The sequence below is a fragment of the Aricia agestis genome, chromosome 21, assembly GCF_905147365.1.
Source record: "Aricia agestis chromosome 21, ilAriAges1.1, whole genome shotgun sequence".
NCBI classification, from domain to species: domain Eukaryota; kingdom Metazoa; phylum Arthropoda; class Insecta; order Lepidoptera; family Lycaenidae; genus Aricia; species Aricia agestis.
The window spans coordinates 4,122,547-4,410,904 of NC_056426.1; the positions used below are offsets into that span (position 1 = coordinate 4,122,547).

At 37.1% G+C, this 288,358-nt stretch overlaps 2 protein-coding genes across 2 annotated transcripts; one reads left to right on the forward strand and one right to left on the reverse strand.

The window, feature by feature from the left end:
* Positions 1–51,914: 51,914 nt before the first annotated feature.
* LOC121737732 (octopamine receptor beta-2R) lies at positions 51,915–233,644 on the reverse strand. Its single transcript, XM_042129421.1, has 9 exons — positions 233,530–233,644; positions 210,302–210,340; positions 170,451–170,477; positions 135,952–135,976; positions 63,091–63,252; positions 59,766–59,942; positions 58,820–58,916; positions 57,729–57,890; positions 51,915–54,439 (listed from the first exon to the last, which is right to left on the reverse strand). Exons 6-9 carry the CDS (start codon positions 59,930–59,932, stop codon positions 53,708–53,710), a joined length of 1,158 nt encoding a protein of 385 aa, XP_041985355.1. The 5' UTR covers positions 59,933–59,942; positions 63,091–63,252; positions 135,952–135,976; positions 170,451–170,477; positions 210,302–210,340; positions 233,530–233,644; the 3' UTR covers positions 51,915–53,707.
* LOC121737736 lies at positions 166,602–170,855 on the forward strand. The gene is made up of 4 exons (XM_042129423.1): positions 166,602–166,662; positions 168,318–168,501; positions 169,869–170,008; positions 170,368–170,855. Exons 1-4 carry the CDS (start codon positions 166,635–166,637, stop codon positions 170,472–170,474), a joined length of 459 nt encoding a protein of 152 aa, XP_041985357.1. The 5' UTR covers positions 166,602–166,634; the 3' UTR covers positions 170,475–170,855.
* Positions 233,645–288,358: the final 54,714 nt, after the last annotated feature.

Genomic DNA, 288,358 nt, shown 5'->3' on the forward strand with positions numbered 1-288,358 from the left:
TTCTATAAGAGGTGGTATCATCTCACATTTAAGTCTCGATTTTTTTCGATTGTTATATCTATTCTACGGTATTAAATAACTCAGTACTTTATCTGTGCAGGCAGTGACGTAACCTTAATACCAAATTTCACCAACGACTGTTAAAGTTAATGCTCGAATTAGTATCACGTTAGCTGTTTCGTTTTTCATATGAATGAAAGAGAAGACAGGATATTTTAACAAGCTGTTAACACTAACAGACGTTGGTGAAATTGGGGCTAAACCTATCAATGATAAATAGTTTATGGGTAAAGTTGTGTAATTGGGGGGCTAAATAAGCTTTAAAATTTGGCATAATATATAAAGTTTAACATACAAAAATGAAGTACTTATTGTTTGCACACTGCACAGCTGTATTGATTTAATGGGTACCAGGGTTTTTTTATAAAAGCTTTTGACACCAATTTTGTTGACATCGCGCGCTATAAACTGAAGTCCACGCGGACGAAGTCGCGGGCAACAGCTAGTATAGAATATACAAGTTATGGCCATAATCTTTGTATATTCATAAAACTGTGAATGTATGTAAGTAGCATGCACCATCGACGCCAACCATGGCCAATCATAGACGTAAGGCCAGTCATAATCAAAAATATTTTCGTACACTTAATATATTTTCAAAGGTATATTGATCTATCATGGACCAGTGTGGCATTCAATAAAAATAAAAAAGCATAGAAATTTATGTAATTGGTAATTTTAATAGGTAACTCGGTAAAAACGTGGCGTAGAACTTTTATAATTCATAAAATACTATCTCAGTTACTTATTCATAATATTACAGAGTAACTTGTCAATACACAATATACTATGTAGGCACAAGTTAATCAAAACCACTAAAAAACCTAGAAATTATAGTAACATAGAAGTTAGTGCAAAAAAAAACATGTCCGGCTTAATTCAAACTACTAGACACCCTACACGGGATTGAGGGAAATTACATTACGCGACATAAAAAACCCAAATTACGCAAAAACTTACGTGAATGATGGAACTTCATTCAAAGAATTCTTTTCTTTGAATGAAGTTCCATCTTCAAATGTTTCTTTTCAACTTTTTCAATCAGATTATTTTGGAATATTTAATTCTCTCTCGTTGTGTCTTAGAACAGTAGCATGTAGAATAAAGGATTGACCTACTATTGACAGTTACAAGCAAGCGAATAACCTGATGAAAACAAGTTTTATTTTTATGAAACGGTAAACCAACAAAGGCCATTCAAAACCATACAGTTAATATACCTACCGGAATAGAGCAACAATCTCGAGCTGTCAAACGAAACCAAAATTGATTTACATCTGTGTGTAAAAATGTGTGAACGTATACACTTACACAAGCTATTCTATGAGATTAAATCGTCAACGTGCCGATAAGTGCCGACTGGACGTTAAAAGAGTTCTGCTGTCATGTATCACACGTCTCTTTTTACCACTCAGTGCTACTGATAGTGACATCTCACTTGCTCAGGCCTTTGTTTCTCTATTCTGCTAGGTATATTAACTTTATAATATTATAAGTTATTACATAATATACAAACGCTTTAAATATTCTTCTGGTTCCTAATGTGCCCCCAGCTCTCCAGAGTATCAATTTAATTTTAAGAAACTGTCTTTAAAATTTAAACTATCCATACTAAATTTATACAAAAATGAGTCTGTCTATCTGTTTGTTTGTTACCTCTTCACGTCCAAACCGTTGAACCGGTTTTGTTGAATTTTTTTTTGGCAATAATTTGAGTCCTGAGAGACATAGGATACATTTTGTCCCGGAAAAATTAACGGTCCCTACACGATAAATGCACTTTATTGCAAAGAAGTAATCAGGCAAAAGTCCTTTATTTTCTAAATAAAAAAAAAGTAATCAGGCTAGAACAGAACTGTTGCTCATTTATCAATTTTAAAATATGACACGAAACTGAACTAGTTATCTAGTTTATCACACAGGTGATTTTGCAGGAAAATGTAATTTGCCAGGAAAAGGAAATTATCCAAGAAAAAGCTGGGTAAATTTTAATCGACGTCAGTTTGACGTGGCCATAATTATCGACTTCCTTTGATTTTGCATAGAAACCGCCTTCACAGCGCCCAATTAGCTATGTCAAAGCTGAAAGTTTGACGGAAAATTGAGCACGTCAAAATGAAGACAGCATAAAGAAAGCTATTTAAAATAACATTGTGTATGCATGAGAGTATTTCTATACATCAGTATTAGATTATGTGATTACTGATTGTTAGGGTCAATTCAGACTGCAACGCGATACATAGATTACATTTCTAAATTTGGATATAACATATTTCATTTGCGTGAGACTTCTTGCAAATCTGTCAAATCCATACAAGTTTTTAAATGCATCTCCGCGTCACGTTGCGGTCTGAATTGACCCTTTCTGCGCCTATTTAAATTTTGAGTGGATGCCACAAAATTCATTGCAGCGTCTTAAAAACTGCCGAAAACTTTATTTTATTTTACACACACAATAATACCAATAGTACAAAGACGTCCACATAGGTTTATTACTTTGTTTATTTTATTTTATTTATTTATTTAAAACTTTTACACGTTTCTGTACAAAGGCGGGCTTAATGCCTCGTGGCATTATCTTCCAGCCAAACCTTAGGGCGTTGCAGAGATAGTGAGGTAGATGCAAACCCTTAGAGGACAAGTGATTAAAATACCTTAAAATTAATAATACAATTATAGATATATATTCATAACTTTGTCTTTTACCATCCTAAGTTATAGCAATAGACAACTTAGGCAATAGGCATCATAGGCGCATCTAGGACCATCTTCTGAGCCTGGCTTCAATGACAGCCTGTAAGCTCTTTGAAACTCAATAGTCCATGACAATTTGAGGTGGGCGATGCCCACCTACCCCCTGCGGTAAGTACGCCCCTGATAAAGAGAATTGCTTATCAAGTCATTGTGATATATTGACAAGTTTGCTGTTTTGACATTCTGATCAATCCCGTTTCTCTCGAAGACCAAAATTGTATGGTACGAATGCGAAAAAAGCATTTATTTTGGCATTCATGACTTACTGCGGACACAAAAAGCTATACTAATCTTATATCTTTAAACGAGCAATTCTTGTATATATTATATAATTGGAATCTCGGAATCGGCTCCAACGATTTTCATTAAATTTAGTATATAGGGGGTTTCGGGGGCGATAAATTGATCTAGCTAGGAATTATTTTTAGAAAATGTAATTTTATTCGTGTTTTATTGATTACCGAGCAATGCTCGGTCAAATAGCTAGTATTATTATAAATGCGAAAATGTATCTGCCTGTCTTGTTGCCTTTTCATGCCTAAATCGCTGAACCGAATTCACTGAATGGTACCTATGGAGAATAATAATACTCCCCACACCGGTTTCGGCGACGGTGGCCAGTTTCATTGAAACCAGACCTGTCACGCAGGAGTAGTTTTATAGTGCGTAAGTGTGTGCGCAGTAAACAAGAGCGCTCTCTATTCTAACCTGGGTTAGGTTAGAATAGAGAGTGGGACGGAAGGCCGACACGACTGACGAGAGATCAGGCGCAGTACCGACTTTTTACATGCCCATCCGACGCATGGATCATCTTACTTGTCAGACAATCAGGTGATCAGCCTGCATTGTCCTAACCAAACTTGGAAATAACATATTGTTTCCAACGCGGGATTCGAACCCACGACCTCTGGAGTCGAGAGCCATGCTCTAACCACTAGACCACGGAGGAGCATGGAGCATTGAGATAGGTACTTTGAGTCCCCGAAGAGAACGATAACCGCATTTTGGCGCAATGGCGTTGCGGGCGAGTGAGACTAAGAGCCTGTTTCACCACTTCCTGATAAGGCTATCCACCACTTAAGTTGACAGATAGAGTATGGAGAATCTGTCAAATAAGCCTATCCGGCTCTTTATCAGAAAGTGGTGAAACATGCCCTAAGCATCCTAATTCCAAAACTAAACATAATATCATGCCTGGATAAAAAAGTCCAAGATGCGTAGTTTTGTATAAACGTTTCAGAAGTTGAAGAAATGCTATTGACACAAATTAAGTACCCGACTTCGGAACCACGAGGCTCTGGGGGAATATTAACTTTTTTCCCATTTCACACTTTTCAAAATAGAACGCCTCCCCCGCCGGTTTTTGAGAAATAGCCGGTTTTAATAAAACCCGCACGTAACATCTGTAGAGTTAGAGGTGCATTGCCGGCCTGTTAAGTACTAAAATAAAATATGCTATCTCTTCTTAATGGTTTGCAGGTCGTATTGGTCCGGAATTACTGCTGGCGACACAGTTTCTTACTTCTTATATAAGATCGAAATAATTTTTAGTGCAAAGTAGTTATAAAGTAGATTAGGTAGTTTGGGTTTAAAATGAGATCTAGCATCCACATATACGTGGGAGAGCCATGCTTCGGCACGAATGGGCCGGCTCGACCGGAGAAATACCACGTTCTCACAGAAAACCGGCGTGAAACAGCGCTTGCGCTGTGTTTCGTCGAGTGAGTGAGTTTACCGGAGGCCCAATCCCCTACCCTATTCCCTTTCCTACCCTCCCCTATTCCCTTCCCTTCCCATCCCTACCCTCCCCTATTACCCTATTCCCTCTTAAAAGGCCGGCAACGCACATGCAGCTCTTCTGATGCTGCGAGTGTCCATGGGCGACGGAAGTTGCTTTTCATCAGGTGACCCGTTTGCTCGTTTGCCCCCTTATTTTATTTAAAAAAAAAACCACGAGTACTCGAGAAACCTTAGTCGTGGCAAATACTTGCCATCTACAGCCACAGGTTTTTACACCTCTTTAATAATTCATAAGGTAAACCGGTTTAGGGATTCCGTACGGTTATATTTACATTTTTATTCGCGAAAAAGCGGTTAGGATTCGTGTACTAAGATTTCACTTCGCCTTGATGATATGACGTATACCGTGAATATGAGAAATGTTATTATCATACTCATAAGTGAAGTGAATATGCCTGTCATATAAATGTTACGTTTCTTTGTATATAGCTCGAGTAAGATACTTTAATAATACACTTAAGCGCGTAAATATATGAATCCGCATGGATCCGCTGTGACGACCTCTGTGGCTCAGTGGGTGGGCTGTCGGTAGCTCAAGCCGGGGGTCGCGGGTTCGAATCGAGCCGACGGAACAAAAAGTTTTCAAAGTTCCTGGGTCATGGATGTGTGTTAAATATATTTAATAATTAATATATATACATATATATGTAAAACTCAAAGGTGACTGACTGACATGGTGATTTATCAACGCACAGCCCATACCACTGGACATATTGGGATGAAATTTGGCATGCAGATAGATGATATGACGAATTATCCGCTAAGAAAGGATTTTGATCAATTCTACCTCCAAGGGGTTGAAATAGGGGATGAAAGTTTTTGTATATATAATAATAAAGCCGCGGATAAAAGCTCGTTATATAATAAAAATCTTAAATATATTATATATGTATAGTATAAAAGTATTAAATATATTTCCGTTGTCTTGTACGCGTAACACAAGTCCTTCAGGTACTTAGCACGGTTCCAGACTGACGTGGTGTGAAGCGTACTAATAATATGTGAAAATGAGTCTTTGTGTCTGTCTGTAACAACTTCACGCCCATGCCGCTAAACCGCTTTTGCTTAAGAATTAACAGACATACAAACAGATAGACTGACAGAGACATTTTCGCATTAATATATAAAATTCTCTTGTCACAGTGTTTGTGCGCGAACTCCTCCAAAACGGCCCAACCGATTCCTTAGATCGCAGATTCTTGAAATTCCGTTAGAACAGTTAGTATAAACTAAACAATGTAATTTGCCATAGTTGTCTAAATAGCTCGCTAGATGGAGCCAATGTCCATCTAGCGAGCTATTTAGTCTATGCCGTGTGTCAGTGCTTTATGTTTTAAAAGTATATTTCTGTTGTCTATGCGTGATCACTGATCTATGGTCTCTTTGTCATCTCGTACGGTGAAGGAAAACATCGTGAGAAAACCCGCACATAGTTGGTCCCAGACGTATTGACTAGTTCTTTCCTCTGGACTAGGCCGACTATGATGCGAGAATGCCGTATGCGCTTGGGCAACCATACGGACATTTAAAAATCTTGTCCCAGGCACTGCAGTATTTGAGGAGTGGTTACTTCAATCTGAAAAATACTGTATAAATCATCCACAACGGATGTAAAGGCCTAGTTTTTTTGTCATCTGAGCTGCATCTTGTAATATTATCTTGTAATAGTGTGTCCGAATAAATCTCAGTTTACTTGGGTAATCATTGTTATTTCGTACAATCCCAACAAAATCTATTGTTATTCTATTGTAATCGCGGTCACCGGTGTCTTTGATGGGTTAATGAAATTTTGTATGAACATTCGTTAGGCCTGAGAATAGGTTTTTATCTACTTCTTATATTGATAATAGAAATAATTTATGGGGAAAAACAACATTTGCCGGGTCAGCTAGTTAGCATTATGTAAACATCAAGTTTAACCAGGTGATCTTTCTGTGGAGTACTTAACTAATAACACTTTAACGTGACCGCTGTAGATACAAAATCCTTATTTATGTACCCTAATAGCCTCCGAGATTACCCCGGCTTTGGGTACAGGGTACCAGTTTCGTTAACTAATCCCAGAGATCAGGGCCTAGACTTAAGTTGGGGCTTAGTTGAATCAACTCAAATTATTTTATGAAAGTGACATTTTGAAGTTGTGACTTTTAGCGTATTTAGTAGAATATTTAATATGTTTTGATTGGTTTTTAATTCTAAGGTTGTTTTTATAATTGTTGCATTTATAATATTAGTATGGATTTGTACCTATTAACATTTTTAGTGGCTTTGTACGCATTAAGCAAGTTTTGAATAGTTTAGAAACTATACAAAATCAAATCAAATCTGAAAATAATTAATGTCAATTAAAATCGCAGCGCGACGCGTAGATTATGTATTAAATTGACAGACTTGCATGTTATTGTCAGAGTAGACAGAATGATAGAGTATACCGACTTAGAAGTGATGTTGAAATTTTTAAATTTGACGTATTATGACGAAAATCGGCGCTAGGGTTGTTAACTGTTACCTACGAATTAAAAAATATGACATATTCGATGGACATGTTCCTCTTTGGTCGTATTGTTGTTTGTGTTTTGGCACAACATGCGATTAAAATTGTCAGAATCCAATTTTGAAATCTTTATTTTAAATATTTAAAAATAAATTATATCAGCCAGCGCGAGGCACATTCCGTTCATAATCCTAGTGAAACCCGACGAATTTGACAGACATTGAAACCTGTCCGTTTCTTTGCAGTCGAACTACTGGTAGTTATGTCTATTGTGTTATTGTTGTCACACAATTGAAGATTGTGATTGACGTCTGTCAAATCAATACAAATTTAGAAATGCATCTCGCGTCTCGCTCTGAATTAACCCCCGGTTTCCTCAAAAACAATTGGAGAGGAGGGTTCAAAAATAACAAAATTCCTGTAATGTAATATTACGTGCCCGATATTATAAAACACGAGTTTTCGGGTAGCGTCTTACAGAATAATGCATATTTACCATCATAACACAACTCCCCGAGGAAGTGCTGACATATTTTGTGCGACTTCGTGAATTACTGGATGATTTACGCCGGAGACCTTCCTATCCTTCCGAAGGTTAATCCGTTTCGGCCGTCCAGGGGATTCTGGGATTTATCCCGATGGAATAGGGGTGCGATTGGACTGAACGGGGCGGGATTGGACGAGGGTCGCGAGCACAACTTTGCTGTTTAACCTTGTTTATTGTCAGATTCTATTGTTCAGATTCGGATTAAAAATAGTTGGTAAATAGGTGTGTTAGATATTAGAGCCTTCTTGGTCAAGTGGCTTTTATAATTATATCTCCCCTCCATCTTATACAATATGTTAATGTAAATGTCGCAGCCGACCGGTTTAAATAGCCGTTCAATCAAACAGCTAGCCCTTTGACTGAACAACGCCATTCAATGACACGTCTAGCTTTTTAATTGAATATTTAAGTCGCTCAAAACGTTCAACTTTACAGCTGATTCAAAAGCCCCCGTTTGATTGAATTAGTTCAGCGCTCACCACCGCGGTGTTTTGTGGTTGTATTAAGATATTTTTATAGTAAATATACGTTACAAGTATTATTAAAGAGACAGAAATTATGGGGCACATACGAGTGAATAAAAATTTAAACTAATATTCGAGGAGCAATTACGGGATTATGAAATGCATCACCAAGGTATTTATTGCGATTGTGTTCAAAATGAGTTAGAATACAATCAATCTGCTTGTTATAATTACGCTTGTGTAACAATAGTACTACACAAAATATGGTCACCTAAGTTAATTTACCATTTAAGCAGTTGGCAAAGCGTCATCTAGCTGTAGTGTTGAACGTTGCAGTCAACAAGTCGGCTAAACGACGTATAGCCGTTTGATTGAATGGCTTTGTTCAGTCAAAGGGCTAACTGTTTGATTGAATGGCTTTTTTAACCAGTCGACTGCAACACATACACCTATTTAGGTATGTATTATATAAGATGGAGGGGAAAATGTGAGAGTTTCTTTCTCGTTTGAAAAAGCTTTACAAGTTTGGCAAGGACAAGCTGATCATGTCTGGATTGGCAAGAAAAATGATTCATGCTTCGGATGGTCGTGTCGGTTATCCGTCCTACTAAGCTATAATAATAAACTAAGAGCGACACCCACACTTTTTGTGACAATTATTATTGGCGACAGTCAAACATAATAAACTCCAATATTAACGTAGCTTCAGCTTAGGAGTTAAAATTATTATTAGCATTATTTTCGTGGTGCTCCCCTTAAGTTCTCTGACTTTACGTCATTGCAACTTTTTGCTATCTCCCGCTTTGTATGGGTCTCCTCCTATTTTCTTCTGATTAATTTCTTTGCGGGTCCCGAGACAGTTTTAGCATGTCCCTCGGGCTGAGATCATATCAAAGGGTTTTTGTGGTTGGATACCGCTGTCAATCCTGGCGACACAGGAGATATAGTGGTGGGAGTGTGTGGTGAGCCAAAGCCCGTTAAAAAAAGGTATTTTTTTCTTTTTCATGATTCAGCAATGAAAATAGTATTATCCATACTTATTACTATTAGTATTTGTAATATTTTACAAATGCGAAAGTGTGTCTGTCTGTATGTTGCCTATTCTCGCCCAAACCGCTGAACCGATTTAGCTCAAGTTTAGTATGGAGATACTTTAAGTCCCAAAAAAGGTTTTTTTTTTATGAAATAAGGGGGCAAACGAGCAAACGGGTCACCTGATGGAAAGCAACTTCCGTCGCCCATGGACACTCGCAGCATCAGAAGAGCTGCAAGTGCGTTGCCGGCCTTTTAAGAGGGAATAGGGTAATAGGGGAGGGTAGGGAAGGGAAGGGAATAGTTGAGGGTAGGGAAGGGAATAGGGTAGGGGTTAGGGGATTGGGCCTCCGGTAAAGTCACTCACTCAGCAGCAAACAGCGCTTGCGCTGTTTCACGCCGGTTTTCTGTGAGAACGTGGTATTTATCCGGTCGAGCCGGCCTATTCGTGCCGAAGCATGGCTCTCCCACGTATAAAATACTAAGGATAAGGATACTTTTTATCCCGCAAAATGTTCGATTTCCGCGCGATAAGCAAATTTTGGCGCAACGGAGTTGCAGGCGTCTAGTAACGTATAAAATCATAGTGACATTCATAGTTATGTGTAGCCCAACATGGATTTCAGGTCTAAATACTGTGACAATTATTTAAGCCTTATCGTCGGCCGTATTCAACATGGCAGCTTGTCACGTCATACTGCACTGCGGGCAATGATACGCCATACTGAATACTTGCATAAACATTACTTAGCGTTCTATATGGCACAATTAAAAGCGTTCTATACAGAAGCACACTCTAAACTAATATTATTATAATTGCGAAAGTGTGTCTGTCTGTTTGTCTGTTTTTGGTTTATCAAGGTGTACCAAAACACTTTAGTGCTGTGTGTATAGTTTCCCTTGTGGAAAGTGCACTGTGAAAGTAGCAGCGCTGAAAAAGCATTTTTTTTTTCACTTTTGTTTGGGAAAATTCATCTCGTGTCACTTTGTTCGTTGGCAAACTTTTCTGAAATAGCTGGATTGATTGTATTAAAAAGATGATTATTGTGTTGGTTTGAGATTCGACAAACATCTTATTTTCACTATATGAGAAAAAAAGATAGGGATTTTTTGTATTTTTAAATGCTGAATTATTTTAAAATAAGTGATAAAAATAGGACGGTGTTCACTTAATATCTAACATGAAAAAAGACGTTAGACGATTTTCAGCACACAACAAAATTTTAACAAAATCAGGCCAGCCATTTCTAATTCATTTTATTTCTAGGTAGTTTGTCAACAAACACCGCGACACAAGAGAATTTTATAAACAATAAACATACACTCCATACAATATAATCATTATTTGCGTACCTGAGTATTTACTTAACTTTAACTCGGATTCATCTATTGGGAAGGGCTTTGGGTCTCTAAGGGCAACAAGGGTAGGGTGACTGAACTTGACAGCACCCAGCTGAGTGTATCCAATTATTGTCACTTGTACTATCAGAAAAGTTGATTCATAGATCTACCTAGTTTTGTCGCGTTATTTCAAATCCTGCCGACAGATCATGACTAACATTGACTTGACATAGCTCGACCAAAAGCATAGATCCGCCTATGAATTCGTTTCCCTGATTGTACTTGTACTTTTGAATAAATATTATAACATACCTATAATAACATACATATTATAACGCCTCCGTGGTCTAGTGGTTAGAGCGTCGCTCTCGACTCCGGAGGTCGTGGGTTCGAATCCCGCGTTGGAAACATGTTATTTCCAAGTTTGGTTAGGACAATGCAGGCTGATCACCTGATTGTCTGACAAGTAAGATGATCCATGCGTCGGATGGGAAAAGTCGGTCCTGCGCCTAATCTCTCGCCAGTCGTGTCGGTCTTCCGTCCCACTGGGTTATGAGAGTAAAGGAATAGAGAGTGCTCTTGTGTACTGCGCACACACTTGGGCACTATAAAATTACTCCTGCGTACCTGGTCTGGTTTCAATGAAACCGGCCACCGTCACCGAAACCGGTGTGGGAGTATTATATAACATACCTTCAAGGATAGTTTTGAATGAGGATAATGAATGCATAATAATTATTATTATCAAAAAGTAATTAAGTAAGTGATTTGAAACACTTTCGCACTTAATTTTAGGCAGATTTGGGACGACCTAAGTATGTTAATTTCGTTAGGTTCTAGAGCGTCATCGGTGCAAAAAACTATGCTGTGTTCACGACAATTAATAGAAAACGAGATACACAGCCTTACAGCTTCTTCATAGTGATCACGCGAATCGAGCGCACGCACACATAAACATGATTGCAGCTAACTAAAACAATGGTGACACGTTGCACGTGTAAAACAATATAGTTTGATTTCTAGAGTGAGAATTTAAATTGCGTTTCTGTGTAAACCTAGGGCCACAAAAACAACAATACATGAATAACTTGTGTGGCCTGAATGTTTACATTATTCAATTTCTATTTAACAATTTAAGGTTAAAGACAATCAGGGTTGCCACCTACGAATAATAAAAACTAAGGAAGAATAACTGTGTCAAAAAATTTGTCCACGAGTCTACAAAATATGACCCGCATACATGCATACTTTATGTATGTATTCGGTACACAATTTTCTGTAAATATAGTAGTGACAATTAATGTCAACGGCTTTATTTCGTGAGTGGTGATTCGTTGATATTGCCATATTTTAGTGAGCAAAAAGGAACCAAATCCAAAACGGTTGACGTATGGGAGTTACGTTTACTTGGTTTTTATTATTTTGTTGCCTATACCTTCAGTGTGAGCGTCCGTGGCCTAATGGGTAGACCTTCCGTTCGCACTCCTAGAGGGTGCAGGTTCGAACCCGGGTGGAGGCGTGTACCAATGAGACATTTTCCGATCTCAAGTACATAATACGGACGCACGTACGGTGAAGGAAAACATCGTGAGGAAACCCGCACGTAGTTGGTCCCAGACGTATTGACTAGTTCTTTCCTCTGGACTAGGCCGACTATGATGCGAGAATGCCGTATGCGCTTGGGCAACCATACGGACATTTAAAAATCTTGTCCCAGGCACTGCAGTATTTGAGGAGTGGTTACTTCGCTCTGAAAAATACTGTATAGATCATCCACAACGGATGTAAAGGCCTAGTTATACCTTCAGATAATTATTTAATGTAAAACGCGTTACGCGACGTAGCGCTGCATGCAAACGGGTGAAAATTTTTGAGGAAACGTTAGTTTTATGAATTTCTAACTGCAAGAATATTTTCATTTATTCGTGTCATTTTAAGCTTTTAAGCTATTGCATAGCTTTTATCGCAGACTTTGAGCGCAGCGACCTAATCAAGAAATCCCGTATCGAAAAACACCTAACATTCGTCTAACTTCGTTTCAGTTTGGAATACTTCGGCTCGGTGTGGCTCGAGGTGTGGTGTGGACTCCGGCACGGTGTTTGTGTGCGAGACTAGACGTATGCGAATTATAAAAAAAATAGGCCTTTACATCCGATAAGGATGATTTTTCAGAGCGAAGTAACCACTCCTCAAATACTGTAGTTCCTGGGACAAGATTTTTAAATGTCCGTATGGTTGCCCAAGCGCATACGGCATTCTCGCATCATAGTCGGCCTAGTCCAGAGGAAAGAACTAGTCAATACGTCTGGGACCAACTATGTGCGGGTTTCCTCACGATGTTTTCCTTCACCGTACGAGCGTCTGTATTGTGTACTTGAGATCAGAAAATATATCATAGGCCTCCACCCGGGTTCGAACCTGCACCCTCTAAGAGTGCGAACCAAAGGTCTACCCATTAGGCCACGGACGCTCGCGAATTATAATTGCATAAGTAAATAAAAAATTCTACGTAATTGCTTTGCCGTACTCAGTCCCCGAGTATTTTGTAGTGAATAAAATAAAATTCTGAATACCAAAACTAAATCGTCATGTCTTTTAACCCAAATTCAACTCGATTCAACGATTCGAAGTAATAGACATTTGGGGTTGTCAGGGCCAGAAATTTCTAACACACGTCACGGTTGGCAGCCCTGCCCAATTACGTAGAGCGGTGACATAGAAAATTAATTTCCACGAAAACGGCACGTGGTTATTGGCAAGTGATGGAAAATTAATTTAAATTTATTTCCTGGAGCAGACGATAGATGTTTCGAAATAAGGAAATTAACTGTAGCATACGTTTTGATAAAAATACAAAAATTAGGCCTTTGCATCCGTTGTGGGTGATTTATACAGTATTTTTGGGACGTAACCACCTTCAAAATATACTGTAGTACTTGTGACAAAATTCGAATTTGCCTAAGAACAATACGGCGTTCTCGCAACATAGCCGGTCTAGTCCAGATGAAAGAACAGGTCAATACTTCTGAGACCAATGTGAGGGTTTCCTCACGATGTTTTCCTTAACCGTACGAGCTTTCGTATTATTTACTTAAGATCAGAAAATGTCTCATTGGTACACGCCTCTATCCGGGATCGAACTACGAGTGCGAAGCAAAGGTCTACCGAACTGCGATGTAAAGGCCATGAACGCTCTTCACCTTGTTTTAATACACTCTGTATATTGAATAATCATAACCTATCACCTAGCTGATAGTTCGGCCTCCCTCATTTTTAACACTTTACTGCTTCCACTCCGCGAGTATACTATAGATAACTCAGCCTCAGGGGCCAATAATAAAGTATGTCACACCTAAAGAGGGAAGGGGAGGTTTCTGTCCCTAGCGGTCAATGACTCCCTATCAAAAAACTTGTCATGTTTCATCGTTTTCTGTACAAACCGCGAATAATAATGAAGTGACTGATTTTTCTAGTCTTATGCTAAGTACTCACATATGGTTTTGCTCGATAGTCTTACTCCAAATCGAGTAATAATTACTATGTGGACTGCAAAACTGACAGCTCGAAGGCTTGCACCGAGCCGCTCGAAGGATTGATGGAACCGGATCGAGCCGGATTGATGGAATAAAATATATTGATTTAGAATAAAACTATATAGCAATGCTGAATGTGTGGACGAAAGTCTGAGCCGCGGGTTCGCTCGACGTTATTGCTCGAGCAAAACCGTATGTGAGTACTTAGCATTAGGGCCATATCGTATTTTGCATACTCGATGTGAACTGTGTACACTTCGAACTCATAAATAGTATTTGGAGATTATAAAAGATTTCACCAAGAGGTGTTCCGATGAATCCATTATATTATAATCTGTGTCTTTATAAGAGTTAAGTTTTTTCTTAACAGAATACAGTGCCAGCATTTTTCACAACTAGACTAGAAAGGTCAATGACCTCTGGTGCCACCTTTAATTATTTTGACTATAATAAATTCAATAGCGAAAAAAACATTGGTTTTAATTTTTTGATGTAAAATTGCAAGTGGCGTCACACTAGGTAGGGGGAGGTCTCAAAAACGTGACCTGTAACAAGGAGGGGTCCAAAAATCATGTCGTACTTTGATGTACTTTATGGATGGTGCCTAACGCGAGATCGCTTAACATAATTAATGGCGTCATTAAATTAACGAGATCCGCCATCATCGCCATAAATAAGTAAATTAATCCCCACGATGATTAATATTTCGTTAATTTTTGTTTTGGTTTTAAGTAACAACTTATTTAAGGGGTTATTAATTAATGTTGATATTTGATAGTCCCCAATGCTGCTATCCATAACCATACTAATATTATTATTAACGTCAAAGCCTGTCTGTCTGTTTTTCTGTCTGTCTGTCTGTGTGTGGCCCAGGGGAGAGCCAATTCTTTCCCTTGGGTTATCAAGATGTCGAATCTGCTATTTTGTTCTTTAAAAAGGCACGGTCCCTGCAGTTTCACGTACTTACTAGCAAGGACCAAAATATAGGGTATAATCGAAATATGAAGCACAATATTTTATACAAATTGAAGCTGACGTGAGTTGAAGAACGAAAGAAAACTCGGCACGAATGGGCCGGCTCGACCGGAGAAATACCACGCGCACACAGAAAACCGGCGTGAAACTGCAGCGCTTGCGCTGTGTTTCGCCGAGTTAGTGAGTTTAATGGAGGCCTAATCCCCTACCCTATTCCCTTCCCTACCCTCCCTTATTCCCTTCCCTACGCTCCTTTATAACCCTATTCCCTCTTAAAAGACCGGCAACGCACCTGCAGCTCTTCTGATGCTGATCTATGGGCGATGGAAGTTGCTTTCCATCCGGTGACCCGTTTGCTCGTTTGCCCCCTTATTTCACAAAAAAACACGATAATTAACATTTTGTAACATTACGGACATTTACTCATTTTTTCCCTTACAATTTGAACAAAACTTGTAACTTATCTACATCATCACCTGGCTGATATATACCGTAACAATCTGGCTAATGTAACCGTACATTTTTCCGGGTTTAAAGGTATCCTATGTCCTTTCCCGGGACTCAAAGTATCTCCATACCAAATTTCAGCAAAAACGGATCAGCTGTTTTACGTGAAAGGAAATACAGACTTTCACATTTTATTTTTATTTTTTTTATTATTAAATAAGGGGGCAAACGAGCAAACGGGTCACCTGATGGTAAGCAACTACCGTCGCCCATGGACACTCGCAACATTAGAAGAGCTGCAGGTGCGTTGCCATTATATATAGATATAAAGTTTCGTGTCTCGATTTGTTGTTTCAACTTGATTATAAAACTGATTGTATGTTGTACAGCTGCTGATAATAACACAAGTGCCCTCCAGGGGAATAAAACGCTCATTCCTCCGGGGAAAGCTTGTGTGCTTATAGAAAACGTGCTTTTATTTTGCATTTAAATAGGCTTTTCTAAAAGTTTTGCGCTTTGGCTTTGGATTTATAGTAAAAATATGATTCCTATCGCAATAAAGAATCAAATACTAGATGACGCCTAAAATTCGTTGTACTGAAATTCGTTTCTCGCGTAAGAACCGTACATTTTTCCGGGAATAAAAACTATTGTATGTCCTTTCCCGGGACCCAAAGCATAATCATACCAAATTTTCTTTGATTACTCAAAAAAACGGTGCGGTAAACGATAAACAGACAGACACACTTTCGTATTAATAATTATACGGAAAATATTCCGGTTAATTTATAAATGTTATGTTCACCATCAGGAAAATCTCGAAACTCTACATAATAACCTACATGTTTCAACCTGAAAACCTCATACATGAGCATATAGCTATTTGACCGAGCTTAGCTCGTTATTCGATAAAACACGAATAAAATTACATTTTCTAAAAATGATTCCTAGCTAGATCGATTTATCACCCCCGAAACCCCCTATATGTATACTAAATTTCATAAAAATGGTTGGAGCAGATTCCCATATTTCAATTATATAATAATATATACATAACATTTGATTTGCTCGTTTAAAGATATAAGATAATATTATGGTCACTGTTAAGCATTTGAGTACCAACCCACATATTTTTTTCTTGAATTATGAATGCAGTCTTAAGAGATCTAAAAGATCTGAAGAACATGACTGCATTCATAACTCAAAACGTATTTTTTTTGTGGGATAATACTTACACAAATTATGCTTAATAGCAATATAATATAACAAAACATGTTTATCGTCTATTTCCCAATGTCTGTGTAAGCAATACTCTACAGTAAATAGAGAGGGATATATGAGGGAAAGAGATAGGACTGCTATTACATAATATCAACACAATCGCAAGATTTTCTTGAGCCTAGCTTCCATTCTTCAAATATTGTCTCCGATCGCATATGTACATTGTAACATACAAAGACGTACACATGCAGGGTGATTTTATGTATCTTGCGACAGGTAAACAACAGACATTTGACAGCAAATATTGCACAATATCTGGCTGTCTGTCAAAGATTTCGTATACTGAATTCCAGAGAATCGAACGCCTGTAAAGTTGCTCGCCTGTCACAAGATACGTAATCTTGTTTAACATAAATGAATAATACTTACAAGATCTGTGAATTTCAGGTAAAAATAATCACTTTGAGTCAGTGGCGGATTTGCAAATTTTCCGCATGTAGGCTATTCAATTTTTGACGCCTTTATAACTGACCTTTGAAATTCAATACGTTAGTTTATTTAGTTCACAATCATTTCCCACCAAAAACATTTTTTGAAAATTTTTGTTGAGCTGTGCGGTAGCGAAACGGCGAAGCCATACATATTTACTGGTATGTAGAATTTGTTTAAGTTAGGGTCAGTAGAGTTAGGCCGTATAGATTCAGAAGCTTGGTTCTACATGATATCTCATATCTTTTTCACAGGGTAAAACGTAAACCGTATGTGGTCGTCTCGGCAATATTTTACAAGAAATGTTTTTGGTAGGTTTTATTATTTCTGTAAGATAAAAAAATGGGGCTAAATTTGCCGCCCCTCTAAATCTGCCGCCCTAGGCTCCAGCCTACTTAGCCTATTGGTAAATCCGCCACTGCTTTGAGTGAATCATACAATTTTCTAAAGAAGCTTTCCTCAGTAACTACTAAGGGTCAATTCAGACCGCACCGCGTCGCGTAGATGCATTTCTTTTGTACTGAATTGACAGATTTCGATTGCGTGAGACGTCTTGCTAATCTGTTAAATCCATACAGAAATGCATCTACGCGTCGCGTTGCGGTCTGAATTGATCCTAACAATTTTTGGACTAAAATTTACTAAGCTGTCACATACAACATACACATGAAATATGAACATATTTCATGAGTAAGTTCTGAAATAGTAGCCAGTTCTCATTATGCCATGTTGATTTGTTCCGAAATTCACGCCAGTGCATTGACGTATATGATTTTGTTGGGATGTCATTATTGTATAGGTCTACCAGAATCTGATGGCAAATTTTGACGGCAGATTTTCAAAAATCCTTGATCATTGGATAAATTTTTATATTTGTATGTTTCACACACAGAAGAAGCCGGTACCTAATTCCTATTAACCCGGTAACCGGTATTGCTAGAGTCAATTTATTTTCTCACTTTTTGCCATCAGATTGTGATAGCCAGTTCTCTTGATGCCATGTTGATTTGTTCCGAAATATACGCCAGTGCACGTATATAATTTTGTTGAGATGTCATTATAATATTATTTCACACTTGTTTTACCACTGGCACACCAGTACCATATTAAAAAGTATATATTATGACGTATTGAGCACATACTGGGTTTAATTTCTGAACCCAACCATATTATTTCATCTGACGGCCATTTTATGAATTCAGAAATGATAAAAATTAGGAAAATATGTGAAAAATTTGGAGTGGTTGAGTCACAATAGATTTTCATAGGTCGCAGTGACGTCAGGGCTATAACGATCTGCCTTAAAAAAAACTAGCCATTTTAAAACCCCTAAACAGTATACAAAGTAGTTATTTTCTACAGTCGAAGAAAGCTAGAAAGAAAGCTAAAGCTAGCTAGCTGTATATATTTTTCTGTGAAATGGAGAGAAATGGTAAGAAATTAATTCAATGTTGTTGACAAATTTGATAAACGTCACTTACCGTCACGGTAGGGGCTTTAAACAAACATAGTTTGCAAGCATTATGCGATGTAGATGTAAGGGAAATAGATACGGCAAAATTTTACAACTTATCTTTTTTAAATATCCCTCCACCTTTATGTTTGAGGTTCTTGTTAGTGGCATCGTAGCTATAAAAAATTACCGATTTATTTATGATCTTGTTTTATCTTTGATAATAGTTAATCAGGGCTAGCGAAGCGAGCCCTAGTATAATATCCCACAACCTTTACATTTTGTGGTAAACTTTACGGAAAAACTATCAAGCCTATTGATTTGTGCTTCAACATAGTAATTTCTATATAATGTAGATATTATGTGTTATCATCAGTCAGTCAAGGTGTGACGACTCGAGCCCTCACAAAGCTCGATCCGAAAATTTTGTTCGATTACCAACAATCGAAAACTTGTACACTCAATTGTTTTTGTCAATATTATGTGACATGCGTCTAGAAATTATTTAATTTTTTGCAATATATTTTATCAAGCATTACCACTGAGTTAACATGAAATAGTATATAAAATATTTAAACTGCTTAAGAATTATAATATTTTTATCTAAATCTTATCCCTCTTCTTCAATAGACGTTTTGACGACTTAGACCCTGGTTTGGGGGTAAAAATAGATAAAAAACCTCTCATGCTGGTATCCTTTCGTTTCCTAACTCTACAGTAACTGAGAATGTGACTGTAGGATGATTTCCCTCGCGGTACCTGCTTGTGCCTGCTAATTGTATGTCTGTATAATAAAATACATTTGAAACGCTTTGAGATCACACTGAAACGAAACAAAGTGGTGAAATTGTAAACTCACTTTTATTCAGAATATTATTTTTTTTTTCAAAATATATTCTCTGAACGTCGGGTCTACACTGGTGCCTACCGCCGGTTCGGGAACTAACCCGACGAGATGAACCGGCGTAAGAAACTCGCACGGGGCCATCTTTTACTAAAACGAAGGAAAATTACAAAAAATATATAAAATTACATAAAATATATAAAAATTCGATATACGGAGCTAATAAATGCTATTTAACATTAATATGTATACATATTTTTTAATAATAATTATTATTTCCTTTTTAATAATTCTGTACTTTGGGAAAATAAATAACTTTTTTATTATTGGTATTTATATTTTAGCTTTTAAATCTACCATTATATTTTAACAAAAAAAAATACAAAATATACAATTATTTTGTATAAGTAAGTATTTTTTTTTATTTTCTATGTTATAATATAATAACATGCAAAATAAAAAAATATACAACATATTAATTATATTAGAAGTAAGTATATATAAAGTTAAAACTATAAAAAGAAAAACTTCCCCAGGTCGTAAAAAAAAAAAAAAGGTCGTCCCCACCTGGCAGAGTGCCCAGCAAGCTGACAGCCTTGCCACGTTAGTTGGCAATTGCTATTCGCTGTGCCAAGTAGCTTATATATATTTTAGTTTTCAAATCTAATATATTTTAATTATATTAAAAGCCAATACACAATGAGTAATGGCTATAAGACAAAGACCAAAGTATTGTGGAACTGTGAGAAGTTAAAACCGTTGTTTTCTATTAGTACAAAATATAGCCCAAACATTAACCCATTTGGACCCAAAAGCAAACTACAATGAAAATAATTATTTTTTCTTTATTAATTTAATTATAGGGTTCTTACAAAGTAAAAACATCAAAAATAAATTTTAAAAAAAGTTTGAAAGTATTAAAAAAACACTGTCCTTGTACAGGGACAATGGGCTCATGTGTGGTAGTCTTCGAAACAATTATTGTTTTCTATACAAAACGTTTTTATGCATTTTCGCACTGCCATCGTACTTTTTTATGACAAATGACACATCGTAATTGGTTTGGCTGTCTCTGCGGAAAGTGTCCAACTCCATCTGCTGCAACTTGTAGAACAGCCGATGATGGTTTTCGTCTGCGATCTTTGCGCTCCTCAGATTTTAAGTAAAATCGTGTAATTGTTCGATGGAATTGCAGCTGACCAATTTTTCTTCATGTGTCAAAGAATGCGGACGCCAAGTATTAGCAATGGACAAGTCAAGCATGAGGTGAATAGCACCCACTACCATTATTTACCGCTAATTGCCGATGTATGTACTGCAATAGATTGATCCACACCACCCATAACTTTATTATAGTTTTGAAAGACATATGGGATGTCCATATCCAGTTTTTTTTGTGCAGTATCCTATATTTTAAATTTTACCAAGGGATGAACCGTGGCGAGTTTGGTGCCCGTAATGTATACGCTGGTCCTCAGCCCTAGAAAGGTTTTGCAGGAGCTTATCATCGCTGCTATCCCAATCCTCATTATCCTGAGTAGCGAATACTTCTAATCTACCAGGGTATATCACGCGGCAATATGTTATGTGGAATGTCATCTTCGTCAAACTCCTCTTCATCCGTTAGAACGCTTGGGTCTGGAGGAATAGCTACCAATTTATAGCTCGTGTCTAGGTCATATCCTTCATTCAATACATTTTTAGTACTTCTGCAAGCCCTCCGTAGTCAAAAATGGCATTAAATGTCCTTTTAGCCATTAAAGATTCGATAAAGATTCTGAAAAGATGACACAAAATACTTAGAGCTTTATTATAAAACTACCACTAATGTGCCCACTGTCCCTATACAGGGACACTAGAACAAAATATGACTTGTCATACACAATACTAAAATATAAAGACTTATTATCACATATTAGTTATTACTCTAATTGACAGTATAAAACAGTAATATTCCTAAAAATAAACATAAAATTTTACATAGCAACATACAATAAAATACCTTACCTTGTGACAATATTTTGCGTTTTGACTTCAGTTGTTTTATACTTCAAAATTATCACTTTTTATAACAATTTCACCAACATTTTAAATGAGATAAACACGATACACTTCTCAGCATATGAAATATGGATAAAATTAAAAGATATCTATAACACAACAAGTGGGCTTTGGAACAACTGTCCCTGTACAGGGACAGCGGATCCAAATGGGTTAAAAATAAAAAAAAGAGTTAGTCTTTCGGACTAACTCTTTTTTTAAAACCCCTACAAACCCCTATTGTATTACCACCTTGTTTTGTTACAACCTGCATAAAATGTGGTACTAAATCTTCATTATGCTGTGGTAAAGTGATATGAGCTGGCTTATTAGCAATTTGCCGGCTAACTGCCAGTAAACTAGCCGGTTAAGTTAACTAGCCACGTTAACCAAAGAACGACTTTCATGAGGTCCTTATCGTAAACCAACACTGAAACGGTTATCATACTAAGACACGCTAACGCTAACTACGAGACGTTATATAAATAAATCGTTTGTTATGGAAAATACTTTGTGAGAAATAGGAATGATTCTACCTTTTTTTCAATTTTTTTCAAACTCAGAACTAGGATATGAATTTAGCAGAAAAATGTTCATGAAAAAGTAATGTTAAAACTATCTTCTTCAATTGTGTACCTGCTATAATACAAAAACTACATATTATTATTATTTGGTAGTGAAGATAGTATTTAGTTAATATAAAAAAAAACATTATCTAGTAATATTTTAATCCTAAACTTTGTTTCAATAGTTTCATAATTATTTATTATCACACGTTAATGAAAATTTTGAATTCACTGAATTTATAAAATCATTATTCGTACATTTACAGCTGCGTTATTTCGTATTTAAGTGAAAACTACAGTTTACAACATAAATAATTATTAAAACAACAGCTTAGTAGTAACATCATAAGTTGTAAAATAGTTAAAATAATAATTATTAGCAGCAGTAAAAGTTAGTTTATTATAACTTTTAATGAACTGCAAATAATAGGGTGCGGTTTCCTAAGCCGCATTTAATTAAAATGCGGATTTGATTATGTTTCTAATGGTTGGGAGTTAGCCTATACAGATACATAAAGTTATTATCATGACGTATTATGATATTCGTTGTTATAATAATATACTTAAGTATAGCTGTTTTATTATAACAATACGTGGGAGAGCCATGCTTTGGCACGAATGGACAGGCTCGACCGGAGAAATACCACGTTCTCACCGGAAACCGGCGTGAAACAGCGCTTGCGCTGTGTTTCGCCGAGTGAGTGAGCTTACCGCAGGCCCAATCCCCTACCCTATTCCCTTCCCTACCCTCCCCTATTCCCTCCCCTATTCCCTTCCCTTCCCTCCCCTATTACCCTATTCCCTCTTAAAAGGCCGGCAACGCACCTGCCGCTCTTCCGATGCTGCGAGTGTCCATGGGCGACGGAAGTTGCTTTCCATTAGGTGACCCGTTTGCTCGTTTGCCCCCTTATTTCATTTAAAAAAAACGCCATTATAATCCTATAATAATTATACTATGTTCTTTACAAAACCTGCCATGTTTTTGTTACATAATATAATACAGAGGAGAAATCTGTCTGTATTAAATAGGCTTAAGCATTACTGAACCAATGTTGATGACAGAATATGAGAACTTTTCACGTGAGAACTTTCCGACGATCGTGCATCGGGGGGTTGATGTCCAGTAGATCCCGCGGAAGGCCTTGAGCATAGTAAAAGGAGGGGAAGTAAGATAATTATACAAAGGCACCGCGCGCGGCTTGTATGTGTGCGCCATAGTATCAATGCGTCGCCACGTACGGCACACAACAAAATCTCGGCGGTACCAGCCTCTAAAACTCGCCGAGATTTTGTTGTGTGCCGTACGTGGCGACGCATTGATACTATGGCGCACACATACAAGCCGCGCGCGGTGCCTTTGTATGAAGATAACTTACTTCCCCTTCTTTTACTATGCCTTGAGCCTTATTCGTGGTAAAATGTTCGGTTACTGCGGATTTTTGCGTACCAGGATCAATATGTAGTATAAAATATAGGAATATTGGCTCCCAAGGACGATTTTAATGCGATATTCGTTACGTGAAATGAATATATGGACGTTTTTGTCTTAGAGGTATTCTACAATCGCTATTTTCAAATCATATTTCATAGCTTCAATATTTTAGCTAGCTTGGTCTGCAGCCACATAGAAGTCAATTTCATAGTGCCCAAGTATGTGCCTAAAACAAGTAGTTTCCTCGCGTTTTATCTAAAAGACTAAAACCTAATATCCCAGTAGTACAAAATATTATAAGCAGGGTGTCAGGCAAAGGCTCGATTTTTGAAGGGACCATAGGAAACATGGTTACAATTTTCCGTGCCTGTTAGACAAAGAGCTAGGAGGCTAAAATGGTCACATTTAGCAATTCCTCTCAATCAATTCAGCAAATGAATTCTCAAAATTGTCAAACTGACAAATGTCAAATTATTAGGAATTACTATAAATATGAATTGCAAGCAGACTTGCATTTTGCGGTTTGAAAAAAATATGAATCATATTATGATTCATAATATGATTCACCAAAGCGACCATTTTAGCCCTGCAGGTAACAATGAATGCCTACACTACAGAAGTGAAAACGAAACAGCAGGCCAGGCATACATTTTCGCCGCACTGCATATAGAATACTTAGACGATGCCCGCAACTCCGTTGCGTCAAAATTCATTAATCGCTCGGAAACCGTGCATTTTCCGGGATAAAAAGTAACCCATATTCTTTCCCGGGTTTCATTGTATATCTGGATACCAAATTTAAACAAAATCGGTTTGGGAGAGAAGAGTTAACGGACAGACATACTTTCACATTTACAATATTACTATTACTTCCTCTCCAACGCTGCACCGGCGGTCTAATTTCCCTTGAGTCAAGCCAGATCGGACTGCCATCATTCCAACCCTATTCGATCAGCCTCCCCAAATATCTCGCCTTTAAGGCCTTGTTACACCTACCGAGTACAATCATGTTGAGACAGTGCTCTCGGCCAGTCAAATTGTCCGTTTGCACTGACTTGCCACTTTACTCGGTAGGTGTAATCAAGGCCATAGCACAGAATATATATTAGTAGTACCAACAGAAGTCTCACTTGCGAAACCCGTTTAAAGAAATAACGACTCATGTTACGATACTATTAAGTTCAAATTCCGACCGCGCAGTGCTAGGTGCCTACAATTATATTCACCTACATGTCCGCTCTCTGTCTATCGCATAACTCGTACCTTTTCTGACGAAATCAAGGTTTTCGCCTTTTAGAAAACAAAATATTCTTTTTTAATTACTATTGGTATTAATAGCAAACCTTTTTATAGTAATATAAAATTTTAGTAACCCAACCTATATTTTATAGTAGTTTTATGTATTCGATTATAGTGCAGGAAACTTTTACAATTTAAACATAGTAACTTTTGTTTATTTCTGTGTAGTTTGTGCGTTTCTTTGTATGAAATTGGTTTATTTGCTATGTTTGTATAGTTTTATCTACTTTTTGTATTTAAATACCTTATTCAAATACATATTTCATTGGCCTTTCTTAATTGTTCATTTTTATAAGATTTATAACGATTTTATCACAGCGGTTAAGAGGATACACCAGGGGCTAGAGAAATGACAAAAAGTACGTGTAACATCTATAGCTGTCTCCCTTACCTCAAGCCTATACCGCAGAACGCGATAGAGACAACTGCAGAAAATCCAGAAAATCAACGATTCGTTGTCCCCTGATTCCTTCTCCAAAATTTAACCGATTTAAGTACTTTTTTCACTAAAGATTAAAAAAAGGCTTGAGCTGTGTTCTTATGTTTTGCTTTTTTTGTATAATCTAGCCAAATCTGTTTTCTGGACGTTTGAACACAGCGGAAAATCTGGCCATTTTTTTAGGTTTTTGAACGTTCATATCTTATTTAATAATTAAATTATGAAAAAAAAGAAAACATAGGGACATTGTATTTGTGGCCGTAGATATTCAGGAAAAAAAATATAACTCTACTAGCATTATCCAGGGAGGAAACAGGGGACAACGTATCATAACGTAACGAACTTTTCGTGATCATGAATAAAATTCGTCTATGATCAGTAAACAGTAGATACGCGACGAAAAATCTTGCGCGTGCGTCACCGCTCGCTTGTGAGTCCCTACTGATTGGCCACCCGCGGGTGGTACTTATAGTTCGATACCTATTCTCGCGAGTGGGACAGGCCTGGCCATAGTAAAAGGAGGGGAAGTAAGTAATTTTCATACAAAGGCACCGCGCGTGGCTTGTATGTGTGCGCCATAGTATCAATGCGTCGCCACGTACGGCACACAACAAAATCTCGGCGAGTTTTAGAGGCTGGTACTGCCGAGATTTTGTTGTGTGCCGTACGTGGCGACGCATTGATACTATGGCGCACACATACAAGCCGCTCGTGGTGCCTTTGTATGAAGATAACTTACTTACCCTCCTTTTACTATGTCAAGGCTTTAAGCTAGTAATTAATATTCCAATATTCTAAGTGGAGGAGGCCCAAAATCAAATTTTATTCTACCCAGTATCGCTCCAGTATTAAATTTAAAGTGGTTCTGACAGGTAATTTCTCATACAGCTTTCGGCCTACGTCTGGTTAATACAAAATTAATTTGCCATACCACGAATATCTTTGTTCTTTGTGTTCAAGATAAACTAGATTGGTGCCTTCCGACTTTAATCTTATCTATAGGATTTTGTATATATTATTGATAGATATACACAATTTTCTACGTAATAAACGAATTTTGGGGCAATCGTTGGGGGCGTCATTATATTCAACTAGATGTTGCCTACGGTTCGTATATTTTAATAATTTTAAACAACAAAAAACAATTTAGTAAGAAAATAAAACCGACTTCAAAATTCTTCCTATCTCAAAAACTACTGGTCCGATTTTGACCTACTTTATGGCTGCTAGGTCATAGATTACGATTTTATTTGAATTTTCGTCGGTCGCGGTCGCTTGCGGCAAGGAAAGTCGCCTTTACATTTTTAAATTTTTATCAAGAATTTTTCATTATTTAAAAGCTTTGCGGCATCTGTGTGTTGCCAAATAATAAAACTATAAAATCAACTTCTGGTATAAAACAATTTATTTTTAAAAAAAAAATGTTTTAAAGATCTTACATAGATCTTTTAAGAATGACCACGTTTTTAGTAATTTTTCATATCTTAGAAGCATCTTCTGTCGCAATACAACAAAAATATAATAAGAATCAGAGACAGAGATAAAAATCAGAGATTAAATTTTCCAAAAATGGTTTAAAACTCTACATAGGTAGATCTTTTAAAATTGACCGAGGTTTTAAAAGGATTTGTCATTTCGGAAATGCACTTTCTTATAATAAAAACTACAAAATCTAACTCATGTACCAGAAATGTTTAGAAATGTTTTAAAAGATCCTGCATAGATTTTTTGAAATTGACAACGGTTTTAAAAGGATTTTTCATATTATCTTAAAAGCATAGCACCTAGGAACAAAATTTATAGTGAATAGAAACATGGAGTACAAGAGACTCAAAGGCCGAAAATAGAAAACAAAGTTCTTTATTCTAAGACACCTTTTATCCAGCATAACAGCCTCTTTAGAATGGACGAAGATTTAAGAGGTTAGTTTTGGAGACTTTCATTATGTTTAGTAAAATAAATCCTATGTAACATTTTTTTCGTGCTGGATTATTTTAATTTCTGTGATAGAAAAATCGGAATTTTGAATCAAAAGCTGCTAAGGGTTAAATCATACCGCAACGCGACAGATGCATTCTAAATTTATATGGATTTGACAGATTTGCCAGACGTCTCACGCAGTTGAAATCTGTCAAATCCATACAAATTTAGAAATGCATCTACGCGTCGCATCGGTCTGAAATCTGAATTGACCACTGCGTGAGACGTCTTGCAAATCTGTCAATTCAGTACAATTGTGTTAATATTAATTTAGAAATGCATACCTACGCGTCACGTTGCGATCTGTATTAACCCTCAGTGAAAGCTATAATGTAATCTATGTAAATAATCTTATTTTTGTGCTAAATAATTTAAAAAAAAAACGAAATTTTGAAACAGAAGTTGCTTTATCGGAAATATGGAATTCTGTGTGATGTGAAAAGATTTTAAACACTCTTCAGAATACGTAGAGAACAAACAGGAAATTCATATTAATGTTATAAATGCGAAAGCATGTCTGTCTGTCACCTCGTCACGTCCAAACCAGTGAAACGATTTTGCTGAAAAGTATGGAGATACTTTGAGTGCCGGTATGACATAGAATAATTTTTATCCCGGAAAAATGTGCAGTTTCCGCTCGACAACCGGAGTTGCGAGCGACATCTAGTAATAAATATATATAATTTCTCTTCTCAGAAAGTCTACATGGTGCCTACCACCGGTTCGGGAACTAACCCGGCGAGAAGAACCGGAGTTTCTTACTCCGGTTCTCGCACTCTCACTCGCACGGGCCACCTTTTACCAAAAAAGGGGAAAGTAACAATAATATTTTACTAGCCTTGCAAGCAGCCATCCATCCTACTCCCAAGATGTGCCATCGTTTATCAAAACGATGGCACATCTTGGGAATCAATGATTGACCTTGTTTGGCTTTGGCACACAAACGATCTTTGACTACTATAAACAGTATCGCAAGTCGAAAATGTATGCCTGCTTGATATTTTCACTTCTCACTCACTCCCGAACAGGTTATCGTGCATTTTACTTTATTTTGCACCTCTTTTGAGACTTTTATGGATATTTTTCCATTGTAAAGGGGTCTTTATCTCATTCGCTGCAGGTTTTAGCTTACATTTTCAATCCTATCGGAGGGACTCTTTGCCGGCTTATCGGGGATTCGTGGCTCGTCGGATTTTTAACTGTAAAGTCGGATGTTTCTTAAATTAAGACCAGCTTAGCCCCAATTTCACCAACGACTGTTAAAGTTAACGCTCGAATTAGTATCACGTTACCTCTTTCGTTTTTCTTATGAATGAAAGAGAAGACTTGACTTTTTAACAAGCTGTTAGCACTAACAGACGTTGGTGAAATTGGGGCTTAATCTCTAAATATGGCGAGAAACGGTAGGTAGCTAAAAAAGTGAAGTAATCATTAAAATACGAGCCGCCGTACTTAGAGATATTTAATTATGATTAATCTTCAATTAAATGAAGAGTTTGACAGATAATGTATGGGGCTGAAAGTGTCAAAATGTTGAATTAATTACATATTTTAAGTAATTAATGTTCCACTCGAAAATAACAATGCAAGGGAGACCGCCGGCGCGACGTAGGAGAAAAAGTATAGTTTAGGTTTATTACTTATTGACAGCAAATTATGCTGTTTTCAGCATTAGTATTAATAATAATAACATCTATGGAAGCTTCACGCCACGTCAGTCTGGCCCGTGCTAACCACCTGAAGGACTTGTGTTATTTAATACTATACATAGTACATAATATATTTAAGATTTTTCTTATATTGAACACAGAGTCTTATTACAAACGATTTAAACACCTGTTGAGCAGTTGATTAGAAACAAAAAACAGTACATAATGATCTCAAAACAACTGTGAGACCGATAATATATTTTAATACACATCCAGGACTCGGTTACATTGAAAACGTTGGCGGGATTCGAACCTGCGACCCCCGGCTAGAGCTAACACTAAGCATTGAGCCAGTCCGAATCCTTGCAAAATTACGATCTACGCATTAGGGTCAATGCATTTCTAAATTTGTATGGATTTGACAGATTCGCAAGACCTTTCTCACGAAACCTGTCAATTCAATACTTTAGAAATGCATCTACGCGTCGCGTAGCGGTCTGAATTGACCCTTATCGTTGCAATATGATAATATACGCTTTCAATTCAATGTTCCGATTGAATTCACCTAATTGAGCATGTTTATATTAGCGAATGTATCTTCGATTTGCGATAACTAGCATAGTAATTAATTATTATCAATCTAATATTCCAACTGGTTAGTTATTCGTGGTCCAGATTATATTATACCAATCCAGTAATCCAATCCAGCGGATAGCAACTACCTTACTTACCGTGGGAGAGCCATGCTTCGGCGCGAATGGGCCGGCTTGACCGGAGAAATACCTCGTGCTCACAGAAAACCGGCGTGAAACAGCGCTTGCGCTGTGTTTCGCCGAGTGAGTGAGTTTACCGGAGGCCCAATCCCCTACCCTACCCTTTCCTACCCTCCCTTACCCTATTACCCTCCCTCTTAAAAAGGGCTGGCAACGCACCTGCAGCTCTTTAGATTTTGCGAGTGTCCATGGGCGACGGCAGTTGCTTTCCATCAGGTGACCCGTTTTCTCGTTTGCCCCCTTATTTAATATTTAAAAATAACTATAATAATGTAAACGGACATTGGAAACAAACTCCTTGTCTTTTAAATTAATCAATACAATTACATTATTTTATATTAATCAATTCAATGGTATTATGTTAACATAAAAACAGATAAATAAAGATTAAAAATGTGAGTGGAAGAACCAGATAACTAACATTTTATGACATAAGGACAGTTATCCTTCTTTTCTTATAATTTTAACAAACCTATTGTAAGTTGCTTACTTCATTATCTACCTAATGATTACATAATATACTTATCTAATATAGCTAATAAACTGTATACTACAATATAGCTAATAAGTATATTATCTATACATAAAGTCCACAGTTTTAGGGTTCCGTAGTCAACAAGGAATCCTTATTTGATTTCAAATCATTTTTCCCACCCTGAAGCCTCCAATTATGCAAAAAAACCGGCGATTTTTAACTGTTACTTACCTGCTTCTTCCACTCGTGTCTTCAATTATAATGATTATTGTTTTTATTCATTTATTTTACTTACTTTTTGGAAACTATTACTTATTATAAAATAAAAGCTGGAAATCTCGAATCTAAAATTATATTACAAAGTATTTCTTTAGGAACGAGTTTGCCATTTGCGTCTAAGACCTAACCCCACTTAATCTTCGCCAAAGTAGATAACCCTCTGGAATTTATTAGTACTTAGAACTTCTGTATAATGGGTGAATTTACTACTTAGGTTGTTTGATCCATTATCATTTTATTGCTAGGTACATTTATGTAAGGCTACGTAAAGTTATTATCAATAATAATAATATCTATGGACGCTTCAAACCACGTCAGTCTGGCCCCGTGCTAAGTACCTGAAGGACTTGTGTTACGGCCTACGGGTACCAGACAACGGAAATATATTTAACACTTTTATACTATGAGCTACCAACAGACCACCAACTGAGCCACAGAGGTCGTCAAAAATAGACATCAAATTACTACTAATAATATCCATGTCCAAATACTAAGAATTGTCTATAGACTATACTATTATTAAATTACTAAGCAACTGAGACGTTGGACAGTATCCAAATACGATGATTGGGTATAATATTATTTTAGTACTTATTGTATAGTACATGCCATCAGGCATGCCCGTACTATCGCCAAGTTTTGAAGTGGCCGTAATTTGATTTTTCAAAATCATTTTAATTAGTGTTTTCAGGGCCTCATAATATTTTAGTTTGTCTCTCAGTCTGGAGAGTCTAGTGTTTCAGACCCTGACTAAAAAGTGGGGTGATATACAGAATGTAACAAAAGTAAGTGATAATACTTAAGGGTGTGTACGTGTTCCATGTAGAGAGTGAACTGTGAAAGTAGCAGCGCTGAAAGACCAAAATTTTTATTCACTTTCGTATGGGGAAACTCGTGACGCTCGGGCTCTTGTCCATACAAAAAGTGTCCTTGCCCAAGTGAAAAATTTTTTTCGTCATTCAGCGCTGCTCCTTTCGCAGTGAACTCTCTACAAGGAACACGTACACACCCTCAAGTATTATCACTTATTTTGGTTACACACTGTATATAATGTAAGTGCCTGTCTGTCGTCTGAGTGTATGTGTTTTGTTGATTGTCTATTTTGTTTTATTTTGTGCTGTTTTTGTTACCTTGTTAGTTATCATTATATAATATTTTGTAATTTTGGTAATTACTTACTGTTTTTTTACCATGACATACACTTGTAATTATAGCTTGCATTTCTACCTTTATATTGATACTTGATATAAATAAAAATACACACACACATATACGTGGGAGAGCCTTGCTTTGGCATGAATGGGCCGGCTCGATCGGAGAAATACCACGTTCTCACAGAAAACCGGCGTGAAACAGCGCTTGCGCTGTGTTTCGCCGAGTGAGTGAGTTTACCGGAGGCCCAATCCCCTAATCTATTCCCTTCCCCTCCCTGCCTTCCCCTATTCCCTTCCCTTCCCTCCCCTATTACCCCATTTCCCTCTTAAAAGGCCGGCAACGCACTTGCAACTCTTCTGATGCTGCGAGTGTCCATGGGCGACGGATGTTGCTTTCTATCAGGTGACCCGTTTGCTCGTTTGCCCCCTTATTTCATAAAAAAAACACGTATTTTTTCTTTTATAATCACTCAGTACTAAAATATGAAGAAAAAGCTTCCGAAATTTTTCCTAAAAACACCACAATTAATGGACACACGGAAGTTATGCTTTCCATCAGGTGACCCGTTTGCTCGTTTGCCCCCTTATTTTATTTAAAAAAAGTCTATAGTAGAGGCCATTGTCCGTCAGTCTGTCCGTTTGTCCGCCCGTCTGTCTGCCTATCTGTACGTCTGTTGGTCTGTCGTCTTTGCACATGTATTCCTTGAAATTTATTTATACTTAATAACAATTATTATTATCAAATACAGAATTCCATTTCTACACAGAGAAGTAGTCTAGGATCCAATTAATAACATATTGCAGTTACTTTTGAACCGGCAAGCACTTGAAATATGAACCGCATTGAGAGTACTTCCATTTGAACCGAGAGAGTTCAATTAATTTGGTTTATTTATTCAGTTATAGTTGAAAACGATCAAATTGATTAGTTTTGTAGTCCATTTCATTTTTGCTAGAGAAACGTTTTGTATGCAGCATCGCATAGGCTCCGAAACACGATAGTTTCGTGAGTAACTCCTGAGAATATAAATTAGACTATCATGGATATTAAGCTACTATTATGAAAATTGTACGGTTCTATATTTATTCTATACACATAATTGTGTGACAAAGACTACAGACTAGTTGTACGAGATTCCGCGACTTACAATAACCATACATGGTTATTCCCTTTTTAACGGACAAAACACACAAGCAATCCAGCCTACGTCAAGACGTCTTCCGGTCGTGTCTATATCTAGCAACACAGAAAGGCTTGCAACACTGGACTTCCTACAACTTGACTCTTCCTTTATGAACCCACCATGGCCGGGGTGCAACAGTTTCTTTTGTGGGATATGTGCGTGGTAGCCAAAGGAAGATCTTCCGACCGAGCGAGGTGGTATGCTCGGTCAGGCCGGAGCCCACGTGATACATCTCAGCTGTCGTATATATACCGACGCGCTCAGAAAACTTCGATAGCGCGATGCAGGAATGTTAGGCGAATTGTGGGTACCGCCACACTTTTATTCAACGTAATAACCTTTTTTATATATCTCATATTTTACATCTTAACTTCTAATACAGTCCACAAGTAATTAACACAAACACTAGTCTTAGGTGGTAAAGTATTCTTAAAAACTCTGTTTTTTAACGTAATTTTATTAAAATTTTATTTCCGTTAGAACTATTCTCATAATATAACGCGGCACGTTATGTTCCGAGTGGTGAATTACAGATATTATCGACATTTCTCGTTGAATCTGTATCATTCTCTCAGTAACTTTTCATAATTTATCTATCTACAAAATAAATGGCTTACACTTACTCTCCGCATCCCCTTTGCAGCAAGGACCTCAATTGTTTTGGTCTCGGTGTCGTCGTCGAAAAGACTCCGCGCGACTCTCTTATAATTTTATTTTATGTAGTTTTCATATAATTGAGGTAAATTCTATGTTTATTTATAAAACTAAGTCGTCGTTGACCGATAACAGCGAGTGTTATTGCTAGATGAAAAAAAATGCAACTAGGATAAGAAAATTCCGATCACTTTTTCTGCCGCTGTTCACACAGCATAAGCTACTTTGGAACACCGGATGTTATAATTTAGTTTTGACTAAAAATACATTTAATTTTCTAGGTGAACTGTTTACTTTTAAAAAGAGTAATAATTAAATTTATGAAATAATAAATAATGTTGAATGAAAAGTGTTTTGTTTCGCAAATTCACATACGTCTTTTAGGTTACGCGCGACGACTGCCGTTACAAAATAGCGCGCGCCCGCTTGAAGGTTAGGTTTATCTCCACAGTTTGTCCATACTTTCGCATTTCTATTGGTGGCCGTGCTAGGACTGCAGGTGACCCGTTTGCTCGTTTGCCTCCTTATTTTATAAAAAAGCCTTCCTGACACGTGTCAGTAGCTGATGATGATGCTTTAACCCTCTGCAACTAATTCCACCTTATCGTATAACTTACGCACTAAACCATACTTATCTCAACTTCACCGAACAAAACCCATAAATAAGTTTACTCTGATTAACGTTTCCTGAATTAAGTTCATCGTCGTGACTCGTGCCGCACGGTCTCGGAGAAAACCAGCGTGAAATTTGTGGTTATAATATACAAATATTTTATTAACCAAAATTTATTTTACATAATGTGATCGTTAAATCCGCACACTAGGCGATGCCTGTCCTGTGGGGATATATGAAATATAGGGGTAAATATAAAAGATATTGCAAAAATGCTTTGTACAATACAAAAATGTATTTCTCATATAAATGTCAACTACAAGTAATGTCAACAACAAGAGCAGTGCCATAGTATAAGTAACTTCTACTCTGGCTGGGCTATAAGTTTGACGTGTCCGTCTTTAAAACTCCCACACCGGTTTCAGTGACGGTGGCTGGCTTCAATGGTACCAGGCCAGTTACGCAGAAGTAATTTTATAGTGCTCAAGTGTGTGCGCAGTATTAGCAGTTTACAATAGAGCACTCTCTATTCCTTTTACTCTCATAGCTCAGTGGGTCGGAAGACCGACAGGACTGGCGAGAGATCAGGCGCAGGACCGACTTTTTACATGCCCATCCGACGCATGGATTATGTTACTTGTCAGACAATCAGATGATCAGCCTGCATTGTCCTAACAAAACTTGGAAAATTACATGTTTACAACGCGGGAATCGAACCCATGACCTCCGAGTCAAAAGCCACTCTCTAAATCACTGGACCACGAAGGCGTTTTTATATCTGTGAGTCTGTCCGTGCTATTGTAGCTTCGGGTAGGCCTAGGATTGTTAACTTGTTTTTTTTTTTTGTCAGAAAATTAACATAATCATTAATGTTCTTACTATCATTAGCTCTCTCAACTGCTGCAAAATATATTTATTATAACTTAATTTATTTTACTGCATCGAAACCAAATCGAAAATATAATAAGATTAACAGAATCTGACTGTACCCGTGTTCAAATAAGGGATATTTTGTACCTCCGTATTTATTTATCCATTTATTAAACCAACATGCTCCCGTCACGCTTAAACTTTAACCCCTCAACGGTTCGAAATTTAATTTAATTCGGGTTGTTTTGGGTTCCGTACGAATGTGGTTAAGTACAAACAAAGTACAATTAATGGTCCATATTATATTATTCAGAAAAAGCTTCAATATCTAATAATATAGATTTTCAAATGTGTTAGTCGCGCTAAAACTCGAAAACGCCTGGACGGATTGGGCTGATTTTAGTCTTAAAATATTCGTAGAAGTCCAGGGAAGGTTTTAAAGTGACACGAAGTTCACCGGGACAGCTAGTCTTATATATAAAAATGGATTTTCAAATGTGTTAGTCGCGTTAAAACTCGAAAACGCCTGGATGGATTGGGCTGATTTAAGTCTTAAAATATTCGTAGAAGTCCAGGGAAGGTTTTAAAGTGACACGAAGTTCACCTACAGCTAGTCTTATATATAAAAATGGATTTTCAAATGTTTTAGTCGCGCTAAAACTCGAGAACGGCTGAACGGATTGGGCTGATTTTAGTCTTAAAATATTCGTAGAAGTCCAGGGAAGGTTTTAAAGTGACACGAAGTTAGCCGGGACAGCTAGTAATATAAAAAAATGGATTTCCAATTGTGTTAGTAACGCTATAACTCGAAAACGGCTGAACGGATTGGGCTGATTTTAGTCTTAAAATATTCTTAGAAGTCCAGGGAAGGTTTTAAAGTGACACGAAGTTCACCTACAGCTAGTCCTATACATAAAAATGGATTTTCAAATGTGTTAGTCGCGCTAAAACTCGAAAAAGGCTGAACGGATTGGGCTGATTTTAGTCTTAAAATATACCAAGTTTCAGCAAAAAAAAAGAGCTATTATACCAAGTTTCAGCAAAAAAGAGGTAACAGACAGCATCTTCGCATTTATGTTATTAGTATGGATTTATAATTTGTTTGCAATCTAATAGACTCTGAAAAAAAGAAAATAGGATACTAATTACGACGGAAGCATGTACGGTTATCGGATATTTTTTGGGGCCACGTCAACTTCTAGTAAAATAAAGTATATTTTTTTCATAATTTTATGAGGATTGTATATTTAAATATCTGTTTGTTATGGTTAGATATTATAGTAATAAAGCATGATTTTTTATATTTAAAAATACTTCCACGCCCTAGAGGCAGAAATTGTGAACTATAAAAAATAATAATAATAAGAACATTGTAACCGATTTCATGGAAATAAAGACTTACTTACTTAGGTATATTTTCAAATGATGTTATGACAATAACTAATCTTTCAATTTTACCTAAGCTCTCGGTTATTTCAGTGTCTCTTAATACATTCGTTGGAGAATAGAAAATCGGTTTCAGACCCACGTAAGCAGATTAACGGACAACTCTCTATTCGCCCGCTTTGTGCTTAGTTAACTTAAAGTTCAAGTTAACCTATTAAGTAATTAGACTAACTTAACTGTTTTGGGTTACAATTTTAACTTAAATCAACGTAAAAGGTTTAAGCTATAGAACCTACTAGATGATGATCGTAAATCTTTGGAATTTGTTTATCACGCAGAAGGCGCAAAATTTTCCGCAACAAAAAATATTTAATTTGTCCTTTCCCCATAAATGCATACCCATCTAAGGGCTCCCGCACACGGGCCACCGGCCACAACCACAAAACACCGCTACCGGCATATTTCCTGTAGTTTTCATACAGGACTCGCCGCACACAGTAGCGGTGACCGCTACTTTTGTGCCTTGTCTTGCTTCTTGTGGCGGCGTTTGTGGCTGTCGCGTGTGGCCCGTATGCGGCGATACCAAGCCGGTTCAGCAGCAGAGTGAAGAGGTAACAGACAGACAAACTTTCGCTTTACATTTTTGTCGGTCACGACCGCTTACCGCGAGGATTTTTTGCAAAAATAGGAAATTAACGTACATGTAAAGTTTTCAAGGTTGATTTTGCATGTGCCATGAAGAAAGATAATTAAAATATGTTTTTATAATAAAGTGTTATTTTTTATTTGAATTTTAAAATTCAAATAAAAAATAACACAACAATTTTGTTTATTTTTTATTTAAATAAAAAATAAACAAAATTGTGGTATCTAACTTACGTTCATCAAAATGTGTCTATAAAATTCGGGTCAAAATGACCCGACGTCAAAGTCTATGTAATTGTAATTTGGCTGTTGCTAGTCGTCCGGTAATTGGATGAATAAAATAAATCTTAGTCGTCCGATTACCGGATGATTAAAAAAAGTAATTCATCCGATTACCGGACGACTAGCATAATCGGACGACTAAGGCTGGTATAAATAGTCAGTGCTTAAGATGCGACCCGATCTCAAGACGCGGTTCGGCTCTGTGATTGGTCCAAATTTTGACTGACAGCCAACCAATCACAGAGCCTGAACCGTGTCTTGAGACCGAGATGCATCTTGAGTACTGACTATTTATACCAGCCTAAGATTTATTTTATTCATCCGGTAATCGGACGACTAGACACTTCGTTATAATTTTCACGTAACGTAATTGACGCCGGGTTATTGGAAGCGTCACAATATTATTATGACAAAGGCATTTTTATATGGAGGTGAGTATCCAAAAAGAAAATCGAAAATTGTTTTACATTTTTATTATACAGACACAAATATTTTTTTTACAGATTTATAAATAGGAAGTGAACAAGGATTAGTCGGATATCAAGTAGATAAAATAATAAAAAAATGTTTAAAGAGGCCTGTTTTGTTTTAAAATACAAAAAAAAACAGTTTTACTAATTCAATGTTTGCTACAATCATAGGCGTGTTTCTAAGTCGCAAGCAGTACACTGGGAAGGAAAGTCTGGCGTTTTTAGCCAATAACATCTCGAGAAATTGTACTGCCTAGTGTATGTTAAAGTTTCGGAACCTACAAGGATCTTGCTTAAATGACACTGGCGGTAGGGCTGAATGATACTGTCACTCAAATGACAGTGTCATTACTTTTAGGCAACATGTAAAATGTCACTTGGTTTACATAGGTAGTGTGAAAACATAATATCTCAAGTGTGTACACTTGAGATATTATGTGGTGGTGGTACTTTTCGAATTGGCCAAAAGATCCTTGCAGAACTGTATTACAGTAATATTAACTCTTGTAGGCTTGATTATAATTTTGAATACTTACTATAAATTATATTTTTTAATAAATAAAAACAGGCATTTTAGTGACAATTACAATAATAAAGATTTTAATTCATCTAAAACAATATTTACAACTAATTGCTTATGTTATACGGCCTCTACACGTTGACTCATGATGGACTAGCGATGACGAAGATGTACGAATATAATATTCGTCTATGATCGTCGTCAAATGCCCATGTCATAAACTTCGTAATCATGGTTATACACCATGGTCCAACATGAAGTGCCTTAAGATTTAATATGAAATTAACTCTGAAATGGATATTAGAATGAAATTATCACAGTCCAAATTATACTAGATCACAGGACCGTCGAACCCAGTACCTACTACTAGGCTAGTAGACTAGGTTGCCTAGACATAGGATGAAATGGCGAGAGTACTAAGCTATACATAATACAATCACTTATTTTATATATTGCTGTGAATCTCATTTTAGCTGCTATTTAGTCTAATGGGTGCCATACATGATACACGCTACGGTCTACCAGAAAGGTACACCTGTGCAGGTATGCCTGCGCAGGTAGACCGGAATGTGTGTGGGAATAGATCTGTGCAGTTTTTTGGACTATTTTTGGTGACTATTTTTTTTTCTTATTGGTAAGTAATTGATTTGTAATTCTAATAAAATTATTAATGTAGCAACATTCTAATATAATTATAATAATTAATAATGTAGCAATATTCCTGTATGGTGGTAGAATAAAGGCTATTTTTATTTTATTTATTTTTATTAAGTAATTGAAAGACCCTTAAAAATAGAAACATCGCTGAAAGAATTACTCTGATAGCTTAAAAATTCACCAAGATATGACAATTCAAACATTTCATAAAATAGACCTGCCCGAAACGCCCCATACAAAGTGCTACGAAAGTATGACGTCACTCTTTCGTAGTTTGTATGCATCGGGAGAGAACTTTGTTCGATAGGTTTATTAAATATTGCGTTTATGAAAGTGGTTTCGTAACAAAAGTTGCTTTTAATTGCATAAGTTATCGAATGGTATTATACAAATATTAAGAAATTTAATTGAAAAAAAAATCGACTTGAAAATCTAACTTTGAAGGTTCATAACAAAAAAAAAATACAAATGCCATCAAGCTGAAATTTTGGGAACACTTATTTTTTACGGTGATTTCTTTATTTTATTAACAAAATTTGCTAATCTTTGACCTTGTCATCATCCCTATTCTTTCGACTGACACCTGCGCAGGCATACTTGCACAGGTGACCTCTTCAGCTGTTATAGACCGTAGCGTGTATGGCTTACATAAGATTATTCACAATAATTTGATAAGTATTATGATTGAAGTATGTCTATTCGTTAGCGCTTTTTATTGGCTAATGTCAAATAATATTTTAACAGCGTCAACCAATCACAGGCGCTGTTGATTCGTTGACGCATCAGCAACGCTGCTCAATAAATAAACTCCCGTCAGAGAAGTTAAGTTTGTTTCAAAAAAGTATTCTTTTATTTTAATCTATTTCTAAACAGCAGCTAAAACTTTGAAATATGTCTAAATCTACGTATATTCAACACGAAATATTCTGTCTTAAGCACCAGTTACACGCAGCTGCAGAATTTTTAATCCAATTTAGTATAACAGACGCTTAAGACACTTTACGAGTATATTCCAATCTTAAACTAACAAAATAATACTAACAAAACTGGACGGACTCAACTAAAAGAAATAAGGAATAAAATTATACTTTGGTTAACAGGAAATAATAAGGTTTAAATTCACAACCATTTACTTGTCACAACATACTAGCGACAGATGCGATGTAGTGGACTGCGCAGACAAGCGACCAGAAGCAGCGCTTAAAGCTGGTTTTTTTATGCGTCCACGGGAACGATCGGTTTGGCCGCTACGCCGAAAGAGAGATCAAATGTAACGATTTGTTTAAATAGCGGCGCGGTTGCGCTGTCATTTACGTACAATTATTGCTTGTGATTTCGCGATGTAGCCGCCAAAACCGCGCGTTCAGGCGGACAAATATTATAAATCGAGTCTAACGCGAGCTGCTTTTGCTTTGCTGCTGCGACCTTTATAAAAGGTCAAGTCGATCGAATTTGGTCGGATCTGACCGGTGTCATCTAGACATGTGCACAAAACGAGACCGGTCAGGTTGGCCTGGCATCAGTTCGATCGGATTTGATCGCCCTAACATAATATATTATTGGTTTATGAGATTCATTTTTGACGGATTGCCGCAAGTAACTCTGTATCTATTAAGTCCAATTTAATATCTGATTTATTGAACAAGAAAACTATTTTTTATTTATATTCGTTCTGAACAGAGACCGACAAGTCGCGGTGCTTAGTCGCTCGTTTGCACCAATCTTAACATCTTCGTGATAAAAGTCACCTCATCCCTTTCTCATGTATACGCATTATCTATTTATATTATGACTTCTACGGCTGATTTCTCAATTTACGGGTTCTTATGGAAGCTTTCCGAACCTCGCGGCACGCGATCGCGACCGACAAAAATTGAAATGATTTATGAACAAGGAAGTATGTAATTTTCCCTTACGCCACTACAAAGCAATGGCTTTGCTAGACTAATGTCGGTAGAAAATTAAACCTATAGGCTTAGTTTAGAAAGTTGCGATTTATTTGAATTTTTGTTGGTTGCGGCACAGTAGCTCTACCATGAGTTTAAAGCTATAGTATTTATCGATACTCGATACCGACTATAGTCTATACGTAAATTTTATGTATGGCAAATTTTACAGCGCCTCTAGCGGTTACTTGCGGAACTAAAATCGCCATACTAAATATTTACGTAGTCGGTATCGAATATCGATAAATACTATAGCTTTAAACTCATGGTAGAGCTACTGATTACCAAATAGTTACTACGCAAGGCGCGATCGCGAGCCGTGGATCGAAAAACCACCTTTACATGAACGAGACGATCTGACTGAAATCTATTATAGTCATAACTTCCGCTTCATACATTCACACAAAATACAGAATACAAAATACAATTATTATTTAAATTACAATTCGAAATCACCGATAATTCGAAAATAATGTTGCTTCGTACAGTTATTTACGAATTGTTTTACAATTAATCGCATTTAGTTAATTAAACTGTTTTCGAGACCAAATAAAATTGAAGCTTCATTTAATGTAAATTGAATTTTGTTTGGTGTGGGATATGCGTGGCCGCCACAAAGGAAGATCTTCCGACCGAGCGAGATGTTATGCTCGGTCAGGCCGGAGCCCACGTGATACATTTCAGCTGTCGTATATATTATACCGACGCGCTCAGAAAACTTCGATAGCGCGATGCAGGAATGTTAGGCGAATTGTGGGTACCACCACATTTGGTATTTAGTAGTTTACTACGTATAATGAAACGAGACGAGACGAAACGACACGATGAAAATGCCTTTAGCAAATAGAGAATATTACGCGAAGATCAGAGGGCACTACTAGCACAAATACATTTTGATCGGCGATTCTATAAAGTAGCAATAAAGAAGAGACCTCGGCTCACCCCCCAGTAGTCCTAGCACAGCAACCAGTAGAAATGCGAAAGTATAGACAAACTGTGGACATAAACTAAAGGTGCCGTTCCGATCTTTACCGCGGCCAATCGCGACCGACAAAAAATTCAATTAAAATGCCACTTTATGACAGTATATAGTATATTATGTCATAGAGTAGGTCATAAAGTGACATTTTAATTTAATTTTTGGGAACGAAAAAAGATCGGAACAAACCTTAACCTTCAAGCGGTTGCGTGGCGTCGAATCGACTCCCCTCAATACATTTTCGTCCGTCTTTAAATATTTTGTAAAGTTACTGAGAGAATGATACATCATTCTCTCAGTAACTTTACAAAATAAATAGCTTACACTTACTCTCCGCATCCCCTTTGCAGCAAGGACCTCAATTGTTTTGGTCTCGGTGCCGTTGTCGAAAAGACTCCGCGCGCCTCTCTTATAATTTTATATTATGTAGTTTTCATATAATTGAGGCAAATTCTATGTTTATTTATAAAACTAAGTCGTCGTTGACCGATAACAGCGAGTGTTATTGCTAGATGAAAAAAAATGCAACTAGGATAAGAAAATTCCGATCACTTTTTCTGCCACACAGCATAAGCTACTTTGGAACACCGGATGTTATAGTTAAGTTTTTACTAAAAATACATTTAATTTTCTGGGTGAACTGTTACATAAAGAGTAATAATTAAATTTATGAAATAATAAATAATGTTGAATGAAAAGTGTTCTGTTTCCCAAATTCACGCGACCACTGCCGTTACAAAATAGCGCGCGCCCGCTTGAAGGTTAAGTTTATCTCCACAGTTTGTCCATACTTTCGCATTTCTATTGGTGGCCGTGCTAGGGCTGCAGGTGACCCGTTTGCTCGTTTGCCTCCTTATTTTATAAAAAAGCCTTCCTGACACGTGTCAGTAGCTGATGATGATGCTTTAACCCTCTGCAACTAATTCCACCTTATCGTATAACTTACGCACTAAACCATACTTATCTCAACTTCACCGAACAAAACCCATAAATAAGTTTACTCTGATTAACGTTTCCTGAATTTAGTTCATCGTCGTGACTCGTGCCGCACGGTCTCGAAGAAAACCAGCGTGAAATTTGTGGATATAATATACAAATATTTTATTAACCAAAATTTATTTTACATAATGTGATCGTTAAATCCGCACACTAGGCGATGCCTGTCCTGTGGGGATATATGAAATATAGGGGTAAATATAAAAGATATTGCAAAAATGCTTTGTACAATACAAAAATGTATTTATCATATAAATGTCAACAACAAGTACCTAATGTCAACAACAAGAGCAGTGCCATAGTATAAGTAACTTCTACTCTGGCAGGGCTATAAGTTTGACGTGTCCGTCTTTAAAATAATAACTCTCACACCGGTTTTTTTTTATGAAATAAGGGGGGCAAACGAGCAAACGGGTCACCTGATGGAAAGCAACTTCCGTCGCCCATGGACACTCGCAGCATCAGAAGAGCTGCATGTGCGTTGCCGGCCTTTTAAGAGGGAATAGGGTAGTAGGGGAGGGTAGGGAAGGGAAGGGAATAGGGGAGGGGATTGGGCTCCCGGTAAAGTCACTCACTCGGCGAAACACAGCGCAAGCGCTGTTTCACGCTGGTTTTCTGTGAGAACGTGATATTTATCCGGTTGAGCCGGCCCATTCGTGCCGAAGCATGGCTCTCCCACGTATAAAATTCGTTTTCAGTGACGGTGGCTGGCTTCAATGGTACCAGGCCAGTTACGCAGAAGTAATTTTATAGTGCTCAAGTGTGTGCGCAGTATTAGCAGTATACAATATAGCACTCTCTATTCCTTTTACTCTCATAGCTCAGTGGGACGGAAGACCGACAGGACTGGCGAGAGATCAGGCGCAGGACCGACTTTTTACATGCCCATCCGACGCATGGATTATGTTACTTGTCAGACAATCAGATGATCAGCCTGCATTGTCCTAACAAAACTTGGAAAATTACATGTTTACAACGCGGGAATCGAACCCATGACCTCCGAGTCAAAAGCCACTCTCTAAACCACTGGACCACGAAGGCGTTTTTATATCTGTGAGTCTGTCCGTGCTATTGTAGCTTCGGGTAGGCCTAGGATTGTTAACTTGTTTTTTTTTTGTCAGAAAATTAACATAATCATTAATGTTCTTACTATCATTAGCTCTCTCAACTGCTGCAAAATATATTTATTATAACTTAATTTATTTTACTGCATCGAAACCAAATCGAAAATATAATAAGATTAACAGAATCTGACTGTACCCGTGTTCAAATAAGGGATATTTTGTACCTCCGTATTTGTTTATCCATTTATTAAACCAACATGCTCCAGTCACGCTTAAACTTTAACCCCTCAACGGTTCGAAATTTAATTTAATTCGGGTTGTTTTGGGTTCCGTACGAATGTGGTTAAGTACAAACAAAGTACAATCAATGGTCCATGTTATATTACTCAGAAAAAGCTTCAATATCTATATATATAAAAATAGATTTTCAAATGTGTCAGTCGCGCTAAAACTCGAAAACGCCTGGACGGATTGGGCTGATTTTAGTCTTAAAATATTCGTAGAAGTCCAGGGAAGGTTTTAAAGTGACACGAAGTTCACCGGGACAGCTAGTCTTATATATAAAAATGGATTTTCAAATGTGTTAGTCGCGCTAAAACTCGAAAACGGCTGAACGGATTGGGCTGATTTTAGTCTTAAAATATTCGTAGAAGTCCAGGGAAGGTTTTAAAGTGACACGAAGTTCATCGGGACAGCTAGTCTTATATATAAAAATGGATTTTCAATTGTGTTAGTAACTCGATAATTGCTGAACCGATTCTGATAATTTTAGTCTTAAAATAATCCTTGAAGTCCAGGGAAGGTTTTAAAGTGACACAAAGTTCACCGGGACAGCTACTTTTTTTATAATGTAATGAATGACTATCTATATGAGGTCCGCAACTCCGTTGCGCCAAAATTCGTTTATCGCGTGTATATTTTTCGGAGATAAAAAGTATCCCATGTCCTTTCTCGGGACTCAAATTATCTCCATACTAAGTTTCGCGGCTCTTGACTCGGAGGTCGTGGGTTCGATTCCCGCGTTGGAAACATGTTATTTCCAAGTTTGGTTAGAACAGTGCAGGCTGATCACCTGGTTGTCTGACAAGTAAGATGATCCATACGTCGGATGGGCATGTAAAAAGTCGTTCCTGCGTCTGATCTCTCGCCGGTCGTGTTGGTCTTCGTCCCACTGGGTTATGAGAGTAGAGGAATAGAGAGTGCTCTTGTGTACTGCGCAAACACTTGGGCACTATAAAATTACTCCTGCGTACCTGGCCTAGTTCAATGAAACCGGCCACCGTCACCGAAACCGGTGTGGGAGCTATTATACCAAGTTTCAGCAAAATCGGCTCAGCGGTTTGTGCGTGAAGAGGTAACAGATAGCATCTTCGCATTTATGTTATTAGTATGGATTTATAATTTGTTTGCAATCTAATAGACTCTGAAAAAAAGAAAATAGGATACTAATTACGACGGAAGCATGTACGGTTCTCGGATATTTTTTGGGGCCACGTCAACTTCTAGTAAAATAAAGTATATTTTTTTTCATAATTTTATGAGGATTGTATATTTAAATATCTGTTTGTTATGGTTAGATATTATAGTAATAAAGCATGATTTTTTATATTTAAAAATACTTCCACGCCCTAGAGGCAGAAATTGTGAACTATAAAAAATAATAATAATAAGAACATTGTAACCGATTTCATGGAAATAAAGACTTACTTACTTAGGTATATTTTCAAATGATGTTATGACAATAACTAATCTTTCAATTTTACCTAAGCTCTCGGTTATTTCAGTGTCTCTTAATACATTCGTTGGAGAATAGAAAATCGGTTTCAGACCCACGTAAGCAGATTAACGGACAACTCTCTATTCGCCCGCTTTGTGCTTAGTTAACTTAAAGTTCAAGTTAACCTATTAAGTAATTAGAATAACTTAACTGTTTTGGGTTACAATTTTAACTTGAATCAACGTAAAAGGTTTAAGCTATAGAACCTACTAGATGATGATCGTAAATCTTTGGAATTTGTTTATCACGCAGAAGGCGCAAAATTTTCCGCAACAAAAAATATTTAATTTGTCCTTTCCCCATAAATGCATACCCATCTAAGGGCTCCCGCACACGGGCCACCGGCCACAACCACAAAACACCGCTACCGGCATATTTCCTGTAGTTTTCATACAGGACTCGCCGCACACAGTAGCGGTGACCGCTACTTTTGTGCCTTGTCTTGCTTCTTGTGGCGGCGTTTGTGGCTGTCGCGTGTGGCCCGTATGCGGCGATACCAAGCCGGTTCAGCAGCAGAGTGAAGAGGTAACAGACAGACAAACTTTCGCTTTACATTTTTGTCGGTCACGACCGCTTACCGCGAGGATTTTTTGCAAAAATAGGAAATTAACGTACATGTAAAGTTTTCAAGGTTGATTTTGCATGTGCCATGAAGAAAGATAATTAAAATATGTTTTTATAATAAAGTGTTATTTTTTATTTGAATTTTAAAATTCAAATAAAAAATAACACAACAATTTTGTTTATTTTTTATTTAAATAAAAAATAAACAAAATTGTGGTATCTAACTTACGTTCATCAAAATGTGTCTATAAAATTCGGGTCAAAATGACCCGACGTCAAAGTCTATGTAATTATAATTTGGCTGTTGCTAGTCGTCCGGTGATTGGATGAATAAAATAAATCTTAGTCGTCCGATTACCGGATGATTAAAAAAAGTAATTCATCCGATTACCGGACGACTAGCATAATCGGACGACTAAGGCTGGTATAAATAGTCAGTGCTTAAGATGCGACCCGATCTCAAGACGCGGTTCGGCTCTGTGATTGGTCCAAATTTTGACAGCCAACCAATCACAGAGCCTGAACCGTGTCTTGAGACCGAGATGCATCTTGAGTACTGACTATTTATACCAGCCTAAGATTTATTTTATTCATCCGGTAATCGGACGACTAGACACTTCGTTATAATTTTCACGTAACGTAATTGACGCCGGGTTATTGGAAGCGTCACAATATTATTATGACAAAGGAATTTTTATATGGAGGTGAGTATCCAAAAAGAAAATCGAAAATTGTTTTACATTTTTATTATACAGACACAAATATTTTTTTACAGATTTATAAATAGGAAGTGAACAAGGATTAGTCGGATATCAAGTAGATAAAATAACAAAAAAATGTTTAAAGAGGCCTGTTTTGTTTTAAAATACAAAAAAAAAAAACAGTTTTACTAATTAAATGTTTGCTACAATCATAGGCGTGTTTCTAAGTCGCAAGCAGTACACTGGGAAGGACAGTCTGACGTTTTTAGCTAATAACATCTCGACAAATTGTACTTCCTAGTGTATGTTAAAGTTTCGGAACCTACAAGGATCTTGCTTAAATGACACTGGCGGTAGGGGTGAATGGTACTGTCACTCAAATGACAGTGTCATTACTTTTAGGCAACATGTAAAATGTCACTTGGTTTACATAGGTAGTGTGAAAACATAATATCTCAAGTGTGTACACTTGAGATATTATGTGGTGGTGGTACTTTTCGAATTGGCCAAAAGATCCTTGCAGAACTGTATTACAGTAATATTAACTCTTGTAGGCTTGATTATAATTTTGAATACTTACTATAAATTATATTTTTTAATAAATAAAAACAGGCATTTTAGTGACAATTACAATAATAAAGATTTTTAATTAATCTAAAACAATATTTACAACTAATTGCTTATGTTATACGGCCTCTACACGTTGACTCATGATGGACTAGCGATGACGAAGATGTACGAATATAATATTCGTCTATGATCGTCGTCAAATGCCCATGTCATAAACTTCGTAATCATGGTTATACACCATGGTCCAACATGAAGTGCCTTAAGATTTAATATGAAATTAACTCTGAAATGGATATTAGAATGAAATTATCACAGTCCAAATTATACTAGATCACAGGACCGTCAAACCTAGTACCTACTACTAGGCTAGTAGACTAGGTTGCCTAGACATAGGATGAAATGGCGAGAGTACTAAGCTATACATAATACAATCACTTATTTTATATATTGCTGTGAATCTCATTTTAGCTGCTATTTAGTCTAATGGGTGCCATACATGATACACGCTACGGTCTACCAGAGAGGTACACCTGTGCAGGTATGCCTGCGCAGGTAGACCGGAATGTGTGTGGGAATAGATCTGTGCAGTTTTTTGGACTATTTTTGGTGACTATTTTTTTTCTTATTGGTAAGTAATTGAAAGACCCTTAAAAATAGAAACATCGCTGAAAGAATTACTCTGATAGCTTAAAAATTCACCAAGATATGACAATTCAAACATTTCATAAAATAGACCTGCCCGAAACACCCCATACAAAGTGCTACGAAAGTATGACGTCACTCTTTCGTAGTTTGTACGCATCGGGAGAGAACTTTGTTCGATAGGTATATTAAATATTGCATTTATGAAAGTGGTTTCAAAACAAAAGTTGCTTTTAATTGCATAAGTTATCGAATGGTATTATACAAATATTAAGAAATTTAATTGAAAAAAAAATCGACTTGAAAATCTAACTTTGAAGGTTCATAACAAAAAAAAAAATACAAATGCCATCAAGCTGAAATTTTGGGAACACTTATGTTTTACGGTGATTTCTTTATTTTATTAACAAAATTTGCTAATCTTTGACCTTGTCATCATCCCTATTCTTTCGACTGACACCTGCGCAGGCATACTTGCACAGGTGACCTCTTCAGCTGTTATAGACCGTAGCGTGTATGGCTTACATAAGATTATTCACAATAATTTGATAAGTATTATGATTGAAGTTTTTGATTGAAGTATGTCTATTCGTTAGCGCTTTTTATTGCCTAATGTCAAATAATATTTTAACAGCGTCAACCAATCACAGGCGTTGTTGATTCGTGGACACATCAGCAACGCTGTTCAAAAAATAAACTCCCGTCAGAGAAGTTAAGTTTGTTTCAAAAAAGTATTCTTTTATTTTAATCTATTTCTAAACAGCAGCTAAAACTTTGAAATATGTCTAATTCTACGTATATTCAACACGAAATATTCTGTCTTAAGCACCAGTTACACGCAGCTGCAGAATTTTTAATCCAATTTAGTATAACAGACGCTTAAGACACTTTACGAGTATATTCCAATCTTAAACTAACAAAATAATACTAACCAAACTGGACGGACTCAACTAAAAGAAATAAGGAATAAAATTATACTTTGGTTAACAGGAAATAATAAGGTTTAAATTCACAACCATTTACTTGTCACAACATACTAGCGACAGACGCGATGTAGTGGACTGCGCAGACAAGCGACCAGAAGCAGCGCTTAAGGCTGGTTTTTTTATGCGTCCACGGGAACGATCGGTTTGGCCGCTACGCCGAAAGAGAGATCAAATGTAACGATTTGTTTAAATAGCGGCGCGGTTGCGCTGTCATTTACGTACAATTATTGCTTGTGATTTCGCGATGTAGCCGCCAAAACCGCGCGTTCAGGCGGACAAATATAATAAATCGAGTCTAACGCGAGCTGCTGAAAACCTTTATAAAAGGTCAAGTCGATCGAATTTGGTCGGATCTGACCGGTGTCATCTAGACATGTGCACAAAACGAGACCGGTCAGGTTGGCCTGGCATCAGTTCGATCGGATTTGATCGCCCTAACATAATAATATATGGTTTATGAGATTCATTTTTGACGGATTGCCGTAAGTAACTCTGTATCTATTAAGTCCAATTTAATATCTGATTTATTGAACAAGAAAACTATTTTTTTATTTATATTCGTTCTGAACAGAGACCGACGAGTCGCGGTGCTTAGTCGCTCGTTTGCACCAATCTTAACATCTTCGTGATAAAAGTCACCTCATCCCTTTCTCATGTATACGCATTATCTATTTTTATTATGACTTCTACGGCTGATTTCTCAATTTACGGGTTCTTATGGAAGCTTTCCGAACCTCGCGGCACGCGATCGCGACCGACAAAAATTGAAATGATTTATGAACAAGGAAGTATGTAATTTTCCCTTACGCCACTACAAAGCAATGGCTTTGCTGGACTAATGTCGGTAGAAAATTAAACCTATAGGCTTAGTTTATAAAGTTGCGATTTATTTGAATTTTTGTTGGTTGCGGCACAGTAGCTTTAGTTCACAGTTTAAAGCTATAGTATTTATCGATACTCGATACCGACTATAGTCTATACGTAAATTTTATGTATGGCAAATTTTACAGCGCCTCTAGCGGTTACTTGCGGAACTAAAATCGCCATACTAAATATTTACGTAGTCGGTATCGAATATCGATAAATACTATAGCTTTAAACTCATGGTAGAGCTACTGATTACCAAATAGTTACTACGCAAGTCGCGATCGCAGGCCGTGGATCGTAAAACCACCTTTACATGAACGAGACGAAATCTGACTGAAATCTATTATAGTCATAACATCCGCTTCATACATTCACACAAAATACAAAATACAATTATTATTTAAATTACAATTCGAAATCACCGATAATTCGAAAATAATGTTGCTTCGTACACTTATTTACGAATTATTTTACAATTAATCGCATTTAGTTAATTAAACTGTTTATTTTTCGAGACCAAATAAAATTGAAGCTTCATTTAATGTAAATTGAATTTTGTTTGGTGTGGGATATGCGTGGCCGCCACAAAGGAAGATCTTCCGACCGAGCGAGATGTTATGCTCGGTCAGGCCGGAGCCCACGTGATACATTTCAGCTGTCGTATATATACCGACGCGCTCAGAAAACTTCGATAGCGCGATGCAGGAATGTTAGGCGAATTGTGGGTACCGCCACATTTGGTATTTAGTAGTTTACTACGTATAATGAAACGAGACGAGACGAAACGACACGATGAAAATGCCTTTAGCAAATAGAGAATATTACGCGAAGATCAGAGGGCACTACTAGCACAAATGATCCGACAAAAATCCGACATTTTTTCAAATCAAATAAGGGGGCAAACGGGCAAACGGGTCACCTGATGGAAAGCAACTTCCGTCGCCCATGGACACTCGCAGCATCAGAAGAGCTACAGTGTGCGTTGCCGGCCTTTTAAGAGGGAATAGAGTGATAGGGGAGGGTAGGGAAGGGAAAAGAGTAGGGGATCGGGCCTCCGGTAAACTCACTCACTCGGCGAAACACAGCGCAAGCGCTGTTTCACGCCGGTTTTCTGTGAGCCCGTGGTATTTCTCCGGTCGAGCCGAAGCATGGCTCTCCCACGTACAATACATGTTTCACACGTCAGAATATTTGACAGAAACGATTTCAAACGTCTAAAAAAAACTTTTTGTCTGCGCCCTAGTGGACAAGCGGCAAGCGATTATCATAAACGCTAACAAAATGTATGCGATTTGACATAAGTGTTTGTGTTAATTACTTGTGGAGTGTATTAGAAGTTAAGATGTAAATTAATGATATATAAAAAAGGTTATTACGTTGAATAAAAGAAACCGTTGCACCCCGGCCGGGGTGGGTTCATAAAGGAAGTGTCAAGTTGAAGGAAGTCTGGTGTTGCAAGCCTTTCTGTGTTGCTAGATGACACGACCGGAAGACGTCTTGACGTAGGCTGGATTGCTTGTGTTTTGCCCGTTAAAAAGGGAATAACTGTGTATGGTTACTCTAAATCGCGGAATCGCGTACAATAAGTCATCGCTTCGCTAGCGAATACTAATGTCAAATCCCATACATTTTGTGGCGTTGGCGTTAGCGTTTACGATAATCGCTTGCCGCTTGTCTAGGCCCTCTGGTGAAACCTCTAGCGTGAAAACATTTTAGTGAGTGTGGTTGCAAATAATATCAGTCTGCTCTTTTACATCAATCCAAGTCGCGAATAGTTACGTCTCTGTCGTTTAAAAATGACCTTTTAAAATGCTTCCAATGTTTTTGTCATCTTGAAAGTATTGCAGCATTATTTTCCAATCACGTTACTAAAGTCAAAAGACCGTTTTCCAACATGTTTTCCAATGACCGAACCGAGCCACAAAACTTCATATAAAATGTCTAAATTGAAATTCTATGACTCGTAATTATTTTGATTTTAGTAAAGGAAGTGACCCTTGGTCTATGGTAGCTATTCTATGTAAGAGAAGCTTACAATTGTGCTATGAATCAATTTTCTATTAATTTGGTATTTTGACCCTTAATTACTTAACAATAAGGAAGACACATTGACTTTTGAAAATCGATTCTAAAGGTTTAGCGGCATGTTTTCTATTCAAACTTTTTATGAATTTCTGATAACGTTACCTAATGAAATAATAATCTGAAATTCGTTCACTTTGGCTGCCAAAAAAATCCTATTTTCTTTTCTATATTAATTCTAATCGACAACAACCTAAAACAAAAATCAAAAGAATAATCCAAAAATATTTCTATCTGACGTAAGCAAATATTTTTAGGAATTCGATGGCATTTTAACAAAGAAACATAATTAACTTTGAATACAAAATATGCGGCTAATGACGAGTCATGTAAGCGAAGATAATACGGACACTGACAAAGATTCAATAAGAGATACTGAATATACATTAAGACATCAAGTTAAAAATAATGAGCAGACAATACAAGAAAAATGTAAAAAAATTACAAAAATGACGATAAAAAAACTTGACGCTAATATAATTAATCAACTTAGGGCTGCTTTTCAATCGTCAGATAAATTTTAACATTGGAATAAATTTAGCGTTTCGACAGATTTTACATGAAAAAAATATCAAAGTGTCATTTTTATTCTTTAGGTAAAAAGTTATCTGACGATTTATAGAAATTTTTGAAGATTCTGTACATTTTTAGTACGGTTGTTCAAATACGGTAAAGTAAACATGAAATAAATAATTATGCAATACATAAGTCAAGCCAACGTGGTATGTAAGAAACGGCTTAACAATTTGTGTAAACAAAATTTCAACACTTGAATCAACAAATTACAGAGACAAAGAGGCTAACATAGATTTAATAATCTTTAGAAATACAGGCGGAGCGAAACGTGGTATTTCCACACCACGTGTCACCTTGGATTTGTGATTTCATGGCTGCTGAATGCTCAATATTTTTAACTTAACTCATTAGTCAAGGTTTCTTGTTACAAGGACTACACGACATTAACACACCAATCTCTAATGACTCTGTTAAAGTTAGTACATTTATTACTCGTTTCTATTGAAGCGTTATTTGTCCCCATATTAGTTATGTTAAAATGAATTATCATTACTTTACCTAAATCTTAAATATATACAAATCCAACTAAAATTTATATTCACCTTCGTTTGTTCCTTAAATATTTACATCTAGTATTTAGCTATCTATGACTAACAGAATTTCGTAGCTAAGCAAATAAATTACGCTATCGAATGTACTAAAAGGACTAGACTTTCATGGTTTACCTATATCTATGCTAAATTCTGTACAATCATAACACCAAAAATCATTACATTCAGATATAATATCTAATAATGCATTTTCATTAATAAATTATTTTGTAAAAACAATATTGTCAATACTCTACATTAAATGTGCATTGAAATGGTTATGATAATCACATCGTCCTATATCGCTACTTATTGCTAATAGTTTTACAAAATGTCTATCAAACATCTATCACATTTAGTTTTTCTAGATTTACATTTAGAGTTTATTTACAATACTTCTTTGGCCTCAGCAAACGTTATACCTGATTAGGCCAGCGTTCGTAAATATATTTACAAAATGCTACTTTTAGCAATGTTACGAGTAGTATCACTGATAACAAACGAAATTACGTCAAAGCTAGCAACTAAAATAAACTTACACCTACGAATCACTTCAAAAGTTATTGCACATTATACAGTGGATGTTTCATCACTGTAAGGCGATTTTCAGAGGGACGCTAGATCCGAGGTTCTTCTAGAAGGAATGGGGACTCTCAGCTGAGCGGAACCGCGTCTGTCGAGTCGCTCCAGAGCGTCTAAATCAGTGGCGCCTCGTCGACAAATACTGCAGAACGCGCAAGCCAACGTGTTCTTAAAGGCGTTACGAAAGTCCCTATTGAAGTACGCGTAGATGATGGGATTCAACGCTGAATTGAAATAACCAGTCCAAAACATGATCACGGTCACCACTTCGGGATACTCGCAAGTGTCACACAGGGACGTCGACAAGTAGAACAGAAAGAAGGGCAGCCAGCACAGAATGAACGCGCCCATAATAATACCCAAAGTCCTCGCCGCTTTGTGTTCCCTTTTCATTTTAAGTATGTTTTTATCTTTCGTCGGCGTCGTGGCATTTATATGTAAAGCCCCGTTTTTATCACTTACTTCCCTGGAATGGCGATGCATAAGCATGGCGTTACCGGCTCGCGCGTGGAGTGCCTTTTCTTGTCGATTAGCTTCTTTGAATATCGCCAGATAAGTGAATATCATTATGGTACAAGGTATCCAGAAGGATATTGAGCTGGATATCACCGCGTAGGGCTTGTTGACTTTGAACTCGCACTGGTTGAGCTCTCGGGTTCTGATGTACTCGCTGGTGGTGTACCAGCCCATGAAGATTGGTGCGTAGGATATGGTGATGGGACTCAGCCACGTCGCTGCTAACATCACGAACGCCATCTGCAATTAACGTTAATTTATTATAAAGAAAACATAAATTGCAATAAATGAACCTATGAGCACTGACTTATGAAATTTTAAGGCATTGTAAGAAAACTAACGATTTCTATTTAACAATGTTTTTGTGTTGGGCTTTAAGTTATTATAATATAACTAGCTGACCCGGCAAACGTTGTTTTGTCATATAATTCCAAAAATTAAAAAAAAATTAAGGGTGAACAACCCTTATTACTTAGGGGTATGAAAAATAGATGTTGGCCGATTCGCAGACCTACTCAATATGCTCACAAAATTTCACGAGAATCGGTCAAGCCGTTTAGGAGGAGTACGGGAACGAACATTGTGACACGAGAATTTTATATATAAGATGTATTTTTCTTCGTTAAATTTTTTAAATTAACTTCTTAATTCCTATTTTTAAAACAATAAAAAACTAAGTTTCCAACAAACTTTTAAAACACAATTATACAACGTTTTTACATAGTACAAAGTGAGTCTAATTACCTGGCTACTAATAAATTATGTTTAATTGAGAAAAGTTAAAGAAAAGGTTAACATTTCAACCTTTCTTTGAGAATGAAAAGATTTATTTGTAGGGTATCCTTTGCCTGAGAATTGCAGGTAATTTTTGTGGTTGTCCATTTCTAAGGTTTCGGTTGAAAGGAGGTAATGTCACGAGGAGTGGAATCCCGGGTTGAATTTTAAGGCATTGACCTATTGTGTTCACCGTCAATAAAGGTACTACAGAAAACGAATAGAAACGTGTAAATTATAGTAAGTAGGTACCTAGTTTAAAATGCAGCCTACGAATTAATTTATAAAGATGAGTTAAATCATGGTACCGAATATTACGTTCCTCCCAAATTGATTTAAGCCGATTCCTTAATAAATGTCACTAATACATCGCCCTAATGAATGCTGGGTGAATCATTGTGGTCCTATCAAAGGGTCGAAGTCAAATGATCGGCCAAACTACCCACTGCCGCATTAATGGGGTAGAAAGGTGCTTAGTAAATAACCTTACGAGTAAAACCACTGGTTTATATCACACAAGTTTCCCAATTTGCTAGCTCTTGTATGTAGGCAAGATCAAAGTGCAGAAATGGGAATTTAATGTAACGTATATATTATTATGTACAAAAAAATTAGTCAACTTAAAATACTCAAAATTTTTTGCCTTTTAAAAAAATAAATATAAAAATAAAATGACAATCTCGTATCCTAACAATAAACAATAGCACACTCTACCTACTACGTTTTCACAATTAATTATTTAAAAAGAATGCGGTTTCGATTTCGAGATGCGGTTTTAGACGTTTTCCAGGGATAAAACTAGGGTCTTATCCCTGGAAAACGTCTAATCTGATAGTTGCCCTTTTTATATAAGTACTTAAAGTTCCATAACTCTGAACATCCCAAAATTTCATGTAAAACTTGTAAATGTATTCAAGAAACTGATTATATCATTTAAGAGCCCATATGACCCTAACTTGACTACATACTTTAACCTAGATCTCAAAATCTGTAAGGTCTAGAAAACTGATTTTTTGACACAAGTAACTTCAGTTCATAAAGATTAAATGCTCAAGACGAAAACACGATTACTCAAAAAATGCTCGATAGTTTCTTTTTTACAAAAAACCTTGTTTTAGACACATTTTTGCTTGGGGATCTTCGAAGTTTGCTGCCTTTTCTTTAATATTTTTTAATATCTAAAAAGGTATTGATAAAACCCAAATTTGCTCAAAACACTTTTTTCATAATCATTATAGTTCGTCTTTTATTCAAGTAAAACTAACTTTGCGATGATTCCGCGCCGTCCTTTTTCACCTGGCATATGAAAGACGGGCGTGAGTGTGAAGAGAGAAGGACGATGTTTGATTTTTAGAGTCAGGTGAGCTCTTAACGCTTGAGATACGACTTATCAAACGAATTTTCAAACATCAAGAATAATATAATCGTCGCGTCGTTGACAACAGAACAGCCCATTCTTATCAAATGAGATCCTAGAATGACGATAAACGAAACAATTGGCAGTTTAACAAAACGTTGAACAATTTAATCAACTATTATTCGAAAAGTAATAAGCCTCTTAAAACATTTTGATTGCGCCAACTTTGGAAAGAATTTGTTTCTGAAAGCGTTACGTTGTTCGCGTAATTTCGTTAAATAAAATCACTTCTGCGGCGTTGTTAATGCCATTAAACGATTGAAAAGTTCAAATTAACGAAGCAACTGGATTGTTTCATTGTTGGACCGAGTTGATTTATTGTTTTCGTTCATCATTATGAGTCAACGATGTTTACTGCTGCCTTGTTATCTTATTATCAGATGATTGGTAAACTCCGTTACGCTTTCCTCGTAATGTAACATTTCCTGAACTTTCACGAATATTTCCAGAATAAAATTATAAAGGAAAATATTGGTCCAGCAGTTCTCGAGATTAGTAGTTACATTAAGAAATTATTTTACACATAAAAGTACACCCACCGCGATAGCCTAGTCGTATATGAATTGATAGAAGACACTAATGTAATAAAATTGTATTAACTAATTTTTTTTTTTATGAAATAAGGTGGCAAACGAGCAAACGGGTCACCTGATGGAAAGCAACTTCCGTCGCTCATGGACACTCGCAGCATCAGAAGAGCTGGAGGTGCATTGCCGGCCTTCTAAGAGGGAATAGGGTAAGCGCTGTTTCACGCCGGTTTTCTGTGAGAACGTGGTATTTCTCCGGTCGAGCCGGCCCATTCGTGCCGAGGCATGGCTCTCCCACGTATATAGTAATATTATACAGATATAATAATAACAGATTCGAATTATATTGGGGTTGTTTCGCGTAATAAAAATGTAATTTTGTCACTCACGTATCATTATTTATTAACTTATTAATTTATAATACAGTAATGCGAACTGTAAGAACTCTCTCTCTCCTTCGCAGAATTTCTTATAATTTCTTGGAAGTGACACGGGGAGTAGCGTATACAAAAATGCGAGAAAAACAAAGTAAATCCTGTATATTTAAGAGACCAAATCACTGATTGTAACTAAAGCTAAAGTTGTAGTGACTCAGGCAGAGGGAAAACTGTATACTCCCTACAGCTCTTATCTTCTTATGATTAATTTCGTTGCGGGTCCCAAGACAGCTTTAGCGTGTCCCTCGGGCTCTCTGAGATCATATCAAAGGATTTTCGTGGTTGGATACCGCTGTCGATCTTGACGACACAGGAGACACAGCGGTAGGAATGTGTGGTGGGCCAAGGCCCGTTTAAAAAAAATAGTGGCTCACCTTTTTCGTCATCTTAATGGGATACTTGAGGGGTTTGACAATGGCGTAGTAGCGGTCCACCGAGATGCAGCAGAGGTGGAGTATGGAGGTGGACGTGAAGTAGACGTCGGAGGAGTTCCACAGGTCGCAGATCACGGGGCCGAAGATCCACTCGTTGTAGAACTGGGTGCAGAAGATAGAATCATACAAAGATTTGTATAGCTCGGCACAAAAAAAAGAACTTCAAAGTTATGAACAATTTATGAATACTGTTTGTTATTGTTCTTTAAGTAAAATAAATAAAATTTGTGTATTGAATTACTTTTATTGATTTTTTTTATCGTAAAAGTAAAATACTAAAGGATTGTACCATCTGCTGTGTGTTTAATTATGTATAATTATTTTTATATTGAGTACTATTTGCTTCATTAGCTAACAATGTTTAATCTCTCAACCATTTCATGTTATATAAAATTTAACAAATTTGGTAGTTTGCTTAAATAATAATTTACATTTTAATTGATTTTAGATTACCTCAATTCATGTAAGTGCTTATTAAGTAAGTAAGTGATTTGTATCTCGTCAGGAGTTTATGTTTGAAATGTTAATTTTAGCTTAAATTTATTTCTCACCAGCGAAAAGTTGTTATTGGCATATCGTTATATAATTTGTATCATTACCATTATAATTATATGCTGTAAGTTTTCCCAATAAAATAAAATAAAATAAAATAAATAAAAATACTATAATTATTATTATTAGTAGTATAGTGTAGTACATAGTAAACCAAATATACACCACTTACTGCTGCATTCAGAGTGGAACATTAATTACCTAAATGTAATTAATTAAAAATTTTGGACATAAGCCTTATACATTATCAGTCAAACTAACATTAAATTGAAGGTTAATCGTAATTAAATGTGTCTGAGTACGGCGGTTAAAGTATAATAACTAATGATGATTTTAGTTACAGTAATTATTGTTGCCAACAAAACGATAAACAAATATCCTTTATTAAATATTCTAAATGAAATATGCAAAAAAAGGCACAACAATCAAAATTATGAATTACTCAGGGGCAAAATAAATACGGGGGCAATCCTACTGACCTGCACGCTGAAGTTGAAAGGCATGACCACCATCGCGACAAGGATGTCTGCGAACGCGAGCGACACGACGAAGTAGTTGGTGATGACCCGCAGTTTCCTGGAAACAGGTTCCGATTAAGAGGATACACCAGGGGCTAGAGAAATGAAAAAAAAGTACGTGTAATATCTATAGCTGTCTCCCTTACCTCAAGCCTATACCGCAGAACGCGATAGAGACAACTGCAGAAAATCCAGAAAATCAACGATTCGTTGTCCCCTGATTTCTTCTCCAAAACTTAACCGATTTAAGTAGTTTTTTCATTAAAGATTAAAAAAAAGATTGAGCTGTGTTCCTATGTTTTGCTTTTTTTGTATAATCTAGCCAAATCTGTTTTCTGGACGTTTAAACACAGCGGAAAATCTGGCCATTTTTTTGGGTTTTTGAACGTTCATATCTTATTTAATAATTAAATTATGAAAAAAAAGAAAACATAGGGACATTATATTAGTGGCCGTAGATATTCAGGAAAAAAATTATAACTCTACTAGCATTATCCAGGGAGGAAACAGGGGACAACGTTTGTATGGAAAAAAGGGCGGTGTGGACTCCTCTTAATTCATGATCTCTTATGGTCAATTAAGACCGCAACGCTACGCGTAGATGCATTTCTAAATTTATACTGATTTTACAGATTTCAATTGCGTGAGAATTTAGAAATAACTTATTCTTCAATATTATTTAATTTTCTCGTGTAGTTGAACCTTCTGATTTTGTTAGTACACGTTCAGAAAATCAATGATATTCCTTTGTGATTCACTTATCACACAGACCACCAGGAGGTTGCCGAGCACGGCCATGATGACAATGAGAAGCAGCACCGCGGTCTTCAGCTTGAACATCACCTACCTGTGCCTGATCACACTGAACATCACCCACCTGTGCCTCATCATACTGGACATCACCTACCTGTGCCTCATCACACTGACGATCACCAGGAGGTTGCCAAGCACCGCCATGATGACGATGAGCAGCAGCACCGCCGTCCTCAACTTGAACATCACCAGCTGGGGCCATTCTTCGTCGCCGCCCGTCGCGTTGCCCGTCTCGTTCCTTGTCAAATTTACTTGATCCATAGGGGGTGGTCTGGAAAATGGTGGCAAGTTCAAAACTAGGTTTTTTTAATCAAGGTACGCATATTTTTTTTCTTTGGGCAAGGTCAAAGCATCAATTTGATTTTCTCATTTGATAAATGTTTGTTGATTATGAAAACTAACAAAAATATTATATAGTTATTCCATGAGTAGAAGTTATGTCTGGGAAAGCAAAGATAATGTAATAAAGAGTTATATTAATTTAGTTATTAAGGATATAATAAATTATTAAAAGACAAGATAACACAAGTTTGTACCTCAATTTACTTAGCAACAATGTCTCCTATTAATCCAACATACTTTGAATTTCGAATAGGAGAGAACTTAAACTGGAATTAGTCAAATTTTCAAGCTGCATATTCCCAATTATAGGCAAAATGCACAGGTTGGAGCAGAATGGATTTTCAAGTTAAATTGAACACTGAACAGCATTACCCGATTTCAACTTCTCAATTCCAAATTCAGGACCGCACGAATTCGAAGCTATTGTGGTGCAAAGTGTGCAGAGTTTACTTTATCGCGAGATAAAATCCATTCTAAAGGTGTGTTTGCGAGTTGTTTTGCGGTAAACATATTTTAAACTATCGATAATCCTTCAAGCCCCATAAGAGTCAATTTATATTAGCGCAGAGTCGAAGCGCATCGAAGCGAATTATCAAAACTGAACATAACAAATTCAACTTTAAATCCAAAGCATTAACGCACATGTTATTTCTGAGAATTTAAAAAGGCGCGCGCATTCGCGCGCACTCCCGCGAATCCGCTCGACCGACGCTTTTTGGTGCGCGCGCATAGGCATTCTGGCGAATCCGCGCGCATTCGTTCGACTTGTTGCGAATTTGACGCTTCGAAGCGCTTCGACTCTGCTCCTAAATTTATATAAAATAAATTGACCCTAGGAGCACCGGTGATCGCGACAACAATAGAATACAATAGCATTTCCTAGAATCCGCGATCTAAAAACTTTAATGTCTCAGAAAAATGTATTTTTATTTGAGTCATTACACGTCTAACTGCCGCATCAGGAACGAATATTTATAACTTTGTCAAAATCTTCATTTAATTACAGTAAAGTAATTAATATTCGTCTCTGAATGCGGCAGTAAGCATCCTATTTAAAATGCGATTTACCTACACAGTCTAATGTCTAAATTAATATTAATAAATCAATTTTTAAAAGTACTTCTAGCATATAAAGTATGCCAAAGAAACCTAAATAAATATTAAAGCAAAACAAATTAATTTAAATGTTTACTTTAAAAAGTAGTTTTAGCATCTAAGGTACGGCAGAGAGATCTAAAGGAGAAAGAAGAAGCAAAAGACTCTTACTTCAGGCGAAGTAGGGTGAAAGATTGATACAAAATATTAAATAATAAAAACTAAGGAAAAGTAATCTCATGCTATTGCCGTTTTAAATTTGGTTCCTTTTGAACTGTCATGTAAGGTCAGCCCCGCTCAAGGCCACCTAAATATTGCAAAATATATTGTATTGAAATGTGTACCTAAAGCTTTGTCCACACTGTGCCTTTTTCTGTTCGTCAAGGGCATGCGTTATAGCGCAGTCAATAGCGAACGTGAGGCATGCCCGCGACGCTATTATATGACACTTTTCTTTCCAACGCGGGTGGATTTTGACGCATTCAATTATTGAATATGCCAAACGAAAGTTGAATAAAAAGATGATGACGAAAATTGAAGATGAAATTGCATAGTGTGGACATAGCTATTGGTACACATTTTTGACAAGACGTATTGTAGAGCATGTTTTTTGACGGAGTTACTTTTCCTTAGTTTTTATTATTCGTAGCTTAAATGTTATATAATGATGCTCAACTGCGTCACACTCCGTTTAATACACTATATCGTTATTCGATATTCAAATTGCCAAATTGGCATATTCTATTACATTCCGTTATTATGGCAATACTGTCAAATGTATTCCCATTTCCATAAAACTTTATTACCCAGCCCTCAGCGTACGGATACCATGGAGAAAGGGCTAACAGGCTGTTGTATCTTTAGATATGGACTTGGAGTGAAATTTTACGTCGTTGAAATTGTTACTTTATTGCTTAATGCTCAGCTTAAACCGCAACGTCACGCGTAGATGCCGTGAGATGCTTTATAAATTTGTATTCAATTGCATTATACATGCTGACGTGTAAGTTATAATCTGTAAATTCTATAAAATACTAGCTGTCCCGGCAAACGTTTCTTTGTCATATAAAGTATTTCGCCCGTATTATTTTATTGAAGTGACTAAATAAGTATGTCACCATGGCAACGACCACCTCTATCCCGTCGCACAAACAATGGCCGCCGTCAGTCTCGAGTTGTAATAATTTACTATTATTTATTCAACAAATGCACTTATTAATACAAAAAGAACCCAGTAGCCGATTCTCAGACCTACTGAATATGCATGTAAAATTTGGTAAAAATCAGTAAAGCCGTTTCGGAGGAGTACGGTAATTAGTTACCGTACTCCTCCATCTAACATTGTCATACGAGAATTTTATATATAAGATAATAACTTAGAAGTTCATCTCAAAGTATCTACGCGCTACGTTGTAGGCTGACCTTTATAGATAAGTTAACCAGTTATATAATTTAAAAAATTATAGCACTCGTTTTTCAATAAAGTTTCACTGATATCTGAACTGTCTGTAATGGTATAATAATAATTATAAACGAAGATCAGTAAGGTACAATCAACTTTAAAGCCGCCAATTCACCGCAGCGCACGGAGAGACTACGCACGTGCTCATGCTTCGCTTTGTAAGAAAATATATGTGACTGTATCCACTGCAACCCACGGACACGCTACGCATGAATTGACTCACGTAGCTTGCTCGAATATGGTGGCTCAACGCTGGCCACGCTACGCATGCTGTGCTCGGGATACACGAAAGCGTGTACATAGTATTCAAAACTGTGCTGCACTACAGTTCTACATAGTCGTGGCCGTGTGCAATAGCGTGTGCTGCAGTGGAAACGTTGATCCACGTAGTCAAACTTATAAATCCGTGCACCGCGTGGCCGTGCACAGCGTGCGCCGCGGTGGAATGGCGGCTTAATATTACTTCCATGTTGTTATCCCAATTCTATGACCCATATCATTCTGTTTCATTTTATCTTACCTTTATCTTTCTTGTTTCATTCGCGTAACTTTATCCACCCCACTCCTGTGCCCGGCCGCCGTTACAATAACCATCCTAACTGAATCCAGAAACGTTCGCTTCAAATTCTCAACATCTTCAATTCACTTCCCTTCCGCCTACATCTCGTGAGGCTTCATTAATCTGAAACAAAACAGAGTTTTGTGAGTTTCGATAATTTATGATTTATTTTTGAGATGGTTACTGCGGAGATTGGTTTGAATTTGAACCTATGTAATATAAAACTTCTTGGAGTTCGAAACGTAATAATTGTAAGTAAAGAAGTAAAAGTAAAGAATGAGAAAATAAATGCTGTAATCATTATCATTATTGTAATGCTAAGTACTCACATACGGATTTGCTCGATCGAGTAATAACGTAGAGCAAAACCCGCGGCTCGGGCTTTCGTCCACACATTCAGCATTGCTCGATAGTTTACTCTAAATCTATATATTTAATTCCATCGTGCCGGCTCGATGCGAGCCTTCGAGCTGTGAGTTTTGCGGTCCACACAGTAATTATTACTCGATTTGGAGTAAAACTATCGAGCAAAACCGCATTGAGTACTGAGCTCAAGATTCAAATACAATTAATATTGTAGTAAAACTTAAACAGTATAAATTAAAGGAAAGCACACTTATTGAGACAAAATATAAAAGAAATATCACCAATATCATGATTCTACAATTCCAACATCAATTCAATTTCGACAAAGATCCTGTGAAACACCAAAATAGTTCTATCATATATTATGGTAAACGAAAAACTGTCTTTTAGGTATTAAATAATCAGAAGGCACTCCAAATCAGCTTGGCATATAATAGGAAATGGTAATACAAATTATACCGAGACCACATCGATTAAAATGGCAGACATTATCAAGTTAACAGCCAGAATCGCCAATGAAAATAAAAGAGTCGAACAAGTCAATAAATAAAAATCTATTTACACAATATTTATTAAAAACTCCATTCAATGCGAACAAAACCCTATAGAGCTATTTGCGAATTGAAAAATACTTTTGTGGATATACGGACAAAGGCACTCGATGGTATTGAAAATGCATCGTTGAATATAATATAGATCGGTAATCTCGAAACGGACTCAATTATGGTTCGCGAATTTTCCGATCAAACCTTTATAATGAACGTGTAATTTTGTTGCGAATAATTATTGTAGGCTGATTTTTCTGGCGTGCTGACCACTCGCTTACCTATAACACAAAATTTGTATACATTTAATGTATACAGATATGTCACAAAAAACACCCTACTTAGAAGTTAGAAACAGTCTCCGAAACGACGAGGTGCAACTATACGATGCATAAACTATAGACATTATAATTTTATATCGTTTTGTTATCATAGTCCCACAATTCATTTAGATGCTGTGTTTGATTATTGATTTTTGTTATATTGAGTCCGCATACTGTACATAATTTGACTAGTCGCAAAAACCATTTTTAGAGACAATTATATACAGACCGAAATGACCTGTCCTTTCGCTACAAAATGTCGATGGTCGTATAAATGTGCCTTAATAAAAAAAGTTTTATATGTGGGAGAGCCATGCTTCGGCACGAATGGGCCGACTCGACCGGAGAAATACCACGTTCTCACAGAAAACCGGCGTAAAACAGCGCTTACGCTGTGTTTCGTCGAGTGAGTTTACCGGAGGCTCAATCCCCTACCCTATTCCCTTCCCTACCCTCCCCTATTCCCTTCCTTACCCTCCCCTATTACCCTATTCCCTCTTAAAAGGCCGGCAACGCACCTGCATCTCTTCTGATGCTGCGAGTGTCCATGGGCGACGGAAGTTGCTTTCCATCAGGTGACCCGTTTGCTCGTTTGCCCCCTTATTCCATAAAAAAAAAAAGTTCGATAAACTACAGCAAAAAGGTTTCAGGTTCGTCAACAGAATGTTATATTATTATATAATTAATGCTTTCAACTTAACTCTTGACATTACTTACTAATTAACGTTATTAAGCACTTTTGTTTAATTTTTGCGAGTTAATTTTAAAAGGTCAACATCATCTGAAAAGTTTTGAAAGGGTTATTTGATATTAGGAATCTGTGAACGAGAATAGTTAATCATTTTACTACACTATATACAAGGTGTAACAAAAATAAATGATAATACTTTAGGGTGTGTACGTGTTCCTTGTATAGAGTTCACTGTGAAAGTAGCAGCGCTGAAAGACCAATTTTTTTTTCACTTTTGTATGGGGAAACTCGTGACGTTCGGGCGCTTGCCCATACAAAAGTGAAAAAATTTTTGGTCTTTCAGCGCTGCTACTTTCACAGTGAACTCTCTATAAGAAACACATACACACCCTAAAGTATTATCACTTGTTTTTGTTACACCTTGTATAAGGCAAAGCAGAAATACTTTGAGTCCCGGGAAAGGACATGGGATACTTTTGTCCCGAAAAAAATATGTACGGCTACCGCGGGATAAACTAAAATTGGCGCAACGTAGTTGCGGGCTAATCTGCTTTAATATTATAATTACAGAATCTATATAACGACCAAAGTTCGTCTGCTCTAAACCTTAGGTACCCTATTTTAACCCAAAGCTCTTTCAACCTTTAGTAATAGTATCCGTTATAATTCACAATAATAATATTATCTGTCTGTACGTACGATTTGTTAAATTATTTTGGACTAGATGATGCCCGCAACTCTGGTGCGCCAAAATTCGTTTATCGTACGGGAACCGTACATTTTTCGGGATAAAAAGTATCCTATGTCCTTTGCCGGGACTCGAAGTATCTCCATGCCAAATTTCAGCAAAATCGATATAGCGGTTTGAACGTGAAGAGGTAACAGACAGACAGACAAACAGACAGATAGACAGACAGACACACAGACAGACAGACACACTTTCGCATTTATATTATTAGTATGGATAACATAGGCTTTCGTCGCAGGCTTTGTGCGCGGCGACCGAATTGAGAAATTCCGAACGGAAATAAGCCTAACACCCCCCCGGCAGAGCGGTCAACGGTGTGGCGTGCATCGTCTAACGTCGTTTCTGTTTGGCAGACTTCGGCACGGTGTCTGTGTGCGTGCGACTAGATGTATGCGAATTAAAATTGCTTAATTTGATAAAAATGCTATGCAACTTTACCGCGGCAGTCCCTAAGTGCCACACCTATTTCACAAACAAACTCGCGGCCAACGACTAGTTCAAGTAAAATGTGCCCCCACTTGTGTACTGAAATGGAAAACGTGTCATCAAATTACGTTAATATTTGCAAACGTAAGATATTTCACGTATCTACTCGTAAATACTTGTGAGGGCTCGAGTGTGGCTTTACCGAAACGGTTGTCAAAAATATATTACAATGTGGAGTCGTTATCTTTAAGGTGCGGTCTCACCTTAAGGGTGACGTATAAAGGAGGTGTAACTATAGGTCTACCAGAATCTGATGGCAAAAAGTGGATAAGAAATTGTCTCTTGCAATACCGGGGTAATTGGAATAAAACATTTTGATCCATCACTGTCAGAGTTTTTAACTAAAAAGAGGCACAGTGTCTTTTTAGCAGCTCGTCAGCGCTTTGGTATGACCAAGTGTTGGACCCGGGATGGCACTATATTTGTGCTAGGACCAGATGGCTCAATTAATCGCGTTGCTGGCATGGGCGACTTGGATGCTATTTCACCCCCTGCTCAGGAAGAAGAATCTCCATGTGATGCTGTGTCTGCTGCGTTACCATCGAAATCCAAGGTAATAATATTTTCCTATTTATCTAACAATAATTTTAATATCAGCACAACAATAACATAATTATTATAAGACGTTATAGTTAAACATATTACCATCTATAATACAACAGCAAATTGAAATAGTATATCAGGCAAAGGTAAATTTATCTTTGATATCGTCCCCCGAGAGCTGTGTTCTTAATTGGTAAAATTAATATCGTGTTTGTATGTATATATAAGTATTCATACAGTATGTTTTAGATATTGTATTTCACATTTAAAGATGTATAGTCCGGGTTCCCTAGAACATTTTTTTTTGATTACCTACTACCAAGCTAATTCTGAGTAGCTACATTTTAATAAGACGAACAAAAATATTATTTACGAAAAATCTCGAAAGTTGTAGCTAACAGAGATAGAAAGAATTTCATACTTTGATTTGATGGTCCTAAAATATGGATTGTTCTATTTGTAGGACAATGTTACTTTTAAATAATATAACTATTAACCTATCAATATAGAAAAATTCAGTTGGTTAGGGTTCCGTTTTAGGGTTCCATAGTCAACTAAAGTTTTTTCGATTACAGAACCATAAAACGGAACCCTAACCAGCTGATTTTATGTATATTAATAGGGTAATAGTTATATAATTTAAGGGTAACATTGTCCTACAAATAGAACAATCCATATTTTAGGACCATCAAATCAAAGTATGAAATCCTTTCTTTCTCTGTTAGCTACCACTTTCGAGATAGTAATAAAAAAAAAATTGTTCTAGTGCTCCCGTACTATAAAATATATTATGCTCTCATGTTATAAAATGTTAGTTTCCCACTTCATCCGCTTACGTCTTCATTTATTAGCAAAATATACACAGAATAAGAATAAATGTCGATGATATTTTATATTTTAAGAAACAGGCGTTTGCTCTCAGCAGAAATTTTCGGATACGGAAAAATGTCGTCAAGATAAATTATACTTTATTGCTATTAATCTTATAGCGTGCTTCGTATTAAAGCTGGAAATCGAACTTCAGGAAAAGGTACGAAAGAAAGGAAATAATAAGCCCATAACACAAATGTGCTAACGTAGCAAAAAGTTCGCTTAAACAAAAATATAGTAGAAATAAAATTAAGATACACAGTAGGTGAAAAAATAAAACATAATTTTCTTTCCTAAAAGGCCCAATAGACGTACGAACTTAAAGCACGCGGGTTTTGAGTTCGCGAACTTACTCGGTGATAGACGTACGAACTTTAAGCACGCGGGTTTTAAGCACGCGAACTTACTCGGCTCGACGTCGGTGACACACGAGAATGATACACACTTGATTACCATGTCCCCAGGCTCACGGCTCGCGGCCCGCGGCTCGCAGTCTTGCCAGACTTACGGGCCGAGACGAGCTGCGAGTAAAATTCCAAGACAGCGAACTTGCACGGCAATCTTTAAGTACGCGAACTTTAGGTGACGCACAGGCGATTATGATCGTCGAGCCATAAGTCCGCGTACTTACTCACCCGTCTGTCACCCCTTTAATAACTAGATCAACGCGTAACGCAAATGCAAAATTTCTTATTCTCATAAGAAGCTAGACTCGACAATTTTTTAAAGATTATAGAATATTGAATCCGCTTGAAGTTCAAAAAACAGATATCTAGTATTACGAAATAGTCTTTGAGACAATCACACGTGGCATTCTTTTAAAAGAAACAAATAAGACTATAAAAGTAAATAAAAGTACAAAGAGCACGGAACGCTGACTACAAAGAATGTAAAACAAAGAAAAGAATTCTGAAAAACAAACGTTGCTGGCTTTAACTTATGTAACTTTATGTTACCTATTCCCCTTTTTGGGGTTCCCTATGTTTAGCTGACTCGGTAAAAATCAGTAAGGCTGCGTCTACACTGTCGGTTCACTGAACGTAAATGTTACGCACTTGTTGTCGAACGCAGTATTTGTCATATTTGAAGTAGTTGTCTATTGAGAAAATATTGTAAAGAGCTATGTAGAGATTCGTGCAATAATAATATAAATAAATGTTTAGAAGACCTTTAGGTGTTTTCTTCACTTGTTACTGTATTTTCATGCTTAAATTTTCGTCAACTGAAAATATGTTAAACAAGATTATCGCGCTATAATTTAATATTATAGTTTATCGCGTGGGAACCGTATATTTTTCCGGGACAAAAAGTATGTCCTTTCCCGGGACTCAAAGTATCGTCATACTAAATTTCCGCAAAATCGGTTGAGGGGTTTGGGTCCGAAAAGGTAACAAACACACGGACTTTCGCATTTATAATATTAGTAGGATAACTACCTTTAGCTGCAGTAATATTAAGTTTGGCGAAAATAATGTGTTTTCTGTGGTATGTCCCGTTTTGGCTTAAACTGCTTTTGACAAAACGAACCTAACTTTCATGAAATTTAAATTTGAAGATAACTTTTTGAACCCCGGGAATATGAAGATTCATCTCGTAAAAATGTACGGTATCCGTGAAATTACGAGATAAACAAACTTATTTACAAACGTTATTGCGAGTATCTAGTTTTACAACAGTTTAAGCTTTGTTAGTTAAAATAAGTCTGTAAAGAGCTACACCAGAAAAACGATTCTTTACGGAACCCTTGCGAAAAACCCAGCTCTCGCTTGGCAGTCTGCGCGGCACGAGCTCTTAATTTTTCCACATGACCTAGCTTTGGGCACGTCAGCTTTATAGGACACAGACAAGATCTAGGGACAGAAAACTAGACGAATCAGACCATAACCCTTATCATCCATCGCTCCCAAATTGAAAAGTCAATCAGTCAATTACTGTTAATTGATGGATCAGAACGTGTCCTCAATTTAGGAGTGTTATGGGGTGTATTTCTTTTCTATTTAGAGTGTAAAAAACAACACATATATTTTGATGTATAAGATCTACTTGGTTACATAAAAGATTTAGGTAAGAACAATACATGAAAAAATATATGATATGAGCGAGCTTACTTTCAAGTCAAAGTGCATAAGAAAAATTTTACTCTGAAACTTAAAAATATATAAATAATCGAGGTCTGTAAAAAGCTTTTAAAATACACTAGTTGACGCCTGCAACTACGTTTCGAAAAAAATCGGCCAAGTGCGAGTTGGATTCACGCACGAAGGGGAACAGCAAAAAATGGAAAGGGCGTAAGCGACAAAATGGTTTTTGTCGCGTAATTTAAAAACCATAAATACATTTCATATAAGCTATGGGCAAATTAAAGTGTATGCTTGAACCAATCTATGTACAAAATTTTGGAAGTTAAAATCACTCTCCTCTCCTCGTATTGGCAAAATAGGAATACCTTTTTTACAGAGGTATTTTTGATTGATTATTATGTGTTATAAAAGTTGACCAATCGTGTTATGCTATGAGTAATTCAAAGACAAAGACATGATGAATACTGACAATGAACTTTAATTTCTTAGCTTTAGTCATTGCTGAGAAAAATCGATATCGCTACAGCCAAATTATCAAGGCGTCGCCTTAAATCATTGTAGCGCCATTCTAGTATCGGTGATTAACAAGCGATAAAGAAATATTATGTCTAACCAATTTATACGTGGGAGAGCCATGCTTCGGCACGAATGGGCCGGCTCGACCGGGTAAATACCACGTTATCACAGAAAACCGGTGTGAAACAGCGCTTGCGCTGTGTTTCGCCGAGTGAGTGAGTTTACCGGAGGCCCAATCCCCTACCCTATTCCCTTCCCTTCCCTCCCCTATTACCCTATTCCCTCTTAAAAGGCCGGCAACGCACATGCAGCTCTTCTGATGCTGCGAGTGTCCATGGGTGACGGAAGTTGCTTTCCATCAGGTGACCCGTTTGCTCGTTTGCCCCCTTATTTCATTAAAAAAAAAAAAAACTCAATTTCGCTACGATTGGGCCATAACTCAGGCAGCGTCTTGTGAATACTAATTTTATGGAAGTTCATACTTAACTATAGTTGGGGAGGGGAAGAGGGGATTTCGAGAGTAGCTCCAGCGTGTCAGATTAAGCTTGTATAGGCTTCCGACATGTGCACTAAACTAAATTCCTTGCTGTCTAAAATATATTTATAACTGACTTATATAAGCAATTTTCTGAATATATTTTCTTTTTCAAAACTTTAAAATGGCTGCAGTTTCTTAACCCACCGCTAAAATAAAAAACGCTCATTTTATTTTTTTATCAGTTTTATCTAATGTACAAAACCTACTACTCGTAAGTCTCCATGACGCTCCAGTGACTACAAAAGTAGCACCCTCCCCTCCTCTACTACTATACATCCAGTCATTTTACGTATGACATCTCTGACCTCCGAGACAAGAGCCATGCTCTTAACCACATATTCATTCTTATGACGATGTCATAAAAATCATACTATCAGTAGTAATAAAACTCTGAACGGCTTGTAAATGACAGAATATTATGTAGTCACACATTTGGCTCCTCATATTAATATGTCAGTAACTGTTAAGTAATTGAAAAAGTCTAAAAACAACACTTTTCTATACTCCCATACAAAAAGTTAAAGAATCGACTGTTAGGCGATACGAAGTTTGCCGGGTGAGCTAGTACATCATATTTTTTATTAAATTCTATTATACCGAATATATTGAGCAATGGGATTTGAACAATATATTTTAATTCTGAGCATGTGCATAATAATATTATACATGTATGGAATGGAATTGGCAAAAGTTTTCATACTGTTACGTGCTAGGGTTCGAGGATTTGGAGAGAAAGACCTGGTGACTCTCTTGAAGACTTTATTAACACTGCACTAAACACTAGGTCACAACACTTAGCACTAAGTCCAAACACAAATCACTAGGTCCAATCACTAAGCACTATCACTGTCCTAGGTCGTAGCCAAGTCGCAGGTTTCACTGGTTCACTCACTATTGATCACTCCGAAATCGCCTTGATGAAAGCTCGAAACGAACTGAATTGCCGGGCCTGCCTGCGGCTCTTTTTATATGGCGAGACGAATTCCAGAAATTTCCCGATTTCACGTAAACAAGTAAACAACCGTGGGAAATTTCTAGTAGGCTCGGGAATGTGCCACAATAAAACTGCCGTCCTTGCGATAAGTGCAGTAAGTTGAATTTAATTTAGACCTTATGGACTCAGTCATAAGGTCTAAATTCAAACACGCTAACAAATAAAGGGTAAACACGTAAACAAACATTGGACCTTTTTAGAAGGTTCGAGTATGTACTTGCGCACCACGTGTCCGTATACCATGTACCGTAACACTACTCCCCTCTTAGAGATGCTCGTCCCGAGCATCATTGTTACTGCCATGGTATCGCGCCAGACGGTCTATGTGTACCACTTTGAATGTCCCTCTTGGTTGCTTTTGAATCCTGTAAGTCACATCGTTCAATCGGGTAACCACTTTGTATGGGCCGTCCCACTTGGTCTGCAACTTTGGAGATTTGCCTTTTCGGCGAGTTGGGTTATGCAGCCACACCAGTGACCCTTCTTCGAAGCCGCTTGTATTCGATTTCCGGTCGTATCTGGTCTTCATGTTCTCACTTGACTGTAACCCATTTTCCCGAACCATGGCGTGTATATAGCGCATCTTTTCCCTTAAATCGCAGACATAATCTGGTACGGTCTTTGGTTCTTCCGGTGATCCTCCTGTCAAGAGGTCTACTGGTACTCGCAGTTCTCTACCGTAATTGACATACGCCGGGGTAGCTTTTATGCTCTCATGCTCGGCGGTACGGTACGACAGAAGGAAGAGCGGTATATACTTGTCCCAGTCCTTTTGTTTGTCATCTACCAATTTCGCCAAATGCCTCTCAAGGGTCTGGTTAAATCTCTCAACCATTCCATCAGACTGTGGATGGTACGCGGTGGTCCTCGTTTTATGCATTCCCAAAATTCTGCACACTTCCTGGAAGACCTGCGATTCGAAATTCCTGCCCTGATCGGAATGGATTTCTAGAGGCACACCAAAGCGAGATATTACTTCTTCGACTAGCTTAGAAGCAAATGTTGTAGCTTCCTGGTTTGGTATGGCGAACACTTCGGGCCATTTGGTGAAGTAATCCATGACAACCATGAAATACTTGTTTCCTGATTCCGTTACAGGAAATGGCCCAGCTACGTCAACTGCGATTCGTTCCCACGGTGCGCCAACGTTATACAAGCGCAGGCTCCCACGGCTCCTTGTCTGTGGTCCCTTCACTGCAGCGCAAGTAGTGCATTTGCGGCACCAATCCTGTACATCGTCTCGACAATGCAACCAGTAGAATCGTTCTCGCACTTTTGTTAACGTCCTCTTTACTCCTAGATGACCTCCTGATACGCCATCATGCATTTCACGGAGAACATCCGGTACTCTCGTTCTTGGGACAACTATCTGAAGATGGAACTCTCTGCCGTTGGTCTTCTCCCATTTCCGGTAGAGTATTCCGTTTTGAAGTATCAGACTGTCCCATTGCGCCCAGTACGCCTTAGTGACAGCGCCAGTGGGTGCTACTTCACTCCAGATTGGTTTTTCATCACGCCGTTTCTTCCATGTGATGATGTGCCGAAGGTCGTCATCTGTTTCTTGAGCCTCCCTCATAGCATCATTCTCCCATGGGCCCAAAGGACTTGTTTTCGTTAACTTTAGTGTCACTTCATTAGATTCCTGTTTAACACAATGGTTGCAGTCTTCTGAACACGGCCTTCGTGAGAGTGCGTCGGCATTCCCATGCGACTTTCCGCTGCGGTGTTCCGTCTTGAAGTCATACTCCTGGAGTTGTTCTATCCATCGAGCTACTTGGCCTTCTGGGTTCTTGAATTGTAGTAGCCACTTCAAGGCTGCGTGATCAGTTCGCAGTAAAAAGTGTCTGCCAATGAGATACTTGCTGAAATGTTGTAGCGTCTTTACGACAGCCAAGAGTTCTCTTCTTGTCACACAGTAGTTTCTCTCTGGCTTAGCTAAAGATTTGCTGAAATATGCAATTACAACTTCTCTTTCACCCTGTTTTTGAGATAACACCCCTCCAATGGCCATGTTGCTTGCGTCCGTGTCGACTATAAACTGACCTTCAGGTTGTGGATACCCCAGGATTGGTGTTTCACACAGATGTTTCTTTAGTTTCTGAAAAGAATCTTCGGAAGTCTCGTCCCAAATAAACTGTCGTTTATCTTCTGTCAGCCGATGTAATGGCTTGGCTATCTCTGAGAATCCCTTAACAAAACGCCTGTAGTAGGAGCATAGGCCGAGAAATGCCCGCACTTCGGTTTTGTTCTTAGGGGTTGGCCAATTTTGGACTGCTTCTAGTTTCTCCGGGTCCGTCTGAATTCCATCACTGGAGATAACATGGCCGAGATAGTTCACCTTACTCCTGAATAAACGACACTTTTTCGGATTCAACTTTAACTTGGCCCCCTCTATTTTGGCGAAAACTCGTTCTAAGTTTCGCAAATGGTCCTCGAAGTCGCGGCCAACAATGATGACGTCGTCCAAGTAGACTAAGCAAGCCTCTCCAACTAAGCCTGCCAGTACACACTCCATGAGTCGCTCAAATGTGGCAGGTGCGTTGCACAATCCAAAGGGCATGACGTTAAACTGCCATAGACCTTTACCGGTGGAGAACGCTGTCTTCTCCTTGTCTTTTGGATGAATTTCCACCTGCCAGTATCCAGATTTCAGGTCCAGGGTCGAGAACCATTTCATGCCACTCAAGGTATCCAGAGTGTCGTCGATTCGAGGTAATGGATAGCTGTCCTTCTTAGTGACATCATTGAGACGTCTGTAGTCCACACAAAATCTTGTGCTGCCATCTTTCTTCTTCACTAATACAACCGGTGAGCACCACGGACTTGCAGACGGTTCAATTATCTTATTCCTTCTCATGTCCTCCAAAAGGCCTTCAACTTCTTTTTCCTTTGCAATGGGTATCCGTCTTGCTCGTTGACGAATTGGGTTCTCGCTTCCGGTATCTATCCTGTGCTGAACCATCGACGTTCTTCCAAGGTCGCCTTCCTGACTGGAGAAGATATTCGCGTGGCGTTGTAAAAACTTCTTAGCTTTCATGCTCTGCGAATAAGTCAGATTACTCTTGCAGTCATCGAGTAGCTCAGTCACTATTCCATAGTTGCTGGTGTTTGCTGAGTCTGCGCCTGTGATCGAATTACACTTTCTCATCCAGACAACTTCCTCGCACTTTTCAATGACGTCACCTTTGTTCAAGCAGATCTCGCGATCACCAAGATTCAAAACTCTGACCACAGCGTTATTGCTTCCACTAACAAGGGTTCTTGCCGTCATCAATTTTTGCGCTGATGTCTTGGTAGGTGTGTCTTCGATTAACACGCATCTGTTTGACTTCTTTTTTCCAGCTGGCGGTAGTTTCACCAGCACCCGAGCTTCCGCACGTCCAGGTATTATGACTTTCTTTACACATTCAACTTTCCCGCAGGCGCCTCCAAGGATGAAAATTTCTTCTTCACCACACTTGAAAACTCCGTCAGTGACATTAATTTTGCAGTTGTGCTTCTTCATGAAATCCAAACCCAAGATGCAATCATCCATAATCTCAGCCACGATAATGTCATGAGGGTATGAGGACTCCCCCACATTCATCGTAACTGACATTTCTCCCAGGACGGGTATTGGCTGACCGGAGGCGGTAAGAAGCCGACAGTTAATTCTCCTCTTGCGCCTCCTTGCGGCTTTTATCAAATTTGGGTTCACTATTGTTCTAGAGGCTCCTGTGTCTAGAGTCATTTTGCAGTCCGTCCCGTTAATAGTCCCCTGAATCACCAGACTATTCCCGCTGCTTGCTTGGGAGACAACCGTTATCGGGGCTTCCTCCGTGTCAGCCAGCACTCGCCCCTTAGTCCTGGCTTTTATTCGTTTCCCTGATCCCGGGCAGGGAACGAGGCCCCTTGCTTTTGCAGCTCCTCCATTTGTTCCAGACGTTCCTCGAGCATTTTCATCCTTGCCATTTGGGTCTCTTTCTGCGGGCAGTTAAGCTGAAGATGGCCCCTCTCGCCGCACTTGTAGCACATGGCTCCAAAACTTCTCTTCGTAGGAGCCTTAACCTCCTTGACTTCCTCAGAGACCTCGCGGATCTTATATGTCTGCCGTATGTCACGCCGAACAGCCTCGACCTCTAAAGCATGCGCCAATGCTTCCTTAAGCGAGGTGTGGTGACGTAGCCTCACTGCAGCTCTGACCTCCAGGTCCCTGATTCCGTCGACAAATGCTTGCACAATATTCGTGTCGACCATCTTGGCGTCAGCTCCTGGGTGTGCCTTCTTGACGAGTTTTTCAATTTCCAACGCCCATTGTTGTAGTCCCTCTCCTGAGCGTTGGACTCTGTCACGAAGTTGAGCACGGAATACGTGCTCCAGGTGTCGCTCCCCGTATCTGGATTCAAGGGCCTCCATCAGGTCTTTAAACCCATTTCCTGTATGCGCTTCCAGGACTGACAAGGCTTGCCCTCTGAGCGCGACAGTGAGAGCGGTCAGGCATTGTTCGTCAGTCCATCCGTTGGCAGAAGCAACCGTCTGGAATTGCTGACGATAAGCGTTCCAAGAAGTAGTACCGTCGTATGGTGGTACTTTAACTCTTGGTCCTTGTACCACTACGGAAGCTCCACTAGACGCCGCGACTCCTGTGGTTTCCAGGCGCACTACTTTCTTCTGAAGTTCAGTGAGGCTGGTTTTTACATTTTCCACATCCACTCCTAACCCGGTAACGCGTTCGTCCATTACGTCGACATCTTTACGAAGCTTAGTCACCGTGTCACTAACATCCTTTATAGCTCCAAGTGCTTTTTCTTGGAGGTCTTTTTGCTGCTCTTGTGATTCTCGAATCGCTCTGATTTCAGCCTTCTGAAATTCTTGCAAAGCGCCGAGCTTGCATTCTTGTGACTCCATCATTGCCCTTTGAGAATCTTTCAACGCCTGACTTTCAGCTTTTTGAGACTCCTGCAAAGCGCCGAACTTGCGGTCTTGTGATTCTTGCAGAGCCTGAATTAACTCAATTAGGCTTTGTAATTGGGGAGCCACTTGAGGGGCCGCAGAAGCTACGGGCGATGCATGGTGGCTGGAGCCAGTAGGCAGGGGTTGAGCAGACGGAGCTCGGTGGGCGGAGCTAGTGGGCGTGGCCTGAGTGGGCGTGGCCTGGTGGGCGGAGCCAGTGGGCGTGTCCATGCCCAAAGTGGGTAGAGCCTGAGGGGCGTGGCCAGTGGGCGTGTCCCGGTGGGCGGAACCAGTGGGCATGGCCATGCCCAAAGTGGGCGGAGCCTGAGGGGCGTGGCCAGTGGGCGTGTCCCGGTGGGTGGAGCCAGCGGGCGTGGCTTCAGCCAAAGTGGGCGGAGCCTGGTGGGCGTGGTCAGTGGGCGGAGCCATGTGGGCGGGGCCAGTGGGTGGGGCCTGTCCCTCAGTGGGCGGAGCTTGGTCCCCAGTGGGTGTGGCCTCCGCAACTCCTCTCTCGGAGTCAATGGCAGCAGCTCGCTGCGCCCTTGTCCTGACACTCCCCTTGAAGTCCTCTCTCGGAGTCAATGGCATCTCCAAATCGCACTTCTGACACCAGTTGTTACGTGCTAGGGTTCGAGGATTTGGAGAGAAAGACCTGGTGACTCTCTTGAAGACTTTATTAACACTGCACTAAACACTAGGTCACAACACTTAGCACTAAGTCCAAACACAAATCACTAGGTCCAATCACTAAGCACTATCACTGTCCTAGGTCGTAGCCAAGTCGCAGGTTTCACTGGTTCACTCACTATTGATCACTCCGAAATCGCCTTGATGAAAGCTCGAAACGAACTGAATTGCCGGGCCTGCCTGCGGCTCTTTTTATATGGCGAGACGAATTCCAGAAATTTCCCGATTTCACGTAAACAAGTAAACAACCGTGGGAAATTTCTAGTAGGCTCGGGAATGTGCCACAATAAAACTGCCGTCCTTGCGATAAGTGCAGTAAGTTGAATTTAATTTAGACCTTATGGACTCAGTCATAAGGTCTAAATTCAAACACGCTAACAAATAAAGGGTAAACACGTAAACAAACATTGGACCTTTTTAGAAGGTTCGAGTATGTACTTGCGCGCCACGTGTCCGTATACCATGTACCGTAACAATACCATAAAATACATTTCAATGTTAACAGATCCCTCCATTAATTTTTTTTTAGCCTGCGGTCAGTCTGATTGGATCTAACTGATAGCAAGAATATGAGGGCCTTTAAAAGTTTTTTTTCATATAAAATTACGGGGCAAACGAGCAAACAGGTCACCTGATGGAAAGCCACTACCATCGCCCATGGACGCTCGCAATATCAGAAGATTTTCACGTGCGTTGCCAGCCTTCTAGAAAGGAATACACTCTCTTCTTGAAAGTTTGCAGGTCGTATTTTTCCGGAAATACAGCTGGAAACAGTTTGTTCCAGAGGCTTACTGTACGTGGCAGAAAGATACGCGAAAAACGCAAGGTGGAAGACTGCCACTCATCAAGGTGATGAGGTATTTTTCGCGTTTGTTGTTTTATGCCTTGCACACGAGTCCGGTCGGGTCGGCCTGCGGTCAGTCCAACCGGACCGTGTGTGGGGGCCTTTAAAAGTAGGTAATTTATGGCCCCGCCCCTTATCATCTAAGCCACTCAGCGGTGTATCAAAGGCTTTATTCATTACCACAACTAATCCGGTCTGTAATCATTTCGTTAAATTAATCTTATCGATCCGCGGCTTTGTCGGTGACAGCTTAAGGCTTCGTCTTATTTTGAGCGGCTAATTTAATACAGTGTTTATCTTGAAACAAAATGAATAATTATTTTTAAACAAAAAAATTAAACCAGCTTCGACAGTAAAACAATATTAATTTTCCTATGAATAAACTAAAAAGTGTTAAATAATAATTCTTATTCCATAATCTATATTAGTGCCTTTTTATGGTTGGCCTAAGCCTCAAGTATCTTCTTATGTACTCGTCTTCATACTTTACTGTACTGTACTTGTACCTGTGTACTGTACTTTTGAAGTCGATACCGACTTGAAAATACCTAATTGTGACCTACATCTTCACCTGGCTAATATTATAGATGTAATGCTATACATAAAATATATTTAGCAAGTAATAATATCAATAACAGTATCAAAACGATGATGATGGTGAACATGACAAAATAGACCCATATAGAAGTTCCATTCCCCTCAATAAAAGTTACAAAAGTTCGTGCCACGCTACTATTAAAAGTTATTCTGTCGTGTGGGTGTGTTATTTCGGCGTATTATATCTGTATTAAGTACGTTATATCTTTTGAAGAATGATTTTTTGACTTTAAAGCTATTTCATAGATTTTGTCGCGGGATATATCCTATAACAGCGGTGCAGTGACGTTGCCACGTTGTGTCCGTGCGACAAGGCGCATGTGAATAATTGTGAATTATAATTGCATAAGTCGATAAAATAATGTAATAGCATTACCGCGGCAGTCCCCGAGTGCCACACGTATTTTTTTATAATACTGTCTGGAATTTTTGTTCACCTGTAAAGCACCTAAACAATAATGTAATGAATTTGAGAAGTACAGATTATTATTGACTGGACGTTCCGCGCGGCTCCATGAAAGGCGTAATTAAGGAATTTTGTGGGACCCGTACGTTTTCTGCAAAAACTAGCCTTTATCCTTCCCCGTTATCTAGTCTGCAATAACTATGACTGTATAAAAATCGATACAGTAGTTCGTGAGACAAGCGCGTTAAAACAAACTCTTCAGCTTAATAAAAAGTTAAGATACTTAGATGATATTTTTATAATACATCAAACCTAGTACATTACCAAACACTATATAATTTAAAATGGTCCTAATCCTATGTCCGTCTGTCATTGTGATAAAATTTGGAATGGTTTTACATTAAGTTTCGGGAAAGGATAAAATATAGTTTTTATATTTTGTCTTTTCCTGAATACGGGGCCACCAAGTATGAATGGGAATTAAGAGAATTTTACGTCTACAGTAAACCTTCTTTAGGTAGGTAACAATTTACGTAAAATTATGCGTAATTATTGCGAATGAAATATACGGAACAAGCGTATCTGGTGTGTAAAGCGATTTCACGCACTTGCGAACCCTCTGCCGATTATACAGACGGAAATATTCATAATGATGTGACTAAAATGTGTTCATTGAAACTTATTATATATACTTACATTATTACAGTTAGATTTTTTTTGTCTTGATTCGGTCGCGGCGCAGCGCCCGCGATGAAAGCTATGTAATAGCATAGGGTTCCTTGTTGACTACGGAACCCTAAAAAAGGGTTGTTAAAAACCCAATTTCAGAATATTAAAAGCACTATATCGTCGGCATACACGAGCACGGGTGAAATCTTGCATCCGACCCAGTTCAGCGCCCATTGACACAGAAACTGGGACTTACACGTGGCTGTAATGATTTAAATTAACCGGTTCATTTCGTTATGGAATTTTATTAAAAATACCTGAAGTTGAATGTGAATTCTAAATATGTTTGTGCTATTTTAATCCGACATAACTTTAAGAGTCCATGTGATTATAGCAAATCCATACTAATAAAAAAACTTAAGAGGTGTCAAGGGACACCCGAATGGAACGAAGTTATTTCTTATGTTCAAAAAACCTGTATACATATTATACACTCAAAAAAAATATTTAAAAAACGCCATCTATCGACGCCTGGGAATACAAACAACGCATCACTGATTATTCTCAAAAATTGCTATCTAGTTGACGCACAGGAATACTATCAACGCCCTCTGCCATCAACATGCAGGTACTAATAAAAAGTGTCGAGGTCAAATATCGTTCTGTCTAGCCTTGTCCTTTACGCCGAACGTGCGATAAGGAACTTCGTTTGAATATAAATGCGAAAGTGTATGTCTGTTAACTCTTCATACCCAAACCGCTGAACTGATTTTGCTGAAATTTGGTATGGAGATACTTTGAGCCCGGCATAGGGAAAAGGACACTACTTTAATAACGAAAAAAAGCACGGGTTGTACGCGTGTAACGCATGTTATACTGTGACCCGAATACTTAGAAAAATGTGAAAAAAATTGATTATGTCACCCGAGGGATCATTACCAATCTATTGACAGTGCCGATTTTAGCATTACCAGCGCCCAGGGTCCTGGTAGTGCTGAAAAAGTTGGTGCCTCTTTTTTTTACCTTCAAAACCCCACAATAGACTGGGCGGTCTATTGTGTTATATGTCTATAAATGTGATACCTTACTTGCGACAAGTAGCTTAGTCGCTATGAGGGCACATGCATATACTTCAAACAACTGACATACTCTGGAGCAGCTATCCCCAACCCGCGGCCCACGGGCTATATTTGTGGCCCGCGCAATGTTAAATCACCGCCAACATTATGTAAAGTCATGAAATATTTTCCACTTTTAAATCGTTAATTTTGAAGAACGTTATTTTTTAACCCTTAACATTTTTGTTAAGGCCCGCGACACCAAGACATAAACATGTTTGTGGCCCGCATGAAAAAAAGGTTGGGGACCACTACTCTGCAGCCTTGACCAATCTTTCTGACTGGTCATAACATTCAATATTAGTTTGTATTTATGAGAAAAGTGTTTTAAAGTTTCACTACACAGAGTTACCAAAGTCCTGAGTTAGTTTAATAAAGGAAGTCCTACGACATCCTTTATAAAACTAAGACTCAATTTACACCGTCGCGGAATGGAAGGGAAGCGACTTTTGGCAACGAAAGCTATCCTTAAAGTCCATAGAATCAATTTCCACGTCTAATTTGATTCTTGTAACAAAAAATTTAATTTAAAACTTCAAGGCCCGTGGCTTTCGGTCATTGCAATTCAAATCCCCAGACGTTTTGCATCTCAAATTTTGTGAATGCAAATCTTTTGAATACTTTTCACCGCAAATGTTAAGATCTAACGCTTTCTGCTTAAGAACTTGAATAGAACGGTAAGATTTTGTATTACACAGAATCTAACATTAGAGCTAGATGTTATCATGTTCATTCGTTTATCGCCAAGAGCCCTACATTTTACTGCAAGAATGAAGTGAAATAAAATTAATATTAATTGAAAATCTTTTTATTTCCAATTAGTTAGCAAATAACTCTTCCACTGTATCTTACAAAAGTACCATATCTAATATATAGAATTCTCGTGTCACAGTTTTCGTTGCCATACTCCTCCGAAACGGCTTGACCGATTCTCATGAAATTTTGTGAGCATATTGAGTAGGTCTGAGAATCGGCTAACATCTATTTTTCATACCAAAAAAATATATATGGCAAAACAACATTTGCCGGGACAGCTAGTTATAATATAATATTTTGCTAGGAACTAAAGTATCTTCATACTCATATCTAAATTGGCTCGGGGATATTAGAATATAGACAAATATACTTTTGCATTTGTGATATTAATATTATATTATGTATAATAATAATAAAATTATGGACGCTTCACACCACGTCAGTCTGGCCCCTTGGTAAGTACCTGAAGGACTTGTGTCACGGGTACCAGACAACGGAAATATATGTCTTATTATAATATGATACACAATATTATATTTAATTTTAATACACATCCACGACCCAGGAACGTTTGAAAACTTTTTGTTCCGTCGGCAACGTCCTTGAGCTCCCACGGCTTGAGCTACCAACAGCCTACCAACTGAGCCACAGGTATGATGATGTGACACAAATAACTCAATTTCTTAAACTAAGTGGCTCTTAAATCAAACGAGATTTTGATTTAAGAGCCACTTAATTTATGAAATTGTTTTATTGGATAAGCCATTGTTTTATTATCTAGTGCTTGCTAGCTTCAGAGCAATCTGTAGGATATTATCCCATTCTTTCAAAATGTAATTAGATGAAAATTCCGGGAAGAGAAGGGCGTTTTTAGTCTAGCTATGTCAGAAGCAAATGTTCAGTTACAGTTAAATTAAATTGCATTTAATTAAAACGACTATTATACTATTACGAATATAAACGACGTTAAAGGAGTATTTAAAAGGCCGGCAACGCACCTGCAGCTCTTCTGATGCTGCGAGTGTCCATGGGCGACGGAAGTTGCTTTCCATCAGATGACCCGTTTGCTCGTTTGCCCCCTTATTTAATTAAAAAAAAAAAATCTCAAAAGTTGAGTTTAGTAGGTAACACAATAATTTGGCGTTAAAAAGTTTCTGAGCTGAATATTTAGGATTATCTTAGTCCATTAGAAAGATTATAGGAAGATGACATACCTAATATAGTAGGTTATAAGGTTACTAGCAGCTGACCCGACAAATGTTGTTTTGCCATATAAATTATTTTTAGCATCAATATGAAAAGTAGATAAAAATAGGTCTGACGAATGTACTATGGAGGAAATTAATTCCTAGACACAGACCAACGTCATTTGGTCGGATTATGTCAATTGAATGTTAATTGTGATCTGCCGGCTAGGGTTTGAGTTAACGCGAAAAAAACTACGTAGGTCCCCCATCTGCCTAGGAATCAACTTCCCTGATAGTATGTACAAAATTTCATTAAAATTGGTTGAGCTAGAGCCGTTTTGTAGGAGTTTGCGCACAAACTCTGTGGCACGAGAATTTTGAAAGTTCAAGTCAATGTAAGCCATGATCTGTCAACTGGGTTTAATATAATCTGACCAAATTACGTAGATTTTTCATCTGTCTATGGCAAATAAGTAAATCAATTTTTCTGATATTTCACAAGTCACAGAGCAATAATTTCATCATATTAACTCATCTACGTGCCATTACGATATTCATGTCAAATACCATTTGCCATGGTAAAACAAAAGTAATTTAGCAACAGTTTATAGACAGAAATAAGCTAGCGTGATCCGCGGACGTTCAGACGCACGACATGCGCCAAGTTGTGCCCGTGATGAAAATTATAGCTAGTCAAGTTATATTCGATAATTTTGTCAACAAAATAAATCTGGGGGTAAGCCAAAATCTTTTCGTTTTCGCTTCGTTATAGAATCGCCGATGAAAATGCATGGAATTGACATAAGCATTCGTTAATATGACGTTGACGTTGGACTCGTCTAATGTCAAATCATACATTTTGATCGGCGATTCTACAACGAAGCGAAAACGAAAAAGTTTCGGCTAAATGGCCTGATTTGTAAGATTTTGTCATATGGAATCGCTAAGTATTCATTTGCGTCAGTAAGGTTTAGAGTTAACCCTGGCTTAAATATAATTTAATACAGAGTTTGACATAACTTGAATTAGCGCACTGCACTATACAACATGACGTGTCAATGCTATGCTTTGTTCACACTGTGCCTTGTTCTGTTCGTCAAGGGCATGCGTTATAGCTGGCGCAGTCAACAGCGAACGTGAGGCATGCCCGCGACGCATCCCCTCTGATCGTATCCAAAACTTTCGCTTTGTTATTAAAAATGACAGTTGGCGTTGCGTTCGTTGACGCATTTAATTACTGAATGCGCCAAAATGAAAGCTGAATGAAAGAATATGACGAAAATTGAAGACGAAAGCGCATAGTGTGGACATAGCTAATGCGATGCATTTTTAAATGAGCTAATCAAAACTTAATCTTACTAATTAAAAAGAAGATACAAATTGAATTGACCGATAAGCCGATCGTAGAGTTGGGCTGCCGGCATAAATGCAAAGTCAATGCCAAAACAGCCTTTGCGTCGAAGCACGATTGTTTTCATAACGCGTTGTCTCATAAAATTTTCCTTCATACATTACCCTCGTATACCCAGATATTTTATATAAAAATACATCATAAAAAAGGTCTGCTAAGTAAAAAAGGTCTATACGGACCCATTTCGCGGGATTATTTTAGATTTCTTTTTAAGATTTGAAAAATCGACCCTTCGTATTACGGGCACGGAATTGATGGGATCTTAGACTATAATACTTCAAAGGTAACACATACTTAGGCTTATTTTCTTTAATATATTTGTTGGCAGAGACTTATACGAGAAAAATGTCTCCCACACTGATTTCGGTGACGGTGGGGATTCATTTAGGAAAGTCCAGCAGCGCAGAACTGATTTTATAGTGCCGTAGTGTGTCCGCAGAAGAGCACTCTCTTCCTTTACTCTAGTAATTCAGAGGAACAGACGTAAAACCTAGCAAAAATTTAAAGGACGTCTCACACAATAGCTATGTACACACTGTGCCTTTTGTTGTTCATCAAGGGCATGCGTTATAGCGCAGTCAACAGCGCACGTGAGGCATGCCCGCGACGCATGCGCTTTGACCATATTCAAAACTTTCTCTTTGTTCTTTCTTTTTTGGAATTTCTTATGACCAAATAAGCCGCACATATTCCATCCAGTAAAAATGTTCTCGTCGCACATGTTACAATAATCTGACAGACACTGCAACTGAACAAAAATGACAATGTTGGCGTTGCGGTCGTTGACGCATTCAATTACTGAATGCGCCAAAACGAAAGTTCAACGAGAGAAGGTGACGAATATTGAAGATGAAAGTGCATAGTGTGGACATACGAGTATGTAATTGAAGTCTGTCAATTCAATAGAAATAGAAATGCAACTACGCGTCGCGTTGCGGTCTGAATTGACCCTTACACGTTCACATACAATGGCTTTTGCAACTGCGCACACACTTAAGCACGAACCGGAAACTAGTGTGGAAGGCAAAACGTGTATAATATAAAAAATTCGAGTAAACTACAGTATTATTTGGATTACATGTTTGAGAACAAACTTTAATCTATCGAAAGCTCTATTTACTGTATGTTTTCCGAAAATTTAAAACGCTGGTTTAATTTTAGGAACACATTTACCGAAATAAATACCTGCATGATGCTTTGAAAGCACCCAAAAAACTATTTGCATCTGGTATAAAAGTTTAGATTATGAAAACATTTCTGAACTAGTATTCGTATTTCGTGCAAACAAAATATTTAACGTTCACATCCTTTCGTACACGTTTTAGTTATTTCAATTTAAAATTCGCACTTCTCCTGATTTTTGAAGCATGATTTTGTTCTAAGAAGTTTGTAATCCATATTATACTTACTAATATTATAAATGCGAAAGTGTGTCTATTTGTTGGTCTGTCTCTCTGTCTATCCGTCTGTCTGTCTCTTTGTCTGTCTGTTACCTCTTTAAGCCAAACTGCTAAACCGATTTTTCTGTTTAGTATGGAGATACTTTAAGTCCCGGGAAAGGACATAGATATCCCGAAAAAATGTACGGTTCCCGCGCAATAAATGTATTTTGGCGTAACGTAGTTACGGCCGTCATCTTGTATCATTAAAATAGAGTCCAATTTTGAATAGCTAATTTTAAAAAGTATCACCTATCATCCCATTTCGGTGTGACATTACCCTTAAACGAACCCATATCAAAGTTAAAAATATAGAAACTACGATAAAAGAACAAAAGTACGGGCGAAAAGAAAAACAAAAATATAAGTTTTCTGTGGAACATTGATTTCCTTCGGCTCCGGGCGAAATAATAAATACAGCATAACTTTTTAGGGTTCCGCACCCGAAGGATAAAAAACGGAAAACTAAGACTTTGCAGTGTCCGTCCTTCCCTCCATCTTTCTGCCTGTCTGTCACCAGGCTACATCTTAGTAACCGCAATTATAGCAGCCGCAGTTTACCGGAGTTTAAAGTTTCACAAAATATATTTTTCTGTTGCCGCTTTAAAATAACATATATATTAAAAATAATATAATTATTTGAGGAGGGCTCCCAAACATCAAAACACGATTTTTTGCCCGATATTTTGATTAAAAATAGCTAGATTTAATATAGCAAATTAAATAATAAAAATAAAATATATTTTACGGGATCTTCAAAAAAGCCTTGCCTATTTTTGCTCGATATCCATAACCTGTACGGAACCCTTCGTGCGCGAGTCCGACTCGAACTTGGCCGACTTTTTTACTCTTGAAATAACGCTTTAGATGCTTACAATGAGTTATAGGGGTATAAAATGTGTTTTTCTCAATTCATTCTCTTGTAGGGATTAGAAATAGTGCTTTTCGTTTCATGATGATTTGATTCCAAAGATTATCATAATGTTTTTGTTTGTTCAACATCTAAGTGGATTAGGAGAGGTTTGGATAGGTTTTGAGTTTTGAAAAGACTTTTTTTCTACTTAACCCTTAACCAAACAAAGGATGAAATACGTCCTACATAGAAAAATGTTTTTTTATTCATACATTTGTAATATCTGATCCCACATAATGTCAAATCTTAAAAAGTATAAAACATTTTTTTTTCAACCGTTTTTGACATTTGGTTTTTGATTGACAATTGTTTTAAATTTCTCTATGGTACATTGAGCCGTTAAGAGGGCGACTAACCCAAAAAATCAAACACCGTCCTTCTCTCTTCACACTCACGCCCGTCTTTTATATGCCAGGTGAAAAAGGACGACGCGGATTCATAGCCATATTAGTTTTTTCTCAATAATTCGATAAATATACAACATTTTAAAAATCCGCTAGGTCAATCTCTCAAATAGAATTTTATACAATGTGTTAAAATATTAACTTAGTTCAATGCACGGTTATGGCAATAAATGAAAAATTCGTGAAAATTAGATGCATCTTTGTGATTTTTTTCTATCGAGAAAATTTTAAGATATCGTGTTTTTGCTCAGATCGAATTCTCGGAAATATAATGTAGTATCTAATGTTAGAATATGAAACAATTCGGGGCTTATTTCAAGTATAAAAATGAATTATAAAATCGACAATTTAGGGTTACTCGCCCCCTTAAGGCGCCCGTGGACTAGTGAGTGTAGAATCTGTAGACCTTTGGTTTGCACTCGAGAGGGTGCAGGTTCATACCCGGGTGGAGGCATGTACCAATGAGACATTTTCAGACCTCAAGTACGTAATACGGACGCCCGTACGGTGAAGGAAAACATCGTGAGGAAACCCGCACATTTTGACCTGTAGATTACTCTGGACTAAGCCGACTATGATGCGAGAATGCCGTATGCTTGGGCAACCATACGGACATTTAAAAATCTTGTCCCAGTCACTACAGTATTCGAAGAATGGCTACTTACGAGTACTACTCAAAAAATATTGTATAAGCCATCCACAACGGATGTAAATACCTTGTTTTTGTTTCTTCTACTTAAAACAAAATGATGTAACATTAGGGTCAATTCAGACCACAACGTGACGCGTAGATGCCGTGACATTGCTGCATTTGTTCTGAATTGACAGACTTCAATTGCGTGAGACGTCATGCAAGTAACATTGAACTCTGTCAATTCCGATCCGAATTCCGTCATTTTGACGTGGGAGAGCCATGCTTCGGCACGAATGGGCCGGCTCGCCCGGAGAAATACCACGGGCTCACAGAATACCGGCGTGAAACAGCGCTTGCCCTGTGTTTCGCCGAGTGAGTGAGTTTACTGGAGGCCCAATCCCCTACGCTTTTCCCTTCCCTACCCTCTCCTAATACCTTATTCCCTCTTTAAAGGCAGGCAACGAATGCAGCTCTTCTGATTCTGCAAGTGTTCATGGGCGATGGAAGTTGCTTTCCATATTCAGGTCACCCGTTTGCTCGTTTGCCCCCTTATTCCATAAAAAAATCCATAATAATTTAGAAATTCATCTCAAGGCACGCGGACGTTACATTCCGTAGCATGGTGACCGTAGCAGCTACACTGGCGTAGCAAACAGCGACGCCAGTAGTGTAGAACTTATTAACCGTTTAGGGTGGGTTGCACCAACTTACTTTAACTATAACTGTAACTTTAACTATAACTACAATGCAAAATGTCAAATCTTTGGTTAAAGTCAAAAATGGACGCCATATTTAACCATAACCTTGAGCTCGACAAGGCTTTGAATGAACGTGGCGAAAAAAGGAACTAACGCTGTCATCATACAAAAACGCCATTTTTGACAGTTCTCCTTTACCAGCAGCGTCCCCGCCCACATTCATTTCAAGCCTTATCGTTTATATATACGATAGCTGGTGAGCTGTCATATTATCTGTCAAATTCTGTGGTCAAAGTTAAAGTTAGCCTTAACTATAACCATAACTTTAACTTTAACCACGCCTCTGGTGCAAACCACTCTTAACCGTTTAGTGTAGAACTTGGAAGCGTGCGGCTTTCTTTCGTTATATTATATTGAAGTAACTTGTTTGTTAACATAACTACTAGTAAACGAGTAATATATGATTTTAAGGGTCAAGGCTCAATCCTCGTTTAAAGATATAAGATTAAGTAAAGAATTGCTCGTTTAAAGATATAAGATTATGTAAAACTTCAGACCACAACGCGACGCGTAGATGCATTTCTAAATTTGTATTGAATTGACAGATTTCAATTGCGTGAGACGTCTTGCGAATCTGTCAAATCCATACAAATTTAGAAAAGCGTCCACGCGTCGCGTTGCGGTCTGAAGTTTTACATAATCTTATATCTTTAAACGAGCAATTCTTAAATTAAAACTTGTGCAAAAAACATTCAATTTAAAAGATTTTTAACTGGCTATATTTATTTGGAGCGTGCAGTTTTAGTTTAAAGAGGTAATGAACAAAACCACTAAAAGTCAAGCGCTCATTATACAACCATTAGGGGTTGTAATGTGTGTTCGTATATAGCTTAAAAACGGTATAATTGCTCTGTAATTAACTACAGCTTTAGATCAAGTTTTATAAACTAACTACTCGTAGCTGGTCGGGGAAAGGTCGTTTTCACATAAAGGTTGGGGGAATAATGCATACTTATATTACGAATGCAAAATTGTGTCTGTCTCTCTGTTTGTCTATCGGTCTGTCTGTTTGTCCTCCTCTTCACGCCCAAGCCACTGAATCGATTTTGCTGAAATTCGGTATGAAGGTTTGAGTCCAGGTAAAGGACATAGGATACATTTTATCCCGGAAAAATGTACAGTTCCCGCGCGATTAGCTAATTTTGGCGCAACGAAGTTGCGGGCGTCATCTAGTAGGATATACAGTGTGTAACAAAAACTAGTGATAATACTTTAGGGTGTGTACGTGTTCCTTGTAGAGAGTTCACTGTGAAAGTAGCAGCTCTGAAAGACGAACATTTTTTTTCACTTTTGTATGGGCAAGGGCCCGAGCGTCACGAGTTTCCCCATACAAAAGTGAAAAAAAATTTTGGTCTTTCAGCGCTGCTACTTTCACAGTGAACTCTCTACCAGGAACACGTACACACCCTAAAGTATTATCACTTGTTTTTGTTACACCCTGTATACTCGTAAGTGCAATATTTTGACGCCCGCGCCATATTAGTGATCGAAGCCCGCGCCAGAGGCAACACCAGCATGGAGACAGGAGAGTAATCGAAAAGTTTACTACCTATATTAGTTACTACCTATTTACATTGACATTTTAATTTAATAATGACATTTTTATACATAATAATTTAGGATAATATTAATGAATTAATTTTACTACATTATATTAATTATTGTTGACTGTATAATTCTGATATCTGATACCTGAGACCTGTTTTAGACTGTAATTGTTTTTTTAGAGTGTTTTAAACTGTAGAGAATTTCTATTGTTAATTTTGCATGCCCACAGAGGCATATATGTTGAATCTAATATCAAATATAAGACCTAAATTATTGTAACACACATACGCAAAAAAAAAATGAATTTGAATTTTATTCAACGTTTGACAACGATTCCATGCATGTGCAGCATATCGGATTTTAGTCGAATTATTCACTGTATGTAAGCTCTCAAATGAACAGAGGGCTAGTAGCAAGCCCTCTGTTCGTTTGGGAGCTTACGAAGAGAAGAGCAACGCCTCCGTGGTCTAGAGTAATAGAGCGCGGCTCTTGACTCGGAGGTCGTGGGTTCGATTCCCGCGTTCGAAACATGTTATTACCAAGTTTGGTTAGGACAATGCAGGCTGATCACCTGATTATCTGACAAGTAAGATGATCCATGCGTCGGATGGGCATGTAAAAAGTCGGTCCTGCGCCTGATCTCTCGCCGGTCGTGTCGGTCTTCCGCGCCACTGGGTTATGAGAGTAAAGGAATAGAGAGTGCTCTTGTGTATTGCGCACACTTGGGCACTATAAAATTACCTCCGCGCAGCTGGCCTGGTTTCAATGAAACCGGCCACCGTCACCAAAACCGGTGTCGGAGCTATTATTATTACGAAGATCTTAAATCAGAGCGAGGAGTACTTTTTCTTCAGACGTCTTTAACTCTTTAAGAACCTTTAACTTTCAGAAGAACTTATATAGCGCGCTTAAGGCCTTGTACCATACCAATAATTGTACGAGAATGCCGCGTCGTACAAACGTGAAATGACGTTGTTAGAGCAGGACGCGGCATTCTCGTCCGATTGTTTGAGTCTCAAAACAGTTTTTTTTTTATTAAATAAGGGGGCAAACGAGCAAACGGGTCACCTGATGGAAAGCAACTTCCGTCGCCCATGGACACTCGCAGCATCAGGAGAGCTGCAGGTGCGTTGCCGACCTTTTAAGAGGGAATAGGGTAATAGGGGAGGATAGCGATGGGAAGAGAAGAGAATAGGGGAGGGTAGACAAGGATAGGGGATTGGGCCTCCGGTAAACTCACTCACTCGGCGCAACACAGTGCAAGCACTGTTTCACACCGGTTTTCTGTGAGAACGTGGTATTTCTCCGGTCGAGCCGGCCCATTCGTGTCGAAGCATGGCTCTCCCACGTATAATAGGCCTAAGTATTCTGCGCTATTTGGTTCGGCACAACTTTATTCCGGATGTGAAAAAATGTATGTCGATTCTCAGATTTAATCATAATAAATCCGATATGCATAATAACATCTCAACAAGGTATTGTCCTGTCCTGTAGCTTGTCCCTCGGGCATCCCTGAGATCATATCAAAGGGTTTTCGTGTTTGGTTACCACTGTTGATCCTGGCGACACAGGAGTTGCAGTGGTAGGATTGTGGTGGGCCTTTTGCCCGCTAAAAAAAAGGTCAATCTCTCCGTTTTCAACAAATTCAGCATATACGTGCTTTGAGCGGACTTAATATTCTTACCCGAAGGAAAGTATATAAAATTGTTTTACGACAAAATGTACGATTTCGCCGCGATAAACAAGTTCTGAACAAACCAGGGGCATCTAGAATATTATAAAAAGCTTTAAAAGTAACTACGATGGTAACAAAGAAATTTTTCATCAAAGATGACTCTATGAAGAAATGCGTCTATTATTCGAGGTTTCTAGGTCAACGAGGCTAGGCCATATCTTACCCAGCATTACGGGGATAACGTGTCATATTATGTTATATACTATGATATATAAAATACTATGATACGGTATAAGTTGTAATATTACACTTACTTTTAAAAAATCAGTAATAATATTATTATGTAATGTTTAGGAGCTTGTATTTTACACATAATAGAGGATGTAACAAAACAAACTGACAATACTTTAGGGTGTGCACTTGTTTTTATGAAATAATTATTGGAAACTCTAATGAAGAGGGTAGGCAGTCGTGCTGTCAGTATATCCATCTGTATGTTACATTAAGTTTAAAGTCCGTAACGTGCTGATAAAGATTTTAAGGACATAGGATAGTTTTTACCCCCCAAAAATTAAGGAAAACGACGAAGCTACAAACAGCATTTAGGGTTTATTCTGACCACAACGCATCGCGTAGATGCATTTCTAAATTCAATTCAAGACGTCTCTCGCTCACGATGTCTGTCAATTCGACACAAATTTAGAAATGCATCTACGCGTCACGTTGCGGTCCGAATTGACCCTTAGTCTGGTATAAATAGTCAGTACTCAAGATGCAACTCGATCTCAAGACACGGTTCAGGCTCTATGATTGGTTGGCTGTAAAAATTTGGACCAATCACAGAGCCGAACCGCGTCTTGAGACCGGGTCGCATCTTAAGTACTGACTATTTATACCAGCCTTAGTTTCATGTAAACCGCTGATGCCAGCAATTCTTGAGGTAGACGCAGGCAGTCCATTTAATCATGGTCTGCCTTGGACATATAGGTCGTACATACCCGTGGCTTTAACTGCACGAGGTAAATAGCTAATTTGGTGTCGGTGTCAGATAACCGCAAATCCAAATTAATATTATAAATGCGAAAGTGTATGTTACCTCTTCACGCCTAAACCGCTTAACCGATTTGGATGAAATTTGGTATGGTGAAACATTGAATCTCGGGAAAGGACGTAGTTTACTTTTTGTCCTGGAAATTGTACGATTCCGTGCGGTAAACGAATTTTGACACAACGGACGTTGTCGTCTCGTTAGCTATGTCCACACAATGCACTTTCGTCTTCAATTGTCGTCATCTTCTTTCATTCAACTTTCGTTTTGGCGCAATCAATAATTGAATACGTCAACGAACGCAACGCCAACGTTGTCATTTTTGTTTTTTGGATACGGTCAGAGGGCATGCGTCGCGGGCATGCCTCACGTTTGCTGTTGACTGCGCTATAACGCATGCCCTTGATGAACAGAAAAAGGCACAGTGTGGAAAACTGTTCGTCAATATAGAATGACGACCATCAAAAATTTCCTTGTGGTAACCCTAGCAGTCATGGCCTTTCCGATTTGTCTCCAGATAATATATTCCTCCCCACAGGGACCAAGATTAAGCTGTATTTGCATGTAACCGACCATTTATCACGCCAAACTTGAGTAAATAACCAAAAATAAGTGTACAATTTTTCGTAAATATTTTCTCTTGCTTTGCAGAAGAATAATCAAGTTTGTAGTAGGAAGTAGGAATTGATTATTAAATTCTGACTACAACTTAAATCTAAATCGAGGCATTCAGAAAACGGACAGACAGACACACTTTCGCATTTATAATATTAGTATAGATCATAGTAAAATGCCTCCATGGTCTACTGGCTTGAGTGTAGCTCTAGGTGCGATTCCCACGTTGAAAAGGCGTTGTTTCCAAGTTTGGTTATTTGATTTTACGCACCGCGGACGTTTTGTGTGGTTCAGAAGAGTGTAGACGTCGTGATCTCTAACGTGCACGTTAAAAAGTTATCGTCGACGGAAATTTAAAAGCGACTTCATATATTTCCATACATTTTACTTCCCCATGTTATCGTTTTACCGCGGGCGTCCACGATATTACCACCACGTCCAAAATTATAAAAGCGCACATCAATAATAATTATTGTCTGCCAAGAAGGATGATCTATGCGTCACCCAAGCCAATGTGGGAGACATTATATTTAAACGAGAGGAGATCCAACGACGGATTGGTAATAGCGATTTCTTTCTTGTGTCAATACTCACTATAAAGCTGTCTGCGAACGCACGTTTTTCGTATTCGTTTTCAGTATTCGGGATTCCGTGAGACTAGCGTAAACGTTCGTTTTATTCACGCGCGGACCCGCCGGCTTACCGTGTCTAAACACACTAGGCTGAAGTTACGCGGCGTAAATTCCGCATGATTACGTCAAAGCATACAAAATACGGACGGAACGCGACGGAATAGTGGGTCATCGGTAATTTAAAATATCATGCGGAATTTACGCCGCGTAACTTCGGCCTAGTGTGTTTAGACACTGTGGCACGTACGTGCGGAATTCGTTCCGTACGGAGAAAAACAAACGTGTGCGGCAATTAAAATATTTCCTAGTGATTCGATGTATTCGGAATACGGAAAACGAATTCGGAAACCGGATACGGAAAACGTGCGTTTGCAGCCAGCTACTAATGCCTATTTACTATTTTATAACTAATGTATATGACAGTAATTAGTACTGAAAGCGATTATTAAAACCAAACATTTAACCTAATAGTTATGCGGGCTGTTTGATTTGGGACATAATTACACAGATTAACGTATCAATGTTTGATCTGTAGGCGTGTGTCACAGTAATTTAGGTTTACATTACAACGCGACTAGCGTGGGGTCAATTCGCGACGCGTAAAAATGCATTAATGCATTAATATGAAATATTTTTGATAGATTAAGGTGACGCCGCGTTAAAGTAAAAAACCGTGTTAGATATGTTGTAGATTGCTTGTTTTCTATGAGAGGCTGGCCCGGCCTCTCATAGAAAACAAGCAATGGAACGGCAAAAAATGGAAAGGGCGTAAGCGACAAAATGGGTTTTGTCGCGTAATTTAAAAACCATAAATACATTTCATATAAGCTATGGACAGATTAAAGTATATGCTTGAACTAATTTATGTACTATCAGAGAAGTTGATTCATAGCCAGATGGTGGACTTACCTATTTTGGTCGCATTTGTCAAACCCAGCCGACTTACCTAAGTTGACATAATTCGACCAAACATCGTAGGTCCGTAAACTGCATAATAAATATGAATCCATTTCTTCGATGGTACAAATTTTGGAAGCTTAAATCACTCTCCTCTGTTGGCAAAATAGGAATCCCTTTTTTTACAGAGGTCTTTTTGATTGATTATTCTCTGTTATAAAAGTTGACCAATCGTATTATGCTATGGGTAATTCAAAGACAAAGACATAATTAATACTGAAAATGAACCTTAATTTCTTAGCTTTAGTTATTGCTGAGAAAAATCGATATCTCTACAGCCAAATTATCAAGGCGTCGCCTTAAGATGATGTTCCTTTTTTAACCCCCGAACAAAAAGAGAGGTGTTATAGGTCTATCATGATTGATGCATGTTCGTCCATGTGCGTCTGTTAGTTGCTTCGTAGCATTTAAAAGAGAGAGCGGATTCAGATTTTATTGTTTAGTGTTGGAAGAAGACATGATGGAGAGAGTTTATAGCTATAGTTCAAAATCATCAATCCCCTTTAACGATGAAATATTGGATTATCAACTACATGAATGGTTGTAAGCAAATAGCAATGATTTTATCGCTTACGAGCTTTTGCCCGCGGCATCGCTCGCGTTAAGAAGTATTATCATATACAAAACTTTCATCCCCTATTTTAACCCCTTGGGGTTGAAATTTATCAAAATCCTTTCTTAGCGGATGCCTACGTCATAACATCTACCTGCATGCAAAATTTCAGCCCGATCCGTCCAGTGGTTTGGGCTGTGCGTTGATAGATCATCATGTCAGTCAGTCACCTTTGAGTTTTATATATAAAGAAGTTATTGTATTTAAACTCCTGAGATTTATTATTTTTGATTAATAGAGTGTTGTTTTTAAACTTCTTTACACTTCTAATCTATAAAGATAATAATATTATTGTCTGTCAGTCAGTAATTTAATCAATTACTCGTTCAATTTAATTCTAAAAAGCTCAAACTTTTAACTTCAACAAAGCGGCTTACGTTTTAGAAATTATATTATCATATTTAAACGTTAATTTGAATACTTGTTTGAACTTCTAAATCACACTTTATCATTATAAGTCTACGAATAATAAAAACGATACATAACTCTCATACTTCAACCGTTATGAATTTGGTTCCATTTCGCACACTAAAAATATATGACAATAGCTAGGAAACATACACTCAACAAAATAAAGCCATCGACAATAATGCCATGCTATACGTGGGAGAGCTATGCTTTGGCACAAATGGGTCGGCTCGACCGGAGAAATACCACGTTCTCACAGAAAACCGGCGTGAAACAGCGCTAGCGCTGTGTTTCGCCGAGTGAGTGAGTTTACCGGAGGCCCAATCCCTTACCCTATTCCCTTCCCTACCCTCCCCAATTCCCTTCCCATCCCTAACCTCCCCTATTACCCTATTCCCTCTTAAAAGGCCGGCAACGCACCTGCAGCTCTTCTGATGCTGCGAGTGTCCATGGGCGATGGAAGTTGCTTTCCATCAGGTGACCCGTTTGCTCGTTTGCCCCCTTATTTCATAAAAAAAAAAACCACAAAATTGTGTACCGAATACATGCACAAAGTAGGTATGTATTCGGGTCTTATTTTGTAGACTTACGGAAATTTGTTCCGCAAGTCTCTCTGTCTGTCTATTACCCTATTATTATATTGTGGTATTAACTCTTCACGCTTAAAGCACAGAACCGAAAATAGTAAAATTTAGGGTTGATACTGCAAGTCCCGGAAAAGAACTCGGATACTTTCCGAAACTAGATGATGCCCGTAACTCCGTTGCGCCTAAACTCGTTCATCGCGCGGGAACCGTACATTTTTTCGAAACAAAAAGTATGCTTTGTCCTTTCCCGGGACTCAAAGTATCTTCATGCCAAATTTCAGCAAAATCGCTTCAGCGGTTTCGGCGTGAAGAGGTAACAGACAGACAGACACACTTTCGCATTTATAATATTTGTATGGATAACCTTTGATCCCCGCGCTATTAAGGTGACGCCGCGTTAAAGTAAAAAATCGTGTTGGATATTTTTTTGATTGCTTGTTTTCTATGAGAGTCCGGCCCGGCCTCTCATAGAAAACAAGCAATGAAAAAAATGGAAAGGGCGTAAGCGACAAAATGGTTTCTGTCGCGTAATTTAAAAACCATAAATACATTTCATGTAATCTGTAGGCAAATTAAAGTATGATATTGAATGTACTGTCACTTCTTGGTGGAAATTCATCTTCAATTAAATAATTATACACTTTCCTTGCACTTATTCCACTTTATTTTAATATTATATTTATTACAAAATTGTTAAATACACGACCGGTTTCGAAAAAAAGGTACACCTAATGTACCTTTTGTAATGTACGCCGCATAACCATGCCATAGCACTGAGTCACACGCACAACTCATAATATTATAGTACTTATTTTATATTATATTTTCATATTAATTATTGTATCTTATAATTTTATAGAATTCCATATATTATATTTATATATAAAATAATATTTTGGATGTAATGTATGTTACAATGTATTGCTGAGTGCTTATCCGTCCCTGTTTTCAGATGACGGTTTACTAGGAACCACATAATACCAGGCACTGTGGTGTACGTCACGGTGATACGCCTGAGTGGTGTCCTTTTTGGCCGTAGACATGACAATGCACTACTTGTACCGTTCTTCATGATATTATTATGCTATTATTTTTGTAATTATTTTTCTTTTATTTTTCTTTATGTATTGTAATGTGTTTTGTCTTATGGTAGTGTAATGTGATGTCTTATGTTAAATAAACGTTATTATTATTATTATTATTAATAATGATTTTTTCGAAACCGGTCGTGTATTTAACAATTTTGTAATAAATATATTAAAATAAAGAGGAATAAGTGCAAGGAAAAAGTATAATTATTTAATTGGCAAATTAAAGTGTATGCTTGAACCAATTTATGTAAAAATTTTGGAAGCTTACATCACTCGCCTCTGTTGGCAAAATAGGAATCCCTTTTTTTACAGAGGTCTTTTTGATTGATTATTCTGTGTTATAAAAGTTGACCAATCGTGTTATGCTATGGGTAATTCAAACACAAAGACATGATGAATACTGACAATGAACTTTAATTTCTTAGCTTTAGTCATTGCTGAAAATCGATATCGCTACAGCCAGTTATCAAGCCTTTTGGGGGACGGGCGTCATCTATATAATACGGCAAAACAACGTTTGTCAGGTCAGCTGAAACTTTTCACAATCGCAAACTAAATAACCTGTGAATATGCACCTGCAGAATCAATAGTCTATTTTTGTTTGATGACGTGACGTCATGTCTCCTTGACTTCTTCAATGCCGAACTCATTAAAATACAATCAAGGCGATTGGATTACTGAAGGCTACGAATGTTATGTAAATCAAATAGTGGAGTGGGTAATAAGGGTTGTGATTTATTTTTATACAAGCTGACCCTGTAAGCGGTACCTAGTGCCAAAGGCATGTAATTTGCAGGCTTATGGTCAATTCAGACTGCAACCCGATGCGTTAATGCATTTCTAAATTTGTATAGATTTGGATCATTTCGGATTTTTGTTTGAATTAAATTCACTGACAGTACCTACATGGTGATTGCTGACCCTGCAAGTGCTTCCTTGTACTAAAGACATGCAATGTGCATGCTTAGAGGAGTCGAATCGAAGATGTTGTTTGTATGATGCGTTTGCTCACACAACCTAGTGGGTCAAATGACCGACACGACTGGCGAGAGATCAGGCGCAGGACCGACTTTTTACATGCCCATCCGACGCACGGATCATCTTAATTCTAACTTGTCAGACAAGCCCCATTTTCTTAACCAAACTTGGAAAAAACATGTTTTAAACAAGGAAATCGAAACTTCGACCTCCGAGTCAAGAGCCACGCTATAAGCTACTGGCCCACGGAGTCGTCTTCTAAGAATACAATACTGAGAAGCACCATGCTCTTTAAACGCCAAAAGCTCATGAGAGTGGAAGAATTGAAGAATTACGTATACGACAGCAATGTCCTCACGCTATAGGCTGCACCAGCACAGACAGTAAACAAAAAAACTTGAGAGGTGTCAAGGGACACCCGGATGGAACGAAGTTTAAAAAAAAATACAAAAAAAATCCCGCCATGGAGGAATAATAGAATTTTAAATTTCCCGCCAGTTGAGCTCATTGCCACATCAACGCCCTCTGCCCCTTTTCGCAGGTATCAAAAAAGTGTCGTTACAACTTATTTTCCGCCTAGCCCCCTTTCGCAACGCGCGATAAGGAACTTCGTTCCAAAAGTTTGGTTCGATGTTTGACAACGTTTCTGTCAATATTCTGATATGACGTGTACACTGTACAACATTTCGGATTCTTGTAGGTTTGTTTAGTGTATATTGTGTTAATAGCGCCCTCTCCTCCGATCCTATTTGCACACCTAATAATCTTTTTCTTCATAAACTGCTCTGTTTTGTGGCAATTTCATTACATCGTCACTAAGGCTGCCTCGTATTTTATTGGCAAAATTAAATTTTTATTTGCATTTTAACCCTATTCAATCTCTCGTAAACGCATAAATTTAGAAATTCACTGAAAGATCATTATATCTATTTTAATGGCTCATAAATTTATCAAGAACAAGCGCGGCGTTCTCTTACAACGTCCTGTAGCATTCGGGTTTATTATCAGAAATATTTAGATCATAAATCGGATATTGCAATACGCAAAATATAAAGGAGAACTGCATTTACTACTGCTGCATTTTACACTAATTTCTAAAAGTGGTTTGGACTTAAGAGTGTGGACATACTCATAAGTCCATCTGACTCATGAGTATGTCGGAGGACGTGGGTTCCTTTAACCCGTCGATCGTGGGAAAATGAGACACAATAGATATTCTATAGTATATAGTTCAATAATAGGATGACTACCAGCGATCGGGTAGTTTGTTATTACGGTCAATTCAGGCCGCAACGTGACGCGTAGATGCATTTCTAAATTTGTATGGATTTGACAGATTTGCAAGACGTCTCACGCACACGAAATCTGTCAATTCAGTACAATCATTGACAGATCTCAATTGCCTGTAGACTGTAGAGTGTAGACGTCTTGCAAATCTGTCAAATTCATACAAATTTTGAAATACATATCATTATTCTACGCGTCGCGGTGCGGTCTGAATTAACCCTTGCGTTACACATCGGCGTAATAGACGGTCGAAAAAGGTTCACACGGCCATAAAAGGGTGTCGGTCCATAAACCGGAACGATTTATTCTCGATCGTAAACGCCGACTAAAATTAGACGGATAAGTTCATATCCGACGATTTACACCCGGTTTAACCGGATAGAACCGGGTGGGGGCGGATATTGCGAAAATGTACGGTAAGTGCTGGTACAGTGCCATTTCCATTCCGACGCAAGTATTACTGTACCAATGTAAATATGAACCAATTTCTGTATATTATTAACTTCCTTGTAACTAGATGACCACAACTCCGTTGCGCCAAAATTCGTTTATCGCGCGAGAACCGTACATCTTTCCGGGATAAAAAGTATCTTATGTCCTATCCCGGGATTCAAAGTATCCCCATAACAAACTTCAGCAAAATCGGTTCAGCGGTTTGGGCGTGAAGAGCTAACAGACAGATAGAGATACTTTCATATTTATAATACTTCGGAAATCCGAATGCATGGAATCAGTACAAAATATATTAACTGCCGCATACGTTCGTTTTTCTCCGCACGGAACGAATTCCGCACGTAGGTTTCAAGTGCAAGCCGGCGCCTTTGCGTTGCGTGCGCAAAAACGATTGCGCTAGTCTCACAAAATTCCGAATAAAAAACGAATTTGGAAAACGGATTCGGAAGACGGAGCTTAGCTCTTGATATGGTCGTCAGTTCGATACATGTTGATTGATGTCCATAAGTACTAATATTATAAATGAGAAAGTGTGTCTATCTGTTACCTCTTTACGCCCAAACCACTGAAACGATTTTACTGAAATTTGGTATGGAGATACTTTGAGTCCCGGAAAATTACATAGGATAATTTTTATCCCGGAAAATGTTCGGTCCATCGCGACAAATGAATCTAGTGTTATATTAAAATATTTTCCCTACAAAAATGTGATAGTTGATGTAAATCAGAGTAAAATAGTGCACTTGTGTACTGCACATGCACTTGGGCAGCATAAAAATAACTTGCCTGATTTTAAACTGACTGTTGACGGCTTTCTATAAGATCATAATCGTTTATATTGGCCCACCATGAGCCAACGTAGAGTACATCATTTTCACAATAATCTCAGAACATCATCTTAATGGTATAATACCTGTGTTTAATTTAATAGCATTCAAATACTCAACTATAACAAATTTCTAAGTAAAATCGAGCTTTGTATGCAGGGCTCAAGTTACACTGGACATATTTAGCTAAATAATTATTATAATAATAATACTGTTTTAATAACTAAAAATCAAAATATTAGATAAGAAAAAAGACTAATATTCAACATACTTCACTTAACATAACACAATTCCTATAGCAAACAAAAATTAGTATGCAGAGCTTATAATATTGGTAAGTTAAGGGCGCTTACATTTGTCGCTCAATTATCTACAAATAACATTGTATCTATATCAAAATATTAATAGATAAGAAAGAAAAATCTTATTCTAATTTTCTACAAACTGTACTGAATATAATACACTGGCCGTAACAAGGGAAAATTAGTATTTACATGAGGAGCTCAATTTAGACTGGTCATATTACATTTTCGCAAAATTGTTAACAATATTATATCTTAATCAAATTACTCATAGATAAGAAAGAAAAAACCTTACTAATATTCTACAAACTGTACTGAATATAATACAATGCCGGTAACAAGGGAAAATCAACATTTACATGCAGAGCTCAAGTTACATTGGACACCTAACCGCGCTTATATACCGTAAAATTGCTTTGTATAGGGCCCCGACCTGATTCGGTTTTGCCGTGGCATTTTCCATAATGTCATTATATTGTGAACTGGGATAATGATGGGACATAGAACATAATTTGATGGTTTTGGTATTTATTTTGGTATAAATAGTATACCGGGAGACTTTTGCTGTAACTTTTAGTAGGTAGACAACAAAAAAGAATACTAAGCCTGGTTTAAAGTTTGATTTTTATGGTGGGTATTTACCTTATTTGTTAGTTTATAATTGAAGACGTGAGTGGAAGAATCGAAATCGATATCTCATTTTTTCCTTAATTATTTTAATAAAACTTGTGACTTATCTACTTCATAACCAAGCTAATTTATCTGGCTACACATATAATGGCAGACGGGCAGACGAACAGACGGACAGACGGACAGACGGACAGACGGACAGACGGACAGACGGACAGACGGACAGACGGACAGACGGACAGACGGACAGACGGACAGACGGACAGACGGACAGACGGACAGACGGACAGACGGACAGACGGACAGACGGACAGACGGACAGACGGACAGACGGACAGACGGACAGACGGAAAGACGGACAGACAACGAAGTCTCAGTAATAGGGTTCCGTTTTTACCCTTTGGGTACGGAACCCTAAAAACTAATATTATAGTAGCGAAAGTCCGTTTGTTTGTTACCTATTCACGCTCAAATCGCTGAAATTTGGCATGGCGATACTTTGAGCCCCGGGAAAAAACATAAAGGAAATGGAAAAATGTACGGTTCCCGCGTGATATACGAATTTCGACGCAACGGAGTTGCGGGCGTCATCTAGTCAGTATATCTAATTCTAAGTACTCACATACGGTTTTGCTCGATCGAGCAATAACGTCGAGCAAAACCCGCGGCTCGGGATTTCGTCCACACATTCAGCATTGCTCGATAGTTTTACTCTAAATCGATATATTTAATTCCATCAAGCCGGCTCGATGCGAGCCTTCGATTCGAGCTGTGAGTTTTGCGGTCCACACAGTAATTATTACTCGATTTGGAATAAAACTATCAAGGAAAACCGATTGTGTGGACGAAAGTCCGAGCCGTGGTTTTTACTCTACGTGATTGCTCGATCGAGCAAAACCGTATGTGAGAACTTAGCATAACAATAAAACGCAACAAAATGAAGAAAACCAACCAAGAGAACTGAAGTCAATGTATACTTTACGTTGAATGAAGAGGTTCTATGAGATTATTATAGTGCTATCAATTATCATTGAAAGTAGTCGAAAAAAGCAGTCAACTTTAATATAAATCGGTGCATTCGCAAACTACGTATTTAAGAGGGCTAATGACCCAAAAAATCAAACATCGTCCTTCTCTCTCCACACTTACTTTCATATGCCAGGTGAAAAAGGACGGCGTGGAATCATCGCCAAGTTAGTTTTACTTGAACAAAAGACGAACTATAATGATTATGAAAAAAATTAGGTTTTATCAATGCCTTTTTAGATACTTATTAAAAATATCAAAGAAACTTCGAAGATCCAAGCAAAAATGTGTTCAAAACAAGGTTTTTTTGTAAAAAAGAAACTATCGAGCATTTTTTCAGTAATCGTGTTTTCGTCTTCATGAACTGAGGTTACTTGTGTAAAAAGTCAGTTTTCTAGACCTTACAGATTTTGAGATCTAGGTTTAAGTATGTAGTCAAGTTAGGGTCAGGTGCATTTTCAAAAGGTTCATCCTTTAAAGGGTGGAAATAGATTCAAACTTAATCATAGTGAAGGTTAATATATTTAACATTATGTAAATTGTAAACCTATTAGGGTATACGCTGAATTCCCAAAAGAAAATTATATCTTTATCTATATCGCAAACCGATTACTTGGAACGATAAAGATAATCGGATAGTTGAAGACATGAGAAGATGAACCGGGCAACTAAAATTGTTTTACAAAATTGCAATTACTCATTCTCTCCTGCCCCCGTAGACAAGTGGCAAAACGCTAACGCTAAAATGTATGGATTTGATATTAGTATTCGCTAGCGAAGCGATGACTTATATCAAATCGCATACATTTTGTAGCGCTAGCATTAGCGTTAGCGCTTTGCCACTTGTCTACAGGCTCTTATCATTTCTACAAACCTTGTAACTTACATACTTCATCATTTAGCTAATAAATCTAGCTATTAGCTGTCCGGCAAACGTTTCTTTGCCATATAAAATATTTCGCCCGTATTATTTTATTGAAGTGACTAAATAAATATATCACCATGGCAACGTCCATCGCTATCCCGTCGCACAATCAATGGTCGCCGTCAGTCTCGAGTTGTAACAATTTACTATTATTTATTCAACAAATGCACCTAACAACATAAAAAGTACCCAGTAGCCGATTCTCGGACCCACTGAATATGCATATAATATTTGGTTAAAATCAGTAAAGCCGTTTCGGAGGAGTACGCGGCCTAACATTGTGACACGAGAATTTTATATATAAGAAGAAAAATATACATAATATGATCCACATTTTTGAAACGTAGTTGTTTATCGCGCGTTGTGCCTTGGGCTAGCCTGAAAAAGTTGTAACAACACTTTTTTATTAGTACCTGCATGGTAGGGGCAGAGGGCGTTGATATTATTCCTGTGCGTCAACGTTTTTGAGAATAAAGTACAGCAACGCGTTGTTAGTATTCCCGGGCGTCAGTAGATGTCATTTTTTTAATATTTTTTTTTATGTTTAAGTAATATGTAAGTATACAGGTTTTTTTAACATAAGAAATAACTTTGTTCCATTCGGGTGTCCCTTGAAACCTCTCAAGTTTTTTATTTCAAATAAATTTCTCGGTCCTAAAGCCTCAATTTAAGCAAAAAACCTAAGTTTTTAAATTGCTACTTACCCGCTTCATCCAATCATGTCTTCAATTGAAGGAAGGAGACATTATAAGGCTAAGCCCTCGGGATGCCCTAAGTAATGGGGATTTCACGGGAAATTACATTCACCATGTCATTACACTTGACATGACATGGGAATTGTAGCAAGGCCAAGTAGAGTGAAGATATAGGATTTGTGGAGTGAAAAGTTGGTGTTAAATTCGCATATTCAGAAGACATGATGATTGAAAAGTCGTAAGACTTAAGAGAATAATATCAGCGAGACGTAGAACAAGATGTTATAAATTATAATACAATATAATACATCTTCTATAATATAAAAATGAGTCGCTGAATGTGTTGCTAAGCGCAAAACTCGAGAACGGCTGAACGGATTGGGCTAATTTTAGTCTTAAAATATTCGTAGAAGTCCAGGGAAGGTTTTTAAGTGACACGAAGTTCACCGGGACAGCTAGTAATAATATAATATTGAATAAGAATAAGAAACGATAATTTTAAACATCACACAACATAATATTGATAATATTGTGTTTTTATTATAAAATAAGGGGGAAAACGAGCAAACGGGTCACCTGATGGAAAGCAATTTCCGTCGCCCATGGACACTCGCAGCATCAGAAGAGCTGCAGTTCCACTGCGTTGCCGGCCTTTTAAGAGGGAGTAGGGTAATAGGGGGGGTAGGGATGGGAATAGGGGCGGGTAGGGAAGGAATAGGAGAGGGTAGGGAAGGGAAAAGGGTAGGGGATTGGGCCTCCGGTAAACTCACTCACTCGGCGAAACACAGCGCAAGCGCTGTTTCACGCCGGTTTTCTGTGAGCCCGTGGTATTTCTCCAGTCGAGCCGGCCCATTCGTGCCGAAGCATGGCTCTCCCACGGGAAAAAATCGTACCCAGGCTCAGCATTAGCAGCGAACGTCTGCTGCACTGATATATTGCTGGGACCAGAGTATTTTATTTGTGCTGCAGACATAACAACCGCCGAGCCGCGCGATAGAAATAAAGATTCCTCTCCTACGTCGCATTGGTGGTCACGCTTCGTCGTAGGAGTTTTGGATCGGGTCTTGACCATAAAGTTAATATACCTAGCGGAATAGAGCAACAATCTCGAGCTGTCAAACGAAACCAAAATTGGTTTTCATCTGTGTAAAAAATAAGTGAACGTATACACTTACACAAGCATGATTGAACGTGAATTCTATGAGATTAAATTGTCAACGTGTGGCACGTGCCGACTGGACGTCAAAAAAAGAATGCTGCTGTCATGTATCACACGTCTCTTTTTACCACGCAGTGTTACTGATAGTGACAACTCTCTTGCTCAGGCCTTTGTTTCTCTATTCCGCTAGGTATATTAACTTGATGGTCTTGACACGGCCTTTTTTTACGGTACAGTGTACAAACATACCGATTTTCAATAAATCGAAGATTCAGCTATAATATTACCTGTAAGAAAAACATTGGACTATAGCAATTATTAAGATTAATCTACTTCAAATAGGACTATTAAGATTTATTACATCTAGGATTAATGGGCCTAGATGGACTTTCTGTAACTAAAACGTTCAATATTGAACCATATTCACATTCGACAAAGTCTATTTCAGCTTCAATTTAAGAGTGAGGCCACAACGCGCTAGTTCTTTGCGTCGCCGCAATGTATTCTATGAAGCAAATGTGTCACGTTGACGCAATTAATAAGTAATAACAAAATACCACAATATAATATCACACAATAATCATACTGAAATATTTCCGAATCAATGGTTGCCTGCCCACCTACATTCAGGTTTCTTTCTACAAAATATTATATTAAAAAAAGATATTATATTGATTAACGACAAAGATCAGTCTATTTGTCCCTGAAATCTGTTTATTAATATTCATTCGCGTTTCTTCTGTGGTCGTGCTAAGCATGTTAATCAGCATTTTTAACCCCCGACAAAAAAGAGGGGTGTTATAAGTTTGACATGTCTGTATGTCGGTCTGTCTGTCTGTCTGTCTGTTTGTCTGTATGTCTGTCTGTGGCATCGTAGCATCCAAACGGGTGGACCGATTTTGATCTAGTTTTTTCTGTTTGAAAGCTGACCTAATCGAGAGTGTTCTTAGCTTTAGTTCATCATCATCAACCTGCTCCGTGCTGGAAAATCGCGGTTCATCTGGTTCGTGAAGGGCCGATTAGCAACTTGCAGTTGTTTGGTGGGCTTTATATTTTGCAATCTAGTTCGTGACATTTATGAATATTTACACATTAACGGAAAGTTGACCTGGTGCTGCAGCATCACCTGGTATTCAATAGGATACCCAAATCCTCACCAACTTAAAGCAATGGTTTCGTGTTTGGGCTCATTTTAATTGTGACAACTATTAAGACGTATAAACAGTAATTTTTTGCATGCTGCTGCTGTATTACCTGGATTCTATAAGAGCCGAGCTCCATATGAACCCAAAGTGGAGGTCTCATGTTTGGACTCATATTGACGCGTGGCCCCATCCGAATGGACATTCCTAGAGGTACAGCTTTTTTATTGTTTCAATTAATAGTTATTATAAACAGAATATCGTTACAGTTAATTAGTATTCATAGATGGTATTCATTGCCGGTGGTAGGCATCAGGTAGACATTCTGAAAAAAATTGATTCAAATTTACTCAGAAATAAAACATTTTTTATTTTATTATTTATTATTATTATATATTATTGGGATATAATATGATCCTGTTGATAGGAATTATTTTGCACTATAACTAACACAAGTTTAAAAAGCATGAAATAAAATTGAATTAAGATATTAAAAAAAACCCCGCCAAACAACTTTAAAAAGTAATGAAATAATATATTTTACTGACTTTAAGTTTAAATAATTCCTAAGTGTAAAATGATATTTTAGTCCATAATAGTTGTCAATGTGTGTCGGGGGACCGCTAATGTAGATGTTAGTTTTGCCTTGAAGATCTGCAAAGCATATCGGACCGTCTCTCTGAACTCCGCGCTGCTGTTGGCTGGAATACTCCCTCTTGATCTCAGAATACTCGAAGCATCGAGACTTTATGAGATCAAGAAGGGAGTGTCATACCCGGCATTGGGGGACATGGAGGTGGAACGAGTGGCTTCCGCGATTGAGGACCCACATCCGGCAGAGCAGGTAGAGCTGAGGTTCGGGATGGTAGATGAGGACTCGTATGCCGATGTGGTTGATAGCCACATCCATAGGATCTATACGGACGGCAGCAAGATTGAGGGTCGAGTCGGAGCCGCACTCTCCGTATGGATGGGCGAGGCCGAGACAAAGGCCGTCAAGCTTGCCTTGTCGCCGTATTGCACCGTCTACCAAGCCGAACTTCTAGCGCTCCAAAGAGCAGTAAGTATAGCCTGCAAGAGTGGAATGGCAAAGGTCGGTATCCTTAGTGATTCCAGATCGGCTCTCCAGGCGGTCACCCTTAGTTCCCCTCATCCCCTGGCAGTGCAAACAAGGGCGGCCCTCCGAAAAGCTGCATTGCAGAGGCGGGAGGTCTCCTTGTTTTGGATTAAGGCGCACGCAGGGTTGAGAGGGAATGAGAGGGTTGACGAATTAGCCAAGGAGGCCGCGCTGAAATTGAGAAGGAAACCTGACTACGATCTGTGTCCTGTTTCATTCGTCAAGCGTATCTTGAGAGAGGATACGATTGAGGAATGGAACAGGAGATATGAAGTGGGAGGGACGGCCGGAGTCACGAAGCTCTTTTTCCCAGACGCTGCTGCTGCATACAAAATAGTACAGAAAATAGACATCACACACCACACCACACAGATTCTGACCGGTCACGGCGGATTCGCCTTCTACTTGAACAGATTCAAGCTGAAGGAGGATCCGTCCTGCCTGTGTCAGCCAGGAGTTGAGGAGACGGTTCCTCACCTGCTACTCGAGTGCCCAATTTTTGCTAGCAATAGATACGATATTGAGCCGAAATTGGGCACATCGATAACGGGTGAGAATCTGCCATCCATCCTGGGGGGTAAAAAGCGGGATATCTTCCTGGCTTTTTGCAGGATAATCGTGGGTGTAGTAAATAAGCGTAACGGTAGTATTTTGTGTGATAACAATAATTAGGATCTAATTTTAAGCTGTGAATTGTGATATTAGGATAGTCTCTGTAATTTTGGTTTTATATTTGTGCCGTTGTTTTATTATTTGACATTTTAATTGTATTTTATTTTAATTGTTTATTTTAGTGGAATCATTTGTATTTTTATTGGAATTGGATTGTATGTATAGACAAATAGAAAATAAATAGCCCTGATAATGTTAGGGGGACGAAAAAAAAAAAAAAAAAATGTAGATGTTTGATTTCATATAACATTATAGTTTAAGGGTCAGTTCACAACGAACTGAATCGAGACAATAATGGCGATACAAAATGCAAAAGACACTGTTGGCGGTCCCCCGACACACCGTGACAACAATTATGAACTAAAATATCATTTTACACTTAGGAATTATTTAAACTTAAAGTCAGTAAAACATATTATTTCATTACTTTTTAAAGTTGTTTGGCGGGGTTTTTTTTAAATTTCTTAATTTTATTTTATTTCAATCAAGCCGTTGGTAAATCGCGACCACGCAACGCATTAATATGCGACTTACATAAAATAATATTATATTTAGAAAAACGCAGCGTTGTCGCAACGACGCAACGGTTGTGGCTTCACTCTCACAGGCAATTCTGAAGCGTTTAAAGGAAAATAAACTTTAATTACAGCAGATACGATTCGATTTCATTCGGGAATTTATCGGTCAAGAAATATTGAAGATGTGCAATTGTAGAAAATACGTAAGAGATTATTGAGGGGTCAGCTTGTACTGGTCACTTCAATTATTGCTTGATTGCTATTATTAAGAAAATAGAGGCAATTTGTAACATGAGGGACACTTGTTTTAATATTAGTTTATTTTATTGCTACACGATTTGTTGCTATACGAATTTCACCATGGAAATAGTAGCAATATTCGTACTAGCTGACCCGACAAACGCTATTTTTCCATATTGTGGTATACGCGTGGATGATCCAGGGGATGATCTTCATACAGAGCGAGGAGTTGTCATTTCTGACATTGTATATTTGTCACACCGAGCAAGGTTGTTAGGCATAAAATTTTATATTTAAATCGGGCCAACCGTTTTGGAGAAACACATGGCACTAAGAATGTTATAATTATAGCTTTCAATGATATTTTTCATTAAGGTAGGTATATTATTTACTACATGCATTATGATGAACACTGTATTTACAAAAGTAGCTAGCTAGTATCTAACGATAAAATCAATTATGTAAGAAAATTGACCATCAAAATGATCCTAACCCCTTAAATTACCCTTAAAATCCCATACCCAACATCCATAACAGAGCAGGGATGAAAAAAGTTATTTGTAGATAAAATTTATGATCGCAATAAAAGTGGAATTCGCTCCCGAATTCTCGAAGATCCAGATATATTGGTACCCTGGATCATATCCATACTTCCATACTAATATTATAAATGCGAAGGTGTGTCTGTCTGTCTGTTTGTTACTTCTTCACGCCCAAACCGCTGAACCGATATACTTGAAATTTGGTATGGAGATACTTTGAGTCCCGGGTAAGGACATAGGATAGTTTTTATCCCGGAAAAATGTACGTTTCGAAAGTGTGTCTGTCTGTCTGTTTGTTAAATCTTCACGCCTACACCGCTGAACCGAATTCGCTGAAATTTGGCATGGAGATACTTTGAGTCCCGGGTAAGGACATAGAATAGTTTTATCCCGGAAAAATGTACGGTTCCCGCGCGATTAACGAGTTTTGGCGCAACGGGGTTGCGGGCGTCATCTAGTCTAGTATATTAGTTAAATGATCCTAGAGAAAGCTATTACGAGGGCAGAACTGCTGTATTTACGATCCCGTGTTATATATTGCTCCTAAACAGTTCTGATTTATAGTATTAATATCGTATTCTATGATATGGAAAGACGTTTATAGGATTACTAGCTGATACGGCAAACGTTGTCTTGCCATGTAAATTATTTCTAGTATTGCAAATTGCAATCTCTAAGTACATCTTTATTCTATACATCTATACATCTATACATACATACATACAAAAAATCAAAATGTAATAAATACATATAAATAAAATTGGAGTGTCTGTTTGTAATATTGAAAGAACCCTTTTTTACTAAATGCATATTATGAATGTATATAGATCATAGAGTACAGACACCATTTTTGTCTGTATGTCTGTGCGTCTGTCTGTTTGTTCCGGCTAATCTCTGAAATGGCTGGAGCGATTTTGACGGGACTTTTTAGGCACATAGCTGATATAGTAAGGAATAACTTAGGCTACTTTTTAACCGACTTCCGAAAAAGAGGAGGCTATGTTTCACTTTTTTTTTAACTTAGGAACCCTAAAAAGGGGATTTTGTTTTCTCTTTTTCATTATCTTTGTTATCACATTTTGCTGACGCGGACGAAGTCGTGGGCAACAGCTAGTATATTGTAAAGTAGACAAAAACCTATTCTATCATACCTAACGAACGCCAAACTATTTAGGTCCGCCACCTGCCTATAAATCAACATATCTGATAGTACATACAAAATTTCATTTAAATCGGTTGAGCCGTTTCCCTAACCTAATCCATGTCCTTTCCCGGGATCCAAAGTATCTCCACGCCGAATTTCATCAAAATCGGTTCAGCGATTTGGGCGTGAAGAGGTAACAGAAAGACAGACAGACACACTTTTTCATTTACCATATTAGTATGGATGGATGGATTATCTCATTTATTGTGGTAGAGCCATGCTTCGGCACGAATGGGCCGGCTTGAGCGGAGTAATACCACGGGCTCAAAGAAAACCGGCGTAAACAGTTCTTGCGCTGTGTTTCGCCGAGTGAGTGAGTTTACCGGAGGCCCAATCGTCTACCTTATTCCCTACCCTACCCTCCCCTTTTCCCTCTTAAAAGGCCGGCAACGCACTTGTAGCTCTTCTGATGTTGCGAGTGTCCATGGGTGACGGAAGTTGCTTTCCATCAGGTGACCCGTTTGCTCGTTTGCATAAAAAAAGTATAAGACCATGGTTTTGAAAAATTTGGCAAATGGAAAACGAAACAGATGTAGATTTATGGATTTTGTTCATTAAATTATGTAAACCTTTCAATTTCAGCACCATTCATTGAACCTTAAAAGAAAATAGATAAGACGATATTACCACAGTATATTATATACAGTAGAGCACCTTTAAATAAGATACACTTCCACGGTGCGTTTTTCTCATAAAATTCCGCCGCGCACAATAAAACTCGGGAAAGTATTTCCGGACCATTACGACATGCAAGCCTTCAAGTAGAGAGCGTGTAGCCTCTTAAAAGGCCGGCAACGCACTTGCAACTCTTCAGATGTGGCATCCATGGTCGACGGTAGTTGCTTACCATCTGGTGACCCATATGCTCGTTTGTCCCTATTTTTATAAATAAAAAAAACACAAAGTGATTTAAGATGACTTTATTGCCTCTTCACATTTCACATTGACTTGTAATGGACAAATAATATCGATTATGGAAATTTAAGGGTCAATTTAGATTTGTATGGATTTGACAGATTTGCAAGACGTCTCATGCTCTGAAATCTGTCAATTCAATACAAATTTAGAAATACATAAATTTATACGTGGGAGAGCCATGCTTCGGCACGAATGGGCCGGCTCGACCGGAGAAATACCACGTTCTCACAGAAAACCGGCGTGAAACAGCGCTTGCGCTGTGTTTCGCCGAGTGAGTGAGATTACCGGAGGCCCAATCCCCTACCCTATTCCCTTTCCTACCCTCCCCTATTCCCTTCCCTTCCCTTCCCTACCCTCCCCTATTTCCTTCCCTTCCTTTCCCTACCTTCCCCTATTACCCTATTCTCTCTTAAAAGGCCGGCAACGCACCTGCAGCTCTTCTGATGCTGCGAGTGTCCATGGGCGACGGAAGTTGCTTTCCATCAGGTGACCTGTTTGCTCGTTTGCCCCCTTATTTCATTAAAAAAAATACAATATGCGTCGTGTTGCAGTCTGATTTGCCACTAAAGTGGCATTATGATTTTAATATTGACCTTGACCTGTCATTAGATTTCATTTTATCTGTAAACTATGTAAGTACAAAAAATGTCACAAATACTGTTCTGTTGGTGAGTCTATAAAAATAAATAAATATTATTATTTGTCTACAATTATTATTATTGCCACATCGCGGCCTAATATAAGCTTTTAGATATCCTAGGATGTGCCACGTCGCACGAGAGTGAAATCCTTGACATTTTTTGAGATTTTGATTTGATCAGAGCGAGTTACACTACTGTTTATACTTGCATTGTGTCATTACTTTTCCCTAATTACACTATTGTACTCTCTTCAAAGGGCAGAAGAGCTTTGACATGACAAATCAGAAGCCTTTGAAGGAGAAATATGGTTTAATTGGAATAAAACTTTTGCTTCAAGACAGCTTCTGTCTCAATTTTCAGTTTGATCTCAATGCGAACAAAATATATGGGTTACTATTTAATTAAGGACCATTCAACGGTTAATACAGGATATATTTTATAAAACTAACTAAACATAACAATAACATAATATTTTGCATAGCCTACAACATTAGCCACAAGTTAAGATAATATAATAATTCTTTGAGAGTTGTAAAATTAAGAACGACATACGTCTAATGCCGTTTTTATAGTACTCGATAAAATATAGGGAATATTTAAAGGCATTAAAATATTTAAAGGAAAATATCGATTTTAATTATTTTTACTTAAACTTAAGATTAGTACTTAAACTTTTTCTCGGAGATCGCCAAAGAAACGTCGTCAAATAAAATACGTTATTTATTGAACAAATACTAAATAATATTTGTAATAAACTACTAAAGTTTGCTCCGAGGCTCTTTGAAGCGTTTCCCAGTTCCTTCGGGTTTGTCTTTGAAATTTTAATGGTTCATATTTCTGTAGAAGAAAAATACTTCAATACTTTTCTTTCCATGATGATGTTTTGTATTTGCTGTCATACTCACCGTTATCAGGTTAATTGCGCTATGAATATTGGTAGATATTGAAAGCAATTAAAATATTTTAACTGTTTTGAAAAATAAGAGTGAAATATATATTTTGAGTCTCGGGAAAGTTGATAGTTTCATTCAAGAAAAATGTGCAGTGACTTCGCAAAAAAAGATTACCTAGCAAAAATTGCGGCAACATCATAAAGTTAATATACCTAGCAGAATAGAGTAACAATCTCGAGCTGTCAAACGTAACCAAAATTGGTTTCGTCTGTGTGAAAAATATGTGTACGTATACACTTACACAAGCATGATTGAACATGAATTCTATGAGATTAAATTGTCAACGTGCGGCACGTGCTGACTGGACGTCAAAAAAAGAGTGCTGCTGTCATGTATCACACGTCTCTTTTTACCACGCAGTGTTACTGATAGTGACATCTCTCTTGCTCAGGGCTTTGTTTCTCTATTCCGCTAGGTAAATTAACTTTATGGGCAACATCTACAGGTAAAAGAAAATAAATAAAATAGAACAAAGCAGAGGATGCAAAAATAGAGACTAGGGCAAAAGTCGTCCCATAATGTAGCGAAGAAGAATATTTTAAAAATAATATATAAAAAACTAGATGTTGCCTTACAACTTTGCTTGATACAGAATTTAGTTTAATCAATGCGAGTCATTTTCCTACTTAAGCCCACGTCAACACCTTATAAGGAACCTACCTCCAAAATTTAACATTTGTAGGAATTATAGTTTTTTGACACTTCGTGATAAATATGACGTGACTGTTTTTGTGTTCTATTCAGTTCAGCACTAATTTCTACCAAGAACCTACAGAGGAATCAACTTTTTATTCTTATGACGACCTCTGTAGCTCAGTGGTTGAACGTGTGGTCAGCGCTCAAGCCGGGGGTCGCGGGTTCGAATCCCGCCGAAGGAACAAAATTTTTCCAATGTTCCTGGGTCATGGTAGTGTATTAAATATGTGTATCATACTGTATAGTATAAAAGTATTAAATATATTTCCGTTGTCTGGTACCTCTAACACAAGTCCTTCATGTACTTAGCATGTGGCCAGACTGACGTGGTGTGAAGCGTCCATTCATATTATTCGGAATTAAGATAATATAGATAAAAGAGCTTTTGCCCGCGGCTTCGCTCGCGTTAAGAAGTATTATTATATACAAACTTTCATCCCCTATTTTAACCCATTGGGGGTGGAATTGATCAAAATCATTTCTTAGCGGATGCCTACGTCATAATATCTACCTGCATGCCAAATTTCACCCCGATGGGTCCAGTGGTTTAGACTGTGCGTTGATAGATCACCATGTCAGTCCTTTGAGTTTTATATATATATAGATTTTCGTAATATTTTATTCTGTCTACGTCCTTAATATCACACGCGGCATGATCGGAACCCCAAGAATACCCGCTATTCTCGGAATTCCTTCCAGTGAGAACGAAAATATTGCGAACGAAATATTCGAATAGGGACATTCCTTAAAAATTTCACAATTTCATTCCATATTTCCTGAATGCAGGTCTAAGCTCTAAAGGAAATGATATTCTCGCTAAAAATATTATCAGCTCTAGTCCATATCTTCTTATATATAATATTCTCGTGTCACAATGTTAGGCCGCGTACTCCTCCGAAACGGCTTTACTGATTTTAACCTATATGCATATTCAGTGGGTCTGAGAATCGGCTCCTGGGTACTTATTATATTGATAAGTGCATTTGTTGAATAAATAATATGAGTGAGAAGAGGTTGTTTTTTTGTATAAATGTAGGCTTTAGGCCCGGGCATAAGATTTCAAATCGAAAAATGTGCATTTTGTGTATAGCCAGATATATAATCTTGATGATAAAGTAGGTAACTATAGGGAACAAAATGAGAAACTCTTTCCTAACCTATCTATATATATTTTATACGTGGGAGAGCCATGCTTCGGCACGAATGGGCCGGCTCGACCGGGTAAGTACCACGTTCTCACAGAAAACCGGCGTGAGACAGCGCTTGCGCTGTGTTTCGCCGAGTGAGTGAGTTTACCGGAGGCCCAATCCCCTACCCTATTCCCTTTCCTACCCACCCCTATTCCCTTCCCATCCCTACCTTCCCCTATTACCCTATTCCCTCTTAAAAGGCCGGCAACGCACATGCAGCTCTTCTGATGCTGCGAGTGTCCATGGGCGACGGAAGTTGCTTTCCATCAGGTGACTCGTTTGCTCGTTTGCCCCCTTATTTCATAAAAAAAAATCTACTTCATATTCTTAGGTCTTCAATTATTACTGCATGCTTCTTCCAAATACTGTATATATTACATACTGAACTGTTTTTTTTTTTTGTTTTCAATGTTATTTTTTCGTCATTTCTAAAAGACTTCTTAATCTTATCAAAACTCTTTACATTTTCAATCATGTAAACTAAGAAAACTTAACTTCTCACAGCTTCTCACAATATAAACGCCTTCATGATATTTTTAAAGAGTGATGAACATTTCTTTTAAAAATTTTAAGTTATTAGTAACCAAATCTTCAAGAATAAATCCTCTGGGTATTAACGAAAAAGGCGTCTTTCTTAATTTCGATGGCGCTACAGGAGCCTGATTCTACTTTTTAACCGACTTCCAAAAAGAACGAGGTTCTACGTTCGGCTGTAGATATTATTAATGAACATTGACGCAGATTCATCAGGTTGCTATTACAACTTTATTATTATTATTATTATTATATTATTATTACAACTTATGAGGTATTCATATGAGTTTTCTTGTTAAAGAGAGCTTGCATATTATTTATTTATTATGATTAATCAAATTTTAGATTATCGGGGTGTAGGTCGACCTCCAACTAGGTGGGATGACGATCTCCGTTTAGTTGCGGGCCAATGTTGGATGCGAGTAGCAGGAGATCGGTCATCTTGGAGTTCATTGAGAGAGGCCTATGTCCAGCAGTGGACGACAATAGGCTGATATGATTATGATGATGATAAATAAAATATAATATGCAGCTTTCTTTTTGTACGATAACTGTAATGTCGACTAGAAAATGAAGTGGTATTTTCTGTCAAACAGTATCATCTTATCTCGTAAACACAAAACGTCAAAAAATTTTTGTACTTACTTAAGACGCTCCCCCTACGGAGATGCCGTAATTTACCGAGTTTAGAGCCTTATTAACTCATAATTTGAAAGTTTCAACATTATAATAAAAATACCGCAATAATCTTTAGTATATTAACGTTCCTTTCATAGTTATTAATTTCTATTTTTGATTTTTATACTCATGATATCAGCTTCCAAAGTAAAACCAATTTATTTAAATTCAAGTATACATTCAGTATCTCCCTAGTATTTACAAATTATAGTTATTCGAAACACACGCCACTAGATTGATAATTTCATTAACTAGATACTGGACGTTTAAATATTTTTGTTTAGGTCAATTTTAAAGTAAGATAAGTAAAAAAATAGGGTTTTAGCGCGATCTCGGTCTCGATCTCAACGCGGCAAATGTCTATGGTCAAGGTCGTTTGCTCAGGGGATGGCCTTAAAATGGTTTGCGTAGGTAGTCGTAAAAGGAATGAAGCTAAAGCGTATATTTTATTTCACAAAAAATCATAGGAAAATTCATTTAAGAAGAGATTAAGAAAAGGTAAATATACTTGCAATAAAGAAATGAAATTCTACAAAAAAACGTAAAAGGAATAAAGTTAAAGCGTAAACAGCTATGTTTTATTTCACAAAAAATCATAGGAAAATTAATTTAAGAAGAGATTAAAAAAAGGAAAATATACTTGCAATAAAGAAATGAAATTCGACAAAAAAAACGTAAAAGGAATGAAGCTAAAGCGTAAACAGCTATGTTTTATTTCACAAAAAATCATAGGAAAATTCATATAAGAAGAGATTAAAAAAATAATGATATACCTACTTGCAATAAAGAAATTAAATTCTACAAGTAATAACTAATCTTAAAGTAAGGTTAAAGATAATTTTCATTAAGAAACAGACTGGATTGATAGAGGAACGAAGCTGCATTTTTATACTTGAAAATAAGCCCCGAATTGTTTCATTTTCTGAAATTAGATACCTACTACATTATATTTCTGAGAATTCAATCTGAGCAAAACCACGATATCTTAAAATTTTCTCGATAGAAAAAAATCACAAAGATGCATCTAATTTTCACGAATTTTTCATTTATTGCCGTAACCGTGCATTGCACTAAGTTAATATTTTAACACATTGTATAAAATTCTATCATTGAGAGATCGACCTAGCGGATTTTTAAAATGTTGTATATTTATCGAGTTATTGAGAAAAAACTAATTTGGCGATGAATCCGCGTCGTTCTTTTTCACCTGGCATGTAAAAGACGGGCGTGAGTGTGAAGAGAGAAGGACGATGTTTGATTTTGGGGTTAGTCGCCCTCTTAATCTCGCCTTAAACTATTTTAAGGTGAGATTAATGCAGCTCAGATGAGAGAATCAGAGTACAGAAAACACTTTACATAATTAAAAAAGTAACGCCCAAATTGACGTCCTTCTCCCTTGGATTTTCTAAATATATTCTTTTTATAAATAAAAGGTTCGTGGGGTGTATTTCGCCCTTATTTTTATCTCGATCTTTTTCGGGGTTTTCCAACAATAGATTTGTGTGTACCCTTGGTATTTCGTTTTATTCTGTCTGGATGGTCTTCTTTGATCGTTCCAATATTATAACCAGAACTAGTCCATGTTCACTATCACTAGCACTTTGCCCTGAAGTAATTATTATTATAATAGGCGTCTAAGGCCCAATTCAAACCGCAACGCGACGCGTAGGTGCATTTCTAAATTTGTAGGGATTGAAAATAATTTGAAGTTTCCCGCTTACTGGTCTGGACCATGGATGTCCTAAAAATTATAAGGGTGCTACAAAAATCTCCATACCAAATTTCATCAAAAGCAGTTTCGGCGTGAAGAAGTAACAGACAGACACAATTTCATATTATTAGTATGGGTGTCGCGTAAAAATAAACGAAATGGAGCGTGAATCGTCCATTTCAGACGGAAATATCCAAAATCCCTTAAACAAATCGAAGGTAAGGGAGTAGGGACGCTGTGCCGGGGCCCTGCCCGGGGCAACTCCCTGGGCGATCGATGGGTATCCACGCGTGAAACGGCTTTGTCTGGTGACCGATTCTCGGTGCTCGAATGTCATTTCAATAGGGTAAGGCCCCTCGCCCACTGTGACTTTTAGTAGCGATGCGGTCGCGCGTTTTTGAAGTGTACGACTGCATCACGTCGTATTTGCAACGCCATACAAGACTGAAGACACACAGCTAACGACTGCATCGCGACTGCAAATACGCTACAGTGTCGCGACTGCATCGCTACGAGTACAAAAAGTCGAGTTATCGAAATTAAGTCGAGTTATCGAAATTAATCGAAAAATGTTTCACTGAAATTTCGATTGCAAAAATTAAAAGATTCTTTATTTCTGAAGTTTCTTGTACTGATGGAAAGCCAATAATTATTATTGTCTCACTATAATAATTAGACTCTAACAGAAGTCATCCAAAATAAACAACGCCTATTTTGTGTCTCGTCGAAAGATTGCCAGGTTTCTTTTTTATGTAAGCTTATTGGTTTTTTATTGGCTAACGTCCGATTAACCAAACGTTAAAACAATAACCAATATATTATAGATAAGCTTTAGTCAAAAAACCCAATAAGTTCAGCATGATTAAGGGTAACCATAGGAATTTAAGAAAAGGAAAAAGAAAACAAAGACTGAAATACAACCGATTAAAAAAGTAGCAAGATAAGAAGATACTACATTGCTTTTGGCTGTTTTTAAATTCTCTTTTATCCCCGAAAAAAGATTTCTTTTAAATAGCCCAAAAAACTTTATAAAAATTATGTCACTAATTATTATTTTTATAATAATAGATACAATTCGAACCAGGAAATATCAAGTTCATGAAAAAAGAAGCCATCTTAAAAGTGACACCTGTTGCCGGAAAATAATTACTTTTAAAAACGAAACTCTAATGTCAGGAGGACAAGTGACAGCTGTCACTCGCAGACGTCAGATTTGACCACAGACTACTTAGGGATACTACGTATCAGACTGCCATCTGTCTAACATTTGGTGCAAGTGTTACGATTTCCGAGCGATACTGACATTAATAGTTTTTTTTTTTGCCCTTGCTAGTGTGATGGTGTGGTGTGACTACTGGTACCTAATTTAGGTTGTCAAAAAAAAAAAAAACCACAGTCGAACATAGAACCTCCTCCTTTTTGGATGGCGGTTAAAAAGCACTAGTAGAAATGATGTTTTTGATATATTTTTTTATATTTTATAATAATACTAATTAATCTGTGACTAGTAGCAACACTATAAAAATAACGGATTTCCCACTTTTTCGTTCCTATTCTCATTTGAAACGCATTACACCCAAGGTTTTAAATGAAAGAAATGTTTTATTTATTTAGTGTTTTATTTTTAATTATTTTGGAAATTTTTGACATACAAACAAATTGTGAATAGAAGATCTGTTTAGATTATCATGTTTCAGGCACTGAATCCAATATCCATTTTAATAAACGATTTTCGTTCGTTCGTTCCTTGCGCTTGCTGTTACAATTACGTACACAACACTAATTAAAATACATAATAGCGACCAGATCGCAAAAAAAATCCAAATACACACAATACACAACAAACAACAATACACACAACGCGTATGAGGATTGAGGTATTCTCTCAGTGTGAGGAGTAAAGCAGAATATTACAGTTAAGGTGGAGAGGAAGAGTTCACACTTCACTCGATCGACACAACAGATGCGTTAGCATTCTTCTTTGATTCTTTTATTTAAAGTTTTCAAATAACAGTAATGGCGGCGGCTGGCAGCAGCACAGAGTACAGACACGTAACACGTCACATTGCGTAGGGGTGCGGGTGAGCGGGGGGAGGGGCAACTGTCAGTATCGCCTGGAAATTTTCAATATGGCGTCGCTTAGTACATCATGTTTTTTTTGTATGAAGATTATAGGCCGTGGATTTGACAGGCGTGAACGGGGGAAACGTTTATCAATGGCTGAAATCAAGGTTAGCAATACACTTAATTTACCAATTTTATATTATTTACGACAATACGTATGATATAATTTTAAAGCAACGTGTTTTATTTAGTGTGATCCGTTATAAATGACAAATATTACTAACGTGTTTTTGTATATTATTTCATTAAGGCCATCCCCTGAGCAAACGACCTTGACCATACATTTGCCGCGTTGCTGAGATCGCACCAAAATCCTATTTTTTTACTTATATTAGTTAAAATTGACTAAAAAATTCTAACGGCGAATATGTACGGTAGTTAATGAAATTGTCGATATATTGGCGTGTGTTTCAAATACTTAAACGTAATTTGTAAATACTAGGGAGATACTGAATGTATGCTTGAATCATAATATTAATACGCGAACGAAAAACTTTGTAACCCTTTTTACGAAAAATGGGGAAACGTAGGTGCATGAAATTTTGCACAGTTATAGTTTATATGGTGAAGGAGTGCATCGAGCTAATATTATTTTGAAATTATGCTTTTATCATACATTTTTTTAACAAATAAAACATTACACACACTACAACACACACACATGAGAAATGACAGATTTTGAGTGACAAGCCTATACATACGAATTATACTCTTTTATTTATGGTTGAAGTCTGTTGACAACAAGTTGACAAATTGAAAATGGATTATAGTTTTTTTTATTGTATCTAAGATACTATTAGACAATGCTTACACGGCCAGTCTGAAATCAGCTAAGTACAAGAGACAAGAGTTGAATAAAAAAGATAATTGACTTTATCTTTTTTATTGATCTTTTTTTTAGTGATTATTTTTTACAAAATATAGGTAGTAGTCCTACTGTCGTTAGAACTAAGGTCGAATTTCGACCATTGGGCGATCTCTAGTTTAAATAAATTGGTATTACTTTGGAAGCTGATATCATGAGTATAATAAACAAAAATAGGTAATTAATAACAGAAAAAGGAACGTTCATATACTGAAGAATATTGCTGTATTTTTAACATAATTTTGTAGCTTTCAAATTTTGAGTTAATAAGACTCTAAAAGCGGTAAATTGCGGCATCTCCGTAGGGGGAGCGTCTTAACTAGATGTCATATTTTTTTAAGATAAGAACTCTTTCAGCCTTATTAATAAACACAGACTAGAGCAAGAATAACTTTACTCCTAGGCTTAAGGTAAGAGTAATAAAATTCAGTATTAATAAACATGGAGTAAGGAAGGAGTAAACTAATCCGAATCTACTTTCGGAATAAAAGTTAGTCCTTCACACTACCTAGTTTAAGGAGAGATTAGGTATAGAACAAAGGTGTATTTTGGCATTTGAAAAAAAACATTGGAACAAAAAATAACACGACCAAACATTTTATAGGTACCAGATGTCTAACGTTCGTAAAAACTTACTTTTTCATCTTCATCCCAATTACTGGAACGAATACGTTTTGTTTGTTCGCTCATTGTATTTGATAATTTACAAAATAAATTAATATTATAATATTTTATTTAAAATACTTATGATAATATTTATTATTGTAAATTATCAAATAAATATAAACATATTTAATTATAAATTATCAAATACATATAATAATATTTATTATTATAAATTATCAAATACAATGAGCGAACAAAAAAAAGGTTATCCCAATTACTGGAACGAATACGTTGTTTGTTTGCTCATTGTATTCGATAATTTATATATTTTATTTGTTTTCAACACAGATTCGAAGTACAAAACTTCAAGTAACGTTGCAAACTTGCACAAAATAACAGTACTAACAAAACCAAAGAACAAAACAGTAAACACCTTAGCACCACATGCACGGCATGCACCACAGCAAAACCCGCACATATTTTGAATTTTGAAATAATAACAAGCAAAGTATGTTGACTGTCAGTGTCATAAATGTCATTTCTGACGTTAGTTTATTCCCTCAGTGACACTATTTACTTTTAAATTGGAAGAGTTGCCATAATGCACTCCTTAATCCCGATGTAAGGAATGTATTGTTACTCCAAGCTTACTCCACGTTTATAAATAAAAAAATATTACCAGAGCTAAGTCGGCCTTACTCCTGGATTAACAACTCTGAGTGTAAGGACGGATTATGCTGGATGTAGGCCATTTTTATTAATAAGACCGTTTATGATTAAAGTCCTATGCCTAAAGATCTCCATGCCGATAATAATCGCTTCAGCAGTTAAAGTGGCAAGAGATTACAGACAGCTGATAAACAAACACACTGTATGAAACTGGTATGGCAGATATGATGCAGGGTGACTTCTAAATTGGTAGCACTATTCCCGTACGTACGCGACACGACGCGTAGATGTATTTCTAAGTTTGTATGGATTTAACAGATTTGCAAGACGTCTCACGCAATTGAAATCTGTCAATTCAGTACAAATTTAGAAATGCATCTACGCGTCGCGTTGCGGTCTGAATTGACCCTAAGAATACGTTCAGATGTGCGCGTTTTCTGCGCATTTTTTAACTGAGTCTGAATGCGCCCTAAGGCTTAAGATTTGTTTACATTTAGATCAAAATGAGTCGGGACGTGACACTACTATAGACTCCGTGAGTTGACTCATTGTCGATTCATTCGAATTGGCTTTGACAGATGTAGACGGTCGCAAACAGTGTCACTCGCAAATACACGAAAATACGTGGTACAGGATCCAGCTTGATTGTCACATACACATAAATAAACCAAGATAGAAAGACGACGCACGTGCGTTGCTAAGGAATCGATCGTGTCAAATTTGCTTTGCATTTAGTTAGAACAAATAACTTACCCATGGAAAGAAATACCTCCTTTTGACCGATTCACTTTCGTACTTCTGTTTTTACAATTAGACACTGCACAATGAGGCATTTTTGCACAGCCGCTCCGGTGTAATCAAGTCGAGACGTGCGCGCTGACTCAATGAACGTTCAACAAATCTTGCTCACTTGTGCAAGATTGAAACACGCGTACTCCACCCGCTTAGCCGTTCTATCTTGATTTATTTCTGTGGTCACATACATACATGCGGCTGCCTTACATAGCTGTACGGTACGTACGTGCGTACAATTTTTAAACTTTCGATCCCCATTTTACTCCCTAAATGTACCGTTCCGATCTATATGCGGTAAGCCAATGCGACCGTCAAAAAAGCAAAATGCTACTATGGCTACGAATAATAAAAACTAAGGAAAAGTAACTCCGACAAAAAACATGCTCCACAATACTTGTCAAAAAATATTTAGGTGACCTTGAGCGGTACTAGGCTGACGTTACATGACAGATCAAAAGGAACCAAAAAAACGGTAATAGTATGGGAATTACGATTCCTTACTTTTTATTATTCGTAGGCGGTAAGCCAATGCGACCGACAAAAAAACAAAATGCTACTATGACCTATAGGCTTCTGTTTTTACTGACTATAATATTTAGTCTAGCGACCCATGTAGTCGCCGCTTTTGCTTTGTACTCTTTGTAGTGACATAGACCAAAATGAAATGTATAGCCTAGTCATTTTTATAAGGGACCCTATTACTGAGACTTCGAATTTCGATGTCTGTCCGTCTGTCTGTCTGTCTGCATCCAGGCTGTATCTCAAGAACCGCTTTAGCTAGAGACTTCTGAAATTTTCACAGATTGTGTATAATATCGATTGCTGTTATAACAACAAATACTAAAAATAAAATATAAATAATATTTAAGGGAAGCTCCTATACCATAAACGTGATTTTTTGGTATTGTTTGCTCGATATCAATAAACAGATAGGCAATAATGGAAATATTCACAAATTCCTCAATTTTATGTTTACTTTATTATCTATTAAATATTAATAAAATGAAAATAAAATAATTATTTAAGGCGGGTCTCCCATACAAAAAACACAATTTTAGGCCAATTTTTGCTCTATAACGGTACGGAACGCTTCGTGAGCGAGTTCCACTCGCACTTGGCTGTTTATTTATTTTGATTTTTGTCGGTCGTGTTTGCTTGCAGCAAGGATCGGAAAGTCATATTGTGTGGGGGTAAATTTAACGATGCTGTAAAATTACAGCAGCTGTCTTAATTCTGATATTATGTTTCTACACAGATACCAACGAATACAAGCTAATAACTAGACATCGGATTATATGCATTTGTATATATAATAATAATAGCTCCCACACCGGTTTCGGTGACGGTGGCCGGTTTCATTGAAACCAGGCCAGCTACGCAGGAGTAATTTTATAGTGCCCAAGTGTGTGCGCAGTACACAAGAGCACTCTCTATTCCTTTACTCTCATAACCCAGTGGGACGGCAGACCGACACGACCGGCGAGAGATCAGGCGCAGGACCGACTTTTTACATGCCCATCCGACGCATGGATCATCTTACTTGTCAGACAATCAGGTGATCAGCCTGCATTGTCCTAACCAAACTTGGAAATAACATGTTTCCAACGCGGGAATCGAACCCACGACCTCCGAGTCAAGAGCCGCGCTCTGTACCACTAGACCACGGAGGCGTTATTTGTATACTTGCATATGCAAATGCATATAATGTCACTTTTTAAGCGATAGTGCATATTTTGGCAATTTTACGTTGATAATGCATATTTCGGTCGTATTATACTTAAAGGCCTCGTAGTCTCCAAACTAGCTATCATAATACACGCTGAGGCCACGAAACAGAAGATCAAAATAGTACTTCAAATATTTTGTGGTCCCTCCCCTGTTTAAAGACTTCTGCAATAAACCCGATAGGTAGTAGGTACAATATATTTCTAGTAACAAAATGGTTCTTTGTTACTTTACATAAGAAAAAAAATGCTATAAAGCAGGTAGAAAACTTCCAGGAGTTAGTGCTCACGGAAGATTGCAACCGGGAAGAAGAAAAAAAATCTGGATTTGATGGAATTATAAAAATTGGCGCATTTATTATGGGCAACACCGGAAATTTCTCTAAAAATTTAAAAAATATATAATACCTAAGTGACTTTTGATATTGCATATTGCGGCCATTTTTCGTGCATATTTGCATGCATATTTCGGCATTTTGATCGTGCATATAATCCGATGTCTACTAATAAAGCCTATTTTATAGCGGCTAAAGGTTTTTCAAAGGATTGAAATATAAGTAAGAAATTCAAAGATTCTTTATTCTACTTATCGAAACTGCACTGAACAACTTTCGATGTAGGAAGAACTAAAGTTGAAGGGAAGTTTTCTATGCATATCTTAGTAGCCCTGAACTTCTGAAGGCATTTACATCGATACAGTAGCGGGCGCCAGCAGAACTGGTTTCCAGTGCGCCTAGCGTGCAGAGTAGACAGAATTATAGAGTATACCGACTTAGAACTGATGTTGAAATTTTTAAATTTGACGTATTATGACGAAAATCATCGCTAGGGTTGTTAACTTGTTACCTACGAATTTAAAAATATGACATATTCGCTGGACGAGTTCCTCTTTGGTCGTATTGTTGTTTGTGTTTTGGCAAATGCGATTAAAATTGACAGAATCCAATTTTGAAATCTTTATTTTAAATACTTATTTAAAAATAAATTATATCAGCCAGCGCGAGGCACATTCCGTTCATAATCCTAGTGAAACCCGACGAATTTGACAGATATTGAAACCTGTCCGTTTCTTTGCAGTCGAACTACTGGTAGTTATGTCTATTGTGTAGCGTGCGTCGTTAAATTTGCGAACTCTAACATGACAACACATTTTTATTGAGTTTTGTCGAGATTTTGACATTATTCAATTCAATTCAAATTCAAATCATTTATTTCGGGCATCAGTGGCCCATATTACAAATACCTTAAATCTAACATACATATCAATTATATAATAAATACCTTAAAACTAACATACATACTTTATATATATTCTTAAAAACTAACACTGTCACGTTTTGCCAGCGACGTGACTCGCTTCGTTCCGGAGTCTCCCCCGGAACCTCCGATAGAATACATCTATCGGCCAGAACTTTATGAGATTATGAGAAAATTATGAGAAGAGTATTTTTAACTACACTCGAGAGTGAGATATCTCGTTGGACGCATACTAGGCGCACTAGACTGGAACATAATAATATTAATTTTATACATCGTCACAATAAAAGAACACTCTGGGCGTGCCGGTAGAAGTGAAAAGAAAAGAACCGCAGGAGCAGGCATACATTTCTCTTTAAATTATTAACGAACTAGCTGTGCCCCGCGGCGTTACCCGCGGTTTAAATGATATAAGGGTTTATGGTAGTGATGATGATTAAGGTGAAGGTAATTTGCATAGTAGCATATGCTTTCCGCTCTTAAAACAACGTCAAAACTCCCAAACTTGTATCTATAAAGAATCAGGAGTTCTCTCAGCACCTTCCGAACCACGGTATACCAGGTATACCTCGGTGCAAAATCTTACTTGTTGGAGGCATATGCCTAGAATACTGCTCACGAAACCGAAGTCACCACATATTTCCATATAAATTTTGTGGAGTTCCCTCGATTACTTATGGATCTCTTCATCAGGTCACCACTTTTAAGAATATGGTACCAAATTAGAATGATAACCTATACACCAAAAGAAAAATTTTGAAAATCGGTTCACAAACGGCGGAGTAATTGTTGAAGATAAAAAAACGAACATAACACCTCCTCCATTTCGAAAGTCGGTTAAAATTGTAGCCTATGTGTTATTCTGATGTATAAGCTATATTATAGTAAAGTTTCAGTAAAATCCGTACAGTAGATTTTGCGTGAAAGAGTAACAAACATCCATACATCCACACATCGATACATCCAAACAAACTTTCGCCTTTATAATATTAGTAGGAAGTAGGATATTAGTAGGATAGTCTGTAGGACTATCATAGAAGTTGATTCATAGGCGGACCTACGTAAATTGGTCGCGTTAAGAGGATTCCACACCGCCATTTTTTCCATACAAACGTTGTCCCCTGTTTCCTCCCTGGATAATGCTAGTAGAGTTATAATTTTTTTCCTGAATATCTACTGCCACTAATACAATGTCCCTATGTTTTCTTTTTTTTCATAATTTAATTATTAAATAAGATATGAACGATCAAAAACCCAAAAAAATGGCCAGATTTTCCACTGTGTTCAAACGTCCAGAAAACAGATTTGGATAGATTATACAAAAAAAGCAAAACATAGGAACACAGCTCAAGCCTTTTTTTAATCTTTAATGAAAAAAGTACTTAAATCGGTTAAGTTTTGGAGAAGGAATCAGGGGACAACGAATCGTTGATTTTCTGGATTTTCTGCAGTTGTCTCTATCGCGTTCTGCGGTATAGGCTTGAGGTAAGGGAGACAGCTATAGATATTACACGTACTTTCTTTTCATTTCTCTAGCCGCTGTTGTATCCTCTTAAGTCAAACCCAGGTCACAGTATAGCAAGGGACTAATATTGCTATACTGTGCCCAGGTAACAGATCACGAAATACATATTGAATTGATACAATTCGGCCAATTGATTTGCCGCGTTGGTCTGTCAACTGCCATTGACATACTAAGATAAAGGACATTGACAATGTCTTCAAATATTTAGCTGACACTTTCATTAAAATACGCGTTTGAATAAAAAAAATGCAAATAGGAAAAATATACTTAACTTCTAAAAACAGAGATCATGAAGAGCATTTAAATTGAATATCCATTTTACTTACGAATCTAAATGTAATTTTATTTAAATATTATAGAATACTAGCTGTCCCGGCAATATATAAATAGATGTTGGCCAATTCTCAGACCTACTCAACATGCTCACAAAATTTCATGAGAATCGGTCAAGCCTTGCCTATGGCAACGAAAACTGTGACACGAGAATTTTATACCTATTTTAGATTTTAAAAATATGACAACCTAATCTCTTAGATATCTTCAACTGTAGCTAGTTTAATATTTGTAGTGAAATTGCTTGCCCGCATACGGTGGAATCGAATGGAAATCTGAAGTGCTATCCACTTCAGATTATAGTGGCTCAAGACGTTCATAGTTCCTTGCTGATTTTTAACCGACTTCAAAAAAGGAGGTTGTCAATTCGACGCGTGTGTAATATTTCCAGAACTGCCCAGTTTTTATATAATGTGTTAGTTAATTTCAGTGTCCTAACAAATGTGTCAAATTTCAAAAGTGTATGTACTTATACAGTGTGTAACAAAAATAAGTGATAATACTTTAGGGTGTGTACGTGTTCCTTGTACAGAGTTCACTGTGAAAGTAGCAGTGCTGAAAGACGATTTTTTTTTTTCACTTTTGTATGGGCAAGGGCTTGAGCGTCACGAGATTCCCCATTCAAAAGTGAAAAAAATTTTTGGTCTTTCAGTGCTGCTACTTCCACAGTGAACTCTCTACAAGGAACACGTACACACCCTAAAGTATTGTCACTTATTTTTGTTACACCCTGTATACAGCACCTGTGTATGTATAGGTATATTATGTATGTTTTTATGGTATTAAACATATCTCCGAAACTGCAAGTCCGATTTCAGTAATTCTTTTTTGTTGTACTAGTTATTGTTCAACTTATTGAACACTACAAGTTTCATCAAAATCAGTTCAGAGGTTTTTGAGATGAGGCATTTTACGTACAATTTTGAAGTCGGTTTTATCTTTTTAAGAATAAGGATAGAAGAATAAGGGTCAGTTTACATCAAAAAGAGACGAACAAAGGCAATGAAAAAAAGGAATACAAAATTAAAATGACTTGACCGATTTTTATTATTTATGTGCTTATCCGGTAGCTCTGTAATCACTGAATAAATTGGCCAAAATTTATTAGGAAATTTTTCATACCCGAAATAGCTTTGTAGGTAAATATTAACATTGCTACGTAGATTGCTAATAAAGCAAAGTATCTGAAACAGAATTTCTTTATAATCTACTTTTTGGAATCAAACATCTTCATCTAACGTCTGTCTTATCTAAAAGCACTGTATGCTATACTAAACTACATAAATAATCGGCCAAGTGCGAGTCGGACTCGCGCACGAAGAGTTCCGTACCGTTATAGAGCAAAATTAGACCAAAAATTTCGTTTTTGTATGGGGGGCTTCCATACAAAAACGTAATTTTTGTATTAAATTAAATTTTTATTTTATTTTAATATTATTATTAATTATTAAAAAATATATAAGTGGTCAAGGACTTTGTGAAAATTTCATGTCCCTACTACCTATTGCCATTATTGATATCGAGCAAAAAAGCAAAAAAAAAATCACGTTTGTTGTACTTATGGGAGCCCCCCTTAAATATTAATTTTATTTCGTTTGTAGTACTTAATATTAATATTAAGTAATTTTCACAAATTGTGTATAACAAGAAGTACTACACTTGATAAACACAATCTGTGAAAATTTCAGAAGTCTAGCTATAGCGGTTCTTGAGATACAGCCTGGAGAAAGACAGACAGACTGACGGACAGACAGACAGACAGACGGACAGACAGACGGACAGATATCGAAGTCTTAGTAATAGGATCCCGTTTTTACCTTTGGGTACGGAACCCTAAAAAACTTAATTTTCTCGGCCTAGATAGAATCTTTCCTAATCAGAATTTTTCTCAGAGAATTTTATCGAACATTTTACGCCGTGGCACAAATGCTCCTGATTGGTGCGGGGTATGAATTTCAAATATTAATGGGGAGGCCTTTTTCTGGAATATTCCAAGCGTTTTCCTTCAGGAGTCGCGCAGACGAGATCCGTCATCCGCTGCTGGTATTTTCTCAATAATTATAAGTTATAAGTTATGTAACAGACCGGCAAACATAGGTCTCAGATGTGATGGGCTTGAAAAAAGATTAAGATGAGTTTGTGTGTAATATAATATTTCTTAATACAAACAATTTTAATTTTATAAAAGGGTCAAGGGACAAAAATGTAAAAGGCGTAAGGCTCATAGATGGCTGATTTACATACACAACTCATCCAGAAAAACACACCTTTGTGTGCATGTTTTTATAATTATTTACCACCAACAGTAATATCATGAATTAGAATATTATATTAAAACTTTGTAATGTGTCAATTCTATAGTTCACTGTTCATGTGAAAATTAATACAAAACAGGCATGTACTATTAGAGAAGTTGGATGTTGATTCATAGGGACCCGCCATCTTGAAAAAGGGGGTGACAACACTATTTTCGTGATATCTCGGAAACTATACGTCTTACAAAAATTTTGTAAGAGCATAATTTGTTGAAAATTACTTTGCCTACAAATATGTTTATATTACTTTTTACCCTAAATTAAAGATTTAAAAAGTTGTAAGCAAAAAAGTAATAATTTTTGGCGACCCCACAAACTTGAGGTTAAGCTTCTATCGACTCCCCCCCCCAACACATTCCAAAAATAAAATTGCGTCCTCTAATAAAAGCAATATTCGGTCCTAAAATTGTAACATTTCAATGGACTAACATTGAATTGACATAATCCGACCTTTTGACATAGGTCCGTCAACTGCCTATGAATTCTTCCATGGTACATTTTTTCCGCGTGGTAGGTAGCGATGGGGACGATAGTACTTTCTCTCCTACCCAGCCGGCGGCCCACTCTTCCTGCGTCTTACGAATTTTCAATCAGGTCAAACATTTTTCATCCCAAAAACATACATCGCTGCTAAAGATAATACAAACCTGTATTTTTGAAGCTATGAGCTTCAAAAATACAGGTTTGTATTATGCACAATAGTATTAATAATATAGACATTTAGTATACTAAAACTATTTGAACTGCAGATGCGCTGAATCGTACAATATTTTAGAGATTCATCCATGATTCACGCTGAGCTCTCGACTCGGCAATATTGATTCAAGATATCATTGATTTATGATTCAAATTTATTGGCTAGTAATATTCATAATTCACAGCTAAGTGACTACACATTTACTATATTTCTGTTGACTAAGGGTCAGGTAACACTGAAACAGGACGAGACGCGGCGAAGAGCCATGCTTCGGCACGAATGGGCCGGCTCGACCGGATAAATACCACGTTCTCACAGAAAACCGGCGTGAAACAGCGCTTGCGCTGTGTTTCGCCGAGTGAGTGAGTTTACCGGAGGCCCAATCCCCTAACCCCTACCCTATTCCCTTCCCTTCCCTCCCCTATTACCCTATTCCCTCTTAAAAGGCCGGCAACGCACTTGCAGCTCTTCTGATGCTGCGAGTGTTCATGGGCGACGGAAGTTGCTTTCCATCAGGTGACCCGTTTGCTCGTTTGCCCCCTTATTTCATTAAAAAAAAAAATGAATTAATTTCAAGCGTTTTCACTTTGCACTTTCAGATTTATTATTTCAGTTTCATATTAATAGACTTTAGGCTGGATTTATACTCGCGAAGTAGCCACTAAACATACACATATAAATCGAGCCTTAGGGTTGGTTCACACGGCACAATCCTGCACGTTTCCTGCGCGTTTTTTGCAGTATACGTCTTAACGAATAAATAGTGCCGCGTATAATGTATATAGAACTATTAACACGTCCATTGTACTGCATGATTTGTTGCAGTACAATCGGCGTATGAATGTTAAGACGTATACCTACTGCAAAAAAACGTGCAGGATTGTGTTGTGTGAACCTACTCTTACTAGGTCATCTTAAAGGAGGGGAAGTAAGTTATCTTCATACAAAGGTACCGCGCGCGGCTTGTATGTGTGCGTGATAGTATCAATGCGTCGCCACGTACGGCACACAACAAAATCTCGGCCAGTTTTACTAGGCTGGTACCGCCAAGCCGCGCGCGGTACCTTTGTATGAAGATAACTTACTTCCCCTCCTTTTACTATGTCTTAACTGACTGAGTAACTCAGGATCTATCGGACGGAGAGCGGTCACGCGGTCAAGCTATCTGCGTTCGCATTTTACGTTCCAGCGGTCAGTCACACAGGAGCAATTCTGACGCGGTCAGAACGCCCTCTGTGTGAGTATATCTATGTAACGTAATACAATCATACAACACAAAGAACGCAAAACTGACCGCTTAAACGGGTGACCGATCAGTCAGTCTGATAGGTCAATTCAGAACGCAACGTGGCGCGTAGATGCGTTTCTTTTGTACTGATTTGACATCTCGATTGCGAGAGATTTCTTGCAAATCTGTCAAATCCTTACAGATTATGCATCTAGATTCTAGATTCTAGATCTACGCGTCGCGTTGCGGTTTGATTTGACCCTTAGTTCGCCATCTGCCTTTCACTGCCACAATTTCTTTCAAACCACCTTTGTAGAAGTATATTAAACCACGTCATATCTACGTAGTCTTTACTCTATACAATATACGTAGGCGTCCACAAATTACGTGAGGTGTTTTTTCGAATTTTTGACTCCCCTCCCCCCTGGTGAGATTTCGCGAGATTTTATTCACCCCCCATACCCCCTCCCCCCAATTCTCACGTGACATTTTTTAAAATGTGGGTTTCTTACGTGAACGTTTGGTTTGACGGTCAGTAGATTTTCTTTCGAACGAATTTGTGAATGATGTTAATCGTATAACGATTACGATTACGATTAAATCTTAAGAGCCCATATGACCCTAACTTGACTACATACATTAACCTAGATCTCAAAATCTGTAAGGTCTAGAAAACTGATTCTTTGACACAAGTAACTTCAGTTCATAAAGATTAAATGCTCATGACGAAAACACGATTACTCAAAAAATGCTCGATAGTTTCTTTTTTACAAAAAACCTTGTTTTAGACACATTTTTGCTTGGATCTTCGAAGTTTGCTGTATTTTCTTTAATATTTTTTAATATCTAAAAAGGTATTGATAAAACCTAAATTTGCTCAAAACACTTTTTTCATAATCATTAAAGTCGTCTTTTATTCAAGTAAAACTAACTCGGCGATGATTCCGCGCCGTCCTTTTTCACCTGGCATATGAAAGACGGGCGTGAGGGTAAGGAGAGAAGGACGATGTTTGATTTTTAGAGTCAAGTGAGCTCTTAACCATACGTACAATCTGGATGAAATAGACCAAAATAGTATTATTTATTGCGAAAAAAAAATTACGTGAGATTTACTGAGATTTGACTCGACCCCCTCCCCCCCTAAACATCTCACGTAATTTGTGGACGCCCCCTAATAACCGTACTCTAAACTGTTAAATAAATTACATTCAAATTGTGTATATTTTTCATATTTACGATGTAATAACGTGAACAATTTATGTGTTAATTATTTATTATCTTTATTTGAACAATAACGTTTTAGTGTTTATTGCTGCTGCATTACCGTTATTAATTCTAGTAATAATGGCTCGGTATAGTTTAAAATGGAAACACAATCTTGTATCATTAATTTATAATATTGTGTTTTAAATGTAATTGAAGCCGCGTCTCCATGATGTTGCCAGATGTTGCCAGCTGACGCGCAAAATGACGCGCGGCTTGTTGTTTGTTTAAAGAGAATTGCATCAATTGTCGTCAAGTGGAGACGCGCGCAACAATGTCCGTAGTGTGGTCTAACGAACAAGTGCTCAAATTAAGCAAACTGTACCAAAACTATGAACGTCTATGGGATACTGCTCACAGGTACTATAAAAAAAATTATAACCACTGCCACTAAAATCAACACAAGTTCCTCTGGCGACATGTTGGCGACGACTGACGTAAAGTAGATGCGTAGACAGACAACGTTGTTCATCAAAAGCTGTCAAAAGTCCCGCGCTGACTTTCAACATGTTGGGCAACTTGTTGTCCAGCATGTTGCGCGTGAATTGTTGCTTAGTGGAAACGAGGCTTAATTAAATACAAATTTATTTGTGCAGATTTAAAGTTGTCACGGAAATCGTACATTATACAAAGCCACTGACTGTAGATGTGTAATAGCCTAGTAATAGCGAAACAAAATGTAAATAAGCAATGATGAAAAACTCAAAGCAGATATGTTACTACCGCGCGCGTTGTGAAGATTCAAATACGGCCCAATTGGGCCGTCTGTTATTTAGTCTGCATCGAGCGCAGTCACGAACGTGCCGCGTCTTGTCTTACCTAAATAAATTGACAAATGACGTCGTGCGTGTTTCGAAAATGTACAAACTTACCAATTATGACTCAAAAGAAAACAAAACACTTGGAATCTCTTACTACATGTCTTGATTGCAATAAATACATCGATTATTTACATTTTCAATTTTTTTTCCAACAATCTGGAAAAATCTAATTTTCGTCATACCTCAGGCGAAGAAAGAGATTCGACGTTTAAAAATATAACTGTCTCTTATATGTAAATGGTTTTTCGTATCTTTTGTTTCACTTATCTGTCAAATTTGTCAATGTTTGCAATTTTGAATTTGAAAATTGTTCGGAAGAGATTTAAGCCGGAAAATAGTATCGACGTAACAGATCTGTATAAGTGCAATATCATTGTAAATAAGTAATAATAATAAGTCAGGAGTCGTCACATTTTTGACATCTTAAGGTGACGCCGCGTTAAAGTAAAAAAACCGTGTTGGATATGTTTTACATTGCTTGTTTTCTATTGAAAACAACATGGAACAGCAAAAATGGAAAGGGCGTAAGCGACAAAATAGTTTTTGTCGCGCAATTTAAAAACCATAAATACATTTCATATAAGCTATGGGCAAATTATAGTGTATGCTTGAACCAATTTATGTACAAATTTTGAAAGCTTTAATCACTCTCCTCTGTTGGCAAAATAGGAATCGCTTTTTTTACCGAGGTGAGAGGTCTTTTTGATTGATTATTCTGTTATAAAAGTATTCATCATGTCTTTGTCTTTGAATGGGTAATTCAAAGACAAAGACAATATGATGAATACTGACAGTGAACTATAATTTCTTAGCTTTAGTCATTGCTGTTTTGCCTCGTCTCATCTTGTTGTGGTGTAAGCAAATCCTTAATTTAACCAGTCACTATGATTATGGTTTAGTGACTACATATTTTATGTTTAACAAAAACTCACCTCATCATTCAGACAGCTTCAAAATCTGAAACAAAAATTTCATACAATCAGTATATAATGAAAATATCAGTTTTATATTTTTATAACCTAAAATAAACAAAGGATAAAGTAGTCTTAAACAGTAGATATTTTTTTTTATGAAACAAGGGGGCAAACGAGCAAACGGGTCACCTGATGGAAAGCAACTTCCGTCGCCCATAGACACTCGCAGCATCAGAAGAGCTGCAGGTGCGTTGCCGGCCTTTTAAGAGGGAATAGGTTAATAGGTAAGGGGAGGGTAGGGATGGGTAGGGAAGGGAATAGGGGAGGGTAGGGAAGGGAATAGGGTAGGGGATTGGGCCTCCGGTAAACTCACTCACTCGGCGAAACACAGCGCAAGCGCTGTTTCACGCCGGTTTTCTGTGAGGACGTGGTATTTCTCCGGTCGAGCCGGCCCATTTGTGCCGAAGCATGGCTCTCCCACGTCATATTTAATGTGCCTTTTAGATAATTAAAAAAATAATTTATTTACTAGGCACAGAGTACAGATCGTTTCAGGTCAGAGATAATAATATCTATTTCCATGTATTTTCTGCCGGTAGAGTGCATTTTTTTGGGATGCCTTATTAGATAGCTTGTGGGCACCGAGTCCCAGAGAGAGCCGTGATTTTAGTGGGTAGATCCTACGGGGAGTCCCACATACACCGTCCGATGTCCCAAATCCACCGGGGACGCGGAAAGCATTTCCCCATGTAAAAAAACCGGCCAAGTGCGAGTCGGACTCGCGCACCGAGGGTTCCGTACAAACCTGCAAGGTTTACAAAGTTCGTCAATTAGATCTAAGTATTTGATATGAATTTCAACTTGATAGCTCTACGCGTTCATGAGGAAAAAAGTAATAAGTTTATATTTATTAAAAAATATATATTTTGTAATGTAACTAAAAATTTAAGGTTTTCGGAATTTTTCCTTTATGTGTGCTATAAAACGTTGCTTCATGCCAAATTTCAAGATTCTAGGTCGACTGGAAGTACCCTTTAGGTTTTGATTCCCTTGCGAGTACTTGCGAGTTTCAAAATATGCAGCTTAAATTGCTGTTTCTTTTGATTGCGTTGACATAGAAGTTTGATTTTGTTACAGCTTAAAGGTATTATAGACCTGAGTATTTGGTATGAATTTCAATTTAATACCTCTACGCGTTTATGAGGAAATGGGTAGTAAGTTTAAAATTATTAAAAAAAAATATATTATGTGATGTAACTAAAAATTTATGGTTTTCGTAATTTTTCCTTTATCTATGCTATAAGACGTTGCTTCGTACCAAATTTCAAGATTCTGAGTTCACGGGAAGCACCCTGTAGGTTTTGATTCCTTTGCAAGTGTCGAAAATTTGCGGCATAAACGGCTGTATCTTTTGATTGCGTTGGCTTAGAAGTTTGATTTTTTCACAGCTTCAAGGGATAGTAGACCTGAGTAATTGATATAAATTTCAGCTTCATACCTCCACGCGTTCCTGAGAAAAAGGGTCTTGACAGACGGACGGACGGACAGACGGACAACAAAGTGATCCTATAAGGGTTCCGTTTTTTCCTTTTGAGGTACGGAACCCTAAAAATGGTGTAGCTTGTAAAAATCACCTTTCTAAGTACGTAACTAATATCTTACGCGAACGAAATCGTGGATAGCAGTAATAAATTAAAAATGTCTCCTTATATCTATCGTAGAAACTAAATGAATTTTAATTAAAAGAATAAAAATGACGAACATTTTCGTAAAAAATGGATGATTATTAGCTAATAAAAACATCATTCGAGAATGAGCCTTATGTTGTCGACTTAAGGTTCATATTAGAGGTAAAATAACTCCAAATCTCTGTGTAGACGGTAGGCACGTCTTGAAATAATGGCCAAAGGATTCCAAATTCTGTCGGTCTGTTCGTACTGAAGGGGCGTCCATAAATTACTCGAGTGATTTTGTAATTTTAATCAAATAATTTTTCAACATTTAGGTTAATTTGTATGTCAGTACTTTGTTTTAAAAATACTTCGTTTAGTATTCAAAACAGGGCCCGTACCACGAAACCGTTTTGAGACTCACACAACCGTACGGGAATGTTGCGTCCTACTGTAACAAACGTGAAATGACGACGAGAGAGCAGCATAGCTAGCACAAGCACGTAGACAAACGAAAGAAACTAAATTTTGACAGTTTTACCGGAAAAACTTTGGAGAAAAAGTTTCTTTCGTATCTCGATTATCTTCCGCTTTTGAAAATCTATAAGTCAAGGATGACGAACCGCTTTTGACATTTAGTTTCTTGATATATATATTTTTTTATTATGGCACTTGGCTATAAAACCATGGCTAGTGTCGAGTAAATGGCGGCAAATTCAAAAAATCGATGTATAGCAACCCTGTCTATAGCCGGAATTATAGTTTTGATCTACAAAATACGAATAATAAAAACTAATTAACTTTATATAGCCAAAGTGCCATAATAAAAAAAAGAATCAAGAAACTAAATGTCAAAAAAATAATTGCCGTTGCTATAACGGTTGCTATGGAAAGAGTTTCTTGTCTTTGTCCACTGAAACTCAAGTCGACGGGTTGCGCCATGCTCAGGAAAAAGATATGTAGACATGGGAAAGAAACTGCCATTACTTTCTTCCGAAGAATCGACTGGGCAACGGCGTGCTAGCTATGCTGGACGTGGCATTCTCGTCCGATTGTTTGAGTCTCAAAACCGTTTCGTGGTACGGGCCCTGGCTAAAATTGATAGAATAATAAACATAATATACCCGGTTACTGATTTTTTTCGAAGTAACATAATATCTGCTTTACTATTGAACCACGATTATAATTGTAGACGCGAAGTTTTACAGGTTAAGATTTATTTTGTTTGTTGTTTGAAAAATAGAACCATTTAGATATTCACTAGATAGATAGATAGTGAATGTGAATAATAAGTTTTGATTGGATTTGCAATCACAAAAATATAACTTCGCAAGAAGATCCAAATTTTTATTGTAGCAGTTGGAATGCCTGCACTATATCCCACTTAACAATAGGCTTGATGACTATTTTTTTTTTCTTATCGGTGATTGAAAGACCCTTAAAAAATAGAAACATCGCTGAAAGAATGACTCTGATAGCTTAAAAATTCACCAAGATATGACAATTCAAACATCTCATAAAATAGACCTGCCCGAAACGCTCCATACAAAGTGCTACGAAAGACTGACGTCACTCTTTCGTAGTTTGTACGCATCGGGAGAGAACTTTGTTCGATAGGTATATTAAATATTGCGTTTATGAAACTGGTTTCATAACAAAAGTTGCTTTAATTGCATAAGTTATTGCATTGGTATACAAATATTAAGAAATTTAATTGGAAAAAAAATCGACTTGATTATCTAACTTTGAAGGTGCATAACAAAAAAAATAAAAATGCTATCGATCTGTAATTTTGGGAACACTTATTTTTCACCGTGATTTCTTTATTTTATTAACAAAATTCGCTAATCTTTGACCTTGTCATCATACCTATTTTCATATTTTTAATTAATAGCATCGCTGCGTCGCCTACCCTCACATCTTGTTTCATAAACTGGCCTTTAGCATCTCAAATACTTCCAATTTCTCAAGCATTTTCAAAATTCATTGAGAAATTCCGTAGTATAAAAAATTTTGGCCTTGGCCTGGCACTCTTATTCTATGGCCTGACCTTCAGCCGTCCCTGAACCTTGGCCTCCCTAAAATAAACTGTCGCGTGGCTGCCGGCCAAATCTCATCATTATCTATGCTGCATGCACTTCTGAATGGGAACTCACAGAAAAAATAATATTCATTCAGAATAATATTCGTACAGCGTTAATGGAGCTGTGTGCCTGTCCGTCTGTTTGTCACAATATCTCAAATATCATTCAAAAGTTTCAGGATCAGTAATTCATATTTAAATATATTACTAGACGTTCCGCGCGGCTTTTCCCGCGTAAGTTCACAAAAAAAAAAAGCTATGTACGTTCACGTAGTCTACTTCTTATCTGTATAATAAAATACGAAAGTAAATGAAACGGAGGGAGGGAAGAGCGTGGGAATATGTAACAAAAATGAATGATGGGTAATACTTTAGTATTATCACTTATTTTTGTTACCCTGTATACAGTCATATTATTTGGCATTTAACATAAGTATATATATATATAATAGTTATGAAGACATTGAGTCGTGCTCAAGTTGTAAAGACGTTTTTAATGGTCCTCGGACGTTTTGGACGCGATAATGTCCAGATTTATTCGACCTTTATTGCCATTTTAGGGACGGATGATTAATTTGAGAGGCAATTTAATGAGGCAATTTATTGACCAATACGACCTGCAAACCTTGAAGTGTGCTTATTTCCGTTTAAAAGGCCGGCAACGTACTTGCAGCTCTTCTGTTGCGAGTGTCCATGGGCGACTGTAGATGCTTTCCATCAGGTGACCGTTTGCTCGTGTGATAAATAAAAATTGGCTAAGTGCGAGTTGGACTCGCGCACGAAGGGTTCCGTGCCGCAATAGCGCAAAAATACGCTGAAAATTGTGTTTTTTGTATGGGAGCCCCCTTGATTATTTTATTTATTTAAATATTATTATAAATTATGAAAGTACAAATAAAACTAAGTATTTTGTGAAAATTTCAAGTGCCATGTATTGCCGTTACTGATATCGAGCAGAAAATAGCAAAAAAATCATGTTTGTTGTATGGGAGCCCCCCTTAAATATTTAATTTATTTTGTTTTTAGTATTTGTTGTTATAGCGGCAATAGATATACACAATCTGTGAAAATTTCAGAAGTCTAGCTATAGCGATTCTTGAGTTACAGCCTGGAGACACACAGACAGACAGACGGACAGACTTCGAAGTCTTAGTAATAGGGTCCCGTTTTAACCCTTTGGGTACGGAACCCTAAAAAAGATCTACTTACAAGGATCTTGTGACACGGATCTTTCGTCTGCCTAGTGACGTATAAATTATACTGTACTTGTTGCAATTCAATTTAGTAGTCTCGCACTTGGCCGATTTAAACTTTTTAAATATAAAACTTTAGATCAAAAAACAGTTATTACAAACTGCTTTCTTTCCAACTACCTAATAATTACCTGATTCTTGAAAATTAACTATATTAATTAGCTACTTATTCGAATGTTCAAATATATCTTGTTTACGTTGGTCGTAACGTAAATAAACACATATAAATTATATTATGATTCATTGAGATCGCTTGCCAAATCATACTATGTTATGTGACTTTTAATTACTAATCTTAATCGCTTTGTTAAAGTCGTGCTGCAATCTTTTTAACCGAATTTATGGAGGTTATTCAATATCTTATATCTTTAAACGAGCATATACAGAATGTAACAAAAATAAGTGATAATACTTTAGGGTGGGTACGTGTTCCTCGTAGAGAGTTCATTGTGAAAGTAGCAGCGCTGAAAGACGAAAAATATTTTTCACTTTTGTATGGGCAAGGGCCCGAGCGTCACGAGTTTCCCCATACAAAAGTGAAAAAAAATTTTGGTCTTTCAGCGCTGCTACTTTCACAGTGAACTCTCTACATGGGTACGTGTTACCCTAAAGTATTATCACTTATTTTTATTACAGCCTGTATAGGGGGTTTCGGGGGCGATAAATCGATCTAGCTAGGAATCATTTTTAGAAAATGTCATTTTATTCGTGTTTTATCGAATACCGAGCGAAGCTCGGTCAAATAGCTAGTTCATATTAATCTATAAAGGGGGTCATTCTGAACAAGAACATTTTGTTACACGAATTTTGAAAATTCGCGAAAGAAAATATTGATCCTCCATAACACAAACTTTGTTGGTCACGTGGCTTTTAATTATGGAAAAGCAAAATTAATCGATAGATCAGAACTAATTCACTTATACGTTTTTGAGAGTGATCCTTATGCCTTTGGCATAAGGGTTATGTTAAGAGTAAATTAATCCTAAACGGTTTAATATCACGAGCTAGGCAGTTACACGAAATCTTCTTTGACCCAATTTAGTGATGTGCCTTCATTTAAATAAGATGTCGAGATCCGAAGCTAATTCATTACAATATTGAGATTGGACCGAGATTACTAAAGCACCTGTCCCTTTATATTTTGATATAATTTAAGTAGGGATGTGCTATCAGCAAAGTTGCTTATTAAGACGCTCCCCCTGCGGAGATGCCGTAAGTTACCGTTTTTAGAGCATTATTAACTCATAATTTGTAAGCTACAAAACTATAATAAAAATACAGCAATAATATTTTGTATATGAACGTTCCTTTCATAGTTGTTAATTTCCTATTTTTGTATATTATTATTCTCATGATATAATGATCATGTATCCAAAGTAATACCAATTTATTCAGTGTCTCTCTAGTATTTACAAATTACGTTTATTTGAAACACACGCCAATAGACAATTTTATTACTACATATTTGCCGTTTGAATTTTTTTAGGTCAATTTTTAACTATGATAAGTAAAAAAGTAGGTTTTTGGTGCGATCTCGGCAACGCAGCAAGCCGGCAAATGTATGGTCAAGGTCGTTTGCTCAGGGGATGGCCTTAGGGCCTAAGGTTTCATTTTCTACCGACATTGGTCTAGCGACCGATGCCGCCGCTGTTTTGTAGTGGCGTGGAGCAAAATGAAGCCTATATAGGTCATAAAGTGGCATTTTATTTGAATTTTTGTCGGTCGTGGTCGCTAGCCGCGTTGATTGGAACGGTACCGCGTTTATATATCATGCAATTGCACTTCCACTATCAGACAATATATTTAATAGGTTATTTTTTACATTCTAAGATTATGAATTATTATATTTATGTAAAATTTTATTTAGTTTATGTAATATGCAGTGTGTAACAAAAATAAGTGATAATACTTTAAGGTGTGTACGTGTTCCTTGTAGAGAGTTCACTGTGAAAGTGGCAGCGCTGAAAGACCAAATTTTTTTTTTTACTTTTGTATGGGGAAACTCGTGACGCTCGGGCTCTTGCCCATACAAAAGTGAAAAAAATTTTTCGTCTTTCAGCGCTGCTACTTTCAGAGTGAACTCTCTAAAAGGAACACGTACACACCCTAAAGTATTATCACTTATTTTTGTTACACCTGGTATATGAGTATTATTATGCTAATAAAAAACTTGTGTTATGGCAATCGCCATAACAAAGTTTTTACTTAGCATGGGATTAGACGACGTGATGTACTACCTAGCTTTTACACTATTGTATATTATTATTGTATGTTTAATAAAGAATTTGAATTAATTGGTTATTTAAAATGCACCCCATTACATCGACGAACGAACGTTGCAAAGTAAATTGATAGTTAATACTTCGTGATCTTTGCGTAGATCGAACCAAATAATATTACATTTTTAAAATACAAAACATTACAGCATACGTAGGTACATGCAGATACAGATTACAGATACAAATATATCGAAAGTGTCAGATTACACCCGAGACTTCATTGCTATTTTATTCATTCGACATTTATTCATTTTCACAAACAGTTCTATCGAATCGAATGAACACCTTTAAATAAATAAATGAAATCTTTTAAGCATTCCAATTGATATTTTCGTGAACGATCAGCACAATATTATGGCACGATAAAATGTTAATATCGATATAGCGTCGGAATTTATCGAAAATGTCGCCATTATTATCGACAAAATTTACATTTTGCATCCCTATCGGTCCCTTTGCGTAATAAAATAAGTGGATTGCTTTTCGCAACATGAAAAATGATAGGAGACGGATTTTCGTTTGGTATTTTATAATATTTTTAAATAACATTAAGTCTGGATCAGCAAAATGACAATCCAACTGTTATTTATGATGGTGAAAATATAAAAGTTCTGTATTTTTATGAGCGACTTGAATTTCATTTTTCTTCTTAAATTTTATGAGATTGAGTTAGGAGGGTGACGTTTGAAGGGCTTTCTAAAGGCGCTTTGCACGTTGAGCCAAGATAGTTAACTATGATTTTCGCTTTGATAACCAAGCTGTCTAGAATGTACCATCGAGGAAGTTGATTCCTATGCAATTGACGGACCAACGTTATTTGGTCGAATATCAGCTGGGTTTGGCGTAACGCAACCAAACTACTTAGGTCCCCGATTTGCATAGGAATCAACTTCTCTGATAGTACATTCAACTTTGATGATTGGCAATTTTAGATGAATACGCCCCTGTACACGTGTGCTTGCATCGCATCGACGTCAAATACAATATGTACTAGGTTACATGGTCAGTCTGGCATCAGTTCAGTCCATCAGTCTTATCCAGACTGACCGGAGAATGATCGTGTAACCGTTTCATTGACGGACTGATATTTTTTTATTATTTACTTTCCGGTCATCATTCTGGCGTCATTCTCAGACTGATGGACTGAACCGATACCAGACTCACCGTGTATACTAAACCGTACTACAATAGACTGATTCCTTATCATGGTATTCCATTTAGGACCAACGCAGAATTTTGAAATAGAGATCGAGCTCATCACACATCACGTTTAAAAAGATGTACTTCTTTTAGAGAGAGAGCACATTAGAGACACGACAGTTTTTAGACAGACTATCGCATAATAAAAAGTACTAGACGCGCACATTTGAAACAAAACGTCTCATAGACAATGTTGTCTAATGCGTACAAGAACTGCACCGCGACAAGTCTGACTAACGACTGTCGGCTTCCCTTTGAAGTGTATGCGAGCGCGCACATCAACGACAAAACTGTCTAGCGGTGTACCTAGTCTGATCCGAGCGTTCTCTGCTGATGAATAATTTATACGTTGCGTCGTCGTAGACAAAACAGTTTCGTCTTGGTATGCGCCGCGTGGTAGACACAACTGTTTCTCTTTAATCGTAACACTGACTCGTCTTCGTGAAACAAGATTTTCTAAAAACTGTCGTGTCTCTAATGTCCGGTGGCCTTTACTATTTATGACACAATGTCACTGCCGTTTTAGGGTCAATTCAGACCGTAACGCGATGAGTAGATGCTTATCTAGTACTAAATAGACAGATATCCTGAGCGTGAGACACAATAGACATAACGACCAGTAGTTCGACTGCAAAGAAACGGACAGGTTTCAATATCTGTCAAATTCGTCGGGTTTCACTAGGATTATGAACGGAATGTGCCTCGCGCTGGCTGATATAATTTATTTTTAAATATTTAAAATAAAGATTTCAAAATTGGATTCTGACAATTTTAATCGCATGTGCCAAAACACAAACAACAATACGACCAAAGAGGAACACGTCCATCGAATATGTCATATTTTTAAATTCGTAGGTAACAAGTTAACAACCCTAGCGACGATTTTCGTCATAATACGTCAAATTTAAAAATTTCAACATCAGTTCTAAGTCGGCATACTCTATCATTCTGTCTACTCTGCGGGAGACGTCTTGCAAATCTGTCAAATCCATATTTTAAAAATGCGTCTACGGCCTACGCGTCATGTTGCGGTCTGAATTGGCCTTTAATCGTAGTTTAACTGTATTACTAGTTATATTTACCTTGAATAATTTCATGAAATACAATCAGGAATCACATTAACAGGCTGATTTGAAAAACAAAGCATGAAACGGAGAACAATAAAATCAGGGGACGGCCCATTATGCCTAAAGTAATTTGAAAGTCCATTAAATTCTGTTCAAAAGCCTGTGCCCTGTCTTTTGTCTACAAATTGTCCAGAAATCGTGTCTAAAAATTGCATTCGAGTGGCTATTTAAATTTTGAAAATCATTTTAGTATGATCCGACTGATCACAATTATGGCAACCCTAATTGTGATCAGTTTATACGTGGGAGAGCCATGCTTCGGCACGAATGGGCCGGCTCGACCGGAGAAATACCACGTTCTCACAGAAAACCGGCGTGAAACAGCGCTTGCGCTGTGTTTCGCCGAGTGAGTGAGTTTACCGGAGGCCCAATCCCCTTCCCTACCCTCCCCTATTCCCTTCCCTTCCCATCCCTACCCTCCGCTATTACCCTATTCCCTCTTAAAAGGCCAGCAACGCACCTGCAGCTCTTCTGATGCTGCGAGTGTCCATGGGCGACGGAAGTTGCTTTCCATCAGGTGGCCCGTTTGCTCGCTTGCCCCCTTATTTCATAAAAAAAAAAGTCGGATCATACTAAAATGTGAGTAAATGTGGTGAGTCACGAAAAAATACCGGACAAAATGTATGGAATGGAAGGGAATGGAAGTATGGAAGGTCGCAAAATACAGTTGTTTATATTATTATTGCGATCATAAAATTGTGCTCGTGATATACTATAACTTACTTAACGAAATAAAGGTAGGGTGAAAAAAATTTAAAATCACCTAAAACTAGGTACCAGTAACACCGACTTCCCGGAATACCGAACATTGTTCTGTCCGGTATGACCGTTTCTTTTTTACCGGACAAGCCTCGAAAATACCGGACTGTGGCCCGTATTTTCAGTCAGTACTTAAGAAGCGCCTCGGCCTCAAGGCGCGGTTCGCCTCTGTAATTGGTCCAAATTTTGACAGCCAACCAATCACAGAGCCTGAAACGTTCCTTGAGGCCGAGGCGCTTCTTAAGTACTGACCAAAAATACGGGCCTAAATGCTTAAATACCGGACATCTGGCAACTCTAATCACAATATGGCACATTTTGTCAGCACTATACACGCCGTACGCGTCGAATGTGCGAGGTTTCATAATAATATTATCATTTCAATCAAAGCGGCGCGTACGGCGTGTGCGTGCTGATAAATGTGCGATCACTTTAAGACCACTAAACTACCGACATACTTTTGAAACGAAAGTGCAAAATTATGAATTTATGCTGAACCGTAGGTATACATAAAATTAATATCCTTAGTGTATCCATTAGCATTACGAAATGCCAAAGTTTGTGGATTGAAATAGAAGAGGTAACAGACATACCGACCCACTTTTATAATGATAGTTACAAAATCAAATAATTAAATGACAGGAATAGATGAAAGAACACTGATGATTTGTGGTCAACGAACTGTCAAAAGTTATAAAGCCCTGCGGGCTGCGAATTGCGATCCCTTCGAAGGCTGTCAAATAAATAAAAAAATGACAGAAGTCACGCAATAAAACAATAGGATGTTTTTGCGCGTGGTAATTAGAATACAATGTACCAAGAAATTGATTGTGGTCAGCCCATTCACCTGATTTAAATCCGCTAGATTTTTTTTACTGAGGAGCTGTGAAAGAAAAGAAAATTTGGTAAATGAATTTCTTAAAAAGTCATAAAAACACCTTTTCTAAAGTTACAAGTAAATACTATAATGGACACCGTGGCCTGTGATATTATTTTACTTCTTGGATTTTGTCTCTTTTACATTCGATGAAAGTTTCTTTCCGTCTCATCCAAATCAGAATATCACATATTTTTATTGTTTCAATATAAAAATATTACAACAATGAAAATAACAAAAAAAACTATCATAATATTTTTGCTTCACAGTATTTTTGCTTAAAAACAAAATGTACATTGGTCAGTTAAGTAATAAAGCAAATAAATTTAAGCCTCGACTACGTTCGCTAAACTTCGTCTACATTATTCATAGTCAAACACAGAAATATTATAAGGAGGAATGGTAGATCTATACTAAAACTACCAACCAACCAAGACCCAATTCCCATCGTCTGTTTGTAGGAAGGAATAGGCACTTGAGAAATCATCTATGATCTACCGAAAATATACGTAGGAGAGCCATGCTTCGGCACTAATGGGCCGTAAATACCACGTCCTCACAGAAAACCGGCGTGAAACAGCGCTTGCGTGAGTGAGTGAGTTTACAGGAGGCCCAATCCCCTACCCTATTCCCTTCCCTACTCTCCCCTATTTCCTTTCCTTTCCATCCCTACCCTCCCCTATTACCCTATTTCCTCTTAAAAGGCCGGCAGGCGGCAACGCACCTGCAGCTCTTCTGATGCTGCGAGTGTCCATGGGCGACGGAAGTTGCTTTCCGTCATGTGACCCGTTTGCTCGTTTGCCCCCTTATATCATTAAAAAAAATTCATCTATTTATCATAATGGAACTTTCGAAAAATCACGCAGCAGACAAAATATACTACAATAATTCTACTGCATACGTATTTTCAGTAGCAGAGTAATATCCAAGCTCTATTTTTATAAAATAAGGAGGCAAAAGAGCAACCGGGTCACCTGACGGAAAATTACTACCATCGCCCATGGACACTTGCAACATTAGAAGAGCTGCAGCCTGCAGGTGCGTTACCGGTCAGTTCTGTTTTTGCAATTCACCAGAAAGACCTAAAAAACGGGCCTTCGCCTCCATATTTCTTTAAGCGATCTTAAAAATGAGTGCAGCCTGTCCTGGACTGATTTTTACAGACAGAACGCGTGTAATGGACGCCTAATAAGCACTTTAATTCGTCGAAAAACGGGCGAATCAATAGCCCCGAGAGAACAAACACTGCAGTGGCCAATCGAAAAAAACTACGCGATATTGCTGCCCTATAGTGTTGTATCTCTATCGAGTAAAATATTAAATTAAAAAACAAAATCGCGATGGCAATCATGATTATCTAACATGGCTCAAGGGCCCAAGGCCCAATGTGTAGAGGGGCATTCATATTTTGGCGTTAGCCGTCAATTAAGGAAGAAAAGAATACTTACATGAAAATATTTTTATGTACTTAACAATAATTATGTTTTATAAATGGTTACTTCTATAATTTTTCTATAGATGATGAAACATGCCAATAAACGCGGTATTTTTTGTAACCGGTTTATCTAGGAAACTGGACACCGAATAGACAATCTTGGCATAACTCACAACCGAAAAATCATCACAGTCACAATTGTTTATAATGATAAACATCAAAGGATGAACATTGTTTTTGACATAAACGTGATCGGCATGACAAGCTTGACAATTGACGCGCCGCCATCTATGTTATACTAAGGTACTAATTATATATTCTGTGGTTATACGTTGAATAAAAAAATGTTTTTGAAAGTATAATATGTGAACGACTTTATACCTTAAGTATAGCCACGACCTTATACGATAGTTGCTGATCGTTCTTACCTGTATAGGGCAATATAATATACAGAAAAACTTTCCACTTTTATAAAATAAATAAAGCCTGGCTGCCGCTGGCTCCTACTCTATGGAGATATATCATTCGTATTTTTCATGATAACTAAACAATGTAATCGACATTGCAGACAAGTTTTAATTTTTAATTTTATTTTATCGATAAAGCAAACTCCGCACATCCCTAGACGCTCGAAAGCCGGTGTAGCCTTTTTGCAGTATCAATAGAAACGACTGCAACGTACGAGATTCGCAGCTGCGGCCAGTATTGTGAAAGGAGATGACAATTATTTGCGAATCCAGAAAACCCAGTGCGGTTTTGTCTCAATTCCACTTATACCAAAACTAAGTGAAAATACTTTAGGGTGTGTATGGGTCCCCTGCAGAGAGTTCGCTGTGAAAGTGAAAGAATGAGTAACTTATTGTTTCAATTACTATGGGAAAATAATTTTCCAAAAAGTTTTTCTCTTTCAGCGCTGCTACTTTCACAGTGAACTCCGTAGAAGGGACACACACAAATATAAAACAAACAAAGTATTATTACTTAGTTTTGTTAGACCTTGTAAAACTAGAAATGCCAAAATGCTGACAACATTTCATCGATACAATGATGTTTTGACGCGTGTACAACAATGCCAACATGCAACAAAGAGATACGACATTGTCATTTTGTGGGTGGAAAACATGATATGCCATTCAAATTGACACTAACAATTAATTAATATTTTAGCCACTTGATAAATGAAGCTTGGACAAAATATAAATATATTAGTGGATGTAGAAGGTAGTAACTGTTAGAAAATTGCCATTTTTTGCATAAATGGAATGTTTACCACTGTAAAAATGATTTGAAATAAAAAATGTGGGTTTTATTTATAGCCAAATATGAAGGTGATGAAGGTTAACCTAATAACCAGGTAACCTAATAATTGATTAGGGAAAAGATGAGTAAGTAATTGCCCTTATGTTCTAAAATGTTAACTATTAAGTCTATCCACTTACGTCTTCTATTCTTGTGTAACTGTCGATTGTGCGACATAAATTCAAGGGCACGAACTACTCTACTGTATACAGTTATACTGCGGCTTAATGAAACCCATTTTTGAGGGCGAATATCGCTAAAATTTACAATTGTAAGGCTAATAACGCTGGCTCGGTGCCAGAATCGTTTTTTGCCGTTCAACCAAATGAGAACCATTATTTAAATTGTACGGGTAATACAGCGGGGACACGAAACATATTATAACAGATAGTTTTTGTTTTAATCCAACGACATTATGACAAAAACTATGACCCTTGTAAGGCAAAAGTAAGCCTAGCTGTGGTTGATTGACGTGTTGGACTAGTATAATTTAATGAGTATAATTTATTATACACAGTAAAATATAAGGTGTTCATTCTACAAAGTAACAGAGATATTAAGTTTAACCTAAGGGTATGCGTGCAGAGTTCGCTGTGAAAGTAGCAGCACTAAAAGAGTTAGTTTTGACTTCTGTTTCTATTATTGTATGGACAAATTCGTAATGTTGTTTATTTGTTATCATTTCTACTGGTCCTTCTAGAGGCATCAACTGAAAAAGAAGGAACAGATAAATTTTCTCTACCATAGAAAGATAATCAAAAAATAAAAATAGAAACTGCTTTTAATTCAGCGCCCATAATGATACTTATTATTGTAATAAAATATATAATACTTATGTTCCTAAAAGCAAAGCGACTCTACAATACATAGAGACGTCACTTATACATAATCTAGATATAATGTACTGCACCGCTTCCTGTTATGTAACACAATACAGCTGCAACAAAGAGCAACAGCTGAGCTAGAAGAGCCACAACAAAGAACAACGAACAGAAACACCAAGTGACACAGTTTCTGCAGAATGAATTTAATGAAAAGCGCGGGTAAACTCAAAGCTACAAAATTCTAGTTTTGAATGATTTTTTAACTGGTTAATTTAAATAATTTTTTATTTTTAGCTCTCGACGAACACAGTGGGGTATTATAAGTTTGACGTGTGTGTATGTGTGTTTGGTCGTGGCGTCGTAAAATCCATTTTTTTTTTCTAAATCCAAAATTTGGAAGCTGACATGATCGAGTGTTGTTAACCATAATAATCCATCATTATTACCTCACTCACAGTGTTCGAACTTTTTTCATTTTTATACTTTTTATAATAATCATAAGCTAAAAACGGAACCCTTATAGATTCGTTATGTCTGTCTGCCCGTGCGTATGTTACAGCCACTTTTATTTGAAACTATAAGAACCATTGAAACTTGGTAAGTAGATATAGTCTGAGAATCGCATTAAGATTTTGATACAAAAATGGAAAAATTATTAAATATTTTAGGGGCCCCATGGGTACAACTGAAACAAAAAAAAATGTTTTTCATCTAACCTATGCGTGTGGAGTATCTATAGATATGTCTTCAAAAATAATATTGTGGTTTCTAATATTTTTTTTCTAACCTGAATAGTTTGCGAGAGAGACTCTTCCAAAGTGGTAAAATGTGCCCCCCCCCCCCCTCTAACTTCTAAAGCAGGCATGATAAGTCTAAAAAAATATATGATGTACATTACTATAAAAACTACCAGCGAAAATTGATTGCACGAGATCTAGCAAGTAGTTTTTTCGTGTTAAGGGGTTAAAATAGGATATATTATTTTTGTATACTTGCAAGGCAAACAGGTTAATGTTATTTGCTTTACGAGCACTAAATTTAATATTGAAGCGAGAGTAAGTTAGGTGAGTCTAATAAATTATATATGATTTTATAGAAGTAAAAAAGATCAAAGATGATGCGCCTATTCTCAAGAGTCTGTATTTTGAGGTTAATTAGCCTATCGTGATAATTTAAATTAGAACGTCCTGGGTTATAACGGTAAAAAAGAACCTTGACAAAGAACAAAGGCCATTCGCCTAACATGCTTGGACTATAAAAATCTTATAAAACGTAACTTGATGAAACTAATGTCATTTCAATTGCCTATTTAAATGTAACATAGCACGGCACTCAATATATTTTTAAAAGCTGGGAGTTTCGAGTAATTATGTATTAAGTTTTTGAGGTTATATAGGTAGTTATTGATAAACTGTTTCATTTTAAGTTATGAAATTAGTTTAAATTATATGAAACACACGTCAGATCTTTTAAAAATGACAGTAGGAGGCAATCGAGCAAACAGGTCACCTGATAGAAAGTAACTACCGTCGCCCATGGACACTCGCAAAATCGGAATATGCTCTCTTCTTGAAATCTCCAAGAAGAGAGCGTATATATGCAGGTTGTATGGGTCCCTATGAATGACAGAATATGCGTTCAATAAAAAAGAAACATTATCCTGCGTTAAAAACGCAAATTCAATATTCATATTTTAGAGACGATTATCTTTGTTTTCCCAGCTTCTAAAAATAAACTGTTTTTATTTAATTATAACATTTTACCTAAACAACATTTTAGTGATAGTTCCATCTTGGTAACAAGAACCTTTTATTTTTAGTCCATTTTGGCCATTGTTCTTTCCTTTGCATGCGCTCAATGTCCTCTACGTCCGCTACATTATAATGCTGTCATTAAAATCAAAACACTGTGTGTTGTATATGTTTAAGCTTGACTATAGTTGAACGATTCAACAGCTCAATACGAAACGGCGACAATACGTTCAGAGTTGCGCCTCTATTCACATTCTACTCTATGTCCTCAATTATATTGAACTAATTGTTCGTACTGCAGAATGGTGAATTCAGAGAATAGACCGAAATGAATTAATAATACTATTGCTACTAGGTAAAGTAGGGTATGTAATCCATAATAATATAAATAGAATAGTGTGTGTCTGTCTACACAGACAAACAACCTGTATGTATGTCTGTAACTTTTTCAAGCTTGAACCGATGAATCGATTTTTTGATAAGGAAGCAAGGTCTACCAGAAGCTGATGACAAAAAGTGGGAAAATAAATTGACTCTAGCAATACCTGGATAATGGGAATAAATCATTTTGATCCTATTTTTTCCTTTAGCAGCGTATTCTGTGTGTGAAACATTCAAATATAAAAATTTATCCAATGATCAAGGGTATTTTTTGAAAATCTGCCAAATTTGCCATCAGACCCTGGTAGACCTATAGTTGTTATTATAATGTACGATTCCCGTGGGATAAACAAATTTCTGAACTGTGACATTCCGAGCGTCATCTAATAGATTCATAGAGGTTAATAATCACTTCCCAACACCCAATTTATTAGCTCATTTGCACTAAGTTGAGCCACGATTATGACTACACGAAAGCTCCAAAAATCATAAAAATAAACCACTAATGAATGTTACGGCTCAAGTATGAAAGCTGCCAATTTGCGAAAAGGATAAAAGGATAAGAAAAAAATAATTACGGAGTGCCCATTATCGTGAGAAATAATTATTTCGGATTTTATAGGCACTCTCTCGATTAGGATTTTTATGGAAAATCTTTCGAGCTAATGAGATTAACAAGGTAGTAAATTTAATGCGGGTTTCGGGTTTTTATCCCAAAATACGGGAAAGAAGTTTGAATGTATTAATTTGAAGGATTTTACTTTGTAAGCTTGGGAAAAGATTTTTCGTTGTTTAATAGTATTATGATGTTACATCATATTTTTAAGTAGATTTAATACCATTCTAAGACTAGGGTTAGACAAGGGCTACACGCTCAGTCTGTCATCAGTAAAATTATTAAAAAGATGTTTTTTTTATCCGATATCAATACTGATGACATTTCCGTGGTTGTTTTCACGCGAGCAAAATCACGCGCTTTTCTAGTTTCTTTATAAAATGTCCAGAAACATGAATGTAGCCGTAACTTTGTGAGCAGTTTTAAAAACGAATAAAAACTGAAAAAACTCCGCCAACTACATCAAACTGTCCCTAGAGACTAATTAAATTTGTTAAAAGTTGAAAACCCCTTCAAAATTAATCATCACCGAAGTTGAAAGCGCCGTAACTATTCTGTCTGAAAAATTTTCGCCTTCGAGTTTTATGTTTTAGGTCAAACACACAAAAAGTCTAGAGCTTGGAACATTGACTACTGAAAGAGAGTAAATATATATATATATATATATATATATATATATATATATATATATATATATATATATATATATATATAATAAGTAGCAGGTAGATGTTATGACGAAGGCATCCGAAACCGGCGTGAAACAGCGCTTACGCTGTGTTTCGCCGAGTGAGTGACTTTACCGGAGACCCAATCCCCTACCCTATTTCCTTTCCTACCCTCCCCTATTCCCTTCCCTTCCCATCCCTACCCTCCCTTATTACCCTAGATTACCTCTTAAAAGGCCGGCAACGCACGCGCAGCTCTTCTGATGCTGTGAGTGTCCATGGGAGACGGAAGTTGCTTTCCATCAGGTGACCCGTTTGCTCGTTTGCCCCCTCATTTCATAAAAAATAATAACTGATTAAAGGAGGATGTGGTGAACAAAAAGAATTATCTTCTTCTGAACTATATATTTATGTAATAGCGGGTTTACATTATTCTTATCCAGTAATCCAATCCAGTGCTTGGTTACTGTATACTGTATATTGGTGTAATGTAAAGGAAAACTGTATTCAGATTACTGGATGAGAATTTAATATGTAGATCGCCCATAAAACATTTTTTTTTTCGTGTTACGCAAAACGTGAAACACATAAATCTAACGAATATTTTAAATGGGAAAGTGTGTCTGTCTGTATGACCGTCTGTCTGTCTGTTACCTCTTCACGCCCAAACCGCTCAACCGACTTTGCTGAAATTTAGTATAGATATGCTTTGAGTCCCGGGAAAGGACATAGGATACTTTTTATCCAGGTTTCCGCGCGATATACTAATTTTGGCGCAACGGAGTTACGGGCATTATCTAGTACTTGATAATCGGTTAAACGCCATGACTAATTCAATTCATTAAAATGAATGGGCTCGTACCTATACAGATGGACAATCAATTGGTATTCACGAACGCATGAACGATTTACATGTTGCAAGCAGACCGGACATTCGGTACACTTGTAAAACGTCCAGGACGTTAAGTCAACATTGACTCGAAGTTAGGCGTATAATGCGACGCTGAGTTTTGCGGGTTTTTCAGTATTCATTTGCCGTGTTAGCTCAAAGTTTTGTGCTAACATTTACGTATGTGCTCTAGATTTTACGGTTTTCAAGTTTTTGTTTCATTCAAACATTTAAGTAGATATTTTATGAGTTGTGATTTATGTTATCTAATTAATGTGATGTTTCACAAAAAGTCTTGCGACTTGGACTTTATTTTTAAATAATCATAAAAGGCTTATAAATGGAATTAAATGAAGTTTTTTTATTATTAATATGCAAAAAAAATATATAATTGATATATTCTTCTTCTTATATATAAAAATGGATTTTCAAATGTGTTAGTCGCGCTAAAACTCGAAAACGGCTGAACGGATTGGGCTGATTTTAGTCTTAAAATATTCGTAGAAGTCCAGGGAAGGTTTTAAAGTGACACGAAGTTCACCGGGACAGCTAGTAAAAAATAAACAATACCTTTCTTTTTATGTTCCACATGGCACTTTAGTCATTAATATAGCTCTATTTTCTTTATTATAAGGACTGAGTCAACAATAAGACCCACATTTCTATTCGGACACAAAAAGATTCTCAGTCTCTTAATGCCATCATAATCCTGTATTATATTATTCTGAAAGATATAATATGGTCGTCGTACGGTCGTATTATTTTCAACGGCGATGTTAATATTAAATAATATTATATATAAATAAATAATAATAAATTACAATGCAACAAAAACGATTGCAAACAAAAAATATATTTTTTACGAACGCAAATTTTTGCTTCCCAAAAAGTGTGATTCGAGTATTTCAACCTATTTTGAGTAGATTTAGGAAATTCTAAATTCAATCTTAAACGGTAACATAGCAATAATCCCTAGGCGCAGTGATTCCTTAACATATATCGGCTTAGCACGCTGGTTAAGCACTAGATTATAGCTTTGACCCTGACTAAATCTAGATAAGCTAGGCAGGTATTAGACTGTGCGATTGTTGTTTCGTAGAATAATGCATATTATTATGAATGCGCAGGTATGCGCAAAGAGATAATAATATATTTACACTCAATTGTTAAGCCAATTTGTATAAAATTCGGTAAGCATATAGGTGAATAATATTATGGACTGATGGATGAAATGGATGAATTTCTTTCGGGAACCTTAATTATTCCCGGATAAAAAGTATCCTATATCCCTTCCCGGGACTAATATTTTTGGGCCTGAAGAGGTAGTTACCTCTTCAGGCCCAAACAGATATACACTTTTTTGCATTTATAACATTAGTATGGTAACGCCGCATCCACTTTTCGCTCATCATTCGCGCGGATGCATACAATGAGGAAACAGATGGTCAGATCCTATCTCACATTGCAGTTTATAAAATGTAACATTTTAATTAAAACCGATGCAGGAAGTTATCGTAACTAAGGCAATATCGTTTGATATATTGCCTTTATTAAATGGGTTCAAGGTTTAAACGGCTGGTTAAAGAAGATTAATATAAGGGTCAGGTCAGACGGCTCAGACCGCAACGTGACGCGTAGATACCGTGAGATCATTGACATAATCAACTATTAGATCTTTGCGTGAGATGCATTTCAGTATTCAATTGACAGACTTCAATTCAATTGCGAGAGACGTCATGAAATTTACATTGAAATCTGTCGATTCCATCCATACTATTATTATAAATATGGAAGTCCGTCTCTCTGTCTGTCTGTCCGTCCGTCAGTCTTTCTGTCTGTTCCTCTTTACGCCTGAACCGTTTGACCGATTTTGCTAAAATTTGCTATGGGAATACTCTGAGTCGCGAGAAATGAAGTAGAATATTTTAATCTATAAAAAATTTATGGTTCCTGAGCTATAAACGAATTTGGGCGCAACGGAGTTGCGGGCTTCATCTAGTATTATTATAATAGACCACAGGGAAGGCCAAAGGAATAGTACATAATATATTGTGATAAAAGTAAATCGAACAAAACTTTGTCTTAACATGACTAAAACAATACGAATAACGCCATTTTAAAACTAAATCCAAAAAACTCATTTCATTTCCACCAAATAGGAATTTCAACGTCAATTAGCTGAGTATTTTCAGCTTTATATCTAGTTTTATTTCAGAATCCAATCAGCAAATAGCCCTATTGATAAGGTTTTATCAAAATCAGCACATCTCAATACATTCGACGCGGATGATATCAGCAAATCCGCTTTCAACACACGAAGTGATAAATAATGGATATGGTACTTTATTTACATCTAATTTTTATTAGACAAATAGTGGGTTTTATTATTTAAATCCAGTAATTCAATCCAGCGCTGGTTTGCTACTAGAGTAATTTTGAATGGGTACTGGAATGAACTGAATTGCATTCCAGTGCATTCCAGGTCCCGTTTAAATTATTCCAATAGCATTTCCAGCCATTGGATTATTATACAATAATCCAATGGCTGGAAATGCTATTGGAATAATTTAAACGGGACCTGTATTCACTATACAGTAATAAGAATAACTAATTACTAATGGTACATTTTTTTGAGATAAGAAATATCCTATGTCCTTTTCCTGTTTAAGAGTGTTTTTTTTAATGAAATAAATGCGGCACACGAGCAAACGGGTAACCTGATGGAAAGCAACTCCCGTCGCCCATGAACACTCGCAGCATCAGAAGAGCTGCAGGTGCGTTGCCGACTTTTTAAGAGGGAATAGGGTAATAGGGGAGGTTAGGGAAGGGAATAGAAGAGGGTAGGGAAGGGAAAAGGGTAGGGGATTGGGCCTCCGGTAAACTCACTCACGCGGCGAAACACAGCGTGTTTCACGCCGGTTTTCTGTGAGCCCGTAGTATTTCTCCGGTCGAGCCGGCCCATTTGTGCCGAAGCATGGCTCTCCCACGTCAAAAAATGTATGTTTGTCTATCCTCTTAACGCTTAAACAGCTCATCCGATAGAGATTTGGTTTACTCAGTATTAAAATCGAACAATCTTTAACAGATTTCGTGGACATACTTTGGTAGTACCATCGAAGAAAGGTCATACGCAGATGGCGAACATACGTCATTCGGTCGGGCTATATCAATTCAATATTAGTTGTGATCTGTCGGCTGGTTTTGAAATAACGCAAACAAATTACGAAGATCCGCTATTTGGCTGTGATCAAGTTTTCTGTTAAACCTACAAAAGCAGAGCTATATTACCTTCTTTGTAGTCGGTTAAAAGTGTAAACGGCAAGTTGCAAAACGAAATCTACTTTGTACAATGTCGTTCTTCACCGCGTGCTTTTAACAACTGAATTATGTAAATGTGTAATGTTTCATTCACGGTAGCATTTTAGTTTTATTTTGCACAATCCTTCAATTACTTCTAGCGAAATAATGTTTTTTTTTTTAAATATTAATTAATTTATTTATTTATTCATTGATTCACCAACAGAATCACATTGAACAAAATATATGATATTGAATGTACCGTAACTTCTTGGTGGAAATTAATGTTTCACAGGAATAATATACACTTTTCATGCACTTTTTCCACTTTTATTAATAACAATTATGTTTTAAACGACCGGTTTCGATAAAATCATCATCAGGTGTAGCTGATGATGATTTTATCGAAACCGGTCGTGTAAAACATAATTGTTATTAATAAAAGTGGAAAAAATGCATGAAAAGTGTATATTATTCCTGTTGAACAAAATACAAAATAATACAGCACAGTTTTTTATGGACGAAATCTGTTCCAATGAAAGGTGAAATACAACAAGGTTTGCAACAATGGGATGAAATGAAATAAAATACTTATTGTGAATGAAATGGGTATTATTAATTAACAATATTATGTAGTCTACTACTACTACGACAAGGAAAAATAAAATTAAAAAAGAAACAATAACTTCTTATAAACTAAATAAAAACATAGTTTTAACAGATGGTTACTGATCGGGCTTCCTAAAACTTTAAAATATTAATATATTCTAATATTATAAAATTATAGTGTTAAGGTTTGTTGACAAACTAGTACGAAAGTTTCATATTTGGTTGATATATTTTTTCTTATCGGGTATAAAAATCGGCCAACATATTCATATTATCCGAAACGTGGGAGATAGATATAGATTTCATACGTGGGAGAGAGATGTTTCGGCACGAATGGGCCGGCTCGACCGGAGAAATACCACGTTCTCACAGAAAACCGGCGTGAAACAGCGCTTGCGCTGTGTTTCGCCGAGTGAGTGAGTTTACCGGAGGCCCAATCACCTACCCTATTCCCTTTCCTACCCTCCCCTATTCCCTTCCCTTCCCATCCCTACCCTCCCCTTTTACCCTATTCCCTCTTCAAAGGCCGGCAACGCACCTGCAGCTCTTCTGATGCTGCGAGTGTCCATGGGCGACGGAAGTTGCTTTCTATCAGGTGACCCGTTTGCCCATTTGCCCCCTTATTTCATTTAAAAAAAAAAAAAAACGACATTGTAACAGGGCAAACATCGCACGATCCCGATTGAGGATCTCAAGCGTATTTCCGCACCGTATACGGCAAAATAACGTTTGCCGGGTCAACACTCAACTATACTTCCTACACTAAAATTACTGGAATACTTCCCACTCTTGAGCTACTCGAATATTAAGTGGAATACTTTCTATTCCTTAGGAGGAGTAGAAAATATTCCAGATAGTATTCTTCTTCTCCTGACTATTTTTGTAGCGGGCCTCGCGACAGCTTTAGCATGGCCCTCGGGCTCGTTGAGATCATAATATTATCAAAGGGTTTTCGAGGTTGAATACCGCTGTCAATCCTGGCGACACAGGAGATTAAGTGATGGAAATATTATGTAGTGTGCCAAGGCCCAATTACTAAAAAAAACTCAACTTGTACATAAAATCATAATATTTATGCCACATCCAAATATAGCAGATCGCGGACGCAATCGCAGCGGTAATTCCTGCATCCCGCCACATGCTCATTGTCTCCGTCTGTCTGTACGTCTCTGTATTGTACTAACATACATTCATAGTAGATAATATACTTACTAGTTGGTGATAAATAGATATCGGATTTATATGCATTTGCATACGCAAGTATGCAAATGCATTAAATATAATATAATGGCGCTTTTTAGGCGATAGTGCATATTTTGGCAATTTTTAGTTGATAGTGCATATTTTGGTAGTTTTATGCCCTGGTAGTCTCCAAACTAGCTATCATGACACACACTAAGGCCACAAAAACAGAGATACGATTTACGATAGATCAAAAATTTAAAATATGTGGGCTCCACCCCACTTAAAGAACGCAATACACCCGATGGGTACAATATCTTTCTAAAAACAATTTTTTTCTTTATAGTTAGCAACATTAGTAAAAGATTTAAATAAAGTAGTTACCGATTTATTAAACTTCCATGGGCATTAAGATTGCAATCGGAAATTGTTGGTAGAAAATGATTATTGGTGCTGTATAAAAAACGAAAAATCCTGGATTTCATGAAATTATAAAAAATTGACGCATTTATTAACGTCACCACCGGAAAGCTTATCAAAAAAATAATAAATTTTAATAATAAGTGACTTTTGATTGTGCATATTTTGTGCATATTTCGGCCGTTTATCGTGCATACTTGCATGCATATTTCGGCACTTTGATCGTGCATATAATCCGATGTCTAGTGATAAAGAATTACATCCATACATACTTATGGAAGAAATGTGCTTATAATATGAGTTCAAAATATGGATATGAATCCATACTTACCTACTAATTTTATTACTTAAGAGGAGTCCACACCGCCCTTTTTTTCATACAAACGTAGTCCCCTGTTTCCTCCCTGGATAATGCTAGTAGAGTTATAATCTTTTTCCTGAATATCTACGGCCACTAATACAATGTCCGTATGTTTTTTTTCATAATTTAATTATTAAATAAGATATGAACGTTCAAAAACTCAAAAAAAAGGCCAGATTTTCCGCTGTGTTCAAACATCCAGAAAACAGATTTGGCTAGATTATACAAAAAAAAAATAGGAACACAGCTCAAGCCTTTCTTTAATCTTCAATGAAAAAAGTACTTAAGTCGGTTAAGTTTTGGAGAAGGAATCAGGGGACAACGAATCGTTGATTTTCTGCAGTTGTCTCTATCGCGTTCTGCGGTATAGGCTTGAGGTAAGGGAGACAGCTATAGATATTACACGTACTTTTTATTAATTTCTCTAGCCCCTGGTGTATCCTCTTAATGCGAAAGTGCGTCTGTCTATCTGTCCGTTCGTCAGTTTCATAGTAAGTATATTAATACAGAAGGTAGTATAATTAGTACTAGTTGGTGATAAATTAGTATTACATCCATACATACTAATGGAAGTAATGTGCTTACATGAGTTTAAAGTAGGTATGTAATGGATCCATACTTCCTACTAATTTTAATTTATTAATGTGAAAGTGCGTCTGTCTATCTGTCCGTCCGTCCGTCGGTCTGTCTGTCTGTTTGTTTGTTTGTCTGCAGTTACCTCCTCACGCCCAAACCGCTGAACCGATTTTGCTGAAATTTGATTTGACTTTGAGTTCTGGACGTCCTGGTGAAGGTCATGGGATAGTTTTTATGCTGAAAAAATGTACGATTCCCGCGCGATAAATTTAATTTCGCGCAACGAATATTTTGCAGGCTATCTAGTACTATATGAGGTCAGTAACGCACCTGCAACTCTTTTGATATTGCGACTGTCTATTGGCGACGGTAATAGCTTACTCACTTGACTCATTTGCTCGTTTACCCCCTAATACAGTGTTTCCCAACCTGTGGTCCGTGAACCCCTGGGGGTCCGCGAGTATATGTTTGGGGGTCCGCGGTGTCATCTCTGGACCATACGTAATCCGATTTTTTTGCAGTTTATTTTATTAAGGGGGTCCGTGAAAACTGTGCTTTACATCCTGGGGGTCCGTGGTTGAAAAAGGTTGGGAAACACTGCCCTAATACAAAATAACAAACAATAATTGAACGACGCGTAGATGCATTTCAATTTTTTTATGGATTTGACAGCTGATTTGCAAGACGTCTCGCGCTCACAAAATCTGTCAATTCACTTCAATTTTAGAAATGCATTTACGCGTCACGTAATTGCGGTCTGAATTGACCCTTACTATGAAGTATGAACCAACAATATAAAAATGAATAAAAAAGATCGCACAATTTACTACGCTCATCGCACCGGAAGATCTTTTATTGTTATTGTCCATTTAAAAATGTACATTCATGTAGCAGTTTACGTTTTAATGGTTATTTAAATTTATATTTTATAGGACTTTATTAAACCACAGTATAAACAGTAACAGTAGCGTAATAAAGCCATGCCTTTAAGGGGGCGACTAACATTAAAGCCCCGAATTGTTTCATTTTCTAAAATTAGATACTACATTATATTTCCGAGAATTCGATCTGAGTAAAAACACGATATCTTAAAATTTTCTCGATAGAAAAAAAATCACAAAGATGCATCTAATTTTCACGAATTTTTCATTAATTGCCATAACCGTGCATTGAACTTAGTTAATATTTTAACACATTGCATAAAATTCTATCATTGAGAGATCGACCTAGCGGATTTTTAAACTGTTGTATATTTATCGAGTTACCTATTGAGAAAAAACTAATTTGGCGATGAATCCGCGTCGTCCTTTTTCACCTGGCATATGAAAGACGGGCGTGAGTGTGAAGAAAGAAGGACGATGTTTGATTTTTTGGGTTAGTCGCCCTCTTAATGCCTCATTTAAATGATTTCTAGAGCGTTCATAGTCTTTTAAGTTATTGCATAGCTTTTATCGCGTGCTCTGAGTTCCGAACTCACCGACCGACCGAATCAAGAAATTCCGTAACGAAAAAAAATCTTAACACCCCCCACTCCGACCAGCTCAGCTGTGCGGCGTCGTCACACTTCGGCACGGTGTTTGTGTGCGTAACGTATGCGAATTATAATTGCATAAGTTGATGAAAAAAGCTATGCAATAAGCTTTACCACGGCAGTCCCCGAGTGCGACACTTTTTTTTTCGTATATTTCTTTAGTCAACTTTTTTATATTCAATGTACTTAATTGGTACAATTTATATACAAAATATACCAATTCCTCTTACGTTTAAGGAAAATTTTGAAGGAAAATTTTAGGCGAGAATTAGCAGAAAAAGTTTTTATGAGATACTTAAGAATTAAAATTCGTAAAAACGAAAACATTTGACTGCTCGAGAAATATTTTTTCCTCGAGTCCGAAGTATATTTTTAACGATGATAACCACAGACATAGATCGTGATAGATACCGCATGTGTGTGTACTTCGCGTGCCATATCGCGCTCCCAAACGACGAGCAATGCTCGTCTTGCGAAAGTCTGTTCTTTAGTCCGAATCGGACGTCAATCGGAATTTTAAAAATGCCTAAATGCCTAAAAGTGCCGTATTGAGCTGTATATATTGAAATAGAAACGTTGGCCTAGGTAATGGGCAATTTCTTATCATCGGCACGTCTCAGTAGCTATAAAAAAGTGACACGCTCGTTTTCATACAAATGGAGCTACATGCGGTATCTATCTTGATCCATGTCTGTGATGGTAACTTAGCAATAATTGTTAAAGTTGTATAAAATGTAGTTAGCCAAGATAGTCCTGATTTGGCGTATTTTAATTTATACGCCGTCAATCGTAATCCACAGTTATATAATAATAATAATATCTACGGACGCTTCACACCACGTCAGTCTGGCCCCCTGCTTTGTACTAAGTACTTGTGTTACGGGTACCAGACAACGGAAATATAATTAATACCTTTATACCATACATGATACACACCCATGACCCAGGAACATACGAAACTTACTTGTTCCGTCGGCGGGATTCGAACCCGCGACCCCCGGCTTGAGCGCTGACAACGCGCTCAACCACTGAGCCACAGAAGTCGTCGAATTATAAATGCGAAATTGTGTTCATCTGTCTGTTATCTCTTCGCGCCCAAACTGCTGAACCAATTTTGCTGAAATTTAGTCTACGGATACGTTGAGTCCCGGAAAAGTACGTAGAATACTTTTATCCCGAAAAAATGTACGGTTTTCTCGCAATAAAATAATTTTGGCGCCAGAAGCAGGCTGCATCTAGATATAGTATAAATGCGAAATTTAAAACTGTTTTTCGGCAAAAACCCGGGACACTTAAGGGTCCGGATACACTTGTCCATTTCCTTTACAACAGGAAAAGTTTATCTCCGAAAATATAAAGGGTCTTTTGTGTGGGCTGTGGTTTGGATTAACATGGAGTGATTTCGTCGGTTACTTGGTTAGATAGTGGTTTATTGATAAAATGTTTGATTTAAAGGGTAAAAATATAGAAGAATAGATGACGCCCTCAAATCCATTGTGCAAAAAAATTTCCGGCATAAAGTATCTTCGTACCAAATTTCAACAAAATTATAATAAGTTTAAGCGTGAAGAGGTAACAGACAGACAGACACATCTAATATCCTAATACTTCTAATAAGAAGTATGGATTAGATAACGTGGTTATCTATTGGTGAATTTTCGGAATTGGTTGGATCCAGAGATAATCTCTTAAAACGTCACAAACTTTAATACTAGTTTATATAAGGTAACTCATAACTCATTAGTCACAGTGCCGGTCCGAGTTTCGGCTTTGACCACTTTCGGCCTCAATTAAACTTTCGGCTCTTAATCTGCAGTTAAGTCAAAGGTTTCGGATTAACAAACGACAAAAATTAGGTAGGTTTGTCATTATCTAAATACAGTGTGTAACAAAAATAAGTGACAATACTTTAGGGTGTGTACGTGTTCCTTGTACAGAGTTCACTCTGAAAGTAGCAGCGCTGAAAGACCAATTTTTTTTTTCACTTTTGTATGGGCAAGGGCCCGAGCGTCAAGAGTTTCCCCATACAAAAGTGAAAAAAAAAAATTGGTCTTTCAGCGCTGCTACTTTCACAGTGAACTCTCTACAAGGAACACGTACACACCCTAAAGTATTATCACTTATTTTTGTTACACCCGGGATATAACTCAAAGGTGACTGACTGGCATAGTGATATATCATCGCAAAGCCCAAACCACTGGACGGATCGGGCTGAAATTTGGCATGCAGGTAGATGTAATGACGTAAGCATTCGCTAAGAAAGGATTTTGATCAATTTTACCCCCAAGAGGTTAAAATATGGGATGAAAGTTTGTATGAAACTTTGTCAATTTTAAACCGACCGGGCTGAGACTGTGCATGCATAACGCTACTATAAATGTTTTTTTTTATATAAATTCCCCTAAGGGGATTAAATAGGGGATGAAAGATTGTATATACTAATACTTTTTAACGCGAGCGAAGCCGCGGGCAAAAGCTAGTTCCGAGGTAAAAACAATCCTATGACCTTCTTCTGATGTTGCGAGTGTCCATGGGCGACGGTAGTTGCTTACCATCAGGTGACCCGTTTGCTCGTTTGCCCCCTTATTTAATTAAAAAAAAAAATCGGCTAAATCGGTTCAGCGGCTTGGACGTGAAGAGGTAACAGACAGACATAGAGATACACTTCCGCATTTATAATATTATTATAAGTGAGGATCATAATATATATTATTATATTAGAAAATAAATAATGCCTGAGACGGTTTATTTATAAGAATTCCAAAGCAAACTTTGGATTTAGCCGAATATCGTATTGATAACTTTATCGGCGTCGGCTTCGGCCTCAACTCACGCCATGCCTTATACGTAAAATGTCTGAGACGAAGGCACTTCTCTTAATTGGAGAATAGTTGACGGCGAGTGAATGAGTGAAAAGTGAAGTCAATTTGAACTGGATAGGGTCTGATTGGACCCTAAAATATCAGTTATTGATCTTCGCCGGAGAACTGTTATAGCTGTTATCATAATTATTGCGAAGTAAAGACGAGTACAGCTTTTTTTATGTGATAAGGGGGCAAACGAGCAAACGGGTCACCTGATGGAAAGCAACTTCCGTCGCCCATGGACACTCGCAGCATCAGAAGAGCTGCAAGTGCGTTGCCGGCCTTTTAAGAGGGAATAGGGTAATAGGGCAGGGTAGAGAAGGGAAGGGAAGAGAACAGGGGAGGGTAGGGAAAGGAATTAGGAGCCGGCCCATTCGTGCAGAAGCATGGCTCTCCTACGTATAAACCTAATCAAAATCGGCCCACCTGTTTAGACGCTACGATGCCACAGGCAAACATACACTGACACACAAAAAGACACCTCAAACTTATAACAACCTCACCTCTGTTTTTGTCATGTATTACAAATTTCATATTGCGTTTGACATTTTCTTGTGGCAAAGCTATTCATATCTGCGTCTTGTCGCGTTTCTGTGTATACTGACCCTAACTCTCAACCAAGTCGGTTAAGACTCAAGATTCAATCAATCTAATGAAATTGTTAATCTTGATTTCTCATTAGGATTTTAATGAGTTCAGTAATTAGAGACGATTTTATCTCGAGACGGTGGAGTCGTGTCAAGTGTCAAAATGATATTGATTTTGGTATTTTTGATTGGTGAGTTTAATTTTCTACTAGAAAAAAAGAATGAAGAAAAAAAAGCAGATTCGGCACACGTTGTTTTGCCATATGGGGATATCACACTAATGTTATAGTGTGATATCCCCATATTTCTAAAGTATTCTCACTTTAGAAAACATTTTAAAAAATTATGGTCGATTCTCAGATGTACAGAATAGGCAAACAAAGTTTTAAAAAATCGGTACAGACGTTTGGGTGCAGTTATACAGCAAACAACACAAAAATTCGGTCCCAATCTTTCGCCTTTGTACGCCTGTGTACTAGAAAAAAAGAATGAAGAAAAAAAAGCAGATTCGGCACACGTTGTTTTGCCATATGGGGATATCACACTAATGTTATAGTGAGATGGCATATGGCAAAACAACGTGTGCCGAATCTGCTTTTTTTTCTTCATTCTTTTTTTCTAGTACACAGGCGTACAAAGGCGAAAGATTGGGACCGAATTTTTGTGTTGTTTGCTGTATAACTGCACCCAAACGTCTGTACCGATTTTTTAAAACTTTGTTTGCCTATTCTGTACATCTGAGAATCGACCATAATTTTTTAAAATGTTTTCTAAAGTGAGAATACTGGTTTTGGTCGGAAGATCTGCTTTTGAGGCTCTCAACCCATATACCACATAATATGGCAAAACAACGTATATCGGATCAACTGGAATGTAAATAAGATTATACGTAAAAAAGCGAAATATAATATTTTCTCTAAGTTTGGTAAACAGAACACTAGTCACTAGTTTACAATAAAGATTAGACTGATGCCAAAATAATGGAGTTGTTTTGGCAATGGACCAAAACCACTGCGCTAATCTTCATTATATGCAGCCAAATATATTTGCATTTTGCACAACGATATAAGCGTAAGACATGCAAATAAACGATTTAAATGAAGACCTGGCTTCGGAACGGATGGGTCGGTTTGTCCAGATCTATAATTCAAAAGAAGACCCAACGACTTAGGGGCAGAGTAGACAGAATGATAGAGTATGCCGTCTTAGAACTGATGTTGAAATTTTTAAATTTGACGTATTAAGACGAAAATCGTCGCTAGGGTTGTTAACTTGTTACCTACGAATTTAAAACTATGACATATTCGCTGGACGTGTTCCTCTTTGGTCGTATTGTTGTTTGTGTTTTGGCACATGCGAATAAAATTGTCAGAATCCAATTTTGAAATCTTTATTTTAAATATTTAAAAATAAATTATATCAGCCAGCGCGAGGCACATTCCGTTCATAATCCTAGTGAAACCCGACGAATTTGACAGATATTGAAACCTGTCCGTTTCTTTGCAGTCGAACTACTGGTAGTTATGTCTATTGTGATAGGGGTGTCATAACTCTAACGTCTTGGTTCAGACTGCAACGCGACGCATTTCTAAATTCATATTGATTTGACAGATTCGCAGGACGTCTCACGCAATTGAAATCTGTCAAATTCATACCGTACAAATTTATACCACGCCACGTCTCGCCTCGTCCCGTTGCGATCTGAATTAACCCTAAGGGTCAATTCAAAAGTCAAGCCTAAACATTAATTGGTTTGGATAGGTGAGCCCGTTCTTGAGTTATAAAATCACTAGTGGCATTGATTTTTATATGCTGAACATAAGATGATTATAATTCACTTTTCCAGGCTGTGCCATAACATGCTGCCAAGAACCGAAGCCACTAAATTTTCCGCTACAGGGCGTAAAACTGGAGGACAGGGGCAAACCAGTGTTCGAATTCGAAGGGATCGACTACGACAATTTGCCGACGAAATTAAAAGACATGTACACCGACTGTGAAGCCCAGAATATAAAGTGTATAAGGCACCAGTAAGTTATTAAGGGTCAGCTCAGACCGCAACGTGACGCGTAGGTCGTGAGATGCATTTCTAAATTTGTATTGAATTGACATGAGGTATGACAATTCATTCATATTTGCGTGAAATGTTAGAGCCGGGACACAAAAACACGATACGACGACATGTCGCATCGTGAAACGACGCGACATCGTACGACGTCTCGTCGTAGAAAATCACGTAGAAATTCAATGATGAGTTTCCACGACGCGACGTCGTACGATGTCGTGTCGTAGTTTTTTACGACGCGCGTCATAGACTCCCTCGACACGACGTCGCATCGTGAAACGACGTCACGTCGTGGTACGACACGACGTCGTGTCCTGTTTTTGTGTCCCGGCCCTAAGAGCCAGCCCACACGGCGCGTTGCGGTGCGTCGCAATACAAATATTTAGACGCATAGCCAGCCATACGGGCGCTGCGTCATCGCAGCTTTAACGAAGCAGTCTTACGTCACGTCTCGGGGGCTGCTGCCCGTTATGTGTGCGTTGCGACGACGCAGCCCGCCGTGTGAACACCTTGGTTATTTGTATGTAAAACAACGCAATTGCAGCGCTGCGTCGATGCAACGCTGATGCAATGCGCCGTGTGGACTGGCTCTCATGCAAGTTACATTGAAATCTGTCATATCCATATTGTACATCGTGACTAGTGAGACATGTTCAATACTCGAGGACGTGATTTTTTTATTTTTATTTTTATTAGCCTATGCTATCCCACTGCTGGGCAAAGGAGCGAGGACGTGATATTTGGCTAAATTATATTAGATGAAAAAATGCCTTAATTAACCCTTTAATGCAATAGAGCATTAAATTTAATCCACGATTCATATAAATAAACCCTAACTAATATTTGCGAGACAGTTATTGGTAGCTCTACCAATAACTGTCTCGCAAATATTAGTTAGGGTTTATTTATATGGATCCTGGATTAAATTTAATACGTTTCCTCAAAACACTAACTCAAAATCTCAGAAAAAAAACTTGAGAGGTGTCAAGGGACACCCGAATGGAACGAAGTTATTTCTTATGTTTAAAAAAACCTGTAATAAACACTAAAAAAAATTATATAAAAACGCCATCTACCTGTTGCCTAGGAGTACTAACAACGCGTCACTGTTTATTCTCAAAAAACTCTATCTAGTTGACGCACAGGAATACTATCAACGCCCTCTGCCCCTACTATGCAGGTACTAATAAAAAAGTGTCGAGGTCAAATATCGTTCTGTCTAGCCTCCTTTCGCAACGCTGAACACGCCATTAGCAACTTCGTTCCAACTAGAAGGTAGTTAGGAACTGACATTATTTTCACAACATGGTTTTCATGAGACCGTGGTTACAGGGTTGCTCTGACGCCAGTATGCGCTGTCAATTACTACGGATACTGGAGGGATTTTAACAACATCTGCGAGTTCCATCGACAGAACTGCTTCTACTTTCGCGATAAAGGAATGAGCAAATTTGGCAATGACATCGATAGCGGTACGTGCATCTTTCATATCTTATTTTGTCGAAAAATAAAACGTACTGCAAAATCTGGGTTAATTCAGACAGCAACGCGACGCGTAGATGCATTTCTAAATTTGTATGGATTTGACAGATTTGCAGGACGTCTCACGCAAATGAAATCTGTAAATTCAGTACAAATTGAGAAATGCATCTACGCGTCGCGATGCGGTCTGAATTGACCCTTACGCTGCGACGCTTACATACACAATCGGAAAATATTGTTAAATTATATTCTACACAATATGACGTTTAAATAAAAAAAAAAACCTTTACGCTGCGTAGAAGCAACGAAACGAAACTATGTTTCGCTTAACGCTACCTGTGTATTTCAGGTTGGCTGTTTCTACAAGGTGAAGGACTCAGTTGTAGTCATGAGTTCCGACGCCTAAAAGACAGTGGATTGTTGAAGGTATACCTGGATGTCCAAAGAACAGCGTAGTGCCTGCAACAAGACAGATAGTAGTTAAAAAAAGATTCAAATTATAAGGCAAAAACATACGGGGCAGCTCACACCAAAACAAGACTGCCGCAGCGAAAAGACAACGGTTTTGTCATCGCAACTTTGTGTAACTGACCTTAACATAAGAACATTTTGTTACCATACGCACCGAAACGAGACCTCGTTTGTGAGAATGTCCGCAATGCAGCGTTGCGTCATGTATCGTCGCAGTGTAACTTGACCCTAATAAACGTGTAACAAAATGGCTTCCGACATGGTATTAACAATTTATTCTAAATGTGTTTTCATTACGCCAAGATAAATTGCGAAGAGGCCGCCATTGAAATACGTTCCTTTTGTCCCTTTGTTTTTGGTCCGTAAAGTATTTTGCTCCAATCCGAGTGTCTTGCTGATTGCTACAAGCCACAATATAAATACAGGGTGTAACAGAATTGATAACACTTTAGGGTGTGATATTACGTGTATCCATTGGGGTCAATTCAGATCGCAACGCGACGAGGCGAGGCGCGGCGCGGCATAAATTTGTATGGATTTGACAGATATCAATTGCGTGAGACATCTTGCGAATCTGTCAAATCCGTATAACATTTAGAAATGCATCTACGCGTCGAGTTGCGGTCTGAATGATCTGAATCAACCCTTATAGAGGGTGTAACAGAATTGATTATTTAGTTTTTAGCATTGCAACGTCGCGAGGCGATACGATTTTAGATGAGCCCTTCAAAATTGAAACAACCCAACACCACAAGCAAGTCTGTCAATTCAATGTCCATCTTCTAGAGTAGTAAATAAAGTTCATTTTCATATGGCTCACTTAAAGCATCGCTGCGTTACATTGCAATGTGAATGAATTGAACAATACGAGTATGACAGCTTAGCGTCGTCCGTCCGCATTTATAAAACATTTTTCTTCTACCCTCATAACCTTATTCATCAGTTTTAATATTCTGACGCGGGATCGTTAAATTATTACACGTCGTTACTCGCGTATGAGAGTAATGCTCTCATTAAAACATTAAAAAATCTGCCAAGTGCAAGTTGGGCGTGTGCACGAAGGGTTCCAGAAAGCATTTGTTGTGTGGGAGCCGGTTCTTCAGTTATAGCCTGGTGACAGACAGAAGGACGGACAGCGAAGTCCCATTAATACGGTCCCGATTTTACCTTAATAAGCAGTCACCACGTGCGAATCGTACATTTTTATCTCGATAAATAGTATCCTATGTCCTTTCTCGGGACACAAACGGGACGCAACGCGACGCGTAGATGCATTTCTAGAATATGGATTTGACAGATTCGCAAGACGTCTCACTCTCACGCAATTGAAATCTGTCAAATCCATACAAATTTATGCCGCGCCGCGCCTCGCCTCGCCTCGTCGCGTTGCGGTCTGAATAGAACCTAAGAGATAAGACATAAGACACAGACATACTTTCGCGTATTTTATAAAATATTAGTATTAATTATTTCTATATGCGGCAGAACAACGTGCGTCGGACAGACTTCGAACATGCTATACGTGGGAGAGCCATGCTTCGGCACGAATGGGCCGGCTCGACCGGATAAATACCACGTTCTCACAGAAAACCGGCGTGAAACAGCGCTTGCGCTGTGTTTCGCCGAGTGAGTGAGTTTACCGGAGGCCCAATCCCCTAACCCCTACCTTATTCCCTTCCCTACCCTCAACTATTCCCTTCCCTTCCCTGCCCTACCCTCCCCTATTACCCTATTCCCTCTTAAAAGGCCGGCAACGCACTTGCAGCTCTTCTGATGCTGCGAGTGTCCATGGGCGACGGAAGTTGCTTTCCATCAGCTGACCCGTTTGCTCGTTTGCCCCCTTATTTCATAAAAAAAAGACTTGAATAAATCTTTCATCTTATAGTAATTTAATTATGATAATTTCCAGTAAGAATTGTTCCGAGTTTGCCTCCCGCCTTCCCGGTTCGTAATAAAGTGCAGCTGACGACTCTTCTAACTTAGGTATTGAAGTTTCGACGATGACGTAGATCTCATCATCATCAACCCCTGCCATCCAAGGGATTATTGTTTTATCCCTACAGAGAGATTTTTTTTATGAAAGAAGGGGGCAAACGGGCAAACGGGTCACCTGATGGAAAGCAACTTCCGTCGCCCATGGACACTCGCAGCATCAGAAGAGCTGCAAGTGCGTTGCCGGCCTTTTAAGAGGGAATAGGGTAATAGGGGAGGGTAGGGATGGGAAGGGAAGGGAATAGGGGTGGATAGGGAAGGGAATTGGGCCTCCGGTAAACTCACTCACTCGGCGAAACACAGCGCAAGCGCTGTTTCACGCCGGTTTTCTGTGAGAACGTGGTATTTCTCCGGTCGAGCCGGCCCATTCGTGCCGAAGCATGGCTCTCCCACGTAATAGTTACATAGCTTAAGTTTCTATCTGTATAGATAATATTATTAGTATGGAAGTATTTCCATACTGATAATATTATAAGTCCGACAGTATCTGTCTCTCTGTTACCTCTTCACGCCCAAACCGCTAAATCGATTTTTCAGAAATTATATATGGAGGTATTTTGAGTCCCTGGAAAGTACATCTACTTTTTATCCCAAAAAAAATACGGTTCCCGCGCTATTAACGAATTTTGGCGCAACGTAGTTTCGTGTCTAATGTGCTTGGATTTTTAGACTACGGGTTTTCATAAGGCTTTTTATTAGGTTTATTAGAGAAAGAGAGATTTAAACGACAAATGTACTTTTGTATCAGTAATATTGTAAGTTCGAACTGTACTGATGATATAAATAAGTATTGTTAATATCTTGTTCTCATGTAAGTGGATATTGTATCTTTAATGAGAATAAATTCTTTAAACCTTACATGGGTCGACGAGTCTGTCAATTCAAACAATGTGTAGTTTCTTGCACAGTTAATAAAGTTCAATTTTGAATGGCTTTAAGAACGCACCGCCGCATCACGTCGCAGTGTAAAGTAACCCCAACACGAATACAAATATTCATTTCATAAATGTACGAATCCCGTGAAAAATATTGGCCCGTTAAATGTATTGACAGGCGCTGCAGTAACAATAAATTTTAAAGGCGATTTTATGAACAAAAACACGGTTAAAATGCTCACAACATGCAGTTAACTTTTCCAGACCGCACCTGTAAAAGTTATAGATAAGTTAGAAATATATGCGGGCAGCATACACACGTTTTTCGTGTTCGATTTTCGAATGCATTTTCCGTTTTCGGAAATCCGAATGCATGGATCCGTAGAAAATACGCATTCGCTTTTTTCCGTACGGAACGAATTCCGCACGTTCGTTGCCAACGTGGGAGAGCCATACTTCGGCACGAATGGGTCGGCTCAACCGGAGAAATACCACGTTCTCACAGAAAACCGGCGTGAAACAGCGCTTGCGCTGTGTTTCGCCGAGTGAGTGAGTTTACCGGAGGCCCAATCCCCTACCCTATTCCCTTCCCTACCCTCCCCTATTCCCTTCCCTTCCCATCCCTACCCTTTCCTATTACCCTAGTCAGCAGCTCTTCTGATGCTGCGAGTGTCCATGGGCGATGGAAGTTGCTTTCCACCAGGTGACCCGTTTGCTCGTTTTGCCCCCTTATTTAATTAAAAAAAAACCCGGCGCGTTCCCTCGTGTTGTTAAACGGACGTTTGCGCTAGTCTCACGGAAAACATGTGTATGCAGCTAGCCTAAGTTCAACCTTTGCCAGTTGCAATTAATTATTGTGAAGTAAAATTAAAAAAATATATATATACCAAAGAAATACAAGACAATGGAAAGAAAATTACATGCAACAAGGATAGCTACACACATCTTTAGGATTAAGAATAATTATTGTTTCACATTCATTTATCGCTTGAAAACCGTAACCGTTTTTTTCTTCCCAGGACCCAATGTATATTCATACCAATTTTCACCAAAATCCGTTCAGTCATTTTCAAACGAAAGGAAGATAGACGGTCATAGCATAATAAATAACATTTACAAAATGGAAATTACTGACAACAAAGGAGTTATTTGAAATTTCCGTAAAGGAATTCCCAATCAGGAGAAAATTCTCGGCTCGTTTCCCGATAATTTAAAATACAAACAATAAAATTTTCCGTAAAGGGATTTCTGGGTGCTTAGAAAACTTGCATTCGATAAATTATATACTGAAATAAGATATCAAAAATTTGTTGGATTTGAAATAAAGGTCAGATGAGGCCACAACGTGACGAGAATTGACAGACTTCAATGATTGCGTTAATAATTGCGTGGATAATTCAGTAATGCATTTCACGGCATCTACACATCACGTTGCGGGCCTAGCTGACTCTAACTTCGATGGCGGAATTATCGAATGTAATCTATCCAAATGTCCTAATCAGGAAATCGAATATAAGGAACGTGAGTCTCAGCCAAATGCGATAAAAATGTTTGACTTACGAAATTGTAATTCGCGAACAAAACGAACTTCGCGAAAAAAAGCACCGCAGGTTAGTTACACAGAGAGAACACGAAATTTTATGTTACTAAATTGTTTCCTTCCGAAAAGAAGCAAAGTAATTTTTCCAAAAAAAAACGTCAAAAATATTTTAATGTGAATGCAACAAAGTTATCACCGCAGGTTAGTTACACGGAGAGAACACGAAATATTATGTTACCAAAGTGTTTCCGAAAAAGAAAAGTAATTTTTACAAAAAAAAATTACAAAAATATTTTTATGTGAATGCAATAAAGTTCAAGAATTTTTGAAATTCTAACTAAAGTCAGCTCAGACCGCAATTGACAGATTTCAATGTAACCTGCATGACGTCTCACGTACGCATCTGTCAATTCCATATTATAATATAATTTCGAAATTAATCTCACGGCAGATACGCGTTGCAGTCTGAATTGACCCTAAATTATATCAAACGGTAAAAGCTACAGTACAATTTAAAAAGGTAAATGCCAACTTTCTAGGAGCCCTGTTTAAAGCCAGTAAGGCAAGTACTTTAAAATAACAACACAAAAAACAATTAAAATTACACTAAAAAATATTTCAAAGCAAATAAAGACCATTACACAATCTTAGTAAATTATTTCCTGGTCTATGATGATTATTGATTAACTATGACGCTTTATACGACTCCGATCTTACCAATTGGAGTCATTGCCAATAATTATAAGCCATTAGACGATTCCGATCAATCTACATCGATCTAATTATGTGTATCGAGCCAATGGATTTTCACTATTTTTTTTTTTATGAAATAAGGGGGCAAACGGGTCACCTGATGGAAAGCAACTTCCGTCGCCCATGGACACTCGTAGCATCAGAAGAGCTGCAGGTGCGTTGCCGGCCTTTTAAGAGGGAATAGGGTAATAGGGGAGGGTAGGGATGGGAAGGGAAGGGAATAGGGGGTGGGTAGGGAAGGAAATAGGGTAGGGGATTGGGCCTCCGGTAAACTCACTCACTCGGCGAAACACAGCGCAAGCGCTGTTTCACGCCGGTTTTCTGTGAGAACGTGGTATTTCTCCGGTCGATCCGGCCCATTCGTGCCGAAGCATGGCTCTCCCACTCCAATTTAACAAATATAATAAATATATACTTAACAAAATTTTGCGGCAAAACTCCGTTGCGGCAAAATTTGTTATTGTCATTATTTATGTCCTTTTCCGGAACTCAAAGTATATCTATACCAAACAGCGGTCGGTTCAGCGGCTTAGGCGTGAATAGGTTACAGACAAACAGTCAGTCAAAATATTTATAATATTAGTATGAATATATCGTGCTAAATAAACCAATTTCAATAACGAAAAAATGCCAATTTTGGGATACTAAAATTAATAGTTGCTAGATGATACCAATCACTTCTATGAGTTTAAATTTGTTTTAGTCCAGGATAAATGCTATCTTTCGTCCTTTCGCAGGACTGTAAAGTATATTATCTTAAATTAGTTCAGCAATTCAAGAAGAATTACCAGTCAGATAGAAAGAGAGACAAACCGACCTATCGCATCTATAATAATATCAGAACACATATTGTTGCGCAAAATAAGTCAATTTCAATAATTAATGTATGTCTGTAATTTTCGGCGCCATTGTTAAAATTAATAGATATTCTTATCTGTTGTCAACAACATACAATCAGCGATAACAACGTACTATTTTACGAAACTAATTATATTGTTTTGGATGACGTTAATAACGTTCATAATTTTAATCACTTTTATCCCAACTAATAATATTAATTTTACGAATAATAAAAACCAATTAATTATTATAACTACGTGCGTAAGTCTATTTGGTACTTTTCCGCGCGTATAAGTTTTGATGAAAGTTTTATATTATGTAGATAATTTAATGTACCGTATTATATTTTACCACCAAAATATTATAGTCCCTCCAAGTTTCCTATATTGTGACAAAAGTTCTTACTTTTCTTACAATCCCAATATCAAGTAAATTCAAATTCAAAATTTATTTATTTGCCAAGAATTTGGTAAGTAGTAGATGTTTACATTTTTATGAGTTCAGACATATTCTACTATTAACATAGTGTGCAAATATTGTCATTGTAATTGTAATTTTTCCATGTCATTGAATTTTATTAATTAAAATATATAGATAGATAATTAACAGTATTTCTAAAAAAATATTTTGTCCAATTAATGAATATTATACAAATAATATATTGTATGATTCTTTTGCCTTTTTATAAAATTAGCCCAACTTTGTTTAAGCATAGTATTTTTATTTTATTTGTTATTTTAATCAAAGCAAATTAATATGATTTTTTTTTTTAAATTCTGTTAAAATACTATTCCGACTTGCTATTTCAACAGATAACATTATTAAAAACCATAAAAAACGCTCCAAATATTGTTCGATATTCTCTGAAGCGAGGTGGCCTGTGCATTCGGCGATATCCGCTGAACTAACAAGCTGCGGAAATAAAGCTGACTACTCACTAATGAGACTCCAAGAAAAGTTGCTAAGAGGATCCAACAAATAATGAGGGCTATGACGTTTGTGATGTCACTCATTAGCAAGTGACGAAAATGTAAGAGAGAAAGTATAATATAGCCATAAAGTTAATATACCTAGCGGAATAGAGCAACAATCTCGGGCTGTCAAACGAAACCGAAATTGGTTTCACCTGTGTGTAAAAATATGTGTACGTATACACTTACACAAGCATGATTGAACATAAATTCTATGAGATTAAATTGTCAATGTGCAGCACGTGCCGACTGGACGTCAAAAAAAGAGTGCTGCTGTCATGTATCACTATCAGTAACACTGCGTGGTAAAAAGAGACCTTTGTTTCTCTATTTCGCTAGGTATATTAACTTTATGAATATAGCTGACCCGACGTTGTTTTTTATTTACATAAGATAACTGATAATAGACGCATAGTTGCAATGCGACCTGACCCTTAAATTAAAAATAACTGTATTTTAAAAAGACAAAACCGACGTCAAAATTGTACGTAATTGAGAATTAAACTGTCTATCTCCAAAACTACTGAACCGATTTTTATGAAACTTGCACTGTGCCCTAAGTTGAACAATATCTAGTGTAACAAAAAAGAATTACTGAAATCGGAATGGTAGTTCCAGAGATATGCGAACACAAACATAAAAACATTCATACACTTTGACACATTTGTTCAGACGCTGATATAGACTAACATATACGAAATTTGGGCATAGCATACGCCAACGAGATATTTCACTCTCGAGATAATTAAATTTTGACATTATGAGACGAGTAGTTACTCGTCTCATAATGTCAAAATCTCGACATTATCTCAACCAAACTCTATAAAAATGTGTTATTTCGATGATAGATCTACGCGAGAAAAAATGTTTGTCATGCTAGGGTGAATACTGATAAAGAGACAAACCATCAAACATCGAGAAAACATGTAGAGTGAGATATCTCGATGGCGTATGCTAGGTAGGCTGGAAATATTATATATGTTATAGGCAAACTCCGAAGCTCCGGCGCTCCTAGGTTGGACTGGTCAATCCTCAGGTCAGACTGAATGACTTAGTCAAAGCCCAAACAAATGTAAATTTTCGGCCTTTGACTAAACACTTTTCGTCAAACCTGGGAGGGACTAATTTGGTCAGGCAAACGTCAAAACACAATTTTATTAAATCGGGGTTTGACGAGTCAAACTCCGATATAGGTATGAAGTGTCTTATCTTCGTATATTTGGAAGCATTTTATCATTTAAGCAGCTTTCAAGTCTTAACCGCTTAACTCTGCCAGTTCTGACACCTGATTGGTCAGCTTACGTGATTTTCACTTTTATATTTGAGATGCTTTGAGAGAATGCCGTGTGGCTTTAGGCCCGCCTTTTGTACGATGTGCAATAAAGTACAAAATAAATAAATAAATGCTTTGGAATATACGGAGGTTAGTTTGTGAGATTAGGTATAAAAAAATAACATTTTTAAAATAGGGATGATGACAAGGTCAAAGATTAGCGAATTTTGTTAATAAAATAAAGAAATCACGGTGAAAAATAAGTGTTCCCAAAATTTCAGCTCGATAGCATTTTTATTTTTTTTGTTATGCGCCTTCAAAGTTGGATAATCAAGTCGTTTTTTTTTAAATTAAATTTCTTAATATTTGTATACCATTCGATATCTTATGCAATAAAAAGCAACTTTTGTTATGAAAACACTTTCATAAACGCTGTATTTAATATACCTATCGAACAAAGTTCTCTCCCGATGCGTACAAACTACGAAAGAGTGACGTCAGTCTTTCGTAGCACTTTGTATGGAGCGTTTTGGGCAGGTCTATTTTATGAGATGTTTGAATTGTCATATCTTGGTGAATTTTTAAGCTATCAGAGTCATTCTTTCAGCAATGTTTCTATTTTTTAAAGGTCTTTCAATTACCAATAAGAAAAAAAAATTGTTATCAAGCCTATTTTGATGTTTATTGTTTTAATAATTTCTTAAGTAATTAAAATGGAAAATTAATCATTTTTCTGACATGGTGAGGCATTAACTTTAATGTTAATTGTTTTAATAATTTCTTAGGTAGTTAAAGTGGCAAATTAATCATTTTTCTGACATGGTGAGGCGTTAATGTTAATTGTTTTAATAAAGCTTCTTCATCCACGTTTTTAGTAACAACAATCTTCAATTTTACACAATTACACGCCCGCACGCTCAATGAACGAACATGAAATGACAAAACAATCGGTCGGAACACCGCGAGAGACATTATCAACCTGTTTAAACATGTTCAGATCAACGTTTGACCGAGTTTTGCAGTCGCTTCTAGGATTGACTAGGCCAAAACCGAAACAGAATAATTTACTTTCGACGTTTGACTGAAAAGTTAGGAGCTCCTGGGTTTGACTAAAAATACTTCAGGCAAAGGGCGAAATTGAAATGTATTTCGGGGATCGCCTGACGGCTTTGGCCAAACCTAGGATAAACCAGTCCTTCCGCGAAGAGACTGTGTATCGGACTTTGACTATAACATATACATACGCGTCGAATTAATAACCTCCTTTTTGAAGACGGTTAAAAAAAGTCAACCGCGTCACACAAAAGTTATAATAATATTAAATACGTAATAATTTTTTTGCTTTTTGTTTTTTCTACTTTAATGAAACAATTTAACGTTAAGGTGACGCCGCGTTAAAGTAAAAACCCGTGTTGGATATGTTTTAGATTGATTGTTTTCTATGAGAGGCCGGCCCGGCAATGGAACAGCAAAAAAATGGAAGGGGCGTAAGCGACAAAATGGTTTTTGTCGCGTTATTTAAAAACCATAAATACATTTCATATAAGCTATGGGCAAATTAAAGTGTATGATTGTACCAATCTATGTACAAATTTTGAAAGCTTAAATCACTCTCCTCTGTTGGCAAAATAGGAATCCCTTTTTTTTACAGAGGTGTTTTTGATTGATTATTCTGTGTTATTAAAGTTGACCAATCGTGCTATGCTATGGGTAATTCAAAGACAAAGACATGATGAATACTGACAATCAACTTTAATTTCTTAGCTTTGGTCATTGCTGAGAAAAATCGATATCGCTACAGCCAAATTATCAAGGCGTCGCCTTAAAGCGTTTATATAAGAAACTTTTATTTTAATTTTTAATATGACGTCAATCCTATAAAATCAAAACGAACGTCATTGTTATGAACAAGTTTCAATTTCAAATAAAATCTCGTTTTTAGGGTTCCGTACCCAAAGGGTAAAAATGTCCGTCTGTCTGTCTCCAGGCTGTATCTCAAGAACGGTGATAGCTAGAGAGTCGAAATTTTCGCAGATCATGTATTTCTCTCTGATCTCGGTATCGGGCTCCCATACAAAAATATAATATATTATTACGGAACCCTACGTGCGCGAGTCCGACGTGTACTTGGCCAATTTTTTATTAATTATTGTGCAATATAAAAAAAATAGGTAGGTACTTTATTTAAGTTTTGAAGCAATTGGATAGCTTTTATCGTATTGAACCAAGAAATTTGGCAATTAGCTGCGGCGTTGCTAGACTTCGGCACGGTGTTTGCGTGCGTGCGACTAGACGTATCCGAATTATAATTTGATAATTTGATAAAAATTCTACAAGCTAGCTTTACCACGGCAGTTTCCGAGTGCCACAGGTATTTTTTTCAATAGGTGTATTTTTGTTCTTTCACAGAATTTCTGCGCAACGGAGTTTCTGTTAACATCTAGTAAAATAGAAATAGACGAATCGTTGCAATGTGAACTGACCCTTAAATTCAAGAAATTGTGAATTCTTCTCTGTAGTTCATACAAACCTCACCTGCGTCACACAAAAGTATTTATAATATTTAATATACGTCCTTATTTTTTAAATACTGTGACTTTTTGTTTGAATTTTTATATAATATAATAAAACTTCAATTAAAGCATTTAAACGTTAAAGCATTAATAAAAAAAAATATTTTAATATGACGTCAATGCTATGAAAAAAAATATTATATTTTAAATAAAAACTGTTTTCCTGTATATATCGTGCCATTTAAAAATATATTTTATCGGTACTTTATTTCAGTTTCTGTGTTTATATATTTAAGTGTATTATTCATTTATTTACTGAAAAAAATCTTAATTTTCCTTGTATTAAATGTTACCAACTTTATCCACTCTGCGGGGCTAAAATAGTCGCTTTGAAGAATCATGATATGAATCATAATATGATTCATTTTTCTAAAATCACAAAATGCAACTCTGCTTGCAATTCATTTCTGTAATTTTGTACTGATTTGACATTTGTCAGTTTGACAGTTTTGACAATTCATTTGCTGAATTGATTGAGAGGAATTGCTAAATGTGACCATTTTAGCCCCGCTGAATGTCTTCAGAAAACTGTACTTATTTAGTTTTCCAAGAATTGGGTTATATTATACGGTATACCACTTCTGACGCACGCTTGCATTCTTCTAAATACTAGTGAAGTCAAACATAAGTGATGCAGGTATCGATATTCTTCTCAAAATAAAATGCTACGACAAGTAATAATTAAATATGACGTTTTGAATCTCGGAAAACACACCATAATAATAAATAATCATAATATTAGTAATGCCAGCTAATCCATACTAATATTATAAATGCGAAAGTATCTCTGTCTGTCTGTCTGTCTGTCTGTCTCGTATTAAATATTAATGAATTCTTACTATATTATACAATCTAGTAATTTATTATTAGTATTAAATTACTCTATTTAATTAAGTGCAAAGTATTTCTCTAAAGTATGAAAAATTACAAAGTTGTTCATAATATTGACGTGGGAGAGCCATGCTTCGGCACGAATGGGCCGGCTCGACCGGAGAAATACCACGTCCTCACAGAAAACCGGCGTGAAACAGCGCTTGCGCTGTGTTTCGCCGACTGAGTGAGTTTACCGGAGGCCCAATCTCCTACCCTATTCCCTTCCCTACTTTCCCTTATTCCGTTCCCTTTCCATCCCTACCTTCCTATATTACCCTATTCCCTCTTAAAAGGCCGGCAACGCACCTGCAGCTCTTCTGATGCTGCGAGTGTCCATGGGCGACGGAAGTTGCTTTCCATCAGGTGACCCGTTTGCTCGTTTGCCCCCTTAGTTCATAAAAAAAAAATTGTTAAGTTTTGTGTTTTGATTCTTGGAAAAAACACCATAATAATAATCATAATAATGCCAGCTACTATTATATTTTTTATTTACTGAATAAGATATAAAAATATCTTATCAATAAGTTTGTATTGCGAATACAATCATGATTTATAAATAGAGTACTAACGACTCGGTCGATTTATACACAAAATATACACCTCAAACAAGTGAACGAGGCTGTATAATTAAAGATACAGTACCTTTATTACATAATTATACCCCTGAATACACTTCTGTGTGATTTTATTTGATCGTTAATATCCGACTAAAATATGGAACAAAGCAATTATCCATTTCAGCTGTCGATGAAAATTTACCGACAAACGCCATATCGGGCACGTCACTAGGAATAAGTGAGCGTCATATTTTAATTAGAGTTTATATTGAAGATATTTTCATTTAAATGTTCTAAGGGTCAATTGAGACCGTAACGCGACAAATTCATACGTGGGAGAGCCGTGCTTCGGCACGAATGGGCCGGCTCGACAGGAGAAATACCACGTTCTCACAGAAAACCGGCGTGAAACAGCGCTTGCGCTGTGTTTCGCCGAGTGAGTGAGTTTACCGGAGGCCCAATCCCCTACCCTAATCCCTTCCCTACTCTCCCCTATTCCCTTCCCTTCCCATCCCTAGCCTCCCCTATTACCCTCTTTAAAGGCCGGCAACGCGCCTGCGGCTCTTCTGATGCTGCGAATGTCCATGGGCGACGGAATTTGCTTTCCATCAGGTGACCCGTTTGCTCGTTTTCCGCCTTATTTCATAAAAAAAATCATCCATACAAATTAATAAATGCATCTAGCATTTCTTAATTTGTATGGATTTGACAGATTTGCAGGACGTCTCACTCTCACGAAATCTGTCAATTCAGTGCAAATTTTGAAATGCATCTACGCGTCGCGTTGCGGTCTGAATTGACCCTAAGGGTCAGCTCAGACAGCAACGTGACGTACCTTGTGATGCATTTCTAAATTACACAAGGAATTGACAGATTCCAATGTAACTTGCGTGACGTCTTACCCAATTGAAATCTGTCATTCAATACAAATGAAGAAACCAAGAAGAAACGCATCTCACGACAGCTACGCGTCACGTTGCGGTCTGAGCATAGAGACTTGCAATTCGTTCAAGTCTTATTTTTCGTGCTCAAGACGAGCTTTAAGAGATTAACTTCGACGGATCTACTCAAGTAAATGCTTAGGTGTTGGTTTTAAGTGCAACGGTAGAGTTTCAAGTCTTAGTAGATCGGTAAGTAATTAAAATAATTTAATTTTGAAATAGTAAATGAAATACCTTGTCTTATCCTAGAACTCAACTCTCAAGGCAGGGAAATGTTGGTAAATGAAAGCGATTCCAAAACTGTTCTACGTATTTTTTCTGCCAACAATTTGTTTCTACGTATTTCACGTCTTAATACGTCTTTACATGTTTAACTACAAAATGTTAATATTACTTAATGGAAGATATAATATAAGATTACTTGCTTAAGAAAAAAATACTTCTTATTCTAAATGATATATTTTGTTAGTGAACTTGAACTGATAAATCTAAATAATCATAATATACACTCATGTTTCTGATAATAATGTAGCAGATAATATTGATCATGATGATGTTGAATATAATTATGAAACACTAAGGTAACACCTGAAGACGACGTGCCCCGAGCTACCTGTCAGTTCTGTCGAACCGAAACAACTAATTACATTGACAACAGTACACAAAGATAGACACAGACAATCCAAGATAAATGTAGACAGAGAAATACATACATCGTTATATATTATTAATACACGTGTAACAACACATAGTGATAATATTTCATAGTTCAGAACTTTAGAGAGAGAGAGAATATAGTATTATACGTTACTGAGAGTATACATCGTTATAGTAATACACGTGTAACAACGCAGTGATAATTATACATCGCACTTAGGCGTTAGTGCATATTTTGGCAATTTTTCGTTGATAGTGCATATTTCGGTAGTTGTATGCCCTCGCAGTCTTCAAACTAGCTATCATGACACACACCGAGGCCATAAAACAGAGGTATAGATTAAAAAACACTTGAAATATATAGCTCCAACCCCATTAAAAGAATGCAATACACCCGATAGGTACAATATTTTTCTAGAAACAAAATTTGTCTTTGTATTTGGCAACATTAGTAAAAAATTGGAATAAAGTTACCGATTTCTTAAACTTCCATGGTACATTAAGATTGCAATCGGAAATTGTTGGTAGAAAATTATTGTTAGTGCTGTATAAAAAAATAAAAACCTGGATTTGATGAAATTATAAAATTGACGCTTTAGATATTCACAAAAATTATAAATTTTAATAATAAGTGATAAGTGACTTTTGATTGTGCATATTTTATGCGTATATCGGACATTCATCGTGCATACTTGCATGCATATTTCGGCACTTTGATCGTGATTCGTGCATATAATCCTATGTCTAGTGATAATGCTTCATAGTTTAGAACTTTAGAGAGAAATAATCTATTATACAGCGTTATATTTACACAGAATGTACTTTAGAGTTTAGAGCAGGGGTCACCAAATGGCAGACCGCGGTCCGCATCCGGACCGCCGCGCCGCGCCGACTCATTGTGTGCGGACCAAGTACTTTCAAAGATTATAACTTCGTTTAAAATAAATTTCGGTCTCGATAAACGTCTCCAGAATAAAATTCCAATAGCTTACACCAATTTCACTCCTCACACCAGAGAGATAATTAGCTACAAAAATTGACACTTTTTTATTGATTTGTAAACGTTGCATGATATTTTTTTTAAGGTGTGGACCGCGAAGGTCATTTTATTTCTTAAACTAAACGTATTGATGACCCCTGGTTTAGAGTATGTAAGCAAGTATCCATTGTATAGAGTTCACTTTGAAGGTATCAGGAGTTCCTCGTCACAGTTTCAAAACTATCCTATATCTTTTGGCTCAAAGCATTTCTATCCAATTTCATCAAAGTTTGTTCGACGGTTTAATAACGTCAAATCATGTCAATGTTTCATGTACTGAATTGACAGATTTCAATTGCGTGAGGCGTCATGTAATTTACATTGAAATCTGTCAATTCAATTTTAAAAAGTGGATTTTATGTATAGCCAGATAAAGTGGCCAGATGAAGTAGGTAAGTACATTCAAATTATAAGGGGAAAAATCAGTAATTGTTATTAATGTAATAAAATGTTTATTGTCTAGTTCTTTCACTCACGTCAATTTTTTCATCTTATCGATTATATTACCAGCCACTGCCCATCACTACATATTGTTCACGTAGTTTAGACAATTACTCGTCACTCATTGTCCGTCCATTGTGGGCTCACAAAGAGCTCACTTAAAACTATATTTGCATTTTCAACAAACATTACTCAGTGGAATTCTGCTGTATCATTGACATTTTTTATGGAAAACGGAACAAACAAACACGAAAAAAACAAACGGAAAGTCTGCAGGTTTAAGAGCGCTTTTCCTGTCATGCCTGCGCGCGGATCTGGTCCGCATGAAAGTTGCCCGCAGTTTATCATTTCATAGATGTTTTTCAAATATTAGGGTCAATTCAGCCGGAACGCGACTAGTCGAGGCGTGGCGCGGCGCTGCATAAATTTGTATGGTTTTGATAGATTTCCATTGCGTGAGACGTCTTGCGAATCTGTCAAATCCATATTTAAATATAGAAATGCATCTACGCGTCGTGTTGCGGTCTGAATCAACCCTTAGACGGATAACCGACTGGTGTGAGTCACAGGACCGACTTTTCACAAGCCCATCCGACGCATGCACATGGAACATTTTACATGTCAGTCATCATCAGGTGATCAACCTTCATTGTTCTTATCATACTCGAAAATAACATTTTTCAAAGTCAGTAGATGAAACGACACACTCTAAACCGCTGGACCACGAGGGCGTTATCGTTAGGGTCATCTCAGACTGCAACGTGACGCGTAGATGCATTTCTTTTGTATGGATTTCACATATTTTTTATGAAATAAGTCGGCAAACGAGCAAACGGGTCGCCCATGGACACACGCAACATCAGAAGAGCTGCAGGTGCTTGGCAGCCTTTTAAGGGGGAAAAGGTTGACAGGGTAGGTGGTAAGCAAGGGAATAGGGAAGGGAAGGGAAGGTTAGGGAATTGGGCCAATTTTGCGAGACGTCTCACGAGTCATGCTCACGAAATGTGTCAATTCAGTACAAAATTAGAAATGCATCTACGCGTCGCGCTGCGATCTGAATTGATCCTTAGGGTCAGCGCAGACCACAACGTGATGCGTAGATGCCGTGAGATGCATTTCTTTTGTATTGAACTGACAGACCACAATTGCGTAAGACATAATGCAAGATACATTGAAAACTATTAATTCTATATATAACTAGCTGTCCGGGCAAATGTTGTTTTGCCATATAAAGTATTTCACCCATATTATTTTATTGAAGTGACTAAATAAGAATGGCACCATGGCAACGTCCATCGCTATCCCGTCGCACAAACAATGGTCGCCGTCAGTCTCGAGTTGTAATAATTTACTATTATTTATTCAACAAACGCACTTATCAATATAAAAAGTAGCCAGTAGCAGAGTTCAGACCTACTGAATATGCATATACGTAAAATCAGTAAAGCCGTTTCGGAGGAGTACGGTAACTAACATTGTGACACGAGAATTTTATAAGTATATAAGATAAGATTTAGAAATGCATCTACGGGTCACGACTCACGTTGCGGTCTAAGCCGTCTGAGCTGACCCTTACTCTACTGAATAATATTATACTGTGGTATAGTTATACGTCGATAATAATTTATTATACATATAATATAAATTACGTAAGGCTTCGTGCGACTGTCACGGACGAACTTATGTACACCCGCTTCCGAATCGAGTAGGAAATGCACAGGGTAGCTACACATACACTCCCTAAATATACTTGCGGCCGCATGTAGAGTTTGACAAAAGATGTTATGGAGTTTATGTCAAAATCTTCGTTAAAAAGTTAAGTATTCTTAATTCACTCTGAAGATAGCAGATACTTACAAAAAGCTTTTTTTATCTTATATTTACAATATTATGTACTTTTCCACTTTTCATAGATTTTTACAACAGTTTATAACATGACTGGATTTAAAAAGTTGTTCATCACAATTTTCACCAAAAACCGACAGTATTTTTTTATTACAGTTTTTACTAATTTATTTTTACACAATCTGTTACAGTTGTTGTTTACTTTTATCTAGGCAACAAAGTAATTGGTAAGATACCAGGATAATATTTTTCAATCAAAACCTCTGATAAAACTGTTACAAGAAGTATTAAAAAGAAGTGAAAATCAGTAACCGACTTCCAAAAACGAGGAGGTTATAATATGTTCGGCTGTGGATATATATATATTTTTATTTAAGTTTATACTTTCTTTCGACAACCCCTAGTAATAATTTAAATGCAAAAGAGTGTCTGCCTGTCTTTTACCTCCTCCATTCATTGCTTAACTTTAATTTAATGAACACTTTGACTTAAAACTCTTCATTAAATTTAAGTTAAATAATTAATCACTTATAATATCATCTCTGAGTGTGTGTCAGCTTGTCTCTGTGCACGCCTGCTCTGTGCTTGTATAATTCGAGTTGACGTTCTTGAAGTGAATGATACGGGTCGGGCGTATGCAATATTGATGTATCAGCAACTACCGGGTTTAAATTATAGCCGGTTCGATTATAACCGGGTGGAATATACCCGGGTAAGAATTTCTTGGTCGCCGCGCTCAAAGCTATGCAATTTCTTATCGTACTCAAAATTAATGAAATCTTAAAATTGTAAAACTCAAAACGTCTATGAGCCACAAAATCACAGATGACAATATCTTCAGAAAATAATGTCACGAGTCCGGAGTCCCGCGAGAAATCTGGGCGAAGTTGAATGTGAAAACTATGGAAACGTTCAAGGTACAGGATGTTACTAAAATTACAGAGAGACAGAAAAAGTTTCTGAGTAGTCTAAGTCTTATTCGAAAATCGTGCTGACTACAGACGGCTTTTAGTCAAATTGCATTCGCTAATATCGATTGATAAGTTAAATGTGGAAAATGTAATTTGACTTATTATAATATGTCAAATCCCATACATTTTCGTTACAACGTATCGCTCTGCGACATGGCGACGGCAGTGCGTTGTTTTTGAGCAATTCCCATAAGTTTTTGACATCTAACTCCACTATCAAGTCTAGCGAATGCATTTTGACCAAGCACTCTGTAGCTAATTGAGTTTGCGAATATCAAATGACAATTAATGTAATGTAAACCATTTTTCCCTATAATTTTCCTGCAATCCTTCCTGATTCAAGTGCATCCAAATAAGAACAATAATAAAAACCAACTTTTCACACAAGCCTACACAATTAAATAATTATAAACTTTCCTAGCTAGTTATTCCACTTTATTTTAATAGATTTATTACATAATTATTATATTATACACGACCGGTTTCGAAAAAATCATCATCAGGTGTCGGTTTTTTCGAAACCGGTCGTGTATATAATAATTTTGTAAAAAATCTATTAAAATAAAGTGGAATAAGTGCAAGGAAAGTGTATAATTATTTAATGGAACATAAATTTCCACCAAGAAGTGACAGTACCATCGGGAAGTTGATTCCTATGCAATTGACAGACCAACGTTATTTGGTCGGATATGTCAATTCATTGTTAATTGTGATCTGTCAGCTGGGTTTGACTTAACGCAACCAAACTACTTAGGTCCCCGATTTGCATAGTAATCAACTTCTCTGATAGTACATTCAATATCATATCAAGCCTACACAATCTAACTCGCGACTTTTCTCTAGAATTTCAGTAACCTCATAATGGAGTTTTACGTAACCGTAGTTTTAGTAGCAACCTGTATAAAACGTGAAAGTTCCTTAGCGCGCCTCTTTCGGAAGATTCTAGTGCGCCTGGCAGCGAGCCAACTCGGTTCTGAAATGCACCTGTCACCATATATTACGGCAAAGGTCTTTCATACTCACTGCGAAGAATTAGATAAGTCTAATCCGTAATGGTTCAGTGGTGGCGCTCCACCACTGGTTTTATTAATGCGTTGGTACCAGCAAAGTAGTTTTTCAGGTTGAAAAACAACGAGTGACATAACAATGTTGACCTCTTGTGTGATAAGAAATCTATATCCATAGTCCATACTAATATTATAAATGCGAAAGTGTGTTTTTTTTATGAAATAAGTAAGGGGGCAAACGAGCAAACGGGTCACCTGATGGAAAGCAACTTCCGTCGCCCATGGACACTCGCAGCATCAGAAGAGCTGTAGGTGCGTTGCTGGCCTTTTAAGAGGGAATAGGGTAATAGGGGAGGGTAGGGAAGGGAAGGGAAGGGAATAGGGGAGGGTAGGGAAGGGAATAGGGTAGGGGATTGGGCCTCCGGTAAACTCACTCACTCGGCGAAACACAGCGCAAGCGCTGTTTCACGCCGGTTTTCTGTTAGAACGTGTTATTTCTCCGGTTGAGCCGGCCCATTCGTGCCGAAGTATGGCTCTCCCACATGTCTGTCTGTCTATCTATCTGTATGTCTGTCTATCTGTCTGTTTGTGTGTCTGCCTCTTGACGCCGAAACCGCTAAACCGATTTTTCTGAAATTTGGTATGGAGCTACTTTGATTTCCGAAGAAGGATGAAGGATACTTTTTATCCCGTAAAAATGTACGGATCTCACGCCATAAAAGAATATTGGCGCAACGGAGTTGCAAGCATGATTTAGTTATTCAATAAATATTACGCTTTTTATTAATACATCTATCTTTCAAAATGAATCTATAGTCCATGCAATCGACGAAGACGCGCCCTACCACTTTTTGGGTGAGCATTTTTCCCTTGACCGTGACGCTTTTTCTTAATTTTATTGGTCTATTTATTGTAGTGTGCGCGTGCACTCATAGGTAGTTAGCGTGTACCGATAACACTCAAACATTGGCGAAAGCTTGCACACATATACTATAAACGATTAGGAGGAGTAGTGGGGCGCGTCTTCGTGGATTGCGCGGACTATACAATATACATCTCAATTGTACTCCATCTTCATTCTTTTGAAATCGGTACCAGCTCACTTACTCTTAAAAGTTCTATGTGAAACATATTATCAGCTATTTTTGGGACACATTTACTAATTGTACTTTATTTCGTCTAACCTTTTCTACTGTATTTCCATTCCTTTGGTACGCACCTACTCCTCTCACCTTTTAACATACCTACACACACTAGACAATTAATAATAGCCTATCTGATTTAGCTGGGCTATTTATAAACGCAATGCCAGAATCATTACGACTCATGGCTTGCCTGGCCAAACGTAATGATGATTATAATCATACCAATATTTTGTAGTTAGCTAGCTCGCTAGCAATACGATGCGAATTGCGATGCATTTCAAATTGAGCTACACAAAACTAAACTTTTTTTACTACACAACAACACATTGATTAGGAAATAGTACGCAAAGGAACAGAGGGCACAACTACCACATAAAGTAAATAATATTCCGATATGTTGCACACGTCCTTTAAGAATATTGACGGAAACGTTATCAAACGTTGAACAAAACTCGTTTAGTTTGAAAATTATGCAGTAATACATCTTATTGACAGATAATATTATGCCACTTACTTTGTCGGGCTACCTGTTCCAATATTGAAAATTTTGAAAAATATTGAAAATTGATAGAAAGTGTAAGCCATGGTTGAAAAAATACTCGTGTCGCAGAAAAAGACACAACCACAAGTTAAATATGTTGTGCTCTGTATAGGCTCTATAAGAACATTTTAAAAGTTTACGAACCACTGAACTGAAAGACGGTTAGACACCTTTACCAAAGTAGACAGAATTATAGAGTATACCGACTTAGAACTGATGTTGAAATTTTTAAATTTGACGTATTATGACGAAAATTGTGGCTAGGGTTGTTAACTTGTTACCTACGAATTTAAAAATATGACATATTCGCTGGACGTGTTCCTCTTTGGTCGTATTGTTGTTTATGTTTTGGCACATGCGATTAAAATTGACAGAATCTAATTTTGAAATCTTTATTTTAAATATTTAAAAATAAATTATATCAGCCAGCGCGAGGCACATTCCGTTCATAATCCTAGTGAAACCCGACAAATTTGACAGATATTGAAACCTGTCCGTCTCTTTGCAGTCGAACTACTGGTCGTTATGTCTATTGTGCCTTTACTTTTTATCTTTATCTATATAGAATTTTATAGTTTAAGGGCCTGTTTCACCACTTTCTGATAAAGTACCTAATAGGCTATTTACAACTTTTTTGACAGATTCTCCATACTTGATCTGTCAAGTTAATTGGTGTTCGTCACTTATCAGGAAATGGTGAAACAGGCCCTAAGAATTTTGCACTATCAGAGAAGTTGATTCATAATAATATGTGGATGGCAGACCTACGTAGTTTGGACGCGGTATGTCAAACACAGCCAACAGATCATGACATTTAATTGACATAATCCGGCCAAATAATGTAGGTCCAACGTAGATGGTTTTACCCGCACATTGTTTCAAGTTTAAAAGTATCCCATATCATATCCTTTCCCGGGACTCAAAGTATCTGAATACCTAATCTCATCAAAATCAGTTAAAGGATTTGGGCGTGAAAAGGACAGATATACTTTCGAATTTATAACATTAGTAGGTATAATATCTATGGACGCTTCACACCACGTCAGCCTGGCCCCGTGGTAAGTACCTGAAGGACTTGTGTTACAGGTACCAGACAACGGAAATATATTTAATACTTTTATACTATACATATATTTAAGATTTTTATTATAATATTATATATTTAATACACATCCATGACCCAGGAACTTTGAAAACTTTTTGTTCCGTCGGCGGGATTCGAACCCGCGACCCCCGGCTTAAACTACCAACGCGCTCACCACTGAGCCACCGAGGTCGTCGTCGTCGAGTATGTACTTACTTAGTATAATATTATTATGTAAAAACTTAGTAATTCCATGCAGATGTGGCCAACAATAATTTATTGTACAAGTTGTAATACGCATACAGTTTACCCCCGTTCCGAACATCTGATGCTGAATTATATAAAAATAACGCACGCAAATAAAACGTTTTATAGCCCTGTACGGCGTACGCGTTTTATTGATTCCCAACTGGTGGCGTTTTATCCGAGTTCCAAAAAGGGGGCTTTAATATTATTTTCTTTTATTTCGAGAATGTTGTTTGGGACGTCGGCAGGTTTATGAAAATTTTCGCAAGTTCTAATCCTCACTTTAAATATTAATGCAAAGGATGTACGTTAACTCTTCGATGAAATTTTGTATGGAGATATTTTGAGGGACGGGGAAGAGCCCAACGCGACGCGTAGATGCATTTCTAAATTTGTATGGATTTGACATAATATCGAACATTCGGTAAGACAAGGGCACAAATTGCCTGCCTTTGTCTTATTGAAATCTGTCAATTCAGTCGCGTTGCGGTCTTAATTGACCCTAAAAACACAGGATATTTAATATTGTTTCTCTTGCGACAAAAACACGTTTTGCACGTTCAAAGCCGTGAATAAAAAATTTCACTCATACGCTGTAATTAATATAATATAATATATAATATCTATGGACGCTTCACACCACGTCAGTCTGGCCCCGTGCTAAGTACCTAAAGGACTTGTGTTACAGGTACCAGACAACGGAAATATATTTAATACTTTTATACTATACATATATTTGAGATTTTTATTATATCATACACATATTTAATACACATCCAGACCCGGGAACATTGAAAACTTTTTGTTCCGTCGGTGGGATTCGAACCCGCGACCCCCGGCTTGAGTTACCAATGCGCTCACCACTGAGCCACAGAGGTCGTCAAATTAAAAATTGGACTAACATTATTGAATAATGTATAATTTTTTTCGTATAAAAAATATTATTCAGTAATATGGTCGTTAATAAAGCGTGAAAATCTAGGCTATATCTAGAATCTAGAACATGTACAAAGCCTAGCTTGGATAAATTTCAATAACATAATATTTTTTAAGTAGGTTAGTAATTTTATCTATCTTTTATCTAACAGTTTCACGTAAATTTGCACGTCGCGATAACGTAACGTGCCACGTTACCGCACCGTTCCACGTCGACAACGTCGTGACGTGGAGATGTGGACAGGCCGTTACGTCTTTTCAGTTCGGCAGACCGGCTGGGTGTGGCTCGTGGACCGTGGTGTGGTGCTCGCCGTTGCCAGACTTCGGCACAGTGTTCGTGTGCGGGCGACTAGGCGCATGCAAATTATAATTGCATTAGTTGACAAAAAATGCTATAGCTTTACCTCGGCAATTCCCGAGTGCCGCACGTATTTTAATGGTGTTTAATTTAAAAATGCGTGTTAATACGACAAAATGGAAATACTGAAAACGGGGGCGACTAAAGCACTTTTTAATTATAATCAACGTACTGAAAAGCGGAGTTTTTACAAAAGGTAAGTAGGCCGTGCATTGTCGATGCATACGCTTCATATTATTCTGCAGCAAATGGAAAACTGAATGTTGCCCGTGACTTCGTCTGGGTAAAAATCCATAAACATCCATACATACATCCATAATGTAATAAAATAGAAGACCAGCGGGGCAATTCCTCTCAATCAATTCAGCAAATGAACTGACGAATGTCAAATTAGTACAAAATAGGCATGAATAATTGCAAGCAGAGTGAACATTTTGCGATAAAAAAAATGAATCACAATTTATTATGATTCATAATATGATTCTCCAAAGCAACCATTTTAGTCCCAAGAATATTTCAACACATAAATTAGCTAAATCGGTTCAGCCGTTCTCGAGATTTAGCGAGAGTAACAAAATTGGAAATAAATTTTACGACATAGATGCGAAAGTGTGTAATATGTCTGTCTGTCTGTTACCACTTCACGCTCGAACCGCTGAACTGATTATGATGTGGTATGATACTTTGAGTCCAGGGAAAGGACATAGGACACTTTTTGTCCCGGAAAATGTACTGTTCCCACGCGTTAGGCGAATTTCGACGGAGTTCTGGGCGTCATCTGGTTTAGTATGCAAAGCATAGTAAAAACTCTATGTAAACTAATGGTCAATTCAGTCCGCAACGCGACGCGTAGATGCATCAGCCCCGGATCTAGGGGGGGGGGGGGGGGGGGCAAGCCGGGGCCTACGCCCCGGGCGGCAAATTCAGGGGGCGGCCAAATTCACACTTCACGGACCAATGGACAACTCATCATTTATTTAACTTTGACCACGAAATAAATAATAGCACAAGTACAGCAATTTCATGGCCATATCAACTTGACCAATACCCTGAGCGCGGAGTGAGACGTGCTGCACGCACTTTTATTATTCGCGAGGCGCGTAGGCATAGTTCAAAATACGCGCCCGGCTCTCGCTCGCTTTTAAACCCTACCGGCTACCCTGTTAAATGTACATATTGATAGCTGAAATTATATGGATGATAAAGGTGAAAATAAACATAAGTAGGTGTAGGCGGGGCGGCATTTTTCAGTTTTTGCCCCGCCTAAAAAAAATTTAAGATCCGGGGCTGAGATGTATTCCTAAAGTATGACAGATTTGCAAGACGTCTCATGCAATTGAGATCTGCCAATCCAGTACAAATTTAGAAATACATCTGCGCGTCGCGTTATGGTTTGAATTGACCATTACTTGATCGCAACGCGACGAGGCAAGGCGAGGCGCGGTGCGATATAAATTTGTATGGATTTGACCTACCAATAATAAAAACTAAGGAAAAGTAACTCCGTCAAAAGACACGCTCCACAATACTTGTCAAAAAAGTGTACCTTAGGTACACATTTCAATACATTTGCAATATTTAGGTGACCTTGAGCGGTACTAGGCTGACGTTACATGACAGATCAAAAGGAACCAAATTTAAAACGGTAATAGTATAGGAGTTAATGCAAATGTTCTCTGAACGTCTACATGATGGCTACCACCGGTTCGGGAACTAACTCCTTAGGTTTTATTATTCGTAGGATTTGACAGATTTCAACTGCGTGGGACGTCTTGCAGATCTGTCAAATCCATACTTATAAATAGAAATGCGTCGCGTTGCGGTCTGAATCAACCCTAAGATATCAGTTAGATATCAGATCAGGTGAAGCAATGCTGAAACGACCCTTCCAAGTGAGGGTAGGGGTTAAGATTGATCACTTTATAACCCTGTTTACACCGGGTAATGGGTATTGCTGATCTAGAATAGATACCTGGATGACATCATCATCATCAGCCTTGTTATTCGACTGCGTCAAGAAGGTTTTTCAAGAATACATAATATACAAGATGTTAGTGTAATCACCGTTATCCTTGGAACCATCAAATGAGCCCGTCAAAATTAACAAACTTTTCTATGAGAACAATGCTAGTCACTAAAGAAATCCGTCTTCATACCCATACAAATTGCCGATCCGGGCATCCGTATGGGTATTTGGTATGAAGACGGCATTTTTTGAGTTCCCAGCATTGTTCTCATAGAAAAAGTAGTTCATTTTGACGGGCTCATATTTTGATGGTTTCAAGGATAACGGTGTTTACACTAACACACTGTATAATGGCTTATTAAATTCACTCACTGGTTATCTGACTATGAAAGGAGAGTCTTGTTTTTCTGTTTAATAGAAAATGTTTTATTTAAAAAATTGGTGACGGCAGCCGATTTTGTTGAAACCAGGTGGCCTGGACGCAGGTGTTATTTTTAGGGTTCCGTACCCAAGGAGTAAAAATGGAACCCTATTACTAAAGACTTCGTTGTCTGTCCATCTGTCCGTCCGTCCGTCCGTCTGTGTGTCTCCAGGCTGTATCTCAAGAACCGCTAAAGCTAGACTTCTGAAATTTTTACAGATTTTGTATATCTGTTGCCACTATAAAAGCAAATACTAAAAATAAAATAAAATTAATATTGAAATCCCATACAACAATTAATGTTTTTTTTTTTTGTTTTGTTTTGTTTGTTATCAATAATGGAAACAGGTAGGCACTTGAAATTTTCAAAAATGCCTTAATTATATCCGTACTTTAATAATTAAAAATAATAATAAAATAAAAATTTAAAGGCTCCCATACAACAAACACAATTTTTGCTCTATAACGGTACGGAACCCTTAGTGCGCGAGTCCGATTCGCACTAAGCCGATTTTTATAGTACCTGAGTATCTACTAAAGAACATGCTCTCTTTCTTGTGTGTATATACATTTCCAAGAAAAGCAAAACCTATCCTATAATATCCTTTCTCGCCTCTATTAGTATGGATAAAATGGATATTAGTAAAGATTAGGCCCATGACCGTCATCCCTTATGTAAATTGTAAAAAAAAAAAACAAAATGTCATCTCTCAATAACGTCAGTACATAGATCACAGTGTTTATTGTTCTACGGCCAATAATTCTACCCCAATTCGCCTCTAAACTAAACAATTGATGTTTAAACAATAATCGTTAACAATAACCATATCAGCGTGTGTCAGTACCGACAGCCATGAAGAACGCGGTGCGAGTTACAAGCGGACCGTTTTTTATGTGAATAATCGGCCAAGTGCGACTCGGACTCGCGCACTAAGGGTTCCGTACCATTATAGAGCAAAATTAGGCCAACATTTGTGTTTTTGTATGGGAGCCCCTCTTAATTTTTTATTTAATATTGATATTATTATTAAATATTAAAGTATACTTACATAAAACTAAGGATTGTGTGAAAAATTAAAGTAGCTACCTGTTGCTATTATTGATAGAGAGCAAAAAAGCCCAAAAAAATCACGTTTGTTGTAAATATTAATTTTATTTTGTTTTTAGTATTTTTTTGTTATAGCGGCAACAGATATACACAGTCTGTGAAAATTTCATCTCTCTAGCTATTACCGTTCTTGAGTTACAGCCTGGAGACAGACAGACGGACAGACGGACAGACAACGAAGTCTTAGTAATAGGGTCCCGTTTTTACCCTTTGGGTACGGAACCCTAAAAAATACCTGTGGCACTCGGGGACTGCCCCGGTAAAGCTATAATTGCATTGCAGTCGCACGCACACAAACACCATGCCGAAGTCGGCAAACTGAAACAACTTTAGACGAGGCGTGTTAGGTTTATTTTCGTTACGGGATTTACGGATTTAGTCGCGCTCAGTTTAGCCCGCGATAAAAGCTAGGCAGTAGCTTAAAAAGTAAATTGAGTTTATTTAAGTATAACTACAACAATTATTAGGGTCTATACAGACGGACCGCATTTCAACTGCAATCCATCTGCAAATTGCAGTTCAAGTGCACTTTGAATGCAGTTGACACGACTGCAATGCGACTGCAATAGAACTGCAAACCAAACGCGCAGTCGGATTGCAGTTCAGTTGCAGTCGGCGTGCAGTCGTGTGAACTGTTTGGTTTGCAGCTATTGCAGTCGTATAATTGCAGTCATGTCAACTGCAATTTGCAGTTGGATTGCAGTTGAAATGCGGTCCGTCTGTGTAGACCCTTAATTAAACTACTCCGTCAAACAGTATCCCAACGTAACTGTACATTTTCCCAGCTGAGCTATGAAAATAATATTATTATGTATTTTTTTTGTTTCTCATGGTCTACTCTATGCTTATGGCTAATTTCGTGCGAATGCATTTTGGACTCTCTAAAATCCAAATGAAATAATGTGTCCCCAGCGGTCATTGACCTTTTTCGTCTAGATAAGCTATAAGTAATATAAAAAGTTATTCAGTTAACTTCAGAAAATATTGAAATCTTATTAGAATATTAAAGATTTATCGAAAAACCTCTTGATAACTCGAGGGGTCAATTCAGACCGCAACGTGACGCGTAGAGCTGCCGTATTGACAGATTTCAATGTAACAAGAGTGCAAGACATCTCATTAGCTCACGCGATTGAAGTCAGTCAAATCCATACAAAAGAAATGCATCTCATGGCAGCTACGCGTCGCATTGCGGTCTAAATTGACTACGATTAGTGACGTATGTTAATCTCAATTTTTGAGTTCGAAATATATATATAACTAGCTGTTGCCCACGACTTCGTCCGCGTGGACTTCAGTTTATAGCGCGCGATGTCAACAAAATTGGTGTCAAAAGCTTTTATAAAAAAAAACCCTGGTACCCCTTAAATCGAAACAGCTGTGCAGTGTGCACATAATATTTCATTTTTTTAAATTAAACTTTATATTTTATGCCAAATTTTAAAGCTTATTTAGCCCCCCATTACACAACTTTACCTATAAACTATTTATCATTGATAGGTTTAAGGTTACGTCACTGCATAGATAAGGTACTGCCTTATTAAATAACGTAAAAAAGAAATAACAATCGAAAAAATCCAAACCTGAAAGTAAGATGATACCACCTCTTATAGAAAGACGTTGGGCAAGCATTAGCGCGATGTAAGAGACGCACGGCACCATCTATTATGAATTTTGGAACTAACTTAATTTGAACAAATTTACGCATTTTCACCCCCTTACAACCCTTTTTTTTCAGTAAAAAAGTAGCCTATGTCCTTTCTCAGGCTTTAGACAATCTGTATACAAAATTTCATTACAATCGGTTCAGTAGTTTTGGCGTGAAAGCGAGACAGACAGACAGATAGACAGACAGACAGATAGACTGACAGACAGATAGACAGACAGACAGAGATACTTTCGCATTTATAATATTAGTATAGAAGTATAGATATAATAAATATTTCCAACTCAAAAATAAAAATTGTACACTTTAAAGTGAGTTCTCGTCGAGTAGGCAAAATACGATATCGCTCTTAGACTAGAAACATCTGCCACTTCATCGTCAATCGCGGTTTGTATAAATAAAACGATGACATAATTAATTATGACAAGTTTTTTGACAGGGGGTCAATGACCACTACGAACAGGAGTCGGCAATACAAGAATAGTCATTACAGAAATGAGGTCACCCACCCTCGTCCGCTTGTCACTTACACCAGCTGTCACGTTGAGAGTGGCACGCCTAAACGCTTTTGTTACGCAGGTACGGTGTGGAGTCTCCGAACGTACCGCTAAACGGACGACGATTACAAATCGATACTAATATTGTGTGTCAGTCTGTCTACACGCCTAAACGGCTGAAACGATTTTGCTGGATATGGAGATACTTTGAGTCCCGAGAAAGGACATAGGAAATTTTTTATCTCAGCAAAAGTCTGTCTGTCTGTCTGTCTGTGACCTCTTCACGCCCAAGCCGCTTTTAACCGATTTCGCTGAAAGGTACTGAGATACTTTGAGTCCTGGAAATGGATATCTTCTTATATATAAAATTCTCGTGTCACAATGTTAGTTACCGTACACCTCCGAAACGGCTTCACTGATTTTTACCAAAATATGCATATTCAATTATTCAGTAGTTTTGAAAATCGGCTACTGGCTATTTTTTATATTGATAAGTGCATATTTTGTTGAATAAATAATAGTAAATTATTACAACTCGAGACTGACGGCGACCATTGTTTGTGCAACGGGATAGCGATGGACGTTGCCATGGTGACATACTTATTTAGTCACTTCGATAAAATAATATGGGCGAAATACTTTATATGGCAAAAAAACGTTTGCCGGGACAGCTAGTAATATATATTACTAGCTGTCCCGGCAAACGTATTTTATCGAAGTGACTAAATAAGTATGATACTTTTTATTCCGGTAAATCTACGGTTCCCGCGCGATAGACCTATCTAAGACAAGTTTACCAGGTATACCTCTGAAAGTAAGCTAGCCTAGTATCAGAATTTCCGAAATTTATTCATGAATTCTTGTCGCAAACTAAAAAATCCACAATACAATTCTACAGACAAATTAAATAGTTATTCGTTAGCATTTTCATGCAGATGAGCACGCAGATGAGGCCAAATTGAAGCGAAACGAAATACTATTTTATTTTAACCGAAATTGTACTCACCGTCGGTGCGGTTTATTTTCGTTCAGCAGTAAATAAAAGGTCTAAACTTTGGTAGATTACGATAATTATGACGATAAGATTAAGGCTTTTTTTCAGTTTTCTGACAATTCTTGTCATTAAAACCTCGTTGGTAAGCGTAATTGACATTTTTTACACTGTCAGTGCTGTCAGAATATACTTCAGGCACATTTGTCAGCACCGTACGCGTCAAACGCACTGCATAAGGGTCAATTCAGACCACACCGCGACGCATAGATGCATTTCTAAATTTGTATTGAATTGACAGATTTTAATTGCGTGTGACGTGCAAGTTGCATTAAAATACGTCAAATCCATATATTTTTTAAAAATACATCTCACGGCATCTACGCGTCGTGTTGCGGTCTGAACTGACCCCAATTTTACACGAAATGCGGCGCGTACGGTGCGGACGAATGTGCGTGGTTTCACATCAGTTATGTTGCGGATCCGGATTTTTTCACATCCGCGGATGCGAATGCGGATGCGGATTTTTAGAGGTTCACATCCGCGGATGCGGATGCAGATGTTTCGGATCCTACATAAATATAGTTTATAAAATGAAAAAGTATTATTTAAAAGTTTAATTAATGTGTTACAAAATAATAGTACAGGTTCCCTAGAACAATTTTTTTAATTAATATCCAGCTAACTTTTTGTGAGTAGCTTCATTTTGAAACGCATTTTGAATAGAACGAACGAACGTATACGTGGGAGAGCCATGCTTCGGCACGAATGGGCCGGCTCGACCGAATAAATACCACGTTCTCACAGAAAACCGCCGTGAAACAGCGCTTGCGCTGTGTTTCGCCGAGTGAGTGAGTTTACCGGAGGCCCAATCCCCTAACCCCTACCCTATTCCCTTCCCTACCCTCAACCTTTCCCTTCCCTTCCCTACCCTCCCCTATTCCCTCTTAAAAGGCCGGCAACGCACTTGCAGCTCTTCTGATGCTGCGAGTGTCCATGGGCGACGGAAGTTGCTTTCTATCAGGTGACCCGTTTGCTCGTTTGCCCCCTTATTTCATAAAAAAAAAAGAAAAAAAGAACAATCCATATTTTAAGACCATCAAATCGAAATATTAAATCATAATATAATTTATCTTTGTTAGCTACCACTTTTGCAGAGGAAGTTGTTGTTCCTTTTATCAAAATGAAACTGCTTACAAAAAATTACCTTGATAGTAATAATAAAAATTGTTCTAGGGAACCTGTACTATAATTATACTTTTGTATTAAAGAGGTAATAGTTTGTAAATAAAAATTACATTAATTACCCTGTATTAACCTCTACCACTTTTTGTAAGTAAGTACACGAATTTATAAATAGGAGCATAAAGCATTATACCTTAATTATTTAATAGTAATAATGCCGCTTTTTATTAAGTAAGAAGCTCAAACAAATACGTAGTGATTAATTTACACAAGACAATAATTAATGCACCACAATAAACGCGTCGGATTTTGTGACCGTTTTTAGGGTTCCGTAATCAACAATCCCTTATATTTTCGGTCTATCTGTCCGTCTGTCTGTCTGTTTCTCCGCGGTTGCGCTCAGAGAATAGCCTATGAAGCCGAAATTCGGCATGAATGCACATACATGTAAACGGTTTTGACAAAATGTATATAATATTTGACCGAGGAAGGACATAGGATCCTCTTTATCTCGAGAAAATGTACGGTTCCCGCGCGATAAATGATTTGGCGCAACAAAGTTACGGGCTACATCTTGTAAAACAATATTTTGTTAACAATATATTAATATTATGTATATACTATTATACAGGTTGTAACAAAAATAAGTGATAATACTTTAGGGTGTGTACGTGTTCCTTGTAGAGAGTTTACTGTGAAAGTAGCAGCGCTGAAAGACCAAATTTTTTTTTCACTTTTGTATGGGGAATCTCGTGACGCTCGGGTGCTTGCCCATACAAAAGTGAAAAAAAAAATTTGGTCTTTCAGCGCTCCTACTTTCACAGTGAACTCTCTACAAGGAACACGTACACACCCTAAAGTATTATCACTTATTTTTGTTACACACAGCTGTATAGCATTTCAGATAGGATATTATATAACTAATATTGCTATACTGTGTAAATAATGTTAAATGCTAAAAAACATCATCAAAACTACGTGCTCTTAGAATTATTTAAGTCAAAAACCTTTATCTGTTGGCTGTTCTCTAAACAATATGTTGTGAAGTGATAAAAAACATAGTAAAATATGATTGTCATTATTACTGTGCACTTGGCATACATAATGATGTAATGATTTTTTTACTACTTCTCTACATAAAATTAATGAATAGATTCGGAAATTAACATTCGTTTCGTGCTGACATTAACACTTAATATGTTTTTGTTCGATAAAAAAATGTGTTTACTGCTAAATAATGGTAAGTAATACTCAAACTACGGCTATGATGGTATACAGCAGCGATTTCAGCAGATTCTCGAACATTTTTGGTGGCGGATCCCGTTCAGTTTTGGACCGAACTCCAAATAGGCAAAAGTTTGACCCACTGTGACGATAATATGCATGACACTATGTAGATATATTTACACCAAATCCATATGTTGCACGTGGGAGAGCCATGCTTCGGCACGAATGGGCCGGCTCGACCGGATAAATACCACGTTCTCACAGAAAACCGGCATGAAACAGCGCTTGCGCTGTGTTTCGCCGAGTGAGTGAGTTTACCGGAGGCCCAATCCCCTAACCCCTACCCTATTCCCTTCCCTACCCTCCCCTATTACCCTATTTCCTCTTAAAAGGTCGGCAACGCACTTGCAGCTCTTCTGATGCTGCGAGTGACCATGGGCGACGGAAGTTGCTTTCCATCAGGTGATCCGTTTGCTCGTTTGCTCCCTTATTTCATAAAAAAAATATATATATACTTGATAACGGAATTGCGGGCGACGTCTATTATCAATTTATCAACTAATTTAAATGAGTTTTTTACTGGCCAGTATACTGGTTATATTTCGGAACACACAGAACCGTATTAAGCGTCAATTCAGCGACTGTCAATTCCCATAAAACACTGAGCTGTCAAACATTCGAACTCCCAGAGGAGGAGATGAGTCAATATGGCCCGTAATTAGGACGAGCTTATACGTCATCAGGAATTCATGAGAATACTAAGCGATTGACTCTCCGATTATGTTGGTATTTGGTTTCAATTAAGCCTAAACTAGCTATTTGACCGAGCTTCGCTCGGTATTCGATGACAATGACATTTTCTAAAAATGATTCCTATCTAGATCGATTTATCGCCCCCGAAACCCCCTATATACTAAATTTCATGAAAATCGTTGGAGCCGATTCCGAGATTCCAATTATATATAATATATATATACAAGAATTGCTCGTTTAAAGATATAAGATAAGATAACCACTGGCAACAAAGTATTTTTTACCTTATTAATTTTATTTTTTTATTTAACAATTTAACGTGCACAAGAAACATATTATTTAATAATAGTTAACACAATTAGACGACACAATGGGTCTGCTTATTTCTAATAGAAATCTCTTCCAGCAGCCCTATGAAGAGAGATTGGATCAGGATAGCATAGGACGTGCACAATAATGAGTGTAATCAAATGTAAGGTAATGAATGTTTCGCTAGAAGATTTAGTCCATATTTACACCCATTCATTTATTATTAAAATAAACAGGAAATGCACTATAAAATACAGCTTATTAAAATAAGTCAAAAAAAGAAGTAACAAGATGGCTAAAAGCTCTAGATTATGACGAGAAAGAACAAATACTAAGAGAGATATAGAGATAGAAATAATCACATACATAAAAACACACACACACACACACACACACACACACACACACACACACACACACACACACACACACACACACACACACACACACACACACACACACAAACACAAACACACACAAACACAAACACAACACACACACACACAGAACACAGCGCGGTAATGATCTATTTAAATTTTTTATAAATTTTAGTAACTTTGTTTTTTATTTACAAAATTAATTGTTTTTGATTAAGATGTTACGTATGTTTGATATACGTCAAACAGACGGACAATTAAAATCACGACATGAGAATTTTGCATAATAGTTAAAGATTTATAACCAACACTGACACATCTGTAAGACTAGTCCCAAGTGCGTTGAACATTTTAGGTATAGCGATCCCAGAGCACCTCATTATTAATAGTGCCTAGTGATGTAAGGCTCTTTGAGTCTCCCCAACGCTGCCGATTATTCAGCAGTTTACAGCTTATCTTCGTAAAGTGTAACGCTTGTGATATAGCGTATAATGCACAAATAAGAGTTAGTCACACTAACACAAAGACGCGATGAATTTTTTTTTAATGAAATAAGGGGGCAAACGAGCAAACGGGTCACCTGATGGAAAGCAACTTCCGTCGCCCATGGACACTCGCAGCATCAAAAGAGCTGCAGGTGCGTTGCCGGCCTTTTAAGAGGGAATAGGGTAATAGGGAAGGGTAGGGAAGGGAATAGGGTAGGGGATTGGGCCTCCGGTAAACTCACTCACTCGGCGAAACATAGCGCAAGCGCTGTTTTACGCCGCTTTTCTGTGAGAACGTGGTATTTCTCCGGTCGAGCCGGCCCATTCGTGCCGAAGCATGGCTCTCCCACGTAAAAATTTTTGTTTCTTGGCAAACTTTTCGTAAACCGCAGGGCCAATTTTGTTGAATTTTTAATGCTGAATAGGTCTCAGAATCGGCTAATATAATATATTTTTACGACCAAACAGCGCATAATTCTATCAAAGTTCCTGAGATCGACGTGATAACCAAAGCCAGAAATCCAACTCCTTTATTGTTCGGAAGATCTTTCTTTAAAACTTTAAGGGCGCTTTTCCTGTCATACGTCTGATCCGCATGCGTATATCAGCGTAGGAGCATGATGTTATCATCATGCTCCTGGATGCGTACTGCCCGCATGACAGGAAAACATTTATGAAATGTCAGGATGCGGGCAACTCGCATGCGGACCGCGCGCGGGCGACGACACGTATGACAGGAAAGGCGCCCTAAGATTATTCCCACAACTATACAGTGCATAGTAAAACAACGTCTGCCGATTGTCAGTTCAACTAGTAAAGACTACGAATTAACGCCGGTATTTTTTTTTATGAAATAAGGGGGCAAACGAGCAAACGGGTCACCTGATAGAAAGCAACTTCCGTCGCCCATGGACACTCGCAGCATCAGAAGAGCTGCAGGTGCGTTGCCGGCCTTTGAAGAGGGAATAGGGTAATAGGGGAGGGAAGGGAATAGGGGAGGGTAGGAAAGGGAATAGGGTAGGGGATTGGGCCTCCGGTAAACTCACTCACTCGGCGAAACACAGCGCAAGCGCTGTTTCACGCCGGTTTTCTGTGAGAACGTGGTATTTCTCCGGTCGAGCCGGCCCATTCGTGCCGAAGCATGGCTCTCCCACGTATACGAGACTCGCTTTGAAATGTGAAAGTCACATGGAGTCACTCAATAAGATTAGACGATAACAGGGATTTTCCGGTCTAAGGGTCAATTCAGACCGCAACGCGACGCGTAGATGCATTTCTAAATTTGTATGGCAGTAATATGTTTGACAGATTTGCAAGACGTTTCATGCAAATGTATGTATGCACTTATGTTGTTTATACTGTGCTGTCTGTATTGTTTATGGCTCTCAATAAATTAATCGTAATTTACAACTGCTGTAGAACATCCCACTGGAATCACATTCGTAAAGCAGATAATAGTATCATAATATACAGGGTGCAAACTGCATAACGTCAAAACAAAAATAGAATGTGCAAAGATCCTGCTTAAGCATCTTTTAAAATTAAGAGCGGGTGCTAGGTAGAGTTGACCATGCATAACTGTATTTTAAAAAGATAAAACCGACGTCAAATTTGTACGTAATTGCGAATTAAAACTCCCTATCTCCTAAAGCTACTGAACTGATTTTGATGAAACTTGCACTATTCCCTAAGTTGAACAATACCTAGTATAACAAAAAAAGAATTACTGAAATCGGAATGGTAGTTCCAGAACATAAAAACATACATACATATTATATGTATACAAACATACATACACTTTTGAAATTTGGTACATTTGTTCAGACGCTGCTATATACTAACATATACGACAATTGGGCAGTTCTGAAAACATTACATATACATACGCGTCGAATTGATAACCTCCTTTTTCGAAGTCGGTTAAAAATATGAGGACCATAATATTCTGTGAATATAGTTGAACTTATAGAAGCATTCAGATTATGATTCTGAATGTTGCCAGCAGCTGTATCAATCTATAATTTTTTTACACAAATTCTTTTGCAAAATATAGACATATCAGAATCATAATTTGCATGCTTCTCTGAGCTAAACCCTATGGCGGTTCTCAACATGATGACTGCCTACGGCATATTATTTATACGACCTCTGTGGCTCAGTGGTGAGCGCGTTGGTAGCTCAAGCCGGGGGTCGCGGGTTCGAATCCCGCCGACGGAACAAAAAGTTTTTTAAAGTTCCTGGGTCATGAATGTGTATTAAATATGTGTATCATATGATAAAAATCTTAAATATATGTATAGTATAAAAAGTATTAAATATATTTCCGTTATCTGGTACCCGTAACACAAGTCCTTCAGGTACTTACCACGGGGCCAGACTGACGTGGTGTGAAGCGTCGATAGATATTATTATTATTATTATTATTTATACTATTGTGATGTTACCCAAGTAATTCAGAATGTTACAGTGTGATAAAGTACTTTTCCTAAAAGCCAACATCATTGTCAACATAATGTAATAAATAATAATAAACAGTAAAATAAATTTTATCACTAGAATATATTTGCGTCGAATGCGTTGATATTTCTGTGGAAAGGATGGGTCCTGAGTCCTCACTCCTACATATGTGAACCATTAGTATTAAAACTTCCGCTAACGATGAGTTAGTAATATTATTTTAGAGGCCATTATTTTACTTTGCAATCTTAAGGGCATTTCACACCGAAACGAAACGAAACGACGAAGCGTTTGCGGTGCAACGTACTCGTATAAATCAAAGTTTCTGATTTCGACTTTTCCGTCTTTTAATCTTTTGTGCATTAATTTACTAGTCAAACTTTGTGAGGGCTCGCGTCGTCACACCTTGACTGACTAATGATAACGCATCTACATATATAAAACCTTCACTGACTGATGATAACACATCTACATAATATAAATAAAAATTACTATGTTAGCACAAATCAATAGGCGTGATAGTTTTTCCGTAAAGTGTACCACAAAATGTTCAGGATGTGGGATATTATATACCAGGGCTCGCTTCGCTCACCCTGATTATTCATGGCATTCTTCTGTAGTGAATATTCATCAATGACAAATGGCTATACATTGGTTTTATTTGGGTTTTGATGTAATCAGGGTACTAAGACAATTTTCATTCGATAATATTTTTTTTATAATAAAAAAAATATATACAAAACGCAACGAAGTGGCATGACGCTTAATGTGAGCCTTTATGTTGAATCGCATAGATCATTATCTCTAACTTTGAATTGATGAAATTATCCTATTTAACTTGACTACTTTCCCAGAATAAAATTTTAACAGTACGCGCACTATATCAGTGAGAAATAAGACTTTTAGTTTAGATGAAGGACGTAACGCTAAATATTGATTGTTGAGACTCGCACTTACTTTCTAAAGTTCAGCTAGATGCTAGATAGCTAAATGCTTTAGGGTGTGTACGTGTTCCTTGTAAAGAGTTCACTGTGAAAGTAGCAGCGCTGAAAGACGAAAAAAATTTTTCACTTTTGTATGGGCAAGGGCCCGAGCATCACGAGTTTTCCCATACAAAAGTGAAAAAAAATTTTGGTCGAACAGCGCTGCTATTTTCACAGTTAACTCTCTACATGGAACACGTACACACCCTAAAATATTATCACTTATTTTTGTGACACCCTGTATATATATATTTTTTTTTTAAATAAGGGGGCAAACGAGCAAACGGGTCACCTGATGGAAAGCAACTTCTGTCGCCCATGGACACTCGCAGCATCAGAAGAGCTGCAGGTGCGTTGCCGGCCTTCTAAGGGGTAATAGGAGAGGGTAGGGAAGGGAATAGGGGAGGGTAGGGAAAGGAAAAGGGTAGGGGATTGGGCCTCCGGTAAACTCACTTACTCGGCGAAACACAGCGGAAGCGCTGTTTCACGCCGGTTTTCTGTGAGGACGTGGTATCTCTCCGGTCGAGCCGGCCCATTCGTGCCGAAGCATGGCTCTCCCACATCAGTATATGAAAAATATAAAGTTAAATATTGGTTGTTGGGACTCGTACTTACTGTTAAACCATCTGTAAGGTTTTATACGATCCAAGGGAGGATGAATAAGAGTTTATGATAGAGCCTCTGGCATCTTCCCAATATCGGTTTTATTTTGTTTCGGAAAGCTATAACGACTACGAAGATGACCTACAATCTAGACCAGCGGCTCTCAATATTTTTGAGCCAACGGCGCTGCGCAGTAACACATTTTGTATTATGTCATGGCGCCCTACCCTAATTACTAGGCTATTTGAAAATGATACGGTCAAAATAAATAGGCACGTTTAATGATAATATTTGTGGTTTCGGATAATCGTGGAGGCGCGCGGCGCACACTTTGGGAACCCCTGATCTAGACTGAGTGATGTCGATATGCAATTAGTCATGTCCGATACGATTCTGGGTTTTGATTGTTGCATAATGGGTAATTTTGTTGTTCAATTAAATGGGTAGTTGACCAAAATATGGTAGAACTGGTACACAAAATAGATTAAGGCCTAAGAGTCAAGTTGCGGTCTGAATTGACCCTCAAAATTAATTTTTAACACAACACATATTATAAAAAAAAAACCATTCAAATACATCTATCCCCCTCATCTAACGCGTTAAAGAAAGAGACAGCAAACATTATAAATCCTCTATTTTATGGTCAGCCAAACCCTTAAAATATTGCCCATGGACACTCGCAGCATCAGAGGAGCTGCAGGTGCGTTGCCGGCCTTTTAAGAGGGAATAGTGTAATAGGGTAGGGGAGGGTAGGGAAGGGAAAAGGGTAGGGGATTGGGCATCCAGTTAGCTCACTCACTCGGCGAAACACAGCGCAAGCGCTGTTTCACGCCGGTTTTCTGTGAGCCCGTGGTATTTCTCCGGTAGAGCCGGCCCATTCGTGCCGAAGCTTGGCTCTCCCACGTCTAAAAGTTAAGTTAACTGAGTTCGGCTGATTGATCTGAGTCCGTTAAACGGATTGTTAATGAAATAATGTTAACGGGCATTGGAATGCATAGAAATAGATATTCCAGTAGCGTTCCAACGTTGGATTGGATCACTCGATTGGAATAATGCAATTCGGATTTAACTGCAAGTATTCATTTTAGATCCAAATTATTTTGAAAATCAAACTAAGCAAAAGCAAGCTCGAATTTATCTGTTTCAAATTCAAAATAACATAAAAGAAAGATTTAAAAATCCCATCTGAGCTAGTTATTGTAGCTTGTGACGTCAAAGGAAATGGTCCTTCGAGCCGGATTGCATTCAGCCCGATAGTCAAGACTGCAGGCTAAGCCTGTAGAATCTCCTAATGCATTGTCTAGTAGTAAATCTATTGTAGCTCACCCGAGATCTGGAATACTTGGTTCATTCACAAGTTCTCACCTGGAAGCAAATGGAAAATGTTAGTGGAAAATCTGTATACTCGTTTCTATTATTATCTATAACTAGCTGTCCCGGTGAACTTCGTGTCACTTTAAAACCTTCCCTGGACTTCTACGAATATTTTAAGACTAAAATTAGCCCAATCCGTTCAGCTGTTTTCGAGTTTTAGCGTTACTAACATAATTGATAATCCATTTTTATATATATAGATAATTGTGAAAGTAGCGGCGCTATTTAAATTATAGGGAAATACATACTATCCTTAATATTATAAATGCGAAAGTGTATCTGCTATCTGTCTGTCGCTCTGTCTGTCTGCCTGTCAGTTAACTCTTCACCACTAAACCGCTGAACCGATTTTGCTAAAATTTGATATTGTCTGCGAATTAAGGGACAAGAAGAAAAACGGGATTGCACAAATTATTGCTAATTATGCTAATATTATTATTGCTAATAATGAGAATGAGAAAGAGATACTTTGAGTCCCGGTAAAGGACCTAGAATACTTTTCATCCCGGATAAATGTAATGTAATGAGTTGCGGGCTTCGTCCAGTGATTTATAATATTTTGTATTGGAAAACGTGAATACTTGGAGAGGCCTTTAATCTAATAACTGCAAAGCAAACTGTCACCTATGCAGTATATTAATGAAGTTTCAAATGTCAGTTACTGCTCGCAACACTGTTCCCAAACTATCGGCGATAGTCACCATCGGAACTTGTAAATTAGTTTTTAACAATGTCCCGATTACATTAAAATTCTGCGACAAAATGTTGCTTACAGTTTAACGTGTGTAATGTGTATTACAGGGTTTCCAACTATACTGTCAATGTCCCGATTACATTAAAATACTGCGACAAAAATATGTTGCTCACAGTTTAACGTGTGTAATGTGTATTACAGGGTTGCCAACTATACTGTCAATGTCCCGATTACATTAAAATACTGCGACAAAAATATGTTGCTCACAGTTTAACGTGTGTAATGTGTATTACAGGGTTGCCAACTATACTGTCAATGTCCCGATTACATTAAAATACTGCGACAAAATGTTGCTTACAGTTTAACGTGTGTAATGTGTATTACAGGGTTACCAACTATACTGTTTTCCTGCAAATATTTTCCCTGTTTTCCTGCTTTTCTCTTGAAGGTTTTTCTGATTTTTTTTTCTATAGACCTCACGGAGTCCGAGACCTTTCCAACGAATGCAAAACCGTGGAAATCGGTTCGTGCGTTCTGGAGTTATAGCGTCAGGAAGGAAAACCCGACTTATTTTTATATACTTACTAGATGACGCCCGCAACTCCGTTGCGCCAAAACTCGTTTATCGCGGTGGAACTGTACATTTATTCGGGATAAAAACTATCCTATGTCCTTTCACAGGACTCAAAGTATCTCCATGCCAAATTCCAGCAAAATCGGTCCAGCGGTTTGGGCGTGAAGAGGTAACAGACAGACAGACAGACATACAGACAGACACACTTTCGCATTTATAATATTAGTATGGATTAGATAATATAGAGCGGGGTTTCTTAAACTTTCGGATCCACAAACCCCTGTTACAATTTCCAGGTATCAGCGAACCCCTTACTAACCAATGAAAACACATAAAGTGCCAAAAGAATGCCGCGCATGCCTGCTAGTTATCAAGCCAACATTACGTGAAACTTGTCAAGAACCCCACTTTGAGAAACCTTGATATAGAATATTATCTAATCAAAATATCCAAATGCGAACACTTTATTATGCCGTATTAGGGTCAACTCAGACCGCTACGCGACGCATAGATGCGATTCTAAATTTGTACTGAATTGACAGATTTCAATTGCATCAGACGTCTTGCAAATCTGTCAAATCCATACAAATAGAAATGCATCTACGCGTCGCGTTGCGGTCTGAATTGACCCTTAAACTTAGCCGCTCAGACTTTCTTTTAATTTTTAGTTAATTTATGCGAGAAGCTCTGATAATGTATGTATTGCTTTAAACACGATGAGAAATTGCGCTTATTCAATTCATCCTCTTAGCGTAAGGACATAATATCTGCTGAACGTACGGCGCCGAAAGTTCTGCCGACGGATTATTAAGGTTACGCCCTAGCTGAACGCGGCGTAATTTACGCTGATGTGAGATGTGTCATTGAGAACTTGAAATACATTGCGAGGGTATTAAGCCGAACGTTCGGCGTATGTGTAGCGACACTTAGGGTTGATACGAGACTGCAACGCGACGCGTAGATGCATTTATTAATTTATATGGATTTGACAGATTCGCAAGACGTCTCACGCGATTGAAATCTGTCAAATCCATACAAATTTATGCCGCGCCGCGCCTCGCCTCGCCTTGTCGCGTTGCAGTCTGAATTGACCCTAAGGGTGAAATCAACCGCAGCGCGACGACGCGCTGATGCATTTCTAAATTTGTATGGATTTGTATGGATTTGACAGATTTGCAACACGTCTCACTCAATTGAAATCTGTCAATTCAGTACAAAAGAAATGCGTCTACCCGTCACGTTGCGGTCTGAATTGACCCTCACGCCTTTAATTTAGAACCGATAAAGATGGGCGGGTGGGTAAAAATTGGGTAGGTAAAAATTGGTAAAAATGGGTGGAATAGGTAAAAATTAAAAAATACCCATTCTTACCGGGTATAAATTAAAAATACCGGGTAAATATTGACGAGTCTTTAAATATATGTAAAACATTACTTTATTGGCTAAACCCTTAATATTGCGATTTACTATGTAAAGTTTTGAGTTATAAAACTCAAAATTTTAATTTAATATTAAAAATAACATACAACAGATTAAAAAAAGGCACAATAAAGAAAAAATTTAATCATTATAATTATTATTATAATTTTTACAACTCTTGTCGTGCACGATTTATATATTATTATGTAACACTTTTTTAATCGCTATATACAAGATTTAGTACATGTAAATAATAACAAAAATATATAGTAAGTATGTGAATATTTACTATAACAATGATTTTGAATTTCGCTTCCAAGTAATAATCTAGATAATAATACAGGTATAAAAAATAAAATTTACGCATACTCGTGTACAGCATACATATAATATCTAGTCTTCATAATTTAATTAAAAAAAGAACTCAATCAAATCAATAATTATTGTGTATTTAAGTTGTATAGGACACCACTTGAATCCACCAATCACGAGCAGTGTATTTCCTCAACATCGACTACGTAAGCAATGGCCGCTCGTGATTGTCGGTGTATTTAGCGTAAACGCCATTTTTAAAAGTCATTTTTATTTATCAGAAGGGTCACATTATCTGTTTTAGCTAATATTTTAGATATATAAACTGATTTTAATTTATACCCGGTATAAAATGAAAATGGGTGGGTAAAAATAGGTATAAATGGGTATTTACCCGAGCCTCGGGTTTTTACCGGGTAAATGCCCATCTCTAAGAACCGAAGATTTTGTCGTCTGCCAGCGAACTGCCAGAAATAGGTGAGTCTATCATTTTCTCGTAAAATACAATGTATTCAATGGCATTCACGACAAAGTCGGAAAAATAATAAGTTGACAGGTTTTATGTGTTGTTTTACTGCTCCGTCCATTGTGTTTAGATGACAAAAAATCAGCCAAGTGCGATACGGACTCACATATAAAGAGTACCGTAGGATTTTAAAGCAAAAAGTATTTTAAATGACGTCAGTAACTCCTTTGCGACAATTATTTTTTATGGCGCGGGCTCCGTAGATTTTAAGTTTTAGGTTTAAAGATTATTTATTTCTCAAAAGATTACAAAATATTATTGAACTAAATACAGATTTTTCCGGGATAAATAGCATCCTTAATTACCTCGATACCAGCAAAATTGTTTCAGCGGCTTGGGCGTGAAGAGGTGACAGACAGACACACCTTCGCATTTATAATATTAGTATGGATTTGATTTAATTAAAATTAAATTGCGTTTTATGGTTTATGGCGAATTAAAAAAAACTAAACCTCGTTCAGACCAATTTTCGTTATAAGTTTGCGTTTTTTAAATTAAAATATCATTTTTAGACATGACGATGTTCATGATGAGCTTCGTTTGTGTCATTTGGGTACGGAACCCTAAAAGTAAGATGTGTAAAAGATAAGCCCGCAATTATGAGCGTTATTAGACGGATGCGGATGTTATGCTTCGCCACCTCGCCACCTTTCGTTTCGTTTCGTCCCGTTTCGTTGTAAAATTTACGCGTAGATGCATCGTAAAATTTGTTTGGATTTGACAGATTTGCAAGACGTCTCACGCAATTGAAATCTGTCAATTCAGTACTTTAGAAATGTACTACGCGTCGTGTTGCGGTCTGCCCGCCTAGCATACGCCAACGAGATATCTCACTCTCGAGATAATTAAAAACTACTCGTCTCATAATGTCAAATTCTTGACATTATCTTGACAAAAATCTATAAAAATGTGTTATTTCGATGAAAGATCTACGCGAGAATTTTTTTTTGTCATGCTAGGGTCAATAGAGATGAAGAGACAAACCATCAAACATCGAGAAAACATGTAGAGTGAGAAATCTCGTTGGCGTATGCTGGGCAGGCTGAATTGTCCCACTGCAGCGGTGCTAAGCAACCCTTTCATAGAGCCTGATTATATATAGTGAAAAAATGATATTTTGATACAAAGAATGTATGATAGAATCGTATCGATATATCGTATCTTATATTGTAATATCATCTACTACTACAGTGTCCAGACCTGACATCCTCCCTTTCTGACTTTATTATCTGACTCTCTCTTTCTTTGTAGGACAGATGACCGACACGACAGACGAGAGATCAAGCGCAGGACCGACTCTACATGCCCATCCGACGCATTTTCTTGTCAGACAATAAGGTGATCAACCTGCATTGTCAGTTGTCACAAATCACAATACTTGAAAACATCTTTTTAAACACGAAAATCGATTCCACGACCTCCATTCAAGAACCATCCTCTCCGCAACCACTGCACCATAGAGCCTTTGAAATAATATAACTATCTAGATCCTAAGATAAGGACTTAAATTATATATAAATATGAAGATCACGTTTTTATTATACTTTGATAGTTTTATTGTTTACGAGTTGGTTTGTGATGGCTAAATTATAATAATAACATTACGCCTTGCATAATAAGCGGCTATTTAGTTACATAAATTAATAATATAATTTCAAAATGATTACGTAATTTTAATAATTAATAGAATGTCAGGCTCATCAGCATCAAAAACAATATTAAATTTTTTATTTTATTGCTTTAGATCTACGAATAATAAAAACTAAGGAAAAGTAACTCCGTCAAAAAACATGCTCCACAATACTTGTCAAAAAACACATTTCAATACATTTGCAATATTTAGGTGACCTTGAGCGGTACTAGGCTGACGTTACATGACAGATCAAAATGAATGGAACCAAATTTAAAACGGTAATAGTATGGGAGTTACGATTCTTAGTTTTTATTATTCGTAGCTAGAAATACAATATTTTAAAATTCCAATTTGTAACATCGAGTACGAGTAACTTCTGTTTTGATATCCAAAACTAACAATAAAAAGGGTACAAGAGTTATCGAACAAAATTTTCATTTGGGTTTTAAAGTTTTCCATTTGGAGCCATCTGCCTTATATTACACGAAGTTTGCTTTATTTTATCTCAATAAATTGCAGATGTGAGCTGATGAAATAGATAACTAAAATTTTGCAAAATAACGCTCGCAACTCCGTTGCGCCAAAATTAGTATATCGCGCGGGAACCGTACATTTTTCCGGGAGAAAAGTATCCTATGTCATTTTTCGGGACTCGAAGTATCTCCATACCGAATTTCAGCAAAATCGGTTTAGCGGTTTGGGCGTGAAGAGGGAACAGACAGATAGACACACTTTCGCATATAATTATAAGTAGTGTTTTTTTTTTATGAAATAAGGGGGCAAACGAGCAAACGGGTCACCTGATGGAAAGCAACTTCCGTCGCCCATGGACACTCGCAGCATCAGAAGAGCTGCAAGTGCGTTGCCGGCCTTTTAAGAGGGAACAGGGTAATAGGGGAGGGTAGGGAAGGGAAGGGAATAGTTGAGGGTAGGGAAGGGAATAGGGTAGGGGTTAGGGGATTGGGCCTCCGGTAAACTCACTCACTCGGCGAAACACAGCGCAAGCGCTGTTTCACGCCGGTTTTCTGTGAGAACGTGGTATTTATCCGGTCGAGCCGGCCCATTCGTGCCGAAGCGTGGCTCTCCCACGTATAAAGCATGGCTCTCCCACGTATAGCATGGCTCTCCCACGTATAAAGCATGGCTCTCCCACGTATAGCATGGTTAGACATGACGATGTTCATGATGAGCTTCGTTTGTGTCATTTGGGTACGGAACCCTAAAAGTAAGATGTGTAAAAGATAAGCCCGCAATTATGAGCGTTATTAGACGGATGCGGATGTTATGCTTCGCCACCTCGCCACCTTTCGTTTCGTTTCGTCCCGTTTCGTTGTAAAATTTACGCGTAGATGCATCGTAAAATTTGTTTGGATTTGACAGATTTGCAAGACGTCTCACGCAATTGAAATCTGTCAATTCAGTACTTTAGAAATGTACTACGCGTCGTGTTGCGGTCTGCCCGCCTAGCATACGCCAACGAGATATCTCACTCTCGAGATAATTAAAAACTACTCGTCTCATAATGTCAAATTCTTGACATTATCTTGACAAAAATCTATAAAAATGTGTTATTTCGATGAAAGATCTACGCGAGAATTTTTTGGAAGGGAATAGTTGAGGGTAGGGAAGGGAATAGGGTAGGGGTTAGGGGATTGGGCCTCCGGTAAACTCACTCACTCGGCGAAACACAGCGCAAGCGCTGTTTCACGCCGGTTTTCTGTGAGAACGTGGTATTTATCCGGTCGAGCCGGCCCATTCGTGCCGAAGCGTGGCTCTCCCACGTATAAAGCATGGCTCTCCCACGTATAGCATGGCTCTCCCACGTATAAAGCATGGCTCTCCCACGTATAGCATGGCTTTCCCACGTATTAGTGTGTAGTATTAGTGTGTTAGTAGTGGTAGTAAAGTAGTAAAGTGTGGAAGTATTGATTACTATTTTCTAGTTACTACCTACTTTATGATCTGTCTAATCTGGCTGGTATCTTCTTATAAGTATATAAAATTCTCGTGTCACAATATTAGTTGCCTTACTCCTCCGAAACGGCTTTACTGATTTTTAACAAATTTTATATGCATGTTCATTAGGTCTGAGAATCGGCTACTGGCTACTTTTTACATTGATAAGTGCATTTGTTAAATAAATAATAGTAAATTATTACAACTCGAGACTGACGGCGACCATTTTTTGTGCGACGGGATAGCGATGGACGTTGCCATGGTGCCATACTTATTTAGTCACTTCAATAAAATAATATTATGGGCAAAGTACTTTATATTATGGCAAAAGAACGTTAGTAGGTATCTATATAAAATCTACATTTTTTATTTCAAATAACTTTCCAATTCCTAAAGCCTCCATTTATGCAGAAAAGACAATTTTCAAATTCTTAGTTACCCTCTTCATCTATTCGCATCTTGAATTCCAACCGAAAAGTTATAAGGGTCGGTTTTTCTATTGAAAAACGGACAATACTCTAATTCCATTAGGTGGCTTGAAGAGATCGAAAATTTTTCGATTCGTCGAGAAGTCTCTTCAAATCTTCGATTTCATCTTCAAAGATTGAATTGAAGAAAAGAAGAAAGAAGGTGATCCCAAAACGAAAGGTAGCTAAGAACGGGGTGTAGTGTAGTGATACCTATGTAGTATCTTGATATATCTTAACCGTATACAAGCTGTAACCACTTGATTATTATGTCATAATAAAGCCAACTATTTAACCAGGCACATCTTTCATTTCTCGCTAACACCCATCCTTACAGGGGAATGTTATTATAAATAGATATTGAGAAAAACGGTTTTCTTTACCGATATGTCAGGAACATTCCCAGGCTTCGGCCATAGACAAAAGGGTCAATTCAGACCGCAACGCGACGCGTAAATGCGTTTCTGTATGATTTGACTCTAAGATGCGGCGCGTTCGGCGCATGCGTGCTGATAAATGTGAGATTACCTTTAATAATTATATATTTTATTATTATTTTTTACAGTGAGTGTATTATTTTATTGTCGTAAAATACAAAGTAAATATACAATTAAATATAATGTACTTTTAACCTGACACTGACCTTAAATCGAAACAAGAAAAATATAAAATAATACAAAAAACACAAAAACATAACAATAACAAGTATAAAATACTATTATTTTTTGATAACATTTTGTACTTGTTATTAGGTACCTACTCTAAATGCAATGTGATATTTTATACCGTTTCTTGTATGTCTGTCACTGATATGGATTGGTTTGAAAGGTATGGGAACACTGTATCCCGAGAAAAGACACGATGCCATGAAAAAATATGATTCTCAGTCGATAGCGGAGAAGTTAATTTTTTTTACGACCTTTGTGGCTCAGCGATTAAACGCGTGGTAGCTCAAGCCCGGGGTTCGCGGGTTTGAATCCCGCCGACGGAACAAAATTTTGTAATTTTTCCTACGATGCAAATAATATGTGTAGCATAACAACATTGTTATAATAAAAATCTCAAATATTAATAATATTGTATACTTAATAGCATTGTCCGGTACCGGTAAGAAAAGTTCTACATGTACGAGGCATATATAATATACCTAGCGGAATAGAGAAACAAAGGCCTGAGCAAGAGAGATGTCACTATCAGTAACACTGCGTGGTAAAAAGAGACGTGTGATACATGACACTCAGCAGCACTCTATTTTTGACGTCCAGTCGGCACCTGCCGCACGTTGAATTACAATTTAATCTCATAGAATTCATGTTCAATCATGCTACTACTAGCTCTATTCCGCTAGGTATATTAACTTTATGGTACGAGGCCAGGCTGACGTGGTGTGAAACCAGTGAAACGTCAAAAAAAACTATTATTTTTATGTTGCAACCATAAACTTATAATATACGTTGCAACCAAATATTTTGACGTCCTTCATATCCGCAGCTTCCGATTTTCAGAATTCCGTTTAAAATGCATTTTTATTCCCATTGATAGATAGTGAGGGGAATAAAAGACCAATTAACGTTCAATCGTGAATTTTAATGTTCCCGGAATCCTATTAGTTTTTTAAATGAAAATTCTTGAAAGTGACATTTATGGGTGGCCAATGAAATGATGGAAATATAATAATTTAAAAAAATGTTTCTCACACTGGTTGGAATCATATTTGAATAATTTATGTACTTAAATAAAAATGAATTTACAATAATAATTATGTTCTCGCTAAAACCCGAGAACGACTGAATCGATTTGGCTAATGTTAGGGTGAAGCCAAACGAGCGTAATTTGTGAGTCGTGAGTCGTGACTCGTGAGTCACAGAATTTCGGTCGCGTAAATCAAACAGGACTTTTTTATGAAACTGAATGCAGCCGCAATTTTGCGACTCACAACAGCTCACAAATTACGCTCCTTTGACTTCACCCTTAGTCTTGAAATAATCGTGGATGTCTAGTAATTATGTCAGGAGGGGAGTTATAGGAAGTTCCATCTAGTATAGTATGAATATCAATTTAATGTGCATTTACATAAATTTAAGGGCCACCCCACACGTACCACAACCACACAACAACCACATCCACACCACAGCCGCACCACGTGGTCGGGCGTATATTTCGTATTGTAAATGAACTGGGCCAGTCACACGTACCACATTTTACAGTCGTTGTCGACCACTTGTGTGATACCGACCACATCGCAACCACATCGCAACCACATCGCGACCACAACGTTGCGTCGATGCAATGTCGACAGTGCACGCACACCGCCCGCGCTCTTCCCCTTCCGTTTCATTGACTTTCGTACGTAACCACATCGCAACCACTGGCGACAATGCAACCACGTCGGCATTTTGTCGGTACCACAACGCAACTACAAAAAGCTGCAGCGACACCATTCACACGTAACCTCTGCTCGACGACATTTTGTCGTTGCGATGTGGTGTGGTTGTGGTACGTGTGGGTTGACCCTAAGACAGCCATGTTGTGGCTCGGTATCTCGACCGGATACGAATTGACAAATTTCAATTGCTTGAGACGTCTTGCAAATCTGTCAAATCCATACAAATTTAGAAATGCATTTACGCGTCACTTTGCGATCTGAATTGACCCTTAGTTGTGATTTCTCGGCTGGGTTTGGCATACCGCGACCAAATTACGTAGGTCCCTCATCTGCATGAGTCAACTTCTCTGACAGTACATTCTATATAGCCTGCCAACCTCCTTTAGAATATAATTCATAGTGTCAGGTGTAATCTGCAAAGTTCCGTCGCAGGGTGCACTTTCAAGTCATTAATTCAAGTTAAATTGGACAGAAACACCGTTTATAGCGAGCTTGTGCACAGAATAAAGTATTTTAAATAGTTACAGAAGTTGAATGAATGAATAATAATTTTTTTATAACCGACTTCCAAAAAGGAGGAGGTTATATTATGTTCGGCTGTGGATATTTTTTTTGTATGTTCAACGATTACTCCGCCGTTTGTGAACCGATTTTCAAAATTTTTTCGTTTACACATTATAATGTGTACAATTCAGGCCGCAACGCGACGAGGCGAAGCGAGGCGAGGCGCGGCATTTTGTATGGACAGATTTCAATTGCGTGAGACGTCTTGCGAATCTGTCAAATCCATACAAATAGAAATGCAACTACGCGTCGCGTTGCAGTCTGAATCAAACCTAACGCTATAGATTTTTTTTTACATTTAATGTCTCTTGTGTAGTCCTAATATGACTATAACAATATATTATGTTGAAAATGGGTAAAAAAAACATACATAATAAGTAATAATACAAATGTAAAAGTGGGTCTGTCTGTATAATATCTATCTGTATACTTCTAAAAGTTTAATCCACAAATTTAGATTAAATTTGGTATGGATATACTTTTAGAGACCGAAAATAGGGTGTAGGATAATTTTTGTTATAGAAAAATGTACGGTACGGCGATAAATTTTAATCATTTGGGTCTAAACTGTAGAAGAGTTTTGTTAATCAATTTTTTTTTTGAGTCCCGGACAAAGACATGGAATATTTTTTTCCATTCTAAACATGTACGGTTCCTGCGCGATACACGAATTTCGGCGCAAAGGGTCAATTCAGACTGCAACGCAACGTGTAGATGCATTTTTTGTATGGATTTGACAGACTTCAATTAAAATTTCAATTGAAGTCTGTCAATTCAGTACAGAAATGCACCTACGCGTTGCGTTGCAGTCTGAATTGACCTTTAGGCGCCTTGCAGACGACTGGGTGGGGCGGGCCGGTCAGTTTTGCCGCGAACGATAGCACAAAGGGAATCCTATATTACCGACGCACACGGCGGGCAAAAAGACCGCGCCGCAGGTGCCCGGCGGGCACTGGCAGCGCATGCCCGCGGCTGCCCGCCGTGGATAACACTAACTAGTTTACATGCAGTAACGCAGACGGCGTGTGCTTTGTGTACCCGGCGTGGGCAGCCGCAGACATCGACGGGCGCACGCTGCGAAATTGACCGGCCCGCCCAGCCCCGTCGTCTGCAAAGCGCCTTAAGCAATTTATATATTCGACAACCAGAGCACCTTACGATTACGCTATCACGGGCACAGATCATGATAGCAGGATGGATATTAGAGAATCCGAATCCCAGGTAATCGGGATTAGATCGCAATTTCCATCCCATTCCGGACTGTTTCGCCGCTCTCTTGTAATTGCACCCGCACAAAGACAAAATGGGTTTCGAATTTGGCTCGAAAATTTCGAGTGGAAGAGATAGCTGGGTCATCCGTATTTCTTGGACGTTTAGTACCTTTGTTATTGTCTAACGATGATGATTGATATGTAAATTAGGTGCCTGTCACTAAGGGTCAATTCAGACCGCAACGCGACGCGTAGATGCATTTCTTATGTACTGAATTGACAGATTTCAATTGCGTGAGACGTCTTGCAAATCTGTCAAATCCATACAAATTTAGAAATACATTGTACGCGTCGCGTTGCAGTCTGAATTGACCCTAACATTGCGTAGTGACTAGGCGTAGTGAAATTTAAATAAGGTAGCCCAAAAGTGACAAGTCTGTTAATTCAATGTGTATCTTCTTGACTACTACATAAAATTTGGTTTCGAATTTGCTGCAATTTGAATTGACCCTTTCAGATTTTTTTTTTTTTTAAGAATTAAATAAATACTGATTGTCCCTAGTGTGGCAGTAATATTATGGTGGCAGCAGTGTACAAAAACCGGCCAAGCGCGAGTTGGACTCACCCATGAAGGGTCCCGCAGCAACAATAAGGTTTATTTTTTATGAAATTAAAAGGTTTTTGATTTATTTAAATATGTTTCAGTTGATTTAATGAAAGTTAATTTAAGATTTACCATTTATGACGTATAAAAAACTACTGGCTAGATCTCGTTTGAACCAATTTTCGTTGGTAGTTTTTGTAGTAATGTACATCATATATTTTTTATACTTTAGAAGTTAGGGGGTGGGGGGGTGTAGAATCCTAGGGACACTGGCTCACTAACACACCCAGTACCACTGCGGAGCGCACGTCTATTCACCGTCACTGTCACAATACAACTGAAACTCTAGACTACTTGACAATGACTTATATAGATTACATCCCCACTACTGGTGTTTATGAGACAATGTTAAGTATCTACTATGTAGATACACTGCGCATACACTACAGGGGGGACACACATTTTACCACTTTGGAAGAGTGTCTCTCGCAAACTATTCAGGTTAGAAAAAAAATATATCAGAAACCTTAATATGATTTTTGTAGACCTATGGGGTATCTATACCCCAAATGCATGGGGACCCCTAAAATGTTTAATATTTTTTCCATTTTTGTATCAAAATCTTAAAGCGGTTCACAGACTACATCTACTTACCAAGTTTCAATTGTATAGCTCTTATAGTTTCGGAGAAAAGTGGCTGTGACATACGGACGGACAGACAGACAGACATGACGAATCTATAAGGGTTCCGTTTTTTGCCATTTGGCTACGGAACCCTAAAAAGGTAGCAGGCAAAAAAGAAAAACAAATAAGGCAAAGGAAGCGTACCGAATTTATCTGTTGTATAAAGAAAGCAACAAGAATCTACAAGAAATTATGCAAAAAGTTTCCGAAAGCAAATGTTATTAAACTTGATTTTCAGAACACTAAACTATAAATTGCACATGCTGCAGTCTACGATACCCGTATCAAATAAGTTCAGTTTAAAAGAACTTTTAACAAGCGAAAAGTTAAAAAGTTGGGATATTAAAAAAACTAACACATATTTTGATACTTGCTTTAACTTTGCGAGTTTTTAAACTTACTCCGAAAATTCTAGGTACTTATAATATTTCAAAATGTATTTTAGATGACCCAGTGAATGTGGCTATTTGCGTTTTAATCGTTAGGACCTGGATGACCGAGCTTTGCTCGGTATAGCAAACACTCATTGACATCGTGTTACTTAAGAGGAGTCCACACCGCCCTATTTTCCATACAAACGTTGTCCCCTGTTTCCTCTCTGGATAATGCTAGTAGAGTTATAATTTTTTTCCTGAATATCAACGGCCACTAATACAATGTCCCTATGTTTTCTTTTTTTTCATAATTTAATTATTAAATAAGATATGAACGTTCAAAAACCCAAAAAAATGGCCAGTTTTTCCACTGTGTTCAAACGTCCAGAAAACAGATTTGGCTAGATTATACAAAAAAAGCAAAACATAGAAACACAGCTCAAGCCTTTTTTTAATCTTTAATGAAAAAAATACTTAAATCGGTTAAGTTTTGGAGAAGGAATCAGGGGACAACGAATCGTTGATTTTCTGGATTTTCTGCAGTTGTCTCTATCGCGTTCTGCGGTATAGGCTTGAGGTGAGGGAGACAGCTATAGATATTACACGTACTTTTTTTTCATTTCTCTAGCCCCTGTTGTATCCTCTTAATAACGCCATCTCCTGGTCGTTAAAACAATTAGTTGCTCGCAAAATAGTATTATTATCCGCCAATAGATGTCAGGAAGAGTCATATTTTTCAATTTTTTATTATTATTATTATTATTATGAAATCAAATCAAATCAAATCAAAATTGTTTTATTTCTGAATAAATTTAAAATAAATGTTTTCAGAAAGTCCTACATGATGCCTACCACCGGTTCGGGAACTAACCCGGCGAGAAGAACCGGCGTAAGAAACTCGCAATTATATATGAAATAAGGGGGCAAACGAGCAAACGGGTCACCTGATGGAAAGCAACTTCCGTCGCCCATGGACACTCGCAGCATCAGAAGAGCTGCATGTGCGTTGCCGGCCTTTTAAGAGGGAATAGGGTAATAGGGGAGGGTAGGGAAGGGAAGGGAATAGGGGAGGGTAGGAAAGGGAATAGGGTAGGGGATTGGGCCTCCGGTAAACTCACTCACTCGGCGAAACACAGCGCAAGCGCTGTTTCACGCCGGTTTTCTGTGAGAACGTGGTATTTATCCGGTCGAGCCGGCCCATTCGTGCCGAAGCATGGCTCTCCCACGTATCGATTATCGATAAAACACGAATAAAAAGACATTTTCTGAAAATGATTCCTAGCTAGATCGATTTATCGCCCCCGAAACCTCCTATATACTAAATTTCATGAAAATCGTTGGAGCCTATTCCGAGATTCCAATTATATATATATATATATATATATATATATATATATATATATATATATATATATATATATACAAGAATTGCTCGTTTAAAGATATAGGATAAATTCGGTGGATAATGGTAGGATAATTTCAAAATTCAATTCGAATTTGAAAATTATTTAATTTTTTTCTGCCTCAAAATTCTTCATGGCAGCAGTAGAACATGCACTAAAATATATATTTATTTGACAATAATTGTTGCGTCATTCGTTTCTCGCGGGAATTCCGCATTTATCCGGGATGAAAAGTATCCTATAACCTTTCCCGGAACTCAAAGTATTCCCATACTGACTTTCAACAAAATTAGTACAACAGTGAAACGTGAAGAGATAACAGACAGAAAGACAGACAGACACTTTCGCATTTATAATATTAATATGGATATGTATTTTACACATATACCCTTACTATGCTATATCTGGAGTATACAGGGTGTAACAAAAATAAGTGATAATACTTTAGGGTGTGTACGTGTTCGTGTGAAAGACAACAAAAGAAAACACTTTTGTATGGGCAAGGGCTCGAGCGTCTCGAGTTTCCCCATTCAAAAGTGAAAAAAATTTTTGGTCTTCTGGCGCTGCTACTTTCACAGTGAATTCTCTACAAGGAACAGGTACATACCCTAAAATATTATCACTTATTTTTGTTACACCCTGTATAGTAATATTATAACCATGTAAAGTTGCAGCAAAGGAGTTCTGCGGCATAGACAAAAAAGTGTATCCATACTTGTGAGCATAGACATAATTATGTCTATGCTTGTGAGGCTAAATGGTCGCTTTGGAGAATCATAACATGAATAATTTTTTTAAATCGCTAAATGCTCTGCTTGCAGTTCATGTCTAGTTTATTCATACTAAATTGACATTCGTCAGTTTGACAGTTTTGACAAATCATTTGCTCAATTATTGATTAAGAGGAATTTTAACCCCGCTGAGCATAGAAATGCCTCCTTTTCGGAAGTCTGTTAAAAACGAAGGGCAATATACAGCCGTATATTTAGATTTAGATAAAAATAACTCAATCCAATAGGAATAAAATGAGAGGACACAACTTATTAACGGAATTGACCATATCCGTTCGGACGCTCCTACTATGAACACTACTGGAGTCATTTGGAAATTGTTTTACAACTTTAAATATATCGCAAACTATGATAGCTCCGGCACCAGTTTCGGTGACCAGGCTAGTTACGCAGGAATAATTTTATATTGGCCCAGTGTGTGCGCAGTACACAAAAGCACTCTCTCTTCCTCTACTCTCATAACTAGGGTTGCCAGGTGGGTCACAAAAAAATACCGGACAACCCCAAATGTGGGGGGGGTTTGTTTGTCGCAAATTTTGTTGTAGATCGCAAAAATACAGTTTTTCATATTATTATTGCGGTCATAAAATTGTGGTCACCATACAATACTATTCAACTTACTTAACGAAGTATAGTTTTTGGAGCTTCTAAAAAAATTAAAATCACCTAAAACTAGGTACCTGTAACACCGACTTTCCTCAAAATACCGGACATTGTTCTGTCCGGTATGACCGTTTATTTTTTACCGGACATCTGGCAACCCTACTCATAACCCAGTGGGACGGACGACCGACACGACTGGCGAGAGATCAGGCGCAGGACCGACTTTTTACATGCCCATCCGACGCATGGATCATCTTACTTGTCAGACAATCGGGTGATCAGCCTGCTCTGTCCTAACCGAACTTGGAAAGAACACGTTCCCAACACGGGAATCTAACCCACGACCTCCGAGTCAAGAGCCACTCTCTAAACCTCTGTTCACACTGTTCACACGTTCGTAAACTGTGCCACAATAATAATACTTATCTAGACGACGCCCGTAGGTTCGATTCCCGCGTTGGAAACATGTTATTTCCAAGTTTAGTTAGGACAATGCAGGCTGATCACCTGATTGTCTGACAAGTAAGATGATCCATGTGTCGGATGGGCATGTAAAAAGTCGGTCCTGCGCCTGATCTCTCGTCCGTCCCACTGGGTTATGAGAGTAAAGGAATAGAGAGTGCTCTTGTGTACTGCGCACACACTTGGGCACTATAAAATTACTCCTGCGTAGCTGGCCTGATTTCAATGAAACCGGCCACCGTCACCGAAATCGGTGTGGGAGCTATTATTATTATTGTACCAAATTTCAGCAAAATCATATTTTCATCGGTTTGGGCGTAAAGAGGTAACAGAATAAAAGCCAGAGACATTTTCGCATCTATTTAAATTATAGTAATATTGATTAACATAATATCCTAATTCCTAATCTTTTTTTTGTAATGTTGTTATCCAAATTAACACTTATCCAAACAATTGCACCATTATCAAAAACAAAGTCCCCCAAGTCGGGCCCAAGAAGACCAAAGGAAGTAACCAGTTAGACAATGAAATCGAAAACAATTCAATTCTAACGGACTACGCCAACTTCATAGCAAGATCGATCCTGCGAACCAAGATGCATCGATCACTCATTCTCTATTAGACACCTCGTGAGTTTAAAGTTGGGTTTTCAAGAGGAAATTACCACCATTTCATTCCATTTTATTGGCTTTTATTTAGCTGGGGATATCCATTCACGTATTACGTCACACAAAATTTAGACTTTAGTAACGCTTATTATACAAAAGTTTTAAGCCCGTCACAGATTTAGCTATAATATATATTATATATATTATAGTGGCTACCAGAAATATATATTATAGCTGAGTGTGCGGTCACGCGAAAATTAGTAAGTATAGAAAATATATAGTAATATGCCTAGCTATAAAAATATTAATATATATTATAGCTAAGTCTGTGACGGGCTCTAAGCTAATGTATAGCTTTATTTCCGTAACGAAAACAAACCTAGCACCCCTACAGCTCCGACCGGCAACGCCTTTCAAATATACTCTTATAATAATTTCTTTTTAATACTACTAACATATCATATTGTCACATTTATATTTGGATCAGTAGATAACTTATCTACTACATGCGACTACTTGTGTGATTTCCTTGATGCGCCTAATTAAGGGTTAAATTTATGTCCCAAGCACTACAGGGGTTGACAAATCAGACCGCAACGTGACGCGTAGATTCATTTCTAAATTTTTATGGATTTGACAGATTTGCAAGACCTCTCACGCTCACGAAATCTGTCAATTCAATACAAATTTAGAAATGCATCTCTGTTTTGACTCTAATAGTGATTAATGATTATTTCTCTCAGAAAATAACGTACAAACCTACGAATAATAAAAACTATTTATTATTCGTAGGTATAAACTATCCACAACAGATGCAAAGGCCTAGTTGTAAATGTAATACTAGAAGCCAAATGGAAAACGGAGATGTTACATAAAAATACCAGATGGAGTCGCGGGCAAAAGCTAATTAACAATAACGTAAAGTTTAAATTACTTCTATTCGAAATTCAAATTAGATTCTATTTAAATTTCCACCAATCACAGCGCGGAACGAGCTCGGTTGATTGCGGTGATTGGTCATAATCAAATTTTATATTCCGATGAATTCTAAAACGTGAACGATTTATGGAACTTTTTGAATAATAATACAGATTTTAATTACATCAGGTTCTCCATAGTCACTTTAATGACTCATTTGAAAAAACACAGTCATAAAATCGTTTTTTTTTCATAAAAGAAAAGCCTTAGTTACGGAGTAAACTATTTGATACAATATACTCAAATGCCTATATACCTACTAACAATAGAAGTGAAATAGTAGGTAAAGTCATACATTTTGTAGAAAAATAAATACCGACTAGTTAGGCATTGATATAAACGAGTCACATAATCACAGCAGCATGACGACAGATAGACCAACACACTTTCGCATTTATAATATTAGTATGGAAGTGTTACTAAGAACTTATAATTACTGATTGTTAGTATAGACAATTTAAAATTAAAATGAGTCCTTATGTCCCACTTTAGAAGGGAAACTAGATCCACCTACACCTTCTGTGATTTATTGATTTAATTATGCACGATGTCACGCCCTTTGGCGATTCATAATATGTGTTGATTCTGACGAGGGGTCGATCATAAACTGCCATAATATTAGACTTTGAGGCAGTCGGGCATTGGGAAGCAGCTGTCAAACATTTCCTGCAGTGAGAAACGAAATTCCCACACTTATCCCTAAGAAAATAAGATAAAAAATTGATTTCTTGATAGTTCATCGAAGGTAAGATAGACCTACAGAACAGGATACCTCGTAAAATAGCCGCGAATGAAACCCGTATCAAAGTAAGTAAAATATAATAGATATGTGCATGAATTGTACAAGATGACAGCACTATGGTTTTAAGTCACACAAACAATGTAACTAAATTTGTCGACAACAAAGAACGTGAGAATGTGTCCGCTATAAAAATAATACAAAAAATGACAGCTTCACTTATGGTAATAAAAGATAAAGAAGTCATTAAAGCAGTCGTCAGTAAGAATAACATTCTTTAGTTAACTAATATATCAACACAACGTATCCGTGGTCTAGAGGTTTACAGCGTGGATCTTGATCGTGGTATCCATTCCCGCGTTGGAAACGTGTTATTTCCAAGTTTCGTTTGGACAATGCATGCTAATCGCCTTATTGCCTGATAAATAAGATGATCCATGCGTCGGATGGGTATATAAAAGTCGGTACTGCACCTCACCTCTCGCCAGTCGTGTCGGTCATCTGTCCTAGTGAGTTAGGCTGCGTTTCCAACAGAGATGTGTAGCTAGGGATGTGTTATTGGTCTTCAAAAACACATCCCTTGCAACACATCTCTGGTCGAAACGCAGCCTAATGAGAGTAAAATAATAGAGTTCTTTTGTGTACTTAGCACACACTTAGGCACAATTACTCCTGCGTAACAACAAAAAGGCCACCGGCACCAAAACCGGTATGAGAGCTGTTGTTATTATATCAACGCAGCTGAAAATACTGAACGGTTTGGGTTTTTGGCACGTGATTGGTATATATAATAGTGGTTGTTGACGCTATGACAGGATTTCCCAAACGCCATTAAGATGATAAGAAAGGCATGATTTTAAAGATATTAACGACTCACTATGGATCCATTAGTAGAGAACAGAAAAAGGGCAAGACAATCCAGCTAACGGTGCTAATAAATCTCATGAATTAAGAATTATATTTTAATAAATGCTCAGAGATAAGTTTAGCTTAATCGTCAAAATCGAAAGTGTTCCTGAACATAATATAAATAAGTTAAGGACTTATGACATTGTTTTTCTTTGACTACGATGATTTAAAAAATTTAACAATTATTATTGACTATTGAGCTTCTCGCTAATCAAATTATCCATACTATGTAGTATGTGTAGTTTTCACAGATGTTTTACTTGTTTTGTGTTTTTCCTTGTCTGATACATCAGAACAGCCAGACAAAATAGTCAGACAGACATGGGAGAGTGTTGTAAAGCTATACAATAATATACTCTTTGGATCTTTTTATTAGTAAGGGTATAAGTGCATATTTGTAGAAACAATACAGTAATCTCTTTTGTTTCTGATCCCAATTTATTAATTATATCTCTAATCTTAATAATTATCAAAATTATTTGCAGTTAGTCAATTTTTAACAATTAGCATTAGTAATTATTCAAAGTCCTGTTTTGTTGTTCAAATACATTTTGATTGTATAATTCTTGTGTTTGCATTAAATCATTTACATAATAATTTTTCGCTCTAACCCTTTTTGTGTGTCTGCGTTTCATTTTTTCCTTGACACAATAAAATGTTTTTGTTTAAAGATTCAAACGCTATTATAGTTTTTATGTCTTGTTATTTCTGTGGTTTTAACATTAACAAAAAACTTAACGAGGTCTCAAAGTGCAGTTCTGACAGGGTTGTTAAAATTTATAGCACTCCAGAAACTATTAAATCCTTTTCCGCGTGAGGTGTACCGCAGGGGTCCAATTTCAGACACATATTTTATTTATGCTATAGCACCGTAACGCTTAAGGACGAATTTTTCTTCAACACCTTTTACTGTATTTTTTTAGGTAAATGATTGCTTGCTAAGCATATGACGTAAAATATTATGTTGTTATTTACATGTTCAAAACATAACTATGATAATAATGAAGATATAATCTTTGAATAATTTTGTGTGTTTATTATACAATATTTTTTTTTTATAAACTTACACTACAGATTATAGCTACGTTGTTATTCTAGGTTTTCTTTTTAAACTTCGACCAATAAGATTCTGAAGTTTCTGTAAGTCTGTCTTTCAGTCTATCAATCTCTCTACCTGTTTGTGTTTCGGGCATTGCAGCATTAAAACAGGTGGACAGATTTTGATTTATTTTTGATTATTCCACAAGGACTAAAACTTGGCATGCTAGCACAGAATTAATCGGAATTTTGACGTGGGAGAGCCATGCTTCGGCACGAATGCGCCGGCTCGACCGGAGAAATACCACGTCCTCACAGAAAACCGGCGTGAAACAGCGCTTCCGCTGTGTTTCGCCGAGTGAGTGAGTTTACTGGAGGCCCAATCCCCTACCCTTTTCCTTTCCCTACCCTCCCCTATTTTCTTCCGTACCCTCCCCTATTCCCTTCCGTACCCTCCCCTATTACCCCTTAAAAGGCCGGCAACGCACCTGCAGCTCTTCTGATGCTGCGAGTGTCCATGGGCGACGGAAGTTGCTTTCCATCAGGTGACCGTTTGCTCGTTTGTCCCCTTATTTCATTAAAAAAAAAACACATTATTCAAAATGACCTCATACCGTCATACAATGAAAGGACATTCGGCGCTTTACTTCTAGCAAATCAGACTAGGAACTAAGAGTGGTAATAAAAAACTCTTATATTTGTAACTAGATGTCCAGGTGAAATTTGTATCGCTATTTCCTATAGATTTCCACGAATATTTTAAGATTAAAATCAGCCAAATCGTTTCAGATGTTCTCTAGTTTTAGAGAGACTAAAAAAATTAAAATTAATTTTTATTTATATTAGATAAGAAGATATCCTAGATTATGCCACGCCTAGCCATTTTGACACTTGGACTGATGACTTACTACAAACTAGCAAGAACAGTTCCTATTGTCAGTAATTTATTTTGAACGTAAATGATTATTAACCAGTAACCACTTAGGTTTTGGGATAGCAATTGGCTGATGTTGTGTCATCAAGACTATCATCACAATAGACAGGTCTGGCCAAAAAGTTGGTTTGTCTAGGGCGGGGTTCCTTCGACCTAGTATTTTCTCTATTTAGGTCAATTCGACAATGCTAGTCTAATTTGTCTTTGACATAGTCATACTATTGACTTATCATTTTGTTATTTGCTCAATGGATTCATTACGAACTAAACATTAGTAGACTCACCAACAGTATATTTGGCTACGTCGCCGTGAAGTTTTCATGTCATATTCAGCTCTGTATATAGGTACTTGTGCTTTATAAAAGAGAACTGTTTTAGTTTTTTACGCTTGCATTGGGTAGGCTCTGAAACTACTAATATGAATCCAAAACTAATCATCAAGTAGAACACTGAGAAGATTATTAAAATGTTTTCCTGTGTTCAACTATTTACTGAACTATATTTGGGCTACTTTTTATTGTGAAAAATGTACGGTTCTTGTGGGACTCAATTTAAATGAGCTTGCAGACTTTGTGGGAAACATATTTTGTAACTTGATTTTACTTTTATAATGCAGATTCGATCTAGTCAATTTCCTATCAAGCTGCAAAATAGTATTCTTGTAAAAATACGTGTGTTAACCAATTTTCACGAGAATACTAAGTATTTCAATACAAGAAGGCCAATTAAAACTTTTAATTGGCCTTCTTGTATTGTATTTAGATTCTATATAATATTATTATGTTACCTGTAAGTTTTCCAAAAGTTCATAAAATAAATTAAAAATTTCGTTGCGTTTAAAAAACGGACTGGATTGAACACGGAAAAAAGCTGCATTAATATCGCATCGAAAAAGAAGTTTTTTTTACTATTCATAATTTGAGGCGGCCACGTCCTTTTTCATTTACTTCCTCTAGGTTTACTATTGCCGCTACTACTACTATAGTTACCTATTTGAAATAGAAGAATTGGGTTAGTAATAAGTGTTATGAATTTATTCGATTATCTGTCGCAGCAAAATTATTGCTTCTTCACGACGAATAGTAAACGTTACTCGTGCCAAAGGAAATTAATTTTAGTTTAAATATCATGTCATTGATTTCTGGAGCGTTTCAACAATCAGGCACTAACCCAGATCTAGGTTCTATCTAGGCTAGCTCATTGTGATCGCAAAAGATGTCAAAGAATGCAGAAATATTCAAAACTTTTAACAGAACATGAAAAAAAAATTAACGTCATAAATTAAAAATCAACATAAAAAATAATACTCACGTGTTTTTAACACTCCAGATCCTCGGCACAACACTGCACTGTCACTGAATCACATAAATTTCGCACGTTGGAATCCTTGGCGCGTTACACACGTCCGCTCAGCGCGGCGTTCGGTGGTCGACTGGCCTGGGAGGGCTAAGCGCGGGAAACCGCGAAAATTGCGCGTATTTTTAATTACCTAACCTAACTATTTGATGAACAAGAAACTTGCGAGGATTCTTGTCAAGAATTCAAGTAAGTTTTAGTTTTTTTTAGTGTCATATTTTATAGCCAATGTGAGCTCGTGAAAAGGAAAATTGCGCGTATCTTTAATTACCTAAGGGTGAAGCCAAACATGCGTAATTTTGTGAGACTTGAGTCGCACAATTTCGGTCGTGTAATTATTTTTCATACTAATCATGACTCACAAAATTACGCTCGTGTGAATGAAGTTGGGATTTTCTATGAAACTGAATGCAGCAGAATTTCTGCGACGACTCACAAAATTACGCTCGTTTGGCTTCACCCTAACCTAACTATTTGGTGAACAAGAAACTTGGGAGGATTCTTTTTAGGAGTCTCGGCCGCACCGCATAATATTACAATGATGATTAAATTTTAATTTAATGAAGAATTTGACAGAAAATATATGGAGATTATGTCAAAATCTTCTTTTTATTGCAGTTAAGTAATCTTCCAACCTCCAACTAATTAAGGTGGGATGACGACCTCCGCTTAGTTGCGGGCCCATGTTGGATGCGAGTAGCAGTGCCATCTTGGCGTTCATTGTGAGAGGCCTGTCCAGCAGTGGACGACCATAGGCTGACATGATGATGATGCTGACGAATTAATATTCGTCTAAGCGCGGCAGGTACTGTGGTTTCAGTTCACAGTTTAGTGTTAATGGTCAGTGTGTTTCAGGTCGTGAAAATGAAAATTGCGCGTATTTTTTTTATGAAATAAGGGGGCAAACGAGCAGATGGTTCACCTGATGGAAAGCAACTTCCGCCGCCCATGGTCACTCGCAGTATCAAAAGAGCTGCAGATGCGTTGCTGGACTTTAAAGTGGGAATAGGGTGATAGGGGAGGGTAGGGAGGGGAATAGGGGAGGGTAGGGAAGGAAATAGGGGAGGGTAAGGGATTGGGCCTCCCATAAACTCACTCACTCGGCGAAACACAGCGCAAGCGCTGTTTCACGCCGGTTTTCTGTGAGCCCGTGGATTTCTCCGGTCGAGCCGGCACATTCGTGCCGAAGCATGGCTCTCCCACGTAAATCAATTACCCGTGTATTTTAATTACCTAACCTAACTATTTGATGAACAAGAAACTTGTGAGGATTCTTTTTAGGAGTTTATTTGTGGTTCAGTTCAGAGTTTAGTGTAAACTGTGTGTAAACAGTGTGTTCGAGTACGTGAAAATCAGGCATGTTTTTAAATCAATATCTATATATTCCCTTTTCTCGATCAAAATATTTAAAAGTTTCACCAAAAATACTGACTTGCACACTAATTATGCACCCTAAATAATGCGAATTCAGCATATTATTTAAAGTTATTTGCAAAACTGTATTACTGAACGAATAACTATTATTAAAATTTTATATCTAACAATTATTTAGTTTAACAAAAGTACTACAACTTTTTAAAGGAAAATCATCACCTAAATTACTTTTCGGAACATCATATTTTAATCTAAATAAAACCCAATTTAATCTGTTATGTTCATTTAATTAAGAACACATAAAAATCATCAAGTGCTAACTTAACATGGACTAAACTTTGGCACAGTGAATGGTAACTCAGTTTATAAACAATAATAATAAACAATCGGCAAAGAGCGAGTCGGATTCGCGCACAAAGGGTTCCTTACCGACATATTGCAAAATAATTAAGCCTCCGGCTTAGGAATTGCACTCTAGGGGTTGACAAGCTACTAAAGAAAAAAAAAAAAAGAAAAAACAACCAAAACAAAAAGGCTCCTATTTCTGGGTGGTTCACAAAAAAATAACCACGATGGATAAGGCGGGAGCTACGCTGCGCTGCGCTCCCGCCTTAGCCATCCAACCTAACCCAATCAAGTCGTACTGGGCCTACATTGCTATTAATTATTTAAGAATCATTAATAAATTTATTAACCCATACAATTAAAATACAGTAGAAAATTTTGATCAAGAAAACTTGAATTAGGTATATAGTTTTGGAATGATAAAATCTTTCACTATATCTCATCATAATTACCAAAAATCTTTGTACAGAAATAGATCAAGATATATCTATGGTCGCTAAAGAGTAAAGAGCGAGCGCAAAGGAGTGAGTGCGGCGTTAGATGAGGAGGCCCCAACATGTTTTTCAGTAAAACAGAGAAACAAAAAGAAAATAAAGTTAGGCTAAAATATTTTAGCTGCACGTTTTGTCAATTTGTAGACTTGTTTTGATAATAGAAATTGATTTGATTGTGGTGCACCTTTCGATATAATTTTTAGAAATTCCGTTGTAAGATTGTCCAATTTAGAGTGCAAGTTAGTATTCTTGATAAACAATTTAAATTTTAGTTTTACAAATAATATATCCGATGTATGAACCATATTTTTGGTGTGAATTCGGTTATAAAGGTCGTCTTCTTTTGTATGATGGTTAAGTTTTTTTTTGAAGGACATGTTCAGTTAATCAATTGTTTTTTTTGATCAGCATTAGTTTTTCTGGTATGCATTCAGTTAATTAGCGGAGTTAAGGTAGTGTGCTGCAAAATTATTCTGATGTGCATTTAATAATATCCCGTTTTTAATTACCTAACTTTTAAATAAACAAAAACCTACATAATCAGTTTCTAAGGTTAATTAATGACATAAATTTATCATTGCAATGCATGATTGGTAAGTGGTTGGTAGGCCTAAATCATTGGTGTATAAATCTTTTCCCTGTTAATAAACCTGAGAAATTAATACTATACGAAATTATTGATTACTGTCAAGTTCAAATGAGCTAAGACTCAAATTAGACCCTAAAGTTAGGGCCTGTTTCACCACTTCCTGATAAAGTGCCGGATAGGCTATCCACTACATAATTGACAGATTCTCCATACTTTATCTGGCTTACTTTACAGGCCCTTAGACTATCTTTTTATGCTTGAAGAATTGCAGTAATTTTCTGTTCTGTGTATTTTCCTATCAGCTACACGAAGTCACAAAGATCTTATGTAGTTATTCACTTCGTTAATATTTTTATTAGTATAAGGACAACTGTGTATTTAAAAAAACGTAAAAAATATGGTCTTTTAGGCGTAAGTCGTAACCGGGTAATTCTTAATTAATTGACAAGATGACAGCTTTTTTGATGGCAAATGAGGGTCGAGAAAGCCTTCTAAGTTCCAACATTTTTTATGTCATTGGAATTTAAACATAGCCTTTTTAAGGTAAGTCTTGTAATAAAATAAGGTTATTTTCTTCTTGATAAATTATGTATGGAAATTTTAAATAGAGTAATGAAATAAAAGAGCATTTTTTCAACTTTTGTATGGGCAAACTTCTGATGCTGGGGCACTTGCCCATAGAAATCACAAAAAACTAATTTTACTACTTCACAGTGAATATAATGGACACATAAATAACCCAAAGTTTTTAAAATTATCACTCAGTTTCGTTACACCCTGTATATTATTTTCAGTAAAAACTCAAAACAAGTGCCAAAATATAAAGGGAGATAATCAGATTTTTTGTGGTTCAAAAGGAAACCTCTATCTTTGTGACGTTCTTTCCGATATCCGTTTCTTGGGATTGGGCCGGTTTCCGATTCTTTTCAAAGTTGGGTCCAATAGTCCAATCCCTTGCTGACCCAGAAACGAAACGCTGAAATCGTATTTTGAACTTTGCTGCTATCGTTATAAGATCGTACTGATATTATGTCTAACGTTCTATGCGTTATAATGGTATAAAGGTACAAACCACAAAATATATAGGATGTTCAGAATGTGATGTGAAATTGAGATGTGATTTTGAATATGATTTTCTTACACCTTATCTGTATGAGATTGAAAAATATCACTTTATTCAATTGCGTGCGCCAAATGAGCCTTATAGAGCCGTATTTCTGAACAATTTGATCGTTTCATTAGGAGCGAAATATTATGAAAATCCCGACTTACCAAACTCCGTCCGACGTTCATTATCGTAACGAGCTACGTTCTGACCACATGCAATATGATATGAAAAATTATTCGTTATCATTAAGATTTTGTATACAGTATTGGCGTTTTTATCTACAACTTTATGTTCATGAAAAGTTATCAGGTCAACTACTTAACAAGATCCCAGTTTTACTATTTGGGTAAAGAAGGGGATAATTTCTCTCTTTTTCATTGTATTTTATTTATCACATTTTTCTGACGCGGACGAAGTCGCGGGCAACAGCTAGTGCAATAATAATATTATGATAATGGCAACTGACAAGGATTGTAAAAATATCCAAAATGACACTTTACAAGATGGCATTGTTGACACTTTACAATAATAATAAGTACCTAGATGACCGAGCTTTGCTCGGTATAGCAAACACTCATTAACTTCGTGTTACTTAATAACGCCATCTGCTGTTCGTTAAAACAATTAGTTGCTTACAAAATAGTATTATTATTCGCCAATAGATGTCAGGAAGAGTCATATTTTTCAGTTTATCGATTATCGATAAAACACGAATAAAAAGACATTTTCTGAAAATGATTCCTAGCTAGATCGATTTATCGCCCCCGAAACCCCCTATGAAAAAATTATACAAGAATTGCTCGTTTAAAGATATAAGATATGGCATTGTTGAGCCTTACTTGTAGAGCTCTGTATTTCTAAACAATTGATCGTTTCATTAGGAGCGAAATATGAAAATCCGGACTTACCACATTCGGCCCGTTCATTATAGTAACGAGCTTCGTTCGCGAATTCTGTTTCGAGTTCATTTGTCCACATCGAACGTGTTCGGAGAGTTCTATTATCTGTGAGAGTACTTTGTGGTTTTTCCGTCTCTGTCACTCGTGGCTGTCTCTTTCTATTCGAGGCATTCATTTGTTATGTGTTATGATATAATATGAATATTATTATTTTAATTACTAGATGATTCCCGCAACTCCGTTGCGCCGAAGGAATGAAAAGTATATTTAGTCCTGTCCCTAAATTACAGTTTTCGCAACATAAACTATCCAACGTATTTTCCCGTCTCTTAACGTATCTCTATACAAAACATCTGAATTGTTGAAGCCCCTTATGCGTGTGGCGATAACATACAGTCAGACAGATAGACAAACATTCGGTATTGAGATCTGCATTCAGAAGAACCTGAAAGAAGACCTGTGTCTATGCTTGTCAGTATGGCAATTACTACTCAACTATTGCTTACTTAGCACTCGACTCTACCGCTAACTAGCATCTTGAATATCCATTAAAACTTACCGAGCTTATGAAAGACAAACATGAAATTCTGAATCAGAGTTCTGACGAGCGGACGGAGCGAACTCAATTACGTAATTAGACAGAATCGACGTCTGCCCGTGACGCTGCGCGCTGCATTCGTGTATAGTCCGGGAGTTGAAGGAGAAATAATAATATAGAGGTTATAAAGTTAATAGAATCAGGCGTTCCTTTGCGGAAATCCATGGCTTCAAAATTATAATATTATTCTTAGCTTTATTATTGCTATTTTTGTTATTAGTACAAAATTTAAATCGTAAAATAATTATCATTACTTTTACATAAATTCTGAATCTATAAAACCTTCGTATCAACGTTTTTTAGTTTATTATGTATCAGAAAAATAGCCATACAAATGTCGCGATACGATTTAAAAATGTATACCTAATAATTTTGAAATATAGTATCCTATTTTTTTTATTGAAAAATAAACAATTAGTGAACATTATAAGGAACGTGAAGGATATAAACTTTACTTTACAGTTTACTTTTTAGTTTACTTTACTTAACATTATAAGGAAGGTGAAGGATATAAACTTTACTTTACAGCTTGTAGAAATACGGTACAAATATTTTCTATTCAACAGTCTCTTAAATATTCTGATAACGTCTGTGTTGATATAATATACAAAATCAATTAAGTACGAATAATTTAAAATTCATTAACTTGCAATGAATCAAAAAGTTTTAATTGAACTATCAAGCACCGGCCTGCATTTTAATATTGAAAATAAATGACTTTTACAGAATATATCACCTTTGAAAACTTTTAATTTAATATTTTAAATTACCTTAATCTGCGAAGATTAAGGTAATACGAGATAAACTAAATTGAAAATCTAGTTTCAAGGGATCATAAAGTGTATATTTTTCAGGCATAAATAAATTCTATGTTCTTTCTCGGGGCACAAAATAGATATTTTGATCTTCGTTATATTATTATCTTCATGGAATCGGTAAAGCGGTCTAAGGGTCAATTCAGACCGCAACGCGATGCGTAGATGCATTTCTAAATATATATGGATCTGACAGATTTGCAAGACGTCTCATGCAATTGAAATCTGTCAAATCCATACAAATTTATGCCGCGCCGCACCTCGCCTTACCTCGTCGCGTTGCGGTCTGAATTGACCCTTAGTGTACATAGATACTATATTATAGACAGACACAATCAAATTTATAATAATTTTACTAGTATGTTTTAACTATTTTTTTATGAAATAAGGGGGCAAACGAGAAAACGGGTCACCTGATGGAAAGCAACTTCCGTCGCCCATGGACACTCGCAGCATCAGAAGAGCTGCAGGTGCGTTGCGGGCCTTTTAAGAGGGATAGGGTGATAGGGGAGGGTAGGGATGGGAAGGGAAGGGAATAGGGGAGGGTAGAGGATTGGGCCTCCGGTAAACTCACTCACTCGGCGAAACACAGCGCAAGCGCTGTTTCACGCCGGTCTTCTGTGAGAACGTGGTATTTCTCCGGTTGAGTCGGCCCATTCGTGTCGAGGCATGGCTCTCCCACGTACAAAATGTTTTAACTACTCTAGAACTAGAGTCATCCCCTGGCCTGTACCGCGTGGTTTGGTAATTAAAGTGGACAAATCGAGGCTATCGAGAGATCCTACGAAATAATGGGATCGATATACGATTGTAATATGTATGAAATGTGTGTATGTGCAAAGGAATTGTATGATAATCCATACTAATATTATGAATGCGTAAGTGTGTCTGTCTGTCTGGACTGAAATCGTTAAAATTTGGTATGGAGATGTCCGTTGCGCCGAAATTCGTTTGTCAGGAACCGTACATTTTCCTGGGGTAAAAGGTATCCTATGACTCAAAGTATCCAAATACCAAATTTCAGTAAAATCGATTCAGTGGTTTGGACTTGAAGAGGTAACACACAGACATCACTTTCGCATTTAGAGGAGTAATATTAGTAAGTATGGATAGTCAACATTTTATTTTCTTCGGCTAATTTAAATAATGAATCAATTCCTATGAAAAAACAATGTTGTTCTGACGAGTTACTTAACTTTAATGAGGCCTAAAACATCGGTAACTTCGGCACTTCCAAGCAGGTGTATGCTAAGAACATTGAAACTTGGAGAATTCCAACTTGGCTGATATTTTAATAGCTCATGTTTTCGTTGATTAGAAATTAAGATGTTTCGCTCGTTGCCAACTTTGGTACAAAGTTGAACGAGAAATCTTTTATCCGCACTAATATTTTAAATGCGAAAGTGTGTCTGTTACCTCTTCACGCCCAAACCGCTAAACCGATTTTGTTGAAGTTCGGTATGGAGATACTTTGAGCCCCGGAAAAGGATGTGGGATATATTTTATCTCGAAAAAAATGTACGGTTCCCACGCGATAAACGAATTTTGGGGCAAAGGAGTTGCGGGCGACATCTTATCTTACACATAATCTTAATCTTAATATACTAGCGGCCCGGCCCGGCTTCGCACGGGTGGACATTGGTTTTTAAATTATTTTTCTACACTACTATTATAAAGAGGAAAGATTTGATTTTTTGTTTGTTTGTTTGTTTGTTTGAGTCGAATAGGCTCCGAAACTACTGGACCGATTTGAAAAATTCTTTTACCATTGGAATCCTGCATTATTTCTGCTGAACATAGGCTAATTTTTATTTTGGAAAAATATAAGGTTCCGTAAGATATTTGGGATTTTCGGACGCAAGGTTTAAAAAATCAACCAGAAAAGTTACTTATTTTGCGTACGCTGCCTAAACTATAAAAGATAGAGGCATAAAATGTTCTAAGTAATTATAGATCTTTTAAATATCTATAAAAAAGTCCGCGACACACTATACCTATCTATGTTGAGTGAGGCACAATAACCATTTTTTTATTAAAAAATCTAGATTTTTTTTTGGACTATATTTAAATGCGTTTATTTAAATCATGCTATTGACCCTTATCAAAATAAATTATTTCATCACTAAGTACAGTTAATGTAGATAATATTTGGTCTTTGAATGATTAAAATTGGACGTTTGGTTTTAATGTTATGGCGAAATTAAAATATTACGATTTCTGCTGCACGTTGCGAATTGGGCGTCAAGGCGCGATGCGCGGGTGTGCGTGCGGTAGGGGAGAGATTTAATTATCAGTGCCACAGACTCGCCCGGAGAGTCCACGTAAATATTACCTCGATCGTGGGAATCGCAGACACAATAGATTTTCAATAGTTATGCGACAGCCGGGTGCTGCTTTATTGATTTGATATAGACTATCGTGCTTCATTATTATAATCCTAATTTCAAAAAAGCTTTAAAAGTTATGACTACGAAAGTAATATTTTTAGAACTTTTTAAAATAAGTTTTGAATGACTATTATTTTTGATTGCTATTATAATTAATTAATTTCTTTAACTATAAATCTCCAATAGCGGCAGCCGGCTGCCAGCATAACAATTGAAGATCTATTGTGTCTGCGATACCCACGATGCCGATGCACGATGAAAGTATTAATGCATATTTTTTAATCCACACTATTTCTGCTGAATATAGGCTATATTTAATGAGAGAAAAAAGGGAGGTATTAAGTGTTAATAATTGTGTGAAAAATCTACCAAAATATTCCTTCTTGCTTATGCTTAGACTATACTTACTTATCGCAAAGTGATGTACTATAGTCTTATAGAGGACATTAATATCAACGTAAAAGTCCGCGATATCGTATGTCTGACTACTACAATTATTATTATCTTACAATAACTACTTTTTAATCTAAAAATATGCAATAGTAACGTTGCGCTGGTACAAACCATGCCAAACTACTTATCAGCAGGTATTAGTACTTACCAGAGGAGTTTTTAAATTCGCTGAATCCTTCTGGACTTCCACCACACGAACTGACGTTAAAAATCGGAATTCCAATCATGCTTTTGAGAAATTTATGCCCACCAAATATGTGCAATGGGACAAGGCTGCTTATTAAAGAATTAAAGGACAATTTAATTGTAGCTACCATTATCACCGGCCCAGCAGCTGGTCAACTAGCTCATATACCGAGGATACCGATGATTCCAACTGATCTGCCAATCCCATTTAAACGGCTTCAATTTCCGGTAAAAATATCTTTCGCATTGACTATTAACAAGTCCCAAGGTCAAACTTTCAAATTAGTAGGCATCGATCTACGAAAAGAATGTTTTACTCATGGTCAACTATACGTTGGCCTATCCCGAGTTGGAGCTGCTGATAATCAATTTATTTTGCTGCCACAAAATAAAACAACATCAAATATCGTTTACAGGGAAGCTTTAACCCAATTTTAATGGAATCTTTTACGCAAAAAGAAGTATGGTGTAAAAAAACATAAAGCGCAAAAGTACAACAAAAATACTTTATACAAAAACAAATAGAAAATTTCAAAATGTATATAATAGTAGATGTAGGTAAGCATAAAATAATAAAGCATAAAACTACAAAAAAAAAACATAAAATATTTTAAACAAAAAAAAAACATGAAGAAATTGCAAAATATTATAAATAATAGTATCTTCTGCAGGTAAGGATAAAATAATCAAACATAACACTTAAAATATAAAAATATAAAAAAAAATACAATAAAAATGTGTTATATGTACATAATAATTATAATATAGTAGTTGCAGGCTAAATAATGTAAACTATTTTTATGTTCTGATTAACTTAAAGATTGACTACCTTTATTTAAAAAAAATAATTTAAAAACCAATGTCCACCCGTGCGAAGCCGGGCCGGGCCGCTAGTTTTAAATAAAGGTAGTCAATCTTTAAGTTAATCAGAACATAAAAATAGTTTACATTATTTAGCCTGCAACTACTATATTATAATTATTATGTACATATAACACATTTTTATTGTATTTTTTTTTATATTTTTATATTTTAAGTGTTATGTTTGATTATTTTATCCTTACCTGCAGAAGATACTATTATTTATAATATTTTGCAATTTCTTCATGTTTTTTTTTTGTTTAAAATATTTTATGTTTTTTTTTTGTAGTTTTATGCTTTATTATTTTATGCTTACCTACATCTACTATTATATACATTTTGAAATTTTCTATTTGTTTTTGTATAAAGTATTTTTGTTGTACTTTTGCGCTTTATGTTTTTTTACACCATACTTCTTTTTGCGTAAAAGATTCCATTAAAATTGGGTTAAAGCTTCCCTGTAAACGATATTTGATGTTGTTTTATTTTGTGGCAGCAAAATAAATTGATTATCAGCAGCTCCAACTCGGGATAGGCCAACGTATAGTTGACCATGAGTAAAACATTCTTTTCGTAGATCGATGCCTACTAATTTGAAAGTTTGACCTTGGGACTTGTTAATAGTCAATGCGAAAGATATTTTTACCGGAAATTGAAGCCGTTTAAATGGGATTGGCAGATCAGTTGGAATCATCGGTATCCTCGGTATATGAGCTAGTTGACCAGCTGCTGGGCCGGTGATAATGGTAGCTACAATTAAATTGTCCTTTAATTCTTTAATAAGCAGCCTTGTCCCATTGCACATATTTGGTGGGCATAAATTTCTCAAAAGCATGATTGGAATTCCGATTTTTAACGTCAGTTCGTGTGGTGGAAGTCCAGAAGGATTCAGCGAATTTAAAAACTCCTCTGGTAAGTACTAATACCTGCTGATAAGTAGTTTGGCATGGTTTGTACCAGCGCAACGTTACTATTGCATATTTTTAGATTAAAAAGTAGTTATTGTAAGATAATAATAATTGTAGTAGTCAGACATACGATATCGCGGACTTTTACGTTGATATTAATGTCCTCTATAAGACTATAGTACATCACTTTGCGATAAGTAAGTATAGTCTAAGCATAAGCAAGAAGGAATATTTTGGTAGATTTTTCACACAATTATTAACACTTAATACCTCCCTTTTTTCTCTCATTAAATATAGCCTATATTCAGCAGAAATAGTGTGGATTAAAAAATATGCATTAATACTTTCATCGTGCATCGGCATCGTGGGTATCGCAGACACAATAGATCTTCAATTGTTATGCTGGCAGCCGGCTGCCGCTATTGGAGATTTATAGTTAAAGAAATTAATTAATTATAATAGCAATCAAAAATAATAGTCATTCAAAACTTATTTTAAAAAGTTCTAAAAATATTACTTTCGTAGTCATAACTTTTAAAGCTTTTTTGAAATTAGGATTATAATAATGAAGCACGATAGTCTATATCAAATCAATAAAGCAGCACCCGGCTGTCGCATAACTATTGAAAATCTATTGTGTCTGCGATTCCCACGATCGAGGTAATATTTACGTGGACTCTCCGGGCGAGTCTGTGGCACTGATAATTAAATCTCTCCCCTACCGCACGCACACCCGCGCATCGCGCCTTGACGCCCAATTCGCAACGTGCAGCAGAAATCGTAATATTTTAATTTCGCCATAACATTAAAACCAAACGTCCAATTTTAATCATTCAAAGACCAAATATTATCTACATTAACTGTACTTAGTGATGAAATAATTTATTTTGATAAGGGTCAATAGCATGATTTAAATAAACGCATTTAAATATAGTCCAAAAAAAAATCTAGATTTTTTAATAAAAAAATGGTTATTGTGCCTCACTCAACATAGATAGGTATAGTGTGTCGCGGACTTTTTTATAGATATTTAAAAGATCTATAATTACTTAGAACATTTTATGCCTCTATCTTTTATAGTTTAGGCAGCGTACGCAAAATAAGTAACTTTTCTGGTTGATTTTTTAAACCTTGCGTCCGAAAATCCCAAATATCTTACGGAACCTTATATTTTTCCAAAATAAAAATTAGCCTATGTTCAGCAGAAATAATGCAGGATTCCAATGGTAAAAGAATTTTTCAAATCGGTCCAGTAGTTTCGGAGCCTATTCGACTCAAACAAACAAACAAACAAACAAAAAATCAAATCTTTCCTCTTTATAATAGTAGTGTAGATATATATATTTCTTGTGTGCGTGTGTATGTGACTGAACTCCTCCTAAACGACTGGACCAATTTTGATGAAATTTTTTGTGTGTGTTCGTGGAGATTCGAGAATGGTTTAGATTTACAGTTTGGTCTACTGGAAAATGTTTTTTCAATTAATTTCTTATTTATAAGGAGTTGTTGATTTTGGAATGTTTTACATTAGATCCGGCGGACGGCGCTATCATCGCATTCAATATTATTCTATTTCAATTTTAGTTTGTCCTGACAGATGGTGCTACGATTAATTTGAAAAAAATTTTGTTATTCAATTCATGTGCTGATTAAAATATTAAATAAATAACACATAGGCTACAATTTTAACCGACTTTCAAAATGGGGGAGGTGTTATGTTCGTTTTCTTATATTCAACGATTACTCCGCCGTTTATTAACCGATTTTCAAAATTTTTCTTTTGGTATATAGGGTATCATCCCAATTTGGTATTATATTCAGAAAAGTGGTGATCTGATGAAGGATCCATAAGTAATCGAGGGAACTCCTCAAAACTTATAGGGAAACATATGGTGACTTCGGTTTCGTGAGAAGTATTCTAAGCATATGCTACCAACAAGTAAGATTTTGCACCGAGATATACCTGGTATACCGTGGTTCGGAAGGTGCTGAGAGAATTCCTGATTCTTTATAGATACAAGTTTGGGAGTTTCGGCGTTGTTTTAAGAACAGAAAGCATATGCTACTATGCAAATTACATTCTTCATCATCATCATCATCATCATCACTACCATATTATACCATTTCATAGTCTTTTAGATCGAGACTCGAGTTTGTCAAGCGATAATTAAAAAAAATCTATATCTACCTAATATTATAAACCTGAAGAGTATGTTTGCTTGAACGCGTCAATCTCAGAAACTACAGGTCCGATTTAAAAACTTATCTCAGTGTTAGATAGATCATTTATCGAGTAAGACTCATCATTTATCGAGAAGGTTATATTATATTATTACTCTAAGACTAATACGACAGAAGAAACTCAGGAAAATGTGGGAAAAACGGGGGAAATATTTTTTATGGGAAAATGTACCTACGGATTCTGTAAAATTTCTAATTTACGCGGGCGAAGCCGCGCGGGACATCTAGTATTATATAAAATTCTCATCTCACAATGTAAGGCCGCGTACTCCTCCGAAACGGCTTTACTGATTTTAACCAAATGTTATATGCATATTCAGTGGGTCTGAAAATCGGCTACTGGGTACTTATTATATTGATAAGTGCATTTGTTGAATAAATTATTATTTACTAGCTGTTGCCCGCCACTTCGTCCGCGTGGACTTCAGTTTATAGCGCTCGATGTCAACAAAATTGGTGTCAAAAGCTTTTATAAAAAAACCCTGGTACCCCTTAAATCAATACAGCTGTGCAGTGTGCACACAATAAGTACTTCATTTTTTTATATTAAACTTTATATTTTATGCCAAATTTTAAAGCTTATTTAGCCCCCCAATTACGCAACTTTACCCATAAACTATTTATCATTGATAGGTTTAGCCCCAATTTCACCAACGTCTGTTAGTGTTAACAGCTTGTTAAAATGTCCTGTCTTCTCTTTCATTCATATGAAAAACGAAACAGCTAACGTGATACTAATTCGAGCATTAACTTTAACAGTCGTTGGTGAAATTTGGTCTTAAGCTTACGTCACTGCCTGCACAGATAAAGTACTGAGTTATTTAATACCGTAGAATAGATATAACAATCGAAAAAAATCGAGACTTAAATGATGATACCACCTCTTATAGAAAGACTTTTGAGCAAGCGTCAGCGCGATGTAGAAGATGCACGGCGCCATCTATTATGAATTTTTTGAACAAATTTACAACCCTTACAACCCTTTTTTCCAGTAAAAAAGTAGCCTATGTCCTTTCTCAGGCTTTAGACTATCTGTATACAAAATTTCATTACAATCAGTTCGGTAGTTTTGGCGTATGGCGTGAAAGCGAGACTGACAGGCAGACAGACAGACAGAGATACTTTCGCATTTATAATATTAGTATAGATTATGTGCACACTGCACAGCTGTTTTTGGGTATTTTGATTAATTAAGGGCCGCGCTACACCGGAATGGCAGCGGCGAGGCGAGCACTTTCAGCGCTGCCATTCCGGTGTAGCGCGCCTTGAAATGATTTACTTGGTAAAGGACTTTCTACGCGAGGCATTTCTACGCGAACAAAATTGCAAGCAACGTCTAGTATTAATGTAAATAGCAAGTAGGTATTGACATCTTCCTGCAAATATATGTTAATTCTTACCTGAGTTTTTCTAAGTCGAATTGTGTAAGATGGTGGTATACTACAAGCTATAATATAATTTTAAGGGAGTGAGCAGTGATTATCCCAAAATAAAATGTTATGATCTTATAATAATCCATTTTTATACCAGATAACAAGCTACGAATTGTTTAATTTTTTGTACATAGATATTACATTATATTTGGGAGGTTCCGCAAGTACTGGCACTATTTTGAAAATGTTGAATATATTTTATCGATTTATTAGGAAAAAAACTAAGTTGACGCTGATTCCCCGTCGTTCTTTTTCATCTGGATATGAACGGGATAATTGTGTAGAGGGAAGGACGAAGTTTGATTTTTTGCTTTATTCGCCCTCTCAACCTAGACCTAACCTGAAACGTACTGAAGTATCGCCATGTATATTAACGCCTCCAATCGCTTTCAGTACCTTCAGACCAATACTCAAGTTGGTGCGAGCAAACATTCTATCACATCCTGTAATGGGATTTTGCTTGAGGATAGAGGGGAAATGAGTCAGTAATGATGTGAAGGCAACTTCATTATCATCACCCCTCGTCGATGTTCATCACCCACTCCTATTATCATCACCCCTGCTTCTACGTCTCTGAAGTTTCTGCTGATTTAAGAATTTATAAAGAACTAGATGACGCCCGCAACTCCGTTCCGCCAAAACTCGTTTATCGCGCGGGAACCGTACATTTTTTCAGGATAAAAAGTATCCTATGTCCTTTCCCGGGACTCAAAGTGTCTCTATATCAAATTTCAGCAAAATTGGTTCAGTAGTTTGAGTGTGAAGAGGTAACAGACAGACAGACACACTTTCGCATATGAAAAATGTACGGTTCTCGACAAACGAACTTTGACGCAAGGGAGTTGCGGGCGTCATATTACATATAGCAATGGCATTCATGGAGAAGGGCTTTAAAAGGGCTTATTCTCAAGAAATATGTGTCATCCACCAAAAATCGTGTGAAAATTGCCAAACAATATGTTAAGTCATTTTTATTTTAGTGACTAGTGACTACTACATTCTGTCTGCTCTGCTACTACGGTAAGGTCGGTAAGACAACGCTACATAAACAATTAATTAATATCAAATGTCAACAACATCTTAATTAAACACATGCCAGACAACACAAAATTTTCCTCGTTCTAAGTTTATGAAAATTTTAACTAGGACGTCGACGATCAATATATCAAAATTTGGCAAGAAGGTTTAATTGCACCCTGAATATTATTGGCTTGCTTATACGCTATGTATATTCATGTGCTATGTGCTATAAACTATAATATGATATTATATTACCTATAGCGTAGTCTAAAACCAGCTTTACGGAACCCTCAGAATTTCGAAAGATGTTATTGAGATCACCGGCTGTTTATTTGCAGAGCCAAACGTAAATATAGCGTATTTCCACCGAAGATATTTATGGATTAATATTCAGTATAGCCGTATTAATTTGGGATTTAATTAACATTCTAACATTTATTTCTAGTGTTTATTTGCGTAGGATCATGATTTATTACCTACTATACTATACTGTGAATGTATTCGACTATAATAATTATTAGCACGGTACATTTTTCGATGATAAAGGCGCAGTGCAGACGACAGACTATCCGTGACGTACTTTTTAGTCCGTGGAAATAGAACCTATGCAATTATATGCAGTACCGCACATGACGCGCAGCGCAGACGTGTGCGTTACTGCATATTACAATTGCATTGGTTCTTTCCACGGACTAAAAAGTACGTCACGGATAGTCTGTCGTCTGCGCTGCGCCAAAAACTATCCTAGATGTACTTTCCTGTTTCAATTCCAAAATAATTTTCAACAAAGTAATATGTCCGTCTTTCTGATGCTTCTTGAACCGTAGACTTAGATCGGAAGAGATACTTAGAGATAAGGACACAATAATGTTATGATGAAATAATCGGCCAAGTGCGAGTTGGACTCGCGCACGAAGGGTTCCGTACCGTTATAAAAATTAAGGGGGGAGCTCCCCTTAATTTTTTATTTTATTTTTATATTATCAATAATTATTAAAGTAGATATACAATAGAGGCCTTCGTGAAAATGACATGTGCCTACCTGTTGCCATTGATATAGAGCAAAAAAGACCGAAAAAATCACGTTTGCTGTATGGAAGCCACCCTTAAATATTGATTGTATTTTGTTTTTAGTATTTGTTGTTATAGCGGCAACCGAAATACACAACCTGTGACAATTTCAGAAGTCTAGCTATAGCGGCTCTTGAGTTACAGCCTGGAGACAGACAGACGGACGGACGGACGGACGGACGACGGACGACGGACGAACGACGGACGAACGTACGGACGGACAGACGGACAGACATCGAAGTCTCAGTAATAGAGTCCCGTTTTTACCCTTTGGGTACGGAACCCTAAAAAACGATACGGGCTGTTACAAAACTAAGTGATAATACTTAAGTGTTTAGGATGTGTATCATGGGTCCCCTGTATAGAATTCGTTGTAAAATTAGCAGCGCTGAATGAATGTCTTTTTTTTTCTTTTGCAATGGAAATTGTAGAGTAAAAAAATGCTCTTTCATCTCTGCTACTTTCCTTGTAATCAATACAAGAGACACAAACACTTTGTTTTGTTATATCCTGTGTAAAACGCGGAAATAGGCATTTGGTTAAAAGAAAAGGGATAAAAGAATCGATATTGGTATTTTGTCCAATCTATGTCGAATCTGCGAGTCGCTCTGGGCCTGTCCAAAATGTTTGTATCGACTTAAATCGAGACACGAGTTGGATAACAAACAAGAATAGATCCCTAGTCGGGAAAAGCTACGTTCACAATACATTCTAGTATTATTATGTTTGTAACCTCTGATTTGGGTTTTATAAAAATTGTAATTGTTCGAACTTAGGCTGCCTTCATAATATTTAGGCCCGGTACACATTGGGCGTTTTGAAGCGCGCGTTAGGCGCGCGCTTTGCTACCGCGCGTTTTGAGAACCCCGGATTCTATTGAAGCGTACACATGCAAGCGCGCGTTAAACGCCTGTTAAATGCGCCCATTGTGTACCCGCTCTAAGTCGCGCGGCTGCCGCACTACTTGCGACTAAGAGCGGGTACACACACGCCTAACGCCTAACGCGCGCTTCAAAATGCCCAATGTGTACCAACTCTTAATGTGAAGGCAGCCTTACTGAGTCCATACTTCCATATCTGTTGCTATCTACTATAAATATCTTAAATGGGAAAATGTGTCTCTTCACGCTCAAACCGCTGAACCGATTTTGCTGAAATTTGTTATGGAGATACTTTGGGTCCAGGGAAAGGACATAATATGATACTTTTTATCGCAGAAAATGTACAGTTCCAGCGGGATATACTAATTTTGGCGCAGCAAAGTTGCGGTCGTCATCTAGTAGCAGACGTGAAAACCTTCAAGAAGAGAGCGTATTCCCTCTTAAAAGGCCGGCAACGCACCTGCAGTTCTTCTAATGTTGCGAGTGTCCAGGCGACGGTATTTGCTTTCTAAGGGTTGATTCAGACCGCAACGCGACGCGTGGATGCATTTCTAAATTTGTACGGACTTGACAAAATTCAATCGCGTGATACGTCATGTTAAACTGTCAAATCCATACAAATTTAGAAATGCATCTACGCGTCACGTTGCGGTCTGAATTGACCCTAAGAAGTGACCCGTGTGCTTGTAAAAAGTATTATTACAGTTTTCAGAACAGTAAACAGAAACTTCACGTGCTTAAGAGGAGTCCACACCGCCCTTTTTTCCATACAAACGTTGTCCCCTGTTTCCTCCCTGGATAATGCTAGTAGAGTTATAATTTTTTTCCTGAATATCTACGGCCACTAATACAATGTCCCTATGTTTTCTTTTTTTTCATAATTTAATTATTAAATAAGATATGAACGTTCAAAAACCTAAAAAAATGGCCAGATTTTCCGCTGTGTTCAAACGTCCAGAAAACAGATTTGGCTAGATTATACAAAAAAAAAGCAAAACATAGGAACACAGCTCAAGCCTTTTTTTAATCTTTAATGAAAAAAGTACTTAAATCGGTTAAGTTTTGGAGAAGGAATCAGGGGACAACGAATCGTTGATTTTCTGGATTTTCTGCAGTTGTCTCTATCGCGTTCTGCGGTATAGGCTTGAGGTGAGGGAGACAGCTATAGATATTACACGTACTTTTTTTTCATTTCTCTAGCCCCTGTTGTATCCTCTTAACGACATGCGGCGCGACGAAGGGGGTTTGATAAGATATCACCATGATTAAACACATTAAAATGATAATGACACCATTATCTTCTTTTAAAATTACCAATAAAACAATCACATATAACAATTTATACGTGGGAGAGCCATGCTTCGGCACGAATGGGCCGGCTCGACCGGAGAAATACCACGTTCTCTCACGAAAACCGGCGTGAAACAGCGCTTGCGCTGTGTTTCGCCGAGTGAGTGAGTTTACCGGAGGCCCGATCCCTTACCCTATTCCCTTCCCTACTCTCCCCTATTCCCTTCCCTTCCCTACCCTCCCCAACTACCCTATTCCCTCTTAAAAGGCCGGAAACGCACCTGCAGCTCATCTGATGCTGCGAGTGTCCATGGGCGACGGAAGTTGCTTTCCATCAGGTGACCCGTTTGCTCGTTTGCCCCCTTATTTAATAAAAAAAAACGTTCACATTGCGACCGTAATATAACGGTCGCTAAATAACGGCACCGCTTTTCCAGTGACAACTAAGCTTGAATCACGTTTTGGTCTCGCATAACGCAATCGATGAACTAGACAAATAAAGGTATTAAATACTTAGCAACATTATCCGCTGGAAACGTAATTAATTAACTAACATTTCAGTTTCAAACAGAATATGCAGTTGTAAGCTGTAGTGATGTGACGTGTCGATGTATTATAATAAAAAAAAGTAAAAAATTGGGATAGACTTAAATACAGTGTGTTACATAAATAAGTGATGATACTTTAGGGTGTGTACGTGTTCCTTGTAGAGAATTAACTGTGAAAGTAGCAGAACGACGAAAAAATTTTTTCACTTTTGTATGGGCAAGGGCCCGAGCGTCACGAGTTTCGCCATACAAAAGTTAAAAAATTTGGGTCTTTCAGTGCTGCTACTTTCACAGTGAACTCTCTACAAGGAACACGTACATACCCTAAAGTATTATCACTTATTTTTGCTACATCTTGTATACTAATGTAAATTTTGGTACTCGATAAAAAACGGCCGAACGGACAGACAGACGGATAGACGGACGGACAGCCATCGAAGGGTACTAAATATCATATTCATCACTTATTTTTGTTACATTCTGTATAAACCTTATCCGGCAGTACGCAAGTTGATTAGATGAAATATTGCTAAGAATGGTACTCTCGATCATGTCTTATTAATTAGCAAAAAAAATATCTAAATCGGTATATTTTATCAGTATATTTAATCGATCTAGCTAGGAATCATTTCTAGAAAATGTCATTTTCATCGGATACCGAGCAAAGCTCGGTCAAACAGCTAGTTTAAATTACGTGAGACGTTTTACAAATCTGTCAAATCCATACAAATTTAAAAATGTATAACTAAATAAATAATGATTTAGCCCGGCCGCACATTGTCCGAATTCTGATCAGAAACAGTTGAATTTCGCAGGACCGCCACCCCGCACACTATCCGAAATATCCTTCCGGCGAGTTCGAGCTCACTCGGCTCAGTACAAAATGTAAGAGACAGCGCGGACGTTCAACTGTTTCTGATCAGCGGGGCTAAAATGGTCGCTTTGAGGAATCATGATATGAATCATATGCAACTCTGCTTGCAATTCATTTCTGTATTTTTGTACTGATTTGACATTTGTCAGTTTGACAGTTATTATTATATACCATATTTGACAGGCTTATTCATGCGTTAGAAGTTAAAATAGTATACATTAAACAACTATCAATTTTACAAAATTTTGTCACCACTATATAAAAAAATATCTACGCGTCGCATTACTTGGAGTTCCGGGAAAGGACATAAGATACTTTTTATCCCAAAAAATGTACGGTTCCCGCGTTATAAGCGAATTTTGGCGCAAAGGAGTTGCGGCCGTCATCTAGCATTCAGATAACTTTTGCGGATTTGTATCGACAGCGTCCCGTCCCTAATTTTCACGGTTAATTACAAACATTGTTTCCTGTGGGTATACTAGGCTAGGTGTGAACCGACCCGCTGGATTGACCATTACTCAGCTATTGACTGATTTATACGAGCTTTAGCCGCAATAGAGCCATGATTTTGAAATCCAATTCGAATCAGAGACAAATCCTAAAGGCTTCATTTACGCCTCCGTGGTCTAGTGGTTTAGAGCGGGGTTCTTGACTCGGAGATCGTGGGATCGATTCCCGCGTTAACTGGGCTTAGAAATAACAGGTTGTTATTTCCAAGTCTGGTTAGGACAATGCAGTCTGATCACCTGATTGTCTGACAAGTAAGATGATCCATGCGTCGGATGGGCATGTAAAAAGTCGGTCCTGCGCCTGATCTCTCGCCAGTCGTGTCGGTCTTCCGTCCCACTGGGCTATGAATTATGATAGTAAATGAATAGAAAGAACTCTTGTGTATTGCGCACACACTTGGGCACTATAAAATTACTTCTGCGTAACCGGCCTGGTTTCAGAGGACCGGCCACCGTCACCGAAACCGGTGTGGGAGTATTAATTATAAATGTGAAGTTGATATGCCATCAATTTCTTTGATGGTTGATCAACTTCTCTGATAGTGCATTTTAGCACGAATACATCTTTTCATAGATATCTTCAGGAGTCCACACATGTGCTATAATATTAGTCTACACTAGTCTATTACATAATATAATATTATAGACTATAATCCACACTAATATTATACGTGGGAGAGCCATGCTTCGGCACGAATGGGCCGACTCGATCGGAGAAATACCACGTTCTCACAGAAAACCGGCGTGAAACAGCGCTAGCGCTGTGTTTCGCCGAGTGAGTGAGTTTACCGGAGGCCCAATCCCCTACCCTATTCCCTACCCTACCCTCCCCTATTACCTTCCCATCCCTACCCTCCCCTATTACCCTATTCCCTCTTAAAAAGCCGGCAACGCACCTGCAGCTCTTCTGATGCTGCGAGTGTCCATGGGCCACGGAAGTTGCTTTCCATCAGGTTACCCGTTTGCTCGTTTGCCCCCTTATTTTTAGGAAAAATATACGGTTTCCGCGCGAAAAACTAATTTTGGGGCAACGGAGTCGAGAGCGTCATGTATGTATACTTTTACATCTTCATCTCGGATATTAGGCAAAATAACGCCCGCCGGATCAAATAATATGAGCCCCTAGTCTGGCGTAAAATAAAATTTGATTTAAAAACCAATCCCAAAATGTCCATCTACGCAACTAAATAACAATGAATGGAAAAAGTTTTTTAATTCAATTCATTATTATTCTGTCTATTTCTTTAACTGTAAATTGACAATGAGAATTACAGATATAACCAAAGTTTTTCCATTTTTGTGTGGAGAAAATAAATCGGGGCTGAATTTTCTGAAAAAAGACTGAATATTTATACTTGTTTTTCTTTGTGTATGTCATGAGTCATAACTAATAATAACATATTACTTGGATTATGAATATATGAGCAACACACCTAGTTACAGCGTGTTAGTATGTAAACACGTTATCCTTGAAACCATCAAATGAGCCCGTCAAAATGAACAACTTATTCTATGAGAACAATGCTGGGAACTCAAAAAAAAGCCGTCTTCATACCCGTACGGATGCCCGGATAGGCAATTTGTATCAGTATGAAGATGGATTTTTTTGAGTTCCCAGCATTGTTCTCATAGAAAAAGTTGTTCATTTTGACGGGTTCATTTGATGGTTTCAATGATAACGGTGTTTACACTAACATCTTGTATAATACATTTAGGGTATGTATCCCTTTAACACAGAGTTCACTGATAAGTACCAGTGCTGTAAGGGTCAGCTCAGACTGCAGCGTAACGCGTATCCATACTTCCCTACTTTACTAATATTATAAATGCGCAAGTGTGCTTGTATGTTTGTCTATTACACCTTCACGGCCAAACCGCTGAACCGATTTTGCTGAAATTTGTTATGAAGATACTTAGAGTCCCGGGAAAGGACATAGGATATTTTATCCCACCTCAGGGCCTCATCAAGTGAACTATAAACCTTGCGCCACAACTCCGATGCGCCACAATTCCGTACCCGTAAATTTTTCCGATTAAAAGTTTTTAACCGACTTCCAAAAACGAGGAGGTTATACGTTCGGCTGTGGATATGTTTTTTTATTTTTTTTTTATGTATGTTCAACGATTACTCCGCCGTTTGTGAACCGATTTTCAAAATTTTTTTTTGTTGTATAGCGTATTACTCCAATTTGGTACCATGATCAGAAAAGTGGTGACCTGATGATGGGATCCATGAGTAATCGAGGAAACTCCTCAAAATTCAAAGGGAAACATATAATTTTTTTGGTTTCATATGAAGTATTCCAGGCATATGTTACCAAAAAGTAAGATTTTGCACCAGGATATGCCATGGTTCGAAGGTGGTGAACAGAACTCCTTACTCCTTATAGATACATGTTTGGGGGTTTCGGCGTTGTCTTAAGAACTGAAAGCATATACTACTATGCAAATTTCATTAATCATCATCATCATCACCACCATTCCACCATACATCCATGAGTAATCGAGGGAACTCCTCAAAATTTATATGGAAACATATTTCAATTTTTTAAGAAGTATCCTAAGCTTAAGCTACAAAAAAGCAAGATTTTGCAATAAGATATACCATGGTTCCGAAGGTGCTAAGAGAACTCCGGATTCCTTAAAAATACAAGTTTAGGGGTTTCGGAGTTGGTTTAAGAACGGAAAGCATATGCTACTATGCAAGTTACTTATGCAAGTTCATTATCACTACCACCAGTCACCACACCATGAATTATCTAATTATAACCCTTATTATTGGTACTTTTAATCGTCTTTAAGAACGAAAGCCGAATTTGTCGAACGATTTACAAAATCATAATGTTATTTCAATGTAAATGATTCGATCTTGGTGTTTAGGTTACCAAATTAGAATTTGATCATAAGATCTATGAGGTATGTTATTCTCCTTATTTATAAGGACGATTATAGTGAGCATAATATTATATTATGTTGAGCTGATGAGTTTCCATGAATGTAATGATAGAAAGAAAGTCACTGAACAGATATTAGAGCCTTTCAAGACTCGTCATTATTTTGAAGTCGGTACCAGTCTTAAATATTAAAAAAATATTTTGTCATAGAACTCAGCATTCTTAGCTGGTACCGTCTTCAAAATAATGAAGATTGTGTACATATAAATAGTTGAGGTTTAGGAGAGTTATGCATAAGGCACATTAAAGAGTAAGAATTATTTAACACTTTTTTGTTCATTATAAATTATTATTGTTTTTACCCTGGAAGTCGGTTTTAATTTTTTATTAAAAATAATCTATGTCTTTTTTCGAGACTCGAACGATAGTTATGTACCTAACCAAATTTCAGCAAAATCGGTTCTGCGGTTTGGGCGTGTAGAGATAATAGACAGACAGACAAATTATTAATAATAATAAACTATAATGTTAGCAGTATAATCTTATGTATTATAAAATTCTCGTGTCACAATGTTAGGCCCCGTACTCCTCCGAAACGGCTTTACTGATTTTAACCAAATTTTATATGCATATTCAGTAAATCTGAGAATCGGCTTCTGGCCACTTTTTTTATTGATAAGTGCATTTTTTGAATAAATAATAGTAAATTATTACAACTCGAGACTGACGGCGGCCATTGTTTGTAGGACGGGATAGAATAAGAATAAGAATACTTTTATTTCCAGCATCACACGAAACATCATAATAATTAAACAGTATTCAGTGGTACAGTTATTATGATCTAGTCACAAACAGTATATATAAGATCTATAAATATTATTACAATGCTGTGTGATGCCAAAAATTGATTGGATAACGATGGACGTTGTCATGGTATCTAACATGCTTATTTAGTCACTTCAATAAAATAATATGGGTGAAATTCTTGATTTATATTATGACAAAGCAACGTTTGCTAGGACAGCTAGTAATTATTATAAATGCAAAAATAATGATATATAATATAATAATGGTCGCTGTTAAGCATTAGTGTCCTAAGCCACATTTTTTTTGTTGTTAAATTTTGAATGCAGTCTTGTTCTAAATCATCTACAGAACATAACTGTATTCATAACTCAATACGTAATTTTTGTGTGGGTTAGTACACGAATGCTTAACAGCGTCCAATTATAAGTAGTATGGATATGGATTCTATCAATATTAATTCTATAATATTTTATGCAGATAAATCTTTTCCCCCCATGTGTTACTTTGACCAAGCTGTTGACGTTCGAATATTTTTTGCCACCGCAAAAGTTGTACAAAGAAAAAGTCGAAAGGTATAACTCAGTATTAAAATAAAGTCTCCGTCGGTCGCCGCTTTGAGTCTCAATTATTCAACTTTTATTTTCTTTTATTTGCTTTCCCGATCGCAACTCGATATTAATGACTTTTATTCTTGTCTCTCGATGGAAATTCTTTCTTTTTCTTAAAAGGAAATGTTTAAATTTTTCCTTTCCCGTAGACGTAACTTGGAGTACCTTTCTTGGAATTATCATCATATTAATATAAAAATATCTAAAAACTTCAAACATACAGCTATTTACTACACTATTTACCTACAAGCTACAAGATTACTGAATCTTTATACCAAATGTGCGTTTTTATAATTTTGGACGTGGCGGTAATATCGTGGACGTCCGCGGTAAAACGATAACATAGGGAAGTAAAATGTATGGAAATATAATATGAAGACGCTTAACGTGCACGTTAGAGGACATCACGACGTTTACACTACGTCCGCGGTGCGTAAAATCAAAAGGGCATTTAACGTAACCAACGTTTTATCAGGGAAGTCGGCGTCCACGATAACGTGACGTTCAGAATTATAAAAGCAAATAATGACACCAAAATCGGCTCAGCGGCTTAAGCGAGAAGACATAACAGCTAGACATAGACCTGCCGTGTTTTCAATCCTCGATGAAAGTACATACATAGTGTTATAATCCTCAACCTCCTCCTCCTAATCCTCAATCATCATTAACACTACTTATTAGAATTTAAGTATTTACTAACATTGATTTTCTGTTATTAACTTACATTAACGAGCTACCTGTGGAGGCTTGTAATTGGCTTTTCGTTTTCTACACTTCATAGTAAATTTAATATAGTTAGCTGTAAGCCACCCAAACATGATAAAATAAAATAATTCCAGGCTGTATCTCAAGAACGGCTATAGCTAGACTTTTGAAATTTTTACAGATTGTGTATTTCTGATGCCGCTATAATAACAAATACAAAATAAAGTTAATGTTTAAGAGGGGCTCACACACAATAAAATATGTTATTTTTCTGGCCTTTTTGGCTCGTAATCCATACGGGCAACATGTAGACACTTGAAATTTTCACAAAATTCTCAATTAAATGTATACTTTAATATAAATTAATAAAAGTATACTTTAATATTTTATAATAAAATTAAAATAAATTAAATATAAAGGGGGGGGGGGGCTATACAAAAAACACAATTTTTCGCTACTTTCGCTCTATAACGATACGAAACCCTTCGAGCTTGTGTCCGACTCGCACGTGGCCGTTTTTTTTTTATTGTTGAAAGCAAAAATATTCGATACAGTTCTTAACAATTGTTATTTATTATCATCAGCTCCCTAACAGCTGGAAAAGAACTCTAACTATCAAGAGTATCAAAATAGAGTTTTTTTTTAATTCAATCTTTTAATTTATCTTTATAAATTTTAGCCTTCCGTGACAATTACGGATTGAGTGGTCAAAATTAAATTTATTTGGGGACCGATATAACCTATTATCAAATTTATGTCCACGTTCTTGACAAAATTGAATATTACCTAAACATTATTCATTCGAGTCCCACGTTGGTCCCAGGAGTCCCAAATTTTAAGTGGGCCCTCGTTCGATACATATTCATGGGATTGGTAATGGAAAGATTATGGTAATGGCGGATCATTGTTTTATATAACTCATTATTTTAGTTGAGTCTACAATAGATGCTTTCTCATTGTTTAATAGAATGTCTGGGAAGTGTTTATTCAGTGTTTGAAACTAAGTACATCTTTTTTTATAAGATAAGGGGGCAAACGAGTCACCTGATGGAAAGCACCTACCGTCGCCTATGGACACTCGCAACATCAGAAAAGCTGCTGGTGCATTGCCGGACTAATCCTTACTACTATTAATTATTTAAATACGAAAAAATCGTCTGTTAGATCCTTGCTTAAGCCACTGTACCGATTCAGATGAAATTACGGTATGGAGATCAAAATAACTCCCTCAAGAAAGGACTGTATAATATTTTCGTTGTTAAAAAAAAATTATGGTTCCGCTGAAAGCCTAATAGGGATGACGACAAGGTCAAAGATTAGCTGACTTTTTTAAAATAAAATAAATACATAGCGATAAAAAATGAGTATTCCCAAAATTTCAGCTTCATAACTTATGTAAGTACTATTTTTTATGAGCCTTCAAAGTTGGATGACCATCCAACTTTGAAAAAATTCGACTTGACTAAGTCGAATTTTTTTTATAAAATTCCTTAACTTTTGTATACCATTCCTTAAGTTTAAATACTTATACAATTTATAACTATTTTTGTTATGAAACCTCTTTCATAAACGCAATATTTAACATAGCTATCGAACAAACTAGCTAGGCGTGACGTCACACTTAGCTGACATTTTGTATGGAGCGTTTTGGGGAGACCTCTCCAAAACGCTCCATAAAAAAAATGTGAGTTTTAAATTGTGATATCTTAGAGAGTTTTTAAGCTATCAGAGTAATTTTTTCACCGATATTTCTATTTTTGTATGGTCTTTAACTTATTAATAAGAAAAAAAATTTCGTCATGCCTATTCTTCTATACGTTCCAAGGAATTCCTGAGTTCCTTGGAACGTCTGATATTTACGAATTGTTAAGAAGTTAACATCATATTTTTTTTTATTATTCTTAATACTCCTAATCTACCGGTTTGGGAACAATTATAAGCCGGCAAAAAAATGAATTTTCAAGACAGCTGATTATAGAGATCAGAAATTAAATTCCACAGCTGTAAAGTTTAAAAGTTTGGACACTGAGAAAACACAACGTATAATCTGCGAAATATTTTTATCATGAATTCTAACTTTGTCGGACTGTAATATCCGCATGCAAAAAATTTCAAAAGCGCAGAAATCACGAGATACAACTTTAACCACAAAACCGCAATACGTGGGCAACTGTCAGTGAAAGAGATTAAACGTTTTTACGGAAAAAAGCAAAGTTTAATAAGTGATAACTTTTAGTTTTTGGAAACTAAGGTTCTGTTCAGCGGGGCTAAAATGGTCGCTTTGGAGAATCACATTATGAATCCTAATATTTAAAATCGCAAATTGCAAGTCTGCTTGCAATTCATGTCTACAAGTCAGCTTTAAATGAACGTGGCGAAAAAAGGAACTAACGCTGCCATCATACAAAAACGTCATTTTTGACAGTTCTCTTTTACCAGCAGCGCCACCGCCACCGTTCATTTATAGCCTTGTCGCCTACGAATAATAAAAACTAAGGAATCGTAACTCCCATACTATTACCGTTTTAAATTTGGTTCCTTTTGATCTGTCATGTAACGTCAGCCTAGTACCGCTCAAGGTCACCTAAATATTGCAAATGTATTGAAATGTGTACCTAAGGTACACTTTTTTGACAAGTACCTATTGTGGAGCATGTTTTTTGACGGAGTTACTTTTCCTTAGTTTTTATTATTCGTAGCTTGTCGCACTGTAGTAATTCGTACTATTTTGACATTTGTCAGTTTGACAATTTTGACAATTCATTTGCTGACTTGATTGAGAGGAATTGCTAAATGTGACCATTTTAGCCCCGCAGACCGCAACATGACGCGTGGATGCCGTGAGATGCATTTCAGTATTAAATTGACAGACTTCAATCGCGTGACGTCATGACTCATGATAGTTACATTGAAATCTGTCAATACCACATATTTTTTAGAAATGCATATCACGTCAGTTCACATTGCTTCGTGACAAGGCGATGCGATAATTTAAATGAATCATTCAAAATTTAAACAGCCCGGCACTGCTGTCAGTCACATACATTGTGTATTTTTTAGTAGAAAATAAAGTTCATTTTTAATGGATTATGGCCTCGTCTGAGTCACGTTCGATGTGAAGTGACCCTTATGACTGATTGTTTTCATTAATTTTCCTGTTTTAAAAATAAACTATAATAACTTATTTTCTATGACGATTCATAACGTATTTGTAAGTCACGCATTTAATAATGATTTTAATTAAGAATTGTCTATAAATAATACTTTTTTTTTAATTTGACCTCATGTTATTACGTCAGTATAAAGTTTTTGTCACGGTGACAGACAAAATCGGTGTTATTGATTCTCAGATCGATTCTACAATATATAAATAAATAAATAATAAATAATAAATAAATCTTTATTTCTCAATAAAATCACATACAATATTATTATGAGGCATCCCCATTAAGTAAATAATTACTTGTGTTGGGGATGTCTCGCTCATTCCCTCAGTTACTTAACAAAATTGAGAAACAATAACATAAGAACTTACATAATATATACTATGTACTAATTTTAATAACAAAAATATAATGACCAGATTCATCATGCATAAAATCCGTTTTGTAAAATATACATTACATATTATGTTTTTGTTTATATTAATTTATACTAAGCTCTCTTCCTGTATGTGTGTACAGTGTATGTGCGTGTTTATGTGTATGTGTACGTGTGTGTGTATGTATGAATGTTTGTTCCTTTATAGTCAAACTACTCTTTTAAGCAAATTCTCTAGGTCATCATATGTGATAGTTTTTATCCACTCATTTAACGACACTTTACACTCATGCAGAGTATGCGGAAAGATATTTAGCTTACGATTTATTAAATTATAAAGGTAAGATGATTGAGCAAGATATTGACGTCTAGCGAATTCGGTACGTACTGGACAAACAGGAATAACATTAGCACTCCGTCTTCTATTACTAGTGGTAGTCGTGGGTCGGTCTTTATGCAGGCTTAGAATTACATTAAATACGTATAATTTTCTAACCGTGAGGAGGTCGCTAAGAGAGTAGAGGGTGTGAGTACTAAATCTATAGGGCTTGAAATACATGACCTTAATTAGTGATCTTTGAGCTTTTTCAAGGTCAAGGAATCTAGTCTTTGTCGCACCACCCCATATTGGTATGCAGTATGTAATAACCGATTGCACCAGAGAAACATAAATTTTATTTAGAAGTTTACTAGACATAACAGTTCTTAGATTTCTAAATATCCAAATAAACTTTCTAATTCTTGAAATTGTAGTGTCTATATGCTCGTGCCATGACAGTCTTTGATCTATAATAACACCGAGATATCTGGTAGATGTTACTTTTTTGATCTGATTACAATTACAGTTTATATTATCATAGATACCACAAGAATGGATTCGAAGTCTGAAGTCAGAAGTGGGTTGGGATCTAGAGCTCGGGGTGAAGCAAATAAAATTACTTTTGTCAGTATTTAGCGTAAGTAAGCTCTCCTTCAACCATTTAGCAATTCGGGCGAGTCCCTCCTCAGCTATCTTTTTTACTGATTCCCATGAAGTTCCAAAGAAAACTATAGCCGTGTCGTCTGCGTAACAAAAGATTTTTCCGTTTCGGATGTAAATCCTACACATACTGTCAATATAAATCAAAAACAGAGTCGGCCCGATAACGCTTCCTTGAGGAACGCCAAACGTTACATCCTCTTCAGAACCGACAATGTTATCAATCTTGACAGCCTGTTTTCGTTCGCTGAGGTAGCTTATTAAAAGAGATAGTGGTAAACCTCGTAGACCAATAAATTCAAGTCTTTTTATAAGAGTTGGGATGGACACTGTATCAAAGGCTTTTTTTAAGTCCAAAAATACAGTCAAACATTTATATCCCTTATCCACTTTCTCAATAATAAGAGATGACAGTGCTTTGATCGCATCTTGAGTTGAAAGTCCTTTCCTAAAGCCGAATTGGAATTCGGAGAGAATGTTATTTCTATCTAGAAAGCTTATTAGTCGGTTATTCAAAAGTTTCTCTAGGATTTTGGAGAAAGCTGGTAACACTGAAATAGGCCTATAGTTTGCAACATCGTGTGTGTCACCATTTTTGTAAACAGGAGTAATAATAGAGCGTTTAAACACAGAAGGAAAAGTTCCTGTACTGAAACAGAGATTAATTAAATCTGTGAGCAAAGGGACGCAAAAATCTTTTGTTCTTTTAATAAAGCTGGTAGGAATGCTGTCCCATCCAGGAGCACTACTGGAAGAGATGCTTCCAAGAACGGAGGCCACTTCCTGGGAATCAGTATCAAGCAAGGCAAAAGATGAAGGGTGAGGATATATGGCACCACAACAGTCATTAAATTGATGTACCGATGTGTGGTCAATAGCTTTAGCCAGACTTTTTCCTATGTTTACGAAGTACTGATTCACATAATTAATAGAGTCGAGTGGTTCTGATTTTATATATAGCAAATTAGTGTTACTAGACTTTAGACCTTTGAATTGCGTAATCTCATTAATAGCATTATATAATTTTTTTGAATCTTTTACACAGTCAAGAATTTTCCTACTGTTATATTGCCTTTTGAGTTTTCTTACTTGGTCCGTGCAGAAATTACGAAAACGTTTGTATGTTATTTTTAATATAGAATTTTCTGGATCGTTTCTTAATTTTAGTTGCATCTTATTCCTTAGGCGAATGCATCGAAGCGCTCCTTTTGTGATCCATGGCTTAATGATACGTTTGCTGCTGCTATTCACCCTTGTCTTGGTATTTAGATCAATAGCCGTCTGAACCATTTTAACAAAGGCTTCGGCAAAATCATTGGGATCATTAAATATGCCAAATTGGGATATATCTGTTGCAATTAATAATTTGTAAGCACCCTCATAATCCACATGTTTAATATATTTCTGGTTTTTAACTTTTAATTTAATATTTGATATTTTTAGGAAAGTCATTAAATGGTCTGTAATTGTCGTGTTAAGCACGGCTACGAGTGGGGAATATACTTGCATATCTGTTTTTATAAAAATATGGTCCAGGCAATTTTCTTCCCTTGTTGGTAGAGTATGACCCGGTAAAAACCCATGCATGTGCAAAAGGCTTAAATAGCTTAGTCTATTTTGTCGATCAAGGGACTTTTCGCATGATCTTGGTAGGAGGTTAATATTAATATCACCTGTAATTATTATATTTTTCTTAGACCTATTTTTTTGAAGGTAAGCTTCAAGGGAATTAATAAATAGTTCCGCGTTGTTTTGAGATGGCGATCTATATATTCCAAGGATAGTAAAATTTGAAGCAACTATTTGTATCGCAGAAGCATGGTTTAATTTTATCTCTTCTACTCTAACATCAATATTATTTTTTATGTAAGTCACCACACCGTCGTTTTGATTAAACTGCCTGAGAGTTTGATAAGCGGTATAGTTTCTTAATAATGGCAAATTCTTATTTATATTTAATCTACACTCTGTAAAAATAATAACATCAACATCAAAGTTCAATTTTGAAAGAGTGACTTGAAAATCATCAAAATTTTTATAAACACTTCTAATGTTTTGCGTTAAAATTGTAAAATCTGAACTACTATTGTAGTCATTAAGATCTTCTATGTTGCAAGAAAATGCTTTGAACGAATTTAAGTCATCTACTTCTTGCAGAACACTAAGCTGATTATTATCCATTGATAAATCCAAAATCAGCTAGTGGTCGCAGATATCCAAAACTAATTAACAAATTAATGATAGATATTTTAAAATGCAAAACCGTTTTGACAAATCTCGTGTTAATAATATATGAAATTTTAATAAAATATGCAACATAAATCCTCATTATATGTGTGAGAAAATGTAACGTGCCGTAATCTAATATTCCATGTATTTTAATGTATATCTGTATAATATAATGAAATTTAATTGCGAGTTTATAAAATTTTTGTTTAGTTAAATATTTTGTCACGAACGCAATATTATTATGATAGTATTTAGTTGTGCTTTGTAGTTTCATGTGTTTTTGTATTTTGTTTGTCACAAAGTTAGAAATGAGAGTTAGGAATGAACAGTTGGAATTCATGATACAGTATTTAAAAGCTAATTTCTTAGTATCTATGGAAACATACGAGGGCTGCTATTTATGTATCCGGAACTGGCCACTTACAAGAACAATATTTAAAAAGTAATTACAACATTTGAAAATAGAACTCTTTGGTTGAAGAATACATTTTGTTTCATGTGACTGTCAATTATTTTTCCATTGTGGCGTCATTTTGAAAATTGCGTGTCTTCATTTGCCATGGATTTAACGCGTGAACATTTTCGTGCAATGATTTACTACGATTTTCGGCGTGGGCTAAATCAACAACAGTGCTTTATTCAACTCACCGCAACTTTTGGAGATGAAGCACCATCAAAAACCACTGTTTATCACTGGTACAGTGAGTTTAATCGTGGGCGGTCTATGCTCACGGATGAAAATAAAGAAGGTCGCCCAAAAACAGCTGTTGTCCCACAAAATATAGATGCTGTGCGGGAACTAATAATGCGTGATCGTCATGTTACATATCGCGAGATAGAGGCGTCCTTAGGCATAAGTATGACGAGCATACATAAGATATTACACGAACATTTGGCTGTAAAAAAAATATGTTCGCGTTGGATTCCGCACAACTTGACAATCGATCAAAAACGGGCTCGTGTCGATTGGTGCAAAAAAATGATAAAAAAATACAACCGTGGTACGTCAAAAGCCGTTTATAATATCTACACAGGTGATGAATCTTGGATCTATGCATATGACCCCGAAACTAAACAACAGTCAACGGTGTGGGTGTTCCAAGATGAGCCGAAACCAACAAAAGTTACTCGTGCAAAAAGTACTTTGAAGCAAATGGTCGCCTGTTTTTTTGGAATTAATGGACATGTGGCTACAGTGCCATTAGAGAATCGTAAAACGGTTAATTCTGAATGGTATACGACCATTTGTTTACCAGAAGTCTTTGAAGAAATAAGAAAGGACAACCGACAACGCAGAATCATATTACATCACGACAATGCTAGCTGTCACACCTCAGCTGAAACAACTCAGTTTTTGGAGGGTCAAAAGATCGAATTGACTGGTCATCCGCCGTACAGCCCTGATTTGGCACCTAACGATTTCTTTTTATTTCCATACGCGAAGAACAAATTACGTGGTCAACGTTTTTCGAGCCGCGAAGAGGCTGTTGATGCGTTCAAAATGCACGTTTTGGAGATACCTCAATCAGAATGGAAAAAGTGCTATGAAAATTGGTTCCAGCGTATGCAAAAGTGTGTCGATCATCGCGGCGAATATTTTGAAAAGCAATAAAACCATATTAAATGATATATGTTTGTTTCTTTTTTTAATTCCGGATACATAAATAGCAGCCCTCGTAATATAGCATTTGTAGAACACGCAGTACTATAATAATTAAGGAGCTCAATCTTATATTAAAAATTAAAATGTTTAAGTTGACAATGCAATACTGAACGCGAACATGCAATATTAATACGAGTATACTTAAACTAACATAAGTAGCAAAAAATAAGGATTTTAAGCTTTTATAATTTAAAGCATAAACTAGTCACTCATTCTGCATTAATTTTTGCACTTGGGCTTCACTGATAATATTAATAATACGCGAAGACTCTTCTTTCCTGACGAAAACCTTTCCAAAACTGGTCCAGCAAAATTTATAATTCTTTGCTTTCATAAGATCTCGAGCCAGAAAATAGAGACGGGCGCTTTTTGGGGTAAGTCGTTCAGAAACATACACCGGTGACTCTGTGGTAGAGGTGAAACCCAGTTGCTTACATTGGAGTTTGCTCTTGTTTTTTTTATTAAATGTTTTTACTTTTTTTAGAAGTTCATTTTTCAGGATAGTCGATCTTAATTCTAAAACAATTGGCGGAGATCTTCCACTATCTTGCTTAACTCTTTGCCTATATATATCATTTATGTCTTGAGGCTCAATGTTCAAGTCAATTGATTTGCCTAAACATGTTATCATATTAATTAGGTCATCGCGGGCCTCATTTATTTTTCGGGGAACATTCTTAATCTCTATGAAGTTTTTACGAAGTGAACGTTGTACATCCTCAATCTTGTCCTCTAGAAAAAGTATATACTCTCGATTTTTAGAGATGTCATTTTCAATTTTTTTAATTTTTTTGTTGAACTCCTCATATTGATTTGACAGCAAAGAAACCGAAGTTTCGATGTTTAAGTTAGTTTGTTGAATATTATTGAGATTAGTTACAATATTTTTCATTTGACAATCTTGAGACGTAATAAATTTGTTGATAATTTCTTTTATTTCTTCCTTGAAATTTTCAAATTCCATGGGTAAGTTCTCCTCTCTCGCCCTTTTACCGCGTTTAGAGGCAGGATTTTGAGGGGTTCCTTCAGTGTCCAAGGTGTTAGCTAAGTCCGATGTTGACTGTGACTTATTCATTGTATAATAATGAAATAATTTTTTTTTGTGGGGTAGTTTAAAATAAAAATAGTAGGAGTGGCCTAGTAACAGCCAATGTCTTCTCGGGGGTGTAGCTCTAGGCGGGGTACTTGTTCGACGGAAAGATGGCCGACAATGCTCCTGCGCAGATTGGTGGGCTTCTTCGGAGCGGCGTACCAGGAGCGCATAGATTCAAGAAGTCACCCGTGCGTTGATATGTTAGAGATGTAGAAAGGAATTGCTACTCACAAGCTTGGCGCAAGTGTTGTCGGGATATCTCTTCTGCGTTTATGGTCTCCTATTATTTTACTTGTAATTAAATTCACTATTTGATTATTTAAATGTTTAAATAAAAGAAAATATAAGGTTTTGGTAACACAACTGCACTGGTCGGCGGTCCGGGGGGAAGAGGATAAATAACCTGCCACGTCTAAAAATAATAATTGTGTGTGCTTAGAGATTAACGCACATATTAACAGAACGCAACTTATCCCATAAGGGAACGTTCATGAATTACATAAATATTAAATTACTTAATTTAATGTGTTCTTGTGTAGTTAATAGAGCTTAGTTTTGAATGGCTCATTTAGAAATGGATCGCGTCATCGCGTTGCAATCGACCCTAACGAAGGAATGAACCGTCACAAAACGTATAGATCAAAATAGGTCCACTGGATTTTTTCATTTTTCGTCTTAAAGGAGCCTGAATGCCGTACGAAACGGTAATTGCCGTACAAAGCAGAGGTCCACCCGTTTGAATGCTACGATGCCTGCCAGTGCCACAGACAGACACGTCAAACTAATAACACCCCTCTCTTTTTGTCGGGGGTTAAAATAATAAAGCTTATGTACACAGAGCGCAGACAGACATGCTGATGGGCCATCTGTTTTCGGTTGTTATAAAAAATATAATCATTGAACTTAGTGTCAATGCAGACAGCAACGCGACGCGCAGATGCATTTCTTTTGTAAGGATTTGACAGATTTGCAAGACGTCTCACGCAGTTGAACTCTGTCAATTCAGTACAAATTTAGAAATTATGCATCTACGTGTCGCTTTGCGGTCTGATTTAAGAGGATACACCAGGGGCTAGAGAAATGAAAAAAAAGTACGTGTAATATCTATAGCGCTAACGCGATAGAGACAACTGCAGAAAATCAACGATTCGTTGTCCCCTGATTCCTTCTCCAAAACTTAACCGATTTAAGTACTTTTTTCATTAAAGATTAAAGAAAAGCTTGAGCAGTGTTCCTATGTTTTATTTTTTTTTTGTATAATCTAGCCAAATTTGTTTTCTGGATGTTTGAAGCACAGCGGAAAATCTGGCCATTTTTTTGGGTTTTTGAACGTTTATATCTTATTTAATAATTAAATTATGAAAAAAAAAGGAAACATAGGGACATTGTATTAGTGGCCGTAGATATTCAGGAAAAAAATTATAACTCTACTAGCATTATCCAGGGAGGTAACAGGGGACAAGGTTTGTATGGAAAAAGGGCGGTGTGGACCTCTCTTAACTCTTAGGATCAATTCAGACCGCATCGCGACGCGTAGATGCATTTCTAAATTTGTATTGAATTCACCGATTCGCATGACATAATCTCGAAATTGAATGCAATTCAAATTTAGAAATGAATCTACGTGTCGCGTTGCGGTCTGAATTGACCCTTACTTAAATAAAATACAATGACTTTTATCGCGATAAAACGAAATTATAATATCACAGCTTCCAATTTATTTTCGTCGGTTTGTGAATCTTCATTTTAATGTACACTATTCCATTCAGGTGTTGTAATTTACACTTTTTAAAGAGCTGTTATTATTTAAAATTCTCGTTGTATTGTTTTAATTTTTTTGTTATTAAAATGAAATGTATAGCAAGTAGGTAACTCTTTTAGCACTGCTACTTTCACAGTGAACTCTGCATAAGGGACACACATGCATACCTCAAGTACCTACATAATAATATTATTGTTGTCACTTTATTTCTTTACATGCTATACAAGTATTCCGATTAGATTTATCAAAAAATCCATAAAAATATGTTTATTAGTATTGAAGAACTAAGCATATTAGGAACAGCGTCAAACGGCTTTATTAAAATAAATAATAACATAAATTAATGCATTATAAACTCAAAATCGTTAACACGCAGGAAATTAAAAATAATTCATAAAAAATAAATAAAATAAATCAATTCAGACCGCAACGCGACGCGACGCGTAGATGCATTTCTAAATTTGTACTGAATTGACAGATTTCAATTGCGTGAGACGTCTTGCAAATCTGTCAAATCCATACAAATTTAGAAATGCATCTACGCGTCGCGTTGCGGTCTGAATTGACCCTAAAGGGAGTGTCCAGTCCATAAAGTTAATATATCTAGCGGAATAGAGCAACAATCTCGAGCTGTCAAACGAAACCGAAATTGGTTTCATCTGTGTGTAAAAATAAGTGTACGTATACACTTACACAAGCATTATTGAACATGATTTCTATGAGATTAAATTGTCAACGTGCGGCACGTTCCGACTGGACGTCAAAAAAAGAGTGCTGCTGTCATGTATCACACGTCTCTTTTTACCACGCAGTGTTACTGATAGTGACATCTCTCTCGCTCATGCCTTTGTTTCTCTATTCCGCTAGGTATATTAACTTTATGGTCCAGTCATAAAATCTAAAGTTCATATTGTGAACAAACATGATTTAATGCAATGTTGTGATACAAAATATTATCTTGTTTACATCTTGTCTGTTATCTCTTCACGTCGATATCGCTGAACCGATTTCGCTGAAACTTGGTATGGAGATACTTTGAGACCGGGAAAGGACGTAATAAGATAATTTTATTCCCGAAAAAAGTCACTTTGTATTTGGCGCAACAGTGTTGCGGCCGTCGTGCGTCGTCTAGTTAGATATAATAATATGATAATACAATATTAGAATAATTAATCCATAAACGAATTTTTCATTTATTGACATAACCTTGCATTGAACTAAGTTAATATTTTAACACATTGTATAAAATTCTATCATTAAGAGGATACACCAGGGGCGAGAGAAATTGAAAATAGGTATTTGAAAATGTATTGCTGTCTCACCAATCTCAAGTCTCCCACCGCAGAGCGCGATAGAGACAACACGACAAAAGTTCTACTATAAGAACAGAAAATATTCGATTCGTTGTCCGCTGATTCCTTCTCCAAAACTTAACCGATTTAAGTACTTTTTTCATTAAGAATTAGAGCAAGGCTTAAACTGTGTTCCTATGTTTTACTTTTTTTGTATATTTTAGCCAGTTTTGTTTTCTGGGTGTTTGAACACAGAGGAAAATCTTGGCATTTTTTGGGTTTTTGGACGTTCATATCTTTTTTATTAATAAAATTATGAAAAAAAAGAAAACATAGGGACATGCTAATAGTGGCCATAGATATTCAGGAAAAAAAATCATAACTCTACCGGCATTATCCAGGGAGGAAACAGGGGACAGCGTTTGTATGGAAAAACGGCGGTGTGGACTCCTCTTAAGAGATCGACCTAGCGGATTTTTAAAATGTTGTATATTTATCGAGTTATTAAGAAAAAACTAATTTGGCGACGAATCCGCGTCGTCCTTTTTCACCTGGCATATGAAAGACGGGCGTGAGTGTGAAGAGGAAGAAAGACGATGTTTGATTTTTTTGGTTAGTCGCCCTCTAACCTTTTTTATACATTTCTAAAATGTGGCTAAGTGCAGAACGGCGGCGGTCGCGTCACCAACTGTCACTTTCTCACATAATATTAAATTACTTATTTCAATTAATAAGTAATTTAATATAAATTACTTATTTCAAAATGCTACTAAAGGAATTCATAATAATTATAATAAAAACCGACAATCACCTCTAAGAAAGCCGGCGGCAAAAATGGGAATCAAAATTAAGTCCTTCAGCCTCATTTTGTGTAGGTATCTTTTCTATAATTATGTCATTCATCTCAAAGTTGATTCAACAGATTAAAATAACAAAGCTTTCAAAGAGAAAAGATCCAAAGTCTGTCAATTATAACAGTATTTATTTCCAAAGTTGAAGCACAAAGACTTTGTAAACAAGATTTTAATGATGTAATTATGAGACGTTTTGGTATTTGTTTAATGATGTAAAAGTGTTTAATACCTTTATGTTGTTTTTTTTTTCTTTGGCTGTAATGAATTATTTTACTCATTCCAGTTAATTTCAGTACCCATTCAGTACATTATTCTAGTTGCAATCCAGCGCTGGATTGGATTACTGGATTGGAATAATGTAAACCGACTTTTCATACAGGTTGTTAGGGTTAACACCGTTATGGTTTTAAGGATAACGGTGTTAACCCTAACAACCTAAATACACTGATAAGACAAGTTGAAGTATGTACTTCTGAAATACAGTTAATAAGACACTGCTTTTGTTAATAATAATAATATTTGGTAAACTGTAGTTTACTAATAAATATCATTAATATTAATAATAAATATTATTTATCAAACAATTTCCATGACTGTACCTTATCAACAATTCCTCATTTCCTTTGTAAATTATCTATTTCATCGAATTTACTAACCAAAATTTGTCCAACGATATTCAACTGATTTATATTCAGGGCAAATATTTTGGAAAAAAAATATTTAATGAAAAAACACGCGCCTACGAATACAAAATAGCAAATCAAGGGTCTAACCAAATCAACATAATCGATTAGCATCGACGTAGGAGACTAGAGACGTCGCGCGAATATGGATTAGCTGAAATTGAATAATTGAGAGATTTCAATGTAACTTGCATGACGTCTCACGCAGTTGAAGTCTGTCCATTCAATACAAATTTAGAAATCGTAGTTGTAGAGTTAGACTTCGAAACTAATATTTTTCAAGAAATCGTCTCGAAGATCAATGTCTCCTAATTTATGGTTTTACAAGAAAACGTGATTTAATTGTATGATTTTGTAATGATTTCAAATGAAGTAATAGAAAATATTTTTTGAGGTTAGGTTAATCGTATTTTCATTCTCCTATTTAAAATATAAGCACATACTTTACAGATATATTGGCACTTTAACGACGAAATGAATATACGCATCATGTTGCAGTCTGAGCTGGACCCTAGATATGATTTGTACTTCGTCTTAAAAGTGTGCTTTAAGAAATTTTTTTACAAGATACTTAAGTTTTTTAGCCATACTTTTTATATATTTAGTAACCACATCGCATGGTAATCTTATTACATATCAGCTACGACTTAATGCTAGAGATACGTTAAACATTTTGCGACAGTTTATTATTTACAGTCAGCGATCATTTTAAAGCGATAAGAGTGTTTCGCTTTCGTAGCGTAACATTTACAAATGCGACATCCACAAAATGGTATGTCAGAGAAAAAAACAATAAAATACTCAAGCCGAATCTCCAGGCTTTCTTATGTTTGCTTTGATCATCCAGAATTCTACATCGTAAATGAGTAATGTGCCCACGTGTGTCAAATACTATACGTTTCAAAAGTTTTGTAATCATCGAAATATAATAATAATACAGTATAGAAAAATAACTCTTAATAATTGCTACACATTACTGCTTAATTATGGCTGTAGTTTAACTGTCATACAACGCTAGGGCAAGTTTGACCGATCCGAGTTTGACAATCAACTGAAGGACCAAGTTCCGCAAAATGCACAGTGCACATCTAGGATTGCATTTCGTTGAACAATGTTTGTGCTCAGTCACGTTTTAGATTCTTAAGAGTAATCTTCCATAGTAACAATAAACAATAACTCCAACACCGGTTTAGATGACTGAAACTGAAACCAGGCCAGGTACACAGGAGTATTTTTATAGTGCCCAGGTGTGTGTGCAGTACACAAAAACACTGTTCCTTTACTTTTTAACCCAGTGGGACGGACGACCGGCATTACTGCTGAGAAATCAGGCGTAGCACCGAATTTTTACATGCCCATCCGATCACGCATCATCTTACTTGTCAGACCAGCCTGCATTGTCCTTACCGAACTTGTGAATAACATGTTTCCAACGCGGGAATCGAATCCATGACCTCCGAGTCAAAAGGGAGTAGGGACGCTCTAAACAACAGGACCACGGAGGCGTAACCTTCAATTGAATTTATTATTCGTGAATCGTAAGTTGATACGATTGGGCCTCTCAAGGCCCAAGGGTCACTTCTCCCTGAAAGAAATAATATGATAGCGATTTGAATTTGAACTTAATTCACCGCTCAGGAAGATTTGTTTTTGTGTGTTCTAATTTAAATTTCAATCGCGCATCGCTGCACTGTACAAACAATTCTCTCATTGAAAAATATATCTTCTAAAATACATGCTGCGGCAAAAACTGATGCCAAAATTAAAAGCTTTTGTAAATGAATACCCAAAATCTTACCCCTCATTTGGATTAAAAGTAATGACGCGAATAAACAAAAGTTAATGTAAAGATATTCTTTCAAAGAACAAGGATAGCCTTTTAGTATTTAATACAACTCTTATCTTTTAATTATACGAAATGTTACTGTAGTCGAAAACAGGCTTTGTATATTGTACGAAATAATAAAAAATATATAAATATTGGGCTTAAAAAAGGATAGTACCTAACTTAGTTTAAATACTAAATGACGAAAACAACTTCATTAAGTCAAAACTCGTAGGAACCGTAATTTTTCGGGAATAAAAAGTATCCTATTTCCGTTCCGGGGACTATAAAATATCTTCATACCAAATATCAGCAAAATCGGTTCAGTAGTTTGGGCGTGAAGATGTAAAAGAGAGACAGACACACTTTTATAATATTAGTAAATTAGCGTCCCGCCCTGGCGTCGCACGGGTATAAAATATATAGCCACTGAAAAAATGATTAAAATCGATAGCCTATGATCCTTCACGTGGTCTACTTCTTATCTATGCCAAAATAACATAAGAATGGCTCCAGTAGTTCGCGAGATAAGCCCTTTCAAATAATTTCCCCCGTTTTTTCCCACATTCTCCTATTAGTCTTAGCGTGATAAAATATAGCCTATAGCCTTCCTCAGTAAGTGGGCTATCTAACACTGAAATAATTTTTCAAATCGGACCAGTAGTTCCTGAGATTAGCGCGTTCAAGTTAGCCGTTTAAAAAAATCCCCGTTTTTTTGCACATTTTCGTCTATTTCTTCGCTCATTTTAATCTTAGCGTGATAAAATATGGCCTATAGCCTTCCTCGATAAATGGGCTATCTAACACTGAAAGAATCGTCAAAATCCGTTGCGTAGTTTTAATATTAAAGGGAACAAAGGGACATAAGGGAAGAAAGCGACTTTGTTTTATAATAATAAAAAATAGCTCCCACACCGGTTTCGGTGACGGTGGCCGGTTTCATCGAAACCAGGCTAGCTACGCAGGAGTAATTTTATAGTGCCCAAGTGTGTGCGCAGTACACAAGAGCACTCTCTATTCCTTTACTCTCATAACCCAGTGGGACGGAAGACCGACACGACCGGCGAGAGATCAGGCGCAGGACCGGCTTTTTACATGCCCATCCGACGCATGGATCGTCTTACTTGTCAGACAATCAGGTGATCAGCCTGCATTGTCCTAACCAAACTTGGAAATAACATGTTTCCAACGCGGGAATCGAACCCACAACCTCCGAGTCAAGAGCCGCGCTCTGTACCACTAGACCACGGAGGCGTTATAATAATAATATGTATAGAAGTAAAAGTGTTTCTGTTTGCCTTTATAATATAAGTTTAGATGTAAATCGACGAAAACGGGATTCTTTATGTTTGAATTGAAGACGTAAATGGATGACTAATATTTTATAACATGAGGGAAATTTCTTTCCGATTCGATCAGATTTTTATTTCAAACCATTTTCCCGATCCCAAAGCCTCGTCTTTTTCTTTTCTTTGTCTTATGCAAAAAAAAACGAAAACTTTCAAATTGTTATTTACTTAACCATTTCACCCCCTTACGTCTTCAATTTATATAAATCTTCGGCCTTTTAAGTCATTTTTTTTATATTTGTAAAGACACGTGGGTGTTAAGAGGCTTTTGAGGTCTAAAATAATCTTCTTTATATATTATAAAACTCAAAGGTGACTGACTGATTGACATAGTGATCTATCAACGCACAGCCCAGACCACTGGACGAATCGGGCTGAAATTTGGCATGCAGGTAGATGTTATGACGTAGGCATCCGCTAAGAAAGGATTTTGATAAATTCCAACCACAAGGGGTTCAAATAGGGATGAAAGTTTGTATTTATAATAATACTTCTTAACGCGAGCGAAGCCGCGGGCAAAAGCTCGTATTATTATAAAAGAGATTTACTCATTTGTCTGTATACTTAAATCAAGCTCCAAATAATACAACCGTAATATGGAATACGGCACATTGTATACCATCTTCATGGCAGAATTTGAATAGTTATGAGAGATTTGATGTTGGAAAACTGTGTAGGTATCTACGAAAGTTGTACACTAGATTTGTAAAGTTATCTTTAATAACCGTTCAGTTATCTACGATAACCGTGCAGGTGTCTACGAAAATCGCACAGGTGCTACGAGATTGAGCTGCAGAGTGCAGGTGTCAACGAAAACTTTCTAGGTGCCTACTAAGACTGTACTGCTGCTGTGGAAATTGTTCAGATTCCTACAAAAACCATCAACGGAGTTCCGGGCGTCATCCAATGACTTCTATTTAAACTTAAATAGAATTCTTTGGCGTCATCTAGTATCGATATAAACATTAAACGTGTTTCCGTCGAGATATAAATTTAATGAAATGTAAAACACATCATATAATTCGTTTTCAAGTGTTTCAAGTGAGCACTTAGAGAGCGTCTTAAAAGCTTCAGACACCTTAAATTTGTTCGAGGGTGTGAGGACTGAGAGGTGCATTTAGTGATGGGCACAATATTTTGAAATATCGATAAAATTATGGAAGTGAATTTTTTTTAGCTGCGTTGTACATCTTTTTGGGTTGGGTGATCTTATCGATTATTTTAAGTAGGATGGAATCGGCGCAGCTTAAATTAAGTAAGGAAATAATATCCACCCGGCCTTTTTCTACCGCGTGGCAAAATGTTATGTCCCAGTAATATTAAAACACCCTGAAACCAAAATGAGAAAATACCTAAAATAATAAAAATAAAGATTAAAGCGTCATAAACATAAAATCTAAACTAATAAAATTACCGAAACTCTAGACTAATAAAATTTGTCTAGACTAACTTTTGTAAAAGGTCTATAAATTTATTTCGATTTCTAATAAATGATGGGTAATTTGTATCATAATGTCGTTTTTTCAAGATTGTAACTTGCTTAAATTATGTAATATTCATTCATAGCATTCATTGTAATGAATATTTTATTCATCGTTTAACATTATATTAAGACAACGTCTGAATATTTTTGGTAATTTGTATTAATTTTATAATAGCTGTATAGTGTATAGTATTATAGAAAATAGTGTCTAGGAAAGGAGAAAGGTGCTGTAACGCATGTCTATTCGTACACTCAATCTTAAAATAATTATCATGTACTTATTAACAGTTGAGGTTTATTGATAAAAAATAATAAAATACTAAATTTTAGGCCATGGATTTTCTGAAAGTAATGCCTGACTCTATTAACTATAGAGTCAGGCATTACTTATATTATATTTTGTTTAATATTTTCTTGACCATGTGCAATGTAAGAACAATGTACACACAAGTTTACTAATAACGCATGATGATTACCTTACGACATGGAACAGTCGTTTGACTGCAGATACAGCTCAACATATGTCGCAATACTGTCGCTAAATCGTCTCTTTGTCGATAGCCACATTGCACATCCCTACGGGGGGAGAGGTCGAAATAATAAAATCTCACAAGCGCGGTAATAGCTTGTTAATTTTATAAATTAGAGTGTTTAATGTTACGAGTTATTTTCCGGTTTCGGCCATTTTGTATTGTCCTTAAGAGGGCGACTAACCCAAAAATTAAACATCGTCCTTCTCTCTTCACACACAGTGGGCCTGAGAATCGGATACTGGCTACTTTTTATATTGATGAGTGCATTTGTTGAATAAATAATAGTAAATTATTACAACTCGAGACTGACGGCGACCATTGTTTGTGCGACGGGATAGCGATGGAGCATACACAGAGACATACTTATTTAGTCACTTCAATAAATTAGTACGGGTGAAATACTTTTTATGGCAAAGAAATGAACGTTTGCCGGGACAGCTAGTTATAATATAAGATTTCAATGTAACTAGGTAAGTATTTTATAAATATTTTCCTTGTAAAAAGTTATATTATTATTATTTTGTACAGATTTGATTTAAAACTCTACTTGATCAAGCGAAATACTTATTATGTAATCTAGTCTTTTAGATTAAATTCTAGTGTTGTAGTAGTCGCTAAGCTCCAGCAGAACGCTGGAACAATTTTGTTGAAACTTTGCTAATTCTGTGGGTCTGAGAATTAGCCAGTTTTCAAAACGCGTAATTATATTATAAAATCAAAACGTTTGCCGGGTTTTTAGATAATCTATATATATATAAAACTCAAAGGTGACTGACATGGTGATCTATCAACGCACAGCCCAAACTACTGGACCGATCGAGCTGAAATTGGTTAAAATACGGGAGGAAAGTTTGTATATAATAATACTTCTTAACGCGAAAAGCTCGTAAAATATAAATCCGACGAGTCTCTGGTTAATTGCTAACATCGACTCAGCGATGAAATACTTAAATCGGTCAAAGAGCAATAAAATCAACGATTTCAACAGTAAAGATGAACCCGTGACGAGCGACTTCCATAAACGTAAATAAACATAATTTCGTTGTTGCTTAACAAATTGTAATACTTGTTGAAACATGTAATAAAGATAAGGTTTGTTTCTTTATGACTTCGAAACTTCTTGTTCGAATTTAATAAAAGAATAAGTCATAAAAAATACTACGAAAAAACTTTTAAAATAATTTTTATCGGGGGCATGCGCAGTTCTTCGTCACGTATTTAAAGTAGAGAACAAGAAATTCTAATAATCAATAAATAAAATAAAATAAAATTGATTTAGCTATCATAGCAAAACCATATTGGCCCTATTAGGGCACCAAAGTCAGAGACTCACGAATCGTAGTAGTGCCGGTCCTTCCGCTATTAAATATTCAGTGGACAGTGCACTGGGACTTGGGAGATCAGATAGCCTTTTAATTACAGTTCTATTAACACATGAAAGCGATTGAAAGTCTTTGTTATCTACGATCACGGGATTTGCTTCCATTCTTGGCTTTTCAGTTTGTAGTTTATTACCAATTTAATCTATATTGGTTTACCATTTTATCTATGATATTAATCATGTCAAATCAATCATACACGTGGGAGAGCCATGCTTCGGCACGAATGGGCCGGCTCGACCGGAGAAATACCACGTTCTCACAGAAAACCGGCGTGAAATAGCGCTAGCGCTGTGTTTCGCCGAGTGAGTGAGTTTACCGGAGGCCCAATCCCCTACCCTATTCCCTTCCCTACCCTCCCAAATTCCCTTCCCATCCCTACCCTCCCCTATTACTCTATTCCCTCTTTAAAGGCCGGCAACGCACCTGCAGCTCTTCTGATGCTGCGAGCGTCCATGGGCGACGGAAGTTGCTTTCCATCAGGTGACCCGTTTGCTCGTTTGCCCCCTTATTTCATAAAAAAAAAAATTAAAATCAATACTGATAAATGCGAAATAGCATTAATTGTGTATCTGTCTGTTTACCTGTTTATCCATGTTGCCTTTTCACTAAACAATTTAGTAGTCTTAAAAAAATGAAAGGTTCCAGTGCGAAAAATTACAATCTGATTTGACAAATGATAAAAACGAGCATCATCCAATTGAAAATTTAAAAAAATAACATCAAATCTAATTTGAACTCAACTTTATTCTAGGGTGTAACGGAAACTCTAAAACATAATGGAAAATTCTAGAAAACAATTTCAATAAACACCGCCCAGGAAATGAAGTCAAAGCATAATATCTGAAGCGTGCAAAGGTGCCCGGGCCGAAAATTTAAAATTAAAATCGCCTGCATAAAAATTAAGCTGGCAGCAGCTCGGAGGTGTTTTGTCATTTAGTTATTCTTTTGTCTAGCTACATTTTTGTTTAGCATTTTGTATAGTTTTTGTATAATAGTAGCATTGGGATATCAAAATAAAATTTACTGCCTTTAAGTTCAAATAATTCCTAACTTGTGTAAAGTAATATTTTAGTCCATAATTGTTGTCACGGTGTGTCGGGGGACCGCCAAGTAAACTACAACCTACAACCGCCAAGTCGCTGGTTACCTATCTCGATTCAGATCGCTGTGAATTGATCCTTAAACTTGTTATGCGAAATCAAACATCATTAGCGGTCCCCCGACACACCTTGACAACAATTATGGACTAAAATATTACTTTACACAAGTTAGGAATTATTTGAACTTAAAGGCAGTTAAAAATTATTTCATTACTTTTTAAAGTTGTTTAGACGGGGTTCTTTTTAAATTTCTTAATTTAATCATATTTCATACTTTTTAAACTTGTGTTGGTTTAAATAGTGCAGAATAATTCATATCAACACAATCATATTCTCGTGATTACCATATTCTATCAATGTCCTTTTCGAGGAGGCCGTTAATATGAGCCCAAACATGAAACCTCCACTTTGGGTTCATAACAAGCTCGGTTCCTATAGAATCCAGGTGATGCTGCAGCAGCAGCATGTAAATACTTTATCTACTTCTTACTGGTTGTCGCAATTAAAATGAGCCCAAACACGAAACCTCTGCTCTAAGTTGGCGAGGAATTGGATATCCTATTGATTACCAGGTGATGCTGCAGCACCAGGTCAACTTTCCATTATTATGTGTATACGTATATTGTATATTCACAAATGTCACGAACTAGAATTAAATATAAAACCCATCAAACGACTACAAGTTGCTAACGGCCTTTCATGAACCAGATAAACCCTGATTGTCCAGCACTGAGAAGGTTGATGATGATGAATTATAGCTAAGAACACTCTCGATCATGTCAGCTTTCAAACAAAAAAAACTAGATCAAAATCGGTCCGCACGTTTGGATGCTATGATGCCACGGACAGATACACACACAGACAAACAGACAGACAGACAGACACGTCAAACTTATAACACCCCTCTTTTTTGTCGGAGGTTAAAAAGAGTATTTATTATTCGTAGACAAGATACATAGCTAACGCGTCATATGTTTAGTTGCAACTCAATATTATAGTAAAAAGTTTGGCTGTGTCTATCTATCTGCTAACTCTTCGTGCTACCTTTAAGGTGACGCCGCGTTAAAGTAAAAACTATTTTGGATATGTTTTAGACTGATTGTTTTCTATGAGAGGCCGGCGCGGCCTCTCATAGAAAACAAGCAATGGAACAGCAAAAAATGGAAAGGGCGTAAGCGACAAAATGGTTTTTTCGCGTAATTTAAAAACCATTTAAACATTTCATAATATAAGCTATAGGCAAATTAAATTGTATGCTTGAAATAATTTATGTACAAATTTCGGAAGCTTAAATCACTCTCCTCTGTTGGCAAAATAGGAATCCCTTTTTTTACAAAGGTCTTTTTGATTGATTATTCTGTGTTATTAAAGTTAACCAATCGTGTTATGCTATGGGTAATTCAAAGACAAGGACATGGTGAATACTGACAATGAACTTTAATTTCTTAGCTTTAGTCATTTCTGAGAAAAATCGATATCGCTACAGCCCAATTATCAAGGCGTCGCCTTAAGCGCCGAACCGATTCACAATTATTAGTGTAAGAAATATTACATTTTAATTACCGAAAGGGATAGTTCTTACTCTGTAAAAATTAACAATCTTACTACAAATGATTTAAACACCTGTTGAACAGTTGTTTAGAAAAAAAAATCAGTACATAATGGTGTCAAAACAACTGTTCAATAGATGTTTACATCTTTTGTGGTAAGACCGGAAGATTTTACCGCGATAGGTGTAACAAATTTCAATGAACAGTATTCTAATACGTTTTTCAAAATTTCATAACGTTTATTATTACAACAAAATAATTGATGAATGATTGAGCAAAACAGAGATGAATAAACTCTAATCTCGATAGAACTCAGACGGCAATGCAATTCTGCAAGTATCCACGGGTGACGGTAGTTTACCATCAGGTTACCCGTTTGCTCATTTGCCCTATAATTTTATGTAAAAAAATAACTGCAGACAAAAAAAAAACTCCAGTTAAGAAAAAGATCACTGCACTGGTAAATTTACATACGAATAGAATTAGTTTTCATGAAAAATGACTACAGAAAAATTCTATTAGAAATTCCGAAGGTATTCTAGTGTGATGGAGCCAGTGGAGGGTAAAATTACTTTGTTTCCATGGAAAATAATTTACGGCAGCTGTCAGGCTCGGCAGGACGATCGTTTGTAAGGAAGTTTCAATTTTATTTGCATATTTCATTTGTAGTGAAGATTCGACTAATCTACTTAAGGCGTCATCTTGTAAAGTGCTTGGCTTAGATGAAGTTTGGCTTAGCACCTTTGCAGCTTGGTGGATGTCAATGACGTTTTTAAAGTGATTTAAAGAGGAGATAATATTTTGACCAACAATAATATATTTTTTTTACATGAAAGAATATTATTTTTCGAGACTCCTTAATTAACGTTGGTTATAATTAGAGTTATTTTGTAAGTAAGAGTAATGGTGCTATTTTACTGTCGCAGAAATTGTATCCTTTAAGATTCGTCGAAGTTGAGAATAAAAAGAAAAGTAAAATTATTCGTAATTATTATTTGTTGCCAGAAATTGGGACAGATCTCTTTAAATGTACACAACTAGCTGTCCCGACTCCCGGCAAACGTTGTTTTGCCATATAATGATATGATTTTCCCTGTTTTCCTGCTTTTCTCTTAAAGTTTTTTCTAATATTTTTTTCTATAGACCTCACGGAGCCCGAGACCTATCCAACGAATGCAAAACCGTGGAAATCGGTTCGTGTGTTCTGGAGTTATAGCGTTAGGAAGGAAAACTTGACTTATTTTTATACAGGGTGTAACCAAAATAAGTGATAATACTTTAGGGTGTGTACGTGCTTCTTGTACAGAGTTCACCGTGAAAATAGCAGCGCTGAAAGACCAAATTTTTTTTTCACTTTTGTATGGGGAATCTCGTGACGCTCGGGCGCTTGCCCATACAAAAGTGAAAAATTTTTTTCGTCTTTCAGCGCTGCTACTTTCACAGTGAACTCTCTACAAGGAATACGTACACACCCTAAAGTATTATCACTTATTTTTGTTACACCCTGTATATTAAGATTTTCAAACGTTTTCAAATATATTAATCTAGAAACAATAAAACATAATAAAAAAGATCGCAAAGTGCTAAGGAATAATAATATGCAATTCTTTAGTACTTAATAAAAGAAAAGACGTACTAAAGCTTAAAGAAAGATTTTTTTCGGTGGAAATATGAAAAATCATAAACTCATAATATGAGTCGCAGTATTAAAATTTACCTTTATCCTAAACAAATCTGAAACCAATCAATCGCTATACAAGCACAGTTTTATTGATTTGGGATGTAGTCTAAGAGCCGGTACATCCATATTAATGTAATAAATACCGAAGTGTGTCTTTCTGTCTGTCTGTTACCTCTTCACGCCCAAATCGCTGAACCGATTTTGCTGAAATTTGGTATCGTGATACTTTGAGTTCCGGGAAAGGACATGTGATTTATTCCGGAGAAATGCACGGTTGCCGCGGATAATCGAATTTCGGCGCATCGGAATTGCGGGCGTCGTCTAGTTGCTTACAAACGTTTATTTCTTATGAATTTTAACCTGCAAAACTTTTATTTATATTTTTTTTCGTGGTGTTAAATGAAGGCACTTCACGGTTATATGAAATCTACATAATAAATGCGAGAGTATATCTTATATTTGTAAACTTTTCTCGCTTAAACATCTAAAAAATTGATGATATTTTGATATAACTTAGATTTTTGGAACGAAGTTCCTTATCGCGCGTTCGGCGTAAATCTGAAGGCTAGACAGAACGATATTGGACCTTGATTTGACCTCGACACTATTTTATTAGCAAGTACCTACATGTTAGGGGCAGAGAGCGTTGATAGTAAGTATTCCTGTGCGTCAACTAGATGGCGTTTTTTTAATAAATTTTTTGAGTATATAAAATATGTATACACGTTCTTGGAACATAAGAAATAACTTCGTTCCATTAGGGTGTCCCTTGACACCCCTCAAGTTTTTTTTTAAATATAATTTTTAGTTTGTAATGCCTCATTTCATGATGAACTCATAATTTTTTCATACATCATTCAAAGTAACAAAACAGCATTTTAAAAACATTTCGTGAAAAAATTACAGTAAATACAACTTTTACAGACAAGATGTATAATATATCCATAACGAATTTCATTAGGCACTCAGAAGTTCCCACTAACTTTGGTAATAAATATGTCAAGATGTATTTTAGCGTCGGGGTAGTATAGTTAACAACTTTTATCTGGTTTCATTAATGGTGTATTATTATACAAAGTTTTTGCCCACAAATGCCAGCAATTATACGTGGGAGAGCCATGCTTCGGCACGACCGGAGAAATACCACGTTCTCACAAAAAACCGGCGTGAAACAGCGCTTGCGCTGTGTTTCGCCGAGTGAGTGAGTTTACCGGAGGCCTAATCCCCTACCCTATTCCCTACCCTTCCCTATTCCCTTCCCTTCCCTAGTCTCCCCTATTCCCTTCTCTTCCCTACCCTACCCTATTACCCTATTCCCTGAAAGGCCGGCAACGCACCTGCAGTTCTTCTGATGCTGCGAGTGTCCATGGGCGACGGAAGTTGCTTTCCATCAGGTGACCTGTTTTTTTTTTTTTTTTTTTATGTGATAAGGGGGCAAACGAGCAAACGGGTTTGCTCGTTTGCCCCCTTATTTTATAAAAAAAAATATGTTAAAAAATGACACCCGCAACTCAGTTACTCCAAAATTTGTTTATCACGGGGAACCATACATTTTCCAGGATAAAAAGTATTATTAAGTCCTTTCCCGGGACTCAAAGTACCAAATTTCAACAAAATCCGTTGGGGTTAGGCTTAAAGAGGTAGCATACAGACCGATAGACATAATATTAACTGTGTGTATTTTTATAATAATAATAATAATAATAGCTCCCACACCGGTTTCGGTGACGGTGGCCGGTTTCATTGAAACCAGGCCAGCTACGCAGGAGTAATTTTATAGTGCCCAAGTATGTGCGCGGTACACAAGAGCACTCTCTATTCCTTTACTCTCATAACCCAGTGGGACGGACGACCGACACGACTGGCGAGAGATCAGGCGCAGGGCCGACTTTTTACATGCCCATTCGACGCATGGATCATCTTACTTGTCAGACAATCAGGTGATCAGCCTGCATTGTCCTAACCAAACTTGGAAATAACATGTTTCCAACGGGGGAATCGAACCCACGACCTCCGAGTCAAGAGCCGCGCTCTATACCACTAGACCACGGAGGCGTTATATATGTTAAATGGAGTTGTGGGCGGTTCCTTATGTTTTTTTTTTATATCACATAAAAAGTCGCTGGCTCTTGGTCTATATGGATTTTAAGACCGCATTTAAAATTACAAAACCCTTATTAACTCTCATCCCATTTTTAAATGAAACGAACCTTTTTGGAAAAGTAATTTTTAAATTATTGTTTAATTTAAATCAATAATTAGGTTTTGTTTACGTTAACTTTCGTGAATGTCAATCAATATCAGAAGCGAGTTGAAGGTAGAAAATAATGAGATATTCAAATTATTCATTAGCTTTGTCCACACTGTGCCTTTTTCTGTTCGTCAAGGGCATGCGTTATAGGCTATAGAGCAGTCAACAGCGAACGTGAGGCCTGCCCGCGACGCATGCCCTCTGTCCGTATCCAAAAAACAAAAATGTTAATTTTGGCGTTGCGTTGGTTGACACATTCATTAAATTATTGAATGCGCCAAAACGAAAGTTGAATGAAAGGAGATGACGAAAATTGAAGAGGAAACCGGTATTTGGACATAGCTATTAGAATAGGGAATATTATACAAAGGTCGGAGCAGAGGGCGATTCTAGCACCTACAGTAAGTTCGTTGACGTATTCAATTATTGAATGCGCCAAATTAAACGATAGTTGAATGAAAGAAGATGACGAAAATTGAAGTGGAAAGCGTGTTTTTTTTTTTTATGAAATAAGGGGGCTAACGAGCAAACGGGTCACCTGATGGAAAGCAACTTCCATCGCCCATGGACACTCGCAGCATCAGAAGAGCTGCAAGTGCGTTGCCGACCTTTTAAGAGGGAATAGGGTAATAGGGGAGGGTAGGGAAGGGAAGGGAAGGGAATAGTTGAGGGTAGGGAAGGGAATAGGGTAGGGGTTAGGGGATTGGGCCTCCGGTAAACTCACTCACTCGGCGAAACACAGCGCAAGCGCTGTTTCACGCCGGTTTTCTGTGAGAACGTGGTATTTATCCGGTCGAGCCGGCCCATTCGTGCCGAAGCATGGCTCTCCCACGTATATATGTGGACATAGCTATCAGAATAGGGAATGTTATACAACGGTCGGAGCAGAGGGCTACTAGCACAAATAATCCGACCAAAATCCAACGTGTTGTACACGTCATATTGACAGAAACCGTATCAACGGTCGAACAAAACTTTGTTTACTGTCTATGCTGGTGCTGCCCCTAGCGTGAAAACTTGTAGTAATATTAAGAAGATACACCAGGGGCTAGAGAAATGAAAAAAAAGTACGTGTAATATCTACATCTGTCTCCCTTACCTCAAGCCTATACCGCAGAACGCGATGGAGACAACTGCAGAAAATCAACGATTCGTTGTCCCCTGATTCCTTCTCCAAAACTTAACCAATTTAAGTACTTTTTTCATTAAAATTTAAAGAAACGCTTGAGCTGTGTTCCTGTGTTTTATTTTTTTTTGTATAATCTAGCGAAATCTGTTTTCTGTATGTTTGAACACAGTGGAAAATCTGGCCATTTTTTTGGGTTTTTGAACTTTCATATCTTATTTAATAATTAAATTATGAAAAAAAAGAAAACATAGAGACATTGTATTAGTGGCCGTAGATATTCAGGAAAAAAATTATAACTCTACTAGCATTATCGAGGGAGGAAACAGGGGACAACGTTTGTATGGAAAAAAGGGCGGTGTGGACTCCTCTTAAATTTCTTTCCATCCAAATTGTATTCTACGCATCGCGTAACGCTTTGCGGTCTGAGTTGACCCTAAAACTACATTCCTATAAACGTAAAGATTATTCTTTGCTTGTTTTCTTATAAGTAATTTTATTGTTGAAAATA

Excerpts from the sequence above, each read along its gene's own strand:
- LOC121737732 (XM_042129421.1), bottom strand. The coding sequence starts at position 59,932 with ATGGATCAAGTAAATTTGACAAGGAACGAGACGGGCAACGCGACGGGC. Across the intron at positions 57,891-58,819 it reads CTTTCAACTTCAGCGTGCAG|TTCTACAACGAGTGGATCTT; the intron begins GTCAGTAGGATT and ends TTCTGCACCCAG. Across the intron at positions 54,440-57,728 it reads CCATTAAGATGACGAAAAAG|ATGGCGTTCGTGATGTTAGC; the intron begins GTGAGCCACTAT and ends CGTTAATTGCAG.
- LOC121737736 (XM_042129423.1), top strand. The coding sequence starts at position 166,635 with ATGATATTGATTTTGGTATTTTTGATTG. Across the intron at positions 168,502-169,868 it reads ATAAAGTGTATAAGGCACCA|GGTTGCTCTGACGCCAGTAT; the intron begins GTAAGTTATTAA and ends CCGTGGTTACAG. Across the intron at positions 170,009-170,367 it reads TGGCAATGACATCGATAGCG|GTTGGCTGTTTCTACAAGGT; the intron begins GTACGTGCATCT and ends TGTGTATTTCAG.